The sequence below is a fragment of the Nerophis ophidion genome, linkage group LG04 (genome assembly GCF_033978795.1).
Source record: "Nerophis ophidion isolate RoL-2023_Sa linkage group LG04, RoL_Noph_v1.0, whole genome shotgun sequence".
NCBI lineage: Eukaryota > Metazoa > Chordata > Actinopteri > Syngnathiformes > Syngnathidae > Nerophis > Nerophis ophidion.
Window position 1 is genome coordinate 21,423,751 of NC_084614.1, and position 288,358 is coordinate 21,712,108.

Sequence of the window (288,358 nt, forward strand, 5' to 3'; positions counted from 1 at the left end):
GTTTTTTTGAGATGTTCTGTCATAACTTTTTTAAAATTCTATCGGACATTGTGACTTTTGGTATTAGTGTTCCTGAAAAAATGGACCCAAACACACTATAAATATGGGACCCATTACCTCCCTGCTTGACAATCAGCATCAAGGGTTGGAATTAGGGGGTTAAATCTCCAAATGATTCCCAGGCGTGGCCCCCGCTGCTGCTCACTGCTCGCCTCACCTCCCAGGGGTTGATCAAGGGTGATGGGGCAAATGCAGAGGATCATTTATCCACACCTATTGTGTGTGTGATAATCATTGATACTTTAACTCAGGGGTTACCAACGCAGTGCCCGCGGGCACCAGGTAGCCCGCAAGGACCAGATGAGTCGCCCGCTGGCCTGTTCTGAAAATAACTCAAATAGCAGCACTTACCAGTGAGCTGCCTCTATTTTTAAAATTGTATTTATTTACTAGCAAACTGGTCTCGCTTCGCTCGGCATTTTTAATTCTAAGAGAGACAAAACTCAAATAGAATTTGAAAATCCAAGAAAATATTTTAAAGACTTGGTCTTCACTTGTTTAAATAAATTCATTTATTTTTTTACTTTGCTTCTTATAACTTTCGGAAAGACAATTTTAGAGAAAAAATACAACCTTAAAAATGATTTTAGGATTTTCAAACACGTATACCTTTTTTACCTTTTAAATTCCTTCCTCTTCTTTCCTCACAATTTAAATCAATGTTCAAGTATTTTTTTATTTTTATTGTAAAGAATAATTTATACATATTAATTTAATTCTTCATTTTAGCTTCTGTTTTTTCAACGAATAATATTTGTGAAATATTTCTTCAAACTTATTATGATTACAATTCAAAAAAAATATTCTGGCCAATCTAGAAAATCTGTAGAATCAAATTTAAATCTTATTTCAAAGTCTTTTGAATTTCTTTTAAAATTTTTGTTCTGGAAAATCTAGAAAATGTTTGTTAGAAATATAGCTTGGTCCCATTTGTTAAATATTCTAACAAAGTACAGATTGGATTTTAACCTATTTTAAACATGTCATCAAAAATATATATTTATTGTGAGAAATCATTAAGATGATCAGTGTTTCCACAAAGATAAATATCATTAATTATTAATAATAACATAGAGTTAAAGGTAAATTGAGCAAATTGGCTATTTCTGGCAATTCATTTAAGTGTGTATCAAACTGGTAGCCCTTCGCATTAATAAGATTTAAATTTGATTCTACAGATTTTCTAGATTTGCCATGATATTTTCATTTTATTTTAATCATACTAAGTTTGAAGAAATATTTCACAAATATTCTTCGTCGAAAAAACAGAAGCTAAAATGAAGAATTAAATTAAAATGTATTTATTATTCTTTACAATAAAAAAAAAATTACTTGAACATTGATTTAAATTGTCAGGAAAGAAGAGGAAGGAATTTAATAGGTAAAAAGGTATATGTGTTTAAAAATCCTAAAATCATTTTTAAGGTTGTATTTTTTCTCTAAAATTGTCTTTCTGAAAGTTATAAGAAGCAAAGTAAAAAAAAAAAAAAGAGTTTATTTAAACAAATGAAGATCAAGTCTTTAATATGTTTTCTTGCATTTTCAAATTCTATTTGAGTTTTGTCTCTCTTAGAATTAAAAATGTCGAGCAAAGCGAGACCAGCTTGCTAGTAAATAAATAAAATTTAAAAAATAGAGGCAGCTCACTGGTAAGTGCTGCTATTTGAGCTATTTTTAGAACAGGCCAGCGAGCGACTCATCTGGTCCTTACGGGCTACCTGGTGCCCGTGGGCACCGCGTTGGTGACCCCTGACTTATACACACATAGGCCCCCCAGGCACATTTTTTCTCTCAATGTGGCCCCCTAGTCAAAATATTTGCCCAGCTCTAGTCTACAGGAAGATGATTAGTTTCACACTTTTATTTAACAAGTCATACCTCAGTTTGAAACTTGTGCTACCTTTTCCCTTTTTGGAATAGACAGAAGATGCTCCTTTTCAAATGAATTACTTTTTTTTTTGGTATTTTTACTTTAGTATGTTTTTGACGTGCACTTTTGTTGAGTAAAACGTCAGCAAAGTAACTAAAAAAATAAAACACTCCATCAGTTTCAGTCCTTTATTGTAAACCGCTAAACATTTTAAATACAAAATATTTGTTAAATAACATGAAAATGTAAACGACAAGGATATTTCGTCTATAGTTGTAGCTTCGATTTAGCTCAGCTGCTCGAGTATTGCTGTGCATGGCTTATACGGAGTCCTCCTCCGCCTTCCTGTCTTTTTGTTTATTCAGAGGCAAAAGTGCTTGAGACGGCGGCGTCCGCGCGCCACCAATGATAAAACGAAAACAGAAACTTGCCTCGGGCGTTAAACGTGATCAAGTATATGCCAGGCTGAAGCAAAAAGCACCGACTTTACAGTAGCAGCTCTTCTCACATGGAAAAGAATTAAAAAAAAAAAAAAAAGCGGAAGCGTTTCCGCTTTCAAGTGCAACGTCAGCTTGCATTCTAGTGTACATTCCCATGGGGGCCGACAGAGTCTGTCACACATGGAGAAGCTTATAAAAATAGACACGAACAGAAGGAGATATTTTAGCACCTAATAGAAAATATCTGATAGAAAAGTCTCTCAAGTGACGGAGGAGTTATGAAGAACAGTTTCAGTGGATGTTAGGCTCCTTCCGGGATGCCAACTTGTTTGTAATCTTTTAGGACCTTTCTGTAGTCCGCCCTCCATAGTCACACTGTAAGAGGGAGGGGGTTGCTCCGGCAGCCCCTCCACGCTTGTGCCGCGTATGTAACCGTCTGCCGTGTCGCTTCTCAGGACGCTCCGGTTGGGAGGAGCTCGGATGCAGGAGTGGCTCAACTCCAGCTGCTGCTCCGGGGTGCGGCGCTGGAAGCCGTGCGGGCCCTTGTGCTCTTCCCCGTCTGGTAAGCAGATGATGGGGGGCAGGTCCACTGCCTCCCGCGGAATGTACGGGTAGGTGGGCTGCAAGCCACGCAGAGGCCGCTGCATGAAGGCCGCCGGGGTTTGGAGGATTGCCTGAGAACAGAGATGATGAAATGATGAGACTTTTTCATCTTTGTCAAGAATGTGACAAGAGTGACGATTACTTTTTTAGTCACATTTGTAATTTGCCCATGTGGCTGCACAGGAAAGCTTAAATAATAATATATATATATATATATATATATATATATATATATATATATATATATATATATATATATATATATATATATATATATATATATATATACACATATATATATATATATATATATATATATATATACATATATATATATATATATATATATATACAAACCCCGTTTCCATATGAGTTGGGAAATTGTGTTAGATATAAATATAAACGGAATACAATGATTTGCAAATCCTTTTCAACCCATATTCAATTGAATGAACTACAAAGACAAGATATTTGATGTTCAAACTCATAAAATGAAAGTCTGTATCGCTCTTTTCAATATCTTAAAAAAAGGCAACAATAGTACTGTATGTTTCAAAACGTTTTTTTTTTTTCTGCTTTTCGTGTTTTTTTTTTTATAGAAATGACATACACGTGTCACGGCAAGTGTTAGGTACCGTTTACAGTTAAACCAATACTGGGGGCGGTATAGCTCGGTTGGTAGAGTGGCCGTGCCAGCAACCTGAGGGTTGCAGGTTCGATTCCCGCTTCCGCCATCCTAGTCACTGCTGTTGTGTCCTTGGGCAAGACACTTTACCCCCCTGCTCCCAGTGCCACCCAGACCTGTTTAAATGTAACTTAGATATTGGGTGTCACTATGTAAAGTGCTTTGAGTCACCAGAGAAAAGCGCTATATAAATATAATTCACTTCACTTCACTACTGATACCAAATATGTGTAACCGGTGGTCTTTTCCTCTGCGTTGTGTGTTGTTTATGGAAGACGACCGACACCACGGGTTTCTCCACTGCACTTTACCGATAATACAGAATACAATTGTCATCAAAAACTTTGTGCCATCGTCCAGCCCCTACACAAATATAATAATGAACAAGAAATTAATTAAAGTTCTTAACAAGACAAAATATTTTCTGTCGTCGCATGGACGCCTACCTCGCCCGTTATCGTGGACAAAAAGGAAAGTTGGAAGGCGTGTCCAACACATATAAAAAGACAGGTGTCACAGTTATTATTGCAGTAGGAGGGACAACGAGACAATGGTTCCACATTGACAAAACATCAAACAATATTCAGGTATTTACATGTAACTTACATATGTTGTGTAATTATAACAATAATAAAACATTAGAAAATACATTATTTACAAAACGTAATTGACCCTGTTACATATGTATGTGACAAACGGTGCCGGTGCTTAAATTGCAGATTTTTGTAAAAAAAACAAAAACAAAAACACAAAAACCTTTCCCAGCAGGCACGAGACATTAAAACAACGTTGAGAACTTTTTGAGCAACTCAACCATAATATTGAAACAACATTTTTTTTATATACAAACCCCGTTTCCATATGAGTTGGGAAATTGTGTTAGATGTAAATATAAACAGAATACAATGATTTGCAAATCATTTTCAACCCATATTCAGTTGAATGCACTACAAAGACAATATATTTGATGTTCAAACTCATAAACTTTTTGCAAATAATAATTAACTCAGAATTTCATGGCTGCAACATGTGCCAAAGTAGTTGGGAAAGGGCATGTTCACCACTGCGTTACATCACCTTTTCTTTTAACAACACTCAATAAACGTTTGGGAATTGAGGAAACTAATTGTTGAAGCTTTGAAAGTGGAATTCTTTCCCATTTTTTTTTGAGAGCTTCAGTGGTTCAACATTCCGGGGTCTCCGCTGTCGTATTTTACGCTTTATAATGCGCCACACATTTTCGATGGGAGACAGGTCTGGACTGCAGGTGGGCTAGGAAAATCCCCGCCCAGCCATGCTATTGAAACACGTGGCTTGGTATTGTCTTGCTGAAATAAGCAGGGGCGTCCATGATAACGTTGCTTGGATGGCAACATATGTTGCTCCAAAACCTGTATGGACCTTCCAGCATTAATGGTGCCTTCACAAATGTGTGAGTTATCCATGCCTTGGGCACTAATGCACCCCCATACCATCACAGATGCTGGCTTTTGAACTTTGTGTCGATAACAGTCTGGATAGTTCGCTTCCCCTTTGGTCCGGATGACACGATGTCAAATATTTCCAAAAACAATTTGAAACGTGGACTCGTCAGACCACAGAACACTGTTCCACTTTGCATCAGTCCATCTTAGATGATCTCAGGCCCAGAGAAGCGAGCGGCGTTTCTGGATGTTGTTGATAAATGGCTTTCGCTTTGCATAGTAGAGCTTTAACTTGCACTTACAGATGTAGCGACCAACTGCATTTAGTGACAGTGGTTTTCTGAAGTGTTACTGAGCCCATGTGGCGATATCCTTTGGAGATTGATGTCGGTTTTTGATACAAACGGGGGTCTTGTTTGGATTTCAAGTTTGTAGCTTCAATCATTGATTTGTTGTTCATTATTCCCATTTTGATGGTGCCTCTTCCTATTTGATATCGAGTTCATTTTAGTGCGGTGCTGCTAGTTGCTTTCACGAGTAAAATTATATTTTTCCTGCATTGAACTTGCTGCACTTATGACGTTGTCTTGTTGTCGACATAAAACCACATCAAAAGTAGAGCGCCAAATTACGGCAAACTATCGCTAACGGCCTTGTAAAGGACGTAAAAGTAATTAATTAGATTACTTGCTACTAGTTAACGCCGCTAGTATATAACGCCGTCATTAGGAACTCTGCTCGGAGAAGATCAGTGTCGAAATGAGCAGCAAAAAACCTTGATGGGAACATTATTTACAATGGTAATATAATTTAGATGCTAAGTTAGTAGTCTGTTTAACTTGAACGTTAGAAAATAAAACCCAGCAACGTTCCAAAATACAAACCCTGTTTCCATATGAGTTGGGAAATTGTGTTACATGTAAATATAAACGGAATACATGGATATGCAAATCATTTTCAACCCATATTCAGTTGAATATGCTACAAAGACGACATATTTGATGTTCAAACTGATAAACTTTTTTGTTTTGCAAATAATCATTAACTTACAATTTGATGCCAGCAACACGTGACAAAGAAGATGGAAAAGGTGGAAATAAATACTGATAAAGTTCAGGAATGCTCATCAAACACTTGGAACATTTGGAACATCCCACAGGTGTGCAGGCTAACTGGGAACAGGTGGGTGCCGTAATTGGGCATAAAAAAAGCTTCCCAAAAAATGCTCAGTCTTTCACTAGAATGGATGGGGCGAGGTACACCCCTTTGTCCACAACTGCGTGAGCAAATAGTCAAACAGTTTAAGAACAACGTTTCTCAAAGTGCAATTGCAAAAAATTTTGGGATTTCAACATTTACGGTCCATAATATCATCAAAAGGTTCAGAGAATCTGGAGAAATCACTCCACGTAAGCGGCATGGCCGGAAACCAACATTGAATGACCGTGACCTTCGATCCCTCAGACGGCACTGTATCAAAAACCGACATCAATCTCTAAAGGATATCACCACATGGGCTCAGGAACACTTCAGAAAACCACTGTCACTAAATACAGTTTGTCGCTACATCTGTAAGTGCAAGTTAAAGCTCTACTATGCACAGCGAAAGACATTCATCAACAACATCCAGAAACGCCACCGGCTTCTCTGGGCCCGAGATCATCTAAGATGGACTGATGCAAAGTGGAAAAGTGTTCTGAGGTCTGACGAGTCCACATTTCAAACTGTTTTTGGAAATATTCGACATCGTGTCATCCGGACCAAAGGGGAAGCGAACCATCCAGACTGTTATCGACGTAAAGTTCAAAAGCCAGCATATGTGATGGTATGGGGGTGCATTAGTGCCCAAGGCATGGGTAACTTACGCATCTGTGAAGGCACCAATAATGCTGAAAGGTACACAGAGAGGTTTTGGAACAACATCTTTTTCATGGATGCCCCTGCTTATTTCAGTAAGACAATGCCAAGCCACACTCAGCACGTGTTACAACAGCGTGGCTTCGTACAAAAAGAGTGCGGGTACTTTCCTGGCCCGCCTGCAGTCCAGACCTGTCTCCCATCGTAAATGTGTGGCGCATTATGAAGCGTAAAATATGACAGAGGAGACCCCGGACTGTTGAACGACTGAAGCTCTACATAAAACAAGAATGGGAAAGAATTCCACTTTCAAAGCTTCAACAATTAGTTTCCTCAGTTCCCAAATATTCATTGAGTGTTGTTAAAAGGTGATGTAACACAGTGGTGAACATGCCCTTTCCCAACTACTTTGGCACGTGTTGCAGCCATGAATTTCAAAGTTAATTATTATTTTTTTTTTTTAAATAAAGTTTATGAGTTTGAACATCAAATATCTTGTCTTTTTAGTGCATTCAATTGAATATGGGTTGAAAAGGATTTGCAAATCATTGTATTCCGTTTATATTTACATCGAACACAATTTCCCAACTCACATGGAAACGAGCTTTGTAGAGAAACCAAAACCTTTACTCACTTCGCCGTTGCCATGTTGAGTCAGCACACTGTTTGACCACCCGTTGGCATCCTGACACAAATAGAACACATACAGCAGGTGTTACACCACATCTAATAAAGAAATATAAAAATAGTCATCTTACCCGTCGTGTGTCCTGCGTGTCGCCCAGCCTGCCTAAGAGGGACAAGGCGAAGAGGCGGTAGTAGATGAGGAGGCAGACCAACACGACCACCGTGACGGTCATCGCCAGCAGGATAATTATTATCTGAACCAACTCCAGTTCAGCTGCACACACACACACAAACACACACAAGCGCACAATAAAGATTTGCAGACAACAAACTGAGGATATTAGAAACCAAAGTAGCACAACGCAGTGCAGTGATGTTCAGGTCGCCATGGTAACACTGCAACATCTTTGGCTTATATTCCAACTATGACTTACATTGTGTCTACTGGAAAACAATACGCATCTCATTAATTCGGGGGGAAAAAGGGTAAACAATATGCCATTATTATTATTATTATTTTTGGTTACAGCCCTTGAAGATGTGTGATGTATGTATGGATGCATACACTGCAGTATGCATTTTTAAAGGGTTCTATATAGAGGAGTGAGTGCTTCAATTAGTCTCCCAGCTAATCAGTTCATCTCCCGTGTGCAATCTGGCTCCTTTGATGCAATTTGCTTCATTTAAAACAGGCAGTGATTTAATTATAAATAAAAAGTAGGGGCCCGGAGGCTGAGTTGTTGGGTCGAGACGAGCGGTCTGGTTTTTGGGGAGATCATTTATTAGCCAGACACGTCTAGACATCATATGCAGACACGCGGTGTTTAATCATGGAGGCCCAGTCACAAGAGCGAGCACACACAGAGAGAGAGAGAGACGGATGTGGAGGTGGAGCAGATCAGACACCATCTGTCTGCCTCATTAGCTCTAATCCCAATCTAATATTCCCAAAAAAAAAAAAATGTTTTATACAAAATGCATTGCTTTTTCTGAGGTACTTATGCTTTATATCAACTCAAAAAGCATTAAAATGCAATTATTTATTTTTTAATCTAAAGCCTTACCATTTGTACACATTAAATCTATGTACATTTTTTGTTTAAAAATTGTATTTTTCTTTTGTTTTATTAATAACACAGGCTGTTGTGAAACGAATCACTGTATAACATATCATTCACATTTGATCAATACGAGAAGTAGTAACAGCAGTAAAAGTAGTAGTATTGCTTCTGCAGCACAACTTCTTGCAATTGAAATGAGAGTATATTACAATATGTATATTTTATTATTACACCGACTGTAGTAGTATTTATGCAAAACAAGCTTTTGCAATACGAATGCAAGTATAGGAAAATATTTATTTTCTATTATTACATTGTAGTACTACTTAAGCAAAACAAGGTCCATCCATCCATCCATTTTCTACCGCTTATTCCCTTTGGGGTGGCGGGGGGCGCTGGTGCCTATCTCAGCTACAATCGGGCGGAAGGCGGTGTACACCCTGGACAAGTCGCCACCTCATCACAGGGCCAACACAAATAGACAGACAACATTCACACTCACATTCACACACTAGGGCCAATTTAGTGCAAACTCCACACAGAAAGATCCCGAGCCCGGGATTGAACCCCAGACTACTCAGGCGCACTAACCCCTCCTCCACCGTGAAGCCCCAAAACAAGGTCTTGCAATACAAATGAGAGTATAATATATTATGTATATTTTATCATCATACTGTAGAAAAATGTATGCAAAACAAGCTATTGCGATACATATCCGAGTGTAACATCATACGTAGACTGCATTAATATTATTATTAGTGGTACTAGAAATGGCAGTAGCAATAGTATTGTGTATGCAAGTGTAAGAGTATATGCAGTTTTTAATAGACGCAGTAGTGCTGCTGAAACATAATCTCTTGCAATACAGTAGTACAGTATCATACGTACTGTACATTTTATCATTACACTTAGTTGCAACTGTGCAATACAAGCTCATGCAATACAAATTAAAGTATAATATCAAATGTAAATTGTATCATTAGTATGAGTAGTAGTAGAAGTAGTAGCAGTACCAATAGTGGGGACGGCGTGGCGCAGTGGGATAGTGGCCGTGCGCAACCCGAGGGTCCCTGGTTCAAATCCCACCTAGTACCAACCTCGTCACGTCCGTTGTGTCCTGAGCAAGACACTTCACCCTTGCTCCTGATGGGTGCTGGTTGGCGCCTTGCATGGCAGCTCCCTCCACCAGTGTGTGTGAATGTGTGTGTGAATGGGTAAATGTGGAAGTAATGTCAAAGCGCTTTGAGTACCTTGAAGGTAGAAAAGCGCTATACAAGTACAATCCATTTATCATTTATTGTGTGTGCATGTGTAATATTATGTAACTATGTACAATGTCATATAAATAGTAGCAGTAGTGTTTCTGCAACATAAACCGAAGCGCATATTATGTACTATATTTTATTGGTATTATTATTATTTGTATAGTTTTTAGTAGGGGTAGTATTTGTGTTTCTGCAATACAAGCAGAAGCACATATTACATGAATTAGATTTTATTTATATTTTGTATCATTATTAAAAGTAGTCGTAGTGCTATGCCAGGGGTCGGGAACCTTTTTGGCTGAGAGAGCCTTGAAAGCCAAATATTTTAAAATGTACTTCAGTGAGAGCCATATATTTTTTTTAACAACAAAATGCGTGCATTTTTAAGTAAGACCAACATTTTTAGAGTATAATGAGTCTCTTATTCTTTTTAATAGCATTGTTATTCTGAAGCTAACCTATAATAAAGAAGATGCTTCTTACCATTGATACATTTTCTTGAACAGGTGCGGTAGAAACCGGATGGATGGATTAAAATGCATGAAGTGAAGTGAAGTAAATTGTATTTATATAGCGCTTTTCTTACAGCGCTTTTACATAGTGAAACCCAATATCTGAGAATGTTTTATATTTTGAACGTTATTTTTAACACTGTGATTAGTAATTATTCATTACTTATCCTGTTATCTGAGAGCCAGATGCAGTCATTAAAAGAGCCACATCTGGTTCTAGAGCCATAGGTTCCCTACCCCTGTGCTATGCCATACCAGCTCTTGTAATACAAATAACTGTATACAAGGATTTGTATATTTTATTATTACAGCATACTTATACAATAGAATACATGCCATACAAACCCACGTATAATATCATGCAAAAATTGTATTGTTATTATGAATATCACTGGTAGTAATAGTAATGATAATAACAGTAACACAAATATTGTGAATGCAAGTGTAATATTTTATGTACGTTTTAATATAAGTAGTAAGAGTAATGCAACATAATTGATTGCAATACAAAAGAGAGTATAATATCATGTATATATATATTCTACTACTGCAGAACTATTTCTGCAATACAAACTCTTGCAATACAAATCCGGGTATATCATACAGAAATTGTATTGTTTTAATTAATAATAGAAGTGATAGCAACAACAATGGTATTGTGTATGCAAGTAAATGTATTAAAAACATGCATACATAATAAAAGTAGAAGTAGTACTAGTGTTTCTGCAACATAAGCGCTTGCATAAAAAAATTGAGTTTAATGTCCTATGTCCATCCATCCAACCATCCATCCATCTTCTTTCGCTTATCCGAAGTCGGGTCGCGGGGGCAGCAGCCTAAGCAGGGAAGCCCAGACTTCCCTCTCCCCAGCCACTTCGTCTAGCTCTTCCCGGGGAATCCCGAGGCGTTCCCAGGCCAGCCGGGAGACATAGTCTTCCCAACGTGTCCTGGGTCTTCCCCGTGGCCTTCTACCGGTTGGACGTGCCCTTCCGGCTCAGCTCCTTCTTCGCCACAACGGATCGGTACAATGTCCGCATTACTGAAGACGCCGCACTGATCCGCCTGTCGATCTCACGATCCACTCTTCCCCCACTCGTGAACAAGACTCCTAGGTACTTGAACTCCTCCACTTGGGGCAGGGTCTCCTCCCCAACCCGGAGATGGCACTCCACCCTTTTCCGGGAGAGAACCATGGACTCGGATTTGGAGGTGCTGATTCTCATTCCGGCCGCTTCACACTCGGCTGCGAACCGATCCAGTGAGAGCTGAAGATCCCGGCCAGATGAAGCCAACAGGACCACATCATCTGCAAAAAGCAGAGACCTAATCCCGCGGCCACCAAACCGGAACCCCTCAATGCCTTGACTGCGCCTAGAAATTCTGTCCATAAAAGTTATGAACAGAATCGGTGACAAAGGGCAGCCTTGGCGGAGGCCAACCCTCACTGGAAACGTGTTCGACTTACTGCCAGCAATGCGGACCAAGCTCTGACACTGATCGTACAGGGAGCGGACCGCTACAATAAGACAGTCCGATACCCCATACTCTCTGAGCACTCCCCACAGGACTTCCCGAGGGACACGGTCGAATGCCTTCTCCAAGTCCACAAAGCACATGTAGACTGGTTGGGCAAACTCCCATGCACCCTCAAGAACCCTGCCGAGAGTATAGAGCTGGTCCACAGTTCCACGACCAGGACGAAAACCACACTGTTCCTCCTGGATCCGAGGTTCGACTATCCGGCGTAGCCTCCTCTCCAGTACACCTGAATAAACCTTACCGGGAAGGCTGAGGAGTGTGATCCCACGATAGTTGGAACACACCCTCCGGTCCCCCTTCTTAAAGAGAGGGACTACCACCCCGGTCTGCCAATCCAGAGGTACCGCCCCCGATGTCCTATGTATACTTTATTATTGTGATAGTAGTATTTATGCAATAGAAGCTCTTGCAATATAATTATTATTATTAATATCGTTAGTAGTACAGTTGTAATAGTGATGATAGCGTTTATGTAATAGAAACTCTTGCAATACAAATCGGAGTATATGTATATTTTATTTCTGATTTGTATTATTGCTAGTAATGGTACTGTAGTAGTAGTGTTTTTGCAATATAAGCGTTTGCAATCCAAATCAATGTATAATAACATATGTATAGTATCTTGCTATTATTATTAGTAGTAGTCGTAACAGTAGTGGTAGTAGCTCTTTCAAATACAAATTATATGTATATGTTATTGCCGTTATTCTATTTCTATTAATATTATTGGTGTTTCTGCAATATAAACTCTTATGATAAAAATATGATCATAATATTATATGTATTTTTAATCAATATAGTAATATTTATGCAAAGTAACCTCTTGCACTACAAATCAGAGTATAATATCTTATGTATATTGTATTACTATAGTACAGTAATAGTGTTTCTGCAATATAAGTTCTTACAATACAAATCAGATGTATATTTCATTGCTATTATTAGTAATGTTTCTACAAATCAGACCAAGTCAGAATTGGAAATTAAAACTTATTTTCTGTGTTTATAGTCCAAAACAATACATGTTTGAATATTTATAGCACTGTGACTGTTATTCCTTGATTTAATGAAATCGTAGCCCGCTTGATTATTAATAAATACAACATTTATGACTACTCCTAAACTTGAAAAGATAGAGAGGCAATGCAGAGACGAGCAAGAGTCTGCGTTGAATATATAGTATATGCAGCGTGTGAACAAAGAGAAATACGGGAGCGAGGGTGAGACAAAGACTCAGACGCAGACCCTGACTGACAGACCTTCACCTTTCACCCTTGACCCCCGAGGAGGAGCAAACCCAGACAGCAGCCGGCTTTAATGAGGAGTCTGGTGCATCGCAAATCAATCCGATGTTTTTGTTTGCCTCCTTCTTCCCTGTATGTGCAGCCATTCTAACACATTTTACCACACCATTTACGTTTTCACCATCATGGTTCTGATGATCAAATTGACGGATTACGATACGCATATGATTTGCACGAGAAACTCCCCCCAAAAAAGAGCGATACTTGATCTTTTTCCGACATAGAAAAATGGAGGAAAATAAAAGGATCTTTGCAGCCCAGCTGTCTCATGCGCACATTTTGGCCAAGAGATGCAGGGTAAAATACTGCAGTAATACTGCACGCCTGTGAAAATATCAGCTGCTGGTTCCTGCCGCATCCTGCATGCACGAGGTCATTCCGCATTGGTTTTACTCGGTGCATGACCCCTGACCACTCTAAGCGGGTTTCCCCAATTTGCATGTGATCCTGAAGTTGACACTACCCCCCCCCCCCCCCCCCCCCGCCCCCCTCACAAAAATAAGTAAGTAATCAGGAAAACAACTATTATACGTACACAGATATGACCGGACACTTTATCAGACACGCCTAAGACAATAATGATGGACAATCGGAGTTGTGCGGCGCAAACTACAAACCCAGTTCAACACTGCTATTAGTTTTGCTATTGCGGTGGTACTTTAATGCAGTGGTTCTCAAATGGGGGTACGCGTACCCCTGGGGGTACTTGAAGGTATGACAAGGGGTACGTGAGATTTTTTTTTTAAATATTCTAAAAATAGCAACAATTCAAAAATCCTTTATAAATAAATGTATTGAATAATTATTCAACAAAATAAGAGTGTAAGTTCATAAACTGTAAAAAGACATGCAACAATGCAATATTCAGTGTTGACAGCTAGATTTTTGTGGACATTTTGCATAAACATTGATGTTAAAGATTTGTTTTTTTGTGAAGAAATGTTTCGAATGAATTCAGATGGATCTCTATTACAATCCCCAAAGAGGTCACTTTAAGTTGCTGATTACTTCTATGTGTAGAAATATTTGTTTATAATGGAATCACTTTTTTATTTTTCCAAAAGTTTTTAGTTATTTTTATATCTTTTTTTTCCAAATAGTTCAAGACAGACCACTACAAATGAGCAATATTTTGCACTGTTATACAATTTAATAAATCAGAAACTGATGACATAGTGCTGTATTTTACTTCTTTATCTTTTTTTTTTCAACCAAAAATGCTTTGCTCTGATTAGGGGGTACTTGAATTAAAAAAAAATGTTCACAGGGGGGTACATCACTAAAAAAAGGTTGAGAACCACTGCCTTAGTGTACCTTTTTTGGTGCACTTTTATGCACCATGCAGAGACCAGACGTGTAAGGGGGAGGGGGTGATTGGGGGGGTGGACGTCTTATCATCCAGGACCAAATTACTGCACAATACCTGCTGCAATATGCACCAAGGCCCGGGTTTAATACCGCTAATATTCATACATGCTTATGATTTAGTTTTATTTTTTGCGCTTAAAAATGTCCTTTTGGGTGGCATGCATGAAGGTATGATTTAGTATGCGACTTACATATATCCATGCCCTGTGGCTGGGGTCCGGTGCAGAAGCAATAACCATTGGATGACGTGGACCCGGAGCTCCGCAATTGGACCGCTGTGTTTCGCATGAGACGACCGGGACGCCGGTGCAGGGAGCCGCCGCCGCCGCCGGCAGCAGCCCGAGGACGGACGGGAGGAGGTGGAGGAGGTGCGGCCACCCGGAGCCTCCACATGCAGCCTATACCTCCATCACCGCCCCGGGGAAGCTGCGTGTGGTGCATGGGCCTGGATACCTCATTTTACTTCTGAAATAAAAACATCCATGGAGGGGAAAAAAAACACCACAACAACTCTCCGGTGCTTCGCATCCGAGTGTTGTGTGTCTGGAGCCAGGCTTTCTGATTTACAGCCCGCCTACCCCCCAACTCCGTGGGGGAGGACCGCTTGGTGCGGAGGGGGGGGGACAATGGAGGAGGGGAGGGCCAGACACGTCCTCCAGACAGCCTCAGCAAAAAAAAAAAAAAAATAAATAAAAAAATATATATATATATATATATATTTCTCGCCTGACCTGCAGACAAGAAATATAATAAAATTATGCATTGCATACGAATATGGTCACTACATTAGGTACACCTCCTGACAGTATAGTTCAAATAGCAGCACTTACCAGTGAGCTGCCTCTATTTTTTTTATTTTTTTTATTTACTAGCAAGCTGGTCTCACTTTTCTCGACATTTTTAATACTCCATCCATCCATCCATCATCTTCCGCTTATCCGAGGTCGGGTCGCGGGGGCAACAGCCTAAGCAGGGAAACCCAGACTTCCCTCTCCCCAGCCACTTCGTCTAGCTCTTCCCGGGGGATCCCGAGGCGTTCCCAGGCCAGCCGGGAGACATAGTCTTCCCAACGTGTCCTGGGTCTTCCCCGTGGCCTCCTACCGGTTGGACGTGCCCTAAACACCTCCCTAGGGAGGCGTTCGGGTGGCATCCTGACCAGATGCCCGAACCACCTCATCTGGCTCCTCTCGATGTGAAGGAGCAGCGGCTTTACTTTGAGTTCCTCCCGGATGGCAGAGCTTCTCACCCTATCTCTAAGGGAGAGACCCGCCACCCGGCGGAGGAAACTCATTTCGGCCGCTTGTACCCGTGATCTTATCCTTTCGGTCATGACCCAAAGCTCATGACCATAGGTGAGGATGGGAACGTAGATCGACCGGTAAATTGAGAGCTTTGCCTTCCGGCTCAGCTCCTTCTTCACCACAACGGACCGGTACAACGTCCGCATTACTTAAGATGCCACACCGATCCGCCTGTTGATCTCACGATCCACTCTTCCCTCACTCGTGAACAAGACTCCTAGGTACTTGAACTCCTCCACTTGGGGCAGGGTCTCCTCCCCAACCCGGAGATGGCACTCCACCCTTTTCCGGGCGAGAACCATGGACTCGGACTTGGAGGTGCTGATTCTCATTCCGGTCGCTTCACACTCGGCTGCAAACCGATCCAGCGAGAGCTGAAGATCCCGGTCAGATGAAGCCATCAGGACCACATCATCTGCAAAAAGCAGAGACCTAATCCTGCGGTTACCAAACCGGAACCCCTCAACGCCTTGACTGCGCCTAGAAATTCTGTCCATAAAAGTTATGAACAGAATCGGTGACAAAGGACAGCCTTGGCGGAGTCCAACCCTCACTGGAAATGTGTTCGACTTACTGCCAGCAATGCGGACCAAGCTCTGGCACTGATCGTACAGGGAACGGACCGCCACAATAAGACAGTCCGATACCCCATACTCTCTGAGCACTCCCCACAGGACTTCCCGAGGGACACGGTCGAATGCCTTCTCCAAGTCCACAAAGCACAAGTAGACTGGTTGGGCAAACTCCCATGCACCCTCAAGAACCCTGCCGAGAGTATAGAGCTGGTCCACAGTTCCACGACCAGGACGAAAACCACACTGTTCCTCCTGAATCCGAGGTTCGACTATCCGACGTAGCCTCCTCTCCAGTACACCTGAATAAACCTTACCTAAGAGAGACAAAACTCAAATAGAATTTCAAAATCCAAGAAAATATTTTAAAGACTTAGTCTTCACTTATTTAAATAAATTCTTTTTTTTTTTTATTACTTTGCTTCTTATAGCTTTCAGAAAGACAATTTTAGAGAAAAATACAACTTCAAAAATGATTTTAGGATTTTCAAACACCTTTTAAATTCCTTCCTCTTCTTTCCTGACAATTTAAATCAATGTTCAAGTATTTTTTTTTTATTGTAAACAATAGTAAGTACATTTTAATTTGATTCTTAATTTTAGCTTCTTCAAACTTATTATGATTAAGTGAAGTGAAGTGAATTATATTTATATAGCGCTTTTTCTCTAGTGACTCAAAGCGCTTTACACAGTGAAACCCAATATCTAAGTTACATTCAAACCAGTGTGGGTGGCATTGGGAGCCGGTGGGTAAAGTGTCTTGCCCAAGGACACAATGGCAGTGACTAGGTTGGCAGAAGCGGGAATTGAACCTGCAACCCTCAAGTTGCTGGCACGGCCACTCTACCAACCAAGCTAAAATTCAAAAAAATTATTCTGGCAAATCTAGAAAATCTGTAAAATCAAATTAAAATCTTATTTCAAAGTCTTTTGAATTTCTTTTAAAATTTTTGTTCTGGAAAATCTAAAAGAAATAATGATTTGTCCTTGTTAGAAATATAGCTTGGTCCAATTTGTTATATATTATAACAAAGTGCAAATTGGATTTTAACCTATTTAAAACATGTCATCAAAATTCTAAAATTAATCTTAATCAGGAAAAATTACAAATGACGTTCCATAAATTATTTTATTTTTTTCAAAAAGATTCGAATTAGCTAGTTTTTCTCTTTATTTTTTTCGGTTGAATTTTGAATGTTAAAGATTCGAAATTAAAGATAAACTATGTCTCAAAATTTAATTCTGATTTTTTTCGTGTTTTCTCCTCTTTTAAACCGTTCAATTAAGTGTTTTTTTCATCATTTATTCTCTACAAAAAACCTTCCGTAAAAGGAAAAAAAATGTACGACGGAATAACAAACAGAAATACCCATTTTATTTTAAAAATATATAGATTTATTTATTAAAGGTAAATTGAGCAAATTGGCTATTTCTGGCAATTTATTTAAGTGTTTATCAAACTGGTAGCCCTTCGCATTAATCAGTACCCAAGAAGTAGCTCTTGGTTTTAAAAAGGTTGGTGACCCCTGGCATATAGTATGTGCCTGCCTTGAATTACTGCCGGGTCAAACTCGCTTCCAAAATAATTAGCGCATACTTAGTATTACCGCCTGGTCAAACTCGTGACGTCATGAGTGACACTTCCCCTGTCATCATTTTCAAAATGGAGGAGGCTGATTTAAAAACTGGTCATTTGAAATCGCATAAAGGTAAGAAGAATAAGAGCTATTCAGTGGGATTTAAGGTCCAAGCTTACATCACACTCAATTTTTTACTGGATACCTTTGGTAAGTGCCAGAGTGAGAAGAGGTTTTAAAATAATTAGCGCATGCTTACTTTTACCGCATGCCTTTGGTAAGCACAGGAGTGAGAAGAGGTTTTAAATTGATTAGCGCCCCGGCGGCAATTTAAGGAAATACGGTATTTGCGAATATTTGAACTAACTAGGATTTTTTTACAATTTATTTTCATTAATATTATTATTTTTTAATTCATTATTATTAGAAATTATTATTTTGCACATCTCGTGTAGCTAAATCATGGCTTTGCACCGAATTCAAATTAATATCTGAGAAATGTACGGAATAAATGGAAAATGATACAATATAGACCTGTTGTGTTGGCTCTTGTAACATGTGTATTCCTTTAAATGCAGCACATTCTGGAAATTTGCTTAGTTTGTCTTACATATAGTTTATACGCAAAATAATATATATATAAAAAAAAACAAAAAAAAACGCCAAACAGGAAGAAGGTGTGCAGAAGAAGTTGGCAGCCATCTTCCTGAGGTCAACTCTTCGGCGCAGGGTAATATATATATATATATTTTTACAATAATCCACCAAAATAGTCAAGTTTTCCTTTTATTTGATTAGAAAGGGACGCGACAACACAGACATATATTATGTTTAAAAGATTTCGGGGCGATTTGTTTAGCATGTTGGTTACTTCCGGTTTCGCATTTCTTGTTAGCTTGTTAGCCTCAGGATGTAAACACTGTTAGCGACGAAAAGTTAGAGTTCGATTATATTTTCAACTCATTCGCTTTTGTTTTTGCGACGCCTGACGCTGGTTAAGACCGAGATGGCGTTAATGTCTCGTGTAGCATTCAACGACGACTTTATGACGTTAGTGGGAGGTGGGCGGATAGAGCCAAATACTGTATAGTATCGATACCACCCGCACTATCAATATCTGATACTAGCGATGATATTGTGATGAGGTCGATGTATGTCGGTTTATTTTTTGTACACAATCTGGTTTGTTATTTCTACAAACTCCCTGGACACTGGAGGGCTTTGTGGCAACCAACCCCAAAATAACTCCAAATAAGAGCCAATACTATTTTTTTCCTTGTTTTTTTTTTTTTAAATACAAGTTAGACCAGGGGTGTCAAACGTACGGCCCGGGGGCCGAATCAGGCCCGCAAACAGGTTTTATCCGGCCCGCGGTATGTGTTTTATACGTATAAAAATTAACCTGAACTTTTTGAATGAAATAAACTGCTGTTCTAAATGTGTCCACATGATGTTAGTACATCAGTTGAGGAAAAGGATCAAACTACATAAATAACATACTTTCATTTATCTCGATAGATTGAAAATGAACACCAAAGAGTTGACTGATGCACATGATCACATAATTTATTCAGAAAATATAACGACAAATAAAGATAGAATACTATTAACCGCAACATGTAAGTGTAAAAACATACAAATCCAACAACATTACAATTTGTACATTTTCAGAATGTGCTTGTTCTATTTTTAAACAAAGAAAGCAATCTGAAGTTGTCTTTATTTTTAAGTTATCGTGCTTTGATTTTACCAGTCTGGCCCACTTGAGAGTAGATTTTTCTCCATGTGGCCCCCTATCTAAAATGAGTTTGACACCCCTGAGTTAGACTTTAAGCAATCGTATGTAATTACAGGACCGTATTGTTTTCGTCTCTGATTATAATCATGATCAACAAAAGAAAAAAGGCACAATCATTCAATCAAGAAAATGTTCTCTTAAAAAGTCAATCAATCAATCAATCAATGTTTATTTATATAGCCGTACATCACAAGTGTCTCAAAGGGCTGCACAAACCACAACACAAACCACAACGACATCCTCGGAAGAGCCCACATAAGGGCAAGGAAAACTCACCCCAGTGGGACGTCGGTGACAGTGACAATGATGACTATGAGAAACCTTGGAGAGGACCGCATATGTGGGCAACCCCCCCTCCCTAGGGCAGTGTTTTTCAACCACTGTGCCGCGGCACACCAGTGTGCCATGAGATACAGTTTGGTGTGCCGTGGGAGATTATGTAATTTCACCTATTTGGGGTAAAAAATCTTGTTTGCAAACCCGTATTTATAGTCTGCAAATGATGTGTTGTTGTTGTTGAGTGGTTGGTCGTTGCTGTCTCAAGCTCGGCAGAGTAACCGTGCAATACTCTTTCATATCAGTAGGTGGCAGCAGGTAGCTAATTGCTTTGTAGATGTCAGAAACAGTGGGAGACAGCGTGCAGGTAAAAAGGTATTTAATGCTTATACCAAAAATAAACAAAAGGTAAGTGCCCCTATGAAAAGGCATTGGAGTTTAAGGTAGGCTATGCAGAACGAAACTAAAATTGAACTGGCTACTAAGTAAACAAAAATAGAATGCTGGACGACAGCAAAGACTTACTGTGGAGCAAAGATTGCATGCACAATGTACATCCGAACATGACATGACAATCAACACTATCCCCACGAAAAAGGATTAAAAAAGAAGTAAATGCGGGAAATGTTGCTTAAGTGAAGACATGAAACTGCTACAGGGAAATACCAAAAAAAGAGCGCAAGACAAGAAGTAAAACAGTACACACAGGAAAACAGCAAAAAAGTCCAAATAAGTCAGGGTGTGATGTGACAGGTGGTGACAGTACACCTACTTTGAGACAAGAGCTATATTGATGCATGCTTGGTTATGCTTTAAAGTCATATCCATCAATTGTGACAACAACTTTTTACCGTCAACCAAGTTTTGTTTTTTAATGATTTCTGCTGGTGGTGTGCCTCCGCATTTTTTCATCGCAAAAAAGGTGCCTCAACTCAAAAAAGGTTAAAAAACACTGCCCTAGGGGACCGAAAGCAATGGATGTCGAGCGGGTCTAACATGATACTGTGAAAGTTCAATCCATAGTGGATCCAACACAACCGTGAGAGTCCAGTCCAACGTAGATCCAACACAGTAGCGAGAGTCCCGTCCAAAGCGGAGGAGGATCAGCAGCGCAGAGATGTCCCCAGTCGATACACAGGCGAGCGGTCTATCCTGGGTCTCGACTCTGGACAAGCGGTCCATCCTTGGTCCCGACTCTGGACAGCCAGTACTTCATCCATGGCCACCAGACCGGACCCCCTCCACAAGGGAGAGTGGGATAGAGGAGAAAAAGAAAAGAAACGGCAGATCAACTGGTCTAAAAAGGGGGTCAATTTAAAGGCTAGAGTATACAAATAAGTTTTAAGATGAGACTTAAATGCTTTTACTGAGGTAGCATCTCGAACTGTTACCGGGAGGGCATTCCAGAGTACTGGAGCCCGAACGGAAAACGCTCTATAGGCCGCAGACCTTTTTTGGGCTCTGGGAATCACTAATAAGCCGGAGTCCTTTGAACGCAGATTTTTTGCCGGGACATATGGTACAATACAATCGGCAAGATAGGCTGGATCGCTATTGGTTATATATTAGGGATGCAATGTTAACAAAATGTCACGGTATTAAGGCCACTGTGCATATTGCAGCAATGTAAAAAAGATGACTTGGAAAAATGTCTTAGTTCAGAAAATGTAGTGCTACTTCCGTCAGGATAAAGACACTTGCACGGTTAATTACTTGGCATTTGCCAAGATTTAAAGTTGTATTTATTTATTATTTTATTTATTTTTTTCTATTTTATTTCTAATTTCCCTTGCTGTAAGAGCTATTTATTTATTTTAAGTCAATGACTGATCTTAATTGTGTAATGAATAATAATATTTTTGTGTTCCTTATTAAAAATATCCATTTTCTACCGCTTATTCCCTTTCGGGGTGGCGGGGGGCGCTGGCGCCTATCTCAGCTACAATCGGGCGGAAGGCAGGGTACACCCTGGACAAGTCGCCACCTCATCGCAACATTCACACTCACATTCACACATAGTATTCAAAAAATATATATTATATAAATTTAGCTTCCTCCCACTTCCAAAGACATGCACCTGGGGATAGGTTGATTGACAACACTAAAATGGCCCTAGTGTGTTAATGTGAGTGTGAATGTTGTCTGTCTATCTGTGTTGGCCCTGCGATGAGTTGGCGACTTGTCCAGGGTGTACACCGCCTTCCGCCCGAATGCAGCTGAGATAGGCTCCAACACCCTCCGCGACCCCAAAAGGGACAAGCGGTAGAAAATGGATGGATGGAGAAAATAACCATTCAAGATATTTTGGTTTTCTCGTCGTAGAAAATCTTTTTTAAGGTTTCTGCAACATCTTGAGGATGCTAAATGTAGGAATTGCAGGTTGAATGCTTGTTTTTGGATTTTAATACTTATTTATACCTTAAAATTCCTGCTACTCTCTAAATATACAAATCCTAATTTAGGATTTCTTATCAAGTAAAATTATCAATCTAAGCAGCTACTTAATTTCAGTATTTTTTTTAAATAATTTTTTTCCTGAAATGTAGTCTTTTTATCTTATATTATATTATATAGCTCTTTTTTGCAATGTGTAAATAAACACTAACATAAAGCATAAATGTTATAATTCAATTTATACTACCAAGCTGATTTTAAAGTGCAAAGAACAGTGAAGGAACAGTGTTTTGAGTATCAAGCAAACATAAAAAACTTTCAGTTTAGTGTCTTTGAACTGACATTGTAAATATTTTGTCACGGGGAAAACCTGATTGAAATGCCTCACAAAATGATGTTAAGCCTGGCTTTCATCTTGTTTTTGCGTCAATAATTTTTTTCCCGGTTTATAATTAATCAAGTGACTTCTCATGTTGCTTGTCGACGATGACTAAAGCATCTTTGCTTCAACACTGACACACACTAGTCATAAAAGGTGCATTACAAGACTTTATTATTTACACTTGCAGTAGTGTACAAATAGCTTGGCGTCATACTGGAGGGTGTTGGATTGATGCTAATAAAAAACGATTTCTTTCATATCTTTGTGTTTTTCAGATGCCCAGACACTGTTCTGCTGGGGGCTGCAAATCTCGTGACAACCGTGAGACTCGTAATGCTGGTATCACATTTCATAAGTGAGCATTGTGCATTTTATATTTTAACCCTGTACAGTCATCACGTTATAGTCCTTAACTACTGCTCACAGAAGGGAGAAAATTAGGTAAAAGATGGGCAACTCGGAGTATTATTTAGAACTGACAAGATCATGTGTGTAATGTTCAGGCAAGATTGGTTGGAAAAACAGGCATCAAGCAAAATGTCTTACTTATCAACCTAATTGTCCATAAGTCTCTGACTAGTTGTCCAATGATAATGAAACCTAAGACAAAGTCTGCATTTCATGTATGCTAGCATGTCTTACTGAGAATTTTGAACTGAACTTATGGCCCGAGTTCATTTAAAAATTTGGAGGACAATAATTTTTGCAGCAAACTCCTAAGAACACTGAACGAACAAACTTGGACGACTGTAAACACATTGGGAGATCCTTGCGTTGATATTCTAATCTTGCTAGGAAACATAGAACACTGGGGTCCAAACTTGTAGTTTATGTAACTGAGGCGTTCCTCAGGGCACACCTTTAAGTCCTCTCCATTTCGTCAGCTACGCATTTTTTTCGTAATGTAATTCATATAACTCAGGTTTTGCTGTTGTTTGTTTAATTCCAATGCAGTCAGTAGTCATTTGTTCCACTTAAGTAATACTCATGGTGTTCCTCAAGGTTCCATTTTAGGTTGTCTCTTTTTCATCATTGGGCTAGTCAACCTGTGGCTCACGAGTTCTAAAAACTAGCAGAAGGTCCTTAAATACAGCAGAGTGCTCTTGTAACGCTGACAAAATTAAAATACCAAAATTAAATGTCACTGCTTTAAATGTAACTTAGATATTGGGTTTCACTATGTAAAGCGCTTTGAGTCACTAGAGAAAAAGCGCTTTATAAATATAATTCACTTCACTTCACTACTGTAGAGGACACTTGTTCTCTGGAATATACTAAATAAAATTAGGAGTGTAGGGAGAAGTCCAGTTCCCCAGTCCTTAGCTTTCTGGAAATATGGCCCCCAAAACACATGAGTTGAATATCCCTGGCATGGGAGATGCAAACACATCAAATAATTAAGATACAACTGTGTCCTATAATTGTATTTTTTTTGGACAATTTAACTTTGTTTAATATTGTTTCAATTTGATGTCCAGAATACCTAAAGAGGCCTCACGGCGAAACCTTTGGATCAGCAACTCCCATCGTGCCGACTCCTGGGATCCCCAGACCAACTTTGTCTACTTTTGCTCCAAACACTTCACCCCGGAGAGCTTTGAGCTGGCCAGTTGCAGGTCGGTAACAACCAAATCATTATCAAAACCACAAATATAATTTATTTCGAACATGGATAGTATCAAAAGGTACATCACATATTTACAGTTTGTTATTACAACATGTCAGAAAAGGAGTGGGATTCGGAAGGAGCAGCTCTTATTTAATCCCACCTCTTTTTCGTTTCTTAGCAATTTCTGACACGTTTGTTCACTTCCTGTGCTCAATTTGTAACGTGTTCTGGGTCTTCCCCATGGCCTCCTACCGGTCGGACGTGCCCGAAACACCTACCTAGGGAGGCGTTGGGGTGGCATCTTGACCAGATGCCCGAAGCACCTCCTCTGGCTCCTCTCGATGTGGAGGAGCAGCGGCTTTACTTTGAGCTCCTCCCGGATGGCAGAGCTTCTCACCCTATCTCTAAGGGAGAGCCCCGCCACGCGACAGTGGAAACTCATTTCGGCTGCTTGTACCCGTGATCTTGTCATTTTAGTCATAACCCAAAGCTCATGAACATAGGTGAGGATGAGAACGTAGATCGACCGGTAAATTGAGAGCTTTGCCTTCCGGCCCAGCTCCTTCTTCATCACAACGGATCAATACAGCGTCCACATTACTGAAGACGCCGCACCGATCCGCCTGTCAATCTCGCGATCCACTCTTCCCTCACTTTTGAACAAAAGTCCGAGGTACTTGAACTCTTCCACTTGGGGCAAGATCTCCTCCCCAACCCGGAAATCGCACTCCACCTTTTTACGGGCGAGAACAATGGTGCTGATTCTCATACCAGTCGCTTCACACTCGGCTGCGAATTGATCCAGTAAGAGCTGAAGATCCTGGCCAGATGAAGCCATCAGGACCACATCATCGGCAAAAAGCAGAGACATAATCCTGCAGCCACCAGACCGGATCCCCTCAACGCCCTGACTGCGCCTCGAAATTCTGTCCATAAAAGTTATGAACAGAATCTGTGACGAAGGGCAGCCTTGGCGGAGTCTAACCCTCACTGGAAACGGGTTCAACTTACTACCGGCAATGCGGACCAAGCTCTGACACTGATCATACAGGGAGCGGACCGCCACAATCAGACAGTCCGATACCCAATACTCTCTGAGCACTTCCCGAAGGACTTCCCGGGGGTACACGGTCGAATGCCTTCTCCAAGTCCACAAAGCACATGTAGACTGGTTGGGCAACCTGCCATGCACCCTCAAGGACCCTGCCGAGTATAGAGCTGGTCCACAGTTCCAAGACCAGGACGAAAACCACACTGTTCCTCCTGAATCTGAGGTTAGACTATTTGTTGTGATTCACATAATGGGAATAATACCATTATTTAATGTATTTATAAGGTTCGAGATTTCATCAGGATTCTTCTTTCTCGTAATTTATTAACACTTTGAATTTGAACAGTTTTTTAAATTGAATTCCACATACAGATATACTCAAGGTGTAAAGTGCTCTACGTGCATGCATACGTTTTAAGTTAGACGTTTACTGAAGGTTATATTTCTCCGCTTTTGTTGAGAAGAATTGTTGTACAGTCTTGGGTAACTGGTTCTAGTTTGCCTTGTGTATAGTTTTTTCTGTTTGCAAATGCCCCAAATCATTGAATTGCAATATTTTGATTTTAATAAATAAAGGGTTTGTATGTTCTCTATTAACGACATTGGCATGATCTACTAAACTTTGTATTAAAATACACACAAACTTGATAGCACACGCAAAGCTAATCTACTAAATGTATGCCAGAGAAATGCCTTCTTTTAAATTTTTTTTATTGATTTTCAGACACATTTAAATGGCATGAATTGTATAGCAAACATGAAATGCTGTGTTTTTTCTCCCAACAAGTGAAAACAAAGAGATAAAAAATATATAATTGTAATAATAACAAATAAATAAAGTAAGAAACCCCAGACTGATGTTAACATAAAACCACAGACAGCTGCATTCCTGAATGACCTTGGAGAGACATAGCAACACACAAGCACACAAAGGACTCATTAACCACCCACATTTCAATTGGAATTCACTCAGGGTTTATTTGGAGATCAGTTTCTATATATCTCAGAAAGGCACCACACAGTTCTTGAAACTTTTTAGAACAACCATTCAATGTCAGCCTAATCGTCTCCAATTAGAGAAAATACAGAACATCTTTAATCCAGCAGGTGTGGCAAAGAGGCATTGTTGCTTTCCAATTCAACACAATTAGTATTTTACACAAAGTAGTGAATTCTTCAAGAATATTTTTGGATTTGCAAAGGGTAGATGACTAAGGGGCTTCCCCAAATAGTCCACTTAGGAAATTTGGTGAGAGGGTTGCCTCTTTTAAATGAGCAAAATACAGAGTGCAATCTATTTAGTGTGTCTGTCTTCATGTATATGCAGAATGTATGCTGATTATTAGAAACGCCCGCAACATTAGAAAGAGGAGATGTAAATATAAAAACTGTGCTATTAATGTGATTTATCAAATCTGAAACGGTTTTGCGACTGCTGTTTTATGTCTATATTTAGCACGTTTAAAATGTCTGTGCAAAAAGAGATATAAAAAAAAAAAAGTCTTGCAATGTGCATTTTCTTATGTCTAGATCAGAGGTCGAGAACTTTTTAGGCTGAGAGAGCCAAGAAGCCAAATATTTTAAAATGTATTTACGTAAGAGCCATACCATATTTTTTTAACACTGAACACAACTAAACGCGTGCATTTTTAAGTAAGACCAACATTTCTAGAGTATAATATGTGTGTTATTCTTTGTAATACCATTGTTATTCTGAAGCTAACTGTAGAAGGGGCGTGGCCTGCGGGCCAGCAGCGAAGCAGGGTGTTGCCAGGAGCGGCCTCGTAATCAGCGACAGGTGCGTAGATGGCCCACCTGGGCCTTGTTATCTAATCACCTGTCGCTCTATTATAAGCAGCAGCCAGGAGGAGAGACGGACGGGGTTGGGCCTGGAGCCAGCGTGCGAGCGAAAACGAAAGAGAAAAAGACAATCGCTGGAAAGCAACTGAGGGACTTATTGAAAAATAAAACAATATTGTAACCCTGAAACAGGCTCTCATGTCGGTGCTTGGTGGTCTGAAGAACACCCAGGAGGGCAAGCCCCACACTAACCAATAATAAATAAATAACTTCTTACCATTAACGCGACTTCTTGAACAGGTGCGGTAGAAAACGGATGGATGGATTAAAAATGCATGAGAAGGTTGTATATATTGAACGTTATTTTTAACACTGTGATTACAAGTGGATTTATTAATTACTTATCGTGTCAAGCAATGTCAGCTCAGATTTATCCGAGAGCCAGATGCAGTCATCAAAAGAGCCACATCTGGCTCTAGAGCCATAGGTTCCCTACCCCTGGTCTAGATCATTCCAGCTCGCAGTTAGTGCCGGTATTTCCCAGAGCACACCTTCAGCATGCTAAGACGTGGTTTCCGTTGAAGATGGCATTGACCAGAAAAAGTGGTACATGTCATAGTTGTATGCTGTATGTCTAAAAAACAGCATGCAGCTAAACACCACAGGTAGGGGCATGGTAACATAAATGTGGAGGGAAAATGAGTGTTTCCATGGTGACAGCTGTTTAGTACACACAAAATCCTCATTTAAATGGCAGTTTGCACCACTTCGGGACTTTAATTGCATATACAGTCTTAGTAGATCACTTGCAACACAGCCACTAAAAGTACGCATTTGTTACTTGGGATCTTAGTTGAACATGCCTTTTATGCATTTTCTAAACCAGTGGTTCCCAAAGTGGGCGGTACCAAAGATCTGGGGGGGCGGTGAGGAAGAAGGGGGCGTTAGGGGGGCGGCAGTCCGAAGTCAAAGTCAGAAGTTCGAACGTTTGTTTGACGATTTGTACACAACACGTGCAGCAGGACGAGTCAGTGGACGACGCATCAGGGTCCGGTTACCACACGCCGCTCTAGCCCAGTCAGATCCGACAGCGTAGACTACAAAAGCAAAAGCTCAGGTTTGTAATTTCAAGCTTGTAATGTTCAGAATTTTATCTTATAATAAAAACCGCATTCTGGCGGTCAACATCATCTTGAGTTCAAGTCAACATGAAATTGGGGACTCGCCAGAACGCGCCGTGTTGTGTTGTGTTGAGCTGGTTAGGGTGGTGCATTCACTGATATATATTGTTACGAATGTATATGACTTTGTACCTGTGTGTGCATGTGTGTGTGTGTGTGTGCATATATGCGTGTTCGCGCGTGTGTCATTGTGTGGGTGGCAAGGGTGGCGTGCCTTAGATCACTTTGTTCGAGAATAAAGTATGGCCTTGGTACAGCAAACAAAAAAGAAGTGTCGGCAATATAGTGTGGAATATCTGAAATATGTATTTGTCGCAGCACCACGCAACCAATGTGTCTACTGTGTGATAGAGTGTTTTCAAATGAAGCTATGAAACCTTGGAGGCTTTTGGAACATTTGAAGAAAATGCACTCTGATAAAGCAGACAAAAACTTGGCATATTTTCAGTCACTCCGAGACAACGTTCGGAAATGGAAAACCATCGGAAATATATTTGACAGCATTTTACAACAATCTACTGACGGTTTGCGAGCGTCATACAACATCTCTTTGCTGATTGCTAGATCTGGTAAGCCTCATACAATTGGAGAAGAGCTTATTCTACCAGCAGTAAGAGAGGTTCTACACACAGTTCTACACAAGTCACCTGACCAAATTATAAAAGCTATTCCTCTCAGTGATAACTCTGTTCAAAGAAGAATAGATGAATGGCTGAAAATATTGAAGAAACATTGTGTAACATGCTTAGGACAACAGAATTTAGTTTACAGTTAGATGAGTCCACTCTGCCAGGCAATGAATCTTTGCTTCTTGCTTATGTTCGTTTCGTCAAAGATGAAAGCTTGGTTCAAGAGCTGTTATTTGCAAGACAGCTTGAAACAGACACAAAAGGGGAGTCAGTATTTCGTGTCGTTGATGAGTCTTGGGTTCAAATCCAGGCTCGGGATCTTTCTGTGTGGAGTTTGCATGTTCTCCCCGTGAATGCGTGGGTTCCCTCCGGGTACTCCGGCTTCCTCCCACTTCCAAAGACATGCACCTGGGGATAGGTTGATTGGCAACACTTAATTGGCCCTAGTGTGTGAATGTGAGTGTGAATGTTGTCTGTCTATCTGTGTTGGCCCTGCGATGAGGTGGCGACTTGTCCAGGGTGTACCCCGCCTTCCGCCCGATTGTAGCTGAGATAGGCGCCAGCGCCCCCCGCGACCCCAAAAGGGAATAAGCGGTAGAAAATGGATGGATGGATGGATGGATGATTTTTTTCAAAGAAAAAGACATCCCACTTTCTAACATTCTTGCTTGTGCAACAGATGGGGCACCATCAATGGTAGGTCGTCATCGTGGCTTCATTAGTTTCTTGAAAAAAGCTGTACCTGGAGTACTTACAGTGCACTGTTTAATCCACAGGCAGCATCTGGTCGCAAAAAACCTGAGTGGTAGACTACACAAATCAATGAGTACTGTTATCACAGCAATAAATAAAATCAAGGCACATGCCCTCAATTCCCGACTGTTTCGACAGCTGTGCACTGAGAATGATGAAGAGTTTGAACGTTTAGTGCTGCACACAGAAGTTAGATGGCTGTCAAAGGGAAACTGCCTTAGACGTTTCTATTCACTGTTTGATACAGTTGTTGAATTCTTCCAAGACTCCAATTCTGTTCTGTGTGATGAACTAAGAAACATGAAGCATGACATTGCTTATTTGGCAGATATATTCACAAAGTTCAATGAAGTTAATTTGCAGCTGCAAGGAAATGAGGCTAACCTAATTAAAGTCGAATCAGCTATCTCCACCTTCCTGGCCAAGTTACAGTTATTCAAACGAAACATAGCTCGCCATGCACTCTACCAGTTCCCAAGCCTCTCTGAATTGGATAAGGAAAAAGGCATACCAGACGATGACCTTCAAGTGTATTGTACACACCTGGATGAACTGCACAGAGACATGTCTGAGAGATTTGAGGACATTTTATTGCTTGAAATACCAGACTGGGTGATCAATCCATTCCTAAATGTCGACGGTGAAGAAACTGGAGTGGCAGAGGAAGAACTAATTTCAATTCAAAATGACATTGAGCTAAGGCCAAATTTCAAAAAGTCATATCAAGATTTTTGGTTACAAAAAAAAATCTCTGACTGCTATCAAGTGCTGTGGAACAAGGTCAAGATGTACTTTATTGCCTTCCCAACATCATATTTCGTAGAACGGGGCTTCAGTGCAGTCGCCTTGCTTCTTTCCAAGCAAAGAAACCGACTGAAAATTACTGACCGCGGGGATCTACGACTTCTTCTTAGTGAGTTCCAGCCTGATGTTGAGAAGCTTATGTCCCTGCACCAAGCACAGCCATCCCATTAATATTAAGTGTGAGACAATGAAGGTTACTGGTGGAATGTTTATTTACCATTCTATGTTGCTGAAACAGTTAAAACTGCTAAAAAATAAATTGGTTTACTAAACTGGGTTTTATTTGTGAAATACACATTTGTGTTTAACCTTTCTCTTTTCAAATTGCAGCATACCAAATATCAAGAAAGAGGTGTTTGTTTCCATATGTATCTGTGGTGGGGGGGGGGGGGGGGGGGGGGGCTAGGAATTCACTGGGGAGCCAAGGGGGCGCCAGCCTGCAAAAGTTTGGGAACCATTGCTCTAAACTGACTTTTTTTTTAATGCGGTTAGTGAATTAAGTGAATTTTTTTTTGTTATTTCTAGAGATGTCCAATAATGGGTTTTTTGTCGATATCCGATATTGCCCTACTCTTAATTACCGATTCCGATATCAACCGATACGGATGTATACAGTCGTGGAATTAACACAATATCATGCTTTACTTTGTTGTTGTGATGCCCCACTGAATGCATTAAACAATGTAACAAGGTTTTCCAAAATAAATCAACTTAAGTAATGGAAAAAAATGCCAACATGGCACATATCTATTATTGAAGTCACAAAGTGCATTATTTTTTTCAACATGCCTCAAAACAGCAGCTTGGAATTTGGGACATGCTCTCCGTGAAAGTGCATGAGGAGGTTGAGGTGGGGGTGTGGGCTAGTGGGGGGTGTATATTGTAGCGTCCCGGAAGAGTTAGTGCTGCAAGGGGTTCTGGGTATTTGTTCTGTTGTGTCTATGTTGTGTCACGTTGCGGATGTTCTCACGAAATGTGTTTCTCATTCTTGTTTGGTGTAGGTTCACAGTGTGGCGCACATTTATAACCGTGTTAGAGTTGTTTATACGGCCACCCTCAGTGTGATCTGGATGGCTGTTGAGCAAGTATGCCTTGCATTTACATGTGTGTGTGTGTGAAAAGCCATAGATATTATGTGATTGGACCGCCACGCAAAAGCAGTGCATTTAAGGTTTATAGGCGTTCTGTACTCCTCCCTACGTCCGTGAACCCCTCCGTACAGCGGCGTTTTAAAATGTCATGAATTTTACTTTTTGAAACCGATACCGATAATATCTGATGTAACATTTTAAAGCATTTATCGGCCGATAATATGGGCAGTCTGATATTATCGGACATCTCTAGTTATTTCCCAATATTTCTACACAAAATCTCAGATATGGTAACATTGAGTAGATAATTTGGAGTTATTTTTGGTCTCAAACATATTTTGCTTTATTCATTTTTGAAGTATTCCGGGCTAGCTTTTTTATATGACAGTTCCTATTCTTTTCATCATTTATTTTACCCTGACAATGTCTACGCGGTCTTTTTCATATTGTTACTGAATAGCATTATTTTATATGCATATGTGTATTGTTGTCAAGACTTGGACAATGGAGCGGTTGGTTTTCCCATTGTGCAAAGCGACTGGACTGGACACGACGTGAAGGTGAATATATGATTTAATTATACTATAAAAAGGAACAAACAAAAAGCGCGCACAAAGGCAGATAACAAACTTGGCTAAGAAAACAAAAGCTAGCACAAAGGCAGAACTATGGACATAAAAACGAAAACACTGTGACGTGAAAAACCCCCAGCACGGAACAATGTCAGGGGGTATCAGGAGTGTATTAAGGGTGATGTCGCCAGGTCGACTACCTGGCAACTACAGGCTTAAATAATAGTGACATGATTAACAACAGATGCGTGAGTTCAAACAAATGAGGCAGGTGAAAGTAATGGTTGTCATGGAAACTAAATCAAACCAGGGTGCGCAAAAACAGGAATTTATGGAGTCAAAAACAAAACAGAACATAACTAAACAGAATCCAGACCGCAGAACATGACACTTTTACTGTTAATAAATTGTGTAGCAGTCATGTGTTTGTTTTGTGTGCCTGTAGTGGAATCAGGAGACTACGAGAGGATGCATTTCCCACTTTGTTTGATTCCTCCTCTGCCACCAAATACAAATGGCTGGGGAAGATCCTGAAACAAGAAGAAAGGTAATTAGAGGTGAATAAACTAAACAACAACTATAACTTGTAATACTTTGTGTGTTTTACTGTGTAGAAAAAGTTCAGGCGAGATGTTAAGCGACAAGTCTGCAGCTGAAGCCGCAGTTCAAAGGTCAGTGGAGGCCGAAGAGACCAATGAGGGGACCCCGGAATCCTCACAAGACACATCAGAAAGCGAGCAGCGGCAAACGCAAACCTCCTCGCCGCCATCCCGGTCCGTCTCGCCTTCTCGCTACATGCGCCGCCTGCCCCCTCGCCCGGGCTTCTACCTGCCCAAGGAGCATAGCTACGCTCAGCTGTGTCCCCTGGTGTGGAGGAGACGTTACGACCTGGCCGTGGACTACTTGGAGAAAACACTCCGGCGACTTCACGCGGCGAGGCGCCGCGAGAACCGACTGAGGAACGCCTTGCTGAGGCTGCAGGACAAACAGCAGAAGCAGGTGCTGCTCGCGTCGCGCCACTTGGAGACCCGACCGTCTCGAGGAGGACCGGCCGAGACACGGAAGTGCAGTTACTGCGGGAGGGGCCATGTCCAAGGCGGGGAGCACACAACAGGGGATAAAGATGTGATGAAGACCAAAAACAAAACAGCTGAATTGACACTTAAGCTAGAGCGAACCCCGGAGGACGTCACAGACGAACATAATAGGGCAAACTTTCATGTCTTCCCACGTGAGGCCCAAAGCGCAGAAGCTCTGCCTGATTTTTGTGAAGCATCGAGTGAGTCGCCGTTTTGGGTGCGCGGCGAAGCCAACACTCAGTTCATCCTGGTCCCCTTCCCCGACGAAGACCAGCTCCAGAACTATCTCCATATAGAGGAGGTGCCAAACCATGCCATCCTGCTGTCAGAAGTGGATCTTCAACAAGACTTGCAAGTAGAGAATATGCAAGTCGTCAACTCCTCTCAGGTGGAGCTGGGTGAGGATGTGAGGGAGAGACTGAAAGAACACCTGGAGGGCTTTCACCTGCAGCTCAGCAACGAGTTTGCCAACTGACAACTGCCAAACCCTCTAACATAGAATCAAACACTTAGACCAAGTCCACACAAACACAGGTACCTTGTTGCTTTTTGTACTTTTAATATACACTAAAATGTCTTCCTATCATGATATGATGAAGGGAACACTTCCTCATGGACCTTAATCACACAATACTGTCTCTGACCTGCTCCGAGCTAGACACACGCCGTTATTAACCTTACTGACTTTTGATTGATTGATTGATACTTTTATTAGTAGATTGCACAGTACAGTACATATTCCGTACAATTGACCACTAAATGGTAACACCCGAATAAGTTTTTCAACTTGTTTAAGTCGGGGTCCACGTTAATCAATTCATGGTACAAATATATACTATCAACATAATACAGTCATCACACAAGTTAATCATCATAGTATGTACATTGAATTATTTACATTATTTACAATCCGGGGGGTGGGATGAGGAGCTTTGGTTGATATCAGAACTTCGGTCATCAACAATTGCATCGACAGAGAAATGTGGACATTGAAACAGTGTAGGTCTTACAGTAGGATATGTACAGCCAGCAGAGAACATAGTGAGTTCACATAGCATAAAAACAAGTATATACATTAGAAGTACATTTGAGTTGTTTATAATCCGGGGAGATGGGATGTGAATGGAGGAGGGTATTAGTAAAGGGTTGAAGTTGCCTGGAGGTGTTGTTTTAGAGCGGTTTTGAAGGAATATAGAGATGCACTTACTTTTATACCTGTTGGGAGTGCATTCCACATTGATGTGGCATAGAAAGAGAATGAGTTAAGACCTTTGTTAGATCGAAATCTGGGTTTAACGTGGTTTGTGGAGCTCCCCCTGGTGTTGTGGTTATGGCGGTCATTTACGTTAAGGAAGTAGTTTGACATGTACTTCGGTATCAAGGAGGTGTAGCGGATTTTACTCATAAACACTCTTATGTCATTATAACATATTACATTTTGTAATTAACTGCATGATGATGACGACAAAGGGTGGCGGGCGACATCGCTTGTGTCTTCTGTGTGAGGAACAAAGTTATGGAGAGTTGTTGGCCTAGCCTTTTTAACATTCAGTACTCTTTTTAAGATTCAGTGGTCTTTTAACATTGACTGATCTTGTAATGGCAGCTTGTAGATCATCGCTAAGCTACCTTTTAGCATAGTAATGAGGAGGTTTACGGCAAGCAGCTTCCTCCGGGGCTTGGGTTCTATGTCGGAAGCCCTAGAACAGCGCTGGGCAAATTAAGAGCTGGGCAAATTAAGGTCCGGGGGCCCTTAATTTGCCTGTTAAAGGCTTACTGAAACCCACTACTACCGACCACGCAGTCTGATAGTTTATATATCAATGATGAAATATTAACATTGCAACACATGCCAATACGGCCTTTTTAGTTTACTAAATTGCAATTTTAAATTTCGCGCGATGTAGCCTGTTGAAAATGTCGCAGTATGATGACGCGTGCGTTTGACGTCACAGATTGTAGCGGACATTTTTTTACAGCCCGATCCAAGCTATAAGTAGTCTGCTTTAATCGCACAATTACACAGTATTCTGGACATCTGTGTTGCTGAATCTTTTGCAATTTTTTCAATTCATAATGGAGAAGTCAAAGTAGAAAGATGGAGGTGGGAAACGTTGTATTGCAGCTGCCTTTAGCATCATGTTTCCTTGTTTAAAATTCCCGAAGGTGAAGCTTAATTATGGAACAGAGCGGTCAAGCGAACATGGTTTTCTACCACATGTCAACTGGCAGGTTTCGGTGAGAAAATTGTGGTAATAAGTCGGCTCTTACCGTAGACATGAGCGGAGCTTGCGTCCTCCTGCAGCTGCGTGGCGGTCACCACACCTGTGGCCACACCCCCCTCTGACTTTCAGGTACCATATAATCTCACTAAAACACTAGTAACACAATAAGCAGATAAGGGATTTTCCAGAATTATCCTAGTAAATGTGTCTAATAACATCTGAATCGCTCCCACTGCCCTTGCCTTTTTTTTTATTTTTTACTTTATTATTTTATTTTATTAAATTTTTTTCTAGTCTTTGACTCTCACTATCCTCATTCACGAATCTTTCATCCTCGCTCAAATTAATGGGGAAATTGTCGCTTTCTCGGTCCGAATCGTGCTAGCTGCTGCTGGCTATGATTGTAAACAATGTGAGGACGTGAGGAGCCCTACAACCCGTGACGTCATGCGCACATCGTCTGCTACTTCCGGTACAGGCAAGGCTTTTTTATTAGCGACCAAAAGTTGCAAACTTTATCGTGGATGTTCTCTACTAAATCCTTTCAGCGAAAATATGGCAATATCACAAAATGATCAAGTATGACACATAGAGTGGACCTGCTATCCCCGTTTAAATAAGAAAATCTAATTTCAGTAGGCCTTTAAGCTTTTCAATCTGGCTTGCCGGACATTCCCAAATATATATATATTTTTAATCTTTAATATGGAAACTGTAGCTGCCATTATGGGCATCACGGTGGTACAGGGGTTAGTGCATGTGCCTTACAATACGAAGGTCCTGTGTAGTCCTGAGTTCAATCTCAGGCTCGGGATCTTTCTGTGTGGAGTTTGCATGTCCTCCCCGTGACTGCGTGGGTTCCCTCCGGGTACTCCGGCTTCCTCCCACCTCCAAAAACATGCACCTGGGAATAGGTTGATTGGCAACACTAAATGGTCCCTAGTGTGTGAATGTGAGTGTGAATGTTGTCTGTCTATCTGTGTTGGGCCTGCGATGAGGTGGCGACTTGTCCAGGGTGTACCCCGCCTTCCGCCCGAATGCAGCTGAGATTGGTTCCAGCACTCCCCGCAACCCCAAAAGGGACAAGCGGTTGAAAATGGATAGATGGGATAGCTACCATTATGACGTGCAATGATGTTTTGAAATGACCATAAGTGTTAAACTATACAAAGTATCCTGCGCTTTTGCATGATATACTAGTTACTACGGTAATCTAATTAGTTACTATGGTCATCTAAGTCACGGCAGCTCAGACGAGGCACCAAGCAGTTTGGGTGGGGAGCGTTTCCACGGAGTGTTTCCGGAGCGGCCAGCCTGAAATGCGGGTGTCAGGGACAGAAGTGGAAGGAGATTTTCACAACAAAGTTCTGCAAGAAAAGTGATACATCAGATTGGAGGTGGGGTTTATTTACCCTTCGCATTCATATATTGCAATTTTTATTTTGGATTTTTGTTGTGTTTTGCTTGATTATAAATAATGTCATTTGAGAAGGGTTGTGAGAAGTAAAAGAGGAGCTACGTTGATATGTCGTCAATATTCAGTGTTTTCTCGTTCATAGGTAATAACGTAAATCCCACATCATTCTCATGTACATTCTGGGTGTCTCATTCAGTAGAAAAATGTAAAATTCCATTCCGTTTTTTAAGGTGATCTGTCATATCGTGTCTAACATTCAATCAGACATTATTGAGAGATTTTGTATTAGTGTTCCTTAAAATAGGACCCAAAAACACACATTGTACAGCAGATGTTCACAGCTTGTGTGTGTTTGTGTGTGTGTGCGTATATGTATATATATATATATATATATATATATATATTTATATATATATATATATATATATATATATATATATATATATGTATATGTATGTTTATGTATACATTAATTTTTTCCTCTAAATGTGGCCCCCCTGAGTCAAAATAATTGCCTAGGCCACCTTAGAATGTGCAGAACGTTTTAACGACATTATAAGGCTTCAAATAACTTCAAGCATAAAGTAATATCCAATAAATGTTATAAGACGTGTACAGTAGTATCTCAACTTACAAGCTTAATTGGTTCTGAGGAGGTGCTCTTTACTCAAAACACTTTTATCGCATATCAATGTCTCCCATTGAAATTAACTGAAATCTGTCTAATTGGTGCTTGGCCACTCCAAAACAGCACAATTTTAAAATGTAATATGCCTTTTAAAAATAAAAAAAACTTTTAGATAAGACATTTAGTGTGAAAAAAACAAAAAGTAGAATGCATTATTAACAACTACAGTAGTTTCATGAAGTAATGTAATAATGTACAGAATTTACCTTGGAGAGCCGACTTATATGGCATCTCCTTGCAGTTGCTTTGCCGTCAAACACACCATCAGCAGCTTTTCATTATTTTTATGAATATTATTGAACATTTTTGGCTGCCGTTAGACTCGTTCTGCTTCAGTATGGTGCAGACTAGCAGTGATACGATCGAATTGTTTCACCAGTTTAGCGACACGCTCTGTTATGTCTTTTGGGGATTCTTGGGGGCGGGGGCGTGATTGGTGGCGTGGTTAAGAGGGGAAAAGTATATTTACAGCTCTTGTGTGCGCAGTTGTGCACTGCACTTTCTAAAGTAGATGTTATTGTCACATATGCATGATTGATTGGTTGATTGAAACTTTTATTAGTAGATTGCACAGTACAGTACAAATTCCGTACAATTAACCACTAAATGGTAACACAGCAATAAGTTTTTCAACTTGTTTAAGTCGGGGTCCATGTTAATCAATTCATGGTACAAATATATACTGTCAGCAAAATACAGTCATAACACATGTAAATCATCATAGTATATACATTGAATTATTTACAATCCAGGGGGTGGGATGAGGAGCTTTGGTTGATATCAGTACTTCAGTCATCAACAATTGTATCAACAGAGAAATGGACATTGAAACAGTGTAGGTCTTACTTGGTATTAGAAATACATTAGATTATTTACATTAGGTTATTTACAGTCCGGGTAGATGGGATGTGATTGGAGGAGGATTAGTATAGGGTTGAAGTTGCCTGGAGGTGTTGTAGTGCATGTACAGTAGATGGCAGTATTGTCATGTTTAAGAGTGTCACATGCTGTTTACGGCAGACAAACTGCCTTACGGTAGAGTGGTAGAAGTAAACGTGACTGCTGTTGTGTGCTGTTACTGCACTGGGAGGACTTAATGAAACTGCCTAACAATAAACCCACATTAGAAACCAAGAACTCGCCCTCGATCATTCTACAGTTATAACGTCATTGGGCAGACACACTCTCAGACACGTCACTCAGGTACTCATAGAGCTGGAGGGGGCGTGGTCTCCAGCTCTGCCTGAATTTCGAGAGATTTTCGGGACAAAATTTGTCCAGGGAGGTTTTCGGGAGAGGCGCTGAATTTCGGGATTCTCCCGGTAAATCCGGGAGGGTTGGCAAGTATTCCACCCATCCAAATGCTGAGAATCAAGCGTCCTAATCACTTGGCCTGGTCACAGGTGTATAAAATTCAGAGTTTTGGCATGGAGACTGTTCCTTCAAACATTTGTAAAATAATGGGCCACTCTCAGGAGCTGAACTGTCCTAAAATATTATGTTAGATCCACTATGGACTGGATTCTCACAATATTATGCTAGATCCACTCGACATCCATTGCACCGGTCGCTTGGAGGGAGGGAGGGGTCCCCACATCTGCGGTCCCCTCCAATATTTCTCATTGTCATCCCATTGGGTTGAGTTTTTTCTTGCTCTGATGTGGGATCTGAGCCAAGGATGTCGTTGTGGCTTGTGCAGCCCTTTGAGACACTCGTGATTTAGGGCTCGTAGAGGTTGCCCTCTAGTGGGTTCTGCGGACCACCTCACACTGCCACGAGAGCCTGTATTTCAGGGTACATCATTGTTTTATTTTCATAAATAATGATAGACTTTTGCTTTAGAGCAAGTTATCTTTCCCTCAGTCCATGTCTCTCTCTCTCTGGCTCCCACTCCATCTCCTGTGTCTCGTGCCAGCTGCTAATAATAAAGGCGACAGGTGATTAGATAACAAGGCCCACCTGGGCCATCTACTCCTCTGTCGCTGTCTTCGAGACCGTTCCTTGCACACCCTGTTCCGCGGCAGGCCCCATGGCCACACCCCCCTCCACAGGGCTATATAAGTAAACACTGATTGATGATTGATTGATGCCACCTGTGCCACAAATCCAGCCGTGAAATTTCCTCACTCCCAAGTATTCCAAAGTCAACTGTCCCACGTACAGTACGCAGAGAGATTCATGGAATGGGTTTCCATGGCTGTGCAGCTGCCTCTAAGCCATGCATCACCAAGTCCAAGTGGAGACGCGTTCTCTGGAGTGATGAATCACGCGTTTCCATCTTGCAATCTGATGGACCAGTCTAGGTTTGGAGGTTGTCAGGAGAACGGTAACCTGATTCTCGCCAAATCCTTGAAGTTCGCTGAGCCCCACACAAGGATATGGGCTCGAAGGCATTGCCAAACTCCTTCCAGATAGCAAAAAATAATGAACCAATCAGGATCGCCGGACGTGGTTTCATAGATGTGACGTAGCGCCGAAGGGACTGTTTGATTCAAACAACAGTCGCGGCACGCAGCCCTCGCTGCGTCGTGTGCTGACATTGATTATGCTATTGCAACTGTTTTGTCGAATCTAACGAATATTAATTCTTTAAAAGATGAACAGAGAATGTTTCGCTCTGTCGTTGTCCAATATGTCGACTGTTCTGTTTTGTTTTGGATTTTGCAGGGTTGATTTCGATGTGAGTGGTTGAAGTAGCACGTCATTCAAGATAACGGACGAGTGGTTTATCCAATCAAATACACCTTCTGATATACATCTCCTATTGAGAAGTCCCAGATCGTTGTGTGGAGCTCAGCAAACTACAAGGATCTGGCAAGAGTCAGGTCAGGAAAATGGTACATTGTGTCGGACTGCATTGTGCCGAGTGTGAAATTTGGTGGAGAATGAATTATGGTGTGGGGTTGTTTTTCAGGAGTTAGGCTTGGCCCCTTAGTTCTAGTGAAATGAACTTTGAATGCTCCAGGATACCCAAACATTTTGGACAATTCCAAGCTCCCAACTTTGTGAGAACAGTTAGTAGCGGACCCCTTTCTTTTCCAACATGACTTTGCACCAGTGCACGAAGCAGGGTCCATAAAGACACGGATGACAGAGTCTGGACTGGATGAACTTGACTGGCCTGCACAGAGTCCTGACCTGAACCCGATAGAACACCTTTGGGTTGAATTAGAATGGAGGCTGAGAGCCAGGCCTTCTCGACCAAAATCAGTGTGTGACCTCACCAATGCGCTTTCGGAAGAATGGTCGAAAATTCCTTTTAAGCACACTCTGCAACCTTGTGGACAGCCTTCCCAGAAGAGTTGAAGCTGTAATAGCTGCAAATAGTGAACCCACATCATATTGAACTATGGGTTAGGGATGGAATGGAACTTCAAGTTCATATGTGAGTCATGGCAGGTGGCCAAATGTATTTGGCAATATATATATATATATATACCTGGGGATAGGTTGATTGGCAACACTAAATTGGCCCTAGTGTGTGAATGTGAGTGTGAATGTTGTCTGTCTATCTGTGTTGGGCCTGCGATGAGGTGACGACTTGTCCAGGGTGTACACCGCCTTCTGCCCAATTGTAGCTGAGATAGGCGCCGGCGCCCCCCGCGACCCCTAAAAGGGAATAAGCTGTTAGAGGTTAAAAGGTAAAAAAACAAAACAACAATGTATATATAATATATTATTATTTTTTAGTTTGTTTGTCCTGATACTACTTTTTGACCTACCGATATTGGAGCTTTAAGTATTACTCTATATTACTGTAGTACGGTATGAAGTGGCGACTTGTCCAGGGTGTACCCGCCTTCCGCCTGATTGTAGTAAGATAGGCACCAGCGCCCCCCGCGACTCCAAAGGGAATAAGTGGTAGAAAAATGGATGGATGAATGGGAATCAGCACTAATTGTTGTATACGACACACAATCAATATTTTGTTGTGTGGAATGTCGATCAAGTAGAAATGAACCAGAGAAAAATGGTAACTATGAAAAACGCTAACCTCATAACAGACTTATGCTGTCTTTGAATTGAAGTTGAGTGGTCATTTGTTTTTTGGCGACACCTAGTGGCAACTATATTCATTTATGACTTGTTTACATTCACAAATACGTGTCGTCTTTTGGACTGCAATATAGTTCAATTAAGGACATGTCTGGACTGTGTGCTATTGTCAGCTCCTAGTAGCCTACGCCATACCATGTTTACCTTTCGTAAACAACTTCAATGAAGTACAAAGAGACCAACTTTGTGTGTTTATTGGAGGACATTGCGATGTTACTTTGCTGTCCAGCATTGCATAAGTAAACACCCATCAAATATTTTAGATAGTAGCTGATATCATCCGGTACTTGTTCTTTTGCTGATCGGTTTTTGCATAATTTTTTCCATTAGTGCAGGTTTTTTTTTTTGGTTCAGTTTCAGTTTCTACTAAATGCCCCCAAAAAAACAAGCCGTTGGATCCAAATGGCTTGGCCCACATTTAAGTTCAACTTGGGTATTTTCTTGTTATTTACCAAAATTAACTTTTTGACCAATGCACTAAAAACATACCCCAAAAAAGCCGTATTTCGCCATGGTGTCAAGACATTCATGCTAAATGATATTTCATAAAGGGACGGCGTGGCGCAGTGGAAGAGTGGCCGTGAGCCACCCGAGGGTCCCTGGTTCAATCCCCACCTAGTACCAACCTCGTCACGTCCGTTGTGTCCTTGAGGAAGACACTGCACCCTTGCTCCTGATAGGTGCTGGTTAGCACCTTGCATGGCAGCTCTCTGTGTGAATGTGTGTGTGAATGGGTGAATGTGGAAGTAATGTCAAAGTGCTTTGAGTATCCTGGAAGGTACGAACCCCGTTTCCATATGAGTTGGGAAATTGTGATGGATGTAAATATAGACGGAATACAATGATTTGAAAATCATTTTCAATCCATATTCAGTTGAATGCGCTACAAAGACAAGATATTTGATGTTCAAACCCATAAACTTTATACATTTTTGCAAATAATAATTAACTTAGAATTTCATGGCTGCAACACATGCCAAAGTAGTTGGGAAAGGGCATGTTCACCACTGTGTTGCATCACCTTTTCTTTTAGAAACATTCAATAAACGTTTGGGAACTGAGGAAACTAATTGTTGAAGCTTTGAAAGTGGAATTATTTCCCATTCTTGTTTTATGTAGAGCTTTAGTTGTTCAAAAGTCCGGGGTCTCCGCTGTTGTATTTTACGCCTTATAATGCGCCACACATTTTTGATGGAAGACAGGTCTGGACTGCAGGCTGGCCAGGAAAGTACCCGCACTCTTTTACTCCAAAACCACACTGTTGTAACACGTGTCTTGGCATTGTCTTGCTGAAACAAGCAGGGGCGTCCATGATAACGTTGCCTGGATGACAACATATGTTGCTCCAAAACCTGTATGGACCATTCGGCATTAATGGTGCCTTCACAGATGTGTAAGTTACCCATGCCGTGGGCACTAATACACCCCCATAGCATCACAGATGCTGACTTTGTGCCTATAAAAATCTGGATGGTTATTTTCGTCTTTATTCCGGAGGACACCACGTCCACAGTTTCTAAATATGATTTGAAAAGAGGACCCGTCAGACCACAGAACACCTTTCCACTTTGCATCAGTCCATCTTAGATGAGCTCAGGCCCAGCAAAGCCAGCGGCGTTCTTTGGTGTTGTTGATAAATGGGTTTTGCTTTGCATAGCATAGTTTTAATTTGCACTCACAGATGTAGCAACCAACTGTAGTTACTGACAGTGGTTTTATGAAATGTTCCTGAGCCCATGTGGTGATATCCTTTACACACTGATGTCTGTTTTTGATGCAGTACCGCCTGAGGGATCAACAGTCCGTGATATCATCGCTTACGTGCAGTGTTTTCTCCAGATTCTCTGAACCTTTTGATGATATTACGGACCGTAGATGGTAAAATCCCTAAATTCCTTGCAATAGCTCGTTGAGAAATGTTGTTCTAAAACTGTTCAACAATTTGCTTACAAATTGGTGACCCTCGCCCCGTCCTTGTTTGTGAATTACTTAGCATTTTATGGAAGCTGCTTTTATACCCAATCATGGCACCCACCTAATTAGCCTGCACACCTGTGGGATGTTTCTAAATAAGTGTTTGATGAGAATTTCTCAACTTTATCAGTGATTATTGCCACCTTTCCCAACTGAACTCTCGCGGCTGTGTTGGAGCCACTATGGATTGAACTTTCACAGTATCATGTTAGACCCGCTCGACATCCATTGCTTTCGGTCCCCTGGGGGGGTTGCCCACATCTGAGGTCCTCTCCAAGGTTTCTCATAGTCAGCATTGTCACTGGCGTCCCACTGGATGTGAATTCTCCCTGCCCACTGGGTGTGAGTTTTCCTTGCCCTTTTGTGGGTTCTTCCGAGGATGTCGTAATGGTTTGTACAGTCCTTTGAGACATTTGTGATTTAGGGCTATATAAATAAACATTGATTGATTGCTTTGTCACGTGTTGCTAGCATCAAATTCTAAAGTTAATGATTATTTGCAAAAAAAAAAAAAAAAAATGTTTATCAGTTTGAACATCAAATATGTTGTCTTTTTAGCATATTCAATTGAATATCGGTTGAAAATGATTTGCAAATCATTGTATTCCATTTATTTTTACATCTAACACAATTTCCCAACTCATATGAAAACAGGGTTTGTAGAAAAGTGCTATACAAGTACAACCCATTTACCATTTGAAGTCAGTTAGCTACTTTCTATACATCCATCCATTTTCTACCGCGTTTAGTGTAGAATCCTACTAAATTCTTGAGCTTGGTATGTGAACTTTACACAAAAATACCTTGCTTTTTTTTATTTTTTTTTTTATTTTTTACGAACCACACCCCCAATAAGCTTATCGCATATTAGGAGCAACTCCTCTGTGCAATGTTATCATACCAAAACAATTCGCTATGACCTTTTTTTTTTTGGGGCGTGGTGACAAAGCCCTTCCCATTTTTAATAGTTTTGGGATGAGTGGGTAGATGCTTATTTTGTATTAGCCCACTCTCCCTTCCTCTTAACTTTGATCACTCTCGATGACACACCCTTCACCCCGGAGGACATCATCTTTGAGTAAATGCTGAACATCTGCTGCTAAATTTTTTCCGCCTCGAATGAATTCCTGTGGTTAATTTAGGCCAAAACTGGAGCGCCCCCCCACTCACACACACACACACACACACACACACACGCCCCACTGACGGCCTGCGCTCATAAAACCAGATAGAAGGAATGCGGTTGTGCCTGTTTCCTTCTCTCGCTCCTCCTCCTCCTTCCCCCATCTTTTGACTTCTTTTTTTTTTATTATTTCAAAACTCCCAGTCATGCTACACTCTTGCAAAAATCAAATCTGCAAACAAACAAAGTGTGGCGGCTGTTAAAGCAGCTTGTAAAATCAATGGAAACAACATGTACGGAAACTTCCCAGCTGTGGAAAGACGGAAAAGGAGCTGTCCACCGAGGACCGAGGCGCTTGCTTTTAATCCCGACTTCTTCGCCAAAATCCCAATCAGAGATGTGCACAAATTTGGTCCCAGTTGCCTGATGTCACATGTGAAGCCGTTTACAGAACCTTCTTCCTGGTTTTCCCCTCTTCTCTTGTCTTGGCAGAGGGAGGGAGGGAGGATCTAGGACGGCTGCCAGCTGCTGACAGAAAGACACACTGCAACACACACACACCACAGGGAGAGGAGTGAAGCAAGAGACACGCAGGACCAGGAAAAGTTGCCTCATTCGATCCAACAGTCGACATGACTCAGGTAAGACGCCAATTTTCTACTGCCACCTTTTTATGACTTATTCAAACCTACTCCTTAACATGCTCCTCACTCCCTGAAAGAATCATGCATGTCAGCTTTCTAAAAGGATCCACCTATGGTGGAAAAACTTCCCAAATGTCGACTTTTTAAACTTCCGTGCTTATAAGTGCGACGAGGGTCCAATTGGAAAAGGCTTCATGAAAAAAATGTAGTCTACAAACTTGTGGATGGTGACGCTGCAGCAGCGGCCCCTCCCTATGAAGAAGTTTTTCCACCTCACCATTAACCCGTTTCAGCCAAAATTATAGGACATTATTGTTATTTTTGTTGTCATGTGATGCATTCTGAATGATTGGCTCGTGTGGGTAGTGATCCACCACGTTTTCTTCCTGTAGGGTAATTAATGTCAACCCAATGTGCAAATGATGCACATCAAATGGGCGAAACCCTGTCGAATTTTGATTAAAGTGCTCCATGGGGCCTTAAGTGCCATTTGGCGTTTGTTAAAAAGTGAAAAAACAACAGCAATAACGCATTTTTAACAGATTGCAATCCAAACTATGTAATAAGTAGGGTCATTTTTCAGGATTTTTTTCCGGCAAAAAGAGCTTCCAATGAGTATTTGAACGACGCTATCACATGCCTCGGTTTACGATATTTAGGTATAAAACACGCCGTTAAAAAAAGCGCGGTGCAGAGGTGAAGGGCCTGCAGTGGCTTGTGCTGCTTCAGTCATTCTTAAAAGAACAAGGGTGTGGTGTTTTTTGTTTTTTTTCTTTCTTTCTCTCTTTGCTTGACAAAGCTGCTGCCTTGCATGCATGGAATAGCTGCAGCTCGTGCTTGGAAACTGCACGTTTGTTGGCGGCAACTGTCGCAGGGACATTAGTTTACTGTGAGAAAGCCTCAATGGAGGCTTATTGTAATTTGAAATACTCGACACATTTGATTTCCTATATCAAAGTACCAATGATTGTCACACACACACTAGGTGTGGCGAAATTGTTCTCTGCATTTGATCCATCACCCTTCATCACCCTCCCGGGAGGTGAGGGGAGCAGTGGGCAGCAGCGCTGGCCATGCCCGGGAATCATTTTTGGTGATTTAACCCCCCAATTCCATCCCTTGTTGCTGAGTGCCAAGCAGGGATATTGTGTCAAAGTCTTGTATTTGTGTAGTGTATTGCTACAAAGTGCACCGTTATCTCCTTAACCTTGATGGCTTGGTCCTGAGGAGTAAATTGGGCTGTAGTTCATCATCTGCAAAGATAAAATGTTTCTGGTTTAAGAAAGGATACATTTTGTATCGCTTCATTCAAGTTTTACGTCATTATTTTTCATACAGTCAATCTTATTTCATATGTATTTAATGGTGACTTTTTTATCAGAGTCTAATCGATTAGTTGCGCTACTCTGGAGACTGTAGACCTCCGCCAGGCCCTACGCCCCAATAGTAAAAACAATCCTGAATCCAGACTGGGATCCGAATTACACCCAAAATGTGTAACTATTCCTGAAAAGCATATGGACATTTGTCCTTAAAGGGGAACATTATCACAATTTCAGAAGGGTTAAAACCAATAAAAATCAGTCCCCAGTGGCTTATTTTATTTCTCAAAGTTTTTTTCAAAATTTTACCCATCCCGGAATAAGCTTTAAAGTGCCTGATTTTCGCTATCTGTGAAGCCACCGTCCATTTTCCTGTGACGTCATCCAGTGATGCCAATACGGATAGCACAGCAAGATATAGCGACGTTAGCTCGGATTCAGACTCGGATTTCAGCGGCTTAAGCGATTCAACAGATTATGCATTTATTTAAAAAGGATGGCTGGAGTATGGAGGCGGATAGCGAAAACGAAATTGAAGAAGAAACTGAAGCTATTGAGCGAATAGCTATTGACGCTATTCGGCCATGTCTGCCTTAGCATCGCCGGTAAAATGTGCAGACCAACGATCGGAAGTTTCGCATCTTGTGACACTGGATCAACTTAAATCCATAGATTGGTAAGTGTTTGTTTGGGATTAAATGTGGGTGGAGGGAAACTCTGGATGAAAATATAGTTTCAAATGTACATACAGCTAGCCTACATAGCATGTTAGCATTGATTAGCTGGCAGTCACGCCGCGACCAAATATGTCTGATTAGCACATAAGTCAACAACATCAACAAAACTCACCTTTGGGATTTTGTCGACTTTATCGTTGGAAATGCATCTGCAGGTTATCCATACATCTCTGTGCCATGTCTGCCTTAGCATCGCCGGTAAAATGTGGAGACAGTCTGGCATATTCAATGGGGGTCTGGCGGCAGACACTATCGCATCTTCGGGCCAGTGGTGCAACTTGAATCCCTCCCTGTTAGTGTTGTTACACCCTCTGACAACACACCGACGAGGCATGATGACTCAAAGGTCCCAGAAAATAGTCGAAAAAACGGAAAATAACAGAGCTGAGAGCCGGTGTTTGTAATGTGTTTGAGAAAATGGAAAGGCGTTTAATTCGCCAAAATTCACTCATTTAGAGTTCGAAAATCGGTTAAAAAAATATATGGTCTTTTTTCTGCAACATCAAGGTATGTATTGACGCTCACATAGGTCTGGTGATAATGTTCCCCTTTAACTTTGTGGGCGATCCATAGTGGATTGAAAAAAATAGAGTGAAGTTTCATCCACTGTCTTTTAACCTGTGGGTGGAAGCGGGCTGTTAAGCATACACACATACAGATGGGTGCCAAGTCTGGCACTTTTTTGCCACCAACCGGTCCTACCGATTCACGTAAATCCAACGGTGCCATTTTAGGCCACCTGGGTTGAAATTCGGCACTTGGCGATAACTCCAGCAGCACTGAGAGCACACTCAGCCAAACTACTTCTAGGTAATGTTGCAATTTTCAATGCCCCCCCAAAAAAAATCCACTAAAAAACTCCAACGGAAGTTAAGTAAGGCTCCACATTTCAAAAAATGCGCCAGCTTGATGCCAAAATACATTAGCTTTGCTGATTACTGATTAGGGTTAGCAATTTTACATGGGGGTTTCAACACCTCCAAATTTGTTAATGAAAACTACAAGATGCACATTACAATCAAACAGCTGGTGTGTAATAAGTACAATATTAACAGTATTAACACTTTTTACAGCGCAACAAAACTAGACAGCAAAGACTGAACTGAGTAGCCAACACGTTATAAACTCAGAAATGTGAAAATAAAACACAACAGGAATCTGCAATAATACAATAACATTTTTTTTTATTTAAAAACACATTCTTATTAAAACCAAGTTTATACCGTTGAGTACTGGTGTCCATTCCGAGGTACATCGAATTAGTACTGTATCGTTTCAATTATAAACGGTATCCATCCCCACACATGATCCGGATCAGCCCCGAAATGTAATCACTTGTTCACAATCCCTTTTTTCTAACATTTCATGAAAGTACAATCAAAATGTGCTCATAAACTCTTTGAAATAAACGGAGCATCAGTCAACCGCTGTCTTTGTCTCTGTGGGTAGAGGCGGGGTTATACAAGTTGTAGCTAAGCCACGGTAGTGTATGAAAAACAAATCCGGATCAGCCCCAAAATGTATTCACTGGTTCCTTATCCTATTTCTGACATTTCCAATTTAATATTCACTTGTAACTTTTTGAGTTACAGTCGGGCAAAAAAGTATTTAGTCAGCCACCGATTGTGCAAGTTCTCCCACTTAAAATAATGACAGCGGTCTGTAATTTTCATCATAGGTACACTTCAACTGTGAGAGACAGAATGTGAAAAAAAATCCAGTAATTCACATTGTAGGAATTTGAAATAATTTATTTTTAAATCAAGGTGGAAAATAAGTATTTGGTCAACCATTCAAAGCTCTCACTGATGGAAGGAGGTTTTGGCTCAAAATCTCACGATACATGACCCCATTCATTCTTTCCTTAACACGGATCAATCGTCCTGTCCCCTTGGCAGAAAAACAGCCCCAAAGCATGATGTTTCCACCCCCATGCTTCATAGTAGGTGTGGTGTTCTCGGGATGCAACTCAGTATTCTTCTTCCTCCAAACACGATGAGTTGAGTTTATACCAAAATGGATACATGGATGATACAACAGAGGATTGGGAGAATGTCATGTGGTCAGATGAAACCAAAATGGAACTTTTTGGTATAAACTCAACTCGTCGTGTTTGGAGGAAGAAGAATACTGAGTTGCATCCCAAGAACACCACACCTACTGTGAAGCATGGGGGTGGAAACATCATGCTTTGGGGCTGTTTTTCTGCTAAGGGGACAGGACGATTGATCCGTGTTAAGGAAAGAATGAATGGGGTCATGTATCGTGAGATTTTCAGCCAAAACCTCCTTCCATCAGTGAGAGCTTTGAATGGTTGACCAAATACTTCTTTTCCACCATAATTTACAAATAAATTATTTCAAATTCCTACAATGTGAATTCCTGGATTTTTTTTCACATTCTGTCTCTCACAGTTGAAGTGTACCTATGATGAAAATGACAGACCTCTGTCATCATTTTAAGTGGGAGAACTTGCACAATCGGTGGCTGACTAAATACTTTTTTGCCCCACTGTATTTATAGCGGAATGAAATAAACTGGGTAAAGCCTCTTGTCAGTCATCCACTATCTTTGTCTCTAGCATACACACACAAGCACACACAGAAACAGAAACGTAAGTTAACATAGTATAAATGCTCCGGATCAGCCCCAAATGGTAATCACTTGTTCATTGACCCATTTCATACGTTTTCCTGAAAGTTTCATCAAAATGTGCCGTAACTCTACCAGCTTGCGGAACGAAAAGAACAAGAGGATTCAACAACGTAGGGTGATGTTGTAGAAATGATCCGGATCATCCCCACAATGTAATGACTTTTGACATAATCATAATAGGTATTTTGGGATACATTGTGGGTTTTCTTGTTCCGGCGGCCATGTGTTCCTCGCTGGACTTTGCAGACAACCTGTTCCGCTGGTTAACAGTGGGTACTCGTCTTAACTGAAAAGCCTCTTGGTAAACACTGACTGGGCGTCCATTCTTTACATTTCTTCTATGCAACCGTACTCCAGCTTATGTGCTTTCTCTCCTATGCAGTACTCAAACTTGGAAGGTGCCCTCAACACGCTGGTCAGCCAGTTCCACTCGGCCTCGTCCGACAACAGCGGCACGCTAAAAGTGGACGAATTCAAAGGACTTTTGTCCTCTCAGCTGCCTAACCTGGCCAAGGTAAGAGCACTCTTGTGAACGTACAGTATCACCTCTGAGGTGTGTCTGTCGCTCGGGTGTGGCTGCGTGATTCACACAAAAGACAGTCGGAAGGAGGCCTTGTGCGCTTACACACACACACACACACACACACACACACACACACACACACACACACACACACACACAAAAAAACACTCACATGTTGACTGATGGAAACCGAACCTCCCCCCCAAACACTTCCACATCCCACCCCTCGGATTGTAAATAATTATATACTCTGATGATTAACTTGTATGACGACTGTATTATGCTGATAGTATATACAGTGGGGCAAAAAAGTATTTAGTCAGCCACCGATTGTGCAAGTTCTCCCACTTAAAATGATAGATGGATAGATAGATAGATAGATAGATAGATAGATAGTACTTTATTGATTCCTTCAGGAAAATTAAAATTCCAGCAGCAGTGTACAGAGTTGAGATCAATTTAAATAAAAGTAAAAAGTAAATAATGGGGGTTTAAATGGAAACAAAATAGAGAAATATTACAATAAGAATAAAAACTAAAAAGCAACAATGGGAATAAAAATATATCAGTAAAATAAGAATATAACAAGACAAAGTAGGCAGTAGTGACCATGTTATGAAAACGTATTGCACTGTTATTGTTTTGCATCCCCTGTCATCCTAGTACCCCCCGCCCCCCGCCCCAGAGAGGAGTTGTACAGTCTAATGGCGTGTGGGACAAAGGAGTTTTTGATTCTATTAGTCCTGCACTTGGGATGAAGCAGTCTAGCACTGAACAGGCTCCTCTGGCTACTGATAACGCTATGCAGAGGGTGACTGGCATCATCCAGGATGCTCACTAGTTTGTCAACAGTCCTCTTCTCTGCCACCGTCACCAGTGTGTCCAGTTTCATTCCGATTGTAGAACCGGCCCACCTGATCAGTTTCTCAAGTCTGGAGCTGTCCTTCTTAGATGTACTGCCCCCCCAGCACACTACCATGTAGAACAGAACACTGGCAACCACAGACTGGAAGTACATCCACAGGAGTTTTTTGCAGATGTTGAAGGAGTGCAGTCTCCTGAGGAAGTACAGCCTGCTCTGTCCTTTCTTGATGATGACAGAGGTCTGTAATTTTCATCATAGGTACACTTCAACTGTGAGAAACACAATGTGAAAAAAAAATCCAGGAATTCACATTGTAGGAATTTCAAAGAATTTATTTGAAAAATATGGTGGAAAATAAGTATTTGGTCAACCATTCAAAGCTCTCACTGATGGAAGGAGGTTTTGGCTCAAAATCTCACGATACATGGCCCCTTTCATTCTTTCCTTAACACGGATCAATCGTCCTGTCCCCTTAGCAGAAAAACAGCCCCAAAGCATGATGCTTCCAACCCCATACTTCACAGTAGGTGTGGTGTTCTTGGGATGCAACTTAGTATTCTTCTTCCTCCAAACACGACGAATTGAGTTTATACCAAAAAATTCTATTTTGGTTTCATCTGACCACATGACATTCTCCCAATCATCTGCTGTACCATCAATGTAACCATTTTCTCCTTCCATCAGTGAGAGCTTTGAATGGTTGACCAAATACTTATTTTCCACCATAATTTACAAATAAATTCTTTAAAATTCCTACAATGTGAATTCCTGGATTTTTTTTCCACATTCTGTTTCTCACAGTTGAATTGTACCTATGATGAAAATTACAGACCTCTGTCATCATTTTAAGTGGGGGAACTTGCACAATCGGTGGCTGACTAAATACTTTTTTGCCCCACTGTATTTGTACCATGAATTGATTAACGTGGACCCAGACTTAAACGAGTTGAAAAACTTATTGGGGTGTTACCATTTAGTGGTCAATTGTACGGAATATGTACTGCACTGTGCAATCTACTAATAAAAGTTTCAATCACACACACACACACACACACACACACACACACACACACACACACACACACACACACACACACACACACACACACACACACATTATTGTATTTGTTACCTTCTTGTGACCTGAGAAAAATGTCTACCTCTTTAGGACCACCCTATCTAGATATATAAATATTTGTATTTACAACATTAATAATACATACTGTACATACTATGCAATTTCTTACACGCACTTGTTATTACATATGTTGGCCAGAGGGGGAGCACTTCAAATATCTGCACACACTTGTTGTTACATATGTTGACCATAGGGGGAGCACTTTTAAAACCGACACACAGTCCATTTGAAAAATCCCTCCTTTTTGGGACCACCCTCATTTTGATAGATTTGACCACCAGGGGTGCAAATGACATCTCTATCTTTCGTTTTTTAGTAATGTGCTTAAGGCCGATGGCAAACGAGTCACGGACCACAGATGGCCCCTGTGCAGCATTTTGGGCAACCCAGCTGTAGAAGCTAACTGCTGATTAACTACTCAGTGGCCTGGTGGTTAGAGTATCCGCCCTGAGATCAGTAGGTTGTGAGTCATACCAAAGACTATAAAAATGGGACCCATTACCTCCCTGCTTGGCACTCAGCATCAAGGGTTGGAATTGGGGGTTAAATCACCAAAATGATTCCCGGGCGTGGCCACCGCTACTGCCCACTGCTCCCCTCACCTACCAGGGGGTGAACGAAGGGATGGGTCAAATGCAGACGACAATTTTCACCACACCGAGTGTGTGTGTGTGTGAGACAATCATTGGTACTTTAACTTTAACTTAACTTAATGGTCACTATAGTTTTAGTACCGTAGAGTATTTGTTCATCCTGTGGTCACATATGGGACATTGGTTGTCTTACGTTAGCACCGAAAGTCGTAAAATCAGGGTTTTTTCTGGGTTGAATAGGGAAGTCCTGCTTTAGATGCCGTCTTGTTGTGTCATACATATTACTGCCTGTAAATGTTTACTTTTGTATGTACATTAAATCAACAACAAATTCTGACTTTGGAGCAATGTTCACGGACATCTACTATTTGGCTCTCTATTAGATGCAATGGTTTTTAGTATCGGGACCATGCTTTACGTCCTAACATGTTCACCGGTCCTCATATGGAAGGTACTGTTCCTTGTTGATGTCTCAAGAAGGGTATAAATACAAGAACACACACAAGCCAGCAAGCTGACGGACAGGGGTTGCTCCAATTCTGTCGCGTAAACACATTTTTCAAGCTTGATCGATTAAAACTTTTTAAACAGCATGATTGTTGTCTCATCTCACACATTTTTCATGGAAAACTAACTTCAACATTGAACTTTTTTGTTTGGGCTGTTTCTGTCAGTTAGGGTCAGCGCCCCCTGATAAATACAGCACATGCTTTGAATTCCTACAGTTAACTGTTGCAGTGGACGATACGAGTGCTTGATTATGCATGCAGGCAAGGACTTGTCGACGCCTCTGTGAGCAGCAAGGATATATTTGTTTTTTGGACGTAAAGGGGGTTGGTGTCACCTCGGGTGATTGGGAATCTGAGACGGGCGTATTTGCTGTTACTTTGTTTGGTCGATACTTGATCTGCTATACAGTTGTATGTTGTAACCCTCGTTTAAAACAAACAAAAACATTTATAGTAGAAAAGTGCTCGTTTCTCCATAAATAGGAAGTAGTCTGTAACACTGTTGCTATTACTGTCAGGCTTGCCACTGACAGTTTACTTGTGTTTTAGTTTTTCCTCTGTGTGTTTAGTATTTCCTGTCCTTAGTTCCTGTCAGCACTCTTATTTAGTTCAGCTCCCTGTTTGTCTCCCTGAGTGCTTTGTTTCTCCTCAGCTGCGGCTGATTGGCACCTGGCCACACCTGGTGTCAATCAGCCCACTCCTATTTGTACTTGCTTTGTCGTCCAGTCAGGGCTGGATTATTGTCTTGTCGTTGCCACATGTCGCTCTTGTCGTTGCTACCTGTCGTGTCGTGTCGTATCTTTGCAGCTTAGCGGTAAGCTATATTTTCGTTATATGTTTGTAGCTAACTGTTTTTTGTTCCCTGCTTCCAATTTGTCTTTATACAACACGTAACGACTTCTGTTCCCGGTTCTGTTTATGCTAGCCTCCATGCTAAGCCCCATTTGTTTTTTCTAGCTCCCATGCTAACTTTCTTAGTCGGTTATCCGCCTCGCGCGCGCTTTTTGTTTGTACCCTTTTGTTCGTTTTTGTTGTAGTATTTTTATTAAATCATGTTTCCTCACTCCATGCCTGCCTCCATCTCTGCATCTTGGGGTTCGTCACCAACTAACTTTGGCGATTACTAAGTTCTTCAAAAAGCGGAATCTGAATTTTTGGACTTAATTGGTTCCCAAACCATACTTGTCAAACTTGAGACCTCTGAATTCGGGAGATGGAGTGTGGGGGGTGTATATATTTGAAAGTATTTGTTTTATATATATATGTATGTATGTATGTATGTATGTACAGTATGTATGTATGTATATATATATATGTATATATATATATATATATATATATATATATATATATATAATCCATTCATGAATGAGTATATCCGTTCGGCCACCAGGTTCAATAGTGAAGTCTGATCAACAAAACTTGCGGGCAGCATATTCCTTCCCTTTCGAGCTGTCCTGGATTAAATGAAAAAACGTTTTCCAATCATTTTTGGAAATTGCAAGCGTACTTCTTCTTACTAGTCGTCGCCATCTCTCTTCCTGGTTCTTCTGCTTTGTCTCTGTTGTGTTTTTGGACATTACTACCTGCCGTAGTTTTGAAGTTTTCTTGATGGGAATCCGGATGTTGTGTGTCAGTGTATTAACGTGCCCGCTGGAATGAACACACGTTGAGAAATAGCTCCGTGCCTGCCTATTTTATGGGTTATAGATAAACTTATGGGTAACGGAGACTTCCGTGGGTCTGCAGAAGCCTCATACAATATGTTTGGTGGAAAAGCGGAAGAGTTAAAGGCAGCGCCATCACGACACACCCTTAATATTGTTGTCTGGGTGATAACTGGGAGAATGATTGCCGAGAGATTGTCAGAAGGGGCACTGATATTCGGGTGTTTCCCGGAAAGATCGCGAGAGTTGGCAAGTATGTTGCTAGGGCGGGAAAGCCATTCAAAGAAGGTGAATTCATTAAAAAGTGCATGTTAGATTTTTTTAAGAAATCTTTTCTAGTTTCTGCATCCAATGGCCCCCAGGTAAATTGAGTTTGAGACCCCTGGTTTGAAGTCTCATGCTGGGTTAAAAGCCAGTGAATAAAAATGGGTTTTTAAAAAGGTCTTAAAAATAGCCAAAGAAGGGGTGGGTGAAACAAATAAAACCTCAAGGCAGCTTTTAACAGGTGTTAACCACCACAAAAACAAAACGGAGCCCTCTTTTACTGTCATACAAGAGTAAAAAGAAGTTAACCACTCCATATTGATACTTGATAAACACTAATTCAGGCGTGTCTAAAGTGTGGCACAGATGCCATTTTCAGCAAACAGCTAGTTTTTTGTTTGGTCCTTAAAATAAAAATAAAAATTTATTTATTTTTTGTTTTTATTCAGTCATTGGTGGAGCATAATATAGTTTTTTTTTGTTTTTTTTAACATTGTTTTTAACATTGCTGTGCAGCACTTTGGAAACGTTATTGTTGTTTAAATGTGCTATATAAATAAAGTGGATTGGATTGGATTGAAAATGTTCTGAAAACTAAATTAATTTCTTATTAATGAGGTATATCAGAACTATTTGCTTTGCCACCTTCAACACAAAAGCTAAGGAAAAACTAAGTTGTTTTTCTCCAAATAGCTTAGCATACATTGAATCTTTGATGTAAAAAACGTACCAAAATTGGTCACGGGCGGAATAGCTCGGTTGGTAGAGTGGCATGCGCTGCCGTTGTGTCCTCGGGCAAGACACTTTACCCACTTGCTCCCGGTGCCACCCACACTGGTTTAAATGTAACTTAGATATTGGGTTTCACTGTGTAAAAGCACTTTGAGTCACTAGAGAAAAAGCGCTATATAAATATAATTCACTTCACTTCCCACATTCTTCGGTTTCTGAGTATGCGGGTGCACTTAACGAGACACACACACGCTTGACATTAATGTGGACGCTGTAAATGTTCTGTACATTGTGCTGTTGTCATTTAGCCATGTTGTACTGAGCAGCCAGGACAGCCACCTATGGGTACCGCTCTCCATTTCTGGTTCTAAGGTTGTCATTAGGGCTGCAACGATTCAAAAATTTAATCAGGGCTGCCCTTTGGGACATAATTTTTTCACGCCCATTTTATTGTTTTGTTGGTTAATCCATACAGACAAATACTGGAAATCCCTTACTGGATTAAATTTGTTAATTGAATTGAGAAGGAAAAAAAAAGGGGTTATTTATGTTCTGTTGATTCGATTAATCTAAATGCGTGTAAATAATAAAAATAGATAAGAACCGGACCACATGGCGTAGCAGTAATTGTAATTACGCGGATATAGTTTTGGCACGATACAGCGGTGATGTGTGTTTTTTATTGTTATCAATGTACACATGGTAAAATGGTAGAAAAAGTGCAATTTTAATGTTATTGGAAAAAAAGAATTATGAACGAGGCAAGCACAAAAATCATTTATTGGAGCTATTTTCCCTAAAAACGCACTGAAGCCATAAAGTGTGTTTTTATCCGATTTACAAAATGATGGAACAAACTAACTAACTGGAAGTAGCCTGTCTAAAGCCTTTATTCACCTTTTGGGCATGACAACTGAAAAAAGAAGTTAGCCACTGTATATTGACGTTTCAAAGCAAGGAATTTTACCACCTGTGATGAGGGGCGACTTGTCCAGGGTGTGTCCCGCCTTTCGCCCGATTGTAGCTGAGATAGGCTCCAGCGACCCCCGCAACCCCGAAGGGGATAATGGATGGATGGATGGACTTTTACCACAGCGAGGAGGCGTAGCATGCAGGAAGTGCACGCTTCTTGCCTCTTTTTTTTTTTTGCATTCGCAACTGTCAGACAAGTGTAAAAAGAAGTGAACCACGGTAGACTTAAATGTAAAAACACACAATTACGTGCCTTACATGTTAACATTTGTGGAAAAAAGGGACATTGCGGTGTCATTTTGCTCCTTTTGGAGGCTTGACTTTACGGTTTAGAGTAGGGGTTCTTAACCTTTTTGACATTGGGGCCCAAATATTCCATTACCATTACCGAGGGGCCCGGGGCCCAGTCAAATATGAACACTGAATTAGTAATCTCACTCTTGAATTTAATCATATTCAATAATTTTATATTATATGTCTATCTGTGTTGGCCCTGCGATGAGGTGGCAACTTGTCCAGGTTGTACACCGCCTTCCGCCCGATTGTAGCTGAGATTGGCGCCAGCGCCCCCCGCGACCCCAAAAAAGGGAATAAGCGGTAGAAAATGGATGGATGTTAATTACATATAGTACAAGCTTGTCAAATGATGAAGCCATGCCTTAATCACAAAGATCATTATTTATGTAACACGTAGACCTTATGCTTAGGTCAGGCTGATTAAAAAAATAAATATGGCTCAAATGTACTGCATACATTTACTTACAATTATTTTGTGCTAAAATATATAAAATTCATAATAAATAAGTTCCTAACTAAACTGTCTAGACAATTTAAGTGCAAATAAAAATACAGCTTCACCTTTTTAGTCATATTTTTTGCGCTTATGACTTTAGCTCCAGACGTCTACTGTGTCGGATATTGTCATTACTGCCACAAGTGGTGGAAAAGTGTATTACAACTGAGTACCGCTGCTGCCAATACGGACTACAACTGAGAGACGGATATTTTTCTGGCAGCGCTCTAGGGGGCGCTAGTGGCCTAACAATGGTAAAAAAAACAAAAAAAACGCTGGTTTACATGATGTGTTAGGCTAATGAAGATGTTTTTACCCCATAAAAATAGGCAAAATAAGCAAGTTATTGTCACTTGAGCCATATTGTACTGAGCAGCCACGACAGAGGCCCACATATCTCTTCTTGTCTTTTATTATTCAAAATTTTGAGGTTTTTGAGTTTCCGTTGCACGTTTGACTTCCCTTTACACTCACATGACACGATGTCACATTTCTGTGGTGCGTTGGCAAATATTGCAAAAAAAAGGAAGAAGACGTCAACAAATACAAAGATGGTTTGACAAAAACAAACTATCGTTGAATATCAGTAAAACTAAAATAATGCTATTTGGTAACAGTAGAAGAGAAAGTCAAACACAAATACAAATAGACGGAATAGAACTTGAAAGAGTAAATGAAACCAAATTTCTAGGTATAATGATTAATGATAAATTGAACTGGGAATCTCATGTAAAAAATATACAACATAAAGTAGCAAGAAACACGTCAATAATGAATAAAGCAGACATGTTCTAAACCAAAAATCACTTCATATTCTCTACTGCTCGCTGAATTACTGTTTAGAAATACAGGGAAATAATTACAAAAGTACACTTCATTCATTAACAGTGTTACAAAAAATTGGATGTATGTACAGATGTATTATTATTTATTAGCTATAGAGAGATATAATATTAGGGAAAAAATGTTCTCAAAAATTTTTTAAATATTGTATTCACTCATTTCCATTTTGGTTTTGTATTTTGAACATTTTAGATGGATCCAAACACAGATACCTGTATTAAAATTAAAACTGGAAATGTTGATGTATCGTGTTGTATGCTCGGATGTTCGAAATAAACTCAAACTCAAACAATATTTATTACACCGAATATTTTTTGGGGATTTTTTTTTTTTTTATTGGATGGATGTACAGATGTATTGTTATTTATTAGCTATAGAGAGATATAATATTAGGGAAAACATTTTCTCAAAATTTAAAAAAATAATATATTCACTCATTTCCATTTTGGTTTTGTATTTTGAACATTTTCGATGGATCCAAACACAGATACCTGTATTAAAATTAAAACTGGAAATTTTGATGTATCGTGTTTTATGCTTGGACGTTCGAAATAAACTCAAACTCAAACAATGGCTTCCCGGTGTGTCCTTACAGGGCTTCATGTCAGAACAAGGACTGAGCGAGATCATGCGGAAGATGGGCGTCGGCGACGGCGAGGGCGTCTCCTTCTCCCACTTCTGGACCCTCATCCAGAGTCTAGCCACTTCGCAGCATGGCCTCCTCAGCGGCAACACGGGCTCCGCCTGCAGCTGCGCCCTCCTGTGAAGACCCCTCCTCGGCACACACACACACACACACACACACACGCACACACACACACACACACACACACACACACACACACACACACACACACACACACACACACGCACACAAAAAAAAACACACCTAGCTCTTGAGGTTCCTTCACGGAGCTTCAAGATCCCAGTCGGAATACAATAGATGTCAAAGTCTAGTCCGCCCACGTGCAAGGCATTCCATTTTTATACGCTCGCATCTCTATCTATATGACAGGTTCTAACATTTCCAGCGCGCTAAATAAACAGTAAAATGTCTGACCAAGCCAATCCCTTTTAGCAGGAAGTATCATTATGCATCTATCTATGTTGTATTTCCAATTTCCCGGGTACAAAAGGCCACAGGGCGCTAATCATTAACCCACATTTCCCTACCAAATTTGTCTTTACTTTGCTTTTCATGTATAGTTAGGGTGTTGTCCAACGCCTTATGTTTACTCCCCATCAGCAACTAAATGCATTTTCTTGGCAGTTGGAAGACATTAAACCAGTTTTGGAATTAATTTTGGAATAAATTTACCTGCCGGGTAAATTGTCATTGACTTTATGCAGAAACATCTCACACACACTCCTGAAAACATCTCAAATGTGTCCCCTTGGTAATGCTTTGTATTTATATTTTGTAATTCCCTGTAACCTAAACTGTGTGACACCATAGGAAAAAATGATGTATGACGCATATAAAGAAAATTTGCAATAATTAAACATATCTTCCGTCATAACTGCACCGGTTTTCATTTTTTTGTCTCTCCGTACATCGGCCACCAATATCAAAATGTGCTGCAGTGATGGAATCTCAATTGCTATTTGTTCACTCTTTATAGGATAAACTACAAACCCTGTTTCCATATGAGTTGGGCAATTGTATTAAATGTAAATATAAACGGAATACAATGATTTCCAAATCATTTTCAACCCATATTCAGTTGAATATGCTACAAAGACAAGATATTTGATAATCAAACTGATAAACATTTTTTTTTTGCAAGTAATCATTAACTTTAGAATTTGATGCCAGCAACACGTGACAAAGAAGTTGGGAAAGGTGGCAAGAAATACTGATAAAGTTGAGGAATGCTCATCAAACACTTATTTGGAACAGGTGTGCAGGCTAATTGGGAACAGGTTGGAGCCATGATTGGGTATAAAAACAGCTTCCCAAAAAATGCACACAGTCTTTCACAAGAAAGGATGGGGCGAGGTACACCCCTTTGTCCACAACTGCGTGAGTAAATAGTCAAACAGTTTAAGAACAACGTTTCTCAAAGTGTAATTGGAAGAAATTTAGGAATTTCAACATCTACGGTCCGTAATATCATCAAAAGGTTCAGAGAATCTGGAGAAATCCCTCCACGTAAGCGGCATGGTCGGAAACCAACTTTGATTGACCGTGACCTTCGACCTGTATCAAAAACCAACATCAATCTCTAAAGGATATCACCGCATGGACTCAGGAACACTTCAGAAAACAACTGTCGCTAAATAAAGTTTGTCGCTACATCTGTAAGTGCAAGTTAAAGCTCTACTATGCAAAGCGAAATACATTTATCAACAACATCCAGAAACGCCGCCGGCTTCTCCGGGCCTGAGATCATCTAAGATGGACTGGTGCAAAGTGGAAAAGTGTTCTGTGGTCTGACGAGTCCACATTTCAAATTGTTTTTGGGAATATTCGACATCCTGTCATCCGGACCCAAGGGGAAGCCAACCATCCAGACTGTTATCGACGGAGAGTTGAAAAGCCAACATCTGTGATGGTATGGGGGTGCATTAGTGCCCAAGGGATGGGTAACTTACACATCTGTGAAGGCACCATTAATGCTGAAAGGTATATACAGGCTTTGGAACAACATATGCTGCCATCTAAGCGCTGTCTTTTTCAGCCGACACATATTATTGTCCACGCTCGCTCCCTCACCCGGTACATCGTGACACCATTAAAAGTAGAGAGAATACTATGTGTGTGTGTGTGTGTGTGTGTGTGTGTGTGTGTGTGTGTGTGTGTGTGTGTGTGTGTGCATAGATAAGAAACAGGGTGAGCTCATTGTGTTTATCTCTCCGAGCAAAACGAAGGGCCAAAGCTAGTAACTTCTAAGGCAGGGGTGCCAACGAACAAGTTGTATCTGGCCCACGGAATGAGATTGCTAAAGTATAAAAATGAGCGGAAATTTTCGAATGAAAGAAACTGCTGTTCTTAATGTGTCCACTAGATGTTGCAATAGCAATTCTTTGTATCTTGGTAGATGATGCTACATATGTAAAAAAATAAAATAAACCACATGATGTTAGTGCACCAGTCGATGAAAATGAGCAAACTACATAAATAATATCCTGTAATTGGATTTTGACATCATTTTTTATCTTGATATGTTGAAAATGAACATTATAATGTAATATATTCAGAAAATATAAATAACGACAAATAAATTATTAACCGCAACGGTTGCCCCACTGTACAAAAAGAAAGAATAATCATTTGTATTGTTTCTAAAGACAAAAAAAAAAGTTTTTAAAGCTTATAGATATTTTTTTTATTATTTGTATTGGATTTCAGTGAGATTTTGCAGGTGTTCTACAATGTTGCGCAGAGTCTGCAAAGAGTAGGTTAAGGAAACAGGAAGACCGCTGGAATGCAAAGGTTAGGAAGGAGGTCGGTTTGGCGCCACAAGGGCACAGCAAAGTAAATAGTGTTACAATTAGTAGGAAGGTGTCGAGAACACGTCCGGTTGTTTGAATGTCTGGCTGTTTATAGCTGGTGGGGCGCATTACCTAAACCAGAGGCCCCCTTCATATGGAGGGGCCAATTGGACAACATTAAATAAATAAATACATCTTCAATTAATGACTTTAATGTGTCATTGTTCCATTAGAATTCAATACAAAAAAGTGTATTTAATACATCAATAAATCATTAACGAATTGAGTTGTGAATTGCCTGATTATAACATGAAATCTATAATTAAATCGCGAACTAATCAATGAAATCTTTAAAAAATTAATAATTAAATAGTGAAATAATACGTGGTATATAATTAAGTCTCGAAATAAGTCATGAAATAATTCCATATATAATTAATTAATAAAATATTCAAGTAATTATTTCAAGTTTGATTTAAAATGAAATTAATAATTGAATGAATGATTAAATAAATGAATGTTATTTTACATTAAATAAATCAATGACACATTAAATACCGCTTTAAATATTTGATGCCAATTATAATTGATAGATTACACATTTAAATAATTATTTAAAATTACATTAATGTATTAAATTTTATTGTAGTTGTCCCCTATTACAAAAAGGTTCCTTAGATATTTAAATAAATCCTTAAATCCATCCATCTATCCATTTCTACCGCTTATTCCCTTTGGGGTTGCGGGGGGCGCTGGCGCCTATCACAGCTACAATCGGCCGGAAGGCGGGGTACACCCTGGACAAGTCGCCACCTCATTGCAGAATCCTTAAATCGTTAAAGAATAAAAAATAAATAAATATATATATATATATATACATATATATATATACATATATATATATATATATATAATAAAATTAATCACTAAATTATGAAACAAATTGTAAAATAAGAAAAAAATCGTAAAATAAGAAAAAAAATGCCTAATACAATCGATTAAATGTATCTATTCAATGTTGACCACCTCACTGGTTGATGAATCTTTAAGACATGAAATAATTAAGTCGTGAACAAAAATAATAAATTGTTAAATAATATAATACATTTAAAAAAATCATGAAATAATAAGTTATATCGTGAAATAACAAAAACATTCCAATTATAAATAATTAATGGCACATTCAAGTAATTATTTGACGATGTATTTATTATTAAAGGTAATCTCAATGAAGTGATTGTGACCCTCCACAACACACAAGCTCATTGAATAATCAATAAAACCATTAAATCCTGATATAAAATAGTCAAACCATGAAGTATATGATTAAATAATTGCATACATCATTAATTCATGAAATAGTTTATTCGGTTGTGAAATATTTAATCAAATCAAGAAATAATGAATCATTAAAAAATGAAATCCTAATTATTAATTGAATGATTCAATTATTGTAATTAAATTACACAATGAATATCACTTTTAAGTATTAAATGGCAAAAATATTGAATAACACATTTAAGTCAATATTTATAGATTGATGTATCAATTTAATTTATCCCATTTGACCCTCCATCACACACAGCTTCATTAAATAATTGAATAACTCGTTGAAATCTTGAAATAGATAAATCAATCATTAAATTGTGGAATAATGAAATACAATTTTGAAATAAAAAATTCAATCCTGAAAAAAAAAATATCACCCATCCATCCATTTTTCCTACCGCTTGTCCCTTTTGGGGTCACGGAGGGTGCTGGAGCCTATCTCAGCTGCATTCGGGTGGAAGGCGGTGTACACCCTGGACAAGGCGCCACCTCATCGCAGAGCCAACACGGATAGACATAATTAATTGAATTGTGAAATCATTAAATCATGAATGAAAAATGATTTATAATTTTACAAACCCCGTTTCTGTATGAGTTGGGAAATTGCGTTAGATGTAAATATAAATGGAATACAATGATATGCAAATCATTTTCAACCCATATTCAGTTGAATGCACTACAAAGACAAGATATTTTATGTTCAAACTCATAAACCTTTTTTTTTTTGCAAATAATAATTAACTTATAAATTCATGGCTGCAACACGTGCCAAAGTAGTTGGGAAAGGGCATGTTCACCACTGTGTTACATCACCTTTTTTTTTTAACAACACTCAATAAACGTTTGGGAACTGAGGAAACTAATTGTTGAAGCTTTGAAAGTAGAATTTTTTCCCATTCTTGTTTTATGTAGAGCTTCAGTCGTTCAACAGTCTGGGGTCTCCCCTGTCGTATTTTACGCTTCATAATGCGCCACACGTTTTTGATGGGAGACAGGTCTGGACTGCAGGCGGGCCAGGAAAGTACCCGCACTCTTTTACTACGAAGCCACGCTGTTGTAACACGTGCTGAATGTGGCTTGGCATCGTCTTGCTGAAATAAGCAGGAGCGTCCATGAAAAAGACGGCGCTTAGATGGCAGCATATGTTGCTCCAAAACCTGTATGTAAGGGCTGCAGAAGCCACAACGACATTTTCGGTTCAGATCCCACATCAGGGCAAGGAAAATCTCAACCCAGTGGGATGACAATGAGAAACCTTGGAGAGGACCGCAGACCCCCACCCCCCTCCCACCCAGGGAGACCGGCCGGTGCAATGGACGTTGAGTGGGTCGAGCATATCTGTGTTGGCCCTGCGATGAGGTGGAGACTTGTCCAGGGTGTACACCGCCTTCCACCCGAGTGCAGCTGGAATAGGGTCCGGCTGTTCTGTGATTGGCCAAAAGATGTACCTTAGCGAGTGTGTCTCGTCCTTACACACAGGCAGCCTCCCACCTCTGTTATGACTTTGATACAACCTCAGTTGGCGGAAAATTGCCTGTTTGACTTTGTTCATCTGTTATGCAGGCCAGTGAAAAAAAAAAGGCCTTAAAAAAAAAAGGAAACGCATCACCATAGAGATGTCGCAGCAGCTTCACGTTTGACGCGGCGAGAGGCGTCCGTCTTCTTACCGTGTGGCTGTTTTCAGGTCACCGCGAGCTAATCCTCTCCCAATCTGCTTTTCTTCTCATTAGCCATCTTGCGCTCCCTCGCGCCTTTCCCTCTCTAATTCTGTACAAGTCCAGTTTGAACGCCTGGTTTTCGAGGCTGGGATCGCACCGACCGTCGGATGAAGACCGAACCAACCATACTGCGTTTTAATTGGATATCATTCTAATTGGACAGGCTGACCCTAATTGTGGAATCAAACATCGGAGGCCTCTGCGCAGGAAGATGGAAAACGTCTAAAAAAGAGGTACTTTTATACCCGGCTTGCCACTAGAGGCCGCTGTGTCTCAAAATCTGTGGTATCAGCGCTTACCTACATACAGTGGGGCAAAAAAGTATTTAGTCAGCCACCGATTGTGCAAGTTCTCTCACTTAAAATGATGACAGAGGTCTGTAATTTTCATCATAGGTACACTTTAACTGTGAGAGACAGAATGTGGGAAAAAAATCCAGGAATTTTTAAGAATTTATTTGTAAATTATGGTGGAAAATAAGTATTTGGTCAACCATTCAAAGCTCTTACTGATGGAAGGAGGTTTTGGCTCAAAATCTCACGATACATGGCCCCATTCATTCTTTCCTTAACACGGATCAATTGTCCTGTCCCCTTAGCAGAGAAACAGCCCCAAAGCATGATGTTTCCACCCCCATATTTCACAAATATTCTTTGTCGAAAAAACAGAGGCTAAAATTAAGTATTAAATTAAATTGTATGAATTATTCTTTACAAAAAATAAATAAATACTTGAACATTGATTTAAATTTTCAGGAAAGAAGAGGAAGGGATTTAAATGGTAAAAAGGTATATGTGTTGAAAAATCCTAAAACCATTTTTAAGGTTGTATTTTTTCTCTAAAATTGTCTTTCTGAAAGTTATAAGAAGCAAAATTAAAAAAATAAATGATTTTATTCAAACAAGTGAAGACCAAGTCTTTAAAATATTTGCTTGGATTTTCAAATTCTATTTGAGTTTTGTCTCTCTTAGAATTAAAAATGTCAAGCAAAGCGAGACCAGCTTGCTAGTAAAGAAATACAATTTAAAAAATAGAGGCAGCTCACTGGTAAGTGCCGCTATTTGAGCTATTTTTAGAACAGGCCAGCGGGCTACTCATCTGGTCCACACGGGCTACCTGGTGCCCGCGGGCACCGCGTTGGTGACCCCTGGCATATAGTATGCGCCTGCCTTGAATTACTGCTGGGTCAAACTCGCCTCCCATAATAATTAGCGCATGCTTAGCATTACTGCCTGGTCAAACTCGTGACGTCACGAGCGACACTTCCCCTGTCATCATTTTCAAAATGGAGGAGGCTGATTTCAATACCGGTAATTTGAAATCGCATAAAGGGAAGAAGATTAAGAGCTATTCAGTAGGATTTAAGGTCCAAGCTTACATCACACTCAGATTTTTACTGCATAACTTTGGTAAGTGCCGGTCCGAGAAAAGGTTTTAAAATAATTAGCGCATGCTTACTTTTACCGCATGCCTTTGGTAAGCGCAGGAGTGAGAAGAGGTTTTAAATCAATTAGCACCCCGGCGGCAATTCAAGGAAATACGGTAAGTACATAAACACTCGTAACGGGTTACGGGAGGCGCGAAAAATTATCTTTTATGCACTTCTTCTTAAATGGGGGGGGGCATGACAGGAAGAATTGCACTGCACTATAGAGTTAAAAAAAAAGTGTGACAACCAACTCCACTCTTCCCTAGATCAATGGTTCTCAAATGGGGGTACGCGTACCCCTGGGGGTACTTGAAGGTATGACATGGGGTACCTGAGATTTTTTTTTTTAAATATTCTAAAAATAGCAACAATTTAAAAATCCTTTATAAATATATTTATTGAATAATACTTCAACAAAATATCAATGTAAATTCATAAACTGTGAAAAGAAATGCAACAATGCAATATTCAGTGTTGACAGCTAGATTTTTTTGTGGACATGTTCCATAAATATTGATGTTAAATATTTCTTTTTTTGTGAAGAAATGTTTAAAATTAAGTTAATGAATCCAGATGGATCTCTATTACAATCCCCAAAGAGGGCACTTTAAGTTGATGATTACTTCTATGTGCAGAAATATTTTATAATTGAATCACTTGTTTATTTTTCAACAAGTTTTTAGTTATCTTTATATCTTTTTTTCCAAATAGTTCAAGAAAGACCACTACAAATGAGATATATTTTGCACTGTTATACAATTTAATAAATCAGAAACTGATGACATAGTGCTGTATTTTACTTCTTTATCTCTTTTTTTCAACCAAAAATGTTTTGTTCTGATTAGGGGGTACTTGAATTAAAAAATTTTTAATAGGGTACATCACTGAAAAAAGGTTGAGAACCACTGCCCTAGATTGCTGCCCAGACTCTAGGGATTAAAGACTTCTAGACATTAAATAAACTTTAGGGGATTGAACAGTCTGTACTCACTAAAGCTTTCTATTGACGCCAACCCTGAACAGGATTGTTGTGTCTGCTCGGCGCTATCTCAAAAAGCCCAAATCAAACAGTGCTTCTACCGAGAATACTTCAAGAAGACCCTTTCTGCATGTAGGACCACAATGTTGAATACATTATATTTTCCAAAGCCTTAACTAGTTGTATTATTAGCTTGATTAAATCGGAGCATAATGAGAAAACGGTAACGAAAGTACAGCAGCAAGGGCAAACGTGCAGCAACGTACAAACGCTCATAACAGAAATGATGTTAACTCACGAACGCTGTAAACCAGGGGTCACCAACCTTTTTGAAACCAAGAGCTACTTCTTGGGTACTGATTAATGCGAAGGGCTACCAATTTGATACACACTTAAAAAATTGCCAGAAATAGCCAATTTGCTCAATATATCTTTAGTAAATATATATATATATTTACTAATATATATTATATTACTAATTATACTAATTATATATATTAGTAATATATATATATTACTAATATATATATATATATATATATGGGTATTTATGATGGGTATTTCTGTCTGTCATTCTGGCATACATTTTTTTTCCTTTTACAGAAGGTTTTTTGTAGAGATTAAATGATAGGAAAAAAACACTTAATTGAACAGTTTAAAAGAGGAGAAAACTGAAAAAAAAGGAAAATTTAATTTTGAAACATAGTTTAGAAATTTTAAAATTCCAAATTCAACCGAAAAAAAGAAAAGAAAGACTAACTAATTTGAAACTTTTTGAAAAAACTAAAATAATTATTTATGGAGCATCATTAGTAATTTTTCCTGATCAAGATTAATTTCAGAATTTTGAAGACATGTTTTAAATAGGTTAAAATCCAATCTGCACTTTGTTAGAATATATAACAAATTGGACCAAGCTATATTTCTAACAAAAACAAATCATTATTTCTTCTAGACTTTCCAGAACATAAATTTTAAAAGAAATTCAAAAGACTTTGAAATAAGATTTAAATTTGATTCTTAAGATTTTCAAGATTTGCCAGAATTTTTTTTTTTGAATTTTAATCATAATAAGTTTGAAGAAATATTTCACAAATATTCTTTGTCAAAAAAACAGAAGCTAAAATGAAGAATTGAATTAAAATGTATTTATTATTCTTTACAATAAAAAAAAGGATTTACTTGAACATTGATTTAAATTGTCAGGAAAGAGGAAGGAATTTAAAAGGTAAAAAGGTATACGTGTTTAAAAATTCTATCATCATTTTTAAGGTTGTATTTTTTCTCTAAAATTGTCTTTCTGAAAGTTATAAGAAGCAAAGTAAAACAACTTATTTAAACAAGTGAAGACCAAGTGTTTAAAATATTTTCTTGGATTTTCAAATTCTATTTGAGTTTTGTCTCTCTTAGAATGAAAAATGTCGAGCAAAGCGAGACCAGCTTGCTAGTAAATAAATAAAATGTAAAAAATAGAGGCAGCTCCCTGGTAAGTGCTGCTATTTGAGTTATTTTTAGAACAGGCCAGCGGGCGACTCATCTGGTCCTTACGGGCTACCTGGTGCCCGCGTGCACCGCGTTGGTGACCCCTGCTGTAAACCGAATGCAAAAGAAAAACGCTGCAAACTGAATGCAAAAGAAAAACGCTGCAAAGGACAAAACCACACACTAACCCATATATCAACTGCGTGAGAGTTCATGGAACATAATAGAAGTTAGTCAGGCGTAACCTTTAACATCAGCTATGGCAATTTGTTGCGTTATTATATTGTAAATAGTCTGGTGTATTGGAGCGTTCAACAAAGTTTCCCAAGTCAGCCAACGTTCTGTCAAAACGTGGACTTTGGTGTGGTTTGTTTTCCCGGAATGCAAAGGAAGGTGACGCGACATGGCGTGAAGGTAAAGATATATTTTAATTCATCTATAAAAAAAAACTAAAGGCAAAACTATGGATATGAAACAAAAGACTCGCTAAACGTGACATGAATAAACAAAACTTATTTGGAGGGAAAATGAGCAGAGCGATACATAACCAGAGTGAACAGAGCATGGAGCAACAACAATGACGCCAGGCCGACTGCCTGGCAACTACAAGCTTAAATAATAGTGACATGATTAACACAGGTGCGTGAGTCCAAATGAGTACAGGTGAACTAATCGGTCGTCATGGTGACACAACAATGGAGCATAAACAGGACCTAAAAAGAGTTTTAGACCAACAGAACGTAACTAAACAAAACATGACCACAGAACATGACACTTTCATTTTGTTCCGTGCACTTGCAGAATCTCTTTTTGGTGGGGTTATGTGTGTGTTTTTTGTGCAAAATTTATCTTGCTTTTTAAAAAAAAAAAAATGTTGTCAATGGGATTGGAGCATTTTTCATTTGCATCAGTCATCGTGGTCGTTTGGACTGTGCTGTGCTTCTGCCCCTGTCAGCCTTCTTAAAGAAGTGTTGCCAGATGTACGATAGTTAGATTTGTAATGTGATCATTTCACTCTTTGTAAGATCAATACTGTAATTTCCAAAATTCCATAACGTACTGTGTGACTATTTGAACCTTTCAATCAATGGCTTTTGGTATATTCAATGGCTTTTAGTATAGTATATTGTAGCTTCCCGGAGTTAGTGCTGCAAGGGGTTCTGGGTATTTGTTCTGTTGTGTTTATGTTGTGATACGGTGCGGACGTTCTCCCGAAATGTGTTCGTCAATCTTGTTTGGTGCGGGTTCACAGTGTGGCGCATATTTGTAACAGTGTTAAAGTTGTTTACACAGCCACCCTCAGCAGGACCTGTATGGCTGTTGACCAAGTATGCGATGCTTTTACATGTGTGTGTGTGAAAAGCTGTAGATATTATGTGATTGGACCGGCACGCAAAGGCAGCGCGCTTAGTACTTCTCCCTATGGCCGTGTACACAGCGGTGTTTTAAAAAGTCATAAATTTTACTTTTTGAAACGGATACTGATCATTTTGAAACCGATACCGATAATTTCTGGTATTATATTCTAAAGCATTTATCGGCCAATAATATCGGCAGTCCGATATTATCGGACATCTCTACTGATTAGCATTAGTGATTTTACATAACACCTTCAAATTTGTTTATTAAAACTACAACTATGATGCAAGTTACAATCAAAAACAGCTGACGCATATTAAGTGCAATATTTGCAGAATTAACACGTTTTAGAGCACAGCAAAACACTAGATTCAGCAAAGACTTAACTGACTAGCCAACACATCATAAATTATACACTACTGCCATCTAACGTCTCGGACTTGCAACTGTAATTGCAACTTATTGTCATACTTGCAAATGAGACCCAGAAATGTGATAATAAAACAATATACAACAACTAGACAACAGTTTTAATAATCAGCTCGTATTTAAATGTTGCAATAAAAAAATAGATTTTTATATAAAAAATAAAAAATACAATTTTAAAACACTACATTTGTACCGTTAAGTACCAGTATCTATTCCCATGTACCGGGAACTGGAACCGTAACAGTTCAAATTTGAAAAGTATTTATCCCTAATCAGCTAGGATTGAAATTAAATACATACATTTGTTATTTAATGTGTCATTCATGTATTCAATGTAATATGTTGTTATTTCATGATTTTATATTGAAGTTATTTTTAGAGATTTTTTTAATTTAATTTTGTCCAATTTGGCCTTGGTCAGCACTTCATGAGTTCACGGGCAAGGTGTAGACCAGGGGTGTCAAACTCAAATACAGAGTGGGCCAAAATTTAAAACTGAACAAAGCCGCAGGCCAAGGTTGAACAAATTAACCTTTTAGTAGAGACCCAAATAAGTTTTGCATTGAATATTGAACAAACAAGGCTTATATAACTTTATAGTGACATGCAAAATCGAGTTCAAAATAATAATAATAATAATAATAATTAAAAAATATCAATGGCATATCAAATACAATTTAAATAAACATTTAATGCCTCTTTTCTATTTGCAGCCTTCACAGGTACATATAAAAATAAACTTTTTCCACAGGCTAATAATACATTTGGAAGTAAAATAACAACAAAGAATGAATCAAACATTCAAGCCTTGAAGTAGCAAGAGAAAGTGCATGAATAAAACGTTAATTATTGCTCAGTTTGCTACACTGATTTGCTTTAACACTGAATATGGAACAAGCAACGCTTATATAACTGAATAGTGCAAACTTAACTTTCACAAAACAAACGAAAAAACATCAATGGTATATTAATTAAAATTTTACTAAAAAATATAATGCCTCTTTTCTATTTGCAGCCTTCTGAGGTAAATATCAATATTAACTTTTTCCACAAGCTGATAAATTTGAAAATAAAATAATGAGGTGAGCGTGGTTGGGGGCGCGGGGTTTGGTGGTAGCGTGGGGTGTATATTGAAACGTCCCGGAAGAGGTAGTGCTGCAAGGGAAACTGAGTATTTGTTGTGTTGTGTTTATGTTGTGTTAAGGTGCGGATGTTCTCCCGAAAGGGGTTTGTCATTCTTGTTTGGTGTGGGTTCACAGAGTGGCGCATATTTGTAACAGTGTTAAAGTTGTTTATACAGCCACCCTCAGCGTGACCTGTATGGCTATTGATCAAGTATGCCTTGCATTCAATTATGTGTGGGTATAGGCCGCATGAACGTGACAATAGGTTGAAGGAAACGCCAAAGGCAGTGCCTTCAAGGTACGCCCCCAATATTGTTGTCCGGGTGGAAATCAGGAGAAATTCGGGAGAATGGTTGCCCCGGGAGATTTTCGGGAGGGGCACTGAACTTCGGGAGTCTCCCGAGAAAATCGTTAGGGTTGGCAAGTATGAGTATTAGCGGTGAACATGGTGCTACAACGGCACCGCCGCTGTATAATACCGGCGGGCCAGCTCTAATGTTAATTTGATATTGCCTCAAGGGCCAAATGAAATTACACGGCGGGCCAAATATGGCCGGCGGGCCAGAGTTTGACACCCATGGTGTAGACCGTGCCAGATTTTTTTTCCAACAGTGTTGTTAGTTTATTTAATAGGGGTGCACAGAAAAATCGATTCACATCCGAATCGCGATTCGTATTAATCCCAGTTTTGAATCGATTCATAATTTTCAAAAATGTACTATTTATTTGTCTTAATTACGAATCTTATTTTCAAAAATATGTTTTAGGGCAAACTCTAAGCAACCATATGCGCTTTTCTAACCAGTATCCTTTTTTGAAAATGTTTATTTATAATTATTATACCAAATAATAATCGATTCGCATCCAAATCGTGATTCTTATTCACTCCGTGTCTGAATCGTGGATTAAAAATTTTCAAAAATCTATTAAATATCATAAGAATCAACTTCTAAAATACATTTTTAGGCCACCTCCATGCAACCAGGAGCTTTTCTAACCTGTAACCTGTTTTTAAAAGGTTTCATTATAAATATTCCACCAAATAATACATTGCAAGAATCGGTTTCAATCGAGAATTGTGTTGAATCGAGAACTGATTATGAAACGAAACGTCACCCCCAAGAAACGGAATCAGAATCGTACCATTAGGCGCCCAAAGATTCCCACCGCTATTATTTTAAGGCAAAAGTGCATCATAAGTGACACTTCACAGTCTGTAGTGATGTTTTTGGGGGTAGCGTGGCTGGGAGAGTGGCCGTGCCAGCAACCTGAGGGTTCCTGGTTCGATCCCCACCTTCTGCCATTGAGCGAGACACTTCACCCTTGTTCCTGATGGGTCGTGGTTAGGGCCTTGCATGAATTGATTTATGTAGACCCCGGGTTAGGGCCCCGCAATGAGGTGGCGACTTGTCCGGGGTGTGCCCCGCCTTCTGCCCAATTGTAGCTGAGATGGGCTCCAGCGCCCCCCGTGACTCCAAAGGGAATGAGCGATAGAAAATGGATGAATTGATGGATAAAACTAAGGTTGATTGGCAACACTAAATTGGCCCTAGTGAATGAAAGTGAGCATGAACGTTGTCTGTCTATCTGTGATGAGGTGGCGACTTGTCCAGGGTGTACCACGCCTTCCACCTGAATGCAGCAGGGATGGGACGAGCGGTATTAGATGGATGGATGGATTTAACGCTAGAAAATAGGGCTGCGAATCTTTGGGTGTCCCACGATTCGATTCGATTTCGATTCTTGGGGTCACGATTCGATGATATATCGATTTTTTCGATTCGATTCTCGATTCAAAAACGATATTTTTCCGATTCAAAACCATTCTGTATTCATTCAATACATAGGATTTCAGCAGGATCTACCCCAGTCTGCTGACGTGCAAGCAGAGTAGTAGATTTTTGTAAAAAAGCTTTTATAATTGTAAAGGACAATGTTTTATCAACTGATTGCAATAATGTAAATTTGTTTTACCTATTTAACGAACCAAAAATATGACTTATTTTATCTTTGTGAAAATATTGGACACAGTGTGTTGTCAAGCTTATAAGATGCGATGCAAGTTTAAGCCACTGTGACACTATTGTTCATTTATTTTTATTTTTATAAATGTCTAATGATAATGTCAATGAGGGATTTTTAATCACTGCTATACTGAAATTATAACTAATATTGATACTGTTGTTGATAACATTCATTTTTGTTTCACCCCTTTTGGTTTGTTCTGTGTCGTGTTTGTGTCTCCTCTCAATTGCTCTGTTTATTGCAGTTCTGAGTGTTGCTGGGTCAGGTTTGGTTTTGGAATTGGATTGCATTGTTATGGTATTGCTGTGTAGTGGTTTGTTGGATTGATTAAAAAAAATAAATCGATTTTTTTAAAATGAGAATCGATTCTGAATCGCACAAAATATTCAGTTCGTATTCGAATCGATTTTTCCCCACAACCCTACTAGAAAATGTAAATGGGTTATACTTGTATAGCGCGCTTTTTCTACCTTCAAGGTATTCAATGCGCACTTTGACACAATTTCCACATTCACCCATTCACACACACATTCACACCAGGGGCGTCACTAGACCTAATACTGTACTGGGGCACACCTGGGGCACAAATAATTCATGTGAGCGTGCAAAGCGTGCAAGCAAAAACATTTTTAGCACTTATTTATCATAAAAAATACATAAATAGTGCTTTAAACCAGGGGTCCCCAACCACCGGGCCGCGGCCCGGTACCAGGCCGTAGCCCGATTGGTACTGGGACGCAGAAGAATTTTTTTTATTAATTTTTATTTAAAAAAAATATATATATATATTTAATATATTTTATTTTTTATTAAATCAACATAAAAAACACAATATACACTTACAATTAGTGCACCAACCACAAAAACCTCCCTTTTTCATGACAAAGGAAAAAAAAGAAAAAAGAAAAAGGATTCCCCGCCATACTTCACTTACGTCCCTCATTCCTCGCTGCTTCTTCCCTGCTGCGGGCGAATAGCTTTCTGATATCATCTAGGAGTTACAGTTTGAGTCAAATCAAAATCAATATAATATAATTAACAAATTGTTGTTGGCTAACGTTACCAACCTCAGCAGTGATTCGCATTCTCTCTCTCTCTCTCTCTCTCTCTCTCTCTCTCTCTCTCTCTCTCTCTCTCTCTCTCTCTCTCTCTCAACGGAAGTCTCCACACGTGAATAAATTACCATATTAATTAGCCATGTGCTCATTGTTATGTGGAGTGAATACAGTAGCAATCAATTACCTTACTAAGTAGTATGTGCGCTGTTGTCTATGTTATGTAGACTTAAAACTCTGAAGCGTTTTTTTTTTTTTATTGGTGAAATTTTTACTGGGGCACTGCAGATCAACACTGGGGCACGTGCCCCAGTGAAATCTGTCTGGCGACGCCACTGATTCACACACTGATGGCGGGAGCTGCAATGAATTGATTAATCGATTGAGACTTTTATTAGTAAATTGCACAGTACAGTACATATTCCGTACAATTGACCAAATGGTAACACCCGAATAAGTTTTTCAACTTGTTTAAGTCAGGGTCCACGTTAATCATGGTTACCAGTTTTGTATGATACTTTTTTTAGGCTTTCAGTTGTAAAGTGGATTAAAAAAAACTTCCAACCCACTTTTGTTGACATTAGTTTTGGGGTGAATCATTCATCCCTCCATTTTCTACCGCTTATTCCCTCTGGGGTCGCTGGTGCCTATCTCAGCTACAATCGGGCGGAAGGCGGAGTACACCCTGGACAAGTCGCCATCTCATCGCAGTGGGGTGAATCATCCATCCATTTTCTACCGCTTATTCCCTTTTGGGGTTGTAGGGAGTGCTGGCGCCTATCTCAGCTACAATCAGGCGGAAGGCGGTGTACACTCTGGACAAGTCGCCATCTCATCGCAGTGGGGTGAATCAAAACAAACCAAATGGATTGGGTTAAATCTGGCTCCGCCCCTGGCTGCAATGCTAGCTGTTGTCCAGCAGGCGGAGGCGAATCCGGCCAGCTGCAGTCTCATGGTGGGAGGAGGCTCATTGTTGACATAGTTAAGACCCCACTCTCCGCGGTCAGCGTTTTTTTTTTAACCCCCACGTTTGTGGTCGTCCGCGCGGCCGGGAGAGGAGAAGCTGGGCGGAAGAGAGGACGCCAGCGAAGCTGAAAGATGTAAGCTAACTTGAACCGTCAATCAAAAACAGGCTCGCTTATCGCTGCAATAACGTGTTGCACAAACAAAGACTATCACCGCTACGAGATAAAACGCCGCTTGGGTTTATTAATACTAACGTTAACTTATAGTGACGTGTTTTGCTGGGGTTATGTTCACTGTCGCAATTCCTGAACTTTACTCACATTTTGAAATGTTTACCGGCTGGGATGGAAGCTAACTGTTAGCCGTGCTGCGTTTAGGTGTCCATGTGTGTATCACGTGACGTGTGCGGCATTCAAAAAGGTCAACGAGCAGTCAAACATATGCTTGAAGACGATGCTTAACAAAAACAACATATCAGGGTAATTGTTTGTTTTGATACCTGTTTATTGGATTGATGATAGTAACCTGTCGCAACAGGACAATAATGATTGAACAGTTGTAAGCACAATACCAATGGCGCGCAATTTTAATCAAATCGAATCAAATCAAATGTTTATTGGATTCATCACTATACAGCAGGGGTCACCAACCTTTTTGAAACCAAGAGCTACTTCTTGAGTACTGATTAATGCGAAGGGCTACCAGTTTGATACACACTTAAATAAATTGCCAGAAATAGCCAATTTGCTCAATTTATCTATTCATCCCATCCATCTCCTTCCGCTTATCCGAGGTCGGGTCGCGGGGGTAGCAGCCTAAGCAGGGAAGGCCAGACTTCCCGAGGCGTTCCCAGGCCAGCCAGGAGACATAGTCTTCCCAACGTGTCCTGGGTCTTCCCCGTGGCCTCCTACCGGTTGGACGTGCCCTAAACACCTCCCTCGGGAGGCGTTCGGGTGGCATCCTGACCAGATGCCCGAACCACCTCATCTGGCTCCTCTCGATGTGGAGGAGCAGCGGCTTTACTTTGAGTTCTTCCCGGATGACAGAGCTTCTCACCCTATCTCTAAGGGAGAGCCCCACCACACGGCGGAGGAAACTCATTTTGGCAGCTTGTACCCGTGATCTTATCCTTTTGGTCATGACACAAAGCTCATGACCATAGGTGAGGATGGGAACGTAGATCGACCGGTAAATTGAGAGCTTTGCCCTCCGGCGCAGCTCCTTCACCACAACGGATCGGTACAACGTCCGCATTACTGAAGACGCCGCACCGATCCGCCTGTCGATCTCACGATCCACTCTTCCCTCACTCGTGAACAAGACTCCTAGGTACTTGAACCCCTCCACTTGGGGCAGGGTCTCCTCCCCAACCCGGAGATGGCACTCCACCCTTTTCCGGGAGAGAACCATAGACTCTGATTTGGAGGTGCTGATTCTCATTCCGGACGCTTCACACTCGGCTGCAAACCGATCCAGTGAGAGCTGAAGATCCCGGCCAGATGAAGCCATCAGGACCACATCATCTGCAAAAAGCAGAGACCTAACCCCGCGGCCACCAAACCGGAACCCCTCACCACCTTGACTGCGCCTAGAAATTCTGTCCATAAAAGTTATGAACAGAATCGGTCACAAAAGGCAGCCTTGGCGGAGTCCAACCCTCACTGGAAACGTGTCCGACTTACTGCCGGCAATGCGGACCAAGCTCTGACACTGATCGTACAGGGAGCGGACCGCCACAATAAGACAGTCCGATACCCCGTACTCTCTAAGCACTCCTCACAAGACTTCCCGAGGGACACAGTCGAATGCCTTCTCCAAGTCCACAAAGCACATGTAGACTGGTTGGGCAAACTCCCATGCACCCTCAAGAACCCTGCCGAGAGTATAGAGCTGGTCCACAGTTCCACGACCAGGACGAAAACCACACTGTTCCTCCTGAATCCGAGGTTCGACTATCCGGCGTAGCCTCCTCTCCAGTACACCTAAATAAACCTTACCGGGAAGGCTGAGGAGTGTGATCCCACGATAGTTGGAACACACCCTCCGGTCCCCCTTCTTAAAGAGAGGGACCACCACCCCGGTCTGCCAATCCAGAGGCACCGCCCCCGATGTCCACGCGACAACCAAGACAGCACCACAGCATCCAGAGCCTTGAGGAACTCCGGGCGGATCTCATCCACCCCTCGGGCCTTGCTCAATTTACCTTTAATAAATATATCAATATATATATATATATATAAAATGGGTATTGCTGTCTGTCATTTCGTTGTACATTTTTTTTTCCTTTTACGGAAGGTTTTTTGTAGAGAATAAATGATTAAAAAAACACTTAATTGAACGGTTTAAAAGAGGAGAAAACACGAAAAAAATGAAAACAAATTTTTTTAAACATTGTTTATCTTCAATTTCGACTCTTTAAAATTCAAAATTCAACCGAAAAAAATTAAGAGAAAAACTAGCTAATTCAAATCTTTTTGAAAAAGTTAAAAAAAATAATTTATAGAACATCATCAGTAATTTTTCCTGATTAAGGTTAATTTTTAAATGTTGATGACATGTATTAAATAGGTTAAAATCCAATCTGCACTTTGTTACAATATATAACAAATTGGACCAAGCTACATTTCTAACAAAAACAAATCATTATTTCTTCTAGATTTTCCAAAACCAACATTTTTAAATAAATTCAAAAGACTTTGAAATAAGATTTAAATATGGTTCTACAGATTTTCTAGATTTGCCAGAATAATTTTTTTGAATTTATATCATAATAAGTTTGAAGAAATATTTCACAAATTTTCTTTGTCGAAAAAACAGAAGCTAAAATGAAGAATTAAATTAAAATGTATTTATTATTCTGTACAATAATAAATAAATAAAAAATACTTGAACATTGATTTAAATTGTCAGGAAAGAAGAGGAAGGAATTTAAAAGGTAATGTGTTTAAAAATCCTAAAATAATTTTTAAGGTTGTATTTTTTTCTCTAAAATTGTCTTTCTGAACTTTATAAGAAGCAAAGTAAAAAAAAACTAATGAGTTTATTTAACCAAGTGAAGACCAAGTCTTTAAAATATTTTCTTGGATTTTCAAATTCTATTTGTTTTGTCTCTCTTAGAATTAAAAATGTCGAGCAAAGCGAGACCAGCTTGCTAGTAAATAAATACAATTTAAAAAATAAAGGCAGCTCACTGGTAAGTGCTGCTATTTGAGCTATTTTTAGAACAGGCCAGCGGGCGACTCATCTGGTCCTTAGGGGCTACCTGGTGCCCGCGGGCACCGCTTTGGTAACTCGTGCTATACAGTGTACATCCACGACAGAACTACTGACTAAACTACTACCACAACTTGGTTTACTATTTATAAAATATAATAATGTAGAGTTGCGCATTTTGCGAATTGCGCGCCATTGGTATTGTGCTTACCACACAGTGAAGTGAATTAAATTTATATAGCACTTTTCCTCAAGTGACTCAAAGCGCTTTACATTGTGAAACCCAATATCTAAATTACAATTAAAACCAGTGTGGGTGCTACTGGGAGCAGGTGGGTAAAGTCTCTTGCCCAAGGACACAACGGCATTGAGTAGGATGGTGGAAGCGGGGATCGAACCTGCAACCCTGAAGTTGCTGGCACGGCCGCTCTACCAACCGAGCTATACCGCCCCATATAATGTTTCTATATATTCAAGTTGTCAGAATTTTTACAATTAAAGGCCTACTGAAATGAGATTTTCTTATGTAAACGGGGATAGCTGGTGCATTCTATGTGTCATACTTGATCATTTCGCGATATTGCCATATTTTTGCTGAAAGGATTTAGTAGAGAACATTGACGATAAAGTTCGCAACTTTTGGTCGCTAATAAAAAACCCTTGCCTGTACCGGAAGTAGCAGACAATGTGCGCGTGACATAACCGGTTGTTGGGCTCCTCACATTGTTTATAATCATAGCCACCAGCAGCAAGTGCAATTCGGACCGAGAAAGCGACGATTTTCCCATTAATTTGAGCAGGGATGAAATATTTGTGGATAAGAAAGTTAGAGTGAAGCACAAAAAAAAAAAAGGCTACGGCTCCAGGCGGTGGCAGTGTGAGCGACTTAGATGTTAGTAGACACATTTACTAGGATAATTCTGGAAAATCCCTTATCTGCTTATTGTGTTAATAGTGTTTTAGTGAGATAATAAAGTCATACCTGAAAGTCAGAGGGCTGCGGTGAACGCCAGTGTCTCTGAGAGGAGCCAGATCACAGCTGCCTTTTTGACAGCTACAGGAGGAGGTCGCATAATCCACTCAAGTCTCTGGTAAGAGCCGACTTAATATCACAATTTTCCCATCCAAAAACTTGCTGGTTGACATAGAGAAACATGTTTGCTTGACCGCTCTGTTAAAGCTTCACAACAAACAAAGAAACACCGACTGTGTTTCGGTGCTAAAGGCAGCTGCAATCCACCGCTTTCCACCAACAGCATTGTTCTTTATAGTCTCCATTATTAATTGAACAAATTGCAAAGATTCAGCAACACAGATGTTCAAATTACTGTGCAGTTATGCGATGAAAAGAGATGACTTTTAGCCGTAAGTGGTGCTGGGCTAAAATGTCCCCTCCAACCAATGACGTCACAAACACGCGTCATCATTCCACGACGTTTTCAACAGGAAACTCCGCGGGAAATTTAAAATTGCAATTTAGTAAACTAAAAAGGCTGTATTGGCATGTGTTGCAATGTTTATATTTCATCATTGATATATAAACTATCAGACTGCGTGGTCCACTGGTCGGTAGTAGTGGGTTTCAGTAGGCCTTTAAAGTATATTATGGTGTGCAGATGATGATGATAATAAGCTATTATAGTTGTTTGCTTTAAGGAAATATTTTTTGGAATCTCTTTTTTTTTTTATCTTGGTTAACCTCGTAATGAGCTTGATTGAGCAGAGTGGCATTCAACACAACAGTATAGTAGTGGATTGATTTATTGAGTCTTTTATTAGTAGATTGCACAGTACAGTACATGTTTCGTACAATTGACCACTAAATGGTAACACCAGAATAAGTTTTTCAACTTGTTTAAGTCAGGGTCCATGTTAATCAATTCATGGGATTGTAACCAGCTTGATTGCGAGCAGAGTGGCATTAAACACAAAGTACAGCATACTTGCCAACCTTGAGACCTCCGAATTCGGGAGATGGGGGGAGGTTAAGGTGGGCGGGATGGCTTTCTTTTAATATCTCAATATTTTTAGGCCATATCGCGATACACAATATATGTCTCGATATTTTGCCTTAGCCTTGATGCATATAATCATAGCAGTATGATGATTCTATGTGTGTACATTAAAACATTCATCTTCATACTGCATTAATATATGCTCTTTTTAAACTTTCGTGCAGAGAGGGAAATCACAACTAAGTCAGTTGAACAAAACTGTATTTATTCAAAAGTTATTACGCAGTGGTACAAACATTCATGTCATTGCAAAACAGAAAGTGCAATATTGTCAGAGACATTTTAAAACAAGCTGAGAGTGCACTTTTGTGCATGATGTCACTAAGATGACATATCAAAACAACACTAAATTAAGGCGCACTTTTTGTACAGAACGCCACTACAATAGTTAAAAAAAAATAAAGTGCACTTTTCATTAGATGCTACATATTAGCATTAATGCTACTTTGTGTAGCAACGCTTGTGCCTCACACTTGACAAATTACGGTTGTCTTTTTGACATATTCCCGCCTGATGCCAAACCACCGCCAGACGATGGACCCCCTGCTGTTTCTCATGGGAATTAATTCTTCCTTCATTTGTTACCAGATCCGCACCTTTTTTCTCTCGTAGTACCACTCGCACGGATCTGCTAGCATTACAGCTAACGTTACCCATGCTGCTACCACTCTGCTCCGCGAGGGCGTATACGTATGTGACGTATGACGTGACAGTATGTGACGTATGTAAGAAGGTGCGCTTGCTGTCTGTGAGAAGAGCCTGTCATGTAATGCCAGCAGCTAAAAGCAACTGCGTGAGAACGTGTACTCGAATGTCACGATATAGTCATTTTCTAGATCGCACAGAGACAAACTGGCGATATATCCAATATATCGATATATCGTCCAACCCTAGTTGGGGGGTGGTTGGGGTGTAAATTGTAGCGTCCCGGAAGAGTTAGTGCTGCAAAGGGTTCTGGGTATTTGTTCTGTTGTGTTTATGTTGTGTTACGGTGCAGATGTTCTCCCGAAATGTGTTTATCATTCTTGTTTGGTGTGGGTTCACAGTGTGACGCATATTTGTAACTGTGTTAAAGTTGTTTATACGGCCACCCTCAGTGTGACCTGTATGGCTGTTGACTAAGTATGTGTGTGTGACGTTTACATGAACATCTGTTTACAAAATGCCCGCAAAAACAAGCTGGGTCGTCCAACAGCAGTGCCCTCGGAGACTAGCCGGGCAGCCCTCTCAGCTGGCTCAGCAATGGTTGCCTGTGGAAACCAGGGGATGTGGTCCCAGCCAGGGTCTCCACTCCACCTACGGATGACCCCTTGACGCGGCGGACCCCGTCGACTTCCCGCCGCGATGGAGAGTCGCCGTCACTTGCTGCCCCTCGCGCTGGCTTTACTGGGGTTTTTCAGCCGGTGTGTGACCCCACTGACTTCCAGGGTCTCCTTCTCCTTAGGTGAGTAGACATCATGATATCACTAACCTGTAGTTGTAAACATTGGCATCACATGTTTTATATTATGCCTATCATAATATATCCAACATCCTAATGTGGTGTTGTTGTGTTGTGAGTGAAAGTCCATAATGCCAGTGTGACACGACGTGTGGTGACAGGTAGCCCCGGGAGACAACTCACCCGCTTCGGCAGCCCCGACGTGGGCAACACCACCACACTGCTGCTCAGCGACGACGGAGACACACTCTACGTGGGAGGGAGGGATGCGGTGATAGCGCTGGATGTTAGGCTTGAGGACACTATGGTACTACGGAACAAGGTCTGCACCTTTTTAAATTTGAACCAAAACGGTACCAACTCCCAGTACATGTAGGGAAGGAATTCATATGGCCCTATTTTATACAAAAAATATCTGTTTCTCAGCCGTGGTCCATATGAGCTGCAGCGGTGCACAGTTGTATAACACTTTTTCACCAACTGTGGCTGTAATGACAATATATGAAACAAACAGAAGACGCCTGGAGCTAAAGGCATAGAGATGTTTCTTAAGGGCAAAAAATAATTAGATTAGATTAGATTAGATAGTACTTTATTTATTCCGTCAGGAGAGTTCCTTCGGGAAAATTACAATTTTCAGCACAATCCCATTCAAGATCAGACAAACATTACAGGGACTAAATGACTAAAGTGGTGAAGCTGTATTATCATTTACACTTAAATTATTATTTATTATTCATGTAGCTGGAATGCATTAATTTTAGCACTGTTATTATATGAACTTTTTTTTTTAATCAGTTTCTTATGTGTCCCTTTTTTTGCAGTAAATTTGATTAGTTATTTTTGTTATCCGCCTGACCTAAGCCTTGAAGATATTTGTTTTTAACACATGGTTTCATGTCATCTGACAAGGTTGTAAACTGTAAATAGGGTAGGTATAATTATTGAATATGATTAAAATCAAGTATAGGATCACTAAATCAGTGTTTATATTTGAGTGGGCCCCAGGCTACTCTTTAATGGAAAAGAGGGGCCCTGAGGTCAAAAAGGTTAAAAACACCTGAACTACGTTGTATTACACCTTAGCTAGGAAGTAGTCTTTGCCATGAAGCCACTTTGAGCACTACAAAGTGTTAATAATGTGGTGAAGTGAATTACATTTATATAGTGCTTTTCTCTAGTGACTCAAAGCTCTTTACATAGTGAAACCCAATATCTAAGTTACATTTAAACCAGTGTGAGTATTGTACTTATTACACACCACATGCTTGATTGCAAGATAGATAGCTAGATAGATAGTACTTTATTGATTCCTTCAGGAGAGTTCCCTCAGGAAAATTAAAATTCCAGCAGCAGTTTACAGAATTGAGATCGAATTTAAAAAGTAAATAATGGGGTATAAATGGAAACAAAATAGAAAAATATTAAAATAAGAATAAAAATAAAAAGTAACAATGGGAATAAAAATACAACAGTAAAATAAGAATATAACAAGAGAAACCCGGCATGCATCTTAGTTGTAGTTTTCCAAATTTGGAGGTATAGAAATTGCCATGTAAAATCGCAAATGTTAATCAGTAGCATGTATATGGAAAAGCCAATATATATTAGCATTGAGCCAGCACATTTTGGATTAGGTACCTAAAATATGATATCCATCCCTGGGTTAGACAGTGTTTCACAAATGTGAGTACATAGCTAATCTATGCTGCTATACAAGCTTAATGATTTGCGTTTTTTCTAATGTACTGTTAAAAAAATGTGAGGGGTCTTCAAACTTTAGTGAAATATTCTACCTCCTCTTCTGTTTCCTCTTTTAGCTGGACTGGAGCCCTTCAGAGAAAGACCTGGACCAATGTTCCATGAAAGGCAAGAAAATGGCAAGTAGCTTTGTTTGCACACAGTTTGAAAATGCCGACGACACTCCAAAGTCCAGAGTAACAAATAATACAAAGCACGTGCCACACTCTCTCACACACACAACCACACAGGTAGTTGTATTATAATGACAATACAATTGGAGTGAATGTATTTAATGTTGAATGCTATACAAATATCATGACACATTGTATCTTCTTTTGGGGATGAAACAAGTATAATTCATTTCATCAATAATAATGAATTGGCTTGTACACAAGATATTTTTAGTTTTCGTATAAAATACACACATTGTTTAAGGCAGGGCTATTCAACTACACAATGAAGTTTCACGAGTCCAAGGGATCGGGGGTCGCGCATTGAAATGTAGATATTTCGTCAGAAAGTGCCTCCGCAGGTTATATTCCTTTGAGATTTGGTTTACTTAATTACAAAGTAAACACACTGGCTTTCATACTGCACTGTCATTAAATGCATTATTTTGTTCATTATTATGATGTTCCTTATTTTGAATTATTTTCCTTCCTCAGTTTTATTTCTTTACCCTTCATTTAGGATTGTAAGAAGGAAAATATGAACATAAAATAAATATTACAAGAGTATAGCGTTCATTGCGTATTTTATATACCGGTAAATAATGTCCATTATGTATTTTACATGAATAAAATAGGTTTAGCAATAATACATTCACACAACTACATATATTTACGCATATAGAAATTAAACAGTACATCAAACATTGCACACACTGTATATGACTTATCACAATAAAACCAAAGGTGTAGCATTATCACCCTGTACTGGTCAAATTTAGCGCTACATGTATTAACCAAACTGATGGTCCAGAGTTACTGTTAGACCAGGGGTGCTTACACCTTTTCTGCAGGCGAGCTACTTTTCAATTGACCAAATCGAGGGGATCTACCTCATATATATATATAATTTATATTTATTTATTTATTTATGAGAGAGACGTTTTTGTTAACAATTTAAATGTGTTAAATGATAATACAAACATGTGTAGCACATAGATGTCTTTCTTTCATGAAGACAAGAATATAAATTGGTGTATTACCTGATTCTGATGACTTGCATTGATTGGAATCAGACAGTAGTGATAACGTCCACATTTTTGAATGGAAGAGAAAAAAGTCCTCCTTTCTGTACAATACCACATGAAAGTGGTTGGTTTTTGGCATCTTATTTATCCAGCTTCCTTACACTTTACAAAAAAAACATTGGTGGAAAATTCCGTAGCTTGCTCGCTTGTGCACGCCAGCTTTCCGAGACTCTTATTTTGTTAGCGCAGGCAGCATGAAGCAACACTTTTATTGTGAAGATAGGAAATGTGCAGTCGGTCTTTAGAGTTTTGATGGAAGGTATGGCGTGACGGTCTGTTGAAATAAAAATTGTTTCTCGCCTTCCTGTCGGTCATTTTTTCTTAATGATGATCTCGCAGCAGCCAGCGTCATCTCACAAGACTCTCCCTCGGGTGGCGTCTTGGTGAAGATTGATGATCGCTAATTTTTAGGTCTATCTTTTTTTTTAAGCCTAGCTGGCGATCGACTGACACACCCTCCGCGGTCGACCAGTAGCTCGCGATCGACGTAATGAGCACCCCTGTCTTAGACAAAAAAACAACACGACCAGGAATACTAAAGACATCACAAAGTTAGCAATTTCAATACAAAAAAACCTAAATACAACACTTAAGACCTTCGGTATTTCTGTATGTGGAATTAAACTATGGAATGGATTAAGCAAAGCAATCAAACAATGTGCTTTTATGATCCACTTCAAGAAACTCTTCAAACTTAAAGTGTTTACAAAGTACAAAGAAGAAGAACCATGATAAACATTCTAAATTTATTTCATCCATCCATCCGTTCATTTTTTCAAAATAATCTTACTCATCTCACCATATGTACTGTAACTTACTTCATTGAGTATTATATATTTTTATTGTGATTACTTATGGAGTATATTGTGAATAAATTGAGAATAGCAAATGTTATGTAAAAGAAAAGGGGTGGGATTAAATAAGGTCTGCTTATTCCTACTCATTTTCGAACACGTGGAAAAGAGAAACTGGAAATTGTGATGTATCATGTTTGTATGCTTGCATGTTGCAAATAAACTCAAACTAAAATATATTCATGCACAATATCTACTGACATAGATTTGATCACGTTTTGTGATAAAGCTTACATGTGTGGATTTTTATCATAGTTGCTGCTTGTCTGGATCAATGTGTCCGCCACTTAAAAGATCCCACAAGAAACAACTTGAGCACTTGTTTGGGGTAGAACATTCATACTTTACTTTATCTTGTCATTGATGAAAGTCAGATATTTGTAATTTATTGCTTCATTGTGACACATATGCCTTGCTGTTGCCCCGTGCGGGCTGTCGGTAGTACTGCATACATGAGCAACCCTAGTTTAAATTGTTTCATCAAGCCATTGCGTGATGTCCGGCAGGCCAAATAAAAAGTTTTGGTGGGTGGATGTGGCCCGCGGGCCGCCTGTTGAATAGGCCTAGTTTAGGAGCTGCAGCTATCGATTGCTTTAGTAATCTTCTGATTAAGTTGTTCGATTGATTGAGTTACTTATTCCGTAGTGTTTCTTTTAGGGAAATAGTTGAAATGAGCACAATTTCTCTAATGACCTTCACGCTTTCTTGTGGTAAATGCACATAACATGTTTACAATAGGAGCATTTTTTATTTGAATAAAAGAAGTTAAAGAACCCCTGTCACGCCTAAAACCAGGTAAATAATAAAGAACCAAACTAAACAAAAAGACTGAAAAAGTATGATAAATTGAGTGACAATGAAATTGACAAAGTAACACACACACGGTTTGTCATTGTCATCCCATTGGGTTGAGTTTTTTTCTTGCCCTGATGTGGGATCTGAGCCGAGGATGTTGTTGTGGCTTGTGCAGCCCTTTGAGACACTCGTGATTCAGGGCTATATAAGTAAACATTGATTGATTGATTTGAAAAGGTATTAATTGCAGAATTGGTGTTTTATATTTAAGAAAACAACTCGTTATCAATTAACATACAAACTGTAGACGCTAACATGTCTTCATATAAGATAGACAGGGTTTTACCTTACTTCTGTTTTGCTTTTTTTTTTTTACTTCAAAACGATTGCAAAACTTTTCAGCGCTTCTTTCATTTTCTTTCAGCCCATTGCTCTCTCTCTCCCTCTTGTAACACACATGCAGATCACATCACCTGCAGCTCTCATGTGCTCTTTGTGTGAGCGATCGGAATTAGATAAATTCTTATCTATTATATTCATTGATCAAATTATCAAAGCAACACCATACAAATCAAAATTAATCGAGGAATCGTTAAAGGCCTACTGAAATGAGATTTTCTTATTTAAACGGGGATAGCAGGTCCATTCTATGTGTCATACTTGATCATTTCGCCATGTTGCCATATTTTTGCTGAAAGGTTTTTACTAGAGAACATCCACGATGAAGTTCGCAACTTTCGGTGCTAAGACAAAAGCCCTGCCTCTACCGGAAGTCGCAGACGATGACGTCGCAAGTGTTGGGGCTCCTCACATCCTCACATTGTTTATAATGGGAGCCTCCAACAAAAAGTGCTATTCGGACCGAGAAAACGACAATTTCCCCATTAATTTGAGCGAGGATGAAAGATTCGTATTTAAAGATATTGATAGCGACGGACTAGAAAAAATAATAATAATTAAAAAAAAGTTTAAAAAAATAAAACGCGATTGCATTTGGACGGATTCCGATGTTTTTAGACACATTTAGTAGGATAATTCTGGGAAATCCCTTATCTTTCTATTGTGTTGCTAATGTTTTAGTGAGTTAAATAGTACCTGATAGTCGGAGGTGTACGTCCACGGGTGTCTTGACGCCAATGTCTCAGGGGAGTCAACGGCAGCTATGGACGGCCCAAGCTCAGCTTTTCTCCGGTAAGAAGCGACTTTTTAACCACAATTTTCTCACCGAAACCTGGCTGGTTGACATTCCGTCGTGTTTCATGTTCGCTTGACCGCACTCTGATCCATAGTAAATTTTCACCTCCAGGAATTTTAAACAAGGAATCACCGTGTGTTTGTGTGGCTAAAGGCTAAAGCTTCCCAACTCCATCTTGCTACTTTGACTTCTCCAATATTAATTGAACAAATTGCAAAAGATTCAGCAACACAGTTCTCCAAAATACTGTATAATTATGCCGTTAAAGCAGACGACATTTAGCTGTGTGTGTGCGTAGCGCTCATTCTTCCTAAAAACCCGTGACGTCTTGCTTACTCGTCATCATTACACAACGTTTTCAAGACGAAACTCCCGGGAAATTTAAAATTGCAATTTAGTTAACTAAAAAGGCCGTATTGGCATGTGTTGCAATGTTAATATTTCATCATTGATGTATAAACTATCAAACTGCGTGGAGGGTAGTAGTGGGTTTCAGTAGGCCTTTAAAGCTTTACATTGTTAATTGCCACGTTCAATAATGCGTACACTTGTAGAAATAGTAATGAAACAATAAAAATTTCCTTTTAGATAAAAATATATATATATATATGAGAAGTTAAACATTTGAAAAATATTGCACTCTACATTTAAATTGTGCGGCTAGAAATGTCCAACGTTGTTGTATTTTTGCGTTCTTTTTTCCAGGCAGACTGCCCCAATTTCATCCGCGTGCTGAAGTTTCTGAACGCCACCCACATCTACGCCTGCGGAACATTCGCCTTCAGCCCGCGTTGCATCTACATTGTAAGTTTGTGGGTTTGGTTTGCAAATACACTCTGCCAGGCAGACCCGACTCACGTCCCGTCGCACGCTTTTAGAACTCCGAGACGTTAACGGTGAGCCTCAAGTTTGACGAGGGACGGGGTCGCTGTCCCTATGACCCCTACCAGCGCAACACAGCTATCATCGTAGGTATGTTGCATCAAACTGGTCGTGGTGTCGTTTTGAGGCTCTTGCTTGTAACGTGGTGTGATTTGTCCCAGATGGAGAGCTTTACACGGGCACGGTGGCCGACTACAGGGGCAACTGGCCGTTAATCTCCCGCCACCTCAGCGAGGGCACCCGTTTGGACCTAAAGTTGGATGACAGCCTGGGATGGCTGGAGGGTAAGGACACGCTGTCACCATACTGTCTGAAAAACTGAAGTAAACTTAAAATAGGTGTCATCAATATGTTTCTGTAGATCCAACTTTCATCAGCTCCACTTTTATTCCTGATGAGGGCAAAATCTACTTCTTCTTCAGCGAAGTGGGCAGAGAGTACGACTTCATCGACAAGTTTATTGTGTCCCGCGTTTCCCAAATTTGCACGGTAACAACGCTTGCTTTTTCATTTTTATGTTGCTGAAAGATTGCCTTGATGTCTTTCTCCTCCGACCATCAGAGTGACATCGGGGGCCAGCGGACGCTTCAACGGCGCTGGACCACCTTTGCCAAAGCTCAGCTGCTGTGCCAGGCGGACAACGAGCTGCCCTACAACGTGATCCAGGACATCGACAGCCTCCCGCCGGCAGACGGCGCGCCTACGGATGACACGCTCTTTTACGGCATCTTCACATCTCAGTGGTCAGTAAACGACACATCTCCAGTACGTTTGAATGACAATTAAATAAAGCTAATCATTTTTTCATTGTGCATTTTTAATGGAGGCGTTTTACTGCGAGGCAGTGCAGCCAATCAGTGTGTAAATATAATGCTAGTAATATTACAATGATATTAAAGGCCTACTGAAACCCACTACTACCGACCACGCAGTCTGATAGTTTATATATCAATGATGAAATATTAACTTTGCAACACATGCCAATACGGCCTTTTTAGTTTACTAAATTGCAATTTTAAATTTCGCAGGAGTTTTTTCTCGAAAACGTCGCGTAATGATGATGTGTACGCTTGACGTCACGGGCTGTTAGGAAATATGAGCGCTGCGCACACACACAGCTAAAAGTTGTCTGCTTTAACCGCATAATTACACAGTATTTTGGACATCTGTGTTGCTGAATCCTTTGCAATTTGTTCAATTAATATTGGAGAAGTCAAAGTAGAAAGATGGAGTTGGGAAGCTTTAGCCTTTAGCCACACAAACACACGGTGATTCCTTGTTTAAAATTCACGGAGGTGAAACTTTACTATGGATCACAGCGAACATGGATCCCGACCGAATGTCAACCAGCAGGTTTCGGTGAGAAAATTGTGGTAAAAAGTTGCTTCTTACCGGAGATCAGCTGAGCTTGTGCCGCCCATAAAGCTGCCGTCGACTTCCCTGAGACACTGCGCGTCAACACACCCGTGGACACACACCTCCGACTATCAGGTACTGTTAAACTCACTAAAACACTAGCAACACAATAGAAAGATAAGGGATTTCTCCGAATTATCCTAGTAAATGTGTCTAAAAACCTCTGAATCCGTCCCAATGCAATCGCGTTTTTTTTTTTTTCTAGTCCGTCGCTATCACTATCCTCAAACACAAATCTTTCATTCTCGCTCAAATTAACTGGGAAATTGTCGTTTCCTCGGTCCGAATAGCTGTTTTTGTTGGAGGCTCCCATTAAAAAAAAAAAGTGAAGATGTGAGGAGCCATCAACGGGGACGTCATCGTCTGCGACTTCCGGTAGAGGCAGGGCTTTTCTGTTGGCCAGCAAAAGTTGCAAACTTTATCGTGGATGTTCTCTACTAAATCCTTTCAGCAAAAATATGGCAATATCGCTAAATGATCAAGTATGACACATAGAATGGACCTGCTATCCCCGTTTAAATAAGAAAATCTAATTTCAGTAGGCCTTTGAAACACATGTATATAAATACATTTTTGAAAATTACATTCGGCCCTGCAATGAGGTGGTGAATTGTCCAAGGTGTACCCCACCTTCCGCCCGATTGTAGCTGAGATAGGCGTCTGTGCCCCCCGCGATCCCAAAGGGAGTAAGCGGTAGAAAATGGATGGATGGACATTTAGAAAAAAAATTCAAAGTTAAATACAGTTTAAAATATCCTGAAAGGACAAGCGGCAAAAAATGGATGGATGGATGGGATATATTTGAATGAATATAATTATTAAGGAAGTTGTGGTAATAGACACTTGTAACTAAGTTTTTTTCTTTCGTTAAAAATGTGTTTAACAGGATGTATTTAATTTGATTCTGTATAGGGATGTAATAATTATAATTTATATGATCAACCATGGTGGAGTTCCCGACGGTTAGTTTTCAAATGTTAATAATCGTACAAGCATGATCTTCTTTTGGAAAAACTTACTCATACGGTTCATTTCCTTGAAAAGCAACTAGCGTGATAACCGCTAGGTAGCTTATATGCTAACATGACTATAAAACAGTTTAATTTCTTTCACCATTATAAACAACAACTGTTGAGCCTTTAGTATTAAACGCTTGAAAATCCTTTACATTGTGATTGGTCTGCGTTGATACATGACTAATGCAATCATTTCTTGTGATTAATCGCATTATTCAAATTTTACAGTCCGAATTTGATTACATTGTAGCCTGAGGTTGTCGTTATTAAATTTAAATGTAACAATTTGACCACCTTAAATATTGTTTCAGTGTTTTTGTATAAGAGGTTTGAATGCCCGGGAACCCCAAGGTACTTGAACACAACTCAGTGTAATAGTGACAAATTCATAATAACGAGTGACCATAAATACTTAAGATGAACTGCAGTGATTTCATACTCCAGTTTGCTAGGCTTATGTGGACTAAGTGGTTGCAAAAGGCCTGTCGACATGCCTCGTAGTCTATAGGACATGTGATTGACCAGCAGCCGCCCTCATGGCTTCTCCTTCACAATGCTGTCTTTATTATCTCCTTATACTCTGTGTTAACGTGGTCTCATGTGACTTTTATTTGTTTCCCGTCACACAGGTCTGTCAACTCAGGGCTGTCAGCAGTATGCTCGTTCCGCTTGTCGGACATCAGGTCGGCCTTCTCGGGCAACTACAAGGTCCTGAACCGTGACACGCTTCAATGGAGTACGCGAGTGCAAGAGAAGGTCGCCAATCCAGGCGAGGTAAATTGTCACAAATACCTTCAATTTGTTCATTCAATTGCAAAATATGTCCCTCCGCAAAAAATTAATTTAAATGGAGTTGGTCAGTTCCAGAGTCAAACTGTTGTTGCCATGACAGCTTTATAAACTGTACAGGCAATGTTCCTAATGGTCTTGAAGGGGGACTGCACTTTTTTCTGAATTTTGCCTATTGTTCACAATCATAAGACATGACGATGGACTGTTTTTTTTTTTTTATTGCATTCTAAATATTAAATAAAAAGGAGCGGAGCCAATGGGAGCTCCACTATTCCACCAATAAAATCCGATAAATAACCATTCAAAAAGCACCAGCAATACTCCATTGACATTTCGTGACTTGAATATTAACCAAGTATTAGTGATATTTTGTTTAAAGTGCTAACGCAGACGACCTCTCTGTATGTGTACATTATCGAGAGGTCTGCTGCTTCCTTCCTCTCACCTGAAAAGTAGATGGCTAAGGAGATAATCCGACAAGTTGGTACACTTTGACTGCCACGTAGGACCTGGAACTGGCGAGGACGACACGAAAAGCGCTTGCTTATCCGTTGATGCAAAAATAATGTTCCAAGCCTAATTTTGGTTATTTAAAAATAAATACAATCAATCTGTTCGTAAAACATATAATAACCAAATTGTCTTAATTTTAAGGTTTATATTCATATATATTCATTGTTACAATCAGCCCTCTGAGGGCAGCCAAAATTGCAATGTGGCTGTGGAGAGGCGGGGCCGACAGCGAGGGAGGGCCCGCCGGAGCCCGGCCCAAGATGGCGGCGAGGAGGCGTGGACGGCGAGCGAGCGGCGAGGCGGGGTGCGCCGAAAGAGAGGCGGAGACCAGAGATGAAGCCAGAGAGAAGCGGATGTTTAGCGAGTGCAGAAGAGGAAGAGAGCCAGAGGAAGACGCAGACGCGGCCGGCTGAAAAGCAAAAGCTGAAAGGTTTTATTGAAATAATAAAACAAAAGTCACAAACTGCTCGACGTAATGTCTATTTTTGGTGGTCCATGGAATCGAGGAGAAGAAGAAGAAGAAAAAGTGGTGGAAGAAGAAGAAGTAGTGCTGGAAGAAGAAGAAGTAGTGGTGGAAGAAGAAGAAGAAGAAGTGGTGGAAGAAGAAGAAGTAGTGCTGGAAGAAGAAGAAGTAGTGGTGGAAGAAGAAGAAGTGGTGGTGGAGGAAGAAGAAAAAGACGAAGACAAAGACAAGGAGGAAGACAAAGACAAGGAAGAAGACAAAGACGAAATGAAAGAAGACAGAGAAGGAAATGAAGAGGAAGAAAAAGAAGAACAAGGTAAAAAGCAAGGTAAGACAAGGAGCACAGGTTGCCGTGGCAGTCTTCATTTCCCGCCCCTTCAAAAAAGGTCGGGTGAAATTGGCTTAGCCGGTCGGAGTTCCGGCTTGCGTATGGCGGTGGAAGTATGTGGAGAGGCGGGACCGCCAGTCTGACAGCGAGGCAGGAGCACACCGGAGCCCGGCCCAAGATGGCGGCGAGTAAGCGTGGACGGCGAGCAAGCGGCGAGGCGGGGCGCGCCGGGAACAACGCCACAATTGTGATCAGGTGCGCAGGGCGCCCCGCTAGGCACAATTAAATAATCCTCGCACACTCTGTAAAAGGGCGACAGTCGGAAACGTGGAAGAGCAAGGCGGAGACCAGAGACAAAGCCAGATAGAATCGGATGTGGAGCGAGCGCGGAAGAGGAAAAGAGCCGGAGGAAGACGCAGACGCGGCCGGCTGAAAAGCGAAAGCTGAAAGGTTTTATTGAAATAATAAAACAAATGTCACAACCTGCTCGATGTAATGTCTATCTTTGGTGGTCCATGGAACCCGGACGTTGAGAGTACGTCAGAGTGGCCCTCAATAAAAATGAATTGCGAAAAGCAGCGAGTTTGTTAGCGGCTAACGTTGGACACCCATATTAAAAAATGGCTCTTCGCATGCCTTGACTAAAGCAGTTGTTTTGGAAAAACAAAACAAACAAAAAGCAACACTAAACGATGACATCCTATAATTTTTTTATGTGGCCCATTTTAAAGATAAACATTACTAACGAAACTCTGTGTATTTTAGTGCGGCCTGCACAACGCGTCAGACAACGCTCTGCGCTTTGTCAAAGAAAACTTCCTGGCTGACGACAGCGTGCGGCCAGCGGGGAGGAGTTTGACCCTGGTGTCCGCTGTGCACATCTATAGCCATCTGAGTGTCCAGAGGGTCCGGGCGGCCAACAGCGTGGACTACACAGTCCTCTTTCTCCTCACAGGTGCTGATGCAGGGTTGACTTATGGGGCTTTGTTTTGTAAAAGAAATAAAAAATAAAAAAATTCTACGGTTTCAGAGTCGGGCTACCTTCATAAAGCGGTACTGCTGCAGAGCGGCGCCCACATCGTGGAGGAGGTGCAGGTTTTTGAGAAAGCACAACCTGTCAAGAGCCTGAAGCTGTCTGTACCCAAGGTACACCAGCAGAAAGACTGTTAGTGTTTGCGTCATCATGAAATACAACAGTGAGCATGTCATTACAGGGCGTGGTGTACGTCGGTACATCAGAGGGCGTGATCAGACTCCCAACAGCCAACTGCTCTTTCTACTGGACCTGTGCTCAGTGTGTCCTGGCCCGAGACCCTTTTTGTGGGTGGGATCCTTCCCTGCGGGCCTGTGTGATGGTTTCTGGTGCTCACGTCAATCTGTAAGTCTTCATCTTGGTTTATGGTTATCTTATTTATTCCGACCGACGCTGTTCTCTCCTCAGTGGCCAGGACATAGAGCGTGGCAATGTGGTTCAGGCGTGCAAAAGTGTTGCATTAACACCCAGGGCCCGGTTTGGACCCAATAACATGCCTGCAGGTAAGCATCACTTGTCTCTTAGCTGCTGCTTTTGGCCACAGCTCTTCATTTGATATAAAGTAGGTTCCTAATAAAGTGGTTCCTGAGCGTACAATACACACAAATACATCATCCCCTGTCATGCAATATGTACTATTTAATTAGGAAATATTTGTCCCTATAGACAAGGAGTAGGGAACCTATGGCTCTCGAGCCAGATGTGGCTCTTTTGATGACTGCATCTGGCTCTCAGATAAATCTTAGCTGGCATTGCTTAACACGATAAGTAATGAATAATTCTGTTGGTAATCAGTGTTTAAAATAATGTTCAAAATATAAAACTTTCTCATGCATTTTACTCCATTCATCCGTTTTCTACCGCACCTGTTCAAGAAGTCGCATTCATAGTAAGAAGTATTTTATTTATTGGTTAGCTTCAGAATAACAAAGTTATTAAAAAGAGGTATGAAACTTATTATACTGTAAAAATGTTTATATTACTTACAAATGCACAAATTTAGTTGTATTCTGTGTTAAAAAATACGATATGGTTCTTACAGAAATACATATTAAAATATTTGGCTTTCGTGGCTCTCTCAGCCAAAAAGGTTCCCGACCCCTGCTATAGACTATCCATCCATCCATATTCTACCGCTTGTCCGTTATTTTTTAACATATTTATATTAAAATATTTAAAAAAAACTTGTTTGCTTCACTTTTGAGAAAACAGGCTTCACTACACTTTTAAAAATCAGCCACATAAATAGGAGCGGTAAGTTTGATCATTTTGTGTTTCATTATAAAAAGGAGGTAAACTAGCATGATGGCGCTGTTATAGTATGGGCGTAATGTTAGCATGTGGCTAACATAGCTATGCTAATGTTGCTAACGTTTGTGTCCTCCTGTCCCACTCCTTCATGTTACCTAGTGTGTGACTTATATTATGTTATTATCAGGAGTGTGGTAAAAAATCGATTCGAAAACGTTGTGCGATTCCGAATCGATTCTCATTTTAAAAGAATTGATTTATTTAGTTTTAATTTTTTTTTTTTAATCAATCCAACAAAACAATACACAGCAATACCACAACACTCAGAACTGCAATAAACAGAGCAATTGAGAAGACACAAACACAACAGAACAAACCAAAAGTAGTGAAATAAAAATGAATATTATCAACAACAGTATCAATATTAGTTATAATTTCAGCATAGCAGTGATTAAAAATCCCTCATTGACATTATCATTAGACATTTAGAAAAATAAAAAAAAGGAACAATAGTGTCACAGGGGCTTACACTTGCATCTCATAAGCTTGACAACACACTGTGTCCAATATTTTCACAAAAATAAAATAAGTCATATTTTTGATTCGTTTAATAGTTAAAACAAATTTACATTATTGCAATCAGTTGATAAAACATTGTCCTTTACAATTATACAAGCTTTTTTAAAAAAGATCTACTACTCTGCTTGCATCTCAGCAGACTGGGGTAGATCCTGCTGAAATCCTATGTATTAAATGAATACAGAATCGAATCAAATCGATATATTATCGAATCGTGACCCCAAGAATCGATATTGAATTGAATCGTGGGACACCAAAAGATTCGCAGCCCTAATTATTATATATTATAATATACTGTATTATATACTTATATTACATTTTATAATATTATTTTATAATATCTTATTTTATCCATCCATTTTTCTAACGCTTGTTCTTTTTGGGGTCACGAGGGGGCTGGAGCCTACCCCAGCTGCACTCGGGCGGAAGGCAGGCTACACCCTGGACAAGTCGGCCCCTCATCGCAGGGCCAACGCAGATAGACAGACAACATTCACACTATTATTTAATATTATATGATATATAGTGCTGTCAAGTTATCACATTTTCAATCAAAGTAATTGCACTTTTACATTTGGATTCATCATGATTAATCACAGGTTAACACTAGGTTGCATAGTTTAAAATAAACTATTAAAAAAAGAGTCCGACATTTGGAAACTATTGCAATTTTATTGTTAGAATGTCATACAGGAGCATTTTTTAAATGTTTTACTTAAATGCATGTCATTTATTTGCTCAAAACAGTTTTATCCAAAGTGCCGTTTGGTTGTATTCTGAAGTGAAATTTGCGGAATGTCCGGTCAAAATAAATTGCGTGATTATTCTGCTTACATACATGGTTAATGCAAATATTTTTAGTGATTAATCACATGAGTTAACTTGTTATTTTTGATGGCCCTTGTTATGTTATGCTATATTATGTTACATTAATTTCAATTATACTAATTCGTAATGATTTTTTTTGTATTGTTATTTAACTCTAACCCACACTTATATTATATTATATTATATTACATTGCATTATGTTGGACAAGTGCAGAGGTATAAAGTGGATAAAATAAACCACATCGCTTCTCTGAGACACACAAACATTAGCATTAAAGTTACAGACACACAAAAGGTTGTGTTCCCAGTTAGGCTTACTAAAAGCCTCTTTGAAATGTCACCACACCAACATCAAGTGTTAATTTTACACCTATAATACATTTTTTGTGACCTTTGAGCCTTATTTTAAACAGTTAAGTACACTGTTAAATAGGGGTGTAACGGTACACAAAAATTTCGGTTCGGTACGTACCTCTGTTTAGAGGTCACGGTTCGGTTCATTTTCGGTACAGTAAGAAAACAACAAAATATAAATGTTTTGGTTATTTATTTACCAAATTTGTAAACAATGGCTTTATCCTTTTAACATTGGGGAAAACTATAATAATTCTGCCCACGTTAATCCACATTAAACTGCCTCAAGTTGTTGCTTTGATTAAATAAAATGACAAAACCTTTCTTCTACATATAAAAAGTCCAACATTAAACAGTTTCCATTGAAACTGTTTAATGTCAACTCATCATGCTTAATTTATTACTGTATTTGGGAAACCTGTAGTTGACTTTTATCATGTAAATATTTGTATCATGTGATAACAGGGACCCTGCTATTCAAAACTAGGCTTCTACATTACTAATGATTAATGTAACTATAGCTGAAAAATAGTACAGTTGCAATAGGAAAGACTATTCATCCCTAAACACAATGGAGTTCAATGAAATAACAGACAGACAGGGCTTTGCTGCCCCTAACACACACACACACACAGCAAAATGAGCTAACGTTACGCTAAAAGCTAATTAGCCTTTGCCTCAAGCCTATACTATGAGCTAGCTGAGCTGCAGTTTAAGTTTCTAGAAGGTCAACGGGCTCATAGTGATGTTTGTAGTAGTTGTGACTGGGAAGTGTTTAGTATAATTTGGGTAGAGTACGCTGCTCCCCTGCCAAACGAATATCTCTGCTCGACGCTAAAGCATTAACTACATCGCTCTGAATACGCACTGCTGATTGGCTTTGTATGTAACCAATCAGATGGTTGTGTGGGCGGGACAATGCTGGGTGCTCACTGCTCAGACAGAGGCAGAAAGCAGAGCAGCTTGTGAAGACTTCTGCTTCCAAACTCGTTCGGTACGCCCGCGTGCCGAACCGAAACCCCCGTACCGAAACGGTTCAATACAAATACACGTACCGTTACACCCCTACTGTTAAATAATATGGGACCTTTAGCAGTGCATTATGGCATGCTTGCTTTTCATCTAGCATTAGTCGGCTGTTCTAGCACATTCCATAGAGCAGGAGCTGCAGGTGTATTGGATTCCTTGAGCTGTAATCTGTATATTAGCTTCCTGTCCCACAGGTGAGCTGGTGTCGGTGTCTCTAAACGAGGTGGTGCGACTGCAGTGTCCCGCCGCGTCCCGCCTGTCTCGCCAGTCCTGGGAGCGGCCAAACAGCCGCCTGTCCTCAGATTTATACCTGCACCTGGAGGATGGCAGCCTGAGCTTCGTGGCCACTCCGGCCACACTGGGACACTACCTCTGCCTGTCCACGGAGAACGGCTTCCAGCAGACGATGGCCATCTACCACGTCAAACAGAAGAGCAGCCACCTGCCTCAAACGCCCACCAAGAGGGGATGGCCCCAGACGCTCCCCTCGCCTACCGAGTGGGAAGCCAGGACCAGGAGGACAGAGTCCAAGCAGGCTGAGCCCACACTGATGAGCGGGCACACTCATGTGACCGCAGGGCAGCTGGGCAGTAACTTCACCCTGTGGATGGTGAAAACGGCGCCCAAAGAGGCCGCCTTCCGAGACGGCGAGCCGCTGATGTCGGGATCGGCTCCCTGTTACCTGAAGGAGCTGGTGGTGGTGTCAATCCTCTTGGTGCTGTGCCTCAGCCTGCTTGTCTCCGTCATGCTCTACAGTGCCAAACAGCGATGGCGCAGTCGAACCGTCCCGCACGCGCCAGGCACCCCTGGGCAAGATCCGGACAGAAGTTCCCCAGTGGAGCACGAGGTCCTGCGGGGGAGCCCGTCTCAAAGGAAATGCAACGGACACATGCAGCATGGCGGAGCGGCCAGTGGCATGCTCTGTAACGGAGCGCTCACGGGCTCCAACGGCCACTTGCCCAACACGCCCATCTGAGTGAGTATTACTGTTGGGAACGCGATAGTACGAAGGACTGCAGTACTAATGTCAACACACATACAAAGGAATATTAGGGCCACACTGACTAGGGAAAAAAGTTTTAATATGAGGAAAATAATAATTTGCAAGAATATAATACCTCTGTAAAGTAGTTAGCCTTATCATTGCAAATATTAAACAGCACTTTGTGCTGTGAAAATTTACTTGCTATCATAAAATACATTTTCCGACTAGTGAGGTGTCATCCAGCCACCAAATCTACCCAAACGTGTCCAATTTGTTTGTGCTGCAAAAATATTTTGCTAATAAACTATCACATTAAACTACTAGTTTTTATATTAGTAATGTTTTAGTATTCATAACCAGTGACCTCCACCTTGTCAAAATCTCCCCAAACTTCTCCCTAACATTTATGCTGCGAATTTTGTTTGTCTTACTATGAATTTTTATGTTAACATTTTACAGTTTTAATGTTATTAATGTGTTGTCATCCATAAATAGCTCCATAACGTCCATCCATCCATTTTCTACCGCTTATTCCCTTTGGGATCACGGGGGGGGGCGCTGTTGCCTATCTCAGCTACAATCGGGTGGAAGGCGGTGTACACCCTGGACAAGTCGCCACCTTATCGCAAGCTCCATAACATAAAAACTATAATAGTTTAACTATTTTTCTTCGCAGCACTAATGTAGCACAAACAAATGGGACAGGTTTTGGGAAGATTTTGACAAGGTAGGGGCGTTGTTTATGTATAATAGAACTTTAATAACATTAAGACTTTAATAAGCGGTAGAAATGGATGGATGGATAGACAGAAAATGTTTGCAGCACAAACAAGTGGGACTGGTTTGGATGTTATTTAAATATTCGTAATGATAAGGGGCCCAATTTTACATAGGTGAATAGAGTCATTGATATGAGGCAGAAAAAATTGAATAATTATGAATTTTTTGTCTAATTTTTTTTTTAAATATGAGAAAAACAATATTGTTAAGTATGTACTTTTCCTAATATTAATACTTTATTCTTATAATAATTTGACATTATTCTCATGAAATTGTGATTCATGTAGTTGTTGTCAATGTATTATAATTGTAATATTTGTACTTTATTCTTGCAATCACAGCGCTATTTCATGACGTAATTGTTGTATTCATTTCTCCTTTCAGTGTGGCTGTAATACAACTTTTTTGTTTCCCAAGATGCCGAGTGGTTGCAATATAAATGTTTGTAATACGTATTTGATGCCATGTGACTGCAACAGGTACACTTTTTTAACAGATAATAATACAAAGCGCCAGAGTTTAGTAGGATTCAGTACAATGAAAAAAGTAATGTATTAGTTTTTGTGGGATTCATTCTTATGGAGCTTAATTTTTGTGGTATGATTTCCTACTAAATTCCCGTGTTTTATAATCATTGCAACAGCAGCTGTCTAATCTAGGGATAGCTTTGCACACGTGCCTTGGCCACACTAAGGAATGACACTTTTGGACCCGATAATGTGATTATTCTACCACTTCAAGTACACACAGTCTTGTGAATTTCAAACCGTTTTAATGTTGTGAATCAGGGTGACTAATGTTAGTGGACATTACACTTCTCTGTGGTGAATCAGGACCAAATAGTTTGTACTAGTCGGTATTCTGTTAGGATTTTTGTATGCCTTTGTCTTGCCTTTTTTTTTAGGACAAGCATCACTTGTTCTCACTAAGACACATTCCAATCGTGGTGTGTTGGGTCCTGTGTTTGGAAATAACCACTCGCGGAGTTCATTAAAGGCATCAGCCTCAAAACACTGTTTGTGGGCCTTTTTAAAGCGATAGCCTTTACCAGAAAGGCGAGACAAGACGAGACATGTTGATGGGGGAAAAATGACACAATGCAAAAGTTTCCAGCAGTTCGTAACCAGTCTGGGTATTCATACGGTAAATGGTGGGAATGTGACGTGTTTTTCTATTTTCACATCTGGACCGAGTTCAGCTGGACTGCAGGGGAAGACACAGCTGTCACTACAGAACGTATTTCTCTGGACTCTGCAGAGAACACAAGTTGGTGTGTTTAATACTATATAATAGTAGAGTTTGATGGGTTCAACAGACAAGAAATGGAGATGTTAACAATTTAAGTTGATCAACTATGCTCGGGTTACTGTTGTTGGCTGCAAGAGGGCCTATTGTACAATCTTACTGCAAAACCTTGATCCAAGCGACACCCTCTGGCCAAATACTAGACTGCACCATGGCAAAGGCACAGCTGTGAAATATTTCAAATTCAAGAAATGTCATACTTTACATCATGTGGTCTTAAGATATGTTTACGAAAACATCATTAGATTTCGGTTGTTTTCCTTTAGAGCTAAATACAGATTTTTAAATTCGATTTAGTTATGAAATAAATAAATAAAAATTGTAATACATATTCGTCTTTTAGTTCAATTGGAAAATTCTAATAATTCTCATTTTAATTATTTTATCATCTAATCCAGTTGGTTATTTATTGAAAAAATATTTTTATAGTAATAATAATAATAATAATAATAATAGATTTGTGTTGCATTCTACATTTGAACAACAAATCTCAAAGTGCTACAGAGTAAAAACATAAACGCATTAAAACAAGACAGGGGAAAAAAAACATATTAAAAATTAACTGTATGTCTTTCTAAAAAAAAGTAGTTTTTGAGTCCTTTTTAAAAGTGTCCTCCGTCTGTGGGGCCATGATGTGGTCAGGAAGGACGTTCCACAGACGGGTAGCGGCAGCTTCAAAAGCTCTGTCCCCCATAGTCTTGATATTGACATTACTGTTGTTCCTCAAATTAGATTATATTTTACCTTTTTAAAAATGTAGAAATTCTTGGACAATTTAATGTATTTGATTATTTATAGTGTATCTGATACATCTATGTAAATACAGATTTGAATGTTGATCAAAACATGAATGTCAATTTTTTGTATTTCATATTATTATTATTTACATTTTAATGGCAACATACAATTGTAATTTTTAATATGTGCAGCTAAATATCCATGTTAAAATTCAATTTAATGAAATAAAAAAAATTAAAATTTGTAATTAAATACATTTTCATATTAAGATCTTTAGAACATTTGATATATGTATCCATTTAAAATAAACATTTGTGAAGATCTAAAAAAAAAATGGCTCAGTACATTTTTTTTCAGATTATGTCACATTAAGATTTACATAAACTTTGAATTAATTTACATGTTAAACACAATATTTAGTCAATGTAGGTTTTATTGAAATATAGTTTAATATTAAAATTCAATTAAACATATTTTTTGGTTTACAGTACATTGTTTTTCGAAAACTGATTAATTGATTCATATTTTAACTACAATATAATTAGTTGATAGTTTGTTTTTATTTATTAGCTATAGCTAAAATTCAGATGTTGAAATACAATTTTTATCATGAAATTAAGTATAATGTAGAGTACCTTTTTTAGGTTATATTTCACATTTAGATTAATAGAACATTTTGGAAATGAATTTTGATTAGAATTAAAATATTTGCTTTACAAATTTATGTATTTGATTGTCTTTTAGTTTATTAGATGCAGTTAAATACAGACATTAAAATGAATTTGCTCATTAATAAAAATTAAAATGTTCAATGCATTTTTTCAGATACATATTCCTTGTTTGGACTCATGAAAAATTGGATAACTTCTCCAATTAAAATAATATGTGATTTAGTGTAGTTATTTATAAATAATGTTCCTGAAATGAAATAAAATAAAACAATCATCTAATTTTTCTGATTATTTTTAACATTTTAATTAATCAAATATTTGGGACATTTATTTATATTTTGATTACAATATTCTTCAAGTTTGTAGTTTATTTTTAATTTCTTAGATATTAAAATTCTCTTTCATCATGAAATGAAGTTTTATTTTTTTGTGATTATGGCTCACATTTTAAAAAGACTAATGAATGTAATTTACATTATATATTTTTTAATACATAGCTAAGCATTGATATTAAAATTGAATTTGTTGATGAATTAAAAAAAAAAATCTAAGTTTGTTAAGATTTATAGAAACTGATTCACATTAGGACTTACAGTTTTATGTATTTAATATCCAGTAACTAAATACAGATATTACATCTTTTTTCAGATTACATTTCACATTTAGATTAATTAAAAAAAATGGTCAATGTATGTTTTGGTAAAAAGGGTGACATTTTCATACAAAGAGATGAAATATAACAAATTAGATGATGCAACTTATTAATTCATGAACTCTAACTTAAGAAGCTTCTTGCAGCCTCACAGAGTGCTGCTGACGTCACTGGAGTCCGGTTCTCTTCTGCAACAAAAAAAGTCGCAGAAGCAGCCCGTTTGCTGCAGTGGAATCTCACACGCACGCACACACACACACTGGTCCTGCTTGTGGCTGTCAGAACAAGCAGAGCGCAGGAGCTGCAGTGACTCAGCAGAGGTAAGTAAGAGCTTTTCACTGGAGTTTATATGACACATTCAGTGTCATATGTTGATTAACAGCTAAGCATTAAAGAGGTGGGATGGATGTGTTGTGATGCAATCTGGACTGGAGCCAAGTGATGCTGCCTGCATGCAGACTGTGTGCAAGGTGCCTTTAAGAGCTGCTTGAGTCTGGAGTGTCCTCTGGGATGGGATGTTGGATTTCATAGTCCGTATTGATGCAAATAAATCGTAAAACTGTATTCATCGCTCATATAGTTCGCACCTTGCAGGTATATTTAATGTTTTTATGTGGCGTGTGTGTGTGTGTGTGTGTGTATATACCTTTAAGAGGCCCCCAGCTGAGTCACTTGATTCAAGCAGTCAGATAGAGGACGTCCTCAACCTCCAAATTCCTGTAGCTATGGTGGGCTCATCTCGGTACCTTCTAATCTAGAGCAAAGGTGTCAAACTTGTTTTTATTTAGGGCCACATCGAAATTATGGCTCCCCTCAGAGGGCCTCTTGTAACAGTGAATATACTATAAATAGCCTCGTTACACATTTTGCAGAGGCAAATCTTTCATTATTATATTTTTACTGAAAGATTCATTTATATCTTGCTTTGAAATTGTAAGCCGAGGTAATGAGTAAGTATTAATTTTTCCTTCTAAAAGCCACTTGAATGATGGGGCGGACGATGTCAAACAATTTTTTGGCAGGCCAAAAAAATAAAGTGGCGGATGAAAATGATGTAGTGGGCCACGTAACTGACAAGGCAGACCACAGAAAATAAATAGCAGTCCACTTAAAATATTGTGATGGGCCACTTCAAATAATGTAGTGGACCACATAAAATTATGTGGCAGTTCACTTAAAATATTGCAGTGGGCCATTTCAATTATGTAGTGGACCACATAGATGATTTGGCAGGTCACTTAAAATATTGTAGTTGGCCACTTCAAGTAATGTAGTAAACCACATAAAATGATGTGGCTGTGCACTTAAAATATTGTAGTGGGCCAAATAAAATTAAGTGGCAGTCCATTTAAGGTATTGTAGTTGGCCACTTCAAATAATGTAGTGGACTACATACAATGATGTGGCAGTCCACTTAAAATGTTGTAGTTGACCACTTCAAATAATGTAGTGGACCACATAAAATGACGTGGCAGTCCATGTAAAATACAGTAGTGGGCCCCAGCAATTAATGTAGTGGACCACATAAATTGATTTGGCAGTCCACTTAAAATATTGAGGTGCGTCACTTCAAATAATGTAGTGGACTACATACATTAACGTGGCAGTCCACTTAAAATATCGTAGTTGGTCACTTCAAATAATGTACTGGGCCACATAAATTGATGTTGCAGTCCACTTGAAATATTGTAGTAGGCCACATAATATTATGTGGTAGGCCACATAATATTATGTAGCAGTCCACTTAAGGTAATGTAATTGGCCACTTCAAATAATGTAGTGGACTACACACAATGATGTGGCAGTCCACTTAAAATATTGTAGTTGGCCACATAAATTATGTGGCAGTCCACTTAAGGTATTGTAGTTGGCCAATTTAAAAAATATAGTGGACTACATACAATGATGTGGCAGTCCACTTAAAATATTGTAGTTGGTCACTTCAAATAATGTACTGGGCCACATAAATTGATGTGGCAGTCCACTTAGGGTATTGTAGTTGGCCAATTCAAATAATATAGTGGACTACATACAATGATGTGGCAGTCCACTTAAAATATTGTAGTTGGCCACTTCAAATAATGTAGTGGACCACATAAAATGAAGTGGCAGTCCACTTAATATACTGTAGTGGGCCACGGCAAACAATGTAGTGGACCACATAAATTGATTTGGCAGTCCACTTAAAATATTGAGGTGCGTCATTTCAAATATTGCAGTGGACTACATACAATAACGTAGCAGTCCACTTAAAATATTGTAGTTGGCCACTTTAAATAATGTAATGGACTATGTATAATGATGTGGCAGTCCACTTAAAATATTGTAGTTGGCCACTTCAAATAATGTACTGGACCACATAAATTGACGTGGCATTCCACTTCAAAATTGTAGTGGGCCACATACAATTATGTGGCAGTCCGCTTAAGGTATTGTAGTTGGCCACATCAAATAATGTAGTGCACTACATACTGTACAATGACATGGCAGTCCACCTAAAATATTGTAGTTGGCCACTTCAAATAAGGCAGTGGACCACACAAAATGATGGGGCAGTCCACTTAAAATACTGTAGTGGGTCACTTCAAATAATGCAGTGGACCACATAAATTGATTTGGCAGTCCACTTAAAATATTGAAGTGGGTCACTTCAAAGAATGTAGTAGGCAGGCCACTTCAAATAAATGTTCAAATCATGTAGTGGGCCACATAAATGACAAAGCGGACCACATAAAATGATGTGGCGGGCCATGTAATATAATGTGGTGAGTAACCTAAAATAATGTTGCAGGCCACATGAGATAACGTTGCAGGCTAATCAAAATGTGGCGGACTACATAACGTTACATGGTGGGCCACATAAAATAATGTGGCATGCCAAACTAAATTATGTAGCGGGCCACATAAAATAATGTAGCAGACCACATAAAAGGATGTGGTGGATCAAATAAATGTATGTGGCAAGCAACATATAAGAAAATGGCTGACCAATTTCAAATAATGTAGCTGACTAAATAAAAGTATGTGGCGAACCACAAAAAATAATGTTGCTGGCCATTTAAAATAATGGAGCGGACCACATAAAATTATGTGGCTGGTCCCCAAAATTATTTTGGCGGACCACATAAGTGTTGTGGAGGACCACATAAACGAACGTGGAGAGCCACATAAAAGAACATGGCTGACCAATTTCAAATAATTAAGCTGATTTTAAAGTACTGTATGTGGCGGACCACAGAAAATGATGTGTCAGGCCACATTGAATTATCTGGCAAGCCACATTGAATTATCAGGCGAGCCACATTACCTTGAATTAGAATTTCACACCTGTGTTTTAGATTCTTCCCGCTATCTCACCAAGATGGCTGACAACGACCCGAAAGACCCGGCTCCTTCATCGGGGACACTCTCCCCGGGCCAGCTGCAGTCTCACTTCAAGATGGAACCAAAGACCCTGGGGGTAAAAACACTTTGAGGTTAAAAGTGGTCACGATATTCACCAAAATACATGCACAACAATGCCCAGTGGGATGCATAGTGGTGGTCTATACGTGAGTAAGGATAACTTCACTTGTTTTTTTTGTTTTTTTAGGCCGTCCAGCTCGTTATTGCAGCTGTGATTCTGTGTCTGAGTGCCTCCGTGTTCCAAGTCCACGAAGTCCACTTCACGGCAGACATAGCCCTCTTCCTCATCGTGGTCATACAGGTCTGACATTTGAAAATTGCTTTCTGCAAATATATGACACTGATGGATCAATATCCACAGGTGACTTTGTCAGGGTCTGTGTTGATCTACAGTGGGAGAAGACCCACTCTCTTTTGGGTGAGTGACACATCAGTGCTAAATTTGGTGTCTTTTTTTTCTAGGGCTGTCACATTTAATGTGATTAGTCACCAAACAATGTTACATTAATCATGTATAACCTCAGATTAATCACACTATTTATTTTGACAGCACTTGCCTCTTTATCTTAAAAGCGGATGGTTACCTGGGTTGTTATACGGTCAGTGATTAGGTCAATTCCTACGCCAGTGTAAAGATGCGTGAGGAGACTTCAACTTCAATTTGGTCATGAAATCAATAATATGTTCAATGCATTTTTTTTTTCAGATACATTTCTCATTTAGATTCACGGAAAATTATTTTCTGTTTGTATTCTAATCGTTACAATTTAATATAATTGGTTATCTGCAGGGCTTCACAGTGGCAGAGGGGTTAGTGCGTCTGCCTCACAATACGAAAGTCCTGAGTAGTCCTGGGTTCAATCCCAGGCTCGGGATCTTTCTGTGTGGAGTTTGCATGTCCTCCACGTGACTGCGTGGGTTCCTTCCGTGTACTCCGGCTTCCTCCCACTTCCAAAGACATGCACCTGGGGATAGGTTGATTGGCAACACTAAATTGGCCCTAGTGTGTGAATGTGAGTGTGTTGGCCCTGCGATAAAGTGGCGACTTGTCCAGGGTGTACCCCATCTTCCGCCCGATTGTACCTGAGATAGATACCAGCGCCCCCCGCGACCCTAAAGGGAATAAGCGGTAAAAAATGGATGGATGGCTTATAATCAGTAATAGCTAAATACAGATATTATGATTACTTTTGTTCCTGATAAAAAAGTAATACATTATATATATATGCTTACGCACCAAACAGCAGTTTAGAGTACCCACCCTTTTTGGGTACACTCGAGGGAGTACTGGAAAGTGCTCCCCCGGGTGATTCCCTTGTCCTACTGGGGTACTTCAACGCTCACGTTGGCAACGACAGTGAAACCTGGAGAGGCGTGATTGGGAAGAATGGCCGCCCGGATCTGAACCCGAGTGGTGTTTTGTTATTGGACTTTTGTGCTCGTCACAATTTGTCCATTACAAACACCATGTTCAAACATAAGGTTGTCCATATGTGCACTTGGCACCAGGACACCCTAGGCCGCAGTTCCATGATCGACTTTGTAGTTGTGTCATCGGATTTGCGGCCTCATGTTTTGGACACTCGGGTGAAGAGAGGGGCGGAGCTTTCTACCGATCACCACTTGGTGGTGAGTTGGCTGCGATGGTGGGGGAGGATGCCGGACCGACCTGGCAGGCCCAAACGCATTGTGAGGGTTTGCTGGGAACGTCTGGCAGAGTCTCCTGTCAGAGAAAGTTTCTATTCCCACCTCCGGAAGAACTTCGAACATGTCACGAGGGAGGTGCTCTATTGTCGAGGCGGCTGATCGGAGCTGTGGCCGCAAAGTAGTTGGTGACTGTCGGGGCGGCAATCCTAAAACCCCTTGGTGGACACCAGCGGTGAGGGATGCCGTCAAGCTGAAGAAGGAGTCCTATCGGGTCCTTTTGGCTCATAGGACTCCGGAGGCAGTGGACATGTACCGACAGGCCAAGCGGTGTGCGGCTTCAGCGGTCACTGAGGCAAAAACTCGGAAATGGGAGGAGTTCGGGGAAGCCATGGAAAACAACTTCCGGACGTCTTCGAAGCGATTCTGGACCACCATCCGCCGCCTCAGGAAGGGGAAGCAGTGCACTATCAACACCGTGTATGGTGCGGATGGTGTTCTGCTGACCTCAACTGCGGATGTTGTGGATAGGTGGAAGGAATACTTCGAAGACCTCCTCAATCCCACCAACACGTCTTCCTATGAGGAAGCAGTGCCTGGGGAATCTGTGGTGGACTCTCCTATTTCTGGGGCTGAGGTCGCTGAGGTAGTTAAAAAGCTCCTCGGTGGCAAGGCCCCGGGGGTGGACGAGACCCGCCCGGAGTTCCTTAAGGCTCTGGATGCTGTGGGGCTGTCTTGGTTGACAAGACTCTGCAGCATCGCGTGGACATCGGGGGCGGTACCTCTGGATTGGTAGACCGGGGTGGTGGTTCCTCTCTTTAAGAAGGGGGACCGGAGGGTGTGTTCCAACTATCGTGGGATCACACTCCTCAGCCTTCCCGGCTAAGGTTTATTCAGGTGTACTGGAGAGGAGGCTACGCCGGATAGTCGAACCTCGGATTCAGGAGGAACAGTGCGGTTTTCGTCCTGGTCGTGGAACTGTGGACCAGCTCTATACTCTCGGCAGGGTACTTGAGGGTGGATGGGAGTTTGCCCAACCAGTCTACACGTGCTTTGTGGACTTGGAGAAGCCATTCGACCGTGTCCCTCAGGAAGTCCTGTGGGGAGTGCTCAGAGAGTATGGGGTATCGGACTGTCTTATTGTGGCGGTCCGCTCCCCGTACGATCAGTGCCAGAGCTTGGTCCGCATTGCCGGCAGTAAGTCGAACACATTTCCAGTGAGGGTTGGACTCCGCCAAGGCTGTCCTTTGTCACCGATTCTGTTCATAACTTTTATGGACAGAATTTCTAGGCGCAGTCAAGGCGTTGAGGGGTTCCGGTTTGGTGACCACAGGATTAGGTCTCTGCTTTTTGCAGGTGATGTGGTCCTGATGGCTTCATCTGACCGTGATCTTCAGCTCTCACTGGATCGGTTTGCAGCCGAGTGTGAAGCGACCGGAATGAGAATCAGCACCTCCAAGTCCGAGTCCATGGTTCTCGCCCGGAAAAGGGTGGAATGCCGTCTCCGGGCTTGGGAGGAGACCCTGCCCCAAGTGGAGGAGTTCAAGTACCTAGGAGTCTTGTTCACGAGTGGGGGAAGAGTGGATCGTGAGATCGACAGGCGGATCGGTGCGGCGTCTTCAGTAATGCGGACGTTGTACCGATCCGTTGTGGTGAAGAAGGAGCTGAGCCGAAAGGCAAAGCTCTCAATTTACCGGTCGATCTACGTTCCCATCCTCACCTATGGTCATGAGCTTTGGGTCATGACCGAAAGGATAAGATCACGGGTACAAGCGGTCGAAATGAGTTTCCTCCGCCGTGTGGCGGGGCTCTCCCTTAGAGATAGGGTGAGAAGCTCTGCCATCCGGGAGGAGCTCAAAGTAAAGCCGCTGCTCCTCCACATCGAGAGGAGCCAGATGAGGTGGTTCGGGCATCTGGTCAGGATGCCACCCGAACGCCTCCCTAGGGAGGTGTTTAGGGCACGTCCAACCGGTAGGAGGCCACGGGGAAGACCCAGGACATGTTGGGAAGACTATGTCTCCCGTCTGGCCTGGGAACGCCTCGGGATCCCCCGGGAAGAGCTAGACGAAGTGGCTGGGGAGAGGGAAGTCTGGCCTTCCCTGCTTAGGCTGTTGCCCCCGCGACCCGACTTCGGATAAGCGGAAGAAGATGGATATATATATATATATATATATTTGTACATGTATAAACTGTATATATGTGTATATGTATATATGAGTATATATGTATATATATATATATATATATATATATATATATATATATATATATATATATATATATATATATATATATATATATATATGTACGTGTGGGAAAAATCACAAGACTACTTCATCTCTACAGAACTGTTTCATGAGGGGTTCCCTCAATCATCAGGAAATTTTAATGGAAGCATTCACATACAATGGTTTGTATAGGGCACAGAGTGGGTGGGTACAGGCAAGCGTAGGGGCGTGGTGATTGGCTCATGTGTTACCTAGGAGGTGTTTCTGTCTGTGGCGGCATGTTGAAATGATTTCATGCCGCCCCTCATGAAACAGTTCTGTAGAGATGAAGTAGTCTTGTGATGTTTCCCACACCTACATATTGCGCTCTACCACGGTATCGAGCACTATTCTCTGGGTAATCTAATCTAATCAAGGTATATATATATATACACGTGTATATGTATTAATCTGTAGATGGATATATGTGTGTATATACTGTATGTATATGCGTATAACAAAAGATGAGAAATATAACCTTAGAGAAAAATGTAATTTAAAACATTTGTACGCACGTACAACACTTAAGACCTTCAGTATATCTGTAGGTGGAATTAAATTATGGAATGGATTGAGTAAAGAAATCAAACAGTGTAATAACATGAGCCACTTCAAGAAACTCTTCAATCTTAAAGTGTACAAAGTACAAAGAAGAAGAACTATGATAAACATTCTGAATTTATCTCATCCATCCATTCATATTTTAGATTATTTTACTCATCTCACAATAAGAAATATAACTTACTTCACCAGTTATTTATTTATTTGTATTGTTATTACTTATGGAGTATATTGTGAAGAAATTAAGAACAGGAAATCAACAAATGTTTAAGAAACTGCTATGTAAAAGAAAAGGGGTAGGATTAAATAAGCTCTGCTTCTTCCTACTCCTTTTCAAACATGTTGAATAGAGAAACTGGAAATTGTGATGTATCATGTTGTATGCATGCATCTTCGAAATAAACAATATTTATTACACAAAATAATGTTTTCGATATTTTTTTAATTTATAAATGTACTGATGTATAGTTATTTATTAGATATAGAGAGATAGAAATATTAGGAAAAAAATGTTCTCGCAAATTTTAAAAATAATATATTCATTCCTTTGTGTTTTGGTTTTGTATTTTGAACTTTTTAAATGGATCTAAACACAGATACCTGTATTAAAATTCTATTTAATCATGACAAAAAAGGTTTTTATTATATATTAAATGAATTCACATTTTAATAAATCTATTTTCTAACTTAATTTAGTTTTTTTTTTTTTTTAAGATATAGATAAATATGCATGAGGTGTGCTTGCTGGCAGTTTTCACTTAAAATACACCCTGTTTGTACTTTACAGTGATAAAGCAAAAAAAACGCAAGTACTGTAAAAAAAAAAAAAAAATATTCCTGTAGGACATTCTGAAAATCAAATTGCATTTGTGTCCAAATATTGTTATTTTTTTTTCAAGTTAATCTAAATAATGCAAGCTTTTTTCTGTGATTAATCACAATTCAAAAGTTTGATTACCGGTAATCTGATTTAAAAGTGTAATCATTTGACGGCACTAGTTTTTCATTTTAAAAAGTCCTTAAAATATAATAGTCGAGGCAATGTTCCACATGTATAAATGCTCTTTAAACATCAAAAAAAGTTCATGGATCATGTATTTAACTGCTTTTGAGGACACAAATGGTCTTTTCATGCTGCTTTTGACTAAAAAACAATTAAGACCTGTGTTCGAACAGTAGACGAATCCGTTAACCGTTCACTTAGAGATTCTTCGTTGTAACTTTTACAAATTTACACTTTTCATATTTGTTTTGAATGAAAAAGATTTTTATCGACGTATTTAAAAGAAAATGTAGAAATTTGTATAAATATTTGAAATGTATACCTAATGTAATAGAAATTAATAAAAATGTATTTAAATCAATTTTAAAAATGTTTAAGTCCATCCATATATTGATTAGTCCTTTTTTAAATAGCACTTTGAGATTTTGAAGGTGATTTAGCAAAAGAACATTTGAAAAAAACTCAAATGTTTACAAAAAAACTGGTAAAATGAATAAAATGTGTACGTATTAAAATAAATAAACAATATGATAAAAAAAATGTTTTACTATAAATATGAATTATGTAATTTTGCCCATTCATGTATACTGGCCAAATGTATGAAATGCTTACCAATCTATTTATTTATTTATCACATATGTAGCCCTTCAGTTATGGATTCAAGGCTGTGACTTTCACAAATTTACGCTAACTGATTGTAATAAATGAAAGATGCTTGCTGCAGCAACATCAAACAAAACGGCAGACGCTCTTCTTCATTTTGTATTGTTTACTTGTGAACTTAATCCTTCAAAAACTTAAAACAATAACGATGTGGGATCAACTGAATGGCAAAATGAAGCTAGTTTGTTACAGTAAGAAAGCGTTACGAAAAAGTAAGAGTAAGAAAAAGCAAGAGTGAGGTCAAAAAACTGTGTGGCTTGATTCCCCCATACCTGACTGCCATTACCCACAATACATTGCGTCCAAAAAACATCTTACCACACAGATCCTTCCGCCATATATGCAATTAAACAGTTATGTCATCAAATTATTTAGACAAATGTAATAATTACAACTATGATACCTTATGATTATTCCAAGCATGCAAATAAAGGTGAATAGTCCCATTTTGGCTGAGTAAACATAAAATGTAAATTACCTTAAATAGCATTTAGGCTCCTACAATAATTTGAAAAAAAAAATACACATCACACATTCATTTAAAATATAGTAAAATAAACAACATTTTAAAGAAGAGAAAACATTTTTTTATAGCACTTTGATGTTTACAAATTATTTTAAAAAAAAATTTGAAATAGGTTACTATATAAAAAAAAATACAATTAACAAATAACAATTATTAATACATGATGAATAATCATTAGTAATAATTTAGATAATATACAATTTGTTCATGACATATGCTAGCCATTTAGTTACACTAACTGTTTGGGTTGGCAGGTGAAATGTGCCCTCGTTTTGCATCTCATCAGCGCTGCCTTCGCCACCGCTGCCCTGGGTCTGATGTCCAAGCACCTCCCCTACAGGCAGGACTCATACCACTGCGAGCACTGCCGCCGATTGGAGCTCCACGCTGTGGTAATGACATGCATGCATGCATAAACACGCACACAATGCCTGTAGTAGCATGTGACAGTCACTGGCGTTAGCAACCTTAAAGTTATTGTAGTTTTCTGGCTTTTGTTTGGTGCAAGACTGAAACAATGTTTGCAAGACAGAATGATTATGCATAAAAAGTGTATTTAGAGCAGGGGTCATCAACCTTTTTGAAACCAAGAGCTACTTCTTGGGTACTGATTAATGCGAAGGGCTACCAGTTTGATACACACTTAAATAAATTGCCAGAAATAGGCAATTTGCTCAATTTGCTCAATGTGCCTTTAATAAATAAATCATATATAGATATAAAAAAATGGGTATTTCTGTCTGTCATTCCGCCGTACATTTTTTTTTTCCTTTTACAGAAGGTTTTTTGTATAGAATAAATGATGGAAAAAAACACTTAATTGAAGGGTTTAAAAGAGGAGAAAACAGGAAAAAAATGAAAATTAAATTTTGAAACATGGTTTATCTTTGATTTTGACTCTTTAAAATTCAAAATTCAACCAAAAAAATGAAGAGAAAAACTAGCTAATTCGATTCTTTTTGAAAAAATTAAAAAAAGAATTTATGGAACATCATTTGTAATTTTTCCTGATTAAGATCAATTTTAGAATTTTGACGACATTTTTTAAATAGGTTAAAATCCATTCTGCACTTTGGTAGAATATATAACAAATTGGACCAAGCTATATTTCTAACAAAGGCAAATGATTATTTCTTCTAGATTTTCCAGAACAAAAATTTAAAAAAAAATTCAAAAGATTTTGAAATTAAATTTAAATTAGATTCTAAAGATTTTATAGATTTGCCAGAATAATGTTTTTGAATTTTAATCATAATAACTTGGAAGAAATATTTCACAAATATTCTTCGTCGAAAAAACAGAAGCTAAAATGAAGAATTAAATTAAAATGTATTTATTATTCTTTACAATAAAAAAAAAAAAAATACTTGAACATTGATTTAAATTGCCAGGACAGAAGAGGAAGGAATTTAAAAGGTAAAAAGGTATATGTGTTTAAAAATCCTAAAATAATTTTTAAGGTTGTATTTTTTCTCTAAAATTGTCTTTCTGAAAGTTATATGAAGCAAAGTAAAACAATAAATGAATCTATTTAAACAAGTGAAGACCAAGTCTTTAAAATATTTTCTTGGATTTTCAAATTCTATTTGAGTTTTGTCTCTCTTAGAATTAAAAATGTCGAGCAAAGCGAGACCAGCTTGCTAGTAAATAAATAAAATGTAAAAAACAGAGGCAGCTCACTGGTAAGTGCTGCTATTTGAGCTATTTTTAGAACAGGCCAGCAGGCTACTCATCTGGTCCTTACGGGCTACCTGGTGCCCGCGGGCACCGTGTTGGTGACCCCTGATTTAGAGAATAAATATCAAAAGCCTAAAATGAGATAACATGCAAACTGACATTCAAAATAGCAACTTGAGTACACAAACCCATAAAGATTTGACTTCATATCCTGTGGTCAGGGCTGATAAATCAGGATTTATCTAACTAATTTGATTTATGTAACTAACATGCTTACAGCTGGTGTGCAAACATATATCAGGATATCAAATTGAGTATAGCATTACAAGTCATACCAAAGACTATAAAAATGGGACCCTGCATGGCACTGAGCATCAAGGGTTGGAATTGGGGGTTGAATCACCAAAAATGATTCTCGGGCGCGGCCACAGCTGATGCTCACTGCTCCCCTTACCTATCATGGGGTGATCAAGGGTGATGGGTCAAATGCAGAGAATAATTTCACCACACCTCGTGTGTGTGTGATGATCATTGGTACTTTAACCTTAGTACAAAAGTATTGTACTATTTCAAAAGCCTATTAGACTGAACACTTTGAATGCTAACATGTAGCTAGCTAGCAACTTGAACATTGAAAATCTGAAGGTAAAACTAAACTTTTTCTGCTAAGAATCGTGTGCTAACATTTACTGTAGCAGGGTAGCAACTCTAGTGCAGAAAGTTCTGACGCAGACCCATGACACCAGTACATCATGCCCTGAAGTACTAGAAAGTATATTTCCAAAGGCAAATGAGACTGAATTGCTAATATGCTAACATGCTAATAGTTAGTATGCTAGCACATATCAAGAATCAATTTAAATGCCGAAAGTGCTAAAATACAACTAAAAAGATTATACATCATGTGCTGTAGTACTCGTTCAAAAGCCTAATGAGACCGCATAGAAGTGCTAACATGTTAACAGTTGGTATGCCATACTTGCGAACCTTGAGACCTCCGATTTCGGGAGGTGGTTTGGGCGGGGGGCGTGGTTAAGAAGGGACGAGTATAATTCACCAACTCGAGTATTTCATATATATTTCATATATATATATATATATATATATATATATATATATATATATTTGAAATACTTGACTTTCAATGAATTCTAGCTATATATAGTCATTTTATTTTATATATATTAAAATAAATAGTTGAATTTCAGACGGCACCTATCAAATACACAGTAATAAAAACAAAGTTGTTCTACTAACTGTACTGTGCTTGCTGGTTATTAAAAAAAAAAAAAAACACAACACTTACCTTTCATTATTTGAGTAACCTTTGTTCTGCCATTTGCGCACTGGCGAGAGTCACTTGCCGTCAGGTGCGCAACACCACGTAAATCGTTGGCCAATCAAAGGCAATCCCATAACGCTATAGCCAACATTCACCAGGAGATGGCAACAGACAACATAGAATCACTCTATTACAGAGGGCGTCGCCATGGCTGTAACTTCCTCGTTCTTCTGCTTCGTCTCCTTGTGTGTGCAGTTTTTTATTAAAAATCCGTAGATGTAACGTGATTGGGCAGGCAAGCTGTTTACATGACAGGAAAGCGGACGTGAAAACAGGCTGTCCCCACTCATGTCCGCATGGAGCTGGAGGGGGCATGAATTTTGGGAGATTTCCGTGAAAACATTTGTTCCGGGAGGTTTTCGGGAGAGGCGCTGAATTTCGGGAGTCTCCCGGAAAATCCGGGAGGGTTGGCAAGTATGTGGTATGCTACCATATATTGAGTTAGCAACTTGAGTGCAGAAATTGATAAAACACACCAACAAATATTTTATAATCTCTGGCTATAAATATGGAATCACCAGACTTGGAGGCTACCATAAATTGATTAACGTGGACCCCGACTTAAACAAGTTGAAAAACATATTCGTACGGAATTTGTACTGTACTGTGCAATCTACTAATAAAAGTTTCAATCAATCAATTTGGTCATTAAGGTGTTTATTTAGTAGCAAAAAAAGCAAATAACAGACCTGACACAAAAGTATATTCCTTTCAAAATGACAACTTTTTGGCTTTTAAAAACACTGAAATAAATCAAGAATTGATTATTGAAGTTAGTAGCTGTTTCATTTTTAGATCCATCCATCCATTTTCTACCGCTTGTCCTTTTCGGGGTTACGGGGGGTGCTATCTCAGCTGCATTCGGGCGGAAGGCAGTGTACACCCTGGACAAGTCTCCACCTAATAGCAGGGCCAACAAAGATAGTCAGACAACATTCACACTCTCATTCAGACACTAGGACCAATTTAGTGTTGCCAGGTGCATGTTTTTGGAGGTGGAAGGAATCATGCAGAGTAAAACAATTATGGAATCACTCAATCCTGAGGGAAAAACAAACCAAAAAACTACAGCGACTTTCTCTGATTATTGTTGTCAGATCAGCTTTGAAGGTTGGAGTGTTGTCTTGGACCATTTTATTCAATTTCCACCACAGAGTTTCCTTTGGATTGAGATGCTGACTATTTGCAGGCGGTGGCATTGACCTTGTGTGTAGTAAAGTTTTTACACTTTTTTGTTCTATTATTATCTTGAAAACTGATGTCATCATCCCCAAACATTGATGGAATTATAGACGTGTCCAAAATGTCGTTGTGTGCATTTATTGAAGATGTAACGACTTGCAGCCCGACATTATCAAAGACTGTGGATATTTGCACGTTTTCTTCAGGCAGTCGTCTTCATAAATCACATTGGAACGGCACCAAACAAAAGTTCCAGCATCATCACAATTCGAAGTCACAATTTTATCACTGAATACGACTTTCATCCAGCCATCCATAGTGCACCATTGCGTTCCTTAGAGCAGGGGTCGGGAACCTTTTTGGCTGAGAGAGCCATTATTTTAAAATGTATTTCCGTGAGAGCCATATAATATTTTTTAACACTGAATACAAATAAATGTCTGCATTTTTAAGTAAGACCAACACTTATAGAGTATAATATGTCACAAACTCACATGGCAGCAGTAGTGGCGACCCCAAGAAGCAGGAACCAGGAGAGCGAAGAGCAGGTAAGATGCTTTTAAAGGCCTACTGAAACCCACTACTACCGACCACGCAGTCGGATAGTTTATACATCAATGATGAAATATTAACATTGCAACACATGCCAATACAGCCTTTTTAGTTTACTAAATTGCAATTTTAAATTTCCCGGGAGTTTCTTGTTGAAAACGTCGCGGAATGATGACGTATACGCGTGACGTCACAGACTGTGAGGAAATATTAGCGCTGCGCACACACACAGCTAAAAGTCGTCTGCTTTAACCGTATAATTACACAGTATTTTGGACATCTGTGTTGCTGAATCTTTTGCAATTTGTTCATTTAATAATGGAGACTATAAAGAACAATGCTGTTGGTGGAAAGCGGTGGATTCCAGCTGTCTTTAGCACCGAGACCCAGCCAGCGTTTCTTTGTTTGTTGTGAAAGCAGAGCGGTCAAGCGAACATGTTTTTTCTACCAGCATGTTTTTGGATGGGGAAATTGTGATTTATATCTTACCGAAGACATCCGTGGATTATACGTCGTTCTGCAGCAGCTGTGAGCTTGGCTCCTCGGCTTCTCTCTGAGACACAGTGTGTTCAACGCAGCCATCCGACCTCGAGGTATGGCTTTACAATCTATAAAATCTCACTAAAACACTATTAAAACAATAAGCAGATAAGGGATCTTCCAGAATTATCCTAGTACATGTGTTTAATTACATCTGAAACGCTCACACTGCCGTCGCCCGGAGCTGTCGCTTTTTTTTTTTTTTTCCTAGTCCGTCACTATCAATATCCTCAAACACGAATCTTTCATCCTCGCTCCAATTAATGGGGAAATTGTCGCTTTCTCGGTCAGAATCGCTTGCGCTGCTGGCGTCCATGATTGTAATCAATGGGTGGATGTGAGGAGTCCGACAATCTGTGACGTCACGCGGACTACTTCCGGGAAAGGCAGGGCTTTTTTAAGAGCGACCAAAAGTTGCGAAATTTATCGTCGATTCTCTCTACTAAATCCTTTCAGCAAAAATATGGCAATATCGCGAAATGGACCTGCTATCCCCGGTTAGATAAGAAAATCTCATTTCAGTAGGCCTTTAATATCATCAACGGAGGAGAATGAAGCAGTCTTGCATGTACAGTTCTAAACAATAGTCAATCTTCGAGCCCTGAGGAGCGCCTGAGACAAGCATAAATAGAAACATGCTGATTGGCAGCAGGTGTGGACCAGTTGCCAATCAGCAGCAGGTTAGGGAAAAATAACACAGCGCCCAGTGGGACAAGCAGAAAAATGGAAACAAAATAAGAGCACTGATGGGAAGTAAATACAAAACAAAAAAGCACAAACAGAAATTAAGGGACAGATCTTCGCATAATAAGTCTGTTATTCTTTTTGATAACATTTTTCCTGGAAGCTCACCGATGATGAATAGAATACTTCTTACCATTAATGCGCATTCTTGAACAGGTGCGGTAGAAAACAGATGGATGGATTAAAATGTATGAGAATGTTTTATATTTTGAACTACAGCGGATTTATTCATTACTTATCGTGTTAAGCAATGTCAGCTAAGATTTATCTGAGAGCCAGATGCAGTCGTCAAAAGAGCCACATCTGGCTCGAGAGCCATAGGTTCCCTACCCCTGCCTTGGACCATTGGAACCTTGTTTTCTTCCTTTAGGCGCTTTCTTATATTTTGGTCACAGGCGGTGACGCCATTTTCCACGCATTTTTTTCTTTATTTCTGTTTTCCAAGACATATTGCTGTGAAGTTTTCTGTTCTGACGCTTTGATGTTTTTCTTGGTCTACCAGTTTGCTTGCTTTTTACAAACTCCCCATGTTGCACCGATGTTAGACACAGGTGACCGTGAACAATCAACATCTTTTGCAAGATTGCGTGAGGATTTATTCCCGGCCTTTGTTTCAATTGACATCACTCGCGATGGAGTCATGATTCATGTCGATCCACCTGGTGCAACAGCTCCCCAAGGTGTGAACACTCCTTTTTAACTGCAGAACAATGAACAGATGTTTTGGAAACAAACATTTACAGGGTGATTCCTTACATGTTTTCCTTAAAAATAGTGATTCCATAATTGTTTCACTATGTTTAATCCAAACATGAAACTGTTACCAACTACCACAATTTATGATCTTGATTTTGCTTAATGGTTTTTAAAACCAGAAAGTGGTCTTTTGAAATGACTACAATTTTGTGTCATGTCTGTTATCTGCTAGTCCATCCATCCATTTTCTACCGCTTATTCCCTTTGGGGTCGCGGGGGGTGCTGGTGCCTATCTCAGCTACAATTGGGCGGAAGGAATGTACACCCTGGACAAGTTGCCACCTCATCGCAGGGACAACACAACACAGCATTCACACTCACATTCATCTGCTAGTTTTCCACAAAACTAAACTGTACATCCTTTAATTAACCTCTTAAGGCCCAAGCTGTTTGTTTACATGCTTTTTGTTTATTTCTCTTTGCTATTTGGGCTTATTGGACCCTAATTAGAATAAAATCTAAGAATCATCTTTTGATATGATGTACTTCGTCCATAAGTACACAAATGTGTACTTTATTTTTAGTGACATGCTAATTCTTATTTTTACACTTTTTTCCCTAAATTTCATTGTATGTTATACTCTTCTAACACCACCAGATGGCAGTATACGTGTCCACATAAGTGGCCATAAGACCCCAATTAAGTATTAATAAGAGCTAAAATGTTGCTGTCCACACATGTGGCCCTTTAGAGGTTTTCAATTAAGGGTGATTTTCACATTTTTTTGCCTGGGGTTGAATATCATGTGCTGAAGTAGTATTTTCAAAATGAGACCCAATTAAAGTGCTAACATGCTAACAGTTGGTATGCTATCATATATCAAGTAAGCAACTTAAATGCAGAATGTGCACTCAAACATATTGTACATCATGTGCTGTAGTTTGATGCCAAAAGCCTAATGGCTAAAATGCTAACACATCAATGACAGTTAATGCATCCTGCAATAGTTATCAACAAAGTATCCATGATGTTTTGTCTTTGCAGCAACATTGTTTCAGGAAATGCACAGCGCTGATCGAGCAAAAGTGTGAAGTAAGTGACTGACCGCTCTCAATGCACTTAAGAAGACGGACATTGAAACATACTCTGCAATCATTTTATTACGTACTGACATGGATTTTTCGTTTCCTAAGCTACAGTCCTGCTTTGTTTGCTCTGTTTCTGGCCAGCTCTTGATTGACGGGATCCTAGGAACGCTGGTGGTGTTCCTGGTGCTGGAGCTGCTCATCTGCATCACCGCCATGCTCTTTGGACTCACCGTGCTCGCAGCTCGTAGAAGTCAGGTCAGCCTATGACGTAGGATTATCGAACCGACAGAATATTAATATGTGAATGCTGAAAAGCATTATTTGTTCACGTCAGTCTTTTTTATTTTTTCAATTATATTTATATAGCTCTTTTCTCTAGTGACTCGAAGCGCCTTTACATAGTGAAACCCAATATCTAAGTTACATTTAAACCAATGTGGGTGGCACTGCGAGCAGGTGGGTAAAGTGTTTTGCCCAAGGACACAATGGTAGTGCTTAGGATGGCGGAAGCGGGGATCGAACCTGGAACCCTCAAGTTGCTGGCACGGCCCCTCCACCAACCGAGCTATACTGCCCCAGTCAATAGCTAGGATACTAATGTAGCTAGCATGATTTATTTATTTTTTGGTAATTTTTGCTAAAAGTCAAATATTTTGTTACCTGACACATGCTAATTGTTAGCATGTTAATGTTAGTATGCAAGCGTTTGAACTTATTTTGCTGACATACACCTCAGACCATACATGCCAACCCTCCGGGATTTTCCCGGGAGACCCCTGAAATTCAGCGTCTCTCCCGAAAACCTCCAGGACAAATTTTCTCCCGAAATTCAGGCGGAGCTGGAGGCCACGCCCCCTCCAGCTCCATGCAGACCTGACTCAGCAATGTTGTGACACTCTTAAACAGGACAATACTGCCATCTGCTGTACATAGAATAGAATGTACTTTATTGATCCCTGGGGGAAATTCAGCACCACAGTTCGCTCACGATAAACGATGATAATAATAAATAATATAATATATATAATATATATAATAATATATGAATCATAAAAATATATATTCTACATTTAAGTGCATTCAAGGAATATATGCATTATACTGTTTATACAGTGTGATGGCTGTCGGTATGAAGGACCTCCTGTGTCATTCCGTGTTACATTTTGGGAGTCTGAGGCTTCCACTGAACGTGCTCATTCTCTCCACAAGGCCCGAGTGTAGTGGGTGGGAGGTGTTGTCCAAAATGGCTAGGAGTTTTGCTGGACTTCTTCTCTCTGACACCACCGCCAGAGTTTAGCTGTGCATGCATATGTTTATAAAAATAGTGACAGAGAATATGGACAATTCAACCCTTAACTCAACAATGAGTAGATGAGTTTTATGTGTGTGTATATGTGTAAAAAAATTAACACTGAAATTCAAATATTTATTTTATTTATATATATATATATATATATATATATATATATATATATATATATATATAGCTAGAATTCACTGAACGTCAAGTATTTCTTAAATATATATGAAATATTTGACTCTTAACCACACCCCCAACCACGCCCCCCGCCCCGACCACAACCTTAGCATTAGCATACATGTTAGCTTTCTTAGCAAATCTTACTGCCATTTACTGTATACATATAAAACATTTTGTTACTTTACGCATGATAACTATTACATTTTAATGTTAGCATGCTTGATTTTTGACTCCTGTACAGGTATATACCGCAAAGTCAAATATTGTGTTACTTCATGCACGTTTACTAATAGTATGCTATCTTATGTTATGCTATATATATATTTTTTAGCTCATTTTGAGGTATATGCCTTACGGTCAAAAATGTTACTTCATGCATAATAACTGTTCACTTGCTATCTTTTTAGTTACACTTTATAGGTGTACATCTCCAAATGAAAAAATGTTATTTCATGTTAGTATGCAGGTATTCTTTGCTAATTTTAGCAGGGTAATGTTAGCAAGTAAGGAACCAGCAAGTAAACAACAATTATTGGCCAATGCATTCATATCCAATATTGCGTTAATTCACATGCTAACTGTTAGTATTTGTACATGTTAACATTGGCCTGCCAGCTGTTGTTCTCGCTCATTTTGCAGGTATACCAAATATTTGGTCACTTTACGCATGCTAACTGTTACCGTGTTATCTTTTTTTTAGCTCATTTTGAGGTATACGCCTTTTTGCTAATATTGTAGGTATCCAACTCCGTAAAATATTTTCTTACTTGATGTATGGTAACTGTTAGTATGGTAAGCAACAAGTAAGTAAAAAACAATAAACGGCCAATGTATTCACATTTTGTTACTTCAATTATGCTTACTTAAAATTTTAACATGTTAACATTGGCATGCTAGCTTTTTTTTTTTTAGCTAATTTTGCAGATATACACATCAAATTCAAATATTTGGTTACTCTACGCATGCTAACTTTTAAGCTCATTTTGCAGGTATATACGCACAAATAACTGTTAGCATGCTTTTTTTTTAGCTGATTTTGTAGGTATATGCCTGAGAGTGAAAAATTGTGTTATTTCAAGCATACATACATTAACGTGATACGATAGCTTCTTTTTTTTTTAACTCGTTTTGCTGGAACACACCTCTGACTCAGCTATTTTGTTACTTTGCATATGCTAACTGTAACATGTTAACGTTAACATGCTATCTTTTTAGCTAATTTTGCAAATATACTCCTCATAGTTAAATACCTTGTTACTTCTCGCAACATTTAGCTTTTTTGCTCATTTTGCTTGTATACACACAAGAGTCATTCATTGTGTTACTTGATGCGGCCATTGTGCTAACTGTTAACATTTCAGTTTCGCTTTTAAGCATTCACATGCAATTTCAAGGGAAATTGCAATTTTTTTAGTTGCTACTGATTTTTAAAAAAGTTACTGTTCAATACTGTGACCCTTTCAGATATTAAAAGTGATTTCTGAAAATAAATTATGAATACATGAACAAATAATAACAAAAATAAAAACAGTTAAAATATATCAATGCATAAAAATATATGTACAGTATGCATAAATATATACTAAAATAATGTAGCCAATCCATGTAATATATCAATCAATGTTTTTTACAGGCTCCAAGTGAGCGACCACGATATCCCCAGACTCGCCCCCCACCATCTCCATCTCCAGTTGTCCACGTTGTTCCGGTTGCTGCCGAGCCAAGTGTATCCCAGGTACCACACACACAAAGAAACAAATCAAATATTCGACTCTTTCTCTTTCTATGCCACATCAATGTGGAATGCACTCCCAACAGGTGTAAAAGTAAGTGCATCTCTATATTCCTTCAAAACCGCTCTAAAACAACACCTCCAGGCAACTTCAACCCTTTACTAATACCCTCTTCCATTCACATCCCATCTCCCCGGATTGTAAATAACCTAATGTAAATAATCAAATGTACTTCTAATGTATTTACTTGCTTTTATGCTATCTGAACTCACTATGTTCTCTGCTCACTGTACATATCCTACTAAGTAAGACCTACACTGTTTCAATGTCCATTTCTCTGTTGATGACAATTGTTGATGACTGAAGTACTGATATCAACCAAAGCTCCTCATCCCACCCCCCAGATTGTAAATAATGTAAATAATTCAATGCATATACTATGATGATTAACCTGTGTGATGACTGTATTATGCTGATAGTATATATTTGTACCATGAATTGATTAACGTGAACCCCGACTTAAACAAGTTGAAAAACTTATTCGGGTGTTACCATTTAGTGGTCAATTGTACGGAATATGTACTGAACTGTGCAATCTACTAATAAAAGTATCAATCAATCAATCAAAAACACAACAGTGTCATGAATTGTTCAAATAATCCATGTGTTTACATCCTGTGTGTCAGCAGGTGGCGGTCGTTGTGACCGAACCAGACTCTGAGCTGGTGGACGACATCGCCACTCCGCCGACGGAACCTCAGGTGGAACCTATTTACCCATGAACACACACACACACTTTTCCGGCATCTGCCGTTGTGTAAATACAGATGCTGCACCTGGTGCTTTTTAACAATGTCCCACCTCTCCCCTTCTTTGTCTTTTTATGACCGATTTGTGCGTCAACTCAGGCGACAATTTGAATAGAAACCAAGAAAAACACACCTATCACCTACTATAACTCTGTTATTAGACATGTGAACTACATTATGTATTGACAGGCAGTGTGAGGAAATCATATATATTCTCCTCACTAGTAGAATTTGTATTTACATTAATGCTATTTTAAATAAATACAAAGAAAATAATTATTGCTAATGTTGCTATGTCCAGAAACTAAAAAAGGCCTACTGAAATGAGATTTTCTTATTTAAACGGGGATAGCAGGTCCATTCTATGTGTCATACTTAATCATTTCGCGATATTGCCATATTTTTGCTGAAAGGATTTAGTAGAGAACATCGACGATAAAGTAGCAACTTACTTTTGGTGCTGAATAAAAATCCTCGCCTGTACCGGAAGTAGCAGACGATATGCGCGTGACGTCACGGGTTGTTGAGCTCCTCACATCTGAACATTGTTTACAATAATGGCCACCAGCAGCGAGAGCGATTCGGACCGAGAAAGCGACCAATTCCCCATTAATTTGAGCGAGGATGAAAGATTCGTGGATGAGAAAAGTGAGAGTGAAGGACTACAAAAAATTTTTTTTTAAAAAGACTATACAGTGGGAGAGATTTAGATGTTATTAGACAAATTTACTAGGATAATTCTGGAAAATCCCTTATCTGCTTATTGTGTTACTAGTGTTTCAGTGAGATTATATGGTCGTACCTGTACAACCTGAAAGTCGGCCCTGCACCAGTCGACGGGTGGTGGCGATGCCCATCTCTGCCCTTCGAAAGGGACCCTCTTCGAAACAGGGTCTTTCGAAATGATCGCTGCATAATACACTGTTCTTTGTGTGTGTGGTCCAATCCAACCGTGTTCGCTTGACCGCTCTATTCCATAGTAAAGCTTCACGTCATCTTTCGGGAATGTAAACAATGAAACACCGGCTGTGTTTGTGTTGCTCAAGGCGGCCGCAATACACCGCTTCCCACCTACAGCTTTCTTCTTTGACGTCTCCATTATTCATTGAATAAATTGCAAAAGATTCAGCAACACACATGTCCATAATACTGTGGAATTATGCGATGAAAAGAGACGACTTATAGCTGTGAACGGTGCTGGAACAAAATGTCCTCTACAATGCGTAACGTCACGCGCACGCGTCATCATACCGCGTTGTTTTAGCATGATACTTCCGCCCGAAATTTAAAATTGCAATTTAGTAAACTAAAAAGGCCGTATTGGCATGTGTTGCAATGTTAATATTTCATCATTGATATATAAACTATCAGACGGCGTGGTGGGTAGTAGTGGGTTTCAGTAGGCCTTTAATGGCATTGTCTATTATCCACCACTTAATGGCATGTTTAGCTTTAAATGTGCAAAAGAACTATAGTAAATGATCAATTGCCACTGAAGCATTGTATGTATTCTGCATTCTGTGACAAACACTGTATAATGCAAAAAAATGTCAAATAAAATCATTAATAAATCCTGTGTTTTGTGTGTTTAATTATTTCCAGTCCAATGTTAACAAAGCAGGAAATGCTAAAGAGAACCACAATATTAACTCGCAAAGGTTATAAACATCCATTCATCCATTTTTTACCCCTTTTTCCCTTTGGAATCGCGGGGGACACTGGTGCAAATCTCAGCTACAATCGGGCGTAAGGCGGGGTACACAAGTCGCCATGTCATCACAGGGCTATAAACATATTTTGTTATATTGTATTAGATTACCGTATTTCCTTGAATTGCCGCGGGGCATATAGTACGCGCCTGCCTTGAATTACTGCCGGGTCAAACTCGCTTCGCAAAATAATTAGCGCATGCTTAGTATTAGCGCCTGGTCAAACTTGTGACGTCACGAGTGACACTTTTCCTGTCATCATTTTCAAAATGGAGGAGGCTGATTTCAATACCGGTAATTTGAAATCGCATAAAGGGAAGAAGATTAAGAGCTATTCAGTAGGATTTAAGGTCCAAGCTTACATCACACTCAAATTTTTACTGCATGCCTTTGGTAAGTGCCGGAGTGAGAAGAGGTTTTAAAATAATTAGCGCATGCTTACTTTTACCGCATGCCTTTGGTAAGCGCAGGAGTGAGAAGAGGTTTTAAATTTTTTTAGCGCCCCGGCGGCAATTCAAGGAAATACGGTAGATAGGATTATGGAGGGGGTCCGGTCCGATCCGGTGGCCATGTACTGCTCGCCTGTATATCGGCTGGGAACATCTCTGCGCTGCTGATCCGCCTCCGCTTGGGATGGTTTCCTGCTGGCTCCGCTGTGAACGGGACTCTCGCTGTGTTGGATCCGCTTTGGACTGGACTCTCGCGACTGTGTTGGATCCATTGTGGATTGAACTTTCACAGTATCATGTTAGACCCGCTCGACATCCATTGCTTTCCTCCTCTCTAAGGTTCTCATAGTCATCATTGTCACCGACGTCCCACTGGGTCATTATTGTCACCGATGTCCCACTGGGTGTGAGTTTTCCTTGCCCTTATGTGGGCCTACCGAGGATGTCGTGGTGGTCTGTGCAGCCCTTTGAGACACTAGTGATTTAGGGCTATATAAGTAAACATTGATTGATTGATTGATTATAATGGTGTACCTAATGTTGTGGCCAAACTATAGTAGCCATTGCAGGTAAACGTTTCATTGTGTGGGCCCATACGGAACAGTCAAATATTTTAAATACTTCCACTGAATTAATCCATATGATTTAAAACGTCCACCTTTTTCGCAATAAAAGAATTTTCATTATTGATTGTAGCTGAGATAGGCACCAGCGACCCCAAAGGGAATAAGCGGTAGAAATGGATGGATGGTAGGGCTGCGAATCTCTGGGTGTCCCATGATTCGATTCAATATCGATTCTTGTGGTCGCGATTCAATTATAAATTGATTTTTTTTTGATTCAACGCGATTCTGGATTCAAAAACGATATTTTTCCGATTCAAAACGTTTCTGTATTCATTCAATACATAGGATTTCAGCAGGATCTACCCCAGTCTGCTGACATGCTAGCAGAGTAGTAGATTTAAAAAAAAAAAAAGCTTTTATAGTTGTAAAGGACAATGTTTTATCAACTGATTGCAATAATGTAAATTTAACTATTAAACGAACCAAAAATATGACTTATTTTATCTTTGTGAAAACATTGGACACAGTGTGTTGTCAAGCTTATAAAATGCGATGCAAGTTTAAGACACTATTCTTTTTTTTATCTTTTATTTTTTTATAAATGTCTAATGATGATGTCAATGAGGGATTTTTAATCACTGCTATGCTGAATTTATAACTAATATTGATACTGTTGTTGATAATATTCATTTTTGTATCACTACTTTTGGTTTGTTCTGTGTCGTGTTTGTGTCTCCTCTCAATTGCTCTGTTTATTGCAGTTCTGAGTGTTGCTGGTTCAGGTTTGGTTTTGGAATTGGATTGCATTGTTATGGTATTGCTGTGTATTGTTTTTTTGGATTAATAAAAAAAAAAAAAGAGAATCGATTCTGAATCTCACAAAGTGAGAATTGCGATTCGTATTCGAATAGATTTTTCCCACACCCCAATGCAGTGTTTTTCAACCTTTTCTGAGCCAAAGCACATTTTCTTCATTGAAAAAAATCCCGAGGCACACCACTTGCAGAAATCATTAAAAAAATGAAACTCAGCAGTCGATACTTACAGTAACAAGTTGTTCTCGCAATTGTTGGATATAAATTCAAACCATAACCAACCATGCATCACTGTAGGTCTTGTCTCAAAGCAGATGTATTGCCATGACCTGTCACATCACGCCCTGACTTATCGGGAGTTTTTTGGTGTTTTCCTGTGTGTTTTAGTTCTTGCCTTGCGCTCCTATTTTGTTGTTTATTGTCATGTCATGTATGGATGTGGACGCTGTCTGCTGCTCCACACGCTGTAAGTCTTTGCTGTCGTCCAGCATTCTGTTTTTGTTTACTTTGCAGCCAGTTCAGTTTTAGTTTCGTTTTGCATATCCATCCCTAAATTTTAATGCAGAGGGGTTAGTGCGTCTGCCTCACAATACGAAGGTCCTGCAGTCTTGGGTTCAATCCCAGGCTCGGGATCTTTCTGTGTGGAGTTTGCATGTTCTCCCTGTGAATGTGTGGGTTCCCTCCGGGTACTCAGGCTTCCTCCCACCTCCAAAGACATGCACCTGGGGATAGGTTGATTGGCAACACTAAATTGGCCCTAGTGTGTGAATGTGAGTGTGAATGTTGTCTGTCTATCTGTGTTGGCCCTACGATGAGGTGGGGACTTGTCCAGGGTGTACCCTGCCTTACGCCCGATTGTAGCTGAGATAGGCACCATCGCCCCTCGCAACCCCAAAAGGGAATAAGCGGTAGGAAATGGATGGATGGAAGTTTCAATGCCTTTTCTTAGGCTGCCTCTTGCATATTGTGATCACGACAACAAACCATATTCCCTACATCCACAAAGCAATTAGCTACGTGCTGCAACCCACTGATATGGAAGGGTATTACATGGTTACTTTGCCACGCTCTAGACAGCACAGACACTCAACAATGGCACATTATTTGCGGATTATAATTACTGGTTTGCAAAAAATACTATTTAACCCAATTAGGTGAAATTACATAATCTCACACGGCACACCGGAATGTGGTTGAAAAACACTGCCCTAATGGATCGACATATAGGACTGTCTCAAAAAATTTGAATATTGTGAAAAAGTCCTTTTATTTTCTGTAATGCAACTAAAAACATGAAAATGTCATACATTCTGGATGCACTATTTTTTACTATTATTTTAATATTGCTGATTATGGCATACAGCTTAAAAAAACTCAAAAATCCTATCTTAAAAAATTAGAATATTTCCTCAAACCAAGTAAAAAAAAAGATTTATAACAGCAAAACAAAATTAAACATTTGAAAATATCAATTAATGCACTCAGTACTTGGTTGGGAATCCTTTTGCACGGATTACTGCATCGATGCGACGTGGCATGGAGGCAATCGGCCTGTGGCATTGCTGAGGTGTTATGGATGCCCAGGATGCTTCAATAGCGGCCTTCAGCTCATTTGCATTATTGGGTCTGGTGTCTTTCAGCTTCTTCTTCACAATACCCCACAAATTCTCAATGGGGTTTAGGTCAGGAGAGTTGGCAGGCCAATGGAGGACAGTAATGCCATAGTCAGTACACCAGTTACTGCTGGTTTTGGCACTGTGAGCAATTTTCCAGATCATGCTGGAAAATTAAATCATTATCTCCATAGATCTTTACAACAGATGGAAACATGTACACAGCTGCATTGACTCTGGACTTCATGAAACACAGTGGACTAAAATCAGCAGCTGACATGGCTCCCCAAACCATTGCTAACTGAGGGAACTTCCGTTGTCTAGAGTTCTGGAGCTGCTTGACCATGGAAATACGGCTATTGAAGCTGTATCTGGTGAAAAGCTCTATGGAGATGATGATTTCATTTTCCAGCATGATCTGACACCTGTCCACAGTGCCAAAACCAGCAGTAACTGGTGTACTGACCATAGCATTACTGTCCTCCATTGGCCTGCCAACTCCCCTGACCTGAACCTCATAGAGAATTTGTGGGTTATTGTGAAGAAGAAGCTGAAACAAAACCAGGTCCAATAATGCAAATGAGTTAAAGGCCGCTATTGAAGCATCCTGGGCATCCATAACACCTCAGCAATGCCACAGGCTGATTGCCTCCATGCCACGCCGCATCGATGCAGTAATCCGTGCAAAAGGATTCCCAACCAAGTACTGAGTGCATTAATTGACATTTTCAAATGTTTGATTTTGTTTTGCTGTTATAAATCTTTTTTTTTTACTTGGTCTGAGGAAATATTTTAATTTTTTGAGATAGGATTTTTGAGTTTTCTTAAACTGTATGCCATAATCAGCAATATTAAAATAATAAAAGGCTTGCAATATTTCAGTTGATGTGTAATGAATCCAGAATGTATGACATGTTCATGTTTTTAGTTGCATTACAGAAAATAAAGGACCTTATCACAACATTGTAATTTTCTGAGACAGTCCTGTATATACAGCTTTAAATATGACTGACCTCACCAAGATGGCCGCCGTAGTTGTGTCATTGTCGTCACTTCCGGCCAGCTACTCAACGGAAAAGCGGATATCAGCCTCTCGCTTCCGGTTATGCCTCCTTTTCGGCAGCGGCTATTTCCTCGCCAACATGCCAGTGAGTATCCCCGCCTGCTTGCCAAATGATATTTTCAACCTCTAGACCAGTTTTTAAGTGCCCGTTCGAGGCTCAAAGTTTGGATAAGACATTAACGACTCGACTGCTGCCCTTCGAGGTCGTCCAAGTTACATTTAAAGGCAGTTAGTCACACATTTATTGTCACTCCTCGCGAGCATTGTGACTCAAGATGGCGGTGCGCACGCCGCAAACATGGAGCCACTTTAGTTAAGACTCCTCAGTAGCAGTCGAAACTCCCTGACAAATGTCTAATTGTCAATCTTTGTTCAAGTCGTAATTAGGTAGTCTGAATACTGCTCACGAATATGTTATCTAATCGGAAATGTGGGCCTTCGGGAAGCCTGAAAGAGTAAACCGGAAAACCGCCATTACTAAAAATGCTCCTTTTAGCCGCTATACTATTTTCCACTGTTAACATTTTCTTTTTCTGTAGCTCGCAAAAGACTTATTGCACCCAACCCCGGAGGAGGAGAAGAGGAGGCACAAGAAGAAGCGCCTTGTTCAGAGTCCTAACTCCTACTTTATGGATGTCAAATGTCCAGGTACGTTTTTTTTTTTTGGTTCAAACTACTTCACTTTTTTAAAGAAACTTCAAAGAAAAGTATTCTTCTAACCCTGTAGCTCAGGGGTCGGCAACCCCCAAAATGTTGAAAGAGCCATATTGGACCAAAAATACCAAAACAAATCCATATGGAGCTGCAAAAAATTAAAAGCCATATTACATTCAGATAGTGTGTCATGAGATATAAATTGAATTATATGGACTCAAAGGAAACTAAATGAGCTCAAATATACCTACAAATGAGGCATGGTGATGCAATATGTACATACAGCTTGCCTAAATAGCATGTTAAAGGCCTACTGAAATGACATTTTCTTATTTAAACGGGGATATCAGGTCCATTCTATGTGTCAAACTTGATCATTTCGTGATATTGCCATATTTTTGCTGAAAGGATTTAGTAGACTACATCGACGATAAAGTTTGCAACTTTCGGTCGCTAATAAAAAAAGACTTACCTGTACCGGAAGTAGCAGACGATGTGCGCGTGACGTCACTGGTTGTAGGGCTTCTCACATCCTCACATTGTTTATAATCATAGCCACCAGCAGCAAGAGCGATTCGGACCGAGAAAGCGACGATTTCCCCAGTAATTTCAGCGAGGATGAAAGATTTGTGGATGAGGATAATGAGACTAAAGGACAAGAAGTAAAAATAAAAAAAAGACGATGGCAGGAGCGATTCAGATGTTATTTGACACATTTACTAGGATAATCCTAGAAAATACCTTATCTGCTTATTGTGTTACTAGTGTTTTAGTGAGATTATAAAGTCATACCTGAAAGTTGGAGGGGTGTGGTGACCGCCAGTGTCTCTGATGGAAGCCATGGAGGTGCCAAGAAAGTCGCAGCTGCCTCTTTGACAGCTGCAGGACGACACAAGCTCCGCTCATGTCTCCAGTAAGAGCCGACTTATTACCACAATTTTCTCACCGAAACCTGCCGGTTGACATGTGGTAAAGAAGCATGTTCGCTTGACCACTCTGTTCCATATTAAAGCTTCACAACAAACAAACACTGGCTGTGTTTTGGTTGCTAAAGGCAGCTGCAATCCTCTGCTTTCCACCAACGGCATTCTTCTTTATAGTCTCCTTTATTAATTAAACACATTTCAAAAGATCCAACAACACAGATGTTCAGAATACTGTGTAATTATGCGATTAAATCGGACGACTTAGCCGTGAGTGGTGCTGGGCTAAAATGTCCGCTCCAACCAATAACGTCACAAGCATGCGTCAACATAAGTCATCATTCCACGACGTTTTCAACAGGACACTTCGCGGGTAATTTAAAATTGCAATTTAGTAAACTAAAAAGGCCGTATTGTCATGTGTTGCAATGTTACTACTACCGACTGCGTGGTGTGTAGTAGTGGGTTTCAGTAGGCCTTTAACATCGATAAGCTTGCAGCCATGCAGTGACCAAATATGTCTGATTAGCACTCCGCATAAGTCATTAACATAAACAAAACTCACCTTTGTGCATTCATGCACAACGTTAAAAGTTTGGTGGACAAAATGAGACAGAAAGAAGTGGCATAAAACACGTCTTAGAAAGTTATACATGTAAACTACGCTGACCACCAAAATTAGTAGGACAAAACAGCGCTCACCAAATACTCGAATCATTGAAGCATGTTTAATATAAACAGAAGTGCTTTATAACAATTAGGGAGGTTTGTGTCATGTTTTTCCTCTTACAGAAACCATATTAAAACAAAGAGAAAAAAATCCCCTCATCTTTTTCCATTTTTCATATTTTGTAAAAGCTCCAGAGCCGCGGATTGCCGACCCCCGCTGTAGCACATACCATTTTGGGGAGTTTTGTAACACTTTTTTGTTTTGTAATACATTTTAACTAAGGTAATTTAGTAAATTAATGTAAGGTCGGACTGTTTTTAAGCATTGATATTTGACCCATGTAACGATTTGATTCAGAATTTGTGGTTGCCGATATGATTCAGGCACTGTATTTTTTTTTTTAGAATGATACGCTCGGAAACTATTCAGGCCATGTCTGACTTATGTTGAGTTTTTGCTGTAATCCTGTGTGTAGTGTTTTAGTTCTTGTCTTGCTATTTTGGTGGCTTTTTATCTTTTTGTTTTTTTCCTGTAACAGTTTCATGTCTTCCTTTGAGCATTTTTTACAGCATTCTAGTTTGTTTTAGCAATGAAGAATATTTCAAGTTGTTTTTATCCTCCTCTGTAGGGACATTGTCGATTTTTATAGGGTTTAGATGTACATTGTCTTTGCTCCACAGTAAGTCTTTGCTGTCGTCCAGGATTCTGTTTTTGTTTACCGGTACTTTATAGCCAGTTCACTTTTAGTTTTGCTCTGCATGGCCTTCCCTAAGCTTTAATGCCTTTTCTTAGGGGCACTCACCTTTTCTTTATTTTTGGTTTAAGCATTAGACACCTTTTTACCTTCACACTGCGTCCTGCTGTTTCCGACATCTACAAAGCAATTGTCTACCTTCTGCCACCTACATGGTTACGCTGCCGAGCTCTAGACAATTCAACAACACATAATTTTCAGACTGTAATTTACTTAAAAAAATATTTTTAACACATATAGGTGAAATTTGATCATCTCCCACGGCACACCAGACTGTATCTCACGTCCACGGCACGGTAGTTGAAAAACACTGGTTTAAGGTCCCCCTCCTCGGACATATTTACACGGGTATGTCAGCCGTGTATTTCTTGAATCTCCGGCACAATGTGTCTATGGACTCATTGATCGTTTACAAAGTAACTTCGGGCAAGAAGTGACGCCAGAAAGACCCAGCCTATAAAGGAAGTAACGCCAGAAAGCCCGGACATAATAAAGATGGAGGCGGATCATGCATACGTGCCCGTGTTTCTCCTTGTACATGTACAGGCACTTTTGGAAATCACACGTGAAGATATACCTTAAGAGAAGGCAACGGGCGATTGCAACCATTTCGGATAGATCACTTCTCAGACGGCAAGAGAACTTTCGAACAGTCAGCTATGATTCTATTTACCGGAAAACATGGTCCCTTCCTCCAGTGGATGTGATCGTGATTGGCAGTGTGTGACTACAAATATTGCTTAATGGATGTGACTGTGAAATGGCCAGGCAGTGTGCATTTTCGCTAATTTCGCCATCAACGCGCAGCTGAAAGATGGAACCATCCCCTCGTGTCCCAAACTGTTTATCAAATTGTCTACTTCCTTATGTCGATTAAGGATTTGATTAATATGATGACTCCGGTGTGATTCACTACAATAGGGCCCCACACCACTGGATTATAGTTAAATGAAATATCACAAGACGGGATATTGTTAAAGGGAGATACATTTAAATTAAAAAAACTACCGCACAAAACACAGCAAACAAATATAAAATGCACTGCAAACTATTTACAATATGGCTCTTTTAAATAACTTGACAGTGAAGTAAAGTCACCAACTGGAGAGCTTGGAGCAGACTGGCACTTTATTTTCCCCCCACGCATGCGTACTAGGTCGCATTGCATTGTAATGGTGGCATTGTGTGTGGACACGGATAAGGTTAGGTGTGATTTACCCTGAATAATTGTATCCGGCTTAGTGTAAAAGGGGCCTCAGTGAATTGGAATTGATTCAGTAATTTTTTTGCAAAACAATTTCAACCAGTGTGACTGTGACGTAAATAGTGGACACTGCAGGGAAGTTTCCTATGTTCCTGATATTTATTGTTAGGGAATTGGGTATAAATACATTTATTAACCAGTACCGACACTTATTGGCCAATGCATTCACATCTTATTTGAATAAAGTGCAACCAACCAACATATGCAATTGATAAAATGAAACATTTTTTCCGCCCTCATTTTCAACATTGAAGACATATTCAATAAAAGTCCCTTAACCAACATTTTAACTGTGTATTTGCGTGCTATTTTTTTGCTGGTTTTTTTCCCCGACTTAAAGTATAATGATAAAATAAACCAATAAATTGAATTAGCAGTACATTTATCCGAGGAATTAAGTGCAACCAAATCTTTTCAGATTTGACCTGCTACTGCTCATTTTGATAAACATGGAACATAAAGACAACGAAAATGAGCAGACACGTTTTGGTGACACACACCAAATGGCTGAAGGTGTAACAAAGTTGGAAACGTAAGTGAAGTGTGACCAATATTTCAGTCATAGAACGGCTATTCAGATTATTTTCAATAATAATCTGAATTATTGCACTGTTTTTTTCCCAACTGTCTCAGACTGGTCCATTGGCAAACTTGCTCTGCTGTCACTTCAGTTTTGTTGTCTGTTTCTTGTGACTTTTACAATTATATTGTTTTATGATGTGTGCATTTGTTATGGCCTTTTTCGACTGTAGCTACCTGCCAGTTTTGCTTTGATTATGCCACAGACGGGCACACTGATTGTTTAACATCCTTTTCATTAAAAGTGCAAAACTTCTGGTATCGATAAAATTTATATTGCATCCAATGTATATCATGCCTATTGTCCGGAAGGCTAACACAGATCGATATACTTGTCATTTTGGAATATAGATCGATCTATCAATATATTATTCAATCATTACAACCCCTAGTTAAAACAAAAGTAAAATAATTTTGTACAACCGTTTAACATGTATTGTTTTGTTGATTTTTGTGGGGTAATCACAAGTTTATAGTCTTAACAGTCCAAAAAGTCTACTTTTTAAGTCAATTTGTACTTGAAAGTGAATTAGAAATACAAATAAATACATTGCAAAAAATGTATGTAATGTAGTCAATATTTTTGAAGTGTATTTGTGCTGAAATTTTACTTATTTACAAACCTTATGTGAGACAAGAACACTTCTTTTTTTATGCATTTTAACTCGTAATTATACACTAGCAAATGTCAGGTAACAATGGATGTAAGGGGATTTGCTCTGTTCAGCCTATATAAAGCCCTCTTAAAAACATCCAGAAAACCCCATCAATGTTTCATATACATGCTGAAAGTGTATATGTAATAATAGGGATGTAACTGTATCAAATCTCAAGGTGCGATACCACGGTACTGAGGCCCCGGTACAATGATGTTGCGATATATGTCCAAAAAAAGACTTAAAAATGTTAGTGTGTAAAATCAAGTGGCTGGAATGTTTAGGATAAAAAAAAACCTTACTGTAATAGAACACAAACATGATGGTAAAATGTTCTAATCATGCTTATTACGGCAAACATTATTTTTAGGTGCAAAGAATAGTGCAAGAACATCAACTGTTTCAAGCAAATACAAGAATTATAGTTAACAATGTAAACATTCAGTGTAACATATCAATGTTCACTTCAGTGTCTTTCAACTTTCTTTCTGACAGACAAGCAGTGTCTTCCACAGTGGACATCTTTATATTAGTCAGGGAATTGTTGTTTCTCAGAAAAGTTAACTATCAATTCAACTTTTAGTAATGTAAACACCTCAGAAACTGATGTTTGGCTTCAAATATCTTACATTTTGTGAGCTGTCTTCCTCAGTGGATCGGCTGCAGCTCCCCTGCGACAGGCAGCTTTTTGTGTCTTTTTTTGTCATCCCAGGGTTGGGTGTCAAAGTTGACCAACTTCTCGGTTTATGACCACAAATTTCTACTATGAGTTAGAGCAGCTCAGTATGTCAATAGCTGCATAAGCTACTTCTTTGTGGTCAATGCGCCACTAAAATTAGGTCCCCAACATCAGCGCTTATAAGATCGCAAATACTTGGTTAATATTTAGGGCACGAGATCTAATGAAGTATTATTGGTGCTTTTGGATGTTTTTCAGAGGTTTTATGGGTGCAATAGCTTACTCTCGTTAGCTGCATTGTTAGCCACCGCATACACACTGTATTTTAAAAGTTAAAATGCATAAAAGAAAACCAAGTTTGTCTTTCATAGAGATTATGGATATGCAAATATAAAACAATTAGTGCAGTAGCCCCCATCAAAAGTAAATTAGAAATCAAAAGCTAAGCACTGAAATTAAAGAAGAAAAAAAGTTACTGGAAAAGTAGAATTCTGAAGTGTAGTACATGATTAATCTTGGAGTAATTTGACATTTCTGAAGTGTATGTTTTAAGTCAAATGTTAATCAAAAGATACAATGTTTAACAGTATTCCTTGTAGTACTCTGAAGTAGTTTTAAAAAAAGTAAACTTTTTTTTGTAAAATGATATGAATCGATATATTGTAATAGCCCTGAGACTTGTTTCTGAACATTTTAAATGAATGCTGATTGGTTTGCAGGTTGCTACAAGATCACGACAGTGTTCAGCCACGCACAGACAGTTGTGCTGTGTGTTGGCTGCTCGACAGTCCTGTGTCAGCCCACCGGAGGCAAAGCCCGTCTCACAGAGGGTCAGTCAAACTTTTATACTTCAACTTTTGAATGTTTTAACATGAATTTTGCACTGCTTTAAGTTATGAGCCTTTTCATTGCTAGTTGGCATAGCGATTGTCACCATGAATTCCAAAGGGTTGGTTCCAAATCATTGTCTTACACTGACGGAAGGAAGTGAGTGTGAAAGAGTTCTGACAAGTATATAATTATTGCATTGAAGAAATGATCAAAAACATGGCAGTGGGTGGGACTGATTTTGTAAGGCAGGAAAAGCTAGCTTTTCGTACCAGCAAGAATGTTGGTCTTAAATGGTGGACGTTTTATCCATGAACATTTGGAAAAGCTGCAGCTTGACCACCATACTGATCATACTGTGAAAACATCTAAATGAAACTTATATTTGTAACCAAGTCCTGTAAGATCATGGCTGAAGGATCTCTGGTCCTTTAGTTTACACATTCCTCTCCCACACAGAGCAGTGTCAAGTGCAACAGAAACACGCACACTTTCTACCTTCTCAATAAAATTGCTCTGCTTGCAAACACGCACACTTTCTACCTTCTCAATAAAATTGCTCTGCTTGCAAAATAAGACTCTCAGGAAAATAGCTTATGTTAACTGTTATTTTTCACTTGAAGAACCTAGGTACAATTTGCAGTGATGGAATGTGACAATACAATTACACCTGCAATTCCTAAAATGGTTAAAATTAAAATATCTGCTTGCTATAACCTTCATTCTTTTTCCCTCATAAACATTGGAATTGCACCCTTTAACATTTGCGCATTAATAACAAATCACATGACTCTTGTGTGGGCTCTGTCATGCAGAAACTATGTACTGTAAAGTTCTGTTCACAAGGTCTGGTTATCATTTTGTATAAGTTACACTTTGCTAAATTTAAATCCAGATATTCTTCCAATTTAATTAATCGATGAATTGTTGCAGTCCTACCTCGTAACTTAAACTTGTATCCTTTAACATCGTCTCCCATTGAAATGAATAACATTTTATTGGTTTGTGAACCCACCAAAGCAGCACAATTTCAACATGTAACATGCTTTTAAAAAAACTTAAGTATTAGATAAAATATTTGAGAATATTACAATATATGGTGTGGCGGCTATGAGTTTTGCCATGGCGGTGAGCCATCAATCACATTTAGGGGAAATGCTATATTGTAGATGCCAACATGCTAATTGTGATGTTGCACTGTCAAGTGACTGGACTTCCTCTGTTGTGGTTTTCCAATCTCATTCCAGTGCTAGAAAAACCTCAGTTTGCAGAAGGGTTGATCTCGACCAATGGCTCACCCCTTTCGAAGACTGAGAACAAACAATGCAGTCGTAGTGTTAATATGATGCTAACTATGCTTGTTAGAGAAGGACTGAGTAGGATGCCATGAAGACTGAAAAGTGCTTTTGTTAAATTGTGTCAATGTGCTTTCTGGCAGGGTGCTCTTTCAGGAGGAAGCAGCATTAAAATGTTCTTTCCGGATTGATTGGGAGAGGAGAGGATGGATGGGTGGTCAGCCGTGGCACCGGGAGATCAGCCTAAGATGTGGAAGATGGGCTCAAAGCAACCTCACAGTCCACGCTTGGAATATCGCTGTAACTCCTCCATCCTTACCTTTCTCAATAAAATGTTGTTTTGGCTGAACACGTTTGCTTTATTTATTAGAATGAAGAATTTAGACAACAGGCTAATTATTGTTACATCACAACATCTTATACAAAGTGCAGTTTCATTGATACAAAAAGCTATTTAACGTTGATAATTCAAACTGATAGTATCGCTAGCTGCAACATTGATTTGATAAAATTGAATTGTAAAACATTCAAAGATTATAAAACCCATTGTCCTTGTATATAAGGACAAATCTTCTATTTTAACAAAATAATTTAGAGTCAGATCAATTGCCATGATTGTGATTATAGCTTCACTATCAGTCTGATATCAACATTGTTCTTTGGAAAGGCAAAATTTGTGCAAGTGTATCTACTGCAGGGGGGGGGGGGGGGGGGGGGGGGGCAATGGTGCGTTCACTTGCCTCTCTCACCTTGCACATGTCCATAAGTGTGTTGCTTTGGTCTGCCAGGATGCTCTTCTCCACCTTCACACGCCGCAACCTGGCGCCACAAAGGTCTACTTTTATGTTCACGTTTTGATTCCAGTCCAAAATAGTCGTCTTACTGGTGGATGGCGAGCAGCAGCTTCCGTTGGTGCATGCGGACCCTGGTGTGGTCTTTTTCCCTGGAGAGCTTGGTGTGTTTGTAGATGAGCCACGTCTCTCTCAACACGTTGGCGGCTGCAATCTTGATCTGATGGAGAGAACACAACAACCATCTGTTATTAAATTACCCTTAAATAGCAACACTAAAATAAGTTATTCCCTGTTACTATAAAGTTCAATTATAAACAGTATTTTACTCTACATTCATCTTAACAAACTAATGCAAGTCTTTTAAGTTCAGGTTAAAATTGCGGCAACTTGAAAGCCAGCAGATGGTGCTACTTTTCCACTATCAAAGCATGCAGCAGCCTTTCTTTGCTATTACTCTTTTTGTCCTTTGCTAAAGAGAGAAAGAGATTTTGTCACATATACACAAATGTATTTATATACAGATATGTATATATAAATATGTAGGTATGTATATGTGTGTATATATATATATACACACACGTGCATATATATACATATGAATATATACACATTTACATATATATACACCTCATCGCAGGGCGACTTGTCCAGGGTGTACCCCGCCTTCCGCCCGATTGTAGCTGAGATAGGCGCCAGCGCCCCCCGCGACCCCGAAAGGGAATAAGCGGTAGGAAATGGATGGATGGATGGATGGATATATATACATATATGTATATATATATAGACATATGTATATATATATAAATTTACATGTGTATATACATATGTGTATATTGATATGTATATATACACATGTATGTATATATACACGTGTATATACGTATGTATACATACGTATATATACTTTATGTGTATATATACACTTATGTATGTGTACATATGCATATATATATATATATATACAAACAAATACATATGTATATTTACACGTACATAAGTATATACATACATACGTGTATATGTATACATACATATGTATGTATACGTATGTATATGTATACATACGTATATATACATATGTACGTATACATATGCACGTATGTATACATATACATACATATGTATGTGTATACTTATGTATGTGTAAATATACATATGTATTTGTATATACATATGTACGTATATGTACATATGTATAAATATATACATACGTATGTATATATACATATGTATGTAAACGTAGGTAGGTATTAAACGTGTGTATATATACACACATGTTTCTATATATACATGTGTATATTTATATATACATACATGTGTACATATATACAGGTAAACATATATGTACATATGTATATATACATATGTATGTATATATATGTATGTATATATTCATATGTGTAAATATACACATATTTATATATATATATATACATGTGTATATTTAAACATACATGTGTATATACAGAATATACATGTGTGTATATATATGTACATATGTAAATATAAATGTGAGTGCAGAAATATACACGTGCATATATATACATATGTTTATATGAATATATAAACATGTATATATGAATATTACAAATATGTATGTATGAATATATACCCATATGTATACATATATACACATGTATGCATGCATATACACACATGTATGTATGCATATACACACGTATCCATATACATACGTATGTATGCATATAGATAAGTATGTATATACGTACGTATGTCTATACGTCTGTATAGATACATACGTATACGTACGTGTATATATATATATACATTGACTTATGTATACATACTTATACAAATGTATATACATACATATGTATATATATATCAATACATGTGTATGTATATATATATACACATATGAATGTATATATACACACATGTATTTATATACGTATGTATATATATGTATATATGAATGTATGTTTATATACATATGTAGGTATATATACATGTGTGAATATATACACATACGTATATATCGATATACATACATGTGTATATATACATGTGTATATTTGTGTACATATGTAAATATACATGTGTGTATATTTTTTACACATGTGCATATTTATACACATGTATATATGAATATACACATCTATACATATATACACATATGTATATATACACATTTACATAAGTGTATATGTATATATACATATACACATATGTATATATACGTATGTATGTATATTTATACCTATGTATGTATATATATATATATATAAATGTGTATATATATGTATACATACGTATGTATGGATATATACGTATGTATGTATATTTATACCTATTTATATATATATAAATGTGTATATATATGTATACATACGTATGTATGGATATATACGTATGTATGTATATTTATACCTATTTATATATATATAAATGTGTATGTATATATATATACACATATGTATGTATATATATATATATATATACACATGTATGTATATATATACACATATGAATGTACATATATACATACGTATACTAATATCTATATGTACATACATATAGGTATGTATGTATATACTGGGTGTGAGTTTTCCTTGCCCTTATGTGGGCCTACCGAGGATGTCGTGGTGGTTTGTGCAGCCCTTTGAGACACTAGTGATTTAGGGCTATATAAGTAAACATTGATTGATGATTGATTGATATATATGTGTATACAAGCATACATACGTATGCTTATGAAGATATACATACGTGTACGTATGTATATACATACGTACACGTATGTATATACATACGTACACGTATGTATATACATATGTATATATATATATATATATACATACGTATGTATATATATATATACATACGTATACGTATGTAACAATTGTAGATTTTACTGAAAAAAATTGGCAGCTCAGTCTAATAATTCACCTTAAAAAAGAAAAGCTAAATTTTTTGCTGCCATTTTTTACTATAAAATCTACAGAGTATTTGTTGGACTTGCCAAACTATCCCATTAATGCTCACAGACAAAATCAAACCCTTTTTGAGATGAGCGAGTCCATCATGAAGTTGTGCACGTGCTTCTCGGCCCGCGTCAACTCCAGCTTGCGTGCCACCACCGCCACCACCAGCACGGTGCAGCCGGCGCCCTGCGGTGATGTTGTGGCAGTTATGAAAAGGGATCAGATTCACTTCGTGCACCAGTTGCTCACCATGATCCCGGTGAGGAGGCAGATGCTCCTCCCGCAGTAGGTGTGAGGGACCACGTCGCCGTAGCCGATGGACAGGAAGGTGACGGAAACCATCCAAAGGGCCTCCATGTAGTTGCTGCTCAGGTCTCTGTAGTTGTGGTGTCTGAGGACACATGGGATCATAGCGGATCCGCCTCAAAAGCGGGAGACATACTTGCCAACCTTGAGACCTCCGATTTCGGGAGGTGGGGGGCGTGGTCGGGGCGGCACCAACTCGAGTATTTCATAAATATTTCATATAAATATATTTATATATATTTAAATATATATATGTATGCTTGACCTTCAGTTAATTCTAGCTATATGTATATTTATTATATTACATATATAAAAAAAAAATAGTTGAATTTCAGACAGCACCTATCAAATACACAGTAATAAAAACACAGTTGTTCTACTAACTGTACTGTGCTTGCTGGTTACTAAAAAAACAAAAAAAAACCAACACTTACCTTTCACTATTTAAGTAACCTTTGTTTGCCATTTGCATACTGGCGAGAATCACTTGCCGTCAGGTGCGCAACACCACATAAATCGTTGGCCAATCAAAAAGCAACCCCGTAGCGCTATAGCCAACATTCACCAGGAGATGGCGACGGACAACATAGAATCACTCTATTAGAGACGGCGTCGCCATGGCTGTAACTTCCTCGTTCTTCTGCTTCGTCTCCTTGTGTGTGCAGTGGATGTTAAAATCCGTAGATGTTGTAACGTAACTGGGCAGGCAAGCTGTTCATATAGTGGGAAAGCGGACGTGAAAACAGGCTGTCCCCACTCAGGTCTACATGGAGCTGGAGGGGGCGTGGCCTCCAGCTCCGCTGAATTTCGGGAGAAAATTTCTTCCGGGAAGTTTTCGGGAGAGGCGCTGAATTTCGGGAGTCTCCCGGAAAATCCCGGAGGGTTGGCAAGTATGGCGGGAGAGGAGGGGGGAATTACCTCTCGCACACGTGCAGACCCCAGGCGGCGACGAGCCACAGGGAGACGCTGAAGACCATGAGCACGGTGCCCGGGTAGGTGGTCATCAGGGTTTTGCCCACAAAGCGAGTGTTGAAGTGGATCTGGGGGGAGGGGTGAAGTCATATCAGGATGATGTCTTGCGCTTGAATCAACATTTCAAGACCCCCGCACCTTATTGAGCGCCCCGATGCTGCGTGACGCCGTGTCGGTGAAGAGGCGGCTGTGCAGCATCATGGCGCGGCCCAGCAGGTAGAGCCTGAGGAACATTGGCAGCGCCAGCACAATCTCCAGCTCCGTCTCCGACAGCGGCGGCGGCGCAGCGGCGGTCTGCTGGAAGTAGGCCAGCAGGCCCACCGGGTACGGGTGAATGGCCGCCGCCGCCAGCTCCAGCGCTATCAGGGCCAAACGCTCGGTCGTCATGGCGATGCGCCAGTCCTCCGCCCCGCTGTCGTGAACGTAGAGCTGGAAGGACGGGCAACGGGCGTGGCGTTGAGGCCCCAAGTGAAGTGAAAGCGAAAGTGCGTACGAATGTGGAAGATGGTGTTACCTGCACCTCGCAGCAGTGATACGCCACAATGAGGCCCAGCAGGATGATGGTGGACACACTGATGATGGATTTGAGCACGAGCGAGGAGAAAGAGCTCTGTGGGGGAAATCACAAACGCACACGCACACACACGCGCACACACACATGCGCACACACACACACGCTGGTTATCATTTGGCACACGCACACACACGCACACACGCACGCACGCACGCACGCACACACACACACACACACACACACACACACACACACACACACACACACACACACACACACACACACACACACACACACACACACACACACACACACACACACACACACACACACACACACACACACACACACACACACACACACACACACACACACACGCTGGTTATCATTTGGAATGGGGACCAAGTTTTTGATCATCACTTATGGGGACCACCCTTTCTACAGGTTGTGGAGACATAAAAAAAATGTTTCAATCTCTGGATTGATGAAGTAATGTGCTGATCATTCTTACTGGGGACCCTGGGGGAAAAAAAGTGTTAATAGGGTTCATGGGGACCAAATTTCAATAATTTTGCATAATTCACACAAATTTGTTCGTGAATACTGAGGACCATTAAAAAAAAAAAAAAGTTCAAATGAAATATGCCAGAGCTTGGTCCGCATTGCCAGCAGTAAGTCTCATACGTTTCCAGTGAGGGTTGGACTCCGCCAAGGCTGCCCTTTGTCACCGATTCTGTTCAGAACTTTTATGGACAGAATTTCTAGGCGCTGTCAAGGCGTTGAGAGGTTCCGGTTTGGTGGCCGCGGGATTAGGTCTCTGCTTTTTGCAGATGATGTGGTCCGGATGGCTTCATCTGGCCGGGATCTTCAGGTCTCACTGGATCGGTTCGCAGCCGAGTGTGAAGCGACTGGAATGAGAATCCAAGTCCGAGTCCATCGTTCTCGCCCGGAAAAAGGTGGAATTCCATCTACGGGTTAGGGAGGAGACCTTGCCCCAAGTGGAGGAGTTCAAGTATCTAGGAGTCTTGTTCACGAGTGAGGGAAGAGTGGATCGTGAGATCGACAGGCGGATCGGTGTGGCGTCTTTAGTAATGCGGACGTTGTACCGATCCATTGCGGTGAAGAAAGAGCTGAGCCGGAAGGCAAAGCTATCAATTTACCGGTCGATCTACGTTCCCATCCTCACCTATGGTCATGAGCTTTGGGTCATGATTGAAAGGATAAGATCACAGGTACAAGCGGCCGAAATGAGTTTCCTCCGCCGGGTGGCGGGTCTCTCCCTTAGAGATAGGGTGAGAAGCTCTGTCATGAGGGAGGAACTCAAAGTAAAGCCGCTGCTCCTCCACATCGAGAGGAGCCAGATGAGGTGGTTCGGGCATCTGGTCAGGATGCCACCCGAACGCCTCCCTTGGAAGGTGTTTAGGGCACGTCCAACCGGTAGGAGGCCACGGGGAAGACCCAGGACACGTTGGGATGACTATGTCTCCCGGCTGGCCTGGGAACGCCTCGGGATCCCCCGGGAAGAGCTGGACGAAGTGGCTGGGGAGAGGGAAGTCTGAACTTCCCTACTTAGGCTGCTGCCCCGGCGAGGTGCCCTCTGATAAGCTGAAGAAGATGGATGGAAATATGCCATGATCCTCAGAATACAGCATTACAGCTGTCCTCTTATAGGAAGTTTCACAATTTAAATGTTAAAGCAAATCCCGCATCTTCTGTGACATCACTGAAAACTTAAAAGCTTAAAAATCACTTAGGCATCTTCAGAATGGATCTGGTCCCCCATACCGTCAGAAGGCCCCTTAAGGTGACTGTGTAAACAGAGCGATGTCCCCATTAAGTAAGCATTGCAAGAACACACACACACACACACACACACACACACACACACACACACACACACACGCACACACACACACACACACACACACACACACACACACACACACACACACACACGTTATCATTTGGAATGTGGACCAAGTTGTAGATCATGACTTGTGGGGACCACACTTTCTACAGGTTGTGGAGGTATAAAAAAAAAATAGGTGAAATGTCCACTGCCCAGTTAGCTCATACATGTCTTTTAATCTCTGGATTGATGAAGTAATGTGCTGATCATTCTTACTGGGGACCCTGGGGGAAAAAAAGAGTTAATGTGGTTCATGGGGACCAAATTTTAATAATTTTGCATAATTCACACACACAAATTTGTACATGACTTCTGAGGACCATTAAAAAAAAATCCTCAGAATACAGCACTGTAGCTGTCCTCTTATAGGAAGTTTCAAAATTTAAATGTTAAAGCAAATCCTGCATCTTCTGTGACATCACTGAAAACTTAAAAGCTTAAAAATCACTTAGGCATCTTCAGAATGGATCTGGTCCCCCATACCGTCAGAAGTCCCCTCAAAGTGACCGTGTAAACAGAGCGATGTCCCCATTAAGTAAGAATTGCCAGAACAAACACACGCACGCACGCAAACACACACACACACACGCACACGCACGCACACACACACACACACACACACACGTTATCATTTGGAATGTGGACCAAGTTGTAGATCATGACTTGTGGGGACCACACTTTCTACAGGTTGTGGAGGCATAAAAAAAAAAAATAGGTGAAATGTCCACTGCCCAGTTAGCTCATACATGTCTCTTAATCTCTGGATTGATGAAGTAATGTGCTGATCATTCTTACTGGGGACCCTGGGGAAAAAAAAGAGTTAATATGGTTCATGGGGACCAAATTTTAATAATTTTGCATAATTCACACACACAAATTTGTACATGACTACTGAGGACCATTAAAAAAAAATCCTCAGAATACAGCACTGTAGCTGTCCTCTTATAGGAAGTTTCAAAATTTAAATGTTAAAGCAAATCCTGCATCTTCTGTGACATCACTGAAAACTTAAAAGCTTAAAAATCACTTAGGCATCTTCAGAATGGATCTGGTCCCCATACCGTCAGAAGTCCCCTTAAAGTGACCGTGTAAACAGAGCGATGTCCCCATTAAGTAAGAATTGCCAGAACAAACACACGCACGCACGCACGCACGCACGCAAACACGCACGCACGCACGCACGCACGCACGCACGCACACACACACACACACACACACACACACACACACACACACACACACACACACACACACACACACACACACACACACACACACACACACACACACACACACACACACACACATTTTAAAGCTCAATGTCAGGAAGGGATCCTATATAATCTTATAATCTAGCATACATTTGATGAATCCACTTGCAGGACATAATGAATACGGTGTCATGTCCTGGCCGTGCTGCAACATGCCATACAGTGTCAGACTACAACATGCCATACAGTGTCAGACCACAACATGCCATACAGTGTCAGACCAGCAGCATACCATACAGTGTCAGACAACAACATGCCAGAACATTATTTCCCCAACATTACCATACCACACACAGCATGATACTATTGTGACATTAGGACAGCACACCTTACATATATCATACCGAATCATAGTATCATTTCAATAACAATACATAACCTGCAATACCACTTCCTAACATAACATTACTACAGAATACACCCCAAATTGCCACTTTATATGTGGAGGTAGGGGCGTGGCTGTGATGATATATTTATGACATCATGATTACTTGTGAATGACAATGGCTATATTTTCTTTAAAAAGTCTAACAAAAGTTTTCCGTACATAACTGCTATAAGTGATAACATACGTTTTCCTATACTATATTACTCTATTTTTCAATTGTTGCTGCTTATTTTAAAATGTAACACTATATTCTGCCCTCCCTGAATTATGGAATTTAATTAATCAACAGTCTTTAAAATTTGAGATGAAATAAAGGAAATTGAGGCGTTTTGTTGATATTCACCACAATTTAGCACACCAACAATCATTCACGCTCACATTTATACTTACGGACATTATAGTTTCCGATGAAGCTAACGTGCATATTTTTGGAATGTGGGAGGAAGCTGGAGTACTGGGAGAAAACGTTCACGTACAGGGATGTCCAAACAGATGTTGGGTAGTACTGTTACGTCAAAATTAGGGTAGTTTACACAGGCTTGAACAATAAATGCATCAATTAACGACAAATATATTTTTCTTCCCTTACTTTTTCCAGGTGTCAACTCCGACCGGGTGTGCAACCAGCTGGCGATTCAGATGCACTTGTTTTCCAGATAAAGCACAGAGGAACATTTTTATATTTGAGATGTTTTTCAAACTTCTAATGGCCATTAGTACGTAAAGAATAGACAACTTACAGTAAATTCATTCCTACAATACAATACATACATTTGTTTTAACGTAAAAAAACAACATATTTTAAGTTGTGGTGGCTTTTATTTTGCCATGGTGGGAAACCCTGTATCATATATTAATGTAGCTACATTATCATAGAATGCTGTACCACACCGTATGATTCCACACTACGCTGTAAACCGTAATGTTATTGTATCATAACATCGTCATTATTGTTACAACACCTACAATATGATATCAAACAATAACGACATCTATATCGTAACATATGACAGTAAACCATACCATAACTGAAAACATACCATATAACATCGGACCATACCAACACCTATACAATACCAGACGATATCAAACCATACCTTTACCATATGATATCAAGCCATACCAATACCTATATAATAACATAATGTATCAGACAATATGGGGCGGCATAGCTCGGTTGGTAGAGTGGCCGTGCCAGCAACTTGAGGGTTGCAGGTTCGATTCACGCTTCTGCCATCCTAGTCACTGCCGTTGTGTCCTTGGGCAAGGCACTTTACCCACCTGCTCCCAGTACCACCCACACTGGTTTAAATGTAACTTAGATATTGGGTTTCACTATGTAAAGCGCTTTGAGTCACTAGAGAAAAGCGCTATATTAATATAATTCACTTTACTTCACAATACTGATAACCATATCATATCATAAAATATCAGTCCATAACAATACCAATACGTACCATATATCAGACAATTCTGACCCCTATACCCTAACTATACCCTATCAGGGCATACAACAGTGATAACATACCATGCTGATAACCATACTGATACATATTGTCAGAAAAATTGTATGTAAATTATCAAACAACTTTCCGTTCTCTGAGTTCCCATGGAATAGACGATAGCTGTCTTTGTTGCACCAAGCCAAAGGCTTGGAGATTTCCGCCGTGTACGATGGGAAGAATCCATTTTGATACAAGACTTGCCCAAGCTCGAGCCAGGACCAGCCCAAGCCCGAGGCATCTTTTTCCTTTGTGTTAATGTGACCGAAAACAATGGCCGTTGACATACCCCCCCATTCCTTTAGAAACAGCTCTTGTTATGAAAACAGGGAAGGTCCAAATAAAAACAGGTGGCGTACAATCTTTCGCCAGAGCGTGTTGAGACACTGTACAAGGGTACAGTGTCCAGGCGTTTCTCCTCAAATTGAGCCAAATTCAATTCTGTCTCTGTTCAATTCCTTGCTTCTTGTCTCGTTTAATAGATTTGTCATCAGTATTTGAACCTGACACATATAATGTACCAATACCTACAGTACACCATACCACATGATATCAGACCATACCTACCGATAACCAGAATTGTGTTTAAAGAGAGTATGGCCAACTAAAGAGGCGCTATTGCGAAAATATGGTATAGTGGCGGTTCTCAAAAATAGATTTGAATAAATGGAATCGGTTATTTCATTATCGATGCATCTGGAGAACCGGTTTTCGGAAATCATCCCTAGCCATGACTGCTGCCAAGGACGTCTACAGCTGTGTTTTGACGTTAGTTTTTCTGACAAAAATAAAACTAAATAATACAGTATACCTACATATAGTTCCAAACATAGTTCCATCTCATAAGGGTACAATAAAACATGTCTATTTCGTCAAAGTATAATTTTGCGGCGGTTTTCACGCACTGTGCTGCTACATTGCTGCAGTGTTTAGTGACCAGCCGGCACTCTAACACGCATCCGATGGATGAGTTTTTACCAAAAAGTTCTATTTTGGTTTCATCTGACCACATGACATTCTCCCAATCCTCTGCTGTATCATCCATGTATCCATTTTGGTATAAACTCAATCCGTCGTGTTTGGAGGAAGAAGAATATTGAGTTGCATCCCAAGAACACCATACCTACTGTGAAGCATGGGGGTGGAAACATCATGCTTTGGGGCTGTTTTTCTGCTAAGGGGACAGGACGATTGATCTGTGTTAAGGAAAGAATGAATGGGGCCATGCATCGTGAGATTTTGAGCCAAAACCTCCTTCCATCAGTGAAAGCTTTGAATGGTTGACCAAATACTTATTTTCCACCATAATTTACAAATGAATTGTTTAAAATTCCTACAATGTGAATTCCTGGATTTTTTTTTCACATTCTGTCTCTCACAGTTGAAGTGTGCCTATGATGAAAATTACAGACGTCTGTCATCATTTTAAGTGGAAGAACTTGCACAATCGGTGGCTGACTAAATACTTTTTTGCCCCACTGTAGCAGCAGTTATGATGTACGACTGACCTTGCTGTAGACGCTCCAAGAGAGTTCGGTCTCCATCACCATCATGACCACGCCAAAAATCCCCACAGCAAGAGCGCAGTCATTCAGCCGCTGCCTCCGTAAAAACAGGGCCCTCCTGCGCACCAGCCGCCACCCGATGCTGTGGGTCTTCCAGTACTGGTCGTCCTTAGCGTCCGCCTTGTGTTTGGGACTGGAATGGGGAGTGCGGGAGGTGTCGCACTCGGACCCCGGCAGCAGGCCCGCTGCCTCAGACGGCGGCAACTCTGTGTGAGGGTGGAGGTCTTCGTCGTCCCTGCTGGTGATGATGATCTCTGGGAGGCTCTGGCGGTCGTTCATCTCCAAGGAAAGGTTATCTGGCCTCCTTTCATCTTTGAGGGGGACTTGCCTCCTGCAGCTCTTAAAGGGGCACCCGCACGGCGAAACGTCATTACAAGAGGACGCTTTCACCCGGAGTCTGGAGTTTTTGGCTTTGCCTTTGTGGTTCCGATCCTTGTGGGATTGTTTGAAAGTCTCAGACTTCTTCCTGTCCTTGCCTTTGCCTTTGTCTCCTCTTCTCACAGAGCACGGCGAGGCTCTGGGGCAAAGGTGGCCATTGTATAAAGGCATGGTGGCCATGGCCTGGGTTCTGTCCAACCACACCGTGTGGTCCGCTGATCTCTGCACCGTGTGGTGTATCCCGCACTGGGGAGGGCAGGCCCGGCGCGGTGAAGGCGTCCTTGGTGGAGGGAGGAGAGAGCGCTGGTCCTCCATGTGGCCTTCATCCACCAGAGTAAAGCTGACCGAGGTGACGTGGTGATCCATGGTAAAGTCACGGCTAAGAGTCGACGAGGGGACAGCATTAGAAAATGTAGCTTTTTTCCCCGTATTGCAATGAAAATTGTAAAATACAACAAGTGAAGTGAATTATATTTATATAGTGCTTTTTCTCTAGTGACTCAAAGCGCTTTACATGGTGAAAACCCCTTTTCTAAGTCACATTTAAACCAGTGTGGGTGGCACTGGGAGCAGGTGGGTAAAGTGTCTTGCCCAAGGACACAACGGCAGTAACTAGGATGGCGGAAGCGGGGATCGAACCTGCAACCCTCAAGTTGCCGGCACAGCCACTCTACCAACCGAGCTGTACCGCCCCAACACAATCTCTTCTAAATTTTTTTTGATGGAGTAAAGTTTTAAATGACCGTATTTCCTTGAATTGCCGCCAGAGCGCTAATTAATTTAAAACCTCTTCTCACTCCTGCGCTTACCAAAGGCATGCAGTAAAAATTTGGGTGTGATGTAAGCTTGGACCTTAAATCCTGCTGAATAGCTCTTAATCTTCTTCCCTTCATGCGATTTCAAATTACCAGTATTGAAATCAGCCTCCTCCATTTTGAAAATTATGACAGGGGAAGTGTCACTCGTGACGTCACAAGTTTGACCAGGCAGTAATACTAAGTATGCGCTAATTATTTTGCGAAGAGAGTTTGACCCGGCAGTAATTCAAGGCAGGCGCATACTATATGCCCTGCGGCAATTCAAGGAAATACGGTAAAAGTTAAGTGTAAAAATAAGCCAAGCATGTGATACTGCTAAATTAAAATTAAGTAAATGTACTTACCTGTGCTAGGGACCGGAATCATTGATTTTTTTCTTTTGAGGCATATCTTAGCCCAAAAGTAATCTATCAAAAATATTTACCGTATTTTTCGAAGTATAAGTCGCACCTGCCGATAATGCATAATAAAGAAGGAAAAAGAACATATATAAGTCGCACTGGAGTATAATTCGCATTTTTTGGGGAAATTTATTTGATAAAACCCAACACCAAGAATAGACATTTGAAAGGCAATTTAAAATAAATAAAGAATAGTGAACAACAGGCTGAATAAATGTAAGTAATATAACGCATAAATAACCAACTGAGAAGGTGCCTGGTATGTTAACATAACATATTATGGTAAGAGTCATTCAAATAACTATAACATACAGAACATGCTATACGTTTACCAAACAATCTGTCACTCCTAATCGCTAAATCCCATGAAATATTATACGTCTAGTCTCTTACGTGAATGAGCTAAATAATATTATTTGATATTTTACGGTAATGTGTTAATAATTTCACACATAAGTCGCTCCTGAGTATAAGTTGCACCCCCAGCCAAACTATGAAAAAAACTGCGATTTTTAGTCCGAAAAATACGGTAATCATTGCATTGTCCAATTAGATAACACATGAGGTGCACACATGTTTTGAACTTCCATCCATCCTTTTTCTACAGCTTATTCCCTTTTGGGGTCACGGGGGGTGCTGGTGCCTATCTCAGCTACAATCGGGCGGAAAGCGGGGTACACCCTGGACAAGTCGCCACCTCATCGCAGGGCCAACACAGATAGACAGACAACATTCACACACTAGAGCCAATTTTGTGTTGCCAATCAAACTATCCCCAGGTGCATGTCTTTCAAAGTGGGAGGAAGCCGGAGTACCCGGAGGGAACCCACACAGTCACGGGGAGGACATGCAAACTCCACACAGAAAGATCCCGAGCCCGGAATTGAACCCAGGACTACTCAGGACCTTCGTATTGTGAGGCAGACGCACTAACCCCTCCTGCTCTGTGCTGCCCTGTTTTAAACATCTGTATTGTTATTTGATTTTTGTATATTTACCAAAATATAATTAATTCCATAGACATACATTTGTTTTGTGTATTTATAAATGCAACACATTATAATATTAGAAATATTTTGTAAGATTTGTTCACGTTAAATTGTAAACATTTTTAGGCAGATAATCTTATTATAATATTATATGGATGTATTATCATATTTATTTGTTTCTACATTAATAACAGGTATTTATAATGTATAAACTTTAAGTATTTGTTTTTATATGCATTTATACATGTATTAGTATATAATATACCACATATATTTTAACATTTATCCACTAAACTTGTATTTAACCTTTTGACATATCTATATTTTAAATTATACATTGAAATATTATACAGTTTTACAATCCATAAATTTGTTTGTATTGTCATTTTTACAGTATATTTATTTATATATGTTATTATTGTAATGCATTGTTTGTATAATTTGTCTTCTGTAATTGCATAATTTTAGCATATCCATCCATCTTCTTTCGCTTATCCGAGGTCGGGTTGCGGGGGCAGCAGCCTAAGGAGAGAATCCCAGACTTTACTCTCTCCAGCCACTTCAGCTCCAGCTCCTTCCTAGTGGCTTCCTACCGGTTGGACGTGCCCTAAACACCTTGCTAGGGAGGCATTCGGGTGGCACATGCCCAAACCCCCTCATCTGGCTTCTCTCAATGTGGAGGAGCAACGGCTTTACTCTGAGTTCCTCCTGGATGAAAGAGCTTCTCACCCTCTCTAAGGAAGAGACCCGTCACCTAGCGGAGGAAACTCATTTCGGCCGCTTGTACCCGTGATCTTGTCCTTTCGGTCATAACCCAAAACTCATGACCATAGGTGAGGATGGGAACGTAGATCGACCGGTAAATTGAGAGCTTTGTCTTCCGGCTCCACAATGGATCGGTACAACGTCCGCATTACTAAAGACGCCACACCGATCCGCCTGTCGATCTCACGATCTACTCTTCCCTCACTCGTGAACAAGACTCCTAGGTACTTGTAGTCCTCTACTTGGGGCAAGATCTCCTCCCCAAACTGGAGATGGGACTCCACCCTTTCCCGGGCGAGAACCATGGACACGGACTTGGAGGTGCTGATTCTCATCCCAGTCGCTTCACACTCGGCTGCTAACCGATCCAGTGAAAGCTGAAGATCCTGGCCAGATGAAACCATCAGGACCACATAATCTGCAAAAATTAGAGACCTAATCCTGCAGCCACCAAACCGGATCTCCTCAACGGCCTGACTTCGCTTAGACATTTTGTCCATAAAAGTTCTGAACAGCATCGGCGACGAAGGGCAGCCTTGGTAGAGTTCAACCCTCACAGCAAACGGGTCCGACTTACTGACGGCAATGCGGACCAAGCTCTGACACTGATCGTACAGGGAGCGGACCGCCACAATCAGACAGTCCGATACCCCATACTCTCTGAGCACTCCCCACAGGATTTCCTGGGGTACACGGTCGAAGGCCTTCTCCTAGTCCACAAAGCACATGTAGACTGCTTGGGCAAACTCCCATGCACCCTCAAGGACCCTGGCGAGAGTATAAATGGTAAATGGGTTATACTTGTATAGCGCTTTTCTTCCTTCAAGGTACTCAAAGCGCTTTGACACTATTTCCACATTCACCCATTCACACAAACACATCCACACACTGATGGCGGATGCTGCCATGCAAGGCCCTAACCACGACCCATCAGGAGCAAGGGTGAAGTGTCTTGCTCAAGGACACAACAAATATGACAAGGTTGGTAAAAGGTGGGGATCGAACCAGAAACCCTCAGGTTGCTGGCACGGCCACTCTGCCCATCGCGCCACTCCGTCCCCATAGAGCTGGTATACTGTTCTATGGCCAGGACGAAAACCACACTGTTCCTCCTGGATCCGAGGTTCGACTAACCGGCATGGCCTCCTTTCCAGTACACCTGAATAGACCTTACCGGGAAGACTGAGTAGTGTGATCCCACGATAGTTGGAACACACCCTCCGGTTCCCCTTCTTAAAGAGAGGAACCATCACCCCGGTCTGCCAATCCAGAAGTACTGCCCCTGATGTCCACGCGATGTTGCAGAGTCTTGTCAACCAAGACAGCCCCACAGCATCCAGAGCCTTAAGGAACTCCGGGCGAGTCTCATCCACCCCCGGGGCCTTGCCTTCGAGGAGCTTTTTAACTACCTCGGCAACCTCAGCCCCTGAAATAGGAGAGCCCACCACAGATTCCCCAGGCACTGCTTCTTCATAGGAACACGTGTTGGTGGGATTGTGGACGTCTTCCCTCCACCAATCCACAACAGCCGAAGTAGAGGTCAGCAGCACACCATCCTCACCATACACGGTGTTGACAGTGCACTGCTTCTCCCGCTGAGGCTGCGAATGGTGGTCCAGAATCGATTCAAAGCCGTCCGGAAGTCGTTTTCCATGGCTTCCCCAAACTCGTCCCATGTCCGAGTTTTTGCCTCTACGACCGCTGAAGCCGCACTTCGCTTGGCTTGTCGGTCGGTGCCTGTCCGCTGCCTCTGGAGTCCCATGACCCAAAAGGACCCGATAGGACTCTCTCTTCAGTTTGATTATAGAGGCACGAAACATGGTCCACTTGGACTCAATGTCCAGCACCTCCCTTCGACATGTTCAAAGTTCTTCCAGAGGTGGAAATTGAAACTCTCTCTGACAGGAGACTCTGCTAAGCCTTCCCAGCAGACCCTCACAATGCGTTCTGGCCTGTCAGGTCTGGCCGGGAATCCTCCCCCACCATCGGAGCCAGCTCACCCCCAGGTGGTAATCGGTAGAAAGCTCTGCCCCTCTTCTCACCTGAGTGTCCGAAACATGTGGCCGCGAATCCGATGACACAACTCCAAAGGTAATCATGGAACTGGGGCCGAACTTTGTCCTGGTGCCAAGTGCACATATGGACACCCTTATGTTTGAACATGGTGTTTGTTATGGACAATCCGTGACAAGCACAAAAGTCCAATAACAAAGCACCACTTGGGTTCAGATCCAGGCGACCATTGTTCCCAATCACGCCTCTCCAGGTTGCACTGTCGTTGCCAACATGAGCGTTGAAGTCCCCCAGCAGAACATGGGAATCACCCGAGGGAGCACTCTCCAGTACTCCCCCAAGGGAATCCAAAAATAGATGGTACTCTGAGGTGCTGTTTGGTGCATAAGCACAAACAACAATCAGGACCCGTCCAACATGCAGACTTTGAGCCGGGGGGGCCAACAGGAATTGCCCTCGCAACGCCAGAGTGGAAGAGATTCCAGCCCTTCTCGAGAGAACAGGTTCCAGAGCCCTTGATCTGCGTCAAAGTGAGTCCAAATATATATCGAGCCGAAATTTCTTCACCTCGCGCACCAGCTCAGGCCCCTACCCTCCCAGTGATATTCCATGTCCCAAGAGCTGGCTTATATAGCCGAGGATCGGACCACCAAGTGCCCTGCCTTCGGCTTCCGCCCAGCTCAAACTACACCCGACCTCTATGAACCCTCCCATGAGTGGTGGGGCCATTGGAGGGGGGACCCACGTTGCCTCTTCGGGCTGTGCCCTGCCACCAAGCGCTCACAATTGTGCCCCACCTCTGGGCCTGGCTCCAGAGGGGAGCCCCGGTGACCCGCGTCCGGGCGAGGAAATCCTCGGTCCTCGATTCGTACTTTTAGTAAAGGTCTTTGAGCTGCTCTTTGTCTGATCCCTCACCTAGGACCTGTTTGTCTTGGGAGACCCTACCAGGGGGCATAGAAGCCCCCGGACAACATAGCTCCTAGGATCATTGGGACGAGCAAACTCCTCTACCACAATAAGGTGGCAGCTCAGAAAGGACAATTTTAGCATATATAAAATGTATAAATAGCTGAGATAGGCGACAGTGCCCCCCGCAACTCTAAAAGGGAATAAGTGGTAGAAAATGGATGGATGGAAAATGCATAAATTAATAAATATAATATAAATTGATGTATAAATTCATAAAAAAAAAAACTTTTTAATATTTATTTTACTTTGGTTTGAATAAGTTTTGTATAATTATAGCATATATACAATGTATAAATATTAAAATACTTTTTTTGTATGAATTTAAACATGAACAAATATATTATTTAGTCGATTGGCAAAACTAAATTGGCCCTAGTGTGTGAATGTGATTGTGAATGTTGTCTGTCTATCTGTGTTGGCCCTGCGATGAGGTAGCGACTTGTCCAGGATGTACCCTGCCTTCCGCCCGATTGTAGCTGAGATAGGCACCAGCGCCACCCCAAAGGGAATAAGTGATAGAAAATGGATGGATGGAAAAAAATAATGTATAAATTCATACAGAAAAGCATTTTTAATATTCATTTTACTTTTGTTTAAATACATTTTGTATAATAATAGCATATATAAAATGTATTTAAACAAAAGTAAAATAAATATTAAAATACCTTTTTTTGTATGAATTTATACATGAATATATTTGTGTTGGCCCTGCGATGAGTTGGCGACTTGTCCAGGATGTACCCCGCCTTCTGCCCGATTGTAGCTGAGATAGGCACCAGCGCCCCCCGCCACCCCAAAGGGAATAAGTGATAGAAAATGGATGGATGGATGGAAAAAAATAATGTATAAATTCATACAGAAAAGCATTTTTAATATTCATTTTACTTTTGTTTAAATACATTTTGTATAATAATAGCATATATAAAATGTATTTAAACAAAAGTCAAATAAATATTAAAATACTTTTTTGTATGAATTTATACATGAATATATCTGTGTTGGCCCTGCGATGAGGTGGCGACTTGTCCAGGGTGTACGCCACTTTCCGCCCGATTGTAGCTGAGATAAGCACCAGCCCCCATAAGCCCCCTACAGCCCCAAAGGGAATAAGTAGTAGAAAATGGATAGATGGAATAATTATGTTATAAAGTTGATTGTCAACACTAAATTGGCCCTAATGTGTGAATGTGAGTGTGAATGTTGTCTGTCAGTCTGTGTTGGCCCTGCGATGATGTGGCGACTTGTCCAGGGTGTACGCCGCCTTCCGTACGAATGCAGCTAAGATAGGCTCCTGCACTCCCTGGGACCTCGAAAGGGACAAGCGGTAGGAAATGGATGAATGGACGGACTATGTATTTTTTCCATGATTTTTTTCAGTCATATAAAGTTTTTAGCACTGAGAAAAATCATATTTTTACCAATTAACAGAATGAGGTTTGTAAGTTGTGTGCTGTGTAATTGTATAATTTTTGCATGTAGTAGTTAAGAAAAAAAATTTACTGAACATATTTTTTTGTTTGGATTTATATATTTATTACGTATTTTTGCATTATTTGTCCTGTTCTACAAAGTTTTTTCGATTGCGGAAAATCTTATTTATCAGAACAGAATGATGTTGTAAGAAACAGAAAGCCTTACCTGCTTTATTTGATAATTTCCTCAGGTTATCAATGGTCCTGGTGCCTCTGGTGTAAAAAAAAAAAAGAAAAGAAAAAGGTCCAATTAAAACTTGTACATCTCCTTAAATAATGGATAAATAAAGATAATAAAAGGGAATACACATGGATCTAAAATATGATTTCATCAAGAGTTTACGGGATGTCGTGATGTAATCAGATGACAATACTGCCGTCCAAACAAACTTTACTGCGGTCCATTAGCAGCCTCGTCATGGCGCAGCTCCTCCCATAAAGATCCCAGGGCGCCATGTGACGAGGTAAACACATGCATGAGATCCATTACATGTCCCGCACATTTATTCCCTCATCTGAACGCGTTCCAACGCCCCACCATCAGGACGTCTTCCTTTAAGCTGGGCTTAACGACGGCGCAGACTCAATTTGCAGATGTTGCAAAGAGTCGTCCGTCAACGTGCCGATGACATCACTTTTCAGTCCAAATTTTGTACTAACCAGTGTCCTGACCGCCAGTGGAGGAGCAGTACTAATTGATTTATTTGTTGTTGTTATGATAACAGCCCCCAGAATTTATTCAGCAGATTACATTTCAATCAAGCGAGAGCAAATACTTATGAGCTTATGAAATATCAAATATGTCACTCCTTAGCCCAACAATAGGCAGAGGGCAGGTGGAATATTAAGCACGAAAGTCATAACAATGACATCCTGTGTGGTTATTTACCCAAATCCGTGTGACAGATGGATCTACAGATAATATGGCTCGCTGCAAATGGAGAGGCTGGAGAAGAAAAGTAGGGTCGGGGAGGTTGAGGGAGGAAAAAAATGAGTGGGCGTATCCGGATAGTTGCAGGATAAAGACGGGTATTATCTACCGGTAATCGGAAGACGATGCATATGATTAAGGGCAGGATGGACAGAATGGGAATTTTGGACAATTGTATGCTTTCAAGGTTCATAAAGGCAAAAAATAACATGAATTTGGAAAATCTTGTTTTCCCAACACAGTATTTTCACTTCTTGCTGGTTTTATGACCAGCCGTCCCATTACTTTTGCTCATTAAGTACACCTGCAAAAAGTGAGACTTAAGGATTACCTCTTCAAGGTTTTATTTTTTATTTTTTTACCAATGATTGTCACACACACCCTAAGTGTGGTGAAATTTGTCCTCTGCATTTAATCCATCCCCTTGTTCAGGCGAGGGGAGCAGTGGGCAGCAACATTGGCCGCGCCCGGGAATCATTTTAGGTGATTTAACCCCACAATTCCAACCCTTGACGCTGAGTGCCAAGCAGGGAGGTAATGGGTCCCATTTTTATAGTCTTTGGTATGACTCGGCCAGGGTTTTAACTCACAACCTACCAATCTTAGGGCGAACACTCTAACCACAAGGCCACTGAGTAGGTTTTGCTTGTTCTTTGGCTTATTTTGGTATTTTCCTTTCATGGTGATGATAGCCACTGTCAGAATAATTGTATTTAAGTTATCACAAAACTTTGGGTTTCTTTGATGTATTGTATTCCACAGGAAGATTTTTTCTTTACCCGGGATCTACAAAGAGAAGAGGAGGCAGGGCCTGACCTCCCACCAGGCACCTTTTCTTTGAACTGTTTTTTTAACGAAAGGCGATGGCTGTTTATGACCCCCCTCCCTTAGAAACAAGTGTTGCCAAGTAATCAGGGAAAGTCCAAATAAAAGAGGAGGCGTACAATCTTTCTTCATAACGTGGGACGACACTGTACAAAGGTACAATGTCTACGCGTTTCTCCTCAGTTGAGCTGAATTTAATTATGTCTCTGTTTAATTCCTTGCTTCTTGTCTTGTTTAATAGATGTCATCAGTGTTTGAACCTGACAACCACAGAACAGGAAAGCAAATCATACACCATTACTTTTATCAAAGTGTTCCTTAAAATATGTCCAACTATTACATTATGAAGTAGTTAATGACTTTTGACTTTGTTAAGAATGTTGAGATATTGCCAATTTCTATGCGTAATAATGAAACATTATTAATTCGGGTTATTTAACTAATATGAAGCACTACTACAAAAATTAAAGGCCTAATGAAATGAAATTTTCTTATTTAAACGGGGATAGCAAGTCCATTCTATGTGTCATACTTGATCATTTTGCGATATTGCCATATTTTTGCTGAAAGGATTTAGTAGAGAACATTGACAATTAAATTCGCAACTTTGTGTCGCTAATAAAAAAGCCTTGCCTTTACCAGAAGTAGCAGACATGTGTGCGTGACGTCACCGGTGTGAGGGCTCCTCACATCCTCACATTGTTTATAATCATAGCCTCCAGCAGCAAAGCGACCATTTCCCCATTAATTTGAGCGAGGATGAAAGATTTGTGTATGAGGAAAGTTACAATGAGGCACTAAAAAAAAAGAAAAAAAAAAGAAAGAAAAAGCGACGGCTCCAGGCGGCGGCAGTGTTAGCGTTTCAGATGTAATTAGACACATTTACTAGGATAATTCTGGAAAGTCCCTTATCTGCTTATTGTGTTAATAGTATTGTAGTGAGATTAGATGAGTAAAGTCACACCTGAAAGTCGGATGGCAGCGGTGAACGCCAGTGTCTCAGAGAGAAGCCGATGAGGAGCCAAGATCACAGCTGCCTTTTTGACAGCTGCAGGAGAAGGTCCCACAATCCATTGAAGTCTCCGGTAAGAGCCGACAATTTTCCCATCCAAAAACTTGCTGTTTGTCATAGAGAAACATGTTCGCTTGACCGCTCTGTGTTAAAGCTTCACAACAAAAACAAAGAAACACCGGCTGTGTCTCGGCGCTAAAAGCAGATTCAACCCACCGCTTTCCACCAACAGCATTTTTATTTATAGCCTCCATTATTAATTCAACAAATTGCAAAAGATTCAGCAACACAGATGTCCGAATTACTGTGTAATTATGCGATGAAAAGAGACGACTTTTAGCTGTAAGTGGTGCTGGGCTAAAATGTCCCCTCCAACCAATAACGTCACAAACACGCGCCATCATTCCACCGCGTTTTCAATAAGAAACTCCGCGGGAAATTTAAAATTGTAATTCAGTAAACTAAAAAGGCTGTATTGGCATGTGTTGCAATGTTAATATTTCATCATTGATATATAAACTATCAGACTGCGTGGTCGGTAGTAGTGGGTTTCAGTAGGCCTTTAAATGAATACCTTTCTGACAGTCTCCATCACAACCCAACTTTATTATCTTATTTTTTGGCCCAGATCTTCCATTGGTTCTAATCAGATTAGTGTACCTAATGAGGAGTCTGGCCAGATGCTCGTTCCCAATCTCCAGGAGCATCCCAAAGACTGTGAGGGTCAGATTGCCTCATATAGGTAAACATCTGCCAGCATGTCAATTAATTCGCGCCTCCGGCCAAGTTTTTGTAAATCCTATAAGAATAGCCGCTAGCTTAGCATGTCTCCCTGTTTCGGTGTGTGTGTGTGTGTGAGCACGTGTGGCTACTGGCCAGTTGTCTTTCAATTAGAGCCTACTCTCATGCATCACCCCTCTGGCATGCATGTAAGTGGAATTAAACAAACTAATACTTGCAGCCATTAATTACTGCGGCTGCTTATTAGCGATACGACGCAGGGCGCACGGACAAACGCCAGTTCATTTTCTGCTTTCAATTTTACTTGTTTCATAACAATAATTTAATGCCCGGACATCAAAGTGAAATACTGATTGAATTATTTTCAAATGTCAGACTATTTATAATACAGGCTGAACGCAATTAATTTTTTAGGTCTGCAGCTTCTGCAGCTGACAAGATGGAAGTGAATATTGGTAGTAGGTTTGTCAATCGTACATTATCAAGTCGAGGTGATGTGTCAGCGCTTAGAGAGCTGCTCATCTAGGGCCCGAAGTCTCCCGCTGTGTTTTTTTCTACTCAGTGTAAGTTACGTATGTTTTTCTTATTTGTATTCTCTCATCCAGCCTGTGGACAAGCCCAAATCGTGAATTACTCATCACTAATAAGATGGAATTTGCCACAAAGCCTATTTTTTTTTGGGCTGTGGCAAAAGTATGGTACATCTGTTTTTTTACAAACACTTGTGAATGTCATTAAAATGCACGGAATAGATAACACTTCACGTTTTAAACAAGGCCGTCTGAATCCAGGCAGTGCTTGTATTATGTACGCGTGTTGTCATAAAATAGAATAGAATGGACTTTATTGTCATTATATTTGCATATAACGAAATTAAAGAATCCAACTTAAAGGGGAACTTTATCACAATTTCAAAAGGGTTAAAAACAATAAAAATCACTTCCCAGTGGCTTGTTGTATTTTTTGATGTTTTTTTCAAAATTTTACCGGTCCCGGAATATCCCTAAAAAAAGCTTTAAAGTGCCTTATTTTCGCTATCTTCGAAGACACTGTTCATTTTCCTGTGACGTCACACAGTGCTGCCAATGTAAACAAACAATGGCGAATAGCACAGCAAGATATAGCAACATTAGCTCGAATTCAGTCTCGGATTTCAGCGGCTTAAGCGATTCACAGATTACGCATGTATTGAAACGGCTATTGAGCGAATAGCTATTGACGCTATTCATAGCCATAGCATGGCCGAATAGCTGCGTTAGCATCGCCGGTAAAATGTGTGGACCAAACGATCAGGACTTTCGCATCTTGTGACACTGGAGCAACTTAAATCCGTCGATTGGTAAGTGTTTTTTTCGCATTAAATGTGGGTGGAAGGAAACGCTGTAAATATAGTTTCAAATGTACATACAGCTAGCCTAAATAGCATGTTAGCATCGATTAGCTGGCAGTCACGCCGCGACCAAATATGTCTGATTAGCACATAAGTCAACAAAATCAACAAAACTCACCTTTGTGATTTCGTTGACTTTATCGTTGCAAATGCATCTGCAGGTTATCCTTACATCTCTGTGCTATGTCTGTCTTAGCATCGCCGGTAAAATGTGCAGACACTCCGGCACATTCAATGGGGGTCTGGCGGCAGATTTCTTGCCACTTTCGCATCTTCGGGCCAGTGGTGCAACTTTAATCCCTCCCTGTTAGTGTTGTTACACCCTCCGACAACACACCGACGAAGCATGATGTCTCCAAGGTTCCAAAAAATAGTCTAAAAAACGGAAACTAACAGAGCTGAGACCCGGTGTTTGTAATGTGTTTGAGAAAATGAAAATGGTGGCTTCCTTACCTAGGCAACGTCACGTACTGACGTCATCGCTTCAAGAGGGCTAAACAGAAAAGCGTTAATTCGCCAAAATTCACCCATTTAGAGTTCGGAAATCGGTTCAAAAAATATATGGTCTTTTTTCTGCAACATCAAGGTATATATTGACGCTTACATAGGTCTGGTGATAATGTTGCCCTTTAAGGTGCGGTAGTGGGAACAAATATGGGGTAAAATAAATAACAAAAGAGGTAGTAATAAAGGAAAAAACTAACAATTGAAATAAACAGACTACTATCCAATAAAAATAATAAGCAATCCTGTACAATATACAAAACACTATAGAAATTGTGGTGATGTAGTGTGTGCACTCAGGCAAAGCAGCGCCTTCTTCCTGCTGGATGTAACGCCATAGATGAACCAACTCTTATCATTGTATTACATGACATATTTCAGGGTTAATCCACTCAAAGTGCGCACGTTGGTTGAAGGCACGCAGTGACAGAATAAAGTTTAGGGGAATAAAGAGCAGGTTTTTTTACTTAAAGGAGAACATTATCACCAGACCTATGTAAGCGTCAATATATACCTTGATGTTGCAGAAAAAAGACCATATGTTTTTTTCACTGATTTCTCAACTCTAAAAGGGTAAACTTGGCGATTTAAACGCCTTTCAATTGATAACCTGTCGAGCGATGACCTTTCACCCGTGACGTCACAATACGAAGCAATCCGCCATTTTCTCAATCTTATTACACGCACCAATCAGCTCTGTTATTTTTCCGATATCCACACAAGAATGTGTGGATATCCTGCGACGCTCAAAGCAGATGCATTTCCAACAATAAAGTCAACGAAATCTGCAATATTGGAAAATAGACCACCATTGAATCTGCCCGAGTGCGAGCTATTCAGGGACGACGGCAGTCTCTTCCCGCAGACGAGCGAGGTAAGCCCCTGGATATGATTTATGCCACTTCTTTTTCTGTCTCATTTTGTCCACCAAACTTATAAGGTTGTGCATGAATGCACAAAGGTGAGTTTTGTTGATGTTATTGACTTATGTGGAGTGTGCTAATCAGACATATTTGGTCACGGCAAGACTGCAAGCTAATCGATCCTAACATGCTAGTTAGGCTAGCTGTAGGTACATATTGTATCATTATGCCTCATTTGTAGCTATATTTGCATACAGCCTTTTCCCCCACCCACATTTAATGCCAAACAGACACATACCAATCGTTGGTTAGAAGGCGATCGCCAAATTCGTCCTCGCTTCTTCCCGTGCCGCTATCTGTATGTACATATTGCATCATTATGCCTCATTTGTAGCTATATTTGCATCCAGCCTTTCCCTCCTCCCACATTTAATGCCAAACAAACACATACCAATCTTTGGTTAGAAGGCGATCGCCGAATTCGTCATCGCTTCCTACCGTGCCGCTGTCTGTCGTGATATGGCTCAATAGCTTCAGTTTCTTCTTCAATTTCATTCTCGCTACCTGTCTCCATACTCCAACCATCCGTTTCCATACATGCGTAATCTGTTGAATTGCTTACGGCGCTGAAATCCGAGTCTGAATCCGAGCTATTATCGCTATACCTTTCTGTGCTATCCGCCATGTTTGTTTCTGTGTGATCACGCTGTGACGTCACAGGATAAGAGACGGGTGGATATAACGACGGTTAAAATCCGGCACTTTGAAGCCGTTTTTCGGGATATTGCGTGATGGATAAAATTTTGAGAAAAACTTCAAAAAATAAAATTAGCCACTGGGAACTGATTTTTATTGGTTTTAACCCTTCAGAAATTGTGATAATGTTTCCCTTTAAGCATACTGTATTTGAGAATTGAACCCTTGCTTCGTGGAGTCTCTAAAGGGGCCCTAATATGCAAAACCAACGTACAGATGCTGTTGTGTGTTTGGGATCTGCATAAGTCCCGTTAATGATATTTATAAAACATTTAAAACACATAAAAGTGTTTTAAATGTAGGAAAAAAAGCTGATAATACGACCCCTTTAAAAAGGCAGCAAGCAGACATGCCAGCCTCACGCTACCTCATGACCGCAAGTATTCCCAGTCAAGCCCAAAACTATTCATTCATACATAATTCTTCGTTGAAGATGTTTATATATTTGGAACTGTGATAACCATGAATTGATTTACGTGGACCCCGACTTACACAAGTTGAAAAACTTATTCGGGTGTTACCATTTAGTGGTCAATTGTACGGAATATGTACTGTACTGTGCAATCTACTGATAAAAGTTTCAATCAATCAATCAAAGGTCATCTGCTGATTGAATTAAGCGTGGCTCTGGTCTATCGACAAATTTGGAAGACGATGGCAGCTGTTCAAGGAGCCCAGAGGCTGCCCAATGTAATAGAAGGATTGGGCAGAGTTTAGGGCACTCAAACTTGGGAGATTTCTAAATTGAATCGCATATCGGATAACATCTCAGCGATTTCGGCTCTGCAAGGTGAAATTATGATACATTTGAGGGACAGAACGGACAATGAGAGCAGACAAACCATTAAAATTTGTTTGCTTGCCCGAGCCAAAACAATCCTTATCTATAAATTGGCTCCCTCTGCATTGGCCTTGGCAGGGTCATGCTGTAAACACCCCAGTGAGACCATTGCAGCGAAAGACACTCTGAACTCCCTTTCACCATTTTCAAAGAGACCTGGGACTTTGTTCCGTGATGGCCAACGGAGAGACTTTCAGGCTCATGGACAAAACACAAACCCACGAACTACGACTACTCAGATAGGCACACACACACACGTTCCACCTCACATCCTACGCTTTTGCCACTTCACACTCCGCGGTATGACGGACCACCGTGCACCGCCCTGATGTCTATGTGTTGTAAACATGTGCTCATAACATTACCTCCCTGCTTGAAACTCAGCATCAAGGGTTGGAATAGGGGGTTACATCACCAAAAGTGATTGTTGGGCGCGGCCACCTCTGCAACCCACTGCTCCCCTCACCTCCCAGGGGGTGATCAAGGGGTGATGTGTCAAATGCAGAGAATAATTTTGCGTGACAATCATTGGTACTTTAACTTTTTAACAAGTGCTTCTTGTTGTTCCAGGTTTTTTTCTGGTCTTAAACTAATCCCTCTGCCCCTATTCTATTCTAAAGAGCTTAATTAACGTAAAAAAAAACCCAATAGTTTTCAGTATATGTTTAAAATTTTGAACAACGTTTGTTAGTTTTTAAAAAGCGAAAGACCAGGGGCTTACACCTCAAAAACTGTATCAAAAGCTCTTCTACATGACAGGAGGGACCTGTTTTGTGTTTCAAGGGGAACTGCACTTGTTTTATACGTATTAATTTTGCTTATCATTTACAATCCTTATATGAGCACACATCCTGTATATTTAGCCTTTTTATGCATTTTAACTTGTAATATATTCATATCTTCCTGTTTAGATGAAGAATTATACATAGTGCTCACTCCTCACGCAGGTCCATCCATCCGTCCATTTCCTATCGCTTAATCCCTTTGGGGTCGCGGGGGGCGCTGGTGCCTATCTCAGCTACAATCGGGCGGAAGGCGGGCTACACCCTGGACAAATAGCCATCTCATCGGAGGGCCTCTCACGCGGGTAAAAAGACAAATTACGGTGGACGCAAACAAACGTCTTTTTTGTGATTATTGTTGTGAATGTCACAATTGACCAACTTCTCAGGCCACAACCTTCTACTATACAAGTGAGAGGCATTGTTTATAATTTAGGGTTTTCTCTTAATGTAAGTAAATATAGCGTGCCGCCACTGCATTTTTATTACCCACACACCTTGAAAATAGTTTTTTTTTTACTTGAAAACAAATTAAAGTAATATAATGTATTGTAGCCCCTAGAAGAAATCACACAGTCTGACGCTATTTTTAACTATTGTTACCAATCTAACAAACGTCACATTTCCAACAGGTTCTACCTCCAATGCAAACACTTTTGTCTCTGCGCTACCCCGGACACACAAGAACGCTTCCTCATTTTCTGCCAATCACCTTTCAGGCACAGATGGTGTCTAATAGCAAACTAACATCAAATCTAAACCACATGAACATAAAACATTAACACCAGCTGGTCTTAACAGTGAGAATGTATATATATATATATATATATATATATATATATATATATATATAAAGACTATTATTTGCGCACTATTGACAAGTGATGTACCAAAAACTTTGATTTCTGAAAAAAGACTTTGATTACCGAAAATCGTGGCACCAAAACCGGGTGTAAACAAAACACGCACCATTGTCTGGAGCGTTGGCAGCATGTCTGCAAAGTGGACGTAACTTTAATATATCCCAGATATACCCGCGGATAGCCATCTACAAGATGTGCTAATATTAAAAGCACATAGGTGGCTTTTAAAGGAGGGAAAGTCTAACTGGAGCAACAGCGCCCAGTGAGTGTGATGTCTTACTCGATCCATCTCTGTCAAACATGGACTTGGACTTTGCTTGTTTCTTCAACGCAGAGGATATTTAGGATGAGGCAGACGTGAACGTGAGTACATTTTTAATTATTACTACACAAACAAACTACAACAAGGTAAACAAAAGGGGCGCACAATGGTGGAGAAGAAATACTTGGCTACAAAAAAAACAAATGACAAGCACAAAGGCTGCTAACTACAAACATGAACAAAAACCCTTGCACGGTGGCATGAAAAAACAAAACTTGCACTGAGGCATGAATTCAAAACTTACGTGGCGTGGACAAAAACGAACAGCATAACGTGGCATGAAGAAGATAGGAATATAAGGGATCTGTAGGTAGGTCGTGGGAATGTGGGAAGTTGCCAGGCCGACTACCTGGTAACTCTGGTTTAAATAATAACTGTGATCATTACTAACAGGTGTGAGGGCTGAGGACAGGTGCGTGACTTGAGGGCAAGGTGAAAATCAATGAGTTGGCATGGAGACGAAAACAAACCAGGAAGTGCAAAAACAGAACTGAGTGTCCAAAAAACAAAACAAAACATGACAAAAACAAAACATGATCCACACGCGTGACAATCTCGCCTTTCGTCAAGGACTTTGAGGGACAGAAGTAGTCTCTAAACACGACTACATTTTATAATGACACCATAAAAAGATGCTAGATTTGTTGCTGGTTTAAAAAAAACTAACTGATAGTTTGATTAGGGGCTGCACGCTGGAACAAAGGTTTAGTGCGCGTGCCTCACAATACGAAGGTCCTGGGTTCGATCCCCGTGCTCAAGGTCTTTATGTGTGGAATTTGCATGTTCTCCCTGTGACTGCGTGGTTTAAATGGTAAATGGGTTGTACTTGTATAGCGCTTTTCTACCTTCAAGGTACTCAAAGCGCTTTGACACCATTTCCACATTCACCCATTCACACACGCTTTCACACACTGATGGCGGGAGCTGCCATGCAAGGCCCTAACCACGACCCATCAGGAGCAAGGGCGAAGTGTCTTGCTCAAGGACCCAACGAACGTGACAAGGTTGGTAGAAGCTGGGGCTTGAACCAGGAACCCTCAGGTTGGTGGCACGGCCAATCCACCAACCGCGTCACGCCGTTCCTTCTAGGTACTCCAGCTTCCTCCAACCTCCAAAGACATGCACCTGGGGATAGGTTGATTGGCAACACTAAAATGGCCCTAGTGTGTGAATGTGAGTGTGAAAGTTGTCTGTCTATCTATGTTGGCCCTGCGATGAGGTGGCGACTTGTCCAGGGTGTACCCCGCCTTTGTGCAGCTAGGATAGGCTACAGCACCCCCGCAACCCCAAGGGACGAGCGGTAAAAAATGGATGGATAAATGGATAAGTGAAAGTCTATAGATACAATAAGATACAAAAATCAGCAACAATTGAAAATATGCCAAAACGATAACAAATAAATGTTAATACTAATTAATGACATCTTTTTTTTAGCTTTTTTAAATAAACACAGTGGAGGGGGCGTGGCCTGCGGACCTGCAGCGAAACAGGGTGTGCCAAGACCTGCTGCAAGATCAGCGACAGGTGCGTAGATGGCCCACCTGGGCCTGATTATCTAATCACTTGCGCTCTGTTAAATGCCAGCAGCCGGGGAGGAAAGGAGAGTTGGAGTTGGAGCACGAGCGAGATTGACAGACACTAATGACAATTGTTGAAAAGCACAACATAGACTATTAATGACAGGCTCTTCCAGTGAACCTGAAAGAGCCTGTCATGTTGGCGCTTGTTGGTCCGAACGAACCTGGAAGAAAGTGTCTTCCACAAACACATATAGCAAATTTTGCAAATTACTCGATGACGTCATGGTGACCACGCCCAGAGCCACATCCCCACAACCACAGGTATTTTGGCAGTCGAGAGCAAACCCTGTAATTTATAATTAACTTTCACCAACTCAAAAGCGATACAACAGCTCACCGATCACTGTGTCAATATAGAAGCATAAGCTTGTTAATGTTAACAATATTGCTAATACTTAGTTTATATTCAGGTCACGAAAAGGAAATTGAGCAGTGTTGGTGTTTTTTGTATGTTTTTTGAGGGCTTTATGGGCTGCATAGATGACTCACATTAGCTTCATTGTTAGCCACCTCATACTTGCTCATATATTTGAAAAAAACTTGCAGTTCCCCTTTAAAGTACCAGTATAATGGAAAAAGAAGGTGACTTTATAACCTTAACTGTGTTTCGTTGTATCCAATATACCATATTCAATTGTATTTACAATCCGCTAAGTATGTAAAAATACTGTATAGACATCTCAAAAGTCACAAATACAGTCGGCCGTTTTGAACATTTCGCTCCAAACATTTCCGTCGATTCACGTAGATTCAGAGTTGGATGACGTCACTGGAGGAACGCTTTTGCACTCTGACCATACCATCAGATCAGTCATACTGGAAATATGCAAAAAGTGGAAAGAGATGTGCTGTTTATCATTCACCATCCTTATGTAATACAAGGACACATATGCATGGCTTTTTTTAAGCATTCAAAATCGTAAATAAATAGCTAACAACTGAATCAACAGATCGAGGGTCCTCTATTGCGCCCATTATACCCGCTAAAAAACATGCAGAAAACGCCAACAATTCCATTTATATCTCATGACCTGAAAATTTACTAAATATGACTGGTATTGTTAGATTCCCGGGCGCGGCACCGCTGCTGCCCACTGCTCCCCTCACAAAAATGGGTTAACTCGCTAGAGTATAAAGACAATACAACATACATCCATAAACGTGGATGCATATGCAAAAGTGCAATATATTTATCTGTACAGTAATCTATTTATTTATATCTGCATCTTATTGCTTTTTTATCCTGCACTACAACAAGCTAATGCAACAAATGTTTGTTCTTATCTGTACTGGAAAGTTCAAATTTGAATGACAATAAAAAGTCTAAGTCTAAGTCCTTCTGTTTGGGGCTCAAAAATATAAGGTTCTAGATCAAAGTTATTCCCAAAGTAATCGTTGTTGGCCCTCACAAAGTCAGCATGATTAGCACAGTTGTTGATGGAAAAGGGATCTGTGGTTGCCACCTCACCGATCACGTGACTTGCTTGCTCATTATTTTCTCAAAATGGCTCGGGACTTCTGATTGATACTATTTTTGTCATATCTCTTTAATCACAAACTTTGTAAGTCTCTTGGTGTCATAAATTAGATATATATGATAGCTTCAACAGAGGCAAGCTGTTCTTCTATTATAATGTTACTTTAAATACTTACTACAACAATTTAAGTCAGAGATTTCTTGTAAGACTGGAGTGCTCTGTTATTTTTCAATAATCTCATGCAAAAGGTAATGTCAAATATCCTCTATACGACAAAGCATTTTGCTATGTCTTGCTTTGCTGGGGGTGTTTTGGACATGTTGGGCATCCTGGGACTTGCGCGGCTGGCGGCGGGACTTGTGGGATTCGAATCCGGGTGTGATTTTTGAAAATTTTGTGGACTTTTGCCGACTTTCCTCCCCCACTTCCGGTGTGACTTTGCTGTGGGCATTGTGGACATGTTGGGCATCCTTGGACTCGCGCGGCAGGACTTGCGGCACTAGAATCTCGGTGTGATTTTTGAATATTTTGTGGACTTTTGCCGACTTTTACAACTATTCTCCTCCACTTTCCGTGTGACTTTGCTGGGTACGTTTTGGACATCTTGGGCATCCCGGCCAGTGGTGGGACTTGCGGCGGCCACGGCACCTACTCAGTGGCCTAGTGGTTAGGGTGTCCGCCCTGAGATCGGTAAGTTGTGAGTTCAAACCCCGGGCGAGTCATACCAAGAGCTATAAAAATGGAGACCCGATGGTGTATATTATGGTGAGACAAAGATGGCCATGCTCATAGCTGCAAGCAACATCCCGTTCTCATTTGCGGATGTCTACAACAAATCCGTGAAGGATGTTCCCGGATTCGGAGATCGCTCGCCAATACGCAAATGGGAGAACAAAGGTTACTCAAATAGTGAAAGGTAAGTGTTTTTTTTTTAGTAACCAGCAAGCACAGTACAGTTAGTAGAACAACAGTGTTTTTATTACTGTGTATTTGATAGGTGCTGTCGGAAATTCAACTATTTCTTTTATTTATTTATAAACAGGGATGGGAATGAAGATTTACAAAATCAGCTGAAAATGTTTTAATCCTAAAACACTGCTTTGCGGAAGGCCGCACGGCGGCTGCACCCGAGTCCACATGATGCACACGCCTGCTAGACGGGTCTGGGGGCATGCACCCCCAGGAAAAATTTTGAAATCTATGTTAGCTTAGGATGCATTTCCTGCTATTTTGAATCAAAATCTAACAATATTGTCCTGACCAAAATTTCACATTTATTAGCAAACATTTTCATATAAATGTATAATATGATGAAATTTATGTATACAAGTTTACACATATATCAAATTCTTGCACACTTTTGGATTATAGACAAAAATACGCCTCCAAATGGATTAACCAGAATTCAAAATATAAAAATGTTGAAATACGTAAGATCGTGTATTGTGCCTCTGAATGGACTCATCTGTCGTAGATTGGTGTGAGAGGAGCCGAGTCGGAGGTGGGAGGCTTCGATAGTTGATTTGAGGCTGCATTTGTGACGATGTTTGACTTCAGCTTGAAGGCAGATTCCAGAGAAAAATTGCTTCTCCGTAAACTCACTTTACTTAGATGCCTTGCCGATTTCACGTGGTCAAAGAGTGCCAACTTTCCCTGAGATCCATAGTTCACAATGTCCTTGCAATATAAGCACTGAGGCCGAAGATTAGCCAGGGACACGCCACCCGAGCCCCGGTGAGATGAGCGAAGAGGGCGCAGCGCGCAGGGATCCTCCCGCTGTCCCGCCGACCAGTCGAAGCGCCCGCCGCGACAAATAGCGACCAAAACAGTCGCTGTACTCCAGGGGAAGTGCAGAGATCTTCACCGCGTCAGGACGTGCCAACCAAGCTTTCACTTTTACCAGTCGGCCGGCTCGCACTCCTCAGCGTTTCCGCTTCCTGGGCAGCGGCGTGTTCACCCGACGGAAGCACTTGGGTAGGTTAGCATTAGCACGGAAAAATGAATCTGAGTCTCTTCCATTGTAAAGTTCACATGACCGTACTGACTCCCCTATCCTCAACAACTCCTGGCGTTCATACACTAGAAGTGAGTCGACGGTCCTCAAAACACACGTCAAAATAACCACAAAACTGACAGTAGTGCTCAGAGGCAAGGACACACCGGCGCCATCTTGTTCTCTTCTATTATAAGGAATTATATAATAATATAAAAATACGAGTTCAGAAACGCTCACAATAATTGAGGATCAGGGACTAGATATTTTCGGCAAACGACGCGTGCAGATGCCTACAACGGGCAATGTCATTGGTTGATGTCGTCAGTTGATTGTGGAGCTAGCCAATCAGATGCCTTCACACATTGGCATTATATCATATAAATGACCGGGGGCGCCGAAATCGGCGGAATTCTGCTGATCCGCTGAAATCCCCATCCCTGTATATAATAAAATAAATATATATAGCTAGAATTCACTGAAAATCAAGAATTTCATACATATATATATATATATATATATATATATATATACATATATGAAATATATATGAAATACTCGAGTTGGTGAATTATACCCCACCCCTTTTAACCACGCCCCCTGTCCCAACCACGCCTCCGCCCCACCCCCGACCACGCCCCCTTCCCCCGAAATCGGAGGTCTCAAGGTTGGCAAGTATGTATATGAGAGGAGTGCTCTGTAATATTTTTTAAGATCTACTGCATAAACTCTAATATAGATCTTCTATTACGGAGTATATGTTGGAGTTACCTGCTGTTGGAGTAATTCAACAAGCCACCAGATGTTGCCCATGTTTCTGTGTGTTACGCCAAAGAAGCATGATAAAGAAATTACATTTAAAAAAATAGTTCAATCCCGGGCTCGGGATCTTTTTGTGTGGAGTGTGCATGTGCTCCCCGTGACTGCGTGGGTTCCCTCCGAGTACTCGGGCTTCCTCCCACTGCCAAAAACATGCACCTGGGGATAGGTTGATTGGCAACACTAAATTGGCCCTAGTGTGTGAATGTGAAAGTTGTCTGTCTGTCTGTGTTGGCCCTGCGATGAGGTGGGGACTTGTCCAGGGTGAAAACCGCCTTCCACCAGAATGCAGCCAATATAGGCTCCAACCCTCCCTCTGTGACCCCAAAAGGGGCAAGCGGTAGTAAATGGATTCACATATATATATATATATATATACATATATATATATATATATATATATACATATATATATATATATATACATATACATATATATATATATATACATATATATATATATATATACATATACATATATATATATACATATACATATATATATATACATATACATATACATATATATATATATATATATATATATATATATATATATATACATATATATATATACATATACATATACATATATATATATATATATATATATATATATATATATATATATATATATATATATATATATATATATATATATATATATATATATGTATATATATATATATTTTTTTAACAAAACTATTCTGTGAAATTGCATACAGGAAGTAATCAGTGAGGGTTCATGTGGAGCTCACCTTCCATCCTGACATTCCTGAGTGTGCAGCAGACCATGAAGTCTAGCAGGCTTCCTTTGAGAGCCAGCTCATTCCAAAGGCTGGAGTCCAAGTAATAGGCTCATCTATTATACAGCCCAACTCTTGCCTTCGTCGATCAGCTTCTTGCTGCCTCTGGCCCTGCATCAGCATTCTCTGGAGGACAGATGAGGAACACACTTTTAAACATGCATACACTCCCTCAGCGGTTTTTACTCATCAAAGAAAAAAAACTTCCTTCTCCAATATTGGTTGACCTATACATCCATCACATGGATTTTGCAAGGGCCATGTGTTGCTTAAATTACCCTTAAATGGCAACGCTACACAAAAAGCAACTTGTTTCTTCCATAAAAAGTGACATTTTTAACTCAAACTTCTACAAACCCCGTTTCCATATGAGTTGGGAAATTGTGTTAGATGTAAATATAAACAGAATACAATGATTTGCCTTTTTATTTTCAACCCATATTCAGTGAATATGCTACATATTTAGTGAATATGCTACAAAGACAACATATTTGATGTTGTCTTTTTTTTTTTTACAAATAATCATTAACTTTAGAATTTGATGCCAGCAACACGTGACAAAGACGTTGGGAAAGGTGGAAATAAATACTGATAAAGTTGAAGAATGCTCATCAAACACTTATTTGGAACATCACACAGGTGTGCAGGCTAATTGGGAACAGGTGGGTGCCATGATTGGGTATAAAAACAGCTTCCCAAAAAATGCTCAGTCTTTCACAAGAAAGGACGGGGCGAGGTACACCCTTTTGTCCACAACTGCGTGAGCAAATAGTCCAACAGTTTAAGAAGTGCAATTGCAAGAAATTTAGGGATTTCAACATCTACGGTCCATAATATCATCAAAAGGTTCAGAGAATTTGGAGTAATCACTCCACATAAGCGGGATGGCCGGAAACCAACATTGAATGACCGTGACCTTCGATCCCTCATACAGCACCGTATCAAAAACCGACATGAATCTCTGAAGAATATCACCAAATGGGCTCAGGGACACTTCAGAAAACCACTGTCACTAAATACAGTTCGTCGCTACATCTGTAAGTGCAAGTTAAAGCTCTACTATGCAAAGCGAAAGCCATTTATCAACTACATCTAGAAACCCCGACGGCTTCTCTGGGCCCGAGATCATCTAAGATGGACTGATGCAAAGTGGAAAAGTGTTCTGTGGTCTGACGAGTCTACAATTCAAATTGTTTTTGGAAATATTCGACATTGTGTCATCCGGACCAAAGGGGAAGAGAACCATCCATACTGTTATCGACGCAAAGTTCAAAAGCCAGGATCTGTGATGGTATGGGGGTGCATTAGTGCACAAGACATGGGTAACTTACACATCTGTGAAGGCACCATTAGTGCTGAAAGGTACATACAGGTTTTGAAACAACATATGCTGCCATCTAAGCGCCGTCTTTTTCATGGACGCCCCTGCTTATTTCAGCAAGACAATGCCAATCCACATTAGCACGTGTTACAACAGCGTGGCTTCGTAAAAAAAAAAAAGAGTACGGGTACTTTCCTTGCATCTAACACAATTTCCCAACTCATATGGCAACAGGTTTTGTATTTGGACGACTAGTTACTAATATTTGTCCATGAGATGGCGGTACATTTTCCCATTGAAAGCATGCAGAAATATTTCTCACCGTCTACTGTTTTCTGCCAGGGTGACATGTTACTATCATAAGTGTCTTTTTACTTTTGCTTAGTTTTTGGATTTTCAGAAAAGCAGCAGAGGTTGCAGCTTCCGTTCTGCAACCTCAGTGTAGCACATTGTGTGGCCAAATCGCTTCAAACTCAGGTCCCGGGGGCCAAATCCTTTTATGTGGCCCGCAATAACTTGGAAAGATGTGTCAGCAATTTAGCTAAATGTGTTTTATTTTTGACAGAAAAAATGCTGCATGCAACTAGTTTTTATTTGTTGCAAAAAGATATTTTAAATATTTTTCTTGTCTTTGAAACCCATTATGAAATTAATTATACAATAGCTGAACATTAATATTTGCTTGTCACCTGGACTTATTGTTTTTTAGCATACAAATTGATTACAATTAAATAAAAGGGGCAATTGTGTAATAATTATATGTGCCGATTGTACATTTATACGGTTTTGCAGTTATAAGTGACCTGCAATCAAAATCATGCCTTCAAAATAAAAGCACACTAATGAAAAAACATGGTTGCAATTACACACATTCTGGAACATCTCCACCAAAATTCTTCTTAGGGCTTGTGCTGGTGGAATATTTGCCTTACTTTCGGAAATATTTTTCGTAGTTCCCTGTGCAAAAGTATTAAATACCCCTAAAATCTTGTGTATCTTACAGGCTGGTCCATCTAAAACAGTATTGAAATTAATATATTTTTGGTGCCCTGACATTTTTTTGACAAATGCACGAGTGTACTTAAAGACAATAAAATCAATCGGATGCAGGTCAAGACATGCTAATCAGTTACATGTACTTACATTATGTTAGGGAAATTACATACAGTATTTATATTTGTATATTATATTTTAAGTATAGACATCCATTTTGTGTCTTTAATAAGGTCAGCTCATGACGACCTGACCAATTAAACGCCGTCCTGAACCCTGACGCCGAACCCCCTTTTCCCACACACACATTGCTGACATGTTTTACGACGTGCCCGTCATTTTCTTCCCGAGCCAGACGGCAAAAATAACGTCGAAAAAAAGGAAGAGTCGCCTCTCTCTTCTCTCACTCCATCAGCATCCGCTCCTGATGCTAAGTGGATGCAGACCGGCGGATTTCCTGCAGCTTCCTTCCTGACTCCCTCTCTGCCCGCCCCCCCACACCTCTCCTCCTGCTTGCCTGCCACTCTTCTTCCTCGTCCTCCAGCATCCCGCTCTTCTCCCCAGCAGGATGTGGCACTCGGCGGCTCTGCTCCTTTCAGGATTGTCCGCGTTGATACACGGTGAGCTTCTACAGAATTCTATAAAAAGGATAGCGGTGTTCTTTAACGGGGGAAATGAGCATCCAAGAGAGGGAAAAGTGAGGATGCGGGTCACACCTGTTTGCATGGTGACATCGCTCCCGGAAGATCTGGGGATGCCTTTGCATGTCGTCTATCTTGCGGTGTTCCTTTCACAAGCACACGTCTCACAACAGAGGGATCAACTGAATCACATGGAAGGATGGCCACCATTCCATCTTGCATGTGTGTGTGTGTGTGTGTGTGTGTAGGACGTGTTGCTGCAGCTTCTGTCAAGAGACGACACATAGGCATGAACTTGATAGCCTTTTTTTTTTTACGTTTGTTGATGTCTTGAAGTAAAGATAAGTTCACAACTATTGGAATTTTTCAAAATAGTCCTCATTTTGCAGCCCTTTCCCAAGATACAGTATATCCCTTCTCTTAACATTATAGGACGTTGTATCAGTTACCTTGGCAACAAAAGGGACCTTGGATGCAAATGGTCTCCTTATTCAGGTTAAGTAATGTTGATTGATATGTTTGTTCTTTGCCTTTAAGCTTGCCATTTTCATGCGTTGTACTTTAAATGCAACTTATATAACGCTATAGGCGGAAGCATGAAACGGCATCATCATCAACATACATATTTCTTGAAAAGTTTTTCAACAAACAGCAGCCAAATCCTTTGAATTTAAAGTGCTAAAGGGAAAGTAAAAAAGAAAAAAACATTTCATTATGTCAGTATAATTTATATTTCTTGTAATTCCTCCAGTTTTCTCTTCTCTTGCCAGACTTCCTCATTATTCCTGTAAAGCTGATGTACATGTTTGAAAAATGTTAACATTTGTTTTAAAACATATACATTTGTAATCATCATACTCATAATTATAATAATAATTATTATAACTCATTATTTACATTTTTTCACTACACCGTCTTTCCTCAAATAGTGGCTTCCATTCTACTACATGCCACAAAATTCTTGGAAATTTACAATGTCAATGCCTGATTTAAAAATAAAAAAATCAACATTTCTAATCATTATATTAAAAAAAGAAATTGTATTTCCTCTTATAGTAGCCTCCACTCTACTCCATGCCATATCTCATCATATTTTTTGTAAAACTTAGAATGCTAATAACACTTATCTTACAACATTTGTAATAATCTCATATGTAATTTTTTTTCTCCACTATACCATATTTCCTCAAATACTACTACATGCTTCACCACATCAACCTCAAATGTTGATGCCTGATTTAGAAAAAAAAACAACTATATTTGTAATCATTATTAAAAAAAGATATGTCAGTATAACTCACGTTTCTTATTCTTCCTCTTATAGCGGCCTCCACGCCACACATAATCATCATTCTTGTACATTTTCATATGCTAAAATCTGTTTAAAAACATGTATATGTATAATAAACACATTTATATAAATAATGTATTATATGATCATTTTTTCCACCGTATCATATTTCCTCAAATAATGGCATGCTCTTTACTACGCTGTAAAAAAACAACAAAATGTAGGGTAAAATACCGGCAGCTGTGGTTGCCAGGAATTCACCGTAAAAAATACAGTCACAATGTATAGGACATAACAATATGCTGATGTTGAGTCTGTTAATTTCATATTTAACTTTTTTTGCTTACGGTGAATTACGATGGAAAAAAATGATATAAATGTTTAAATTTTTTTAAATCTATGGTAAAATACTGGCAGCTTTGGTTGCCAGGAATTCACCCTAAAACAAATTAGGGTCAATTTTAGTGTTGCCAATCAGCCTATCCCCAAGTGCATGTCCGGAGTACCTGGAGAAAACATGCAAACTGCACACAGAAAGACCCCTCGCCTGGGAGTCAAACCCAGGACCTCCTCACATTGAGGCACGAGCGCTCACCACTCTGCTACTAAATCTAGTATCTGCAAAATGCCTGTGTTTCCAAGACGTGAGCGGTACATGACTATTTTAATATGAATGTATTTGTCCAACCTTTTCACTGGACAACACACATAACCTTCCACAACATGTTCCTTCAAAGGAGCTATTAAAAATTAGCCTTAAATTCTCTGTATCTGTTAAATAGCTGCTTCCAACCAGCTTCAAACACACTTAGACAGCGTGGTTCATTTCGATGCAGTTTGCAATGAAACACATAGACATAAACCCTCAATGTCTGAAACCATTTGCCACAAAAATACAAGAAGCCAAAAGTTAACTAAACTAATGGTTTAACACAAACCTTGAAACAATTCAGGTATGCTGTAAATTTAAGCACAGGCAGCACGGTGGAAGAGGGGTTAGTGCATCTGCCTCACAATACGAAGGTCCTGAGTAGTCCTGGGTTCAATCCCGGGCTCGGGATCTTTCTGTGTGAAGTTTGCATGTTCTCCCCTTGACTGCATGGGTTCCCTCCGGGTACTCCGGGTTCTTACCTCCCACATCCAAAGACATGCACCTAGGGATAGGTTGATTGGCAACACTAAATTGGCCCTAGTGTGTGAATGTGAGTGTGAATGTCGTCTGTCTATCTGTGTTGGCCCTGCGATGAGCTGGCGACTTGTCCAGGGTGTACCCCGCCTTCCGCCCGACTGTAGCTGAGATAGGCACCAGCGACCCCAAAGGGAATAAGGGTAGTATATGGATTGATGGATGGATGTAAATTTAAATGCACTATCTGCAAAATATTTGATTTACACAGAATATTATAGTAAACATTTCTATGCTTATGACATTACAGTATTTGCAAATGCATTGTACAATTTTTCATTATTTTCACAGTAAAGTCATGTGTTTTGTACGAATTATAACCAAACAGATTCAGGTTATCTACTGCTTCTTGGTTTGCAGGAGTCCACTGCATTTACTACTGTGCTACACGATTTTTAATTTCACGGTGTTTTACAGTTGCTATTTAACTATTGCTTGTTGTAGGTTTTACAGTAATTTGTATAGTGTACACGCCACACTTCATCAAAATATCTGTACATTGTAAGAGGCACTTTTTTTTTTTTTTTACACATTTAAAACATTCTTATTCTACCTTCCTAAAACTAAATGTAAATAAAATCTAAATGAATAATCAATATATTTAAAAAAATTAAGTATACTGGTAATATATATTTTTCCACTATTTCCTTAGTGGCCTCTGCTCTACTCAACACCACACCTCATCATAATTATTATTTAACTTAGAATATTAACTTCTGATTTAAAACATATATATGTGTAATTGTATTTATATACCTAGTATATCCATATAATCTGTAGATTAAATACTGTACAGTATTTCCTCACATAGCAGCTGGCGCGCTACAAAACGCCGCACCTCATCATAATTATTCTACAACTGAAAATGTTAACTCCTAATTTAAAACATATACATGTTTAATCATTACAATTAAATAAACAATGTATCAATTTTTCAAAATACTGTACAGTATTTCCTCAAATAATGGCCAGTGCGCTACAAAACGCCACACCTCATCATAATTATTCTATAACTTAGAATATTAACTCCTGATTTAAAACATATACACATGTAATCATTATATTTATATAAATAATGCATCAATATAATTTGTAGATTTTTCAAAATACTGTTCAGTATTTCCTCAAATACTGGCCAGTGTGGTACAAAACACCGCACCACATCAGAATTTTTATAAAAAATTGTATTAATTAATTATCAAATAAAATGAAAATGTGTAATCAGTATTATGTATTTCACTAAACCACATTTCCTTCAAGAGTGCCTCCACTTTACTGAAGGATGCACCTCTCATCAAAATTCTTGTCAATTAATTTGGTATTATTACATTTATACCAAAGATATAGCAGTCTAATTTACATTCTTAAAAAAGTTGCCACTGTTCTACAAACCCCGTTTCCATATGAGTTGGAGAAATTGTGTTAGATGTAAATATAAACGGAATACAATGATTTGCAAATCATTTTCCACCCATATTCAGTTGAATATGCTACAAAGACAACATATTTGATGTTCAAACTAATAAACATTTTTTTTTGTGCAAATTATCATTAACTTAAGAATTTGATGCCAGCAACACGTGAAAAATAAGTTGGAAAAGGTGGCAATAAATACTGATAAGTTGAGGAATGCTCATCAAACACTTATTTGGAACATCCCACAGGTGTGCAGGCTATTTGGGAACAGGTGGGTGCCATGGTTGGGTATAAAAACAGCTTAACCAAAAATGCTTAGTCTTCCGCAAGAAAGGATGGAGCGAGGTACACCCCTTTGTCCACAACTGCGTGAGCAAATAGTCAAACAGTTTAAGAACAACGTTTCTCAAAGTGCAATTGCAAGAAATTTAAGGATTTCAACATCTACGGTCCATAATATCATCAAAAGGTTCAGAGAATCTGGAGAAATCACTCCACGTAAGCGACATGGCCGGAAACCAACATTGAATGACCGTGACCTTCGATCCCTCAGACGGCACTGTATGAAAAACCAACATCAATCTAGAAAGGATAACTAAATAAATGATAAATGGGTTGTACTTGTATAGCGCTTTTCTACCTTCAAGGTACTCAAAGCGCTTTGACACTACTTCCACATTTACCCATTCACACACACATTCACACACTGATGGAGGGAGCTGCCATGCAAGGCGCCAACCAGCACCCATCAGGAGCAAGGGTGAAGTGTCTTGCTCAGGACACAACGGACGTGACGAAGTTGGTACTAGGTGGGATTTGAACCAGGGACCCCCGGGTTGCGCACGGCCACTCTTCCACTGCGCCACGCCGTCCCACCACATGGGCTCAGGAACACTTCAGAAAACCACTGTCACTAAATACAGTGGTAGAAAAGTGCTATACAAATACAACCATTTACCATTTACAGTTTGTCGCTACATCTGTAAATGCAAGTTAAATCTCTACTATGCAAAGCGAAAGCCATTTATCAGCAACATCCAGAAACGCCGCCGGCTTCTCTGGGCCCCAGATCATCTAAGATGGACTGATGCAAAGTGGAAAAGTGTTCTGTGGTCTGACGAGTCCACATTTCAAATTGTTTTTGGAAATATTCGACATCGTGTCATCCGGACCAAAGGGGAAGCAAACCATCCAGACTGTTATCAAAGCAAAGTTCAAAAGCCAGCATCTGTGATGGTATGGGGGTGCATTAGTGCCCAATGCATGGGTAAATTACACATCTGTGAAGGCACCATTAATGCTGAAAGGTACATACAGGTTTTGGAACAACATATGCTGCCATCTAAGCGCCGTCTTTTTCATGGATGCCCCTGCTTATTTCAGCAAGACAATGCCAAGCCACATTCAGCATGTGTTACAACAGCGTGGCTTCGTAAACAAAAAGTGTGGGTACTTTCCTGGCCCACCTGCAGTACAGACCTGTCTCCCATTGAAAATGTGTGGCGCATTATGAAGCGTAAAATACGACAGCGGAGACTCCGGACTGTTGAACGACTGAAGCTCTACATAAAACAAGAATGGGAAAGAATTCCACTTTCAAAGCTTCAACAATTAGTGTCCTCAGTTCCCATATGTTTATTGAGTGTTGTTAAAAGAAAAGGTGATGTAACACAGTGGTGAACATGCCCTTTCCCAACTACTTTGGCACATGTTGCAGCCATGAAATTCTAAGTTAATTATTATTGCAAAAAAAATAAAGTTTATGAGTTTGAACATCAAATATCTTGACTTTGTAGAGCATTCAATTGAATATAGTTTGAAAAGGATTAGCAAATCATTGTATTCCGTTTATATATTCACATCTAACACTATTTCCAAATCATATAGAAACAGGGTCCGTACTAAACGCAGCGCCAGAAATAAATGCTGACATTGACCTTAAATAGGAAGTCCTGGTATTGGGAAAAAAAATATGGCCACTAATCAATGCCGAGTGTCTCAACAGTTGAGGACACAATTACCCCTGGCTACTACAGTACATAAGAGAATATGGTATTTATTACATATCTTTTTCCTGATTTAGATACAAATTATGGTTATTTTTATATAAATGCACCATAATTTCAATCAATCAAACTTGATTGAGTTAATTTCAGAAGTTTTCAGTCCATTAGTAGACGAAGATCTAGCCCAGAATGAACGCGCGCTACTTCGGAGTGTTTGAAAGCAACCTAATTATAGCTTCATTAGTGCCAATAGCATCCTATTAGGTTTCCAACTGCCACTAATTAGACTTTGTCTGCTGACTTCCAATGTTCCCTCTAGTCTTCCTTGCCTCTTTTCCCGAGCAGAACTTTATCGAGCGCTAAATTATATGAACATTTCTTCATGTGCCACAGTGTCCTCGGGGGGTCCTCACCAGAGGAGCCTGCTGAAGACCCTCCTGAAAGACTACGACCGCATGGAAAGACCCGTAGGCAACGACTCGCACCCGCTGACAGTTACCTTTTCGCTCAGTTTGATACAGCTTATGGATGTGGTAGGTGACCAGCCCCTCCCCGACACCTCCGCCTCCTTTGGGCCTCTTAAGAACATCTTGGATTTATGATGTTTTTCAGGACGAAAAGAACCAGGTGCTCACCTCAAACATGTGGCTACGGATGGTAAGCACCCCTGAGAGGTTTGTGGAGCAAATAAAGTTCTCAATGGCTACAACATTATAAGTACACAATATAATGAAATCAAATACCAGAGCAGTATAAACAAAAAAGCTTTTTTTAATAATAATGCTTGGGATTGGACCTCATTAGATTGTGTACCTAATGTTGTGTACAGTGAGTGACCTTTGTATGGTTGTTTTTTATATGTTTAGTTTATATTATATGAAGAAAATGCAAATTCCTTAAATTATAAATATAATTTATTAGTTATAAAAAAATATTTGTATTTTGAAATCAATCAAAACTATTATTGTATTTATGAATTTATTTTTGAATGCAAAGGCAAATTGAAACACAGTCTGGATATAGACTCCAGTAGATGGCAGCAGACTAAACGGGACTTTGTTCAACAACAACAACAACAACAACAACAACAACAACAAAAAGATCCCAAATAAGAAGTGATGGTGAAACTATGACTGATGATGCTGTGGTGTGTGTGTTGTGAAGAGCTGGTTTGACCACTATCTCCAGTGGAACCAGAGCGAACATCCCGGAGTTAAAAACCTTCGCTTCAGAGCAGACCAAATCTGGACTCCAGATATTCTACTGTACAACAGGTAATGTAACACATACAGTGGGGCAAAAAGGTATTTAGTCAACCACCGATTGTGCAAGTTCTCCCACTTAAAATGACGATGTTTCCACCCCCATGCTTCACAGTAGGTGTGGTGTTCTTGGGATGCAACTCAGTATTCTTCTTCCTCCAAACACGACGAGTTGAGTTTATACCAAAATGGATACATGGATGATACAGCAGAGGATTGGGAGAATGTCATGTGGTCAGATGAAACTAAAATATAACTTTTTGGTATAAACTCAACTCGTCGTGTTTGGAGAAAAAAAGAATACTGAGTTGCATCCTGAGAACACCATACCTACTGTGAAGCATGGGGGTGGAAACATCATGCTTTGGGGCTGTTTTTCTGCTAAGGGGACAGGACAATTGATCCGTGTTAAGGAAAGAATGAATGGGGCCATGTATCGTGAGATTTTGAGCCAAAACCTCCTTCCATCAGTAAGTGCTTTGAATGGTTGATCAAATACTTATTTTCCACCATAATTTACAAATAAATTCTTTAAAATTCCTACAATGTGAATTCCTGGATTTTTTTTCACATTCTGTCTCTCGCAGTTGAAGTGTACCTATGATGAAAATGACAGACCTCTGTCATCATTTTAGGTGGGAGAACTTGCGCAATCGGTGGCTGACTAAATACTTTTTTCCCCACTGTACATGAGTGGTGTTTATATCCATATTTTTGTATCTATAACTACTATTCCATCTGACTGCCCTGTGGTTCTTCAGTGCAGATGATGACTTTGACTCCACCTTTAAGACCAATGTGCTGGTCAACTCCAGTGGCTATGCTGAGTATTTACCTCCAGGTGGGTCAGAAAAAACAAAAAAACAAATGACATGAAGTGAAACCACTACGCGTTACAATATGATATGAAAAAGCTGTAATATTATGGGCATAAATGTGTACGTTTAAGTTAACATTATGATTTGATATGCGTAAAATTACAACTTTGTTGCACCAATAAAATGTGGTTATTTTCTTGACAATCCAACTTTTTGTGTGATGAAATTTTACTTTTGTAAAGTTTTGTTATATTTTCGGACCCATACAACTTTTTTTTCTGTCAAAATAATGACTTTATTCTCGTGACATTTCAAATTTTTACTTCGATTACTACCTTTTTTGTTGTTTGTTCCCTCCTAATATCATGACGGTATTGTTAGAAGATTACGATTTTTTTCTTGTAATAGTACAATATTTTTTCCCCCTCTATATTTACTGAACACTTTAGTTACAACTTTTTTCTGAATTCTCTTGATAATATTTCCTGCGTTTTTCCTCAAAACATCTTTATTTTATCGTATTACAGTATGACAACTTTGTTGTAATATTATTACTTTTTTCTTCAGTACTTATAACCCATTTTTGACATGTTTCCTTCCTTATATAATTACATTATTTTTGAGAACATTATGACTTTTTTATTGTAATATTACGACTTCTGTTTCTTAATAATAACTCAAAAATTTTCCTTAGACTTCGTCACAACTTTTTTCTCTTAACATTACAGCCATTTTCTTCACAACTACAACATTATTTTTGTAACATTCCAACTTTTAATTGTTGTGATAAAATTTTGATTTTGTGACGTTTTCATAGTATTCTTGGAACATTATAACTTATTTTATAGATACATTAGTATTACATACATATTATATCAGTAGTCACCAACCTTTTAGAGCAAAAATTCCCTGGTCAAAACAGGATCTAACTATAACTAAGTTTATAAATATATATATATACACACATATATATATATATATATATATATATATATATATATATATATATATATATATATATATATATATATATATATACACACATATACATACACACACACAAACCCCGTTTCCATATGAGTTGGGGAATTGTGTTGGATGTAAATATAAACGGAATACAATGATTTGCAAATCCTTTTCAACCCATATTCAATTGAATGCACTACAAAGATAAGATATTTGATGTTCAAACTCATAAACTTGATTTTTTCTGCAAATAACTAACTTAGAATTTCAGGGCTGCAACACATGCCAAAGTAGTTGGGAAAGGGCATGTTCACCACTGTGTTACATCACCTTTTCTTTTAACAACACTCAATAAACGTCTGGGAACTAAGGAAACTAATTGTTGAAGCTTTGAAAGTGGAATTCTTTTCCATTCTTGTTTTATGTAGAGCTTCAGTCGTTCAACAGCTGTCGTATTTTACGCTTCATAATGCGCCACACATTTTCGATGGGAGACAGGTCTGGACTGCAGGCGGGCCAGGAAAGTACCCGCACTCTTTTACTACGCAGCCACGCTGTTGTAACACGTGGCTTGGCATTGTCTTGCTGAAATAAGCAACACTATAATATTATAACTTCACTGTTGTGACATTTTATTCAGTTCTTTACTATTTCTGTCATATTACAACATGTTTTTTTACTAATATAATACCGTTCTTAAAACGTCGCAACTTTTTTATTGTAATATTACAACCTCTGTTTCTCACTATACTTGAATTAGGACTTTTTTCTCTCAATTTTTCTTACACCTTTTTAATGATTTTTTTCTCGTAACATTACAACCATTTTATTTTACTTTAGCACGATAACTACAATAAAGCAACATTTTTTTGATTTCTGCTATAAATTATTCTTCTAACATAACCCCTTTACATTGTGATGCAACAACTTGTTGTGTTTCTTATATTACTATGCATTCTTGTCGTAATGTTACAGCTATTTTCTCCCTAGGACTCTTTTAAGACTTAAATTTTGGAAAATTACAATTTTTCTACTTATATTACTGCCTTTTATTGTAATATTACAAAAATATTTTTCTTGAGAATGTTGTCTTGGTCTCTTTCTTGAAACATTACCACTTTTTCACACAATCTTAACTTTTTTCTTGCAAAGGAGCAACTTCATTTGTTTTACTTTCACAGCTTTATTTAAACTTTTTTAATTCCTGAGAGAGTTTGACATTTTTTTACAGTATTCCAATTCTAGTCTTGTCACAGTATGACTTGTTGTCGCATATATTTCCCTATCACAGTGGCCATAATATATACATCCATCCTCTCCTTCCCCATCACTCCGTCTTTTATCTTCCCAGTGCGCTAGTGCTCGCCATTTAGCATTCCTTGCATGTCTCCCTGCATGTACACACCAAGGTTAATATTTCATGGCCATAAAAACAGCGCCACTGTTGACATGGAGATTGCCCTCGCAGAGAGTAACACCTATAAATAGCCTTAACTCCACTCCGTTCATCCTGTGATTTCAAAACGTTGAGTCTTTGCATGGCAGATTAGAGCGCACTGACAATTTGTCCCCTGGCGGTTTTTGCGACATGGTGGCGTTGAAGCGCTCTGAAGTAAAACGTGTGCATTGCAGGCAGAGAAGACTATCAGCTTCTGCCATGTTAATTATTAGGCTGCTGCTGCTCAATGTAAATACAGCTTCATGCTGCTGTGATTATGATCGGGGCCAATTAGATGAGAGAGGAGCTGATGCTTGGTTGTGTATAATAAAATGAGCGCATGCTGTACCATATTAATATATGTCTTAGAAAGCATCTTCACCATGCAAACTTGGCTGCAGTTGCCAAAGCCAAAAGTCTAATGGAGCACAATGTCATCAAGGAAACAGGTTGAATCTATCGTTTCTTTGAGTTCTTCCTGTTTCCAAAGTTGTTCTTTGAAGCACGATTCCATCTAAATCAGGCGACATTTGCGAGCACACACCTTCATCCCAGACGGCGGGCCTGAAAATGCCGTTGCGTTGAAAAAGAGGCTTTTTAGAATGATGGAGTTTTATTTCGGGACCTGAGCTGCATGGCGAAAGAGAGTGTCGTTTGCGAGTCTTGCCTCAAGGTTACAAGATATATATCTTCGCGTCGGGAGTTGCCAACAATGCGCCGGCAGAACATTCACCCTCTGGATGCAACATTCGGTACATCTGCATAATGTAATGAGCTGCAAAAGTCAATGCAGGTAGTAAGATTGAAGGCGTCTCCATCCAGTTATCCATGAGGATGTCAAGTGTCTTACTTATCTCCTCTAATGACCATTAAAGGAGTCATATGATGATTTTTTTTTAATTTAAAACACTTCCTAGTGGTCTACATAACATGTAATGGTGGTTAATTTGGTCAAAATGTTGCATAGATTATCTTTTACAGACTATCTTCAAGCCGCTTTCTGACCTCTCTGCAGGATGCGCCTTTTTTTGGGCTGTCCTATTTACGTGGCTCCACTTTGACTGCGTCTTCTTCCCGCCATCATTGTTGTAGTTTGTACTGCTTCCATTGCGAGTCTACTGACAAATACAAACCCCGTTTCCATATGAGTTGGGAAATTGTGTTCGATATAAATAAAAACGGAATACTATAATTTGCAAATAATTTTCAATCTATATTCAGTTGAAGATGCTACAAAGACAACATATTTGATGTTCAAACTGATAAACATTTTTTTTTTTTGCAAATAATCATTAACTGTAGAATTTGATGCCAGCAACATGTGACAAAGAAGTTGGGAAAGGTGACAATAAATACTGATAAAGTTGAGGAATGCTCATCAAACACTTATTTGGAACCTCCCACAGGTGTGCAGGCTAATTGGGAACAGGTGGGTGCCATGATTGGGTATAAAAGCAGCTTCCATGAAATGATAAGTAATTCACAAACAAGAATGAGGCGAGGGTCACCAATTTGTAAGCAAATTGTCAAACAGTTTTAGAACAACATTTTTCAATGAGCTATTACAAGGAATTTAGGGATTTTACCATCTACGGTCCGTAAAATCATCAAAAGGCTCAGAGAATCTGGAGAAATCACTGCACGTAAGCGATGATATTACGGACCTTTGATCCCTCAGGCGGTACTGCATCAAAAACCGACATCAGTGTGTAAAGGATATCACTACATGGGCTCAGGAACACTTCAGAAAACCACTGTCAGTAATTACAGTTGGTTGCTACATCTGTAAGTGCAGGTTAAAACTCTGCTATGCAAAGCAAAACCCATTTATCAACAACACCCAGGAACGCCACTGGTTTTGCTGGGCCCGAGCTTATCTAAGATGGACTGATGCAAAGTGGAAAAGTGTTCTGTGGACTGATGAGTCCACATTTCAAATTTAATTTGGAAACAGAGGACGTGGTGTCCTCCGGAACAAAACGAAAATAACCATTGTTTAGGCGCAAATACTGGAGGCAGTATGAACAAAGTAGCGATCGACCGATATGTTTTTTCAGGGTTGATACCGATTATTAGTAGTCAATGTGTCCGATAACCGATATTTGGAGCTGATAGTAATTTTCAGTAATATTGTGCTAAGCATGAAAATTATACGTCAGTAAACAGCTGGACATGGCTTTAAGTTGTTTAAGATATTTTTTTTCGGAAATGTCGGACTAGGTTTTTGTGGTGCTATTATTGTGGTTCATTTAGCTCCAAAAAGATCAGGGGATTTCACAAACACCTTTGTGTCTAAGAGGAACATTAACATTTTTGCATTACAAAATATGGAAAATCTCCTGAAAATTGGTTAAAAAAAATATGGGATTTCACTACATCAAAATAACTCGCACGCTACGCAATTTTACCAGTTTTTATAGCAGTTTATGGATTTAATACATTGTAATGTCAGTTTAATTTATTGTTGATGTTATGTTGACAGCACATTTCTGATCGGATGTCGTTTATAGTAAAAGTGGATGTGATTGTGTTACGTTGCAGCCGGCAGTGCATGACCAAAGATCGTATATCGCGAGACGATGTTCGCATAGTGCTGTACAAGCGCAGTACAGTACAGCACGGATGATGTCCTACACAAAGTACATTTTGCGTCAGTAATATAATATTCTTTTTTGTCACTTAAAAAAATACAGAGGGCATGACCTCGGTGTCATCAATGGTAGTTACGGCCATGGATCCCTTGAAGGAAGGCAAGATTGTTTTATAAATCTCTCCGCCATGCCTCCTTGGTTTGATTTAAATTTTTTTAGGACGTGTGCAGATCCAAAATACACAAACAGAGGTACCAATAGGTAAGAAAAGTTGGTTTTGCAGAATAGGTCCCCTTTAAGGCTATGGCAGCATTTACCAAGTCTTCAGCATTTTGTTAAGTCCACTCAATGGATCACCTATTCAACATCTCTCTGCAGGCATTTTCATGAGCACCTGCAACGTGGACGTTCGATGGTTCCCCTTCGACATCCAGAAGTGTGTGCTCAAGTTCGGTTCGTGGACGTACGACGGCTGGCTGCTCGATCTCCAGATGAACGACGCGGACGTGTCGGGCTACATGTCCAACGGGGAGTGGGACCTCATAGGTGAGCCTGTTAACAGAGGAACCGGGCACATGGTTCTGTTGTGAAGTTTTTCCTCATGAATCAAATTATTTCAGGAGTGCCTGGCACTCGGAACGAGGTATTCTACGAGTGTTGTAAGGAGCCCTATCCGGATGTGACCTTTATCGTGACCATAAGGCGGAGAACTCTGTACTATGCCCTCAACCTTCTCATCCCCTGCATGCTCCTCTCTTCAATGACCCTACTCATCTTTGTACTACCTGCTGACTCTGGAGAAAAGATCTCACTGGGTAAGCCAAGATGGATGGATGGACAGTGGAAAAATGAAGAATTGCAAAGAAAAATAACTAACTTTCCAAGAAATGTTTATAGATAAATAATAAAAAGCAAAAAATATATATATGAGGCAATTATGTCTTGGAAGAACTTTGGTCTACTGACTCTATTTATTAATAACTGGAAACATTTTTTTATTTGTTCCCATTGTGGGGAATGTTTTCTTCACAATCAAAAATATATATTCTCTATATAAGTATTTTATATGTCCAATACTTTGATTACTATGTATCATATTTTTAATTTTACATAGAATTCTCAATTACTATATCCTAAACGGATACTGATATCCAATATTGGCAAAGAAACTATTATCAGATGATACTGACTCACATCTAAAATGTTTGATAAAAGCAATCCTGCAGCGTGTTTACTTGTGCAAGGAGGCAGTAAATATTGATATCAGTGGTTCTCAAACTCATAAAAAACTTGGGTTTCCAATGACCACCATAATGACCAACATTAAGTAGAGTAGCATAGTGGGCCTAGGTATTCATTAAAAACAAGGCATCGGTTTTATTTCATAATATTTAATATAACTGGCAACTGTAACATTACAAAACGTATGCACAGTAACACAGTGTTTAAATACAGGAAAATAAAACACTACTTTAATCAAATGACTCTTTGGTGTACCACCAGACGGAGCCTGCATACCACTCGCGGGACAGGTACCAGAGTTTGAGAATCACTGATATAGAGATCCTCCAAATTATTTTAGTGGAGTGGTTTAAAAAAGGGAAACATGGTAGGCTCTAGGCTACTAGGAGCTAGCAGCCACTCAACAGCTAAGCACACAAGACAGACATGCATGTCCTTAATCAAACAATATTGCAGTCTAAAACATGACACTTGTCAACATAAACAAGTATCAAATAACTAAATGCTCATTACTTGCCGATACAATGTTTCCAAGGCAGAAGTGTATGAGAAAGTATCTAGTAACAAACGTGTCTGCATCTAATCATACATACATACATACATCATGATTCATGAAATATTTTGGCGACTACGTGTCACCAAAAATCTATCATCACTGTACTTAAACTTTTTCAAAGACAAGATAAGTTAGGCTGACCATGTTCTGAAATCCCAAAAAGAGGACACATATATGCGTGCGAAGGCGGGCAGCACGCCAAGGCCGGGACTAGGTGAAAATTTGCCAATGATACTCGAACTTGCTTTATAAATAACATATTTATTTAAATAAAGCATTTTTTTCCTCTGTTGACAGTATAACAAAATAAGTCACACTTATATTATGTAACATTCACAGTTTTACAAAAAGTACAGAGGTAGCAATATTCAAAATAACCTCTCGTATATAATATACACATAAATAATGCAATAATAATAATTATAATAATAATAATAATAATAATTGTAATAATATGTAAGCTCACAGACTTCTTAGTTTGTCTTGTATTTATTGCACAAGATGTATTTAGGTCACTCAGCAGCTCCAATGTGCGTCTATTTCCTTTTCCCGGTAAAACTCGAACAAACACTTTCTGTCAACAGTGTCACTTCCATAACTTCCCCGGAAGTCCCGCCCCTCAGCCAAAGCCATTGGCTAACACCCGTAGCCAGCCGCTACAATATTTACAGCTAGAATTCACCAACTCGAGTAATATATATACGGTAACTTAACCCTGGACGTACATTGACAATACACGCAACCCTAATTCAAAATGCCGGACAATTGAGGCATTTATTAAAAACCCACCTGGACACCCCGGACACAAAAGAGGACATGTCCGGGGCAAAGAGGACGTATGGTCAGCCAAACATAAGTCCATTTCGAATAGCTGATAATACATTTGTTAGTGTTTTTCATACCTACCATTAATCTCTGTTTGACTAATTCAATTTAACCTAGCTCTTTCTAACATCCTGCGCTTTAAAATAATACAAATATATTAAATAAAACAAATAAATGATTAGTGCAAATTAATATCGGTTCAGCCAATGATCGGTATTCTATCGAAAGGGAAAAAGTTTTCACGGGACACCCAAAATTAATAAGGCATATATCTTAATGATCAGATTTAGGCACAGGCAAGAGGTGATTATCAATGATGGTGTTGGTCCACATTAGGACTATTTAGACTTGGCGAAAGTTTGGGCTCCGCTGTGAGGCACAATTGCGCTAATAATAAACAAAATATTGCGCAACAGTCGCATTAATGCTTAAAATTGCATGCAAGTATAGTGCAATAGTTTGAATGTATTATACTTTTTGTTTAATTTGCAATTAAATTCTCTAGTAGCGCTGCACACATGCAAGAGTAGACACAAACCCCCACAAAAAAATTAACAGCAGAGAACTTAAGGAGTCAGCAACAAGATATTTTTGGAGGGGTGGTGGTATCTTTTTGATGTGCACATAAAATCTCCAACTGGGACACTCTCTCTCGCACCCCCCTTCCTCTGTGGTGCAAATATGCAGTTATATGATCCTAAAACCCTCAAATTGAAGACTCAAATGAAAAGCGGCACAAAAAATTGAGACGAGGGGATGAAAAAGGGAGAGGAGCTGAGAGGAGATTACAGGATGAGGAAGGAGAAGAGGAAGAGGAAAGGGAGTGTGAGAAGAAATGGAGGCAAGGCGGCGGAGGAAGAGGAGGTAAAATTGGAGCACAATTACAAGTGTGACATGTTAGGAGTGATCTGATGACAGACAAGTGCTTAAATGAGTAATTAAGTGGTTTTAAAAAATCCTCCTTGTTGCCTAAGCGGTTGGTATTAGCAACACTTAGAGGTAGCATGTAATCAATGATTTATTCATGCCTTTTATATGAAGCAATTATTTCTTGGAAGCACTTTGGTCTGTTTAACATAAAATGTTATATACTTTAAAAACAAAATATAAAATCAACAAAAAAATACATATATGTTTAACTTTGATTTAAGTACAGACAATGAATACAGTGGGGCAAAAAAGTATTTAGTCAGCCACCGATTGTGCAAGTTCTCCCACTTAAAATGATGACAGAGGTCTGTAATTTTCATCATTGGTACACTTCAACTGTGTGAGACAGAATGTGAAAAAAATTCACATTGTAGGATTTTTTAAGAATTTATTTGTAAATTATGGAGGAAAACAAGTATTTGGTCAACTATTCAAAGCGCTCACTGATGGAAGGAGGTTTTGGCTCAAAATCTCACGATACATGGCCCCATTCATTCTTTCCTTAACATGGATCAATCGTCCTGTCCCCTTAGCAGCCCCAAAGCATGATGTTTCCACCCCCATGCTTCACAGTAGGTATGGTGTTCTTGGGATGCAACTCAGTATTATTCCTCCTCCAAACACGACAAGTTAAGTTTATACCAAAAAGTTCTATTTTGATTTCATCTGACCACATGACATTCTCCCAATGCTCTGCTGTATCATCCATGTATCCATTTTGGTATAAACTCAACTCGTCGTGTTTGGAGGAAGAAGAATACTGAGTTGCATCCCAAGAACACCACACCTACTGTGAAGCATGGGGGTGGAAACATCATGCTTTGGGGCTGTTTTTCTGCTAAGGCGACAGGACGATTGATCCGTGTTAAGGAAAGAATGAATGGGGTCATGTATTGTGAGATTTTGAGCCAAAACCTCCTTCCATCAGTGAGAGCTTTGAATGGTTGACCAAATACTTATTTTCCACCATAATTTACAAATAAATTCTTTAAAATTCCTACAATGTGAATTCCTGGATTTTTTTTCACATTCTGTCTTTCACAGTTGAGTGTACCTATGATGAAAATTACAGACCTCTGTCTTCATTTTAAGTGGGAGAACTTGCACAATCGGTGGCTGACGAAATACTTTTTTGCCCCACTGTGTATAATATCAGGAATTAAACATTTTGCTCATATAATACAAGTATTTTATTTTAACGGCAGCTACTAATACTAGTTATTGTTCGAATATTGTTTTTGTAAATTTTAGAAGAGCTATATTAGAAATGCCACTGTTTGTGTATGCCATGACCTACACGACTTACATACAAAGCCAATGAACCTATTGATGTCATTAAGGCTAGTGAATTGATTAGGCCCCGCCCACCAGGAACACACTGTCACCGGCTTGACAAAGGAGAGGGCAAGGGCACCTCTTCAGATTAAAAAGCCTTAAAAAAAAAAGATTGTCCATTTAATTAATCCTCTGCTTTATCCGGTCTGCTGTGTTATTAATAACATTAAAAGGCATTAATTTAATCTCCCTGCTTGTTTACTTCAGCGTCTTTACATGAGGATAGTTATGCCAATGAAGCACTTTTTTTAAAGAGTGTGTGTGCAGGAGATGTTTGGACGAAATAAATGGCCGCCTCTGCCTCTCGCTCAAAGCATTACACTACGTCAAAAAGCAATTTAGTGTATGAGCCTTAGCTGGGTGCTTCTTCAAGGTGGCCGTTCATCAGAAGAAAAAAAAAAAACCTTTGCTCGTAAATGCAAGGTGCCATCACTCTGGCGGGAAACTAACGTATGCTTTTTTCTTTCACCTTTTTAAAGGGATTACTGTCTTGCTGTCGCTGACTGTGTTCATGCTGCTGGTGGCTGAGATCATGCCGGCTACATCTGACTCTGTCCCGCTAATAGGTAGGGGTTTCCCCCTTTAAATTAAACTTGCTGTTGATTTGTTTGGATTTCAACACTCCTTGCCACAGAAATAGAAATGGTCTGTTCCAGTGTCAAGCTGTCGCCATTATAAAACCTGTACCGACTGCCACATTTGAACTATGACAGCCTTGCAAGTGTAACAATAAGTAGATTACAATATTACAATATACTCAAAGTAGTGATCCATGCATCAAATTGTATGGAATTGATCCACTCCGGCGTTAGAGGGCCATGCAAGTGTAAAGATTAGCTAACCAATTGCTTCGCTATGATTCATGTTTACATTTTTCTTTCCCTAATTTAACCAACGATCGTTAATATCGGTACAATAAAATGTTTTATAACTGAGTATGAGCCAGTACGCTAACAAACTAATGCTAGCAGCGGACTTGAATGTTTTTTGGAAGAAGTTTTAGAGGAGAAGTCCCAGAAAGCCAAAGAAAGTGCATAGTTAATTCTGCCTGTGTTTAAGTTTTAGTACGGTTTTAATGGGTTTCCACAGCACAGTATTTGCTGGATGGAAGTACAGTAATAGAATGTTGCATGGTAAGCATTTTTCATTCTATCGCATCACTTTGATTTTATGTCCCGCTCGCCCTCCCCCTTCCCCCGTCTGGTTGTCCGCTGATTACTGCAAGGATTTAAGTGAGTTAGAATTATACTGGCCTCAAGTGTCGTATTGGTATTTTTCATTATGGCCTCTGGCTGTATTTCATATTAATTCATATTTATACTGAGCACACAACGACAATATGAGACTCAATTAACATCCTTTACTGCCTAAAATGACACATCAAAGTGGCAATAAGTCATTTGATGTATTGACTAGTAAAGTTGTGTGTTTTCCGCCTCTATAGGTCAGTACTTTGCCAGCATAATGATTATCGTTGGCATGTCGGTCATTGCGACGGTGGTGGTCCTGCAGTACCATCACCATGACCCCAATGGAGGAAACATGCCAAAATGGGTGAGACGTTTTCATTTATTTATGTTCTCTCTTTGCCTCTGCAGTGACTCATCAAGTGATGCGCTGTCAGTCTGCCATGCTGCTATTTAAAGTGGGAGGATGCCTTTAAGACTCACTGCATCACTTTTTATTCTTTGGCAAGAAACTTGGGGCTTCAAGGCTTACTGAAATGAGATTTTCTTATTCAAACGGGGATAGCGGGTCCATTTTATATGTCATACTTGATCATTTCGAGATATTGCCATATTTTTGCTGAAAGGATTTAATAGAGAAAATTGACGATAAAGTTCGCAACTTTTGGTCGCTAAAAAAAAAGCCTTGCCTGTACCGGAAGTCGTAGACGATGACGTCACCCGTGTGAGGGCTCCTCACATCCCCACATTGTTTATAATGGGAGACTCCAGCAAAAAGAGCCATTCGGACCGAGAAAACGACAATTTCCCCATTAATTTGAGCGAGGATGAAAGATTCGTGGCTGAGGATATTGATAGCGAAGGACTAGAAAAAAAATAAATAATAAAGTAAAAAAACCTGTGAAAATGTATTACACTGTAAGGTTTCCTCGGGAAGAACCCTAAAATATTGCTAACATTCAAATAAAAACATTTCTGGGCTTCTTTATGTAGCCTGGAAGTGAGACATTTTTCAAGCTGGCTGACATCTTCTCTTCCTGGATGTTACAGAAAGTATGAGAATATGTGAGCTGCTGCCTGCTGTTCTCTACTTAAATAATAAGTATCTTATTTGTCATGATATTTACACTAAGTTTGGATTTTTGGCAGTGATATTTTTTCAGTTGTCCTTATGTCCATCAGTCTCTTTAGCGTTGTAATCTTATCGAATCACGGAACAAAAAACTTCAATGAGCCCACACTCTGAGTGTTGTGGACGGGGCTTGCCAAGCGACTCCATCGCTGCAGTCGCGAAAACAAACAAAACAGGACCACGAAGATGCTAGGAAAAGACAAAAATGGATTTCTCTGCAAAACATTGGAAGTTTGACAGGTAAGCAGAGGAGACGTGATGTAGGCGACCAGCACTCCAAGAGCGTGTGTGTGTGTGTGTGTGTGTGAGTGACTGCCTGAGCGCCGCGGTCGAGAAGATTTCTCATAAGAACTTAAATAAATACCCTGTCAAATATCAAAACATATTTGGGGAAAGTTATTGACAATAAAAGTAAAGTAAAAATTGGGCTCCAGCAAAGAAAACTTTTCTCATGCAGGGCAAACAGGCTGGTGCTTGAACAGTGGTTATTATTTGTTCTTTTTTTATTAAATACTAAATAATGGTATTATATGTGCATATAATGTGTCTAACGATATAGTTCTGTTGTAATTGTAATGATTAAAAAAAAAAGACGACGGATACTGATAAAAAAATAAAAAAAAGCTGATACTGATAACATCCTGGCCAATAATTGATCAATTTCTAGTCTCGTTACATTAGTGACATTTAATGCTCAATTTACTATTTTCATGCACACAGGTTCCCAATCTTTTACACAATTATGTGCTCTGGAATGCAAATTGCACAATAAATAAAAGTTATTAGATCTAATAAGATGACATAAGCTATTGAATATAGATATATTTTTGCTTAGTTTGTCTTTAATAAGTCTCCCACTTGGAACATGAGAAAATGCAGTCCCCAGGTTGAACCCAGTGCAAACACATCCTCACTACATCCAGTTCTGATGTCTTACAAGCTAACGGTTGTGAACAAAAGACAAAGATGTCTCTTACCTGCAGCAGCGCAGTGACCGCCCACCTTCAGTGAAGCATCTTTCTGCCTTTGCAGGGGACACCTAGATGTGAAGCAACAAGACAAGGTGATACATAAGTGTGGCAGTATAGGCAACATAAAAATTGCTTCATTTGCATTTGGAAGCAGCGCCCAGCAACTTCATTCTACTGTAAAAGTCACATTGTCTCACTTGTGTTCCTAAGATTTGTACTTTGGCTGAGGTAATGTAAAAAAAAAGTGACCTGCAGGTGACTGGAGTGCACTGTTGGCGTTCTGTTTCCACAGGTGAAGCTGGTCCTGCTCCAGTGGGTGGCGTGGTTCCTGCGGATGAAGCGTCCTGGCGAAGCGGAGAAACCCGAGAGGCCCCAGTGCGCCCCCCATCTACGTCGCTGTTCCTCAGGCTCCCACAGCGGCAGCATCCCGAACCACGGCGACCCCGCCCTGCACCCGCTGCACCCTCAGAACCTCGCCCCTCTACACGCGGGGCACCTCCAATCCAGCGCCAACAACGGGAATCTTCTTTACATGGGCTTCCAGCCGATGGAGGAACCCTCAGTGCTCGTAGACGCCCCCCAGAGGAGTATCAACGCCCCCTCAGGACCGCGAAGTCCGCCACCGCATCTGCCGCCTCACCTGTGCAGCTCCCCAAGCCCCAACTTGGACGTGGTAGGATGCCCCAGCATTGTCTCCAGCGGCGGGGGGTTTGGCAACGCTGTGGGTCAGGCCGCAGGTCACGGGGACCCTTTACTTCAGGCCGTCCTGGAGGAGGTGCGCTACTTGGCGGACCGCTTCAAGGAGCAGGACGAAGCAGAGTGCGTGGCCGACCAGTGGAAGTTTGCGGGCGCCGTAATCGACCGCCTGTGCTTGGTGGCGTTCAGCGTCTTCAACATCATTTGCACCATCTCCATCCTCATGTCGGCGCCCAACTTTGCGGACGCGGTTTCCAAGGACTTTATCTGAACGCTCTTGAAGTATCAAGCGGGATCCAGAGAGACACATTTTCCTGCGGACGAAAGACTGCAGGAAAATGTGGATTTAGTGACTGAAGCGTTATTTGATGTGTGGTGAAATGTCAATCCAAACTTTGAGTCGGGGATAGAAAAGCCAGCCGGGACTTCCTACAAGAAGAAAGTCCACACCTGGGAGCTTGACGGGAGGAAGGAAAGACTCCAATACAGTTAAGATGGAGGAGAACAAGACAAGCACATGCAGATGAGGGAAGATAAAGAACACAGGAAGAGACAAAGGTGCTTGTCTATTATTCAATCCCGCACGTCTAATGGCTGTCAAATTGAAAAGTCCTCCCATCATCTTTAAAGTGCGACATAATCGGCTGTGAAAAGATGACTCTGGCTATTTTGCATTTCCAAAGGTCTTATTATCTCTTAGTTAGCTCATACTGGCGATCTCCAAAATGAAATGGAGCTGCATGCAGATGCAGAACCTAAATGGGCGGTAAAGCTACACAATCGATACAAAAAAGCAACATCTTATTAAAAGCTAGCTCATGAGTGTCATTCAAGACGTAGAATCCCACAAAGGAAGCAGACTCGTCTCTCTCCCTCGCTCGTCAATGAACACAGGCAACAAAATCAATATTACAAAGATTTCCTGCTCGTGGCACAATGCTCCTTTGCTAATTAGTGTCTAAAGGAGATCTTCTGAGAGAGGGCTTAAAATAATCACAATAAACTAATTACATCTAATACAAGAGCTGTAGCATAATGTTAGCTTGCGCGGACTAGCTAACATATTTAGGAATGTTACAATTGCACCATCTGATAGTACTGTATTTTCCATAAACCCAGAAGTGGCAAGATAGCCGAAAACACATTTAAAACTTTTGACTTTTTGAGTCACAAATAGACGATTTCCCCAAGCATCATACAAACCCCATTTCTATATGAGTTGGGAAATTGTGTTAGATGTAAATATAAACGGAATACAATGATTTGCAAATCCTTTTCAACCCATATTCAAATTTGGACATGGTGTCCACAGTTTCCAAATATAATTTGAAATGTGGACTCTTCAGAACACAGAACACTTTGCATCAGTCCATCTTAGATGCGCTCGGGCCCAGCGAAGCCGGCGGCGTTCCTCAGTGTTGTTGATAAATGGTTTTCGCTTTGCATAGTAGCTTTTTAACTTGCACTTACAGATGTAGCGACCAACTGTAGTTACTGACAGTGGTTTTATGAAGCGTTCCTCAGCCCATGTGGTGATATCCTTTACACACTGATGTCGGTTTTTGGTGCAATACCGCCTGAGGGATCAAAGGTCCGTAATATCATACCTTACGTGCAGTGATTTCTCCAGATTCTCTGAACCTTTTGATGATTTTACGGACTGTAGATGGTAAAATCCCTAAATTCCTTGCAATAGCTCGTTGAGAAATGATGTTCTAAAACTGTTCGACAATTTGCTTACAAATTAGTGACTCTCGCCCCATCCTTGTTTGTGAATGACTTAGCATTTCATGGAAGCTTCTTTTATACCCAATCATGGCACCCACCTGTTCCCAATTAGCCTGCACACATGTGGGATGTTCCAAAAAAGTGTTTGATAAGCATTCCTCAACTTTATCAGTATTTATTGCCACCTTTCCCAACTTCTTTGTCACGTGTTGCTGGCATCAAATTCTAAAGTTAATGATTATTTGCACAAAAAAAAAAAAGTTTATCAGTTTGAACATCAAATATGTTGTCTTTGTAGCATATTCAACTGAATATGGGTTGAAAATTATTTGCAAATCATTGTATTCCGTTTATATTTACATCTAACACAATTTCCCAACTCATATGGAAACGGGGTTTGTACCTTTAAGATAAAAAAAAAATCTGGAAACTGAGTTACCAGTTCTTTATCATAAAATGTACATGAACATAATGTCATGGCTGTCTTGAGTTTCCAATACTTTCTGCAACTCTTATTTTTTTGTGACGAAGGGATTGGAGCACATACTTGTTGGTCACAAAAAACTTTCATTTAGTTTGGTTCTTTTATGAGTTTATTTTGAGTCTACTGAAAATGTGACCAAATCTGCTGGGTCATAAGTATACAGCAATGTTAATATTTGGTTACATGTCCCTTGGCAAGTTTCAGTGCATAAAGGGGATTTTGGTAGCCATCCACAAGATTCTGGCAAGCTTCTGGTTGAATTTAACCACTCCTCTTGACAAAATGGGTGCAGTTCAGCTAAATTTGTTGGTTTTCTGACACGTACCTGTTTCTTTTTGGAGGTAATCCTCCTTTTTCATTTTCCCATTTAAAGCACAAGTTCCATTGGCAGCAAACCAAGCCCAGAGCTTAGTACTACCTCCACCATGCTTGACTATAGGTGTGGTGTGCCTGGGATTAAAGACTTCGCCTTTTCTCCTCCAAACATATTGCGGGGTATTGTGGCCAAACAGCTCAATTTTTGTTTCATCTGACATCACATGGACAAAGATAAAACCTCCTGAAGGAAAGTTCTGTGGTCAGATGCAACATGGGACAAACAAACAAAAACAATTATAATTGGCAATGTCACACTTTGGAAAAAATATTTTATGGTAAAAAAAAAACAAAAGGTAGCTAGGTTGCCAGATTTTTTACCAAAAAATTAACTGTTATTCCACTTACAGTAATGCACTGTAAAAACAAAGAACGCATAATAAATAAGAAACTTGCAGCTTGGTCGTCACAAATGTACTGTAAAAATAACAGTGGTATTATTTTTAATTTTCTGTAATTTGGTGTAAAACGCATCATAATATTCACGATAACATTTTGATAACTTTGCTGCCTGTCTTTTTAACGTAAAACATTTTTTAAAGTCTCTTTTTGCTGAGGGTCTCAAATGGAACCTTCCCTCCTGCCCCAGAATCGTACAGTATCGCCATCTTACAGTATGTTCCATGAACCAGGACGTAACATGATAACAAAATACAACACACATTTTCCCTTTTGCATTTAGAATAACAAATGGATCATTCTTCTCAGAACTAAAAAGGTTATGACCATGCATCTTACTAACTAACCGTGAAGTGGCATGCTAACGAACCAACAAAAACACAAACATGGACAATATTTTCCCCTTTTTTCCAGAACTTTTGCTCGTCTCCCAGATTTCAAAATATTAAGGTCTCGCCCATAGATGTAACTATGGTCTCTCCATTTTACATTATTTTCCAGACAAAATTATTTCCTTTTGCGGCTTGAGACACAAATTGAATCTTTTGCTTAACAAACATGGTGTGCTACATTTTTTCACCCCTTTTGCTAGTCCCAAATGGACAATTATTGCGATCCTATCCTGTACGGTTCATGACCATGAAGTCTATGACATTTATAGGCGTAATATTTGATAGAGCTCTTGTATTGGATCAGAATTTTGGTTTCACGTGCGGGTGTATCATTAGAGTGGACAAGATCCTGCAGTTCCTGAGTATTTCTTTAATCTCTCGACACCCACAACATTACTCATCCTGAAATAAAAGTATTCTCTTGTCAAACCTAATACGACCTGCTTCATAAAGGGCGAGGGAAGATGGGAAAGAAAATAGCTGACATGGCCTTAATTGATCAGTTGTTCAGAAAAGAAGAGATGTGTGAAGAGGTCAGCGGTGGAAAGTGTGAGGGGGGCATACAGGGTAATCTGTGGGATTTATGATGGAGGGGTTGACACAGTAGGGAGGGGGGCTATCGGGGACCATCAAAGGAAAGGTCGGGGTACTCCATCATCACAATACACATTGAGGAATAAACAGAAAATGACAATTTTGTGCAGTGACAAATGTGTGTCATGAGTTGTATTTATAGCTTGGCTTTCTCTTCTGAAAAAAAAAGAAAAAGTGCAGCGTCAGCAAAGTGCGGACAGGCAGAGTTACGGTGTTCACTCATATGGAATAAAAGGAGTGTGTGTGTCTGTGTGTGTGTGAAGAGGATGAAAATGATGTTCTTCAAACCTTAACGTGGACACGTGCATCCACCTCCTGAAAGCAGTGAAAAACAAAACGTAAAATAAATAAAAACACACGCAAACAACTACAGTCTACATATGAGGTGGATATTGCAATATTTTGTCCAAGAAAAGTTATATTAAAAAAAAAATGTATATATATATATGTGTTTGAGTGCAGGAGCCTTCTAGTTTTAGTACAAGACACATATTGTATTCCAAACTAAGCCATGCTGGAAGAAACAGGTTGCAAAAAACCACGGTACTTAACAAAACGTTTTTATGGCGCTACTTACTAGTTTAAAAATGCAATATCCCATTTTTTCTATGTAATGTCATGTGCAAAAGCCACCGTTTTTTGATGACTGTAACAAAAAAGAAAGGAAAAACTACTCAGTGGCCTAGTGGTTAGAGTGTCCGCCCTGAGATCGGTAGGTTGGGAGTTCAAACCCCGGCCGAGTCATACCAAAGACTTTAAAAAAATGGGACCATTGCCTCCCTGCTTGGCACTCAGCATCAAGGGTTGGAAATTGGGGGTTAAATCACCATAAATGATTCCCGAGCGCGGCACCGCTGCTGCCCACTGCTCCCTTCACTTCCCAGGGGGTGATCAAGGGGATGGGTCAAATGCAGAGGACAAATTTCACCACACCTAGTGTGTGTGTGACAATCATTGGTACTTTAACTTAACTTAAAAAACTCCTTGTATGTTAAGCCTAATTGTGGCGAACACAGGCCCTTCATGTAAGGTAGCAGGTGTGCGCCTCTCGTGTGCAGCACTACATAACTGCATCTAGCATCTTGGCGGCCAATCAATGACTTTTAATTACCACGGGCCTGCATGGTACTGGTCGATAAGGCTGCCAAGAAGCCAAGCGGGGGGGGGGTGGTGGAATAAGCGATGAATGATCCAGACCATTGATGGATGCCTGCTTCACCCTGGAAAGCATGGCCATGCATGTGCACGTGTTTGTTAGGTCTGATAACCTCAATGCACTGAATATGTCGGGTCGTGGGGACAAAGTGAAAGTGGGCTCCACCTGAAGAGGAGTGGTACTGGTTCAAAGAGTGGAAAAAACTAAATTAGCATCCTGGAAGTCCATTCGGATTACACTGCAGTGTCTTGGCCTCAGCTTGACTTGGAAAGCTTTGCTTTTTCAGAATGCCAGGACAGGAGGGTACCAGTGATGGCAACCACAGGCCCAAAAAATAAAGGTTTTAACGATGAAAGCTTACATTCCTCTCTGTCCTTGTTGCTCGGTACAATATGGCAGTCAACACCAAGTTATCAATAATAATAATAATACAAAATATAGCAGAACATAGAATGTAATAACAAAGTGTTACTAGAAATATTAACTTCTTTTAACACTTGTACAGTCAATCCTCGATTTTTGTTAGTAATCCGTTCCAAAGAGTCAGGTGAAAACCAAATCATGCAAAAACCGGAGCAATTTTTTCCACAGGAAGTAATGAGCCCTGCAGTTTTTGCTTCAGTGTTTCTCACCTTCTTTATCATAGTGCTGTCACTGGTAAACTCAATTTGGCCCAATGGATGGTTATTTCGCAGTCACACTTGAAAAAAACCCAACAACATCCAAAATGGTATACCAAAGTTTTCATGGAAAACCGCATTACACAAAGGATGATCGTATGAAAACTGAGTTTGATATGAGCATTTTGAATGTTAAAAAATGCTTTATGTAGTAATAAAGCATTTAAGATGAGGACTAACAGGTTGATTCCATTTTCATGCATGGAAAGACTTTAGAGCAGTGGTTCTTAACCTTGTTGGAAGTACAGAACCCCACCAGTTTCATATGCACATCCAACAAACCCTTCTTTAGTGAAAAAGATAATGTTTTTCAAATTCAAGACAAAGTTATATGATCTTTTACTGGTGCACAACCGTGCACGAACATCACGGACATCACCATGAATTGATTAACGTGGACCCCGACTTAAACAAGTTGAAAAACTTATTCGGGTGTTACCATTTAGTGGTCAATTGTACGGAATATGTACTGAACTGTGCAATCTACTAATACAAGTACCAATCAAAAAAAAAACCTTGTTCAAAGAACAAAACCAACACAGTGCATGAACTCGTAACAAATTACACACCTGCAAATCAGTTTGGGTTCTGCTGTTGCCGTATCCGTAATATGCCGAGTTTTTATGTACACGATGAGTCGGGTGTGGCTTGACTGGAGGCTCCACCGAACCCCTGAGGCCGACTTACCGAACCTTAGTTAAGAACCACTGCTTTAGAGACTCCATTGCACCTTCAAAAAACACATAAATCACCATCATCATCTCCAATATATAACTTTATTTAAAATGTTGTTACAATTTATTACTCTACATTTTCCATCTTCCTTTTATTGGTTAGTAAACCTTTTTTTAGAGTTAAAAACAACCTTGTAGCCTGAGCGGGCATGTCAGGTGTGACCCAAGGTGCTCATCCATGCTGTTTAGGCAGCGTTTAGTCATCGTGTGCGTCGTTCGCTCCCCTAATTCAGCTTAAATAAATAAGGTCAGACAAACGTGAGTGCATTATAATTTGTTTTTTTTTCACCAAACAATACTATTTACAGTTATGTTGACGACAGTTTGCAGCATAGAGGCCCGACTTTTCAAGACAAGGAGATAAGTCGCCCACAAAAATAAACAATAATGACGTGTGAGCCTCACCAGACGTCAGTGGCCAACAAAAGGAGCAGTCTCCTTAGCGACGGCCTGAGTCGCCTCCGCTATGCTTCTTTCACAGATAGTGACATATATAACAGACAGGACCACACTGCTGAGAAGAATCTGAAGTCTAACCGCAATTGATGCTAACTTTATGATGGATCGCAGAGTAATGTCCTTTCACTCTCTTAACAGAAAATATCAAACACGGCTGGAGCATGCTCTATAACATTCCTGTCATCCCCCTGCTTCTGACTAAAAACAACACACAGTGACATTCACCTCATTGATGGCAGACAATGACACACTCAGACACACACACACAAAGCCTGCAGCATAAACCTCCAAAGAGATAGAAGTGCTTTGCCTTATTTATTGTGGCGTGGATCTAGCTGGCAGAAACCACTGACAATGACACAGAGGTGTGTCGAGCCGGCATGGCGCTACCACGGCAACCGTGTCCCAGTGCTATAATGATGGGACACCAACCTGAGGAGGAAGGTGCAAACACAAGCTAAAATACTGTATTTCTTCTTAAAGTGGCCTCTGCTGTGATAAGACGTCAAGCCACAATTAATTGAAAGGCTCATTGCCCAATTGGAACAAACAGGGGCCATAAAGTTTTAATAACAAGGTTGTGCTGGTAATTGGTGTTGCATGACTTTTGACACCCCAGTGGACAGCAAACATGGCTGAGAAACATTTCAATCCTAAAAGAATTTGGGATTGAAAAAATTAATTAAACTAAAATAGATATTGCATATTTATTCAACTTTAAAAACAATATTCATATTTAAATATGTTTAAGTAAATTAGATTTAATTATTTAAAGGGGAATTATGAAAATTGCTTTTGAACAAATAAAGGCCTCCCTGCAAAAAACCTGGTAGTCTTTGCAGTTGAGTAAAGATCGAAGTTTAGTCCAAAAGTCTATCAAGCAAAATCATGCAATCACAGACTACTAACTAACAGGGGCTTGTGCCCAGAATGCTGTAAAAGACGGACACTAATCCTGCACACACGTAATTTTGTCAAACCACAAAATAACAAGACAAGCGTGCACCATTTTGTGCTACGGGAGCTCAGTGATATGCTGCACACAACAGTTAAAAAAACAACCACAGGACAACCGCCCTTCTTAGTGTTCATTCGTCCAAAGACAAAACAATTACCTGCCTCTTACATAAGACATGCACAATCACGCAACATTGAAACTTGAACGTGTGTTCAAATGGTTGAATGTGCATTCCTATAAAGTCACTTTGAATTAAATAAAACATCGGATCATTACTACTTTCAGGTTCGGCAATTAAACATTCAAACCTCTGACTTTAATGCATAAGGTTAGTTCAAGATGTAAACCTACTTAACCAAAAATATATAGGGTAATATAGTGAAAAAACAACTAATACTGTGACATACGGCAGACAGCTGGCGCACACGCACACTTTGCGACATATTTAATGAACCTTCTGCAGAGGAGGTACACTTTGCTAGTTGAGTAACACAGCCTTTGGGAACGCACGCACGCACGCACGCACACGCACGCACGCACACACACACACACACACGCACACACAAATCATACGCCAGCAGCAATCTGCTTCCCTCTGCTGTCCATTTAGAGAACAGCAGCAAATGAAAATAATTTCTAAACATTTTTGTAATTATGCAAATCTGATAATCTGCCATGTCTTACTAGCCATAATGAGATTCCGACCAAAATATGACACGATAAATCATGGTATACAGAACACCTCTGCGTTGCAAATGCATGTTAGTTGAATGAATCAATTATTATAGCTCTTATATTAATCTATATTTGATCAGAAAAAGGCTTGTTAAACATACACAACAATAGGACAGTGAGTTTACATTTTGTGTCACCTGTGTTTTTGGACAGGAAAGAGAAACAAAACAAAGACCCCGCAAATAGAAAACACGTTATTAGTCTTCATGTCCAGCATCAATGTTGCATCTTTCGACTCGAGAAAAGGTAGTCTTTTTTTTCTGCCCACACTTTCCCTCCCCTTTGTCCGGCTCTCCCACTCTGTCTCAAGGCCGAGCACAACACCGCCAGTCCCATTTTCAGGGGGTCAAGCATGCTGGATGAGCGTGATTTTTTTTTTTAACGCCACAGGCTGTTTGCATGAGGAGGAGCATCTCACAGACGCACTATGGAGACCTGGTGAATGAAATGTAAGCCTACTACTTCCCTTCATCGCTCGTCTTGGTGAGTATCCCTGGGTTTTGTTTTAATGGGGTGACTATTCCAAACTCTCCCAAAACTCATCGATCCAAGTATGAGTGTTTTCATAGGGGCAGGGAAGGGCCGTGAACCGCATCCTTGTGTCCCTCAAGTTCTGCTGTGGTCAATGGAGGGGCGCGCTCTCCGTGGTGTGACGATGCGAGTGGATATCAGTTGAGAGTTCAAAATGAGTGTTTTTTTTGTATTTTTTAGGAAGTGGCGATCTCCCCCCCTAGGTGGCGCCATCCCTTCTGCTGCGTCTCCAGAGGCGGCAGATATTCTGCAACAACAGACAGACGGGTCAAGGGAGGTTCTGAGTGAATGGCGTCACGTGAAAGACCAAACCGAGACGTCCTCCATTGGACCGCACAGCTGGCCTTCACGACACCTCAACTGTAAGGTTCCTGGCAGGTACGAGAAATCCACTATCATATTTTAGTTGTTTGGTTTGCCTTGCAGTCAGCCCTTTTACACACTTACATACGCGTGCCGCCGCTGGTCTCACAACGTCCCACGTGAGCATAAAAAGCTTCAACTTTGCACTTAGGCGGGCCTTGCTGATGGGCCCATCACGTGTGAACAATTTTGACTGAAGTGCTAAAGCCTCTCCTTGACAACTTGAGCTATGTTAGAAGGGAAGATTTAAATGCAAACTTTGCAGGTCTGCTGAGACATAACGTCACAGAGCATGACGTTATTCTATCCTATATTTACATTCCAGAAAATGCAGATAATAGAAGTCTTTCCTAACCTTGTCCTTTCAGGCTGTCAGAAAGGAACGTGGGCATCAATCATAAGACAGACGTCACCCCTCTTCCCTTCTGCTAGTGGTTGCTTCTTACCGTTGTTGCTGCAGTTTTTGTTGTCTTTATCAGAAGCCTCCTCCTCAACCTGATGAAGAACAGAAAAACGTGTTCAAAAAAAGCCACCACTTACACACCTTGCAAAAATACGCCTAATAACAATAATAATCCGTATTTAGACATTTGACTTGGGAGTCATGTGCTTCCCCCACACCCACTGAATGAAAGAGGAAAGGAGTGGTCCCTACCTGTTTCCTCCACTTCAGCTCGCAGAAGACTCGCTCAAAGCACTCATGCATGTAGTTGAACTGGGGGATGGGGAGGGAGGAGAACAAAAAAAAAATAAACAGTCCTCACAAATGCTTTTGTTTTCTGGTGATATACAAACAATGTCCAAATATTGCATTCATTTATCTTTGATTATTATTTTAAGTGTAAAGCAGGTTCGCTCACATATGGAGTGAAAATCTTCACCCAGCGAGGTTTCTTCTCTCCCCGGGCGTACTCGAAGCAGAAGGCCATTCCCTCCTCGTCCGTGTCCCAGCGCTGCATCTCCCCCCACTCAAACGCTATCACCTGGTTCTGAGATGACGAGAGGGTAGCTTAGCATTGAGTCATACAACTAATTACCGTATTTTTCGGAGTATAAGTTGCTCCGGAGTATAAGTTGCACCTGCCGAAAATGCATAATAAAGAAGGAATAAAACATATATAAGTCGCACTGGAGTATATATAAGTCGCATTTTTGGGGGAAATTTATTTGATAAAACCCAACACCAAGAATAGACATTTGACAGGCAATTCAAAATAAAGACAGAATAGTGAACAACAGGCTGAATAAGTGTACGTTATATGACTCATAAATAACCAACTGAGAAGGTGCCTGGTATGTTAACGTAACATACTATGGTAAGAGTCATTCAAATAACTATAACATTTAGAACATGCTATACGTTTACCAAACAATCTGTCACTCCTAATCGCTAAATCCCATGAAATCTTATACGTTTAGTCTCTTATGTGAATGAGCAAAATAATATTTTTTGATATTTTACAGTAATGTGTTAATAATTTCACACATAAGTCACTCCTGAGTATAAGCCGCACCCCCGGCCAAACTATGAAAAAAAACTGCGACTTATAGCCCGAAAAATACGGTATACGATAAAATGCCAATTGTGTTGAGTTGTCATTTAATATTACATTTTTTTGTGCTCTGAAATACAAAAATTCCAAAATTTGATTTTTGGGACATTGACATTAGCTTTTATGATTTTTGCCTTTTTAACATTGTAGGTTTTTTGAAAAAAAATGTATTATACATACAAAGGGGTCATATTATGATTTTTTCCACCTCTATTTAAAACACTTGCTTGTAATGGTGGTTCTTTGGTCAAAATGTTACATAGATTATGTTTTACAGACCGTTTTCAAGCTGCTTTATAACATTCTGTTCAGGATGTGCCTTTTCGTTAGGCAGTCTTATTTACGTGGCTCCACTCGACAGCATCTTCTCCCCTCCGTCTTTGTTGTAGTTTTTAGCACTTCCATAGCGAGTCTACAGACAGATTAAGTTTGAACTATATGCTACTTTGTGATATGAAATGGCAACACTGGAGGATGCATGTGCGATCCAATCTGCCACACCCCAAGAGTATAGACCAAAAAGAAGGAGCTTATTGACTACAGGGTCAGACATTAATGAGGGACATTTGCAAAGCACTTTGGGTAAATTTCTCCCATGAATGGATAATCTGGTTACATCAATGGCAAAAAAGTCACCAAATGGACAAATTCCAAACAGCTCGTTTACCGTAAGTATGAAGGAAAACAATATTGTTTTATAAATATCCACACAATGCCCTCACGGTTTGATTTAAAATGTTAGGGACCTATGCAGGTTTAAATCGACATGCGACTAAGGGATTGCACTTTCGTGACTTCTGCGGTGCATTTTTTGTGAACTTCTGGATCTGCCTCTCGGGAGCCTTTTGACCATGGAGACCAGCTGCTGGGTTTCTGACACAACAGAGTCCGTTTGGAAAGACTGGAGGAGATGCGGAAGAAGAGACAGGGCTGCGGAGCTAGCGCTGAGCACCGGGACAGACAAGCTTCACAATGTCTTGGCTGAATGAGCATCCTCGCTCACCCACGCAGACTGAACACTGGCCGAGTTAGTTGGCGGCCGAGGGTGGAGTTGGCTCTCTAGGTGGCTTTGTTGGGTCTGCTCCTGTCTCTGGCCATGCTCCCCCCACCCCAGCAGACGATGGCGTGGAACACCGCAGAGGCCACTACAGTGTATATGGGTGTTGAAATGATTGATTGCTTGTCTATGCATTGTGCAATCGTGTGTGCGCAATATATATTATTAGTTAATTATTTTTAGTTTTCCTTTTTAGCTGTATGTAGAAATCGCACTGCTGGAGTGGCAGCTGGTTGCATCAGCTCTGCTCTTTTGATGTTTTTTAATGTCATTTGTGTTCTATAATGTTTCCCTGTGTGTTATGGCTATGAGTTTTTTTTCCCCCTTGGCCTCAGTCTGGACCCCCTTTCCAAGGGCCTAGGCTTACACTGAATTTTTTTTCTCCCTCACCCCGTGTCCGTGAGTGTGTCACATCCAGGTTGCCAGTTACACACCGCCCTCTTCATCAAGCTACTGTCACTGGTAAAGTTACTAAACATGTCAGACCTTAGTACATCTAAAAGGCATTGTTACGATTCTCTACTTATTCATGACAAAGCCAGGACCAAAACAAAGATCTGCATCGACGATGCCTTTGAAAGATGGAGACGACTGAAGGCGGAGAAGATTGTTTCTTCTGACGCCAAACTTGCTAATTTCTTCCTTGATCGGTGAGTCAGGCATTTACGTTTTCTTATTACTTGTAATAAATGGAAATGGACATTTTTCGTATGTTAACTATATTGTCCAATACAGTCTAGGATCTTGTCTAACAAAGCTTGTATGTTCGTGCAACGAATACTTAACATGCTATCCCGGTAAATTACACATCGACATATGGGCTAATGAGGGAAATATACGCCTGTTAGCCTGTACATCGATGTGTCATCCAGCTGACAAGGAAAAGTATATTTTGGACAAATAAAACATGTGGATATGGGTAGTGTCAGTGCCTATTTTGTCCTCAATATGCTGATAAGCTGAGGAAATGCATTCCAACATTAGCACATCTAATTGCGGTTTCTAGTACTGTATGTGCATCAAACACATGGGGTGGTGTATGCTTTGCATAATATAATGCATTACATGTAATGATTTTCTACTTTGTGTATTGACATGGTAGTAGGCTAAATTATTTATGCGTAACGTGGGTTGGCTCATAGAATTGCACTCTGCACTGAAAGATGGTGATGTGCGTAAATGGAAGACAATGGAGTGCATCAGATTGGATGCAACATGGAGTTATGCTGAACGAAATGTGGCATAATAAAGAAGGAATAAAACATATATAAGCCGCACTGGAGTATAAGTCGCATTTTTTGGGGACTTATACTCCAGAAAATGTATAAGTTTTTTGGAGTATAAGTCCAAAAGTAGGCAAATCAAAGGCCTACTTTGATTTGCCATCAAAGTAGGCCTTTGCGATATATTACTATATAATATTACTTATTTTGACGGTGGTCCGTGCGGTCAAACTACTCATTTTTTCAGGGTATGGCCAACAATCTGTCCCGAACCCTGACGAAAATATTGCTGCGTAACTTTACAAATATATTTGGCTAACAGACATCAGTAAAATGTGGCATAAGAACCATCTTGCAAGAAGCATAAACAAGAGAAACCTACAGCGCAAGACTCGTCGATTGCCATTTGAAGTTCCTTGGAGTAAAATTCGGATTCGGCTGCGTATCTGGCAACCTCACTCATGGAGAGTGGGAGGGGACTACAGAATTTTGACCATGATTGCAGTACCATTTCTGGCCACATTACTACATATGGTACCTTTAAGTTATTTTTGACAGTGTCTGGAAAGAAATATATATATATTTCAGGCATGTTAGCACCCTTTGAGGAAAAAAAGTGGAACATTTCTATCGGCATGAAGTGCTGCCACGCAAGGCCCAATTTTTTTTTTTCCAAAGGCAAGACTACATTCGGGTGTATTTGTACACTATATTTTACCATTATATTTATTTTCATTCACAAACCTCTTTTGGCTGCCTTTTTGACACCTACCGTACATGTCACATGTAATGTACCACTGAATTGTGAGGTTTTTTTTTTTCAAATTCTATAACATGCATGCAAAGAAATCTGAAAACGTTTTCCATTTAGTAACTATCCTTTTGCCACGCCCCCTTGAGTAATATATTTCCGATGTCGCGACCTCCGTTTATATCAGTCATGTCAAAAATATACCTTCTCTCTGAATACTAATAAACACTCTAGAATTACAACTGGTTTGGAACTAACAGTTTTCAGATTGTCAAATATAATTCAAAACAAAGTAGACAGCTGTCAAAGTTGTGGCTCAATGAGATCTTCTCCCTGTCTTGCAATTCAGTGCGGCATTTAGGCAAGAGGAACAACAAGTACCTCCGGCTGAAGCGAGCGTTCAACAAATTTTGTTTGGATCGCATTTATTTTAAAAAACGCGGAAGTGATACTTTGTCCAGAAAATGAATGTTTATAAACACAGATTCCTGTGTTTTCACAGACATTTCACATGCCTGATATTTAAACTAATCATTCCTGTACTTTTGGGTGGGTCGTAGTTTCATTTGAAATTTTGGAACATATCTACAAACAAAAATATTGCAGACAGCCTCGAAAAACAGGTCATAAATGTAAGAGTGGAGAAAATATACACAAAAACAGCCAATTATCCAAACAAAATGTCATTGTGTCAACTGTCCCCGTGTCACAAATAGATTGCAGTCCTGCAATAAACACTGTTCTGTCACGATACTAATGAGTAGTATTCTGTAACGACGACTTTAATACTAACATTTTGTACAATTTGCCTTCTTGGCTGACCACATTCTTTGCGACAACACACTCACCTCCAGCGTGCCATCCTCCGTGCAAGCATGCAACTTAAAGTGATGAATGCTGATGGCTGTGATGACGTGGCCCTTCCTCCTGGAGTCGCACGAGCAGTGGGGGAAAACCACCTCGTTGTAGCCCTCACAAGAGCGCAACTGGCTCAGGTACTAACCAGTTTGAAGATGTGCGCGCGGACACACACGCACAAACACACAGACGCACACACAAAGAGAGAGATAGAACTCAGTCAGCAACAAAATAGTAACCAGCTATAACAGTTTTATCTTAATTTCTAAACACAGAGGGGGTTGCTGTTCATCTTTGTGACACTCCAGTAATGGCTCTAGTTTGTGCAGCAGTAAAAGCGTGCATCTCTCCCAAGTCCCCTCCCTGAACAAAGATGGGTCTGTGGGACTGACCGTGGCCATCTTGCGCTGCTCTGCCAGCTTTTGCAGCTGGTAGGATTTGTCCTCTGTTTTTATGAATCCCTTCTTCACATCATCCAGCGCCTAGTCAGCAGTGGAGGGATGGCGGGATTGGCATGAAGAGAAAACATTTGAGGTCAATAAACAAAGAAAAAAAATTTGTTCTGGCAATTTAATAGGGGTAAAAATCAGAGTACCGTATTTTCCGCACTATAAGGCGCACCGGATTATAAGGCGCACCTTCAATAAATTACCTATTTTAAAACTTTGTTCAAATATAAGGCGCACCGCATTATAAGACGCATAGAATAGACGCTACAGTAGAGGCTGGGGTTACGTTATGCATCCATTAGATGGCACAGTGCTAAAGGGAATGTCAACAAAACAGTCAGATAGGTCAGTCAAACTTTATTAATAGATTACAAACCAGCTTTCAGACAACTCCGTTCACTCCTTAAAATGAATAAACAGCTGTTTTATTATTTTCCCCGAGGCAAAGTCAGTGGCGCGGTATTTTGTTTATCTTAAAACAGGGGTCTCAGACATGCGGCCCGAGGGCCAATTGCGGTTTAATGTTAGTGCGGCCCAAAGTTTTATATGAATGGCACTTGACAGCGTTGTGTTATTTGGGTCCAAAATGGCTCTTTCAACGTTCTAGGTTGCCTACCCCTGCGTTAGTGGAAAAGCGGCAAATGAGTGAAAGCGACAGAGACATTGCCATGGAGACGAGGGTTTTCTTACGTGCCTGGCTGCAGTCACACCGCGACACCTGTCCGTCAGTAATAACAGTCCCGGATAACCTGGACCAATTCAAACCCGTTATTTATCTTTTTTTTATTGTTTAATTTGCATTGCCTCACACGATGAACACTACATATATTTCTATATGACGGCGGAAAACATTACGGGAGCAGTCACTTTTTTGCGCTCGCTATCACGGTACTTTCCCGGCTATTATCCGCCGACCGCCCTGTTGCTGTAGGGAGGAAAAGCAGAACGACACACATTGCGGAAATAACATTATTCTCCGTGCGTCGGCTAATTACAAATATATTCCACAACCCCAAACATGTCTTTTTCAAAGCCTGCAGTGAAGAGAAATGTTAGTGATGAGCAAAGACAATTCCCGGAAAAGTGGGGGGTGAAATATTTCTTTGTTGAGCACAAGGACACCCCGACGTGTCTTATTTGCACAGAGAAAGTTGCGGTGCACAAGGAATACAATTTGAAACGTCATTATACAACTAGACATGCTGAGGATGGAGGTGTTTCGGGCAAGTCCGACCGGTAGGAGGCCACGGGGAAGACCTAGGACATGTTGGGAAGACTATGTCCCCCGGCTGGCCTGGGAACGCCTCGGGATCCCCCGGGAAGAGCTGGACGAAGTGGCTGGGGAGAGGGAAGTCCGGGCTTCCCTGCTTAGGCTGCTGCCCCTGCGATCCGACCTCGGATAAGCGGAAGAAGATGGATGGATGGATGGATGGCTGGATGGATGGATGGACATGCTGAGGAGTATGCAACATTTGTTTTAGGAAATCTTTACTTGCGGCCCAGCCTCATCCAGACTCTGCATCCAGTGGCCCCCAGGTCAATTGAGTTTGAGACCCCTGTCTTAAAACAGCAAGGTATAACATGTGTAACAATGTTGATTTCGCTTGCTAGCACTGTTGCCTTCATTCGAATAGTGATTGTACTGACACTTCTACTTGCTGCTCTCTGTTCAACAACCCACTGTCAGAATTTGTCCTCCAACTGAAACCCTCGGAAACTCTGTGTTCAGTCTTCTTTACCTGGCGCAGGTCATCTTGTTGCATCCTCCACTTCGGCAAAATTGATTCGTTAATGTTAAATTCACTCACTGCTGCTCTATTCCCGTGTTCTAGTGCGTGACTGATCGCCTTGAGTTTAAACTCTGCGCCGTAAGCGTCTCTTTATAGGAGCCATTTTGGAGTCTTTACATTAACACACAAATGGAAATGAAACGGCACGCCTCACGCAGTCATACAGTATATCCCATCATGCACCGCTTCTTCTATGGGGGAAAATGAAGTTGGCGGCTGCTTACCGTAGTTGCGAGACCTGATGTAGGTCAATATTTGTTCAGTATATAATTTGAGAAAATTGGAGGTTTTTAGGTGCGCCTTATAGTCTTTAACATTCTTTACTCTCGTTATATGCAAATATAATGACAATAAAGTCCATTCTATTCTAGTGCTGAAAATACGGTAGGTTTGTTTTCACGTCCATATTTCAAAAGATGGAAAGGTTCGATCCACATGTGTACTCGTGGCAGCGATGGTTACCTGGTGAAAGCAGTAGTGCAGAGCCAGCGGGTTGTCTCTGAGCAACTCCTCCTCCTGGAAGCTAAAGAGCCATTTGCGAAGTGCCAGGCAAGTGCCCGGCACGGCCGACGTGTAATTCTGCACGTAAAGCTTGTGTGGGAACTCGTTGGGTGCCAGCTTCCGCACTGCAATAAATATTTGAAGAGAAATCACTTGTGGAAAATGGCAAAAATGTATATTGCAAAGAAGTAACCACCTCGGGTCTTATAAAGGGAGCTTACCAAATGAGTGGTTGATGACCTCAAACAGGGCAAAGTAGCTGGCCATAATACTGTCCATTCCAACCTTCACCACTAACGCCTGCAGAAAAGCAAATGTAAAAAAATAAAATAAAAAATACACTGCATATATTGTATTAGTGCATTTCCCACATACACAGTATCTCACAAAAGTTCTTCAAGAGTGAGGCTCATGCGCTTCTTCACAATGTCACAGTACATTCATGTTTCCCAAGGAACTGCAGCTTTATTAGTAATAGCAGAAGGGGTGAAAAAATCAAAAGATTTTAGAATAAATCGCAATTCTTATTTTGAACGATTCTTTATCGAATCAGAAAAATCTAATATATATATATATATACACAAGGTGGCATTGGAGGTAAAACATATGACATCATTAAGTCAATGCACACCAACAACGAATGTGGTGTCAAGATTTGGGAAACATATACAGACTTATTCCTTCAAACCTGTGGGGTTAGACAGGGGTGCAGTTTGAGTGTACCCTCTTCAACATATACATCAATGATTTGGCAAAAACATTGTAACAAGCGGGCAACACGGTGAAACAGGGGTTAGTGCATGTGCCTCACAATACGAAGGTTTCGGCTTCCTCTCACTGCCAAAAACATGCACCTGTGGATAAGTTGATTGGCAACACTAAAAGGGCATGTGTGTGAATGTGAGTTGTTAATGTTGTCTATCTGTGTTGGCCCTGCGATGAGGTGGCGAGTTGTCCAGGGTGTACCTCGCCTTCCGCCCGAATGCAGCTGACATAGGCTCCAGCACCCCCCATGACCCCAAAAGGGACAAGCGGTAGAAAATGGATGTATGTATATACAGTTGTGATCAAAATTATTCAATCCCCACACAATTTTGATGTTTTAGCAAGTTGGACATTTATTCCGTATTTTGTTTATAGTCATATCAAATAAAGATGTGTCAAATAGACTAATGCAACTTAAATTGGAACACTGTATTTTACAAAATACCAAAAAACAACATTTTTCTTAATATCTCATCGACAAAATTATTCAACCTCCTAGTTACATGCATCTTTAGTACTTAGTAGAACACCCTTTGGCAGTAATTACATCCTTCAAACGTGATGCATAACTGGACACAAGCTTCTTGCAACCATCTACAGGTATTTTAGCCCATTCCTCTTGGGCAAAGGCCTCCAGTTCATTCATATTCTTGGGTTTGCGTGCTGCAACTGCCTTCTTCAAGTCCCACCACAGGTTTTCTATAGGATTTAGGTCTGGCGACTGTGAAGGCCACTCCTGAGTCTTCCAGCCCTTCTTCTGCAACCACTCTGATGTTGATTTGGAGGTATGTTTGGGATCGTTGTCCTGTTGGAAGGTCCAACGTCTCCCAAGCCTCAGCTTCATCACTGACTTCATGACATTTGCAGCTAATATATCCTGGTAGGAAATAGAATTCATAATGCCTTAAACGCGCTGGAGATTCCCGGCACCTGAGGCAGAGAAACAGCCCCAGAGCATGATTGACCCCCCCACCATGCATAACAGTAGGCAAGGTGTTCTTCTCTTTGTAAGCTTCATTTTTTCTCCTCCAGACATAACGTTGATTCATAGGCCCAAAGAGTTCCAGTTTTGTCTCATCACTCCATAGAACAGTTTTCCAAAACCTTTGGGGTTTGTCCAGATGATTTTTGGCATACTGGAGTCTATTTTCCTTGTGCCTGGTAGTCAGAAGTGGGGTGCGCCTGGGAGTTCTGGCATGGAGGCCTTCATCTCGTAGTGCGTGCCTTATTGTCTGGGACGAAACCTCTGCAATGTCCTGTTGTAGTTCCTCAGCTGTTACCCGGGAGTTTTTCACTACTGTATGCTTCAAATACCGGACAGCAGTTGAACACAGCATCCTCTTTCTACCACACCCAGGTAGTGTTTCCACTGTGCCTTTAGCTTTAAACTTGCGAATTATGCTCCCAACTGTGTCTCTTGGACTGCGTAATGTCTTTGCTATGTTCTTATATCCATATCCTTTCTTTTGAAGAGAAATTACCTCCTCTCTTGACTTCTTTGACCACTCCCTGGACTTCACCATGTTGCAAATACACCATTGACCATCTACAAGAAGCTAAGCGTCACAGTCTCATCGCAGGGCCAACACAGATAGACAGACAACATTCACACTCAAATTCACACATTAGGGCCAATTTAGTGTTGCCAATCAACCTATCCCCAGGTGCATGTCTTTGGAAGTGGGAGGAAGCCGGAGTACCCGGAGGGAACCCACGCATTCACGGGGAGGACATACAAACTCCACACAGAAAGATCCCGAGCCTGGATTTGAACCCAGGACTGCAGGACCTTCGTATTGTGAAGCCATATACATACATATATATACATATATACATACGTATGTATAAATATATATTTATACACATACATACATATATATATATATATACATACATATATATACATATATATTTATACACATAGATACATATATATATACATACATATAAATATACATACATATGTATACATACATATATATATGTATTTTTTTTTATCCGTCCTGTCAAACCACTTAGGCAAATCTTTTACTTAAGATACTTCTCTTGTTGTCTTATTTGTATTTGACTTTATTAAATGTTTGGATAGAATTTTATTAAACAAACTCAGTTTTCATTAAAAGGGGAATAGCACCTTTTTTTTTTTTTTTTTTTTTTAAATGTTGCAATTATTTTAAAAGACAACAACACACGTCTTTTTTTTGTGGGGATGATAAAAAAACGCTTGAAAGATGCAGCAATCAAAGCCCTCTAAAGCAACTTCAAAACCCTTGAACATTTTATATACACACTGCAGGTCTATATATAATGTAGTAACAGACATGTTCATAACACCATGTGATATGTACAATATATACCATATTTTGGTCATTTTAATCATTGCCGGAACTATTTTTTCTGCTCTTTTATTTCCGTTTCCATAGCAGGGCACATCCGATATTGTGTGTTCCTACTTTGGGATGCAAAACACTTGTTTTAATCATAACAGACTAAGTAACAAACAACGAAGGAATCTTAAAATGAAAGTTCAAAAATAAAGAATATGTAAAAAATGCCTAATAAAATAGAACAAAATAGTGCAAAGTGTGAACATCGAGTTTTCTGTGCTCAAGGGTAAGTGCGGCTAAGATGGTGTTTGGTATTAACGGTGTTGGTGGGGACAAGTGGCATATTGCTGAGGTGACTTTTGCTGTTTAATCAATAACTTTGCTCTCCGCAGCAGTCATTTAAGTTTCTCTTTTCACTCCATGCAAATAATTAACTGCGAGACAATAAGATGGTGCAACCAAACTTAATACTGATACCTAATTGACTGTTAGTGTGTCACTTCCACTGATCAGTACACTTCCTGCATTAGTCGGTTATGCAACTTTCGGTTTCTTCCCACAAAAAAGAAAAAAACAATTGAGCATTTTATCGAACGCACTTTTTATTGATATCAATTACGTGTCTGTTGCAATATATATATTCATATTGTTTTATCGCCCAGCCCTACTTTAAAACAGTGTTTCTTAACCATGGGGCCAGGGCCCATTGTTGGGCCGCCCAAAAATATGTCTTTCCCAGCATGGGCCCATATGGGCAGCAGCGGTACTCAGTTGTAATACACTATTCCACCAATTGTGGCAGTAATGACAATATGAAACAAAAAATAAGTCTGGAGTTAAAATCAAATAATTTTCTTTAGTGCAAAAAATATGTCTAAAGTGGTGAATCAGTATTTTCGTTTGCACTTAAATTTTATTGACAGTTTAGTTAAGAAACATATTTAGGGGAGACGGCGTGGCATGATGGGTAGAGCAGCTGAGCCAGAAGAAGGTTCCAGGTTCGATCCCCGTCTCTTGCCATCCAAACTACTGCCGTTGTGTCCTTGGGCAAGACACTTCACCCTTGCCACAATTGCAGCTAACACTAGTGAATGAATGGTGGTGGTCGGAGGGGCCATAGGCGCAAATTGGCAGCTACGCTTCCGTCAGTCTACCTCAGGGCGGTTGTGGCTACAAATGTAGCTTACCACCACCCAAGTGTGAATGTCTAGTCGATAGGTTCTCACTTCTCTGTGAGTGCTTTGAGTATCGAGTTGATTGAAAAGGGCTGAATAAATCTAATCTATTACTATTATTACCGTATTTTTCAGAGTATAAGTCATTTTATGGAGAACATTTATTTGATAAAACCCAACACCAAGACTAGACATTTGAAAGGCAATTTAAAATAAATAAAGAATAGTGAACAACAGGCTGAGTAAGTGTACGTTATATGACGCATAAATAACCAACTGAGGACGTGCCTTTTAATGTAACATATTATGGTCAGAGTCATTCAAATAACTATAACATATAGAACATGCTTTAAGTTTACCAAACAATCTGTCACTCCTAATCGCTAAATCCCATGAAATCTTATGTCTAGTCTCTTACGTGAATGAGCTAAATAATATTATTTGATATTTTACGGTAATGTGTTAATAATTTCACACACAAGTCGCTCCTAAGTATAAGTCGCACCCCTGGCCAAACTATGAAAAAAACTGTGACTTATAGTCCGAAAAATACATTAATATTATTACTTATTTTTAGTTTAGAATGTACAAACCCCGTTTCCATATGAGTTGGGAAATCGTGTTAGATGTAAATATAAACGGAATAGAATGATTTGCAAATCCTTTTCAACCCATATTCAATTGAATGCACTACAAAGACAAAATATTTGATGTTCAAACTCAAACTTTATTTTTTTTTGCAAATATTATAATTAACTTAGAATTTCATGGCTGTAACATGTGCCAAAGTAGTTGGGAAAGGGCATGCTCACCACTGTGTTACACTACCTTTTCTTTTAAAAACACTCAATAAACGTTTGGGAACTGAGGAAACTAATGTTTGAAGCTTTGAAAGTGGATTTCTTTACCATTCTTGCTTGATGTACAACTTAAGTTGTTCAACAGTCTGGGGTTTCCGCTGTCATATTTTACGCTTCGTAATGCGCCACACATTTTCGATGGGAGACATGTCTGGACTGCAGGCGGGCCAGGAAAGTACCCACACTCTTTTACTACGAAGCCACGCTGTTGTAACACGTGGATTGCCATTGTTCTGCTGAAATAAGCAGGGGCGGCCATGATTACGTTGCTTGGATGACAACATATGTTGCTCCAAAACCTGTATGGACCATTCAGCATTAATGGTGCCTCCACAGATGTGTAAGTTACCCATGCCTTGGGCACTAATACACCCCCATACCATCACAGATGCTGGCTTTTGAACAATCCATATGGTTATTTTCCTCTTTGTTTCGAAGGACACCACGTCCACAGTATCCAAACATAATTTGAAAAGTGGACTCGTCAGACCACAGAACACTTTTCCACTTTGCATCAGTCCATCTTCGATGAGCTCGGGCCCAGCGAAGCCGGCGGCGTTCCTCAGTGTTGTTGATAAATGGGTTTTGCTTTGCATAGCAGAGTTTTAACTTGCACTTACAGATGTAGCAACCAACTGTAGTTACTGACAGTGGTTTTCTGAAGTGTTCCTGAGCCCATGTGGTGATATCCTTTACACACTGATGTCGTTTTTTGATGCACTACCGCCTGAGGGACCAAAGGTCCGTAATATCATCACTTACGTGCAGTGATTTCTCCAGATTCTCTGAACATTTTGATGATTTTACGGACCATAGATGGTAAAATCCCTAAATTACTTGCAAAAGCTCGTTGAGAAATGTTCTAAAACTATTGAACAATTTGCCTACAAATTGGTGACCCTCGTCCCATCCTTGTTTGTGAATGACTTAGTATTTCATGGAAGCTGCTTTTATACCCAATCATGGCACCCACCTGTTCCCAATTAGCCTGCACACCTGTGGGATGTTCCAAATAAGTGTTTGATGAGCATTCCTCAACTTTATCAGTATTTATTGCCACCTTTCCCAACTTCTTTGTCACATGTTGCTGGCATCAAATTCTAAAGTTAATGATTATTTGTATAAAAAAAAAAAAGTTTATCAGTTTTGATAGAGTATATGAAACTAAATTCTTGGGAATAATAATTGATCATAAACTGTGTTGGAAACCGCATATTGAATATATAAAAGGAAAAATATCCAAATCTATTGCTATTCTTTATAAAGTAAGACACATGCTGAATAAGACATGCCTGCATATGTTGTATTATTCTTTTATTTTTCCATATTTAACGTATTGTGTTGAAATTTGGGGAAATGTTTATAAAACAAACATAGACCCAATCATAAAACTTCAAAAAAGGGTCATTAGAATAATACACAATGCCTGCTACTATGAACATACCAATCCCTTATTTATGAGTTCAAATGTGTTAAAATTTTCCGACATTGTGTTTTTAAAAACAATGGAAATTATGTTTCGAGTAAAGAACAACAGCCTTCCAGCTTGTATTCGCAGGCTATTTCATTTAAGAAGAGAAAACTATAATTTACGGGGGGTATCGATTTTTGAAATGGGTAAAGCGAGAACAAATATAAAATACAAATGTATTACAGTTTTAGGAGTTAAATGGTGGAACAAGCTCAGTGATGAGCTGAAGACATGCACTTCTTTGGTAAGGTTTAAGAAAACATTGAAAGGTGAAATAATTGAAAATTATAAAATATAGTCACAATTACTTACATCCCATTGATTTTTGATTTATTTATTTTTTTATGTTGATGTTCCAGGCAATCTAATTTTCTGTGAAGGTATAGGATAGGCAAATATAAGCTTTGGCTTCAGCCTATTCCTTTTTAGGTCATTCTTTTTCTTTTCTATTATGTGTAAATGTGCATTATTGTATACATATAACATGTACTGTAAAACTGATCACACACAATGGTTGATTGATTTGATTTGATTGATTATATGACCGAAATAAACTTATTTCATTCATTCATTCAACATCAAATATGTTGTCTTTGTAGCATATTCAACTGAATATGGGTTGAAAATGATTTGCAAATCATTGTATTCCGTTTATATTTACATCTAACACAATTTCCCAACTCATATGGAAACGGGGTTTGTATTTTAGCGCTGTGTAATTAAAGGGGCTGTTTGCAACATTTACAAGATGTCTAGAGGGCGCTAACTTTCCAATGTATTCTATATAGTATCCATCCATGTTCTACTGCTTGTCCCTTTCGGGCTCGCGGGGAGTGCTGGAGCGTATCTCAGCTGCATTTGGGCGAAAGGTGGTATATTGTATAAAATACTACATACGTAAGACGAGACAGGGTGAGTGACAGCCAAAAACACCAATCATTTTATTCGGGCCCGTAAAAATGTTTACTTCACAAACTTAGTAATTGTGAAACATATAGACAGTTTTTCTTTAGCCGCTAATGGTAATAACACAAGCTAGCCAATGGTGTTCTTGTTATATTTGTGCGTAAAAAAAGTTGCCCTTTAATTTAAGTTGCCACCTTTAATTGTTTGCATAAAATAAAAGTGCCACCTTTAATTGTATGTATTAAAAAATATACATACATATACATATATATAACATATATATATATATATATATATATATATATATATATATATATATATATATAAAATGCAAAAACATTTTTCATCAGTTTTTATGAATCCCTTCTTTTGCAGTATATTTGATTTGACATTTATTTTGTAATCAGCCTGACCTAAGCCTTTATAATAATCTTGTGTAATTAATACATTTCATATAATTTGACAATGTTTATCCTGTTAAATTCTGAGTAAATTAGATATGATTATTGAATACCATTAAAGAGTAAGATTAATTCAGTGTTAATATTTGAGTGGGCCCTGGGCTACTCTGTAGTAAAAAAGTTAAGTACCGTTGCTTTTAAGCATATCCAAGTTTCTTTATTAGTATTGTTTGTCTTTTGAGAAGACATGACAAAATGTTTGCTGAAATCAGGCTTGTGCAAAATTCCGTACTGAGTTAGAATGTCTCCCAAACTCAAATGAAATTGCAGGGATTTTAATTAAGTATGACAAAAATGCAAACTGAAGGAAGTACAAAAACCAATTCTATAATTTTTTTCAAATTTAAAAAGATTTTGGTGTCCAGATTCCTGAACCATGTTTTACAGTATACTCTAAATGGATGTAACGCTATGAAAATGTCATGTAATTTGGTTATGTATCATTATTATCATCCATCCATCCATCCATTTTCTACCGCTTATTCCCTTTCGGGGTCACGGGGGGCGCTGGCGCCTATCTCAGCTACAATCGGGTGGAAGGCGGGGTACACCCTGGACAAGTCGTCACCTCATCGCAGGGCCAACACAGACAGACAGACAACATTCACACTCACATTCACACACTAGTGCCAATTTAGTGTTGCCAATCAACCTATCCCCAGGTGCATGTCTTTGGAAGTGGGTAGGCTTCACGGTGGAAGAGGGGTTAGTGCGTCTGCCTCACAATACGAAGGTCCTGCAGTCCTGGGTTCAATTCCAGGCTGAGGATCTTTCTGTGTGGAGTTTGCATGTACTCCCCGTGAATGCGTGGGTTCCCTCCGGGTACTCCGGCTTCCTCCCACTTCCAAAGACATTATTATCATCGTCTTGTTTAATGTGTGTGCTGATACCTTGCTTTTGCGCTGATCACTAAGTGCTTCTCCAGGAACTGAACAGTTTCACAGTGCCGTAATCAATCACGGCTTTACGAAACAGTAATACTAACCTTTTTAGGAATTTTACAGGGGTTTATCATTAATACCGCTAATCGTTACATCCATACCCCATTTATGACCGTTTTACATTTTTACAGAAATACTATTACATCGAACCTCATGTACACATTTTAATTACAGCAAATGTTTTGACATTTTTGAATAGAAGCATCTTTTTACAAAACATTATAATTATAGCTTTCAAAATATAACAAATGGTGGAAAAATATGTTATTTCCCAGAATTCCATACTTTACTCAAGTATTCAAAATTTAGGCAATTCTTCCCTGTTACTTGGCTAAAAGGAATTCATTTTAATTGTAAGGAATGTATTTCAACTTCAGGTAATTCCAATTCCTCAGGTGACCTGAACTGAACTTGAGAATTCTGAATTTTGGCAGAAACGTGACTTGTGTAGACACATTTGTGAGATAGTGTACAGTATATACATTATGTGTTATATGATGCATGCACAGGAAGCGAGCAAACAGCCTGACCTGATAAACTTGGTCCGTGGTGCTGTTCTTTCGCACTCTGACAGAGATAGTGGTTTTGTCTGACAGCGCGACCCGTAGCTCCATATCCGTCACGCCGTTGTAGTTCTGCACAGTAAGTCGTTACATTGTGAGAGTGTGGCTTGAATACCGGAATTCCTCTTAAGAGTGTATTAAGAAGGAGACATGCTGAATGATCAAAACAAACAAGCGATAATAAGGCTGGTGAGAAGTGTTAATCCTTGCATTAGAGCCTCTTAATAGTGCTGTGATCTATTTAAACACTTGTATGGTGGAGCAATTAATACTAATTCCAGTGTATCTCTCAGGCATGGGTATGAGTTTAAATGCGTACCTCATCTGATTCCGAGAGAAACTCCTGCATTATGTCGCTTTCCCCGATCACCCGCACAGAACACACTACAATGCACACAAAGGGACGAGGTCAACGTTAATCCAATCGACAAAAGTTAGCTAAAAGGTCACCGTGCGTGTGTGTCCTCCTTGTTGAGATTTACGGTGCGAAGCTAACGCTACTGTTTCTTGGAGCGCTGCGTTTACCTCGCTCAATGTATTCCTCCAGGCCTCTGCGCCGAGCGTCCAGCTGCTGCTCGGACAGGGAGAAAGGCCACTTTCCGGGGAGCTTGGGGAAGTTGAAGTTGGAAAACTCTCTCTTCAGGTTCTGGTGGAGGATGGCAAACTCCCGGTAACGTTTGGAGCACAGCTGTCTGCCTGACATGTACACGTTGTATACCTGCGAGCAAAGACACATGCTGAAATGAATGGTCACGGACGACTACAATGCATCTCACCAGGTATTTTCTGTTGTTCCTCGTGCAATCCAATTCGCAAAAACATAAATGCACAATTAAAAGGCCCCTTTTATTAAAACTTATTTCATAGTTCTGGATCTCATAATGATAAACGGGTAATAAATTATCCCCAGAACAGACACAGTAGTGATTTTTGGCATTTTTTCTAACGAATTTCAGCACATTTTGGAAAGCACAATTTTAGTTCCAAAATGCAGACAGGCCTGCATCAGCTTGCTGAAATCACCTACAGAAGATTGGAGGCAATTTCATACTGCTTAGTGTGTGTTTTTGTTCATCCTAAATTACGATATGTTCACGCTGAATTTTGAGGAATTATCAAAGTCTGCTAGAAGCATCGTTGCAGGTTGTAACAATACAACTAAAGAAGAGTTCAGCTTGCACACATTTCCAAATAATGGAAAAACCAGGAAAATATGGACCTCTCCCATCAAATTCACTTGGACAAAATGGGAGACCAAAAGAGTGGCGTAAAAATTTTTTTACTTTGAAGAAGAAAGGTTTCGGTCAGTTTGGATTGAAAACATTTGAAAGACTCAGGTTAAATGTAATCCTGAAAAAAGGAGGTACCCTCTAGGGGAGAAAGACTGAGCCAGAATGTGCGGAAAAACTGAGGAACAATAGCAAATGCTGTCGCTTAAAAACGAGAGAAAAAAATGTAAGCCGTTAGTATTCAATTTTGCGTCCTCTTCTACTGATGTTTTCCCTAAAATAAATTACAAAAGGTTAATTTTGCCTAATAATAGGGCTACACGGGGTTTCCTCTAAATGTAATTGGTTGTGGCGGCCCACCACACCAAAATAAAAGCCTCCCCACCTAAACGAGGTTTTTTTTACGTGAATACTAATAAAAGAAATGTATTGTATGAATGGATTTATACAGCCTATAATCTGTGCAATATTGATTAGTGATGCACCGAATATGCGGTTGCCAAAAAAGACTTTGATCACTGAAACAGCACTGCTAAAACCGGATGTTGTGATGACATAAGCACTCGATTGTCTGCAGCAGAGGCAGCATGTCTGCGATGGCGGTCGTAATTTAATATATCTGAGATACACCCGCAGACAGCGATCTACCAAATGTGAAATGTGTAAATATTAAGAGGACACAGGCGGTTTTCAAGGAGAGAATGTGCAGTTGGAGTAGCAACACAAAGCAAGTGTGACGTCAGAGAGGCTCGCTGCAGCTGTTGCTGTTCATCACGGACATAGAGCGACACAAGTACAGTCTCCAAAAATACCAGAAAAATATGCTACATTTGTTGATAGTCATTTTTAATAATGAAAAAGTCACTAAAATGACTGGAGAAGTTTCTAAAATTTTGAAAAATTCTCAAAGTAAAGCGGCAACAATTGAAAAATAGAGCAAAATGATAAAAGAAAAGAAAAAAAATAGATGGTAATACTAAATTACGATAACACATATTTGTTGAAAATGAATACGTCAAAAAAAAATTTGCATTTAAAAAAAAATGTATAATCAAATCATATGATGACATCATATTGTACCCCCCACCACAGATATGTGGGCGATATGGAGAAAACCCTGCTATAGCTATCGATTATTTTAGTAATTGCGTAATCTATCGATTAGTTTGATCAAGGTAGGTAATTTATTTTTTGCATATCAAGGCTCCAGTTTTTTTCTTTTTTAGTGACACTCACTAGATGATTAACCAAAGCAACAGAATATAAATCAACATTTTTTTTTTTCAAATCAAACTGTGGCTTTACATAATACAGGAGTCAGAGGCATTAAATTTCACTTTAGTTGAAGCTGTACTGAAACCGGCACTCACCACAAACCTCTCCGAGTGCTGCTCTACATGTTTGTACGTGGGGATGGAGATGGGCACGGCCTGCTTGTCGCTGTAGTCGTAGTTGGGCTGGATGTCCTCGCCTCCCTCCAGACCGTCGACCTCCTGCGGCGGCACCGAGAGCACCGCCAGGACCAGCTCCTTCTCACCGGCGCGGATCAGATCCACCACTTGTTTGTGGGTGGCGCCCTCCACGCTCACCCCGTTACTGGATGATGGACAAACGTTGTGTTAATGCTACAAATGCAGTACGAATACCGTATGCTTTCTTGTACGCCTCGCTTTGTTCCCTTTTCACGGGTGTTATACACCTGCTTTGTTAGCTTTGAAGAGGCCAGATGGCAGCGGCATCGGGTGTCTCTAGTAATTTTCCTATGAGGAACAGCGGGACGGCCGAGCAGTGTGGACAAGCCAACCCATTTGAATTATCAAGGGTGGACAAATTCAGAAGTAGGAATATAGATGCTGATCCTCACACTGCTTTCATTCAATCATTTTGTCCTAAGACAGAAAACTGCCTGGCTAGCCGTTATCAGTTCCTGCCTTTTAAAATACAATCACACAGACGACGGACTCAATCCAGCTACATAAATGTATTCAGACCTTGAACTTTGCAACATATGAGTCAATAAACTGTGATCACTTTTAAACGCCCAAACAATAACTGTTGAACACATCTACGGGCAACTAAAAGAAGATATTACATACACCAAGAAAAATGCTGACTGCCTTGCAACACATTTCACGAAAAGCTGATTCATTTGTGAAGAATTCTAATGCTGAATGTCAGTCACATGATGCCAAGTGGGCCTTGTCCTATGACCAATAATAGACTTTAAAAAACAAGTATTTTGATGGCTTTGCAAAGAAACAAGAGTCTTGTTTTCAGTTCCCCTCTTTCTAATGTTTGTCTTTTCAGTAATTCCAAGTTTACAAGTTGGCTGTAAACCAAGACACACATTCACAGGGTTTCTGTAGGAGTCAAGAATACAAATTTAATACTTTTTAAAGCCTTTTTAATGCAACTTAAAACAATTTAATGCCCATATCCTACTGCAAATCATTATTATATATATAGTCAAAAGCATATAATTGTATAGAAAAAACTAGGCATTTGACAATGATCATCTTGAATGGTTGAAAAGTGTACATGAAGTTCGGCAAAATTAAGCACTATTGTAATCATAATATAATAACATTGGAAATAAACCTTTTCAGTGCAATAACCATATGTTTCATTAGTGTAGTATTTTTTACCATTATGGTAAAAATGATGAAATGGGTTATACTTGTACAGCGCTTTTCTACCTTCAAGGTACTCAAAGCGCTTTGAGAGTATTTCCACATTCACATACACATGGTGGGAGCTGCCATGCAAGGCGCTAACCACAACCCATCAGGAGCAAGGGTGAAGTGTCTAGCTCAAGGACACGATGGACGTGACTAGGGTGGTAGAAGCTGGGGATTTAACCAGGAACCCTCAGGTTGCTGGCTCGGCCACTCTCCCAACCGCACATATTTAATGCATTTCAGGCCATTTAATGCCTTAGTTTTCACAAAATCCATTTAATTACTTTTGATGCTTTTTAATGACCCGCGGAAACCCTCATTCATTCAGAAAAGCCAAGATTATAGTATGAACTTACTGGCTACAACACTGTACACACCTTGCACAATCCAGTTTATATGTACATGTTATATGGAAATGTACATGATTTTGTGTACACAACTTAGTGCAAAACAGAAAACGAAAGGGAACTAAAAGGGACCTGCACTTTTTTGGGATTTTTTTTCTTGCACAATATGTAAGACCAGAACATGTATATTTTTCTTTTTTCACGCATTTTAAATTGTGAATATACAATAGCAAAAATGAGCTAACAATGGAGTCAATGGGAGCTCCTCTTGTCCGCCCACAAAGCCCTCTAAATAACCATCCAAAAAACGCTAACAATACTCTATTTACATTTCATGACCTGAATATCAACCAAGCATTAGCAATACTGTTAATACAAGCACTAACATTAAGGACCTCTTTTTAGCGGGGCACTGATCACAGACAGGTCTTATGTTGCTATATTGACATCATGAGCTGGGGAGCGGCACTCTTGCCTCTTGAATAGGTAAAAGTTAATTTTAGATCAGAAATCATGCCTCTCACTTGGATAGAAGAACGTTATAGCCATAAACCAATGTTGGTCAACTTTTACATTCAACTTGGCCCTGGAGATGACGATAAAGACACAAAAAGACACTCGTACCCACCCATTTTTTAACCCTTGGCGAGGATTATGATTATTTCTTCATATAAACAAGTAAACATCTCATCAGACGGCATCCCAGTAAGAGCAAAGATTGTACAGTAAGTGATTGTTTTACAATGTTTGTTGTCTCTCATGAAGTCGGCATGAGTTGTAGTCAGTGTTGTTGAAGGAAAAAGCAAACGTGATGAGTTTATCAAATTAATGACTTACACTTTGACTTCCTTTTTATTGTCATTCAAATTTGAACTTTACGTACAGATAAGAACAACATTTTGTTGCATTAGCTCATCGTAGTGCAGGATAAAAAAGCAATAAGGTGCTGATATAAATAAAAAGATTACTGTACAGACAAATATTTAGCACTTTTGCATATGCATCTATGTTTATGGATGTATGTTATATTGTCTTTATATTCCAGCGAGTTAATCCATTTTGGGGGGGAAACAGAGGGGATTATTTTAATGTGCCGCCGTATGCTTAAAATGTATTTTGGGGTTTTTTTTACATGAAAAAGGGAGGTTTTTTGGGGTTGGTACATTGATTGTAAGTGTATCTTGTGTTTTTTATGTTGATTTAATAAAAAATAAACATTTTTTTTATAAAAAATTCTTCTGCGGCCCGGTACCAATCGAGCCCGGTGGTTGGGGACCACTGGTGTAGACGGAATAGAGGGACTCCCCTGACTCAATTGTTAGCTGACTTTTTCTAACTATTATTTACGATTTACAATACAAAATAATACAAAAATGTGTTGTTTACATGAGGACATTACATGTTATCCTGGAATTACAGTACGTATAAACTTACAGTGTGTATGTAAAATATGTATGGAGGTGTCGAGATGTTTTTTAGAGTGTTGTATAGGCAGAATAGTGGAACTCCCCTGACTCAATTGTTAGCTGACTTTTTCTAACAAATATTTACGATTTAGGGGTTAGTGCATCTTCCTGCGCTCGGGATCTTTCTATGTGGAGTTTGCATGTTCTCTCTGTGACTGCGTGGGTTCCCTCCGGGTACTCTGGTTTACTCCCACCTCCAAAGACATGCACTTAGGGATAGTTTGATTGGCAACACTAAATTGGCCGTAGTGTGTGAATGTGAGTGTGAATGTTGTCTGTCTGTGTAGGCCCTGTGATGAGGTGGCGACTAACCAGGGTGTACGCCGCCTTCCTTGTCCCGAACGGGACAAGTGGTAGAAAATGGATGGAATACAAAATAATACAAAAACGTGTTCTTGTTTACATAGGGACATTACATGCTATTCTGAATGTGCCTGAGCCTACAGTACATATAAACTTAAAGTGTGTACGTTAAACATGTATGGAGGTGTCAAGATGTTTTTTAGAGTGTTGTATCGGCGGAAAAGAGCGACTCCCCTGACTCAATTGTTAGCTGACTTTTTCTAACGATTATTTACAATTTAGAATACAAAATAATAATACAAAAACGTGTTGTTGTTTACATAAGGACATTACATGCTATTCTGAATGTGCCTGCTACTACAGTACGTATAAACTTACATACAGTGTGTAATTGTAAGTAAAACATGTATAGAGGTGTTGAGATGTTTTTTGCAGTGTTGTATAGGCGGAATTTAGCAAATCCAATGACTCAATTGTTAGCTGACTTTTTCTAACGATTATTTATGATTTAGAACACAAAATAATACAAAAATGTGTTGTTTACATAAGGACATTACATGCTATTCTGAATGTGCCTGTTATTACAGTACGTATAAACTTACAGTGTGTATGTAAAACATGTATGGAGGTGTCGAGATGTTTTTAGAGTGTTGTATCGGCGGAATAGAGCGACTCCCCTGACTCAAATGTTAGCTGACTTTTCCTAACGATTATTTACGATTTAGAATACAAAATAATACAAAATTGTGTTGTTTATATAAGGATATTACATGGTATTCTGAATGTGCCCATCACTACAGTACGTATAAACTTACAGTGCGTATTTAAAACATTATTTTAACGATTATTTACGATTTATAATCCATCCATCAATTTTCTACCGCTTATTCCCTTTGGGCTCCTGGGGGGCGCTGGTGCCTATCGCAGCATCATTTGGGCGGAAGGCGGCGTACACCCTGGACAAGTCGCCACCTCATCACAGACGATTTAGAATAGAAAATAATAATACAAAAAACGTGTTCTTGTTTACATAAGGATTGTGAATGACAGGCAACATTCCACACCCGTGCAGTGCATTCTTTACATAGTACTGGTAGTAAATGTCAGACGAGCAGGTGTAGCTAATGAAAACAATATGTTTATAATTCAACATTCAAGTTCAGGATAAGGGGCTTCACGGTGTGAGAGGGGTTAGTGCGTCTGCCTCACAATACGAAGGTCCTGAGTAGTCTGGGGTTCAATCCCGGGCTTGGGATCTTTCTGTTTGGAGTTTGCATGTCCTCCCCATGAATGTGTGGGTTCCCTCCGGGTACTCCGGCTTCCTCCCACCTCCAAAGACATGCACCTGGGGATAGGTTGATTGGCAACACTAAATTGGCCATAGTGTGTGAATGTGAGTGTGAATGTTGTCTGTCTGTCTGTGTAGGCCCTGTGATGAGGTGGCGATTAACCAGCGTGTACACCGCCTTCCTTGTCCCAAACAGGACAACGAGTGGTAGAAAATGGATGGAATACAAAATAATACAAAAACGTGTTCTTGTTTACATAGGGACATTACATGCTATTCTGAATGTGCCTGAGCCTACAGTACATATAAACTTAAAGTATGTACGTTAAACATGTATGGAGGTGTCAAGATGTTTTTTAGAGTGTTGTATAGCCGGAATAGAGCGAGACCCCTGACTCAATTGTTAGCTGACTTTTTGTAATGATTATTTACAATTTAGAATACAAAATAATACAAAAACGTGTTGTTGTTTACATAAGGACATTACATGCTATTCTGAATGTGCCTGCTACTACAGTACGTATAAACTTACAGTGTGTAATTGTAAGTAAAACATGTATGGAGGTGTTGAGATGTTTTTTGCAGTGTTGTATAGGTGGAATTTAGCAACTCCCCTGACTCAATTGTTAGCTGACTTTTTCTAACGATTATTTACGATTTGGAATACAAAATAATACAAAAATGTGTTGTTAACATACGGATATTACATGGGATTCTGAATGTGCCTGTTATTACAGTACGTATAAACTTACAGTGTGTATGTAAAACATGTATGGAGGTGTCGAGATGTTTTTTAGAGTGTTGTATCGGCGGAATAGTGCGACTCCCCTGACTCAATTGTTAGCCGACTTTTCCTAACGATTATTTACGATTTAGAATACAAAATAATAATACAAAAAACGTGTTCTTGTTTACTTAAGGATTGTGAATGATAGGCAACATTCCACAACAGTGCAGTGCATTCTTTACATAGCACTGTTAGTAAATGTCAGACGAGCAGGTGTAGCTAATGAAAACAATATGTTTATAATTCAACATTCAAGTTCAAGATAAGGGGCTCCGCGGTGGAAGAGGGGTTAGTGCGTCTGCCTCACAATACGAAGGTCCTGAGTAGTCAGGGGTTCAATCCCGGGCTCGGGATCTTTCTGTGTGGAGTTTGCATGTCCTCCCCGTGAATGCGTGGGTTCCCTCCGGGTACTCCGGCTTCCTCCCACTTCCAAAGACATGCACCTGGGGATAGGTTGATTGGCAACACTAAATTGGCCCTGGTGTGTGAATGTGAGTGTGAATGTTGTAAGTATCTGTGTTAGCCCTGTGATGAGGCGACGACTAACCAGGGTGCCTTTCTTGTCCCGAACGGGACAAGTGGTAGAAAATGGATGGAATACAAAATAGAGCGAGACCCCTGACTCAATTGTTAGCTGACTTTTTCTAAAGATTATTTACAATTTAGAATACAAAAAAAATGATACAAAAACCTGTGTTTGTTTACATAAGGACATTACATGGGATTCTGAATGTGCCTGTTAGTACAGTATGTTTAAACTTACAGTGTGTATGTAAAACATGTATGGAGGTGTCGAGATGTTTTTTTAGAGTGTTGTATCGGCGGAATAGTGTGACTCCCCTGACTCATTTGTTAGCTGATTTTTTGTAACGATTATTTACGATTTAGAATATAAAATAATACAAAAAACGTGTTCTTGTTAACATAAGGATTGTGAATGACAGGCAACATTCCACAACAGTGCAGTGCAATCTTTACATAGCACTGGTAGTAAATGTCAGACGAGCAGGTGTAGCTAATGAAAACAATATGTTTATAATTCCACATTCAAGTTCAAGATAAGGGGCTCCACAGTGGAAGAGGGGTTAGTGCGTCTGCCTCACAATACGAAGGTACTGAGTAGTCTGGGGTTCAATCCCGGGCTCGGGATCTTTCTGTGTGGAGTTTGCATGTCCTCCCCGTGACTGCGTGGGTTCCCTCCGGGTACTCCGGCTTCCTCCCACCTCCAAAGACATGCACCTGGGGATAGGTTGATTGGCAACACTAAATTGGCCATAGTGTGTGAATGAGAGTGTGAATGTTGTCTGTCTATCTGTGTTGGCCCTGTGATGAGGTGGCGACAAACCAGGGTGCCTTTCTTGTCCTGAACGGGACAAGCGGTAGGAAATGGATGGAATACAAAATAGAGCGAGACCCCTGACTCGATTGTTAGCTGACTTTTTCTAAACATTATTTACAATTTAGAATACAAAATAATGATACAAAAACGTGTTGCTGTTTACATAAGGACATTACATGCTATTCTGAATGTGCCTGCTACTACAGTACGTATAAACTTACAGTGTGTAATTGTAAGTAAAACATGTATAGAGGTGTTGAGATGTTTTTTGCAGTGTTGTATAGGCGGAATTTAGCAACTCCCCTGACTCAATTGTTAGCTGACTTTTTCTAACGATTATTTACGATTTGGAATACAAAATAATACAAAAATGTGTTGTTTACATAAGGACATTACATGGGATTCTGAATGTGCCTGTTATTACAGTACGTATAAACTTACAGTGTGTATTTTTAAAACATGTATGGAGGTGTCGAGATGTTTTTTAGAGGTTTGTATAGGCGGAATAGTGCGACTCCCCTGACTCAATTGTTAGCTGACTTTTTCTAACAATTATTTATGATTTGGAAAACATAATACAAAAATGTGTTATTTACATAAGGACATTACGTGGGATTCTGAATGTGCCTGTTATTACAGTACGTATAAACTTACAGTGTGTATGTAAAACATGTATGGAGATGTCGAGATGTTTTTTAGAGTGTTGTATCGGCGGAATAGTGCGACTCCCCTGACTCAATTGTTAGCTGACTTTTTCTAACAATTATTTACGATTTAGGGGTTAGTTCGTCTGTCTCACAATACGAAGGTCCTGGGTTCGATCCTGCGCTCGGGATCTTTCTGTGTCCATGTTTTCCCCGTGACTGCGTGGGTTCCCTCTGGGTACTCCGGCTTCCTCCCACTTCCAAAGACATGCACCTGGGGATAGGTTGATTGGCAACACTAAATTGGCCCTAGTGTGTGAATGTTGTCTGTGTTGGCCCTGAAATAAGATGGCGACTTGTCCAGGGTGTAGCCCGCCTTCTGCCCGATCGTAGCTGAGATAGGCACCAGCGCCCCCCGCCGCCCCAAAGGGAATAAGCGGTAGAACAATGGATAAATGGATGGAAGTTCAAGATAAGAATTGGGGAGTAAGGCCCCAAAAGGTCAGAGAATATCAGTGTTTAGCTAATCTGTCAGGCGGTAATTGACAGAACACAACTGCTCGCCCTCACACGACCACGACGGCTGAATTGACCAAGACAACACTGGTGTCCGTTGTCTTAAATATTAACATGAACAAAATACAAACACGTTTAAATCTCGTCCTCGCAATAATTGGGGCGGAATAAACAATGGGGTTGGCGCGACGTGACGTTAGCTACCTGGCTAGCCAAGCGGCTTCAGCTAATCAACATGCAAAGCCTGTCGTCAACTTATATAAGCTGCGAAACGCTAAAATGTACCCACAATGTTTATTTATATCCGTTGGTTGGGATAAGTGAATATATGCTATAACGCCATTGACAATTGTCTAATAAACACATGCTTGGAATTGAAGCAACAGTTTATGCTAGCGTTGCGAGCTAACTAGCGGGTGTTAGGTGAGAAAATAGCCGACTTACACCTCCAGGATCCGGTCACCCTTTGCTATGCCCGCTCTGTCCGCAGCCCCGCCGGGCAGGACGGCGCTGACATGCTGGAGAGGAGCGTACAGCTCTCCGTTGATGCTCCGCAGCTGCCCTCCTTCGCTAACCTGGCCGCGGACATTGAAACCGTAGCCGGACTCGGACTTGACTATCCGCACCATCCGCGGACCGGACGTCACCGTCGTCGGGCTGCTGAGGCCCTCGGTGCCCGGAGACCCGGCGACCGCGGGGCCGTTATGGGATGCCGAAGGGAGAGCCGACCGCGTATCATCGCTCTCTACATCCGCCATCTTATCCACAAGCCCCTGCTGCTGCCCTCCGGTCGGTGCTGCTGTCTCGGGACTAATTGGAAACAACACTCCGTGTCCGTGGCTGCGATGTTACTACAGGTCCTCCACACCGCGACGCCGCTGACGATGCCCCGCCCATCGGGAGCGTCAGGAGACGCGGCCGGGAAAACGTGACATCCTTGGGGGCGTCACAACAAGAGCCACCGCGGTTGAACTATTTCGCCAACTATGGACGAAGTACACCAAGTATAATAAAGCATTCGTGTTATTGCTATCGAGTGTCCGGAAAACTGGCATTTTTACTTTTTTATTTAACAAAACAAACGTTCCCACTTAAAACTGACGTCTACGCTTATGCGTCGTTTAACCACTAGGGGTTACTGTAATACATCCATCCCTTTGGGGTCGCAGGGGGCGCTTCTCAGCTACAATCGGGCAGAAGGCGTTGTACACTCTGAAGAATTTATTGCCACTTTTCCCAACATCTTTGTCACGTGTTGCTGGCATCAAATTCTAAAGTTAGATTATTTGCAAAAAAAAATGTTTATCAGTTTGAACATCAAATATGTTGTCTTTGTAGCATATTCAACTGAATATGGAATGAAAATGATATGCAAATCATTTTATTCAGTTTATATTTACATCTAACAGAATTTCCCAACTCATATGGAAACGGGGTTTGTATTTTGGTTTCCTAATCGAACACCTGTTTGTATTGTCTTTAGAAGGTGTCGCGGGCCATTAAAAAACAAGCTGCTAGCTCCAAATGGCCCCCTGGCCACACTTTGGACACCACTGTGTATATTTTTAAGCAATAAAACAATAAATACCAATAATACTACAATGCGGGTTATGGCCGTCATGCCCACACCTTGGTGCTTGTTGTTGTCATTTAATAGCTCTTAAATACAAATCACACCAGCTATTGTGATAATGGGTTGGATAGAATAAAACAGATAAGAATAGAACAGAATAGAGTAGAATAGAGTGTTTTTATTGGGTCAGGTCACCAGTCTGTCGCCACTGGCTGGCACACACTAGTGCAGCTTCGGGGCATTTTAATATCTTCCAGTTCATCTAACGTGCACTTGTCTTTTTTCAAAGCGTGCGATGGAATTGGCCCCAGGCATCATGTTGGCCATAACCAAGATTTTGTTTATGGCCTCATTTTCGTCTTTAATATTACTTATTTATTTGCTTACTATCATAAGATTCTTTTAGGACCCCCGCCCCACCCTGAACTTAACGTCATGCTTCACATATATACACTCAATATCCTTGAATCTCTAAATTAGTAAGCAAATAGTGCCAACAAATATAAAGTAGCTGGAATGTAAATTTAAATATCATATTTACGTAAGTATGATTATAAACACGACATGTTTATGTAGAGATCAGCTGATTCATGCATAATTAACCTTATTGGATAATAATGATCATGATAATATGTCTTTACTCATTAGTTATTGATATTAGTGCATCTACTGGGCGTATCCCCTCTCTTTAAAAACAAGTGACTCCTCTGTTTGGAACAATAATCATTGATTGATTGATTGATACTTTTATTAGTAGATTGCACAGTTCAGTACATATTCCGTACAATTGACCACTAAATGGTAACACCCGAATAAGTTTTTCAACTTGTTTAAGTCGGAGTCCATGTTAATCAATTCATGGTAAGGTTCTTGAACCCAACGCCTGTCAGGCTTTCCCCTGACAGTTTGTCTATGTTTTAGTTTTTTCCTCTGCATTTGTCTGTTTCTTCTGTGTTTAGTATCTCCTGTCTTTAGTTCCTGTCTAGTGCTCTTATTTTGTCAGCTTCCTGTCTTGTTCCCTGAGTGCTGTGTTCCTCCTCAGCTGCGGCTGATTGGCACCTGGCCACACCTTTTACCAATCAGCCCACTCCGATTTGTACCTCCTTTGTCTTGTGTCAGTTGCTGGATCATTGTATTGTCCTTTGTATTGTCGTTGCCTCATGTCACTCTTGTGTCTTTGCTACCTGTCGTGTCTGGCATCATTTCAGCTATTACCTGTCGTGCTACATCTTGTCCTGGTCGTCGTAGCGGTAAGCTGTTTTTGTTAGCCATTAGTTATTCCCAGTTTTTCTGTTTGTTATCCTCTAGCTTCCATGCTAAAGTTCCTTTTTGTTTTTCTAGCTCCCAGTGCTAGCTCTCTTAGTTTGTTATTCCGCCCACGTGCGTGATTTTGGTTTGTTCTTGTTTAGTTTTAATTAAATCATGTTTTCTTATTCTATGCCTGCCTCCGTCTCTGCCTCTTGGGGTTCAACAACAAATAACTCTGACAACCCCGTTATGTGCTATGATATGCAAAAGTGAAACTTTTTAATTATAAGTTTGTCCGATGCCACCACAGATAGATTTATTATGTTTTTACCTTTAATATATCACTTAATCCTGGTTCCCAAATGTTTGTGCGGTGTATAAATGCATAAATGTGAGCTTCGATGACGATATGACGTATCTGTTGCGTGACCTGTGAAGTGTTCCACGCTGGAGTTGCTGGTACAGGAAGCAATTAACTATTTTGTATTTTTTGCTTTGGTTTGTTTTGTTGTTTCTTCCAAACATGTGACGCCAACGTAACACTTTTTTCCCCCCCACGCAGCCGAGCTTAATTTAAACATTTTCTGGCAGCAAGCAACATACCATGCACTTGTGTGACTTTTTCGACAAAATACAGTAATGCAAAGTCGTTTGTCTTTCCCTCCCATGTTTGCTTCAAAATCACTCAAGACAACCGTTACCTTACTATGCACTGTTGTGACTTTTTGAGCATATAATAGAGCAAAATAAAACATCCAATTTGTCTGCAGATTTTGGTCAAAACAGAATTATAAATTAAAAAATTCAAACAGCACTATTATTGAACTTTGACAGGAAAAAGTATTCTATCATAACATTTATATGCCGTCTGTTGGGATGTCGCATGGCTGCAGTTGTGTGACCTCAAGTATGCAAAAATCCAGGAGAGCAGAAAGCCGGTAAGATGATTTTAATTTCATCAAAGTAAAAGATATAAACAGAAAGCAGTCTTGCATGGAGATGTTCCCAACATGGTTTTAACTTCGAGCACTGAGGAGTGCTCGAGTGAAACATAAATAGACCTATGTTGATTGACAGCAGCTGAGGACCGCTGCCAATCAACGGCGAGTGTGACAAAAACAGTGCTCAGCGGAGTAAACAGGAAGTATGACAAAATAAGAGCACTGAACAGGAAATAAAGTACAAAACACGAAAAACTATCAGAAAGTAAGTGACAGATCGTTACAGGACCTCCCCCTCAAGGAACAGATACCAGATGTTCCCTGGAAAAGAAAAATGGAAAAAAAATGTCCACAAAGTAAGGGAGGATGGAAGGAGGATTTGGTGGAAGGTCGCCAAACCTCGTGTCCCCGCAGCCAGCGAGGGAAAGTCAGGTGGCGACGGCGCGTAGAGCGCCGCTGGAACTGGCGGGGCGGGCGGCCACGGAACAGCCACATCATTGGCCGAAAAAGAGACGAGTGCATCCCGCGAGGAGGACGCCCAGGGCACGGCCACATCCGCGGCTGACGTGGAGGCGGGCGCGCTGAAGCAGGCCCGGAGACAGCAGACAAAGCGGCGGGGGCTGCAGCCAAAACAGATACCTCTGCAGGAGGCGGCTGAGGAGCCGATGTTGGTGCCGGCGTGGAAGCGGCAGACGTCATCAACGGCGTGGAAGCGGAAGACGTCATCGGCGGTGTCGAAGCGGCAGACGTCATCGGCGGCGTGAAAGCGGCAGACGTCATCGGCGGCGTGAAAGCGGCAGACGTCATCGGCGGCGTGAAAGCGGCAGACGTCATCGGCGGCGTGAAAACGGCAGACGTCATCGGCGGCGTGAAAACGGCAGACGTCATCGGCGGCGTGAAAGCGGCAGACGTCATCAACGGCGTGATTGTTGCAGATGTCATCGGCGGCGTGAAAGCGGCAGATGACGCCGGGCGAGGAGCAGCAAATGCTGGCCGAGGAATAGCGGATGCCGGCGGTGACGAAGCCCGGCGTGGTGCTGCTCTTGGCGGCGTTGGAACCGTGCGTAGTGCCGGCGTTGGAGCTCGGCGTGGAGCCGGCGTTGGGGCTCGGCGTGGAGCCGGCGTTGGGGCTCGGCGTGGAGCCGGCGTTGGGGCTCGGCGTGGAGCCGGCGTTGGGGCTCGGCGTGGAGCCGGCGTTGGGGCTCGGCGTGGAGCCGGCGTTGGGGCTCGGCGTGGAGCCGGCGTTGGGGCTCGGCGTGGAGCCGGCGTTGGGGCTAGGCGTGGAGCCGGCGTTGGAGCTGTGCGAAAGCCCGCTAGGGACGTAGATGTCTCCGTGGAAGGAGACGCTGGCGGGGATGACAGCGGTGTGTGCCTGGCTGCACCGCAGTGTATAGTGGGCCCCCCTCCACTAGGTGGCTGCCAGACACCGTTCACACATGCGGGAAAACGTGCCTGCTCGTCGGAGTCCCCCGGTGCGAAAACCAGGGACGGGCGGGAGGGGACCAGGAGGAGGGACGAAGACACGTCCCGTGCCGAGTCCCAGCAGGAGGACAAAAGCGACCTCACTGTGGGCTCCACTGGAGCTCTCGGCGAACCAAAAAAGAGAGCGGGAGCTGGCAAAAAGAGCAGCCGGGGAGCAGCCGCTGGAAGCTGCGTAGGAGCAGGGAGAAGCAGCTCAGCAGACGACGGGAAGGATGGCGGCGGCGGACGTGCCGGTCGGAGAGCCGCAGTCGGCGACGGAGCCGCAGGAGCCGCGAGACGTGAAGGAGGAGGCGGGCGCGCCGGTCGGTGAGCCGTAGCCGGCAGCGTTGCCGAGAGGAAGGATGGCGGCGGAGGACGCGCCGGTCGGAGAGCCGTAGCCGGTAGCGTTGCCGCGGGAGCCGCGAGGCATGCAGGAAGTGGCGGACGTGCTGGTCGGAGAGCCGTAGCCAGCCGTTGAGCCGAGAGGAAAGATGGCGGCGGGGGACGCGCCGGTCGGAGAGCCGAAGCCGGTGGCGTTGCCGCGGGGAGAGGGTCCGCGTCTGTAGGCTGGGACCGCACAAACCTGGCCTTCAAGTCCTCCAGGAATTGTGCGGTCCAGAACGTCGGCTGAGGATTGCCGACAGGGATTCTCGCGAGGTCACAATTTTCTGGCTCGAAGTTACTGTTGGGATGTCGCATGGCTGCAGTTGTGTGACCTCAAGTATGCAAAAATCCAGGAGAGCAGAAAGCCGGTAAGATGATTTTAATTTCATCAAAGTAAAAGATATAAACAGAAAGCAGTCTTGCATGGAGATGTTCCCAACATGGTTTTAACTTCGAGCACTGAGGAGTGCTCGAGTGAAACATAAATAGACCTATGTTGATTGACAGCAGCTGAGGACCGCTGCCAATCAACGGCGAGTGTGACAAAAACAGTGCTCAGCGGAGTAAACAGGAAGTATGACAAAATAAGAGCACTGAACAGGAAATAAAGTACAAAACACGAAAAACTATCAGAAAGTAAGTGACAGATCGTTACACCGTCTTTTTTAACTGATGGATGGATTTTAAGAAATAATGAGTAAACCAGTCATAATATGAATCAAGCAGTCTTTTTGAGAGCCAACAACAATTACGTTAGGAAAAAAATGATCACAGACCTTATACCTTATACCATGAATTGATATACGTGGACCCCGGCTTAAACAAGTTGAACAACTTATTCGGGTGTAACCATTTAATGGTCACTTGTACGGAATATGTACTGAACTGTGCAATCTACTAATAAAAGTTTCAATCAATCAATATTTTTGAACCCGAACACAAAGAGGACGAGCAATATGTTTTAGAAGCCGATTGAAACGCTATAGCATCCACAGCATTGCGAGGTGCTAAACATACAAATTAACCATAATAAAACAAACACCTACTGTTTTATTTCCACTCTAGCTGGGATGCCAACCGACGGGACGCTCACATAATTCCGTTTGGATGAAGATTCAATCACAATCCTTTTGAAGGGCTAAGAAAAGTTACTGTAACTCGTATCTTGTTGTGTATTTTTTGCCAACTCGTAATAGTAAAAGTCAACCAGCCTGTCGGTCCATGGCCACATTTGTCTACTATCAGGTGAGAGATGGATGAATCATAGTCTAATAAAAGTTTCCATCTATCAATCAATCAATATTTTTGAACCCGAACACAAAGAGGACAAGCGATACGTTGTAGAAGCCGATTGAAACACAATAGCATCCGCAGCATTGCGAGGTGCTAAACATACAAATTAACCATAATAAAACAAACACCTACTGTTTTATTTCCACTCTAGCTGGGATGCCAACCGACGGGACGCTCACATAATTCCGTTTGGATGAAGATTCAATGACAATCCTTTTGAAGGGCTAAGAAAAGTTGCTGTAACTCGTATCTTGTTGTGTATTTTTTGCCAACTCGTAATAGTAAAAGTCAACCAGCCTGTCGGTCCATGGCCACATTTGTCTACTATCAGGTGAGATATGGATGAATCATAGTCTAATAAAAGTTTCAATCAATCAATATTTTTGAACCCGAACACAAAGAGGACGAGCAATACGTTGTAGAAGCCGATTGAAACACTATAGCATCCGCAGCATCGCGAGGAGCTAAACATACAAATTAACCATAATAAAATAAACACCTACTGTTTTATTTCCACTCTAGCTGGAATGCCAACCGACGGGACGCTCACATAGATCCGTTTGGATGAAGATTCAATCACAATCCTTTTGAAGGGCTAAGAAAAGTTACTGTAACTCGTATCTTGTTGTGTATTTTCTGCCAACTCGTAATAGTAAAAGTCAACCAGCCTGTCGGTCCATGGCCACATTTGTCTACTATCAGGTGAGAGATGGATGAATCATAGTCTAATAAAAGTTTCAATCAATCAATATTTTTGAACCCGAACACAAAAAGGACGTGCGATACGTTGTAGAAGCCGATTGAAACACTATAGCATCCGCAGCATTGCGAGGTGCTAAACATACAAATTAACCATAATAAAAAAAACACCTACTGTTTTATTTCCACTCTAGCTGGGATGCCAACCGACGGGACGCTCACATATTTCCGTTTGGATGAAGATTCAATCACAATCCTTTTGAAGGGCTAAGAAACGTTGCTGTAACTCATATCTTGTTGTGTATTTTTTGCCAACTTGTAATAGTAAAAGTCAACCAGCCTGTCGGTCCATTACCACATTTGTCTACTATCAGGTGAGAGATGGATGAATCATAGTCTAATAAAAGTTTCAATCAATCAATCAATCAATATTTTTGAACCCGAACACAAAGAGAACGAGCAATATGTTTTAGAAGCCGATTGAAACACTATAGCATCCGCAGCATTGCGAGGTGCTAAACATACAAATTAACCATAAAATAACAAACACCTACTGTTTTATTTCCACTCTAGCTGGGATGCCAACCGACGGGACGCTCACATAATTCCGTTTGGATGAAGATTCAATCACAATCCTTTTGAAGGGCTAAGAAAAGTTGCTGTACCTCGTATCTTGTTGTGTATTTTTTGCCACCTCGTAATAGTAAAAGTCAACCAGCCTGTCGGTCCATGGCCACATTTGTCTACTATCAGGTGAGAGATGGATGAATCATAGTCTAATAAAAGTTTCAATCAATCAATATTTTGGAACCCGAACACAAAGAGGACGAGCAATATGTTTCAGAAGCCGATTGAAACACTATAGCATCTGCAGCATTGCGAGGTGCTAAACATACAAATTAACCATAATAAAACAAACACCAACTGTTTTATTTCCACTCTAGCTGGGATGCAAACCGACGGGACGCTCACATAATTCCGTTTGGATGAAGATTCAATCACAATCCTTTTGAAGGGCTAAGAAAAGTTGCTGTAACTCGTATCTTGTTGTGTATTTTTTGCCAACTCGTAATAGTAAAAGTCAACCAGCCTGTCGGTCCATGGCCACATTTGTCTACTATCAGGTGAGAGATGGATGAATCATAGTCTAAAATGTACTTACATCAAGTTTGAGAAGAAGCAGAAGCAGCCGCCAGTTTAATGTGTCAACAATATAGCAGTGTGAGCTAGTAGTTAGCTCACTGCTATCAATGGGCCACTAAAAATAGTATGTCTGCATTGGTGTTTATAATAACAATATTACTTGTATCTGGTTAATAATCAGGTCATGACATGTAAATAGAATATTGTTCATGCTTTCCGGATGGTTTTGGAGAGAGTTTAATGAGCGCAACAGAGGACCCTCGATAGGTTGACTTAAATGTTGGCGATTTATTCATGATATCGAATCCATAAAAAAGACATGCATACGTGTTCATGTCTTACATAAGGATTGTGAATAATAAACCGCATATCTCTTTTAAATGTTTGCCTTTTTCCAGTACGACTGATCCGACAACATGTTCAGAAAACAGAAGTGTTACTCCAGTGACGTAGAATGTACGAAAATGACCGAAGGTGTTCGAAGTGCAATATAAAATAAAATGTTCAGCACAATCCCATTCAAGAGCAGATAAACATTACAGGGAGACAGAACAGGATCACTGACGGGTCTGCAAACTTCCGACACCCCTTAAAAAAAGGTGAAAAACAGGCAATTTGCCATGGGGGAGTGAGAAGAAAAAAAAAAAAAAAAAAAATTATATACTAATATTTTATATATACACTATATCCATCCATCCATTTTATACCGCTAATTCCCCTTTAGGGTTGCGGGGGGCGCTGTTTTCTATCTCAGCTACAATCGGGCGGAAGGCGGTGTACACCCTGGACAAGTTGCCACCTCATCGCAGGGCCATATACTGTATATACTATATCAATACACTACATATATTAAATACTGGGCTTCACGGTGGAAGAGGGGTTAGTGCGTCTGCCTCACAATACGAAGGCCCTGCAGTCCTGGGTTCAATCCCAGGCTCGGGATCTTTCTGTGTGGAGTTTGCATGTGGGTTCCCTCCGGATACGCCGGCTTCCTCCCACCTCCAAAGACATGCACCTGGGGATAGGTTGATTGGCAACACTAAATTGGCCCTAGTGTGTGAATGTGAGTGTGAATGTTGTCTGTCTATCTGTGTTGGCCCTGCGATGAGGTGGCGACTTGTCCAGGGTGTACCCGGCCTTCTGCCCGATTGTAGCTGAGATAGGATATTAAATACTAAGCCTGGACCCCTGGAGAGGGGGTCCAGACTGAGGCTGAGGAAAATAAACTTCATAGCCATAGCACACATAATCAGACTCAGAATCAGACATACTTTATTAATCCCCTAAGGGAAATACAAATTTTCAGCACAATCCCATTCAAGGTCAGACAAACATTACAGGGAGACAGAACAGGATTGCTGACGGGTCTGCCAACTTCCGGCGCCCCTTACAAAAAAGGTGAGATACAGGTAAACAATTGGGGGGATTGGGAGAAAAAAAATAAAAGATTAAAATAAAATAAAAAATCGGTCTAATCCTGGGCCCCTGGAGAGGGGGTCCAGACTGAGGCCAAGGGGAAAAAATAACTATTAGCCATAGTACACATCCCTCTTACATGTGTGTAAGAGGGAAACATCAAAAATCAAAGAACGAAAAGGTCATTAAAGACATTAAAGTAACGGAGCTGATGCAACCAGACACTTCTACATACAGCTATGAATAAAAAGTAAAAGAAACATATACACTGTGGTGGCCTCTGCAGTGTTCCACATCATCGTCTGCTGGGGTGAGAAGAGCATGGCCAGAGACAGGAGCATACCCAACAAAGCCAACAAGAGAGCCGACTCCACCCTCGGCCGCCTAGTAACTCTCGGCCAGTGTCCAGTCTGCATGGATGAGCAAGGATATGTCCAAGAAGACTGAGGTGTCCGATACCTGCTCATTCAGCAAAGACCCTGTGAAGCTTGTTTGACCCGGCGCTCAGTGCCAGCTCCGCAGCCCTGTCCTCCCTCATCCACATCTCCTCCAGTCTCTCTAAACGGACTCTGTTGTGGCAGAGACCCAGCAGCTGGTGTCCATGGCCAAAAGGCTCCCGAGAGGCAGATCCAGAAGTTCACAAAAAAGCACCACAGAAGTCATGAAAGTGAATTATATTTATATAGCGCTTTTTCTCTAGTGACTCAAAGCGCTTTGCATAGTGAAACCCAATATCTAAGTTAGATTTAAACCAGTGTGGGTTGCACTGGGAGCAGGTGGTAAAGTGTCTTGCCCAAGGACACAACGGCAGTGACTAGGATGGCGGAAGCGGTGATCGAACCTAGAACCCTAAAGTTGCTGGCACGGCCACTCTACCAACCGAGCAATACCGCCCCAAAGTGCAAAGGCAAAAAAAAAAACGCACAAAAAACAAATGGAAAAAATATGGGAAACATCGGAAACACAAAAGGATGTTACAAGAGCAGAGAGCTCCTGCCACCAGCAGCCACTACAGCGGCTTCATCTTGGGGGGGAAAAAATTGTGGCATTTTGTGACATTTTAGACGATATTTTCACATACGGTACTTTGCGGATTGTAAATACAATCGAATATGGTTTAATGCAGTGGTTCTCAAATGGGGGTACGCGTGCCCCTGGGGGTACATGAAGGTATGCCAAGGGGTATGTGAGATTTTTTTTAAATACCATATTTCCTTGAATTGCCGCCGGGGCACTAATTAATCCAAAACCTATTCTCACCCCTGCGCTTACCAAAGGCATGTGGTAAAAGTAAGCATGCGCTAATTATTTTAAAACCTCTTCTCACTCCGGCACTTACCAAAGGTATGCAGTCAAAATTTTTGTGTGATGTAATCTTGGACCTTAAATCCTACTGAATAGCTCTTAATGTTCTTCCCTTTATGCAATTTGAAATCAGCCTCCTCCATTTTGAAAATTATGACAGGGGGCAGTGTCACTCGTGATGTCACGAGTTTGACCAGGCGGTAATACTAAACATGCGCTAATTATTTTTGGAAGCGAGTTTGACCCGGCAGTAATTCAAGGCAGGCGCATACTATATGCCCTGCGGCAATTCAGGGAAATACGGTATTCTAAAAAATAGCAACAATTCAAAAATCCGTTATAAATATATTTATTGAATAATACTTCAACAAAATATGAATGTAAGTTCATAAAGTGTGAGAAGAAATGCAACAATGCAATATTCAGTGTTGACAGCTAGATTTTTTGTGGACATGTTCCATAAATATTGATGTTAAAGATTTCTTTTTTTGTGAAGAAATGTTTAGAATTAAGTTCATGAATCCAGATGGATCTCTATTACAATCCCCAAAGAGGGCACTTTAAGTTGATGATTACTTCTATGTGTAGAAATTGTATTTACAATTTAATCTCTTGGTTATTTTTCAACAAGTTTTTAGTTATTTATATACCTTTTTTTCCCAAATAGTTCCAGAAAAACCACTACAAATGAGCAATATTTTGCACTGTTATACAATTTAATAAATCAGAAACTGATGACGTAGTGCTGTAATTTAATTCTTTATCTCTTTTTTTCAACCAAAAATGCTTTGCTATGATTAGGGGGTACTTGAATTAAAAACATGTTCACAGGGGGTACACCACTGAAAAAAGGTTGAGAACCACTGGTTTAATGGATACCGTAAAACACAATTAAGAATATTAAGTCAACTTGTTTTTTCCACTCCATGGACTGGTACTTAAACAAAATCAATCAATCAATCAGTGTTTACTTATATCGCCCTAAATCACTAGTGTCTCAAAGGGCTGCACAAACCACAACAACATCCCCGGTAGAACCCACATAAGGGCAAGGAAAACTCACACCCAGTGGGACGTCGGTGACAATGATGACCAAGTGGGACGTCGGTGAAAATGATGACTATGAGAACCTTGGAGAGGACGAAAGCAATGGATGTCGAGCGGGTCTAACATAATACTGTGAAAGTTCAATCCATAATGGAAGAAAAAAACAGCAAATAGGGTTATGCGATGGGCCGGTGTTCTGTCGAAATGAGCTACCCGTCAAAATAAGACCTCTAACGCTACCGAGCATGCGCATCAGCGCTGAACGTTTTCTCGAATTGAAATACCCATTGAAGTCACCCGCTAGAGCTGGCCTGGGCAATTATTTTGACTCGGGGGCCAAATTTAGAGAAAAAAAACGTATCCGGGGGCCGGTATATCTATTTGTAGGAACACTAATACAAAACCTCACAATAATGTCTGATTGAATGCTAAAAACATGACAGACCGCCTTAAAAAAATTTAATGGAATTTTACACTTTTCTATTAATGCTAAAACACTGAATATTGACAACATATGAACGTCACCCCCCCCCCCCTCTCTCGATTGACATATTTTACAATCCAGTGAAACGCAACAAAAATGCAACAAACAGCGAGATATGAAGGCGAAGGGTAAAAAGAACCCCACGTACAATCTGATATATCTGATACATCACTAAGCTTTAGAACTTTGTTGTAAAAATCTGTCCATGACACCCTCATTTCAGGCTGGCCACTCTGAAAACACTCTGTGGAAACGCTCACCATCATCGTCTGAGCTGCTGTAACGTATATTACCATAGTAACTAATTACCATTGAAACTAGTATATAGAGCAAAAGCACAGATTCCAACCATTGAAATACTTTGTATAGTTCAAGACTTACGGTCATTTCAAAACATCACTGGACATCATAATGGCAGCTTCACTTTCCATCTTAAAGATCTAAAACAATTATTTGGGAATGCCCGGCGGGCGAGATTGAAAAGCTTAACGGGCCGCATGTGGCCCCCGGGCCTTACTTTGCCCAGGTCTGCGCTAGAGAATGAAGAGTGCTTGAAACTCTACTACCTTGTGTAGAAAAAAAAAAAAGAGTTGACTTTGTTACTGTTGGAACAAGTAAAGTCATTCTTTTAAAGCAGTTTTCTTCCCCAGTGTCTTCTGACCAGTAAGCATGTAGACAACCACAGCATGAGGAAGTTCCCATTGATTATCAATGGACAGTAAGCATGTAGACCAGGGGCGTCAAACGGTTTGTTTTACTTGGGCCGCGAGATGAATTTGCTTAGTGTAAAAATGAGCTGGAGTTTTTCAATGAAAGAAACTGCCGTGCTAAATGTGTCCACTTGATGTCGCAATAGCAATTCTGTTGGCCAAGCTAAGTGTTTGTAAAAAAAGTAAAGCATTGTGGCAACTCGTCCCCCTGGATCCAATTGAAACGTAAAACCTGTCGTTTTACGTCTTCAGCTTCAAACAACATGTGGCCCAAAATGTGGAGAGTGTAGCTCAACTCTCTTGAATTGTTTCTACCTACATTTCTATTGGTTTGAGTCTGCACAGGGTTATTACAGTGACATGACAAATGAGGTATGTAATACCTGTTTTTTTACATTTTTTTTATTTTTTCTGTCTTGCATCTGGTGAGGGCGGTCACATTTTTTCCCGCTCCCTCTCCTCCCAGCTTGCTCCCTTTGTTTTTGTCTGGTCTGAACTTTTTTGAAACCTCTTTTTTGCGCTGTCCTCAAAACTAAACATCAGGCATGGACTCTCGACGCAATTGCTACGATTTGACTCCCTCGAACGGCTTTGAAGGTGTGAAAACAGGACCAGGCTGTTCTGAAAAACACCCCCGAGGAAAACTCTATAAATATAGACACTTTTGACCTCCCTCCCTCCTCAACGGCACCTGGAGTCGAACTTTTGCCGATCGGCCTCAGTCTAAAAAACATCATCACACACAAGACAATTGGGCATAAACGCACAGCCCCCACCCCCACCCCACGCCTTCACTACCGCTTTTTCCCCTTGGGGTGACGGTTGGATGGCAGCGCTTCAAAGCAGCAGTCGCCTTCCAGGGCCCCTACTCCCCGCCCCTCTGTTGCGAGTTTGATTAAATGTAACGTGTTTATGTGTGCATTGCACAATGTTTTTTTCCCCACTCCAGACTAGGCCCCCCTTTAGGAGCCCAGTCTAGATTGTATTTTTTACTCACCTTCTTCCACAGCGTTTTACCTTTTCCCACCATTTACGGGGCGCCTCGTGGTGACCAACCAGCGTTCTTGCTCTGTAACCCTGCACACTGTTTGTTTGTCTAATCTTGAATGGGTATGTGCTGTAAACACAAAAATTGTTGTACTTGTTGCAATGACAATAAAGACCTACCTACCTACCTACCTACCTACCTACCTACCTACCTGTAGAAGAGTTTTTATCCATCCATCCATCAATTTTCTACTGCTTGTCCCATTTGGGGTTTTGGGGGGTGCCAGAGCCTGTCTCAGCTGCATTTGGGCAGAAGGCGGCGTACACCCTGGACAAGTCACTACGTCATTGCAGGACCAACACATATAGACAGACAACAGTCAAACTCAAATTCACACACTAGGGCCAATTTAGTGTTGCCAATCAACCTATGGAGGTACGAGGATATTTATTTTGTTCAATCCCAGATAGGCTGTGACTTAAAATTTAATGGCTTTGAAGATACACCGACAAAAAGTCTAAGTATGTGTCCTTTGTTGTGTTGTTGAAACTGCACCATTTTTTTCCTCAGCATTTCTGACCAACTTAATGTTTTGTCAAGAGTATTAGTGATTTGTACATTTTCAGAATGTGCTTGTTCTGTTTTTAGCCAAAGTAAAACAAAGAAAACAATCTGATGTTTTCTTTATTTTTAAGTTATCCTGCCTGAGAATAGATTTTCCTCCATCTTGACAGCTCTGACGTAGACAATTGTGAGGAAATAGCAATTTCAGTGAAAACCAAAGGTTGCGTGAGCACCAAAGACAATAAGAGTCATACCAGACCGACACTTCTGCAGAAGGAGCATTATTTGATGGCTAAATATGCCTGTCCGAATGTGCTTGTGACCCTTAGGTCGCATGATTGTATCGCTACCATTAATTGATTAACGTTGACCCTGACTTAAACAAGTTGAAAAAATTTTTCTGATGTAACCATTTAGTGGTCAATTGTACGGAATATGTACTCTACTGTAGGAATGGGTCCGGCAACACTGATGAATCGGCGCATGCGTCAAGCTCATGGAGCAAAACCCTGTGTCGGTGCGTGTACCGCTTTAAGAAAGACCGATACGAGAACTGTGTCAGACTGACGCCTGCGCGCCAAACTGTGTTTACAAGGAAGCGCATCTGTCAACGAGAATCTGCTGCCAACAGAACAGAACAGAATAGCACTTAATTTCCTCTGCACTCCCGCCTCCTCTGTGCCCTGTTTGCGGGGTCTTTTCTACAGCCAGAGAAATAATAACTAAGAAGAGAAATCGTCAAAAAAAAATTTTTTTTAAACAAAAGTGTAAAAAAAAAAAAAAAAAAAAATTCCCAGTCCACAAGCATCCTCATTCACAACACGTTCTCTTACATTTCCATGTTATGATACATGTTCACATTATTGACTGTATCTAAAAAAGATAAAAATATATTTTTATTTAAATGAAGATATGAAATAATCCTAAATGAAATACAACGACTTGGTTTATAATATTGTATATATTAGGTCATAAAATCAATGTCAGTTGAGTCGGTCCATAGGTTGCCTGTAGGGATTTTTAATGTCCAGCAGATGTCAGTATTTAGTGACACAGTATCAATACAGTTTTGCAATGTGTCGAAACGCTTCATGACGCCTCATCAACCCATCACTCACTACTGTACTGAGAAATCTACTTATAAAAGTTTCAATCAATGATAGCGAAGACTATAATTTAAGATGCAGAAGGTAGCAAGAGACATATGTGTGAGATATTTAATACATCCATCCATCCATCCATTTTCTACCGCTTATTCCCTTTTGGGGTCGCGGGGGGCGCTGGCGCCTATCTCAGCTACAATCGGGCGGAAGGCGGGGTACACCCTGGACAAGTCGCCACCTCATCACAGGGCCATATTTAATACAAACAAAGACAAAAATACTAAGACGTGTAGCGAGGTGAGGGCCAAACAAACACTAATGAATTCGGGAATGCACAAAAAGCTAAAACTATGCAAAAAAAACTTACTTGGAAACCGCAGAAAAGGGAAAAGCGTCGAACAGCATCCATACAATAATAATCGACCAACAAAGACCGCCGCACCAGCTGGACTCAAATAGTGACGACAAAACTCAAAACAGGTGCACTGGGAGACAATTATAAAGCTGCTGCAGGCCACTCAAAAAGAACGTGAACTACAAAATAAGTGTGCAAGACAGGAACTCAACGTTAAACATGGTAAAACACTAACAAACTCAAAATAAGGCACCACAGTGCTACTTCTATTTCATACAAATAACTACTGTATTTTCAGGTCTATAGAGCGCACCGGATATAAGCCACAACCACAAAAATTTTAAGAAAAAAATATTTCTCCATATGTTAGCTGCACCGGACTATAAGCCACAGATATATACATTGTAAAGTGAGATATTTACACATAAATACTCTGTAAATGTTTAATCACATGTCTTAATTGTTCCCAAACGGTGTCTGTAACACGGCAGTAAAACGGCTGATCTGTGACGACCCGGACACATGGTGATGTGGTGCTCGTTCTCCCAGGAATGCAGACGGGCTTCGGACCCAGCGTGAAGGTAGGAATAAATGGTTTATTTAAAAAAAAAAAATCAGACCTTAACAAAGTAAAACGTGCTCGAAGCACTGAAGGCAAAAAACAAAGGGGAGCTAGCAAGTAAAAGAGCCTAGCGGGGAAACGAGCAGGTACTGAGCCGGGATCAAAAGTCGTCATCTGTTGCGTATTGCAAATTAGGAAGCAAGACCAAGTGAGGCCAGGGCAAAGACTAAAACGCCCTCTGATCGGTGCCCGGATAACAGGCGAGTGTCCCGAACACTAACCAGACGCAGCTGAGCGCAATCTGCAGTCATGGCAAGAGAAACAAACAAACTAAGAGGTGCATAAACAGGAACTTATCGGAGTCCAACACTAACAGAAAAACACAAATGACCCGAAAAACCCAAACAGAATTTGATCCGTGCAAACAAAACAGGAGTCATTGTCATGGACCCACTAGCTGCGGAAGCTAGCTCTCCAAACAGCTAAACAGACTCAATAACTCCACAGTGACGTTTGTTCTAGTTATACCGTAAAACTCACAAACGTTGCTTGGAGTGATGAAAGAAGACTCCATATGTGTAGCTAGCAGCACCCGTAAATGGAAGGACACCGGCAGTGAGCAAACTTGATGCTGAGTGCCAAGCAGGGAGGATAATGGGTCTCATTTTTATAGTTTTTGGTATGACTTGGCTGGGGTTTGAATTCACGACCTACCGATCTCAGGGCTGACACTAGGCTGACACTAGACCACCATGAATTGATTAACGTGGATCAACTTAAACAAGTTGAGGAACTTATTCGGGTGTTGCCATTTAGTGGTCAATTGTACGGAATATGTACTGCACTTTGCAATCTACTAATAAAAGTATCAATCTAAAACAACTCAGTAGGTCTGCGATACTATGCTAGTACCGGTGTACCACCTAGTGGTACACTACTTGTACCATTAGGCCACTGATACCACTGGTACACTTTGTTTTTAAATGATATTGTTGTGTATTTTATTCATCTTTCATTTACTTGCGACCTAATATTGTCTGTTTATTACCATGTGTAGAAATATACTAAACCACTGCTCCATACGCCTTCAACCTAATTTGTATAAACTAACATGAGCTGTGAAATTCATTGGAAACACAAACCACACCCTTCTACAAGAACCAATAGTTCCAGGAACTAGAGGTTACAGGAACCTAAAATTCCAGAACTTTTGGTGGAAAATCGCTCAACTTAAGGTTGTTTTACTGTTTTTAAAGGACAATAAAGACACACCAGCAGTGTTTTGGTGACTTTTATTGTGTTATGAGATACGATATCATTGACTATGACTGTGGGCCTTCTTGAGACATCAAATATGCGTCTTTTCACAGAGGGATTTTCTATTTTGTGGTGAAGGACTCGAAGCACAACTGAGTGAGGCAGGCGACCAGGCTGACGTATTCCCGGAAGTCCACACTGTTGTCTTTGTTGGCGTCCAGGTCCTTGAAGATGCGATCGATGGCCGCCTTGTCGTTGGATTTCTACAGCGGACACGCGGACTGGCTTTAGTTTCAGGGCGATTTCCCGTGCGGAGAGGTCACTCACCGACAGCGGCCCCCCGAACTCCTTCTGGAGCAGTTCCTTCAGCTCTCCTCTGTTCAGAGTGTTCTTGTCGCCCTCCTTGCCGGCGTACTTCTGGAAGCAGTCGATGAGGAGAGCCATGGCTTGCTGGATCTGAGACATAATGGCTGCGGAGAAAAAGAGGAACAGAAGATAAAACGTTCACAAACCAGTCTTTGACGAGGCTGTAAAGCAGTGGTTTTTAACTTTTTTTCAGTGATGTGAATTTTTTTTTTAATTCAAGTACCCCCTTGTCAGAGCAAAACATTTTTGGTTGAAAAAAAAGAGATCAAGAAGTAAATTACAGCACTATGTCATCAGTTTCTGATTTATTAAATTGTATAACAGTGCAAAATATCGCTCATTTGTAGTGGTCTTTCTTGAACTATTTGGAACAAAAAATATATAAAAATATCAAAAACTTGTTGAAAATAAACAAGTGATCAAATTATAAATAAAGATTTCTACACATAGAAGTAAATCAACTTAAAGTGCCCTCTTTGGGGATTGTAATAGATATCCATCTGGATTCATGAACTTAATTCTAAACATTTCTTCCCAAAAAAAAAAGAACATGTCCACAAAAATTCTAGCTGTCAACACTGAATATTGCATTGTTGCATTTCTTTTCACACTTTATGGACTTACATTCATTTTTTGTTGAACTATTATTCAATAATATATTTATAAAGGATTTTTGAATCGTTGCTAGTTTTTTAAATATTTAAAAAAAAAATCTCACGTACCCCTTGGCATACCTTCAAGTACCCCCAGGGGTACGCGTACCCCCATTTGAGAACCACTGCTGTAAAGGAGCCATATCCCTGTGCTATGTCTTCCTCTAGAGGCCGAGCCCCGCCTGTGCAGGTTTAATGGAGCACTGTGCCAGTGGGATCATGAGGTCAAAAACTGGCAGGAGACCAAAAAGCCTTGAGTGTTTACAAAGGAAGACTGTCAGACGAGAACCACACTGCATAGTTTTAACATATAATACTCTTTTTGTGTGATACTGTTTTTTTTTGGCCGAGTCAGAACATTGTTTTTTTCCACAAGTGACGCAGGCCAACACCATGGCGACAGCTTTGTTACGCCCTATCCTGTCAAAAATGGAGCGAAGAAGCAAGTTTATAAAGGGATAATAAAAAAAGGGTTGACGCTACATGTGTTTAAAAAGTGTTTTGAGCGTGTTGCATTCATGCAACCTTTCTAATGACTGGCGCCATGGCAGCTGCTCATTAAGTAAACAAGCAATCCAGATAGAGATGATGCAGAATGAAAGCACGTAGGTTTGAACTTTCTTCACAATACGGGAGTTTGTCGCTTAAAAACAGTAAAGTCAGACATGAGGAAGCTCTGGTAATAAAAAGTGGAATTTCCTTGCTTTCCTACTCACCTGATTGGTTGTTTTTCTCGACACAGGAGCGTGGAGAGGAGCTGAAGAGTGGGAGCGCGGCCGAAGTGATGAGGAAGTGGATGCAAAGAGGCTTTATACTTCCACCACACCCTTCATCCCTCCCTCACCCCTGATGCTCCTTTCATCCTCCTCCTCCTCCTCCTTCCTGCTCTCCTCTTTCACTCCAGAGGAAGAAAAAAAGAGAAAAAGAACACAACTTACGTAACGTTGCAAATAAAATATCAACAAGTGGCGCGGAAGTTCCAAAGTCTGGGTTTGATTGTGTCTTTTTGCTCCATTATTAAGTCACTTTTTTTTTTTTGCCAAAGAAAAATAACAGTCTCTGTGCTTCTGCCAGTGAAGCCAACACAGCTACGCACTTTGTTTCCTTTCCCTTCTCTTGTCTCTGGCATTTTTTGTGGTGGAGGCTGTGACTCACACACACACACACACACACACACACACACACACACACACACACACACACACACACACACACACACACACACACACACACACACACACACACACACACAGTTCTGTAGTAACACAATGTTTGTGTCTTCGTCAACGAAACAACGACTCCTGTGACTAAAACTCTGTCGCAACCACAATAATGCACAATCCCATCTCAAATTAACTTCCACCAAAGTCCCGAGGACAAGCGGAGAATTTAATCAGCGCAAAAAAGAGAGGAATTTTCCACTCCTTTGGCCAAACATACACTCTTAAAACTAGATTGCAAAAGGAGTGCACTGACACACAAAAACAATTGGATTGAGGACTAATAGACTCAAGAACTCCTTTGTCCCACACGCCATTAGACTGTACAACTCCTCTCTGGGACGGGGGACGGGGGGTATTAGGATGACAGGGGATGCAAAACATTAACAGTGCAATACGTTTTTTCGTAACATGGTCACTACTGCCTACTTTGTTTTGTTATATTCTTATTTTACTGTTATATTGTTATTCCCATTGTTTTTATTCTTTTTGTAATATTTCTCTATTTTGTTTCCTTTTAAACCCCCATTATTTACTTTTAAATTTTTTCTTTAAATTGATCTCAACTCTGTACACTGCTGCTGGAATTTTAATTTTCCTGAAGGAACTCTCCTGAAGGAATCAATAAAGTACTATCTATCTATCTATCCATCTATACCACCGAGATCTCATAAAAGTCCACTAATATTAGCAAAAAAAAAAAAAAAAAAAAAAAAAAAAAAAATATATATATATATATATATATATATATATATATATATATATATATATATATATTGAATTGCATGTAAAATGTTCTATACAAGGACAGCACCGTGGTACAGAGGTTAGTGCGTGTGCCTCACAATACGAAGGTACTGGGTCCATCCTGGGCTTGGTATCTTTCTGTGTGGAGTTTGCATGTTCTCCACCTCCAAAAACATGCACCTGGGTATAGATTGATTGGCAACAATAAATTGGCCCTAGTTTGTGAATGTTGTCTGTCTATCTGTGTTGGCCCTGCGATGAGGTGGTGACTTGTCCAGGATGTACCCCGCCTTCCGTGTTCCGGGCATGACGTTAAAGGCCTACTAAAATGAGATTTTCTTATTTAAAAACGGGGATAGCAGGTCCATTTTATGTGTCATACTTGATCATTTTGCCATATTGCCATATTTTTGCTGAAAGGATTTAGTAGAGAACATAGACGATAAAGTTTGCAACTTTTGGTCGCTAATAAAAAAAGCCTTGCCTTTACCAGAAGTAGCAGACGATGTGCGCGTGACGTCACGGGTTGTAGGGCTCCTCACATCCTCACATTGTTTACAATCATAGCCACCAGCAGCTAGAGCTATTCGGACCGAGAAAGCGACAGTTTCCCCATTAATTTGAGCGACGATGAAAGATTCAAGGATGAGGACGTTTAGAGTGAAGTACTAGGAAAAAATAAGAAAAAGGCAACGGCTCCAGGCGGCGTTTCAGATGTAATTAGACACATTTACTAGGATAATTCTGGAAGAGCCCTTATCTGCTTATTGTTTTAATAGTGTTTTTGTCACGATCCGCTATGCGGATCGTTTATTGTTTTGTCGTCTATATGTACTTTTGTGTAATGTTTAGTTCTGGACTCGGCCCATTCCTTGCGTTTGAGCACTTCCTCGTTTGTTTTAATCACCATGGCAGCGTAATGTGCTCCTCCTCACGGGCTCCTGTCACACACCTGTTTCTGATTATTATTTGTGTATTCAAGCCCACCTGATTCCTCAGTTCGTCCTCGGCTCATTGTTTGCTGAATGCAACAGTCACGTAAGTTCCCATGTTTTAGAGATTCCTTTGTGCTAAGGGGGTGATCAAGGGTGATGGGTCAAATGCAGAGAATAATTTTGCCACATCTAGTATGTGTGTGACAATCATTGGTACTTTAACTTTAAAATGTGTCTATCGAAAGGGGATGTGACGTTCTTATGTCATCAATATTCAGTGTTTTATCCTTCATAGAAAAAATTAAAATTCCATTACGTTTTTAAGGCGGTCTGTCATAACGATTTTAGCATTCAATCAGACATTATTGTGAGGTTTTGTATTAGTCTTCATAAAAATAGATATACCGGCCCCCAGACACATTTTTTTCTCTAAATGTGGCCCCCCGAGTCAAAATAATTGCCCAGGACTGGCCTAGTATCTGACAGCCCCCTAGCCAGGGATACGGCGAAGACCTCAACGGCGGAGCAGGCGGAAGACGGTAGATTTAAGAACTAACACAACGGCTGCGATGGCGGAAGAAGGTGGATGAAGGCTGCAGCAGAAAAGGTTCCCCAGTCGTCTTGGACTCCGTGCCACTGGACCCTGACCCGATTTCTGTCAAGGATCGTGTGCTGACTGTCTGTGCACCGGTCCCCCCACATTAAACCAAGTCAGGCACAGGCATCCTCCATAAAGTGATACACCCCTACTAGGAGGATCGTCATACTTGTCCTAATGCAGCTGAGATAGGCTCCAGCAACCACCCGCGACCCCGAACGGGACAAGCGGTAGGAAATGGATGGATGGATGTCCTATACAAGCAACCCTACCTGTGCGCTCAATACTTGTATTTTATTCCCAAAAAAAGGTGATCGTGGTAGGCAATAGGCTACTAGGAGCTGGCAGCTACACAACAGCCGAGCACACGATAGCACACAAGCTAGACATATTAAACAATACGTGTCCCTAATTGAACAATATCGCAGTCTAAAAATAGCACATTTGTCAAAAAAAAGATCAAATAATCATAGGACTGGCGTTTTAAAAAAGTATCCAGTAACAAACGTGTCCGCAGTATTCAGCTTACTGCGCTACGAGCTGAATTCAATGAATTATTGAGACCACTTTGTGTTGCCAGAAAACAAATACTACTCTGTGACAGACTCTCGCTGTCGTGCAGGTTCCATGGACCACCAAATAGGGACATTCTTGAGCACGGTTGTGACTTTGTTTATTTTTTCAAATAAAAACCCCAGCTCCTCTTCTGCCGCTCGCTCGTCGGCTGCCTCTGGCTCTCTTCCTCTCTCGCTCCGCGTCAGCTTCCATCTGGCTCCTTCGAGACTCTCTGCCTCTCTCCCCGACGTTCACAGCTGTCGCCCTTTTAAACAGTGCGAGAGGATGACTAAATTGTTCCCAGGTGCGCGATCCATGCACCTGATCTTGATTGTGACGTCGCTCCCGGCGCGCCCCGCCTCGCCGCTCGCTCGCCGTCCCCGCCTCCTCGCCGCCATCTTGGGCCGGGCTCCGGCATGCCCTGCCTCTCCACATACTCCACTTCAACTTTTTTTCATATTTTGTACCATTGTTCTCTGTTTGACTAATTACACTTGATCAAGCCTTTTCTAACACACTACCAGGGTTGTCTCCATACCAATATGTTGGTACCGGTACCAAAATGTATTTCTACACTTTTCTAAATAAAGGGAACCACAAAAAAAATGGCATTATTGGCTTTATTTTAACAAAAAAATCTTAGGGTACATTAAACACATGTTTTTAATTACAATTTTGTCCTTAAATAAAATAGTGAACATACAAGACAACTTGTCTTTAGTAGTAAGTAAGCAAACAAAGGCTCCTAATTTGTCTGCTGACGTATGCAGTAACATATTATATTATTCCCCGCTGTATTATTTTGTCAAAATTGTAAAGGACATGCTGTAAAAATTGATTATTAATCTACTTGTTCATTTATTGTTAATATCTGTGTCATAACGTGGTTTCCCCAGCTTACTGCGGAGTCGTTCTTCCAGGAAAGCAGACGGACCATTCCGGACAAAGCATGCAGCTAAAAACATGATTTATTCTCAAAAATAATGCGAAGTAGCAAAAAACAGAAAACAAGCAAAAGGAATGATGTGCTGATCGCACTCGAAACGAAGCTATTACTTAGCATGGACTAGAAGACAAGCAAGATAAACTTGAAACCAGACATGAAGCGAACTATGTCACAAGGACAACTGAACGGTAAAGGCAGGCTTAAATAATGCCTCTGATGAGAAACAGGTGAGCGTCCAAAACACCAGAGGCAGGTGAAAACAATAAGCAGCCGTGGCAACCAAACCAAACTCAGAGGTGTCACAAAACAGGAACTAAAGGAGTCCAAAACTAACAGAAAATACAAAAACATGATCCGGACCAAGGATCATGACAATCTGCTTACTTTCTCTCTTAAGATGTTGTATTTACACCTCTGTTCAAATGTAATAATTACTTATTCTTCTGTTGTTGGTTGCTTTACATTAGTTTTGGATGATACCAAGTAGTTACAGGATCAAACATTGGTCATAATTTAAGTCCTCGTGTGTTCAGGGACATATTTCCTGAGTTTATAAATATTATACGAATTAGAAAAAAAACTAAGAATTTTTTTTTTTTTACGGCGATAAAAAATATTGATGTAATCATAGAAATATCAACTAGATACGCTCTTGTAGTTGGTATCATTACAGTGGATGTCAGGTGTGGATCCACCCATGGCATTTGTTTACTATTGTCTCCTCCTACGGTGTGTAATGAAGCATGTTTAGCTATTCCTACTTGTAAGAAACTTACTTTATTTGTCGCCATGGAGACGAGGATAAGTGATTTTAAAAGTAGCTACAACACTGCCGATTGCGGCTGGACATTAGCCGCTAACTAGCTAGCCATGTTTTAAAGCAGGGCGTTTCAGTGTTATAACTTCACCTCTATCTTTAGTTTTTAAGCCAAAATGCATCCATTCTCCCTTTTCTGTCTCCACACTGTCTCTGCTTGTAAGTACTCTGTGATTATGCGCTGCCAAACATGCTCCTGTGCTTTTAAAAGCAGCAATGTCACGATGCCATTCCAGTAAAAAAAAGAAAAAATATGATGAACTGATACTTTTCAAACAGAGTACAGAACCATTTTTGATTTATTAGTAAAGTTAAGTTAAAGTATCAATGATTGTCACACACACATCAGGTGTGGTGAAATTCGCCCTCTGCATTTGACCAATCCCCTTGTTCACCCCCTGGGAGGTGAGGGGAGCAGTGGGCTTACTGGGATGCTGAATGGTAGGATCATTGTATCTTTCAGCACTTGTAGTGGTAGTACAAATTCTGAATTAAGCAGCTCAAGGAGAGCACAAGTAGAGTTAAAGAATCAATGATTGTCACACACACACTAGGTGTGGTGAAATTATTCTCTGCATTTGACCCATCACCCTTGAGCACCCCCTGGGAGGTGAGGGGAGCAGTGAGTAGCAACGGTGGCCGCGCCCAGGAAACAATTTTGGTGATTTAACCCCCAATTTCAACCCCTTGTTGCTGAGTGCCAAGCAGGGAGGTAATGGCTCCCATTTTTATAATCTTTGGTATGACTCGGCCGGGGTTTAAACTCACAACCTACCGATCTCAGGGCTGACACTAGGCCACTCAGTAGGTCTGCGATACTATACTAGTACCGGTATACCGAACAACCCAACATACCCCACTACAAAATGATAAAAGCATGCATTATTCCTGCTGATATCGTACGGTATCGGAAGTAAACAAGTAGCATCGGGACACTTTTAGTTATTACATCATAGCATCCAGCCATTTTCTACCGCTTGTCCATCATAGCATATAATTGCAATTTCAAGACACCACGCACCTGGTGGCGATGAGCAACACAGGGGCAAAAAGTCATACAAATAAACATAAGAGAGAGGAGATGCTCAATATCAGCTTTCTTACCAATGTGACGATACTGTCCAGCACTTAATTTCCGATACCAATATCAACAAATATCGATTGTAAATCCATCCATCCATCCATTTTCTGCCGCTTATTCCCTTTGGGGTCGCGGAGGGCGCTGGTGCCTATCTCAACTACAATCGGGCAGAAGGCGCTTTACACCGTGGACAAGGCGCCACCTCATCGCAGTCGATTGTAAATAATGGAAATAATTAAATGTATATACTCTGATTATTAACTTGTGTGATGACTGTATTATGCTGATAGTATATATTTGTACCATGAATTGATTAACGGGGACCCCGACTTAAACAAGTTGAAAAACTTAAATTTAGTGGTCAATTGTACGGCGTGGCGCGGTGGGACAGTGGTGGTGCGCAACCCGAGGGTCACTGGTTCAAATCCCACCTAGAACCAACCTCGTCACGTCCGTTGTGTCCTGAGCAAGACACTTCACCCTTGCTCCTGATGGGTGCTGGTTGGCGCCTTGCATGGCAGCTCCCTCCATCAGTGTGTGAATGTGTGTGTGAATGGATAAATGTGGAAGTAGTGTCAAAGCGCTTTGAGTACCTTGAAGGTAGAAAAGCGCTATACAAGTACAACCCATTTAATGTGTACTGTACTTTGCAATCTACTGATACAAGTTCCAATCAATCAAAAAAAAAAATACATACAAAGCACTATTAAATAACTTGTGCCATACCACAAAAACACCTCATCCAATGTCATTAATGGCAGAAATAACTTAATCGATAACTCACTTTCATGTCAATATGTAATGTTGTCAATATGTCTCTGTTTCGTGACTCACAATCCATCGCTTAAACCGTTCAGCACTTAACATAATGTGCTGCAGAATTGCATTAGCGGCAACAATGAGTGCTCGACTCTGCCAACATTCCGAGAAGGGACTGGCTGCAGCTGCAAACTCTCTAAGTCGCGCCCACAGCAGTGACGAAGAGATCGGTGTCCTAAAAGGCCTACTGAAACCCACTACTACCGACCACGCAGTCTGATAGTTTATATATAAATTATGAAATATTAACATTGCAACACATGCCAATACGGCCTTTTTAGTTTACTAAATTGCAGTTTTAAATTTCCCGGGAGTTTCTTGTTGAAAACGTCGCGTAATGATGACGTGTACGCGTGACGTCATGGACTGTAAGGAAATATTAGCGCTGCGCACACACAGCTAAAAGTCATCTGCTTCAACCGCATAATTACACAGTATTTTGGACATCTGTGTTGCTGAATCTTTTGCAATTTGTTCAATTAATTTTGGAGGAGTCAAAGTAGAAAGATGGAGTTGGGAATCTTTAGCCTTTAGCCACACAAACACACAGTGTTTGCTTGTTTTAAAATTCCCGGAGGTGAAACTTTACTATGGATCAGAGCGGTCAAGCGAACATGGATCCCGACTAAATGTCAACCAGCAGTTTTCTGTGAGAAAATTGTGGTAAAAAGTCGCCACTTACCAGAGATCAGCTGAGCTTGTGCCGTCCATGCGGCTGCCGTCGACTTCCATCAGACACTGACCTCAAGACACCCGTGGACAAACCCCTCCGACTATCAGGTACTATTAAACTCACTAAAACACTAGTAACACAATAAGCAGATAAGGGATTTCCCAGAATTATCCTGGTAAATGTGTCTAAAAACATCTGAATCCGTCCCAATGCAATCGCCTTTTTTTTAAAACTTGATTTTTTAAATTTATTTTTTCTAGTCCGTCGATATCAATATGATCAAACACAAATCTTTCATTTTCGCTCAAATTAATGGGGAAATTGTCGTTTTTTCGGTCGGAATAGCTCTTTTTGTTGGAGGCTCCCATTAAAAACAATGTGAGGATGTGAGGAGAGTTCACACGGGTGACGTCATCGTCTGCGACTTCCGGTAAAGGCGGGGCTTTTCTATCATTGATTGATTGATTGATTGATTCTTTTATTAGTAGATTGCACAGTTCAGTACATATTCCGTACAATTGACCACTAAATGGTAACACCCGATTAAGTTTTTCAACTTGTTTAAGTCGGGGTCCACGTTAATCAATTCATGGTAGTATTCCTGGTAGCGACCAAAAGCTGCGATCTTTGTCGTCGATGTTCTCTACTAAATCCTTTCAGCAAAAATATGGCAATATCGCGAAATGATCAAGTATGACACATAGAATGGACCTGCTATCCCCGTTTAAATAAGAACCTCATTTCAGTAGGCCTTAAAGACATGCCCACTGACAAGGCGAGAGTAGATACTTGATATGTAACCCGATCCAAGCTGGCTAATGCACGGTTGTTATTATTTTGGTCGTTTTTCTCGGCTGATTACATGCAATCTTAACCCAAACCTAAACCGAACTCTGACTTATTTTCAGCAGTATTTAAAAAAAATATATTTCTGATTCCCTATTGTCCCTCAAAGTTTGCTTTTGTTTAAGACACACTTCATTTTTGTTGTCGTCACCCCAGTGGGCACTTCTGTAAGGGGGCTAGTTGTACTCGAACATTCCAGCGTTTACATTTATTGTATGCCATCTAGTAGTCAAATACAGAACTTCGAAATCTATTGTTCATGTGTAAAACTTCAACAACATGTGGTAGTCACTTAAAAAGGGAACTGCACATTTCTTTTGGAATTTTCCCTATCGTTCACAATCATTATGAGAGAAATGACGATGGATGTTTTTTTGGGGGGGGTGGGGTGGGGTAGCCGCCTATTCCTCCCAGCTGTCCTGGGAAAGCCTCAGGACCCCCCGGGAAGTCCTGGATGAAGTGGCTAGGGAGAGGAAAGTCTGGGCTTCCCTGCTTAGGCTGCTGCCCCCGCGACCCGACCTCTAATAATGGATTGGGGGGGCGGGGAGGTTTGGGGGGGCAGAAGCCACGGAATTCCGCCCACAAAGCCCTTGAAAAAACCATCCTAAAACCTTAATTGAGGTTTTATATACGTGTTGTAAGTATAAATTAGAGATGTCCGATTATATCGGCCTGCCGATACTATCGGACAATATTCATCGGCTGATGAATATCCTTATATTATTCACATTATATTATATAATATATATAATAAAGTATATCATATTATATATAATAACATGTATATACATTATAATATATATAATAACATATATTATATCTGCCGATATTGCTTAAAAATGTAAAATGGGAAATTATCATATCGGTTTCAAAAAGTTAAATTCATGACTTTTTAAAACTTTGCTGTGTAGACGGACGTAGGGTGGAGTACAGATCGCCATTAAACCTTAAAGGCACTGCCTTTGCATGTCGACCCAGTAACATAATATCTATGGCTTTTAACACACCAGTCAAGGCAAGGCTTACTTGGTCAACAGCCGTACAGGTCACACTGAGGGTGGCCACATAAACAACTTTAACACTGTTAAAAATATGCGCCACACTGTGAACCCAGACCAAACAAGAACGACAAACACTTTTTGGGAGAACATCCGCACCGTAACACAACATAAACACAACAGAACAAATACCCAGAACCCCTTGTAGCACTAACACTTCCGGGACGCTACAATATACCCATCCGCTTCCCGCACCCCCCCCTCCCCCTCACCTCAAACCCCCCCCCCCAATCCCGCCCACCTCAACCTCCTCAGAGAATGTGCCAAATTCCAAGCTGCTGTTTTGAGGCACGTTAAAAAAAAAAGCACTTTGTGACTTCAATAATAAATATGGCAGTGCCATGTTGGGATTTTTTCCATAATTTGAGTTGATTTATTTTGGAAAACCTTGTTACATTGTTTAATGCCTCCAGCGGGGCATCACAACAAAATTAGGCATAATAATGTGTTGATTCCACGACTGTATATATCAGTATTGGTTGATATCGATATCGGTAACTAAGAGTAGAACAATATCGGAATATCGGATATCGGCAAAAAAAGCCATTATCGGACATATCTAATATAAATGTAATGGGCACATATGTAATATCATATTTTCCGGACTATGATACGCACTTAAAGTCCTTTTTTTCTTTTCAAAACTCGCGCCTTATAACTCGGTGCGTCTAATGCAAGAAATACTTTTGGTTGGGCTTACCCACCTCGAAGCAATTTTGTTTGGCATATGGTGTAATGATAAGTGTGACCAGTAGATGGCAGTCAAAAATAAGAGATAAGTGTAGGCTGCACCGTTTGATGTGCTTCAACACACGAGTATTATTATGCTGTGTGTATAAGGTAAGACATTATCTGGCGTTTTGTTTCACAATAAAATGCAAAAGCAACTTTTTTTTTACCTTCCGGTACCTGCTGATCTCTATTTGGGATCTGCATAAATCCTGAAAAATGTTGCGCGTTCGCCTTTGTAGTCCGTGCTGACACGTAGTGGATAAGCTTCATCTTTTTCTCTATCTTCTTGTTATGTGACATTCATCCTTCGCTGTTACCATTTCTAATATAAAGTAGTGTAAAGTTCTTACTTATATCTGTCAGTAAACTTGCCATGAAAGTGCTAAAACATACCGGTGAAGTGAGTTTACATTATTTACCCAAGTAACTTTAGTTATTAGAGACTTCCGGTCGGACGGTTTTTCACGGAACACATTTCCGGCCTTGTTGTTGTTTCCAGATGAGGAGATGCTGCTCTGTTATTGAAGTAAAATCTGAATTTCATTAAAACAGTTCGCTCCATCATTTGACACTTCTTCTACTCCCGTCCTTGCACGCTACACCGCTACAACAAAGACGGGGAGAAGACGCTGCCGAAGGTGAGGCACGTAAATAAGACCGCCCACAAAACGGCGCATCCAGAAGCGACTGTCAGAAAGCGGCTTGAAGATGATCTGTAAAACATCATCTATGCAACATTTTGGCCAAAGAACCACCATTACATGTTATGTGGATCACAAGGAATTGTTTTATTTACATTTAGAAATAAAAAAAATTGAATAATATAATCTATAAAGGCCTACCTAAATGAGATTTTCTTATTCAAACGGGGATAGCAGGTCCATTCTATGTGTCATACATACCGTAATCATTTCGCGATATTGCCATATTTTTGCTGAAAGGATTTAATAGAGAACATCGCTGATAAAGTTCGTTTTTTTTTTTCCCTTCATCACCGATTATTACTCACTGGAGACTTTATGAGAGCCAACAAACATAATACACCATTACTCACTGTACAGTGTCTGCTGTCATTAGGATGCCGACTGATAGGATGTTCATATATTCCCATTTAGATGAAAAATGTCTCATTATCGCGAAGAAACGGGATGGGGAAGGCCTTGGCAATTATTTTGACTCGGGGGGAAAAAATTTAGAGGAAAAAATATGTCTGGGGGCCCAGTATATTTATTTTTTGAAACACTAATACAAAACCGCACAATAATGTCTGATTGAAAGGAATTTTTCATTTTCTTTACTGAATGAGACATTCAGAATGTATATTTTCAATATTAACTATGAACGATAAAACACTGAATTTTGCAACATATGAACGTCGCTTCTCTTTTACTTTTCACACCCCTCTCGATCGACATATTATAAAATCAAGCGAAATGCAACAAACACAGTGAAATATGAACATGAAAGGTAAAAAAAAACCCCACTTATTATCTGATATATCACTAAACTTTAGAACTTTTTTGTAAAAAATCTCCTTCCACGTCTGTCCCCGACACCAGCATTTCAGGCTGGCTGTTCTGGTAACACTCTGGAAACGTTCCCCACCCACACTGCTTGGTGCCTCGACTGAGCTGCTGTTACCATAGTGACTAGTATATCATGCAAAAGCACAGATTACAACCATTGAAATAATTTGTGTAGTTCAAGACTGACGGTCATTTGTAAACAACACTGCAAATCGTAATGGCAGCTACACTCCGGCGGGCAAAATTGAAAAGCTTAACGGGCCGCATGCGGCAGGTCTGGGGTCGGAAGACAAGCGTTTTTTTTCATCTCGTCCTCGCCAGTTTCGGGTCCTAAATGAGTGTCAAAGTGTACCAACTTTTTGGAATACCTTCTCAGACTTCTTCTGTCCGGGTGAGATGTATGATTTATGATCTAGAATAATCTCACAGGGAGCAAAGAAGCGAGGAATCAGCAGACCTCTCGATGACGTAAACATAGGGACACATGGTAGTGATCAAGGTGCCGCTATAAGTAGTTTGGAAGACAAGCATTTTTTTAATGTCGTCCTCGCCAGTTTCGGGTCCTAAATGAGTGTCAAATTTCGGGCTCCAGTACTCTGGAATGCCCTCCCGGTAACAGTTCGAGATGCCACCTCAGTAGAAGCATTTAAGTCTCACCTTAAAACGTATTTGTATACTCTAGCCTTTAAATAGACTCCCTTTTTAGACCAGTTGATCTGCCGTTTCTTTTCTTTTTCTTCTATGTCCCACTCTCCTTTGTGGAGGGAGTCCGGTCCGATCCGGTGGCCATGTACTGCTCGCCTGTGTATCGGCTGGGGACATCTCTGCGCTGCTGATCCGCCTCCGCTTGGGATGGTTTCCTGCTGGCTCCGCTGTGAACGGGACTCTCGCTGCTGTGTTGGATCCGCTTTGGACTGGACTCTCGCGACTGTGTTGGATCCATTATGGATTGAACTTTCACAGTATCATGTTAGACCCGCTCGACATCCATTGCTTTCCTCCTCTCCAAGGTTCTCATAGTCATCATTGTCACCGACGTCCCACTGGGTCATTATTGTCACCGATGTCCCACTGGGTGTGAGTTTTCCTTGCCCTTATGTGGGCCTACCGAGGATGTCGTAGTGGTTTGTGCAGCCCTTTGAGACACTAGTGATTTAGGGCTATATAAGTAAACATTGATTGATTGATTGAAAGTGTACCAACTTTTTGGAATACCTTCTCAGACTTCCTCTGTCCGGGTAAAATGTATGATTTATGATCTAGAATAATCTCACAGGGAGCAAGGAAGCGAGGAAACAGCAGACCTCTCGATGACTTAAACATAGGGACACATGGTAGTGATCAAGGTGCCACTATAAGTAGTTTGGAAGACAAGCATTTTTTTAATGTCGTCCTCGCCAGTTTCGGGTCCTAAATGAGTGTCAAAGTGTACCAACTTTTTGGAATACCTTCTCAGACTTCTTCTGTCCGGGTGAAATGTATGATTTATGATCTAGAATAATCTCACAGGGAGCAAGGAAGCGAGGAAACAGCAGACCTCTCGATGACTTAAACATAGGGACACATGGTAGTGATCAAGGTGCCACTATAAGTAGTTTGGAAGACAAGCATTTTTTTAATGTCGTCCTCACCAGTTTCGGGTCCTAAATGAGTGTTAAAGTGTAACAACTTTTTGGAATACCTTCTCAGACTTCTTCTGTCCGGGTGAGATGTATGATTTATGATCTAGAATAATCTCACAGGGAGCAAGGAATCAGCAGACCTCTCGATGACGTAAACATAGGAACACATGATAGTGATCAAGGTGCCGCTATAAGTAGTTTGGAAAACAAGCATTTTTTTAATGTCGTCCTCGCCAGTTTCGGGTCCTAAATGAGTGTCAAAGTGTACCAACTTTTTGGAATACCTTCTCAGACTTCTTCTGTCCGGATAAAATGTATGATTTATGATCTAGAATAATCTCACAGGGAGCAAGGAAGCGAGGAAACAGCAGACCTCTCGATGACTTAAACATAGGGACACATGGTAGTGATCAAGGTGCCACTATAAGTAGTTTGGAAGACAAGCATTTTTTTAATGTCGTCCTCACCTGTTTCGGGTCCTAAATGAGTGTTAAAGTGTACCAACTTTTTGGAATACCTTCTCAGACTTCTTCTCTCCGGGTGAGATGTATGATTTATGATCTAGAACAGATCTGCTCAACTGCTGTATCATATATCCAAAGCTATCAAATATCCTTACTTGAGACCAACCTATGTACTCCATGTTGTACAACTTTGCTTACTTGTTTTCAGCATAACTATTGGTGTCGTTACAATAAGTGAAAAGTTCGATGTTGATCCCCGTTTCGTTACATATAAATTACCCTGATTTTGATAGACGGAAGGCAGGATGTTACACCCAGCAGTATTCCCTGACAGTCTGGTACTTAGGCTTGTTCTGATGTCCCTGTGCCTCAGTCCTTCCTTCCCGACGACAGTGTCTGACAAGTGTCTTAGAACATGTAGCGGACTTGAAATAGACTGGATCAAAGGGGACAGCAAGACTTACTTTTTTGACCTGTGCAATGTGATTGATTGAGAGGGACATAATAGCTATTACCATGGTAGTAACCTCTATATTTGTTATGACCCAACCCTGAGCTATTGGTGTCGGAAGGAGAATACATACTCTAGGGTGTGATGCCCCTGGTGGAAGCAGGTAACGCACTACACACGGCATTGGAATCCCACTGGCCCCTATTATTACATCAAAACTACCCGGAGAGGGATGACCTTCCAGATGAATTTGGATCGTTCCCAGAACCCCCTCGCCCTTACAATTGCCAACGTGGGTGTCATGCCCAATTGGCCCAGTCCGTTTTATGTTGTGTTAGGGGTTGACCAGACTGGATCTAGAATAATCTTACAGGGAGCAAGGAAGCGAGGAAACAGCAGACCTCTCGATGACGTAAACATAGGGACACAGGGTAGTGATCAAGGTGCCGCTATAAGTAGTTTGGAAGACAAGCATTTTTTTAACGTCGTCCTCGCCAGTTTCGGGTCCTAAATGAGTGTCAAAGTGTACCAACTTTTTGGAATACCTTCTCAGACTTCTTCTGTCCGGGTAAGATGTATCATTTATGATTTAGAATAATCTCATAGGGAGCAAGGAAGCGTGGAAAAACCAGCAGACCTCTCGAGGACGTGAACATAGGGACACATAAGTAGTTTGTCTGCGTTAGCCCTTGTATAACAATATCACTAATACATGGTTATTAATCAAGTTATGAAATGTAAATGGAGTATTGTCTGTGCTTTTTGAACGTTTTTTATTAGATTTTATGGGCGAAATAGAGGAGCTCCCATTGGTTCCGCTGTAAGCTGAGTTTAATTGACGGTTATTTACAAGTTAGAATGCATAAAAAATCTATCAGTTGTCATGTCATGGTGGGGTTGTTCTCCCAGGGATGCAGAACGGACAACTACGGACAACAACATGAGGTAGGAGATGATTTATTTATCAAAAATCATCCAACTCCAGCTAAGGCGAAAACTTAGCACAGGAAACCTAGAACTATGAACATGGAAACAAAAAATCAACCTACCTGTTGCATCCGGCAAACAATGATGCCAGACTGAGCGCAGCGAGCAAGGTGAATAAAAAAGCTCTCTGATTAGTGGTTAACAACAACTGAGAGTGGGACCACTAATCAGAGGCAGGTGACCCCAATTAATCCTCATGGTGACCAACCAAAATAAACCCAGGAGTGCACACAACAGGAACTCAGGGAGTCCAAAACTAACAGAACATAACTAACCAAAACATGATCCGGGTCTCGGATCATGACACGTCATGTCTTTCATAATGATTGTGACAAAAGGCAAAACTACAAAAAAGTGCAGTTCCCCTTTTAACAACCTCTTATGGACAATTACAAAACTTACTTGTCATCATATCTGGGTGTCTATCTTTGACATTTAGTGGTTAAATAGAAAACTTTTCCTTTGATCTTCTCATTCATCAAAGACAGACCTGGGCAAATTAAGGCCCGGGTGCCACATGCGGCCCGTTGAGCTTTTCAATCTGGCCCGACAGACATTCCCAAATACTTTTTTTTAGATCTTTAAGATGGAAACTGTAGCTGCCATTATGATGTGCACTGATGTTTTGTAATGACCGTAAGTCTTAAACTATACTAAGTATTTCAATGGTTGGAATCTATGCTTATGGATGATATACCATCTACTATGGTAATCCAATTAGTTACTATGGTCATCTAATTAGTTACTATGGTAATCTACGTCACAGCAGCTCAGACGAGGCACCAAGCAGTGTGGGCGGGAAGCGTTTCCACAGACGCGGAAGGAGATTTTCACAACAATGTTCTAAAGCTTAGTGATGTATAGAATTGAAAATAATAGAAAGTACTTTATTGATCCTGGGGGGAATTCAGCAAATATAAGATATATCAGATTGTAGGTGGGTTTATTTTGTACCCTTTGCGTTCATATTTCACTGTTTGCTGAATTTTTGTTGCGTTTCACTCAATTGTAAAACATGTTGCTCGAAAGGGGGTGTGATAATCATATTTGTCAATATTCGGTGTTTTATCGTTTGTAGAAAAATTTAAAATTCCATTACGTTTTTTAAGGCGGTCTGTCATAACGTTTATAGCATTCAATCAGACATTGTGATGTTTTGTACAAACCCTGTTTCCATATGAGTTGGGAAATTGTGTTAGATGTAAATATAAACAGAATACAATGATTTGCAAATCCTTTTCAACTTATATTCAACTAAATAGACTGCAAAGACAAGATATTTGATGTTCAAACTCATAAACTTTATTTTTTTTGCAAATAATAATTAACTTAGAATTACATGGCTGCAACACGGGCCAAAGTAGTTGGGAAAGGACATGTTCACCACTGTGTTACATCACCTTTTCTTTTAACAACACTCAATAAATGTTTGGGAATTGAAGAAACTAATTGTTGAAGCTTTGAAAGTGGAATTATTTCCCATTCATGTTTTATGTAGAGCTTCAGTCGTTCAACAGTCCGCTGTTGTATTTTACGCTTCATAATGCTCCACACATTTTCGATGGGAGACAGGTTTGGACTGCAGGCGGGCCAGGAAAGTACCCGCACTCTTTTACTACGAAGCCACGCTGTAGTAACACATGGCTTGGCATTGTCTTGCTGAAATAAACAGGAGCGTCCATGATAAAGTTGCTTGGATGACAACATAAGTTGTTCCAAAACCTGTGTGAACCATTCAGCATTAATGGTGCCTTCACAGATATGTAAGTTACCCATGTATTGGCCACTAATAAGCCCCCATACCATCACAGTTGCTGGCTTTTGAACTTTGCGCCTATAACAATCCGGATGGTAATTTTCTTCTTTGTTCCGGAGGACACCACGTCCACAGTTTCCGAATAGAATTTCAAATGTGGACTCGTCAGATCACAGAATACTTTTCCACTTTGCATCAGTCCATCATAGATGATCTCGGGCCCAGTGAAGCAGGCGGTGTTTCTGGGTACTGTTGATAAATGAGTTTTTCTTTGCATAGTAGAGTTTTACATCGCACTTACAGATGTAGCGACCAACTGTAGTTACTGACAGTGGTTTTATCAAGTGTTCCTGAGCCCATGTGGTGATACCCTTTACACACTGTCTGTTTTTGATGCAGTACCACCTGAGAGATCAAAGGTCAGTAATATAATCGCTTACGTGCAGTGATTTCGCCAGATTTTCTGAAACTTTTAAAGATTTTACGGACTGTAGATGGTAAAATCCCTAAATTCCTTGCAATAGCTCGTTGAGAAATGTTGTTCTAAAATTGTTTGACAATTTGCTTACAAATTGGTGACCCTCGTCCCATCCTTGTTTGTGAATTACTTAGCATTTCATTGAAGCTGCTTTTATGCCCAATCATGGCACCCACCTGTTCCAAATTAGCCTGCACACTCGTGGGATGTTCCAAATAAGTGTTTGATGAGCATTCTTCAACTTTATCAGTATTTATTGCCACCTTTCCCAACTTATTTGTCGTGTGTTGCTGGCATCAAATTCTAAAGTTAATGATTATTTGCAAACAAAAACATGTTTATCAGTTTGAACATCAAATATGTTGTCTTTGTAGCATATTCAATTGAATATGGGTTGAAAATGATTTGCAAATCATTGTATTCCGTTTATATTTACATCCAACAAAATTTCCCAACTCAAATGGAAACGGGGTTTGTATTAGTGTTCCTAAAAATAGATATGCCGGCCCCCAGACACATTTTTTTCTCTAAATGTGACCCCCGAGTCAAAATAATTGCCCAGGCCTGATCCAGGGCATTGTATTCGAGACTGAACAGTGGTCCCCAAACACCGTCCGGAGACCGGTACCGGTCCGTAACGCATTCGCTACTGGGCAGCACAGAAACATTAGTTAATTTATAGGGACGGTGTGGCGCAGTGGAAGAGTGGCCGTACACAACCCGAGGGTCCCTGTTCAATTCCCTACCCAGTAACAACCTCGTCACGTCCGTTCTGTCCTGAGCAAGACACTTCACCCCTGCTGCTGATGGGTGCACATCAATGCATATATAACATTTTAATGTGCCAGATTGGGCAAAGGCTAATTTACACGTAGAAAGCTGGTTTGTGAAAATAATGCATATATTAAACCGGTCGCTGGTGGAAAAAACGTTGGGGAACACGGTTTTAGAAGACGTGTTGCTTTAACCCGAGTAGGCTTCATCGGTTCATGCTCATAGACTTAGATTGGTCTGATCCAGTCTTCTAAGACAAACCAAATTAACAGCCCAGTTGCAATCGAATTTATTTACATGGACCCCGGTTTAAACAAGTTGAAAAATGTATTCGGGTGTTACCATTTAGTGGTCGATTGTACGGAATTAGAATATGTACTGAACTGGTGGGGCGGTAAAGCTCGGTTGGTAGAGCAGCCGTGCCAGCAACTTGAGGGTTGCAGGTTCGATTCCGCTTCTGCCATCCTAATCACTACCGTTGTGTCCTTGGGCAAGACACTTTACCCACCTGCTCCCAGTGCCACCCACACTGGTTTAAATGTAACTTAGATATTGGGTTTCACTATGTAAAGCGCTTTGAGTCACTAGAGAAAAGCGCTATATAAATATAATTCACTTCACACTTCACAACTGTGCATTCTACTAATAAAAGTTTCAATCAATCAATCGACCAAGTGACCTGAGAATCAAATAGAAAACCTCACAATGTCCAGTCTATCTTCTGCCATCTAGTGGTCAAACTTCAAACTGTCCGGTACTTTTCCCCGCTGCTATCTAGTAATCAAATAAAGATGGTCAGCATATTTGGTTACGTGTTCTGCCTCTAGTGGTCAAACAGTAGTCAACATTTCTGGCAGACATTTGAACCTAATGTGGTCGTGCTTGTGTGCTATGGTAACAGATCAATATCAATAAGCCCATGTCGACGTGACTTTTGTCAGCATGAATGGAGCATGTGTGGAAAAAGTCTGTAACCAGCATATGTCATGAATCAAAAAAGTATTGTTACAATCCTGACATAGCTTAAACCAGGGAGTGGGTAATTATTTAGACTCGGGGGCCACATTTTGAGAAAACAATGTGTCTGGGTGGACGGTATATCTATTTTTAGGAACACTAATATAAAACCTTACAATAATGTCTGATTGAATGGTAAAAACGGTATGACAAACCGCCTTAAAAATGGAATTTTACATTTTTCTACAAACGATAAAACACGCAATATTGACAAAATACGAATGTCACACCCCCTTTCGATCGACATATTTTACAATCAAGTGAAACGCAACACAAATGCAACAAACAGCGAAATATGAACGCGAAGGGTACAAAATAAACCCACCTACAATCTGATATACCGTATTTCCTTGAATTGCCGCAGGGCATATGGATTGTTTCCCTGGCTTCGAGACTCTCCCGAAGGTCACTGCAGGGAAGACACAACAAACTTGGATTGTTTCCCTGGCTTCGAGACTCTCCTGAAGGTCACTGCAGCGAAGACACAACAAACTCCCTTCTTGTCTCTCATGGACACACACCTGTTGTTGACTTTGGACCAGCGACCGCATAATACGTCAAGGCCGCGGAACAGAGATACACTGCGGGCTTACACACACACATCCACAAAAAATATACGCCACACATACACCCCCCCAACCCAACGCCCTCGACTCAAATCCCGTAGGGGTGATGAATGGATGGTCAGCGCCTGAAGAACTGCGGCCTACCACCATGACCTTGAACTACCTTCCCTATGTTGCTAGATATCTCGAGATGTATGTTGAAATATGTATATGTGCTTTGCTATGGAGGTTTTTTTTTCCCACTCCGAACTGGGCCCCCTTAGGAGCCCAGTCTGGATGTATTTTTTACTCATCCTTCCCCAGCGTTTACCTTTTTCCCATCTTTTACGGGGCGCCTTATGGCGACCCATCAGCGTTCTTGTTCTGTAACTCTGTACGCTGTTTGTTTGTCTCATTTTGAACAGGTTTGTGCTGAAAACAAAGTTTCGTTGTACTTGTGCAATGACAATAAAGACCTATCCTATATAGTATGCGCCTGCCTTGAATTACTGCCGGGTCGAACTCGCTTCGCAAAAAAATTAGCGCATGCTTAGTATTACGGCCTGGTCAAACTCGTGACGTCACAAGTGACACTTCCCCTGTCATCATTTTCAAAATGGAGGAGGTTGATTTCAATACCGGTAATTCGAAATCGCATAAAGGGAAGACGATTAAGAGCTATTCAGTAGGATTTAAGGTCCAGGCTTACATCACACTCAAATTTTTTACTGCATGCCTCTGGTAAGTGCCGGAGTGAGAAGAGGTTTTAAAATAATTAGCGCATGCTTACTTTTACCGCATGCCTTTGGTAAGCGCAGGAGTGAAAGAGGTTTTAAATTAATTAGCGTCCCGGCGGCAATTCAAGGAAATACGGTATCTGATATTTGCTGAATTCCCCCCAGTGATCAATAAAGTACTTTCTATTCTATTTTATATATCACTAAGCTTTAGAACTTTGTTGTGAAAATCTCCTTCCGCTTCTGTGGAAACGCTTCCCGCTCACACTGCTTGGTGCCTCGTCTGAGCTGCTGTGATGCCGGTTACCATAGTAACTAATTAGATTACCATAGTAACTGGTATATCGTCCATAAGAGCAGATTCCAACCATTGAAATACTTTGTAGAGTTGAAGACTTACGGTCATTTGAAAACATGACTGCACATCATAATGGCAGCTACACTTTCCTTCTTAAAGATCTAAATAAATTATTTGGGAATGTCAGGCGGGCCAGATTGAAAAGCTCAACGGGCCTTAATTTGCCCAGGTCTGTCTTAAATGCCAACATTTAGCCCTTCCAATACACGTCATTTTTCTCTACCACTCAAACTCACCGAATAAGCAATATTTGCACTTGCCAATTCTATATTTACAATATCTCCCCTCTACTTTGGTACCAAGATCGCCCAGGTAGACCTTGTAAATGCAGAGAAAAAGTTTATTTTGGTGATGACTTTTTCTAGCAAAAATAGCGAACTGGATGCGTGATGACAGCAGAACGGCGCCGCCACAGTGGCAAACTATTTTCATTTTTATTCAAGTGAATGTGCTCCGTTTCCACCACTGCGGGTTATTCATTCCTGCGCTAAACACTTTCGCCTGTCTCCGCAACAAATTTGTTTAGGTTATCTAAAATCTGCTTATGTTGGACAGGAAGTTATGCAGAAACACAAAATTAATTATGCGGTTTACTTTCAAAATAAAATACTCCGTTTTCAAGGCGGACCGTATTTTACACTTTAAAACATCCCGGTGGGCGACAACCGACATGAAATCGACTTGTCAAAGGTTTTCAGACGTAATTTCACCTTGACAAAAATGGGTGAAGACATGCGGATTTTGGAGGTTCACAACTAAAAAAACATATACAGGCATATCCCGGGCAGCTATATGGGGAAATGAAACCTTTGCTACGACTCCCCTTATTTGCCAGATCTCATAAAAGTCCACGTTACTTAACAGAATGGCGGATGGCGGCCCCGGTCCGTGGCGGCACCGTTCAGCTGCCGTTACGCATCCAATGGAAATCCGCTATGTTAAAAGGTTATACTAATGACTGGTCAACTACAAAACTTCACATCATACAATGTTAATTGTATGCCATCTAGCGGTCAAACAGAGAGAATAATTACATCTAGTTGTCATTTTATGCCCCCTTCTGGTCACATCAAAAACTTCACAACATCCAGTAGCCATTTTATGCCCTTCTGTGGCCAAATATACAACTACACAATATCTGGGAGCCAAAAAGAAATTTTCACGTTATACAATGTTCATTTTCTGCCATCTAGTGGCCAACTACAAATCTTTACATTAAACCAGGGGTGTCCAAACTTTTTACACTGAGGGCCACACACGGAAAAATTAAACCATGCGGGGGCCGTTTTGATTTTTTTCATTTTAAGACCATAAAAAAAATATATGGATTCTTTTTCTTTTTTTTTTTTACCTTTAGGTCTCCCAGGGACCATAAAGGGTCCCCGTCATTAACATGTTAAAAGTAAGTCAAATTATTATTTTCATTTTTTATGTAACGCCTACAATAAATCTCTATATCAACTTCAGATTGATATAAAGTAAAAAAAAAAAGGTTTTATGCCTTTTCGGTCAAAGACAACTTTGTTGGTTTTTTTTTTATAGTAAAACTGAAATATGCAGTATTTCCCCCATTGCTTACAACATTCAGAAAGCAATGTTTGATCTGAAGTAATTGTAGCCCTAAAAAGATCAATAATGCAGGAAACCATTGATTTAAATGTATTATTATTTCTGAGTAATCACAGCGAAAAAATAAATTAAATCCCACTAAATATTTTTGGGCTCCAAAAGGTCCCCCACTCATAAAGTGATACATTTTTATTATTATTTGTTTTACTTTCAACACTTAAGTTACGAGATCAACTTCAGATATATCTGTCGATTTTACGTTTGAACTATTATTTTGTTTGTTTTATGCTCTTTTGTCAAAGAAAACACAGTTTTTATATGGCAACCACACAGTATATGCCAGGGGTCACAAACGCGGTGCCCTCGAGCACCAGGTAGCCCGTAAGGACCAGATGAGTCGCCCGCTAGCCTGTTCTAAAAATAGCTCAAATAGCAGCACTTACCAGTGAGCTGCCTTTATTTTTTAAATTGTATTTATTTACTAGCAAGCTGGTCTCGCTTTGCTCGACATTTTTAATTCTAAGAGGGACAAAACTCAAATCGAATTTGAAAATCCAACAAAATATTTTAAAGACTTGGTCGTCACTTGTTTAAAAAAATTCATTTATTTTTTTTACTTTTCTTCTCATAACTTTCAGAAAGACAATTTCAGAGAAAAAAATACAAAATTAAAAATGATTTTAGGATTTTTAAACACATATACCTTTTAACCTTTTACATTCCTTCCTCTTCTTTCCTGACAATTCAAATCAATGTTTAAGCAATTATTTTTTTTTGTTGTAAAAAAAAATACATTTTAATTTAATTCTTCATTTTAGCTTCTGTTTTTTCGACGAAAATTATTTGTGAAATATTTCTTCAAATTTATTATGATTAAAATAAAATAAAAATATTCTGGCAAATCTAGAAAATCTTTATTCAAAGTCTTTTGAATTTCTTTCAAAAATGTTGTTCTGGAAAATCCAGAATAAATAATGATTTATCTTTGTTAGAAATGTAGCTTGGTCCAAATTGTTATATATTCTAACAAAATGCAGATAGGATTGTAACCTATTGAAAACATGTCATCAAAATTCTAAAATTAATCTTAATCAGGAAAAATTACTAATGATGTTCCATAAATTATTTTTTAAATTTTTTTCAAAAAGATTCACATTAGCTAGTTTTTCTCTTCTTTTTTTCGGTTGAATTTTGAATTATAAAGAGTCGAAATTGAAGATAAACTATGTTTCAAAATTAAATTTTAATTTGTTTCCTGTTTTCACCTCTCTTAAACAGTTCAATTAAGTGTTTTTTTTTCATCATTTATTCTCTACAAAAAACCTTCCGTAAAATGAAAAAAAAAAAAAAAAGTACTACGGAATGACAGACAGAAATACCCTTTTATATATATATATATATATATATATATATATATATATATATATATATATATAAATGGTAAATTGAGCAAATTGGCTATTTCTGGAAATTTATTTAAGTGTGTATCAAACTGGTAGCCCTTCGCATTAATCAGTACCCAAGAAGTAGCTCTTGTTGTCAAAAAGGTTGGTGACACCTGGTATATGCACATAATATTTTCCACATAAAACATTAAAAAGTGAAATATTTGAAGTAATTGGAACCTTAAATAGGTCAATATTTCATTATAAAAAAAAATAAAAATATTAAACCTTTGTATTTTTATTTTTAGCATTGGCAATAAGAGCAAAATAAAGAAAAACAAAAGAAAAACAAACAGCCTGCAAGGCAGCTTTGTGTCAACACTAGAAATTTTCTCTGTTAGATTTCAGCTCATTCTACTTTTTTTTTGGTGTTTTTTAATTAATTTATTTATTTTTGCACTAGCATTTCCAGAATGTGTGGCAGGCCACTAAACAATTATCTGCGGGCCGCAAATGGCCCCCGGGCCGCACTTTGGACACCACTGCATTAAACAATTCCTTTTCTGCCATCTAGTGGTCGAATAGAGAATACCATAATGGCTGGTAGTCATTTTCTGCTTTCTGCTGGCCAACTATGAATCTTCACAAAAAATAAGAAAACAAACAATAATGAATACATAACTACTAAAAACAAAATAAAGAATACAAAAAACTCTCAATATAGTCAATATTTATTGTTTGCTATTAATGGTCAAAATGAGAACCTCATGATATATATGTTAGCTGTTTACTGCCATCTAGTGGCCAACTACAAATCTCTACATGTGTTCCTTTTTGGTTATCTGCTTGTCAAATAGTGAATGCCATAATATATCGTTTTCTGCTATCTGATAGCCAAAGTGTTGACAAAAAAGTTAAAAACAAACATATTGAATAAAAATGAATAAAAAAAGATGTATGGTAGATAAACATATATGTAAAAAAGTATACATCTTCACAATATACAATGTTCAGTGTTTGCTATTTTGTGGTCGAATAGAGAGCCTCATAATATATGGCAGTCATTTACTGCCGCCTAGTAGCCAACTACACATATTACAGTATTGCCTTTCTGCTAGGGAGTGGTCAAATAGAGAACGTCAAAGAAATGCTAGTCATTTTCTGCTGTCATGTGGACAACAAAAAGGTAAAAACTATTTTTTTTTTAATATAAATGAATAAAAAAGACAATAAATCTTAACTAAACATAAAATGTTCATTTACTGAAGGGGCCAGCAACCCGCGGCTCTACAGCCCTGGTGGCTCCCTGGAGCATTTTTAAAAAAGATTAAAAATGGAAAAAGATGCTGGAAAAATATTTTTGGGGTTTTAGTATGTTTTTTGTTTGAGGACAAACATGACAGCCTTACCGTCCCAATTGTTAGAACATGTTTGAGTGTATGCTTCACTGATGAGAGTATTTGGTGAGCGCCATTTTGTCCTACTAATTTTGGCGGTTCTTGAACTCACCATAGCGTGGACTGTGACACAACAGTTTGTTTACATGTAAAATCTTATACTCTTTATTTGTCTAATTTTGTTCACCAAATGTTTTATGCTGTGCGTGAATGCACAAAGCAGTGCTAAATCCGGCATATTTGGTCAGTGACTGCAAGCTAATCTATGCTAACATGCTATTTAGGCTAGTTGTATGTACATATTGCATCATTATGCCTCATTTGAAGCTATGTTTTAGCTCATTTGATTTCCTTTACTTTCAACCTCTTTTTATACAGTTTAGTTTTGCATGTCTTATCTTATCATTATATTTATGTAATATTGGCTGCATTTCAGATAGATGTTTGGGTGCCATGTTGTTCCAGACCACAGCAAAGATTACCTAGCTTGCCAATAACTGTAATAAATCTATTAAAGGAACACTGCCGTTTCCTTTATCTTGGACACACACATCTATACCTTTGACCATTAAACGCCAGTAATTTCCAGGAGTTATCTCACCTTCTGTGTAGCCTCTGATTTACTATTTGTTTCTAATGTTGTAAAAATGTGTAGAATAAATATTACTGTAGAGGTCGCTTCACTGCTACACACGTCACAGGAGTTAGGCGTGCAGATTTGAATAAAGATTTAAGGTACCTCCAGAAACTCATCAATGATCTTTCCCGATACACTGGACTTTGTATTCGCTCCAAGTTCCTCCTGCTGTTCCCGGCTGCTACTGTCTTAGACAACAGGTGATTAGACAACTTGTACCACCTGGGAAATCCAATCACCTGTCCAGCTGCGTCACGAAGCTGGCATTGCCACGCCCGCAGGCAGCCCTGGCCACGCCTCCCCCCACAATTCCTTTTTAACATTTCTGTCAACCAAGATTTGCTTCGGCCTGTGACACAGTCATTTTGAAAATAGGCTCTTATAGCTAATATAGACACTTACATGATGTGTTGCCTTCATTTTAAGACTTATATACGGCTTTTAATTTTTTGCGGTTCTAGACAGAATAATTTTTTGTATTTTTGGTCCAATACGCCTTTTTTAACGTTTTGGGTTGCCGACCCCTGATTTACTGTCATCTAGTCAAATAGAGAACTTCATAATAAGTGTACCCCGCCTTCCGCCCGAATGCAGCTGAGATAGGCTCCAGCACCCCCCCCCCCCACGATCCCAAAAGTGACAAGCGGTAAAAAATGGATGGATGGATCATTTCTCATTTTATGCCACCCAGTGGTCAATTACCACTGTGGTTCTCAATAATCTTTCAGAACAAAGCATTTTTGGCTGAAAAAAGAGATAAAGAAGTAAAATACAGCACTATGTCATCAGTTTCTGATTTATTAAATTGTATAACAGTGCAAAATACTGCTCATTTGTAGTGGTCTTTCCTGAACTTTTTGGAAAAAAAGACATACAAATAACTAAAAACTTGTGGAAAAGTAAACAAGTGATTCAATTATAAACACATATTTCTACACATAGAAGTAATCCCCTAGAGGGGTGGTGGGTTGCCCACATATGCGGTCCTCTCCAAGGTTTCTCATAGTCATCATTGTCACCGACGTCCCACTGGGGTGAGTTTTCCCTGCCCTTATGTGGGCTCTACCGAGGATGTCGTTGTGGTTTGTGTTGTGGTTTCTGCAGCCCTTTGAGACACTTGTGATTTAGGGCGATATAAATAATCATTGATTGATTGATTGAAGTAATCATCAACTTAAAGTGCCCTCTTTGGGGATTGTAATAGAGAGCCATCTGGATTCATGAACTTAATTCTAAACATCCATCCATCCATCGTCTTCCGCTTATCCGAGGTCGGGTCTTGGGGGCAGCAGCCTAAGCAGGGAAGCCCAGACTTCCCTCTCCCCAACCACTTCGTCCAGCTCTTCCCGGGGGATCCCGAGGCGTTCCCAGGTCAGCCGGGAGACATAGTCTTCCCAACATGTCCCGGGTCTTCCCCGTGGCCTCCTACCGGTTGGACGTGCCCTAAACACCTCCCTTCACAAAAAAACCCCAAAAACTTTTACATCAATATTTATGGAACATGTCCACAAAAAAATCTAGCTGTCAACACTGAATATTGCATTGTTGCATTTCCTTTCACAGTATATGAACTTACATTCATATTTTGTTGAAGTATTATTCAATAAATATGTTTATAAAGGATTTCTGAATTGTTATTTTTTAGAATATTTTTTAAAAATTTCACGTACCCCCATTTGAGAACCACTGCCCTACCAAACCTTCACATTATACCAGGGGTCACCAACGCGGTGCCCGCGGGCACCAGGTAGCCCGTAAGGACCAGATGAGTAGCCCGCTGGTCTGTTCTAAAAATAGCTCAAATAGCAGCACTTACCAGTGAACTGCCTCTAGTTTTTACATTTTATTTA

The 288,358-nt window shown here is 40.1% G+C and overlaps 10 protein-coding genes, 1 long non-coding RNA gene and 1 other non-coding gene across 23 annotated transcripts; 7 read left to right on the forward strand and 5 right to left on the reverse strand.

The window, feature by feature from the left end:
* Positions 1-2,104: 2,104 nt before the first annotated feature.
* LOC133551090 (protein TMEPAI-like) lies at positions 2,105-15,222 on the reverse strand. Its single transcript, XM_061897419.1, has 4 exons — positions 14,807-15,222; positions 7,698-7,840; positions 7,574-7,624; positions 2,105-3,044 (listed from the first exon to the last, which is right to left on the reverse strand). The coding sequence occupies exons 1-4, from the start codon at positions 15,054-15,056 to the stop codon at positions 2,631-2,633; spliced, it is 858 nt and encodes a 285-aa protein (XP_061753403.1). The 5' UTR covers positions 15,057-15,222; the 3' UTR covers positions 2,105-2,630.
* thap7 (THAP domain containing 7) lies at positions 2,518-45,595 on the forward strand. 2 transcript variants are annotated; one of them, XM_061897418.1, is made up of 6 exons: positions 2,518-2,932; positions 23,191-23,270; positions 24,394-24,531; positions 32,851-32,952; positions 33,020-34,018; positions 45,460-45,595. In XM_061897418.1, the coding sequence occupies exons 2-5, from the start codon at positions 23,191-23,193 to the stop codon at positions 33,957-33,959; spliced, it is 1,260 nt and encodes a 419-aa protein (XP_061753402.1). In that variant the 5' UTR covers positions 2,518-2,932; the 3' UTR covers positions 33,960-34,018; positions 45,460-45,595. The 2 variants fall into 2 exon arrangements, with proteins under 2 accessions (XP_061753402.1, XP_061753401.1); XM_061897417.1 differs by lacking the exon at positions 2,518-2,932 and adding an exon at positions 18,716-18,795.
* Positions 45,443-60,744, forward strand: s100v2 (S100 calcium binding protein V2). The gene is made up of 3 exons (XM_061897423.1): positions 45,443-45,608; positions 50,708-50,839; positions 59,820-60,744. Exons 1-3 carry the CDS (start codon positions 45,600-45,602, stop codon positions 59,988-59,990), a joined length of 312 nt encoding a protein of 103 aa, XP_061753407.1. The 5' UTR covers positions 45,443-45,599; the 3' UTR covers positions 59,991-60,744.
* Positions 60,745-65,400: 4,656 nt separating this feature from the next.
* Positions 65,401-102,325, forward strand: sema4ab (sema domain, immunoglobulin domain (Ig), transmembrane domain (TM) and short cytoplasmic domain, (semaphorin) 4Ab). Of its 7 annotated transcripts, none has more exons than XM_061897413.1 (15): positions 65,401-65,939; positions 82,962-83,226; positions 83,385-83,545; positions 85,044-85,107; positions 89,775-89,869; positions 89,944-90,037; positions 90,109-90,231; positions 90,309-90,436; positions 90,509-90,690; positions 93,009-93,153; positions 95,241-95,430; positions 95,506-95,621; positions 95,690-95,853; positions 95,917-96,011; positions 99,729-102,325. In XM_061897413.1, the coding sequence occupies exons 2-15, from the start codon at positions 83,127-83,129 to the stop codon at positions 100,523-100,525; spliced, it is 2,454 nt and encodes an 817-aa protein (XP_061753397.1). In that variant the 5' UTR covers positions 65,401-65,939; positions 82,962-83,126; the 3' UTR covers positions 100,526-102,325. The 7 variants fall into 7 exon arrangements, with proteins under 7 accessions (XP_061753397.1, XP_061753396.1, XP_061753398.1 ...); XM_061897412.1 differs by having other exon boundaries at positions 82,978-83,226; XM_061897414.1 differs by having other exon boundaries at positions 82,981-83,226.
* Positions 102,326-102,445: 120 nt separating this feature from the next.
* Positions 102,446-128,169, forward strand: si:dkey-81h8.1 (uncharacterized protein LOC100034657 homolog). Of its 3 annotated transcripts, none has more exons than XM_061897420.1 (10): positions 102,446-102,584; positions 104,827-105,000; positions 108,019-108,140; positions 108,273-108,386; positions 108,447-108,503; positions 115,004-115,141; positions 122,528-122,575; positions 122,713-122,826; positions 125,685-125,786; positions 126,471-128,169. In XM_061897420.1, exons 3-10 carry the CDS (start codon positions 108,042-108,044, stop codon positions 126,564-126,566), a joined length of 768 nt encoding a protein of 255 aa, XP_061753404.1. In that variant the 5' UTR covers positions 102,446-102,584; positions 104,827-105,000; positions 108,019-108,041; the 3' UTR covers positions 126,567-128,169. The 3 variants fall into 3 exon arrangements, with proteins under 3 accessions (XP_061753404.1, XP_061753405.1, XP_061753406.1); XM_061897421.1 differs by having other exon boundaries at positions 126,474-128,169; XM_061897422.1 differs by lacking the exon at positions 122,528-122,575.
* A 4,580-nt stretch (positions 128,170-132,749) lies between these two features.
* Positions 132,750-141,459, forward strand: LOC133552156 (small ribosomal subunit protein eS27). The gene is made up of 4 exons (XM_061899513.1): positions 132,750-132,893; positions 133,348-133,456; positions 139,707-139,817; positions 141,254-141,459. Exons 1-4 carry the CDS (start codon positions 132,750-132,752, stop codon positions 141,280-141,282), a joined length of 393 nt encoding a protein of 130 aa, XP_061755497.1. The 3' UTR covers positions 141,283-141,459.
* LOC133552169 (small nucleolar RNA SNORA35) lies at positions 141,008-141,137 on the forward strand. Its single transcript, XR_009806641.1, has one exon. It is a non-coding gene; the product is annotated as a small nucleolar RNA SNORA35 (small nucleolar RNA).
* Positions 141,460-141,812: 353 nt separating the features above from the next.
* On the reverse strand, positions 141,813-161,580 carry LOC133551093 (small conductance calcium-activated potassium channel protein 1-like). The gene is made up of 9 exons (XM_061897424.1): positions 161,248-161,580; positions 153,220-154,033; positions 146,642-146,737; positions 146,266-146,556; positions 146,074-146,195; positions 145,099-145,240; positions 144,925-145,035; positions 141,994-142,121; positions 141,813-141,945 (listed from the first exon to the last, which is right to left on the reverse strand). Exons 2-9 carry the CDS (start codon positions 154,018-154,020, stop codon positions 141,843-141,845), a joined length of 1,794 nt encoding a protein of 597 aa, XP_061753408.1. The 5' UTR covers positions 154,021-154,033; positions 161,248-161,580; the 3' UTR covers positions 141,813-141,842.
* An 18,842-nt stretch (positions 161,581-180,422) lies between these two features.
* LOC133551097 (uncharacterized) lies at positions 180,423-203,633 on the reverse strand. The gene is made up of 4 exons (XR_009806418.1): positions 201,701-203,633; positions 193,911-194,068; positions 180,618-180,808; positions 180,423-180,539 (listed from the first exon to the last, which is right to left on the reverse strand). It is a non-coding gene; the product is annotated as an uncharacterized LOC133551097 (long non-coding RNA).
* LOC133551096 (neuronal acetylcholine receptor subunit alpha-7-like) lies at positions 180,454-206,339 on the forward strand. Its single transcript, XM_061897428.1, has 10 exons — positions 180,454-180,521; positions 186,835-186,974; positions 187,054-187,098; positions 187,606-187,715; positions 188,465-188,544; positions 193,895-194,062; positions 194,137-194,331; positions 198,884-198,970; positions 199,849-199,958; positions 201,987-206,339. The coding sequence occupies exons 1-10, from the start codon at positions 180,470-180,472 to the stop codon at positions 202,659-202,661; spliced, it is 1,662 nt and encodes a 553-aa protein (XP_061753412.1). The 5' UTR covers positions 180,454-180,469; the 3' UTR covers positions 202,662-206,339.
* Positions 206,340-208,955: 2,616 nt separating this feature from the next.
* On the reverse strand, positions 208,956-257,017 carry snx27a (sorting nexin 27a). 3 transcript variants are annotated; one of them, XM_061897425.1, is made up of 13 exons: positions 240,671-241,133; positions 232,229-232,454; positions 230,155-230,347; positions 229,949-230,013; positions 229,597-229,701; positions 220,382-220,460; positions 220,122-220,285; positions 217,813-217,902; positions 217,411-217,560; positions 212,839-212,967; positions 212,634-212,693; positions 212,334-212,473; positions 208,956-211,862 (listed from the first exon to the last, which is right to left on the reverse strand). In XM_061897425.1, exons 1-12 carry the CDS (start codon positions 240,982-240,984, stop codon positions 212,351-212,353), a joined length of 1,698 nt encoding a protein of 565 aa, XP_061753409.1. In that variant the 5' UTR covers positions 240,985-241,133; the 3' UTR covers positions 208,956-211,862; positions 212,334-212,350. The 3 variants fall into 3 exon arrangements, with proteins under 3 accessions (XP_061753409.1, XP_061753410.1, XP_061753411.1); XM_061897426.1 differs by having other exon boundaries at positions 212,425-212,473; positions 240,671-241,132; XM_061897427.1 differs by lacking the exons at positions 208,956-211,862; positions 240,671-241,133 and adding an exon at positions 256,953-257,017 and having other exon boundaries at positions 212,336-212,473.
* A 1,762-nt stretch (positions 257,018-258,779) lies between these two features.
* On the reverse strand, positions 258,780-260,658 carry LOC133551098 (ictacalcin-like). Its single transcript, XM_061897430.1, has 3 exons — positions 260,495-260,658; positions 259,087-259,229; positions 258,780-259,022 (listed from the first exon to the last, which is right to left on the reverse strand). Exons 2-3 carry the CDS (start codon positions 259,222-259,224, stop codon positions 258,882-258,884), a joined length of 279 nt encoding a protein of 92 aa, XP_061753414.1. The 5' UTR covers positions 259,225-259,229; positions 260,495-260,658; the 3' UTR covers positions 258,780-258,881.
* Between the last annotated feature and the right edge of the window lie 27,700 nt (positions 260,659-288,358).

Coding starts and splice junctions, on each gene's coding strand:
- LOC133551090 (XM_061897419.1), bottom strand. CDS start 15,056: ATGCACCACACGCAGCTTCCCCGGGGCGGTGATGGAGGTATAGGCTGC. Junction 7,841..14,806: donor GCCACAGGGCATGGATATAT/GTAAGTCGCATA, acceptor GTGTGTGTGCAG/CTGAACTGGAGTTGGTTCAG. Junction 3,045..7,573: donor CTCAACATGGCAACGGCGAA/GTGAGTAAAGGT, acceptor CTCTGTTCTCAG/GCAATCCTCCAAACCCCGGC.
- thap7 (XM_061897418.1), top strand. CDS start 23,191: ATGCCCAGACACTGTTCTGCTGGGGGCTGCAAATCTCGTGACAACCGT. Junction 24,532..32,850: donor TTTGAGCTGGCCAGTTGCAG/GTCGGTAACAAC, acceptor GTGTGCCTGTAG/TGGAATCAGGAGACTACGAG. Junction 32,953..33,019: donor ATCCTGAAACAAGAAGAAAG/GTAATTAGAGGT, acceptor TTTACTGTGTAG/AAAAAGTTCAGGCGAGATGT.
- s100v2 (XM_061897423.1), top strand. Junction 50,840..59,819: donor AGCTGCCTAACCTGGCCAAG/GTAAGAGCACTC, acceptor GTGTCCTTACAG/GGCTTCATGTCAGAACAAGG.
- sema4ab (XM_061897413.1), top strand. CDS start 83,127: ATGGAGAGTCGCCGTCACTTGCTGCCCCTCGCGCTGGCTTTACTGGGG. Junction 85,108..89,774: donor GAAAGGCAAGAAAATGGCAA/GTAGCTTTGTTT, acceptor TTTTCCAGGCAG/ACTGCCCCAATTTCATCCGC. Junction 90,691..93,008: donor GGCATCTTCACATCTCAGTG/GTCAGTAAACGA, acceptor CCCGTCACACAG/GTCTGTCAACTCAGGGCTGT.
- si:dkey-81h8.1 (XM_061897420.1), top strand. CDS start 108,042: ATGGCTGACAACGACCCGAAAGACCCGGCTCCTTCATCGGGGACACTC. Junction 108,141..108,272: donor TGGAACCAAAGACCCTGGGG/GTAAAAACACTT, acceptor TTGTTTTTTTAG/GCCGTCCAGCTCGTTATTGC. Junction 122,827..125,684: donor TCGCAGCTCGTAGAAGTCAG/GTCAGCCTATGA, acceptor TGTTTTTTACAG/GCTCCAAGTGAGCGACCACG.
- LOC133552156 (XM_061899513.1), top strand. CDS start 132,750: ATGACTGACCTCACCAAGATGGCCGCCGTAGTTGTGTCATTGTCGTCA. Junction 133,457..139,706: donor TATGGATGTCAAATGTCCAG/GTACGTTTTTTT, acceptor ATTGGTTTGCAG/GTTGCTACAAGATCACGACA. Junction 139,818..141,253: donor CAAAGCCCGTCTCACAGAGG/GTCAGTCAAACT, acceptor GCTTTCTGGCAG/GGTGCTCTTTCAGGAGGAAG.
- LOC133551093 (XM_061897424.1), bottom strand. CDS start 154,020: ATGGATCACCACGTCACCTCGGTCAGCTTTACTCTGGTGGATGAAGGC. Junction 146,557..146,641: donor ATCACTGCTGCGAGGTGCAG/GTAACACCATCT, acceptor CCGTCCTTCCAG/CTCTACGTTCACGACAGCGG. Junction 145,241..146,073: donor GGTCTGCACGTGTGCGAGAG/GTAATTCCCCCC, acceptor ATGTGTCCTCAG/ACACCACAACTACAGAGACC.
- LOC133551096 (XM_061897428.1), top strand. CDS start 180,470: ATGTGGCACTCGGCGGCTCTGCTCCTTTCAGGATTGTCCGCGTTGATA. Junction 180,522..186,834: donor ATTGTCCGCGTTGATACACG/GTGAGCTTCTAC, acceptor CATGTGCCACAG/TGTCCTCGGGGGGTCCTCAC. Junction 199,959..201,986: donor GAGGAAACATGCCAAAATGG/GTGAGACGTTTT, acceptor CTGTTTCCACAG/GTGAAGCTGGTCCTGCTCCA.
- snx27a (XM_061897425.1), bottom strand. CDS start 240,984: ATGGCGGATGTAGAGAGCGATGATACGCGGTCGGCTCTCCCTTCGGCA. Junction 232,455..240,670: donor GGTGACCGGATCCTGGAGGT/GTAAGTCGGCTA, acceptor TCCATCATCCAG/TAACGGGGTGAGCGTGGAGG. Junction 217,561..217,812: donor AGCAGCGCAAGATGGCCACG/GTCAGTCCCACA, acceptor CAAACTGGTTAG/TACCTGAGCCAGTTGCGCTC.
- LOC133551098 (XM_061897430.1), bottom strand. CDS start 259,224: ATGTCTCAGATCCAGCAAGCCATGGCTCTCCTCATCGACTGCTTCCAG. Junction 259,023..259,086: donor AGTTCGGGGGGCCGCTGTCG/GTGAGTGACCTC, acceptor TGTCCGCTGTAG/AAATCCAACGACAAGGCGGC.